The sequence below is a fragment of the Capricornis sumatraensis genome, chromosome 10 (assembly GCF_032405125.1).
Source record: "Capricornis sumatraensis isolate serow.1 chromosome 10, serow.2, whole genome shotgun sequence".
NCBI classification, from domain to species: Eukaryota; Metazoa; Chordata; class Mammalia; order Artiodactyla; family Bovidae; genus Capricornis; species Capricornis sumatraensis.
Window position 1 is genome coordinate 42,022,667 of NC_091078.1, and position 214,651 is coordinate 42,237,317.

A 214,651-nucleotide genomic window follows, 5' to 3' on the forward strand; every position below is an offset into this window, starting at 1 on the left:
TTTCACCTGGACACCAAGGTGAGTGTATGGTCTGCTGCTGGTTGACTAGGGTGCTCTACTTCTAGGGTTGAGCTGAGTGCCACCTGGGCAGCTGGCTGTCATCCAGTAAGCTCATATGGGCTTGTCTTCATGGAGAGCATTGATCCAGAGAAAAAGCAAAACATTCAAGATCTTTCCAGCCTAGGCCCAAAGCTGTCAGGGTCATACCTATTGCATATTTCTGGCCAAAGCACATGAGACTGAGAAGGTAACAGGCAGGAAGGCCAGGGGTCTCCAAAGAGAGGAAATAGCCTGCACGTGTCAGACTTTTATCTTTCTTAAGCGGCAGAAGGAAACAAACTAAGCGTATTTTTTTCCTTCTCTATACAAATTTAAAAGGAGGTTTCTCTTAAAATTCTGTGTTGCCATGACACCTGGTTTCACCTGAAGTTAACTATTCTCAAACCTAGAGATAACCAATGCCTTTTTCTTATGGAAGTGTTTATCTTAAGCTATGCTAATGTACTATGCATTTACCCCAAACTCTGTCTTCCAGTCTGTTCCGCTTGACAAACCAGTATGTTATACTCAGATATTGTTCCTCTAATCTATGTAAATGAAATTGTTTGTATGGTGCTCTGCCCTTCTTCAAGATTCAAGTTAATCATTTTATGGCCCAAGATAGAGCATTTGGTGCCAAGATTATCCCAAAATACATCTTATGGGTAAGGGGCCTGGTGCCATTCTGAGTTTTAAGACATTCTTTTCTTTCATTAACAGACTGCTAGTGACTATATTACATCCAGCTGAAGACTAGCAGGGGGGTACTCTTTCTGCCGCCCCTTCTCATGCCTATGTCAGAAGCTTTCTCTATCTCCTTTATACTTTAATAAAACTTTATTACACAAAAGCTCTGAGCGGTCAAGCCTCATCTCTGGCTTCGGATTGACTTCTCCTCCAGGGGCCAAGAATCGTGGCATTGTGATTCAACAACAACCTTTCAAGACCAGCCTCACAAAGTTTAAAGGACAGATTTCTGTCTCTCCATCTTTTGTTTCACTTTTTACAGAACCAGCTGTAAAATCACATTGCAAAGGGCATGGATATATGTAGAAAACACACAATCACTGTTTTTACAATCAGTATCATCATGCCTAAACAAACAAGTTTTATATATAGGTGCCAAGAGAAGTATTAATAAATTGTTGAAAAGCCCGTAGAGTTATTAAACAGCTGGGATACACTCCGTGTCACATCCACCTGATTCCACAGCAATCATTGCCAGTAGACCACTCTTCTGCAACAACCCCAGAGTCCTGAGAAGGTAGCTGCTGCAACTGAATGAAGATTCCTCTGATTCTTCCCATCTAGTACTATTTAATATCAAAAAATGCCCTAAGTACAATGCAGAAGAATTTGAATAATTTAAGGAAAGCTCTGAATTTAGGAAATCAAGCCCAAAGGTATTTTTCCTTTCTAATCATAGAAGACATTTTAAAATATTAATACCTAAAATGCACTCCACATATTTGAAAATTCTTTTCATCACATTTTGCTATTTCTAGACTATGTAAATCACAAATGGACTATGATCTACCTGTCAGTTAAAGAATATATTTTTCAAATTGAGAGATCTTCAGAAAACGCATTCCATCAGCTACATTTCATGAAATCAGCTGAGTAATGGTAAGGGTTTTCTCCTTTCCTTTTTGCAAACCAATTTTCCAGGACAAAAAAAAAAAAAGATATGATCCAGTGAAGATTCACAGCTGACTTGTGGCAGTAACTATGCCAAAGCTTAAGAGGAGCCTAGCAGCCACGGCTATACAAAAGGCCTAATTACAGATAAGCCCCGCAACCCCCATTCCACCTCCAACAAGGCTGCCAAAAGGCTTCCCCAGTCCCCACAACCAGAGATATTACAGTACTACCAGACAGGATGGGGGTGGATGCAAAAATCTCTGTGCTCTCCCACCTCCCTAGACCCATCCATCCATGCCGGGGTCACGATATAGAACCCTGCTTTGGGGAAGCTGTCTCCTAAGGTGTCTGGTTACATGGGCCAGGGCCCTCAGTCTTACGTGCCCCCTAACAAACCAAGGGCACCCCATCCAGAATCATGACTGCCCATCATGCCCTGCAATAGCGGGAGCCAACAGAAGAGTCCCTTAAGGTCATCTGCCTCACCCCTATGCCCTACCAAGGCACCGGGTCCCTAAGTCACCCAACAAGCAAAGGATCTGGCCCCAAGTCAGCAGCAGGCCCTTTACTCAAGCACTGGAATGTTCACTAAGGAGAGCAGGCCAGCAACTTAAGGAGCGACTCCAGGAAGCCACAGCCAGTGCAAGATGGCCAACCATAGCACGTGTTAGAGGCCGGGGCCAGAGGAGGTGTTGGAGGAGTGTCTAATTTCCTCACTTCTGTCTTGCCACAACAAAAACTTGAAGTGACGGACCAGTGTTACAGCTCCATGCTACACCTCAGTTTTATTTAGAAAACAAAGGAAAATACATCCTTGAGGCGTGAGGGCATGCTGACCCAAAAGACGCTAAGAGGAGAGAGAGAGAGACCCCTGGCCCTCTGACTCCTCTTTTTATATGTTTTTCTCCTCCCCCTGGGCCTGCCCTGTGTGAGCTGGGCTAGCCTCGAATGCTGTTTCTTCTACCTGAGGTTCTCACTCTGGTCCTCAGCCCTTCCTTTGTTCTATTTTCATGGGCTTTTCCCTTCCCTGTCTTTTAGCCACCACCATTCTATACTCCTTTTTCATATTCTAACTACCTAACATTCCCCCCCTCAAGAGATGGGAGGCCAAATTCTTTGGGAATAGGGGCGTCAAGGTCTTTCTGGCTACTTCCTGCTGAACTGGGATGGTGAGGGGCATTGGGCCTCCCCCTCTTGCCAGTCTCAGGCCTCCGAGTCCTTATAGCGGTACCTATCTAAGGGTGAGTGATATTTCTGTGGTCATCTATAGTTTTGTATATCCTTGTTGAACTGACAGTGCATGTTGTAGCTTGTTGACCTGGGCAGAGACAAAACGGGTTAGACAATTGATAATACATGGAGCAATCATAAGCAGAATCAATGTGGTGATAACAAGGACTAGCAGGGGCATTAGCCAACTCCAAATTCCCATCACCAGGAAGATCCCCCAAAGCGAGATTGTAGGCACCCAGAGAACTCTCCAGCTCATTCTTTGAGATCTTGTAGGGTCTGAATGTTTTTCTTGAGGACTGTGAGACTTTCTTTAACTTAGCTGGAGGTGTTTACCCAGAAACAACACTTACCATTCAGATGGCTCAAGTCCCTCCTTGTTCAGGGCTAAGAAGATCTATCTCCTGTCTGTTCTGGAGTACAACCCCTGCCAAGCTGTGTTGGCTGTTTAGAGCTGTCCTGAGAAATCTTATCCCCAGAAACTTAATTTGGGGGGTATTTGTTATAATGGCACTCATTTGTAGTTCTGAATAGGTATCTGAGATCTCCCAGGGGCTCACAGGTATATTGAGTGTCCTCTTCTGTTTTCTTCCATGGCTTGACTCAGTTCAATTCAGTCACTCAGTCGTGTCCGACACTTTGCGACCCCATGAATCGCAGCATGCCAGGCCTCCTTGTCCATCACCAATTCACAGAGTTCACTCAAACTCATGTCCATCAAGTCGGTGATACCATCCAGATGCCAACTCAACCTCTGTCATCCCCTTTTCCTCCTGCCCCCAATCCCTCTCAGCATCAGGATCTTTTCCAATGAGTCAACTCTTTGCTTGAGGTGGCCAAAGTATTGGAGTTTCAGCTTTAGCATCAGTCCTCCCAATGAACACCCAGGACTGATTTCCTTTAGGATGGACTGGTTGGATCTCCTTGCAGTCCAAGGAACTCTCAAGAGTCTTCTCCAACACCACAGTTCAAAAGCATCAAAAGTGCTCAGGTTTCTTCACAGTCCAACTCTCACATCCATACATGACCACTGGAAAAACCATAGCCTTGACTAGTTGGATCTTTGTTGGCAAAGTAATATCTCTGCTTTTCAGTATGCTATGTAGGTTGGTCATAACTTTCCTTCCAAGGAGTAAGCATCTTTTAATATCATGGCTGCAATCACCATCTACAGTGATTTTGTAGCCCAGAAAAATAAAGTCTGACATGCTTCCACTGTTTCCCAATCTATTTCCCATGAAGTGATAGGACCAGATGCCATGATCTTCGTTTTCTGAATGTTGAGCTTTAAGCCAACATTTTCATTCTCCACTTTCACTTTCATCAAGAGGCTTTTTAGTTCCTCTTCACTTTCTGCCATAAGGGTGGTGTCATCTGCATATCTGAGGTTATTGAGATTTTTCCCAGCAATCTTGATTCCAGCTTGTGCTTCTTCCAGCCCAGCGTTTCTCATGATGTACTCTGCATAAAAGTTAAATAAGTAGGGTGACAATATACAGCCTTGATGTACTCCTTTTCTTATTTGGAACCAGTCTGTTGTTCCATGTCCAGTTCTAACTGTAGCTTCCTGACCTGCATACAGGTTTCTCAAGAGGCAGGTCAGGTGGTCTGGTATTCCCATCTCTTTCAGAATTTTCCACAGTTTATTGTGATCCACACAGTCAAAGGCTTTGGCATAGTCAATAAAGCAGAAATAGATGTTTTTCTGGAACTCTCTTCCTTTTTTGATGATCCAGCAGATGTTGGCAATTTGATCTCTGGTTCCTCTGCCTTTTCTAAAACCAGCTTGAACATCAGGAAGTTCACAGTTCACATATTGCTGAAGCCTGGCCTGGAGAATTTTGAGCATTACTTTACTAGCGTGTGAGATGAGTGCCATTGTGCGGTAGTTTGAGCATTCTTTGGCATTGCCTTTCTTTGGGATTGGAATGAAAACTGACCTTTTCCAGTCCTGTGGCCACTGCTGAGTTTTCCAAATTTGCTAGCATATTGAGTGCAGCACTTTCACAGCATCATCTTTCAGGATTTGAAATAGCTCAACTGGAATTCCATCACCTCAACTAGCTTTGTTCATAGTGATGCTTTCTAAGGCCCACTTGACTTCACATTCCAGGATGTCTGGCTCTAGGTGAGTGATCACACTGTTGTGATTATCTGTGTCGTGAAGATCTTTTTTGTACAGTTCTTCTGTGTATTCTTACCACTTCTTAATATCTTCTGCTTCTGTTAGGTCCATACCATTTTTGTCCTTATTGAGCCCATCTTTGCATGAAATGTTCCCTTGGTATCCTTAATTTTCTTGAAGAGATCTCTAGTCTTTCCCATTCTCTTGTTTTCCTCTATTTCTTTGCACTGATCCCTGAGGAAGGCTTTCTTATCTCTCCTTGCTATTCTTTGGAACTCTGCAATCAGATGTTTATATCTTTCCTTTTCTCCTTTGCTTTTCACTTCTCTTCTTTGCACAGCTATTTTTAAGGCCTCCCCAGATAGCCATTTTGCTTTTTTGCATTTCTTTTCCACAGGATGGTCTTGATCCCTGTCTCCTGTACAGTGTCATGAACCTCTGTCCATAGTTCATCAGGCACTCTTGTCTATCAGATCTAGTCCCTTAAATCTATTTCTCACCTCCACTGTATAATCATAAGGGATTTGATTTAGGTCATACCTGATTGGTTTAGTGGTTTTCCCACGTCCAAGGTAAGAGAAACCCAAGTAAGATGGTAGGTGTTGTGAGAGGGCATCAGAGGGCAGACACACTGAAACCATAATCACAAAAAACTAGTCATGGTTGATATAATTCAGTCCATGCAGAACACTTCCGTCACAAGGATCCCTCAAGTTGCCTTTTACAGTCGTATCTCCTTTCTGCCCACCCCACCTCTCATTTAATACCAGGCAATTACTGATCTGTTCTACATGTCTATAATCTTTGCATTTCAAGAATATTACATAAAGTTCCCAGAGAAGGCAATGGCACCCCACTCCAAAACTCCTGCCTGGAAAATCCGGTGGACAGAGGAGCCTGGTAGGCTGCGGTCCATGGGGTCTCAAAGAGTTGGACACAACTGAGCAACTTCCCTTTCACTTTTCACTTTCATGCATTGGAGAAGGAAATGGCAACCCACTCCAGTGTTCTTGCCTGGAGAATCCCAGGCGCGGGGGAGCCTGGTGGGCTGCCGTCTATGGGGTCGCACAGAGTCGGACACAACTGAAGTGACTTAGCAGCAGCAGCACATACAGTTCCGGCAGGGAGCACGGTGAGAAGCGGATGGCTGCCTTCAACCCAGGGGCCCTCCAGGTCTCTGACCTCCGGTGGGCAGGTGAACTGGGGGCCCCGGATGGCACCTCCTGTGGGCGGGCGAACCGGGGGCCCCTGGGCTGGACCGGGGCCCCTGGTTGGTAGGTGAACTGGGGGTGCACTCAGTCAGACAGCTTGGGCTGTGTCTTGCGGGGCCTCAGAGCTCTCACCACCATCACCCGCTGGAAGCCACAGCAAACCTCACCCTCACCCTCACCTCTGCAGCCTAACGGCGGCGGCCGCTCAGAGCCCAGATCTCACTGACCAACGACCAGTTTCTTGGCCCAAGGCTGCAGGGCTTAGGCCAAGCCTCCGCCAGGCCCTCGCGGGTGGGCATGGATGCCTTGGACCCGCGCGGATCCGGTACCTGAGGTGACCGCTCCTGTGTGGAGACTGACGAAGACCTTAATGGCACTGAAGGTGAGTGGAGCCGCGGTGGGCAAAGGATAGAAATTAGCGGTTCGGCAGTTGGTGGTGGTTCTACCAAGACCTTGTCATCGAAAGATATTAACAGAAATCGTGGAATAACTTACCACATGCAGCCAATTGGGTAGATGTCCAGTTATAGAAAGCCCATATCTATAATATGAAAAAGCTGCTCTCAACTTTTCACTCAACCTTGCAAAAGGAAACGCACTATATCTAGGCCTTCTAGATATGAAGAGGTAGCTGAAGTATGAGAAAGTCAAATTAGAAAATCATATATCTTGTAAATGCCCATTTGGTTTTTTTTAAAACCATAGGAAAGACATATCTTCTGGAAATAATTTTTCTAAATGGAGTTGTTTGACCATTGTAAAATAGTAAAAAAGTTATAGATTAAAAGTCACACAGACTTGATGCAACAAAGATTGTCCTAGATACATCAACCAAGGTAGAAATCCTAAAGGAAAAGACTGACAGATTTAATTACATTAAAATAGAAACACACATAGCATTTTCTATCTCACCTATAGATAAAGTGATAAGTATGTGAATATCCAGGCTTCCCAGGTGGCACTAGTGGTAAAGAATCTTCCTGCCAATTCAGGAGACATAAGAGAGGCGGGTTCTATCCCTGGCTCAGGAACATCCCCTAGAGAAGGAAGTGGCTACTCACTCCAATAGTCTTGCCTGGGCAATCCCATGGACAGAGCCTGGCAGGCTACAGTCCATGCGGTTGCAAAGAGTCAGACATGACTTAGTGACTAAACAACACCAACAAATGTGAATATCCACACGAAAAGGCAGTAGTAAAACCACAAGCATATGGGCTGGAAGAAAACCCACCAAAGTGCCTCTAAGGATGGAGGGAACAGGACAAGGAGTGAGGCTGTTAGGGAAACACACAAAAGGAATACCAATGGAACATTTTATTCTCCTCCCACCCCTCCCATAAAAAAATCTGACGCAAACATGACAAAAACATTCAATTTGATGAAGTCAGGTGGTGATGAAGTCAGAATGGATGTTAGTTTTCTCTGAATTGCTATGGATTTTGAAATTTCTTTTTAAACATTTGCGGATAAAAGGCAATAATTAGAGAAGAATGTAAGCCTTACCACATTTAACACAGGTAAGTGTGTCCGTGCCTAGGAAGGGAATCAGAGGTTAATTAAGATGTTAGCAGCCACTACCTCTAGGTGGAAGGATACTGAGCTATTTTACTTCTTTTGTATTTGTGTCTCTGCATTTTGTAAAGTTCTTTTGTAAAGCTAACACTTTAATATTTTAATCAAAAACAAGCAAGCAAACAAACAAAACCACATCCTGTTGACATACAGAGAAGCTCGAGTCAGACAGGACTTCATAGGTGAGTTCTACCTTAGAGGCCAGGAGAGTTTATGCAGGAAACCCTGACATCTAATAAACTGAAGCAAGGGATTCCACTAGATATTACACAAATTTCCTTAAGCCTTTAGGCCAAGTTACCTCATCCAACCAAAAAAAAAAAAAAATTAAATTAAGAGTGGGATCTATAGAAAGGACCTTCAAATGTAAAATGAAGAAATAATGACTCCTAGCTAGGAGGAGGTTTTCCAATAATTTTTACCCATATCTCACCCATCAGTGGGTTTCTGGCTTCTTACCAAGTCATCTATTTATAGCACAGTAAGCAGCTCTACTGGGAGAAGGAAATGGCACCCACGCCAGCACTCTTGCCTGGAAAATCCCATGGATGGGGGAGCCTGGTAGGCTGCAGTCCATGGGGTCGCTAAGAGTCAGACTCAACTAAGCAACTTCACTTTCACTTTTCACTTTCATGCATTGGAGAAGGAAATGGCAACCCGCTCCAGTATTCTTGCCTGGATAATCCCAGGGATGGGGGAGCCTGGTGGGCTGCCGTCTATGGAGTCGCACAGAGTCAGACACGACTGAAGCGACTTAGCAGCAGCAGCAAGCAACTCTACTAGAGGCAATACTTCAGCAAGAGTCAAGTGAAAAGAAAATATAGATATCTGGCAACTGACCAAGTCTGTCATCGGGAATAAGGGCTAATTAAACCCATATTATTTACTGTTCTAATTAGACCACTGTTCAGTTTCATTTTCTATGCCAAATATCACCAAACAGAACCGTGTCCTGTCTATAACATAAAATAAAGTTTTAATTCATAAAAAATACAGTAAGCAGTTTAATATATTCATCTGGGCTTTTAGGTTGGTGAGTTCAAATCATTTTAGGTAAATGGTTAAAATATACACAGCTGAAATTGACTTTTCATTTTGTCACGATATACTGATATGTTGAAAGTGAAAAACATCATCATATATTTTTTTAAATGAAAGTTGAGAGTTCATTGCAATATTGTTTGAATTCCCACTCTTCCATCTATTCCACCTAGTTTATAGTTAGAGTCAGGTTCCTTTCCACAACTTCTCCACCTTTACTTACCGAAGAGAAGTATTTTGATTCTAAAATAACTAAAATAGGCAACTTGTATAGGCAGATTTTTTATTTCTCTGATTGAATCAGTAAGATTTTTTTTCCCCCTAAGAAAACAGAGAGAAAATGACATCTCAAGAGGGGTCCTCAAGTTTTTCTCCTCTCCATGGCCATGAAGATGGTTAGATTTTGCTTTGAAATGGCACTGATGTTTCCTACCAGCCAATCTTCCTGTCATATCATCAATCTTCTTTTTCCAAAGAGTAGCAATGATATTCCCAGTTTCCACCTGCTTTTCATCTCCTCCATGTGATGCCAACAGTATGATGATAATAACACAAACATTTAGAAAAACAGAACCTCTCTTGAACCTGAACAAACTGTCACAGAGTCTTTTCTGAACATTTATATTTGTGTGTTTTCTTCCTCATAATGACAGAGAACCTGCTTCCCTGCAACTTTTAGCCTTCTAGAGCAGTGGATGGTGAGTCTCCATCCTCTGCTACAGAAGAACTCTTCTTGAGGTTTCTCAAACTAGCTGGTACCTTCAAGAATGCAGACAAGGTCAAATGCTGAAAAGTGTTATGCAGGCTAAAGTGTTGAGAGTCAGCTATGCCTACCACTGAGGAAGTCACTGGTATATTTGTGAACAGTTTCATTGTCATGATGAAACAAACAGAAATGAGAGCAAGCAGTCGGGGTGCCAGGAGGCAACTAAAGGAGAAGGGAGTGTAGTGCAGCCTGGACAGTGGGGTTTTCTGTTTGTTTTTGTAATCAAAGTGACTGACTTAAGCTTTGCTTGCCAAGGCACGCATTTCGAAGATGGCTGTCTTCAATAAACACACTGCCAGCTACACAACTAGATAAAAAAGCTGGGCTCTACCTCCCCCTGCTCCATCCCTGAATGAGGCACCTTATTGCAAGCAAGTAATTTATTGCGTTAATTATTTTTTAAAAAATGGAGGTTTATTTGGTGAAACTGTTGAAAAGTCCTGGACTTGGGGATGAATTCAAAGGTCAAAGAGAAAGAAACAAATCTAATATGGAGTTAGATTTTATTGTTGTTGTACAGTAGCTCAGTCCTGTCTGACTCTTTGCGACCCCGTGGACTGCAGCACGCCAGGCTTCCCTGTCCATCACCAACTCCCAGAGCTTACTCAAACTCATGTCCATCGAATCAGTGATGCCATCCAACCATCTCATCCTCTGTCGTCCCCTTCTCCTCCTGCCCTCAATCTTTCCTAGCATCAGGGTCTTTTCTAATGAGTCAGCTTTTTCACATCATGTGACCATTATTGGTGCTTCAGCTTCAGCATCAGACCTTCCAGTGAACACTCAGGATTGATTTCTGTGACGGTTTCGCACTGAATAATCTCACACACAGGATAATGAGAGACAGTGCAGGTAGAGTCGCAGAAGAGCAGCTCCCTGAGAAAACGCTGTGTGTGTGTGTGTTACTCAGTCGTGCTGGACTCTTTGTGACCCTACGGACTGTAGCCCACCAGGCTCCTCTCTCCATGGGATTCTCCACTGGAGTGGGTAGCCCTTCCCTTCTCCAGGGGATCTTCCCAACCCAGGGATCAAACCCAGGTGTCCCGCATTGCAGGTGGATTCTTTACCCGCAGAACCACAAATGCTGAGTGCATATTTATTGGTAACTTATAATCTTTAACTAAGAGCAGTAAAGCAAGACAGAGATCAAAACTCTGGGATTAAGGGTCCTCCTGGAAGTCTGGAGGTAATCACATGAAAGTTGTAAAGAAAGGTCTTTGAGGATAAGAGAGTTTGTTCTGCATGCAGAACAGTATCTAGCTAATGCTGACATGTCAGCCAGAACTTCTAACTTAAGGGCAGAGGGAAGAGCAAGCAAGGAAGAGAGAATGAGTAAGATTAAATTCCAGGAGACATTCCTGAGAAAGCAGCAAAACTGGGTTCCCCCAGATTTCCTTTAAGATTGACTGGTTTGATCTCCTTGCAGTCCAAGTGTCTCTGAAGAGTCTTCTTCAACACCACAGTTCAAAAGCATCAATTCTTTGGCACTCAGCCTTCTTTATGGTCAAATTCTCACATCCATACATGACTATGGGAAAAAACATAGCTTTGACTACACTGACCTTTGTTGGCAAAGCAATGTCTCTGCTTTTTAATATGCTGTCTAGGTTTGTCATAGCTTGTTTTCCAAGGAGTTAGATTCATTCTTCCCTATTACATGAACATGGACAAGTTTCTTACCCTAAGTTACTTTCTTGATGTGTGTGTGTACTAAGTCACTTTAGTCGTGTCCAGCTCTGTGTGTCTCTCTGGACTGTAGCCCACAGGGCCCCTCTGTCCATGAGATTCTTCAAGCAAGAAAACTGGAGTGGGTTGCTATTTCCTTCTCCAGGGGATCTTCCTGACCTGGATCAAACCTGGGTCTCTTATGTCTCCTGCATTGGCAGGCAGGTTCTCTACCACTAGCACCGCCTGGGAAGCCCACTTTCCTGATAACTACTTCTTCTTTTTTTTGGCTGTACGTCATGGCATGTGGGATCTAGTTCCCTGACCAGGGATCAAACCTGCACCCCTTACACTGAAAGTGTAGAGTCTTAACCACTGGACCACTAGGGAAGTTCCCTCTAGATAGTTACTTTAAAATGGTGGTGGCATGCGGAGAATGTATAGATAAAAATCAAGAAAATATGATAAAATGTTAGCAATTGGTGGAAATCTAGGTTATAAGCGTACAGTACTTACATGCTTTGTATTGTTCTATCAATATTTCTGTAGGTTTGACTTTTTTCAAAAGAGAAAAATAACACTGGAATAGTAATGGTAAAGAATGGTAAATAGTGGTGAAATAAAGCTAGGGGTCCAGGATCCGCCCGCCAATGCAGGAGACTTCAGAGACACAGGTTCAATCCCTGGGTCGGGAAGATCCCCTGGAGGAGGGCATGGCAACCCACTCCAGTATTCTTGCCTGGAGAGTCCCACGGACAGAGGGGCCTTGTGGGCTACAGTCCATAGGGTCGCAAAGAGTCACAGGCAACTGAAGTGACTTAGCACACACATGAGGGAGGGGCATGGTTGATCGTTGCAAAGGTCTTGGTGTAGGAGTCCTTTGTTCCCACAGCTGTTCAGGTAGATCAGGTCACAGTATTCCTATAGACCTCCAACAGGACAAATGTTATTTTCTGCTCTGCAACTTTTTATCTCTACACAAAAGGAAAAGTGTTATACCCTTAAAGGTCAGAGCCTTCGGGCTCTGGGAATGGGCTCTCCTGTGTATTTCAGGCTATGGCAACATTCTTAATGCACGCAATAGAACACAAAGACTCAACTAAAAGAAACAGATTTAATATGGAGTGAGATTTATTCTTCCCTATTACATGGACATGGACAAGCTTCTTACTGTCTCTAAGTTTCTTGCTTGATAGTTAAAAGTAAAAAAGAAGAAGAAGCTATGCCTGGCACCTTCCCTAATTATTTTGTGAACACTAGTCGTGGTAACAGATATAAAGTGCTTTGCAAACAGCAGAGCCCTTCCTGGGCACAAAGGGTCACCCGTGTGATTATTTGGGCATCACCAAGTGGTCCTAGATCACCTGGCCAAGCCTCTGGCCTTCGGCTGTCTCAACTCCAGCCAGTCTCTGCTGCCACAGCCGCCTTAACATGCATATGTAATGGGCGGCTTCCTGGCTTCTCCTCTGCCCAGAGCATCACTGCAGACACACAGACCTGCTCCTGAGAACTGGAGGGCAGAGCAACTCACTCAGCAGACTCCTGCCTGCCTGCTTCTCAGCGCCCTGTCTACCCCCTCCTGATCCCTGGCGGCCAGCCAGCTCCCATGAAACCACCAAAGGCATCCCAGCATTCTAGAAGCATCCAGAGAAACACCAACCAGCACAACTTCTTTCAGGAGTCCCTGCTGCTCTGGTGAGCCATCCTGCCCATCCACCGAGCACTGAAGGCAGGTGTGTGAGAGGGAAAGCCTGGGTCCCCCTTGCTTGCATCTCACCAGAGGACCAAGTCCCTATCCTGCTGGGTTCTCGTTCAGAATAAGCTCAGAAACTCCTTTTTCCAGGTACTTATCCATCAAGAGAGGCAACCTCAGCCATGTGCAAAGAGGGTAGTATCTCTGTCTGCTTCTGATCGGCATCCAAAATCTTACACCCCAACCTGCCTTTATTGCTGGCCAAACCCACAGATGTTCTCTATCTGTTTTTTCTTCTTATGCCGTTTTTTCTGTTTTTTCTTCTCTTTACTCCATCAGCAATATCAAGAGAGAACAGATGATACATCTGTCGTAAATATGAAGTTTCTGTTGGAATATAGACTGGTTAGAAATGGGAGAGTGTTACTCGAATTTGTTAAACATTTACAAAGGTATACTAAAACCTCCATAAATTTAGAGAAAATTCTCTGTGGAGTAAGACAGTCTGAATTACAAAAAACAAAGGAATTATTTCCGCTTACCTTGAAGTGCTTCCTTGAATAAAATAGCCATAGCACAATACTCTATCTGCTCCTGAAAAGTTGTATTAGGGTGTGTGTGTCCTTTTGAATTAAACACCGGAAGCTCAGTTCAGGTGCTCTGTGCTGACCTAGATGGGTGGATGGGAGGTGGGAGGGAGGAAGGTCCAAGGGGGAGGGGATATATGTATACTTAGGACTAATTCACTTCCTTGTACAGCAGAAACTATTACTGAGTCCAGGCTAACTCAGTTTACCACAGGACAGGCTAATGAATCGGAGAGAGGAAGCATTGAGGCAAGAACAGATTTTAGTTGGGGAGCCAGCTGATGGAGAAGATGCCAGGCTAGTGCCTCAAAATAACTTTCTTGTCAGGGCCTGGTTGCCAGGTTCTTTCATACATCAGAGATGGGGGGGGTGGGGGAAGGTGAGGAAACCAAGTAAAAAGACTATTCAATCCTTGCAAATGTCCCCTGGAATGGGAAGCCTCAGGCAGGAGGATGTGCTTCACTTGCTTGCAGTCCTTCACAGGTGGGAGGGCAGCTCAGGTTATCTCCCTGAGGCAGGCCATTATGTAGGTTTAGTAACAAAAAAGGGGTAAAGTCACAGAAACAGATCCAACATAAATTCAAAATTAACCCTTCCTGGTTACAAAACTAACACAACATTGTAAAGCAATTATATTCCAATAGATATATAACATTACAGGAAAAAATTTGCATTAGAATTAGTGTATTCATTTTCACTGGGAATAAATATTGCTACATGTTGGAAAGTTTTCTCCTTAGTAGTAGTTCAGTCGCTCAGTCGTGTCCGACTCTGCGACCCCATGAATCGCAGCACACCAGGCCTCCCTGTCCATCCCCAACTCCCAGAGTTCACTCAAACTCATGTCCATCGAGTCCGTGTTGCCATCCAGCCATCTCATCCTCTGTCGTCCCCTTCTTCTGCCCCCAATCCCTCTCAGCATCAGGATCTTTTCCAATGAGTCAACTCTTTGCATGAGGTGGCCAAAGTACTGGAGTTTCAGCTTTAGCATCATTCCTTCCAAAGAAATCCCAGGGCTGATCTCCTTCAGAATGGACTGGTTGGATCTCCTTGTAGTCCAAGGGACTCTCAAGAGTCTTCTCCAACACCACAGTTTAAAAGCTTCAATTCTTTGGTGCTCAGGTTTCTTCACAGTCCAACTCTCACATCCATACATGACTACTGGAAAAACCATAGCCTTGACTAGATGGACCTTTGTTGGCAAAGTAATATCTCTGCTTTTCAATATGCTATCTGCTGCTGCTGCTGCTAAGTCACTTCAGTCATGTCCGACTCTATGCGACCCCATAGACAGCAGCCCATTAGGCTCCACCATGCCTGGGATTCTCCAGGCAAGAACATGGGTGGGTTGCCATTTCCGTCTCCAATGCATGAAAGGGAAAAGTGAAAGTGAAGTCGCTCAGTTGCGACCCCATGGACTGCAGCTCACCATGCTCCTCTGTTCATGGGATTTTCCAGGCAAGAGTACTGGAGTGGGGTGCCATTGCCTTCTCCAAATATGCTATCTAGGTAGGTCATAACTTTCCTTCCAAGGAGTAAGCGTCTTTTAATTTCATGGCTGCAATCACCATCTGCAGTGATTTGGGAGCCCAAAAAAATAAAATCTGACACTGTTTCAAAGGACTCATTCCAAATAGGAAAAGGAGTATGTCAAGGCTGTATATTGTCACCCTGCATATTTAACTTATATGCAGAGTACATCATGAGAAATGTTGGGCTGGAAGAAGCACAAGCTGGAATCAAGATTGCCGGGAGAAATACCAATAACCTCAGATATGCAGATGACACCACCCTTATGGCAGAAAGTGAAGAGGAACTAAAAAGCCTCTTGATGAAAGTGAAAGAGGAGAGTGGAAAAGTTGGCTTAAAGCTCAACATTCAGAAAACTAAGATATGGCATCTGGTCCCATCACTTCATGGGAAATAGATGGGGAAACAGTGGAAACAGTGTCAGACTTTGTTTTCTCCTTCAGTTCAGTTCAATAACTAATACCCTGAAATATTTGCCCATGTAAATTTGCTTAGCTAATTTCTTGTTCATAGAAATGCATAGAAATGGCTGCCTATTTCCCATCGTTTTCTCAGGTTTCAAATGAATCCAAGCAAGATTGAGGGGGATGGGGAGAGTCACTAGATGAGAGAGTTTGTTTTTTATTTATTTTACATCCAGAGTTAGGGGGCAGAAGGAGTCCTTTCTTCAGAATTAAGCTGATTATTTTAGTTAGCCTGTAAAAGAAATTGTTGTTTTGCCACCAAAGATGCTGCTCTTCAGGCATCCTACATAAGTACTTTCTTGGTTGCTTTTATTATGGCTGCTGGTAGCATATTTTAACCTTTGAAGACTTTGTCTTTCACTGACCCATCAAAGTAATACCCAGTGAATGTGTTCCAGTGTCTGCTAACACTGCTGGATTCTCTCTCTGAGGCCCAGGATCCCTCCTCCCCTTCCACACACACCACCTTCATACAGATGACCCCTAGGCAGCAGGAGGATGAACTTACCCAGGGCAAGATCTTGGCCTGAAGCAATTCTACTAATCCGATTTCCTCCTTAATGCCCTGATCCATTTGCAACTTGGAGGACAGCTTTACTGTGGATGAAACAGGGGACAGCCATAATCCAGAACAAATCTTCCAGAATGTATGGTGAGCACAGAGAAAAAGAGAGAGCCAGGCATTCAGGGAGAGAAAGATTTTTTATAGGAAGAAAAAAAGTGACTGGCTTTAGAGAGAAACCAGTGCTCTCCGTTTATAGCCAACTCTTCTTATACCCTATCAATGGGATATTGTGCCCCAAAGGGAGGGGGTCTTAGTTTATCTTTAGCCCGAAGCGGGGGTCTTGTGTCACATAGTTGGAGGGAATCTCACAGTCTAGTGGTCACATAGTCTTGAGAAACTGGCACCAGCAGGGAAAAACGGGACATTGCCTTAAGGAAAAACAGGATGCCACCAGGGCAGTGTGGCCACTGTGACTTCATCTCTTGTTTGTCAGGTCACCAGAATGGGCCATTTTTAAATAATACGCTATGAGCCCCTTGTGGACCCTAACACAGAACATACATGTTCCAGAAAGATCTCATGGCAAACATTCGCTGCCGACCCTGGACCATAGGGCAGAAGTTGAGGGCATTGAGGTAATGGTCTCGACAGAGCCAACTGGTTATTGCAAGTGCATATGTGAGTGCCAAGTGCTCCAGTCCTGTCAGACTCTTTTTGACCCCATGGTCTATAACCCACCAGGCTCCTCTGTCCGTGGAATTCTCCAGGCAAGAATACTGGAGTGGGTTGCCATGCTCTCCTCCACCGAATCTTCCCAACCCAGGGATCGAACGCCCATCTCTCATGCTTCCTGCACTGGCAGGTGTGTTCTTTGCAACTGGTGCCACCTGGGAAGCCCCATATGAGTGGTATCATATGGCATTTGTCTTTCTGTCTCACTGACTTCACTTAGTGTGATCGTCTCTAGGTCCATCCATGTTGCTGCAAGTGGCATTAAAGTAAAGTAAAAAAGTCACTCAATCGTGTCCGACTCTTTGCAACCCCATGAACTATACAGTCCGTGGAATGCTCCAGGCCAGAATACTGGAGTGGGCAGCCTTGCCCTTCTCCAAGGGATCTTCCCAACCCAGGGATCGAACCCAGATTTCCCACGTTGCAGGCGGATTCTTTACCAGCTGAGCCATAAGGGAAGCAAGTGGCATTAGCTCATTCTTTTTATGGCAGAGTAGTATTCTGCTGTACGTATGCACCACATCTTCTCCACCCATTCCTCTGTCCAGGGACATTTAGGTTGCATCCATGTTCTGGCTTTTGTAACTAGTGCTGCATTTAACATGGGCTGCGTGTATCTTTTCGAAAGAGTTTTCTGTGACTTCTGAATGACACTAAGGCAAACAAAACAACCTAACTGGTCACCTTTGGAGAATGATTATTTTGAACTTTGGTAAATAACAGAAAAGACTGAACCAATTCAGCCTCCATTTCCCACCACCAGTCTGCTGAAGCATGGAGGACAGGGGACAGTGTTCTCCTCCGCTGTAGGGACAGTCCTCAAAATCTCAGTCAAGGGAAATTCTCTCCGACAAATAATCAATTCAGTGTCTTCAGGGAGTAAATTGCAAGGGTAAATAGAGAAGTAGAAGCCCATGAATTGAACGTGATGTACTCAATGTTGATGGCTGGGTGCTCAGTGGAAAGCGGTTAAGGAGAGGTGAGGCTGTGATGACCACACGATCCAGATGGTCAGGGCACACATGCTGGGGTCTTGGTCTCTGAAAAGCACTGGGGAAGCCTCAGGGGAGGTCGGCTCAGTCTATCTTCTTACCTGACTGGGATTGCCAGGGTGTTTAATATTCATGTATCAGGGCTTCCCAGGTGGTGCTAGCGGTAAAGAACCTGCTGCCAGTGCAGGAGACATGAGACATGAGTTCAGTCGCTGGGTTGAGAAGATCCGCTGGAGAAGGGCATGGCAACCCACTCCATCCCATGAACAGAGGAGCCTGGTGGTTTGTGGTTCATGCGGTCACAAAAGAGTCAGACACGACTGAAGTGACATGGCATATTTGGCTAAATTATTTGCCTTATGCTGTTGTTTTGCTTGAGGGTTATTTTGACGATTAAAAAAGAATTAAAAGAAGTTCAGGAAGTCTTGAAGGTGAGCAGCCAGCCTGGTCCTAGGGGTGTAAACTTCTCCCCTTCCTGCGACAGTAGTCACTGTCTCATATTTTCTTAGAACTTTTATTGTAAATTTACCCATAAATAAACTTGTGTATTTGGTTCTGTGCTTTCTAAAGGGTATATTGGAGGTTGTTTTGGGTGTGTGTGATTTTTTATTCTGTTTTCTTTCCTGTAAGGATCTGTGTTAGGTCAGGTCCTCTGAAAAGCAGACCCAAGGCAGGATTAAATATGTGTGGACCTTGTTGAGGGAGCAGCCTGCAAGGAAACTGGGGAGGGAGAGTGTCAGGTGGGAGGAGGCGTCCGGTGCAGCCCAAGGAAGGCAGAGACTGAGATGGTTGGATGGCATCACCGACTCAATGAACACGAGTCTCAGCAAACTCTGGGAGATAGAGAAGGACAGGGAAGCCTGGCATGCTGCAGTCCATAGAGCTGGACTTGACAGAGCAAGTGAACAATAACAATAAGGAAGGCAGAGCTGTCTGGAGGTGCCCATGCAGGGCCTGTGGGCATATAGCAATGTGGATGGACCTAGAGATTATCATACTAAGTGAAGTAAGTCAGACAGAATTTGACAAATAGCATATGATATCACTTATATGTGAAATCTTTAATGTGAAATAAATGAACCTATCTACAGTACAGAAATGGGCTCAACAGACACAGAGAACCCAGTTGTGGTTGCCGAGGAGGGTGGAGGGGAAGGACTGCGAGTTTGGGGTTAGTAGATATAAACTATGATATCTAGGATGGATAAACAACAAGGTCCTGCAGAACAGCCCGGGGAACTATATTCAATATCCTGTGATAAACTGTAATGGAAAAGACTATGGAAAAATATATGTAGACCCTAAGTCACTTTACTGTGAAGCAGAAAGTAATACAATATTGTAAATCAAGTATATTTCAATTATATATATAAGCAGAGACCTTCAACATGTTTGCCTACAGCTCCCACCATAGGGGCAGTGAACATTCTCCCGGCCCCACACCTCCACGCCTTTTCTGAGGACCTGGACGTTGGATTGAAGAAAAAAAAAGTTTTAAAGGGTCCTGGGTAAAGCCCTAGAGCGTGAAGAAAGGCCCAGAGCATGTCCTTAGGGAAATACCAAGACACTATTTATTACACAAAAATAAGACACAGTTCATGTATTTAATAGGGGAAGAGTCAGATAATGTTTATTGGGACAGGAAACATTATGTAGCCATTAAATAATACTTAATAGTGGGTTTCTACTGCATTCCCTTTCTTCATGTTTCACTTAAAATGCTTCCCAGGACTTCCCTGGCAGCCCAGTGGTTAAGACTCTGTGCTGTCAATGCATGGGGCACGAGTTCAGTCCCTGGTCAGGGAAATAAGATCCCATATGCCACGTGGTGTGGCCAAAAGATTTTTTAAAAGTTTCTCCACTCCTTGTATATGGCAGGGGAAAAACACATTCATGGGAGTGAGGCCAGCATGGGTTGCTCTCCTGTTCAACCCACTTCAAGCCCAGCAGTAAGGACAATCATTTCCAATTTCCCAGGATGGGAAGGCCATCCATTCATTAAATGTCGTGCTCAGGGCCTGACAGTGAATGGAAGACTGAATTGAAACAAGGACCTCCTGTCTTCATCTTTAATAGGAGACACTGTCTCTTACACCACAAGTGTGCTATAGGTTAATTCTGCAGACCAACAATGTGACTTCTGTCCTGGGTGACCAGCCTGGGTCCTTCCATTTGTATCCACGACGAGAGAATGGTTTGCACCATCAAGCGCTGGAAAAGCCAACATGCCACTATGTGTAATGGGGAAAACTTTTCTTTTAATTCTGGCTGCACTAGGTCTCTGTTGCCGCACGTGGGCTTTCTCTAGATGTGGGACACGGACTTAGTTGCCCCTCAGCATGTGAGAGCTTATTAATAGTTCCCTGGCCAGGAATCAAACCCTAGTCTCCTGCATTGGAAGGTCGGTTCTTTTTTTATATATAATTTCATTCAGCTAGCTATTAATTTATAGCTGTCTTCAGTGATGCTCGGATGTCTCTCTAGTTGTGGTGAGCAGGGGCTACTCTCCAGTGCAGTGTGAGGGCTTCTTACTGCAAGTGCCTCTCTTGCTTTGGAGCACAGGCTCTAGGCCGTGTGAGCTTCAGTAGCTGCAGTTCCCGGGCTTAGTTGCTCCACAGCCTGTGCGATCTTCCCAGATCAGGGACCAAACCTGTGTCTCCTGCACTGTGCAGGTGGATTCTTTACCACTGAGCTGCTAGGGAAGTCCTTAATGGGGAAAACTTGGAAAAAAAAAAAAAAGGTTCATTCACAGAGGCCAGCCAACCCCTATTGGAGCCTGAGCCCACCCCCCAAAACAAATCACTAATAATCAACCTTGTCTTTAACATTTTACTCTCTTGTTCATCGTGGATTTTTTTTTTGCATTAATTTTTATTTTTCTAAATCTTGCATTGAAATTGTATCTATTTTGATTCCTGAGTTTTTTGGCACCCTGTTAAATTCTTGCGCCTGAGGCAAGGGTCATGCCTACCTCACCCTGGGCCAGCCCTGCCTTTAAAAAGTGAAGACATTTTCCTTAATACATGATATTTGTTTTTTCTCTCTGACTTACTTCACTCTGTGTGTGCGCCCAGTTGCTTCAGTTGTGTCCGATTCTATGGCCCTGTGGACTGCAGTATGCCAGGCTGCTCTGTCCACGGGATTTTGCAGGCAAGGATACTGGAGTAGGTTGCTATGCCTTCCTCCAGGGATCTTCCTGACCTAGGGATCGAACCCGCATCTTTTATGTCTCCTGCATTGAGAGGTGGGTTCTTTACCACTAGCACCACCTGGGAAGCCTGTATGACAGTCCCATGCTCTGAGGCGACCGAAATGGGAAGGAAATCCAAAAGAGAGGGGATATATGTATACATGCAGCTGATTCACTTTGCTGTACAGCAGATAGTAACAATACTGTAAAGCAACTACACTCCAATAAAAAAATAATTTTAAAAAAGTAAAGGCATTTTCATTATAATTGGGAATAAGTCAGGGATGCCCCAGTACCTCTGTCGTGTAAATGGAAGGGGCAGTGCAGTCAGACAGAATGCTGGAGAAGAGAATCAAATGTTCAACTAAAAGTACTGAAATTTCAAAATGGGCTTTTCGGGCTTCCCTGGTGGCCCAGTAAAGAATCATGCCTGCTAATGCAGGAGACGTATGTTCGATCCCTGATCCAGGAAGACCCCACATGCTGTGGGGCAACTAAGCCTTTGTTTTTCAGCTATTGAGCCTGTGCTCTAGAGTCCAGAAGCCAAAACTAATGAGCCCACGTGCCTCAATTACTAAAGCCCATGCTCCCCAACAAGGGACACCACTGCAATGAGAAACCCACGCACCACAACTCTAATCCTCCTGATTAGAGAACAGCTCAAGCAGTAAGATGCAGCACAGCCAAAAATAAACAAACAAAAAGGCTTTTACAAGATCAGTAGAATTTTTTTTTTTTATGTACCAACAACAGGTATATAAGATAGAGAAAATCTATTCCCCATGGCTACAAAAACTAAAACGTCTTAGAATGAGCTTCCTGTGTCGATAGCTATGAAGAAACCCACAGTGCTGTTGACATTTAAGGCTCGAATAAACGGGGAGATGTATCTTGAGTGAAAAGACCTGATGTTGTGTGTATAAAATTCCATCACTGTTGGACAGTATGAAGTAAGGCACAAGATGATTTTTCAGCCGACTTACTGCAGTGGCTTGGCCACCTGGATTTCTTTGTTGAGGCAAGAGAAGGAGCCTCTATTTTTAAACTGTGGATAGAAGTGGGCTGTCCTTGGCCACATCTGTTTGTTCCAGGGGACAATGTGCATGCCACTTGGAGGGCAAGAAATGTGTTCACTTCCCCAGCCTGTGAGCTGCACCCCCACCACAGCTCCCAGGAATGCAAGCTCCCCATGAGAGGGACTGGACATCTCCCCTTGAAGTGGGCATGTCCAGCCACCATCTGTAACCTTGATTTGTTGTTTTTTTACAAAAATGCATTTATTTAATATAAATATATATTTTCATAAATAAGTATAATATTTTATAACCTGTGTATTTTACTTAACATATTGTATCTTCCATGAAATAGTTGTAATAATATCATTTTTAATGACTGCAATACTCATCACTATTTTCTCATAATGTACAAATTGCATATTATTGGACATTTAAGTAATACGTGATTTGTACATTAACAAATGAATTTTCTTTATTTCAAACAATGTAATGGTGAAATGGACATCCTTTTTAGGCTGTACCTTTGTACACATGGGCTTCCCTGGTGGCTGAGCTGGTAAAGCATCTGCCTGCAATGTGGGAGACTTGGGTTTGATCCCTGGGTTGGGAAGATCCCCTGGAGAAGGGAACAGCTACCCACTCCAGTATTTGGCCTGGAGAATTCCATGGACTGTATAGTCCATGGGGTCGCAAAGAGTTGGATATGGCTGAGCGACTTTCACTTTGTACATATACACCATTGTTTATCTAGTGTACATTCCTAGATTTGGAATTGCCAGGCCAGTCTTTTGAAGGGTTTTTTGATTCCCAGTTGCAAATTAGTTTCCAGAAGGTTATGCTTTCTAAAAATTAAAATTTTTGCCACTTTTATTTTTCTCCTCTGTCATCTTTTTGTTGGACTATGATTGCTTTCTGGTGTTGTGTTAGTTTCTGCTGCACAGCAAAGGGAACATGGGAAGTCTGCTGTGAAATGAGGCTTGGTGCTCTGGGTGCATCCTCTGTGGTCACCCGTGTTCTAGGAAACACTGGACACCTTGCCTCTCCCTGGGAGCAGGTCTCTGAAATGGGCCCATCAGTTTCAGGTTTGGGAATGGGGTGACACAGAAGGATGCTCAGACCCTGCAGGGTCCATCTCAGTGACAGTTTTCCTGCTGTGGGACCATTTCTGGTGTGTGAGCTGCTCTGGATAAGCACGGTGGATCTGCTGGAGTCTGGTGATGCTATGGAGACACAGCCACACGTGAGCTTTTCAGGTTCCCTAGAGGACAGGAAGGAGATTTCCACTGACCTCCCTTCCCCCACTGTCTCTCCAAGGGGCTGAAAAAGAAATCCTGTGAGTCAACGTGCCTGTTGAGAATTGTCCAGGGACTCTATGTTTTGTGGGATAAAATGTAGGGTTCTGGAGGGTGGGGTTTGGGACCTCCCTGGTTTGGGCCCATGGGATCTTTGCAGTGCCCTGCGGTATCATGACCTGTACCCCTGAAATGGCAGCCACATCCCTTGCACCCTCCTGGGTGCCCCCTTCTCCTGGTGGCTGTCCTCCCTCTGGTGTTCCCCCCAACTCCGTCCTGAGGCCCCACCCCATCAAGCCTGTGAGGCTGGGGGTCATGTCCAGTGTCTCTGTGTGGCATTCAGCCTGGATGGTTCCTGGCAAATCCGGTCAGTGGTTTTGTTTGGAGTGAGGAGGAAGCAGAAGCTTGTGTGTGCTGGGAGTTGGAGGCAAGCAATGGGAATGGGAAATGGGCTTCAGGGGCAGCAGATGAGATTTGGAAGGGGTAGGGCACCTCCTCTTTGGTTTCATAATATCTTTGGGATGAAAGCTTCTCTTTTTCTTTTTGAGAACAAATAACCTGATTTTACGACCTGTTGTCTCCGTCACCTGGGCTCCTCAACCCAGGAACCATCTTCACAAAGTCATGAGTGTGATGGTCAGCAGGTATATGAAAAGATGCTCAGCATCATTTCTTAGGCTTGCTGCTGCTGCTAAGTAGCTTCAGTCGTGTCCGACTCTGCAACCCCATAGATGGCAGCCCATGAGGCTCCCCCGTCCCTGGGGTTCTCCAGACAAGAACACTGGAGTGGGTTGCCATTTCCTTCCCCAATGCATAAAAGTGAAAGTGATGATGCTCAGTTGTGCCTGACTCATTTCTTATGAGGGATATGCATATCAGAACTACAGTGGGGTACCATCTCACAGTAGCCAGAGAGGCCACTGTTAGACAGTCCACAAATAATAAATGCTAGAGAGGGTGTGGTGAAAAGGGAATCCTCCTACACTGATGCTGGGAATGTCAATGGGTGCTGCCACTATGGAGAACAGTATGGAGGTTCCTTAAAATACTACAAATAGAGCTACTGTATGATCCAGCAACCCCATCCCTATCCAGAAAAAGATATATGCACCCCAGTGTTCAGTGCAGCATTATTTACAATAGCCAAAACACGAAAACAACTTCAACGTCTATCCTCAGATGAATGAATAAAGATGATGTGATACATATATCCTATGGAATATTACTCTGCCATTAAAAACGAGAGAATGCCATTTGCAGCAATGGATGGACCTAGAGATGATCATATTAGTGAAGCAAATAAACGAGAAACAAATATCATACAGTATCATCATATCTAAAAAAGATATAAATGAACTTATTTACAAAACAGAAACAGATTCATAGACATAGAAAATAAACCATGGTTACCAAAGAGAAAGGCTGGGGAGAGGAATAAATAGGTAATTTGGTATTAACAGATACACACTACTGCTACTGCTAAGTCGCTTCAGTCCTGTCCGTCTCTGTGAGACCCCATAGACGGCAGCGCACCAGGCTCCCCTGTCCCTGGGATTCTCAAGGCAACACTGGAGTGGGTTGTCATTTCCTTCTCCAGTGCATGAGAGTGAAAAGTGACAGTGAAGTCGCTCAGTCGTGTCCAACTCTTAGTGACCCCATGGACTGTAGCCCACCAGGCTCCTCCATCCATGGGATTTTCCAGGCAAGAGTACTGGAGGGGGGTGTCATTGCCTTCTCCGCAGATACACACTACTATATATAAATTAGACAGTCAACAAAGACCTGCAGTACAGCACACGGAACTATATTCAAAAAGAATATGTATGTGTATATATATATATATATATATATATATATAAAATGCACACACATAGATATATATAACTGAAGCACTTTGCTGTACACCAGAAACTAACAGCATTGTAAGTTAACTATATGCTAATCAAATCAAAGGGAGAATTCATGCATGAGCAGGGAGTTGGGGGGAAGTAGCAGGTGTCCTGGGAAGTCTCCAGGGTCCCTTTCCTCCTCCAGCCCTGGTGCCCTCCTGTCTCTTAGGCAGAGCATGTGCTGGTCCTGGCACCACAGTCAGCTGAGGAGGGGCACCCTGTCATTCGAGTGGACGTGGGTCACTTCTGGGTGCCCCTCGGGTTGGCTGTTTGGGGTGGGCTCTGACTCTCCTGTCCCCCTTCCTGACTGCAGTGGCTGCCTCCCGGTGACGACGGCAGCGTGAGCCCCGGCATGGCCCACCTGAAGCGTCAGGGTGCTGCGAGCAGCCTACTGAGCTGCAGGGAAAGAGAGGGCCTGGGTCCCAAGCGTGAGGACTGGGAGCTGGCCCTGGAGCAGCACGTGCCCGGCGGCCTGGAGCTGGCAGCCCTGTGGCCCGAGAGCCTGCGTCCTCTGAGCAGGGCAGCCCCGACCAGAACCCCGACGCGGACTCCAGCTCTGACTACGTGAACAACACCTCGGAGGAGAAGGACTACGACTCGGGGCTGCCTGAAGAGGAGGAGGGCATCACCTACTACATTCGCTACTGCCCCGAGGATGACAGTTCCCTGCAGGGCACGGACTGCGAGGGGCAAGGCTACCTGGCCCATGACGCGCACCACCTGGAGATGGACGAGTGCCAGGAGGCAGTGCAAGAGTGGACAGAACCGGGGCCTGGCGACTCCCCCAAGGCCTGCCCACACGCTGAGGCTGGCTGCCGCCCCAGAAGACACGAGTGCAGGCCCAAACACAAGGGCAGGCCCAAGTCTCTGAACCTCCCTCCTGAGGCCAAGCAGCCTGCCGACGCCCTGGGCTTCAAGACCAAGAGGAGCTTCAAGATCAAGACCAGGACCTCAGAGTAGAGGCCCAAGTGGCCCCAAGAGGAAGTAGGATTCTGGCTGGCCCTGGAGAAGCAGATTGAGGGGCTGAGAGCAAAGGCTTCTGTGCAGCCCCCAAGTCAGAACGCGAGTCAGTTCTCCATGCGTTCAGTTATGCGTGGAAGTCCCAGCCACTCCTGTTCACCCATCAGATGCCGTAGTAAATGTTGAGGAAATCTTGTTGAGGCTGATTGGCAGCCAGGGCTCCCAGCAGACACCCAGCCCCCCAGCAGAGCTTGGGTTCTTCACCTGCTTGCTCTGGATCTGCTCGTGTGGGGGTGGTCCCTGAGACTGTCGCCCCTCTCCAAGGGGTTTCTGTCAGTCACAGGGAGCTGGACCTGCTGGCAAATGCAGACAGCTGCAGCCAGTGGTTGGGACAGCCCAGCGGTGAGGGGCAGTGAGCCGAGTGCATTTCACAAGGGTGGTGGAATCTGGGGACACTTCTCTGAAAGACCCGGGGCCTTGGTATGATTGGCAGTTCACTGTAAATAACCATTTTGCAAATGATTAGTTGAAAGTCTGGCAGTCTTGGAGAAGAAATGCATGCTAATGAGGCCAGTAGATTTAAGCATAACTGTAGCAAAGTAAGCAAAGTAAGTGTGCATTCTAATAAACACTTTTGAAAAGTTCCCTTTCAGAAAGAAAAACTTACATGTATATAGAAAGAAGATGCATGTGAAGGAACTTCTATTTGACTAACTCTATGGAAAGTGAGAATGAACTGCTTTCATATTTATTTTTTAATTGAAGTGTAGTTTCTTTACAATGTTGTGTTAGTTTCTGCACTTCCCTCTTCCTATGTTGCTGTAAAGCCATCTCTAGATCTTATGTAATTTAATCCATAAATTGTTCAGTTGTATGTGTGTTTATTGCATTTTTTACATATTTATACAAAATCATAATGGCTCCTAAGACAAAATTAATGGTAATCCTTTAATATCATGAAATATCTAGTAGATATTCAAATTTGTTATTCTGTAGTTTTTATAGGGTCTTTCTTTGATTGAAAATCCCAATAATAGGCACCTATTGCCTTTGCTTGTTATATCTCCTTTGAGCCTTTTTGTTGTCATTTAGTTGTGTGTGGGGAGGGGGTGGTGTAAGCAGGGTCTTTTTTTTTCGTGCTATTATTTATCTGGAAAACTCAAAATATCTCACAAATTATACTCATGGATTCCATATGACCTCAAGAAAATTAATCAATCTGTGCATCAGACTCTACATCTATAAAATGAGAATAATTAGACATCAATCCAAATAGTAATTATATCCCCATAAGATTAATGACATTCTTTAAATATTTTTAAAAATAAAGTTTTAAAGGCATTTTACTGTTATGCAGAGCATACACGTAAGCATATTGAAGATGGGCTTGAGAACAGGTACACATATGAACAACATGAAGTGATATACAAAGATTTGGTTGGGCCAACTCAAGCTATCTGGTAGTCATGTACAGATGTGAGAACTGGACCATAAGGAAGGCTAAGCACCGAAGGTTGATCACTATGCTTTCAAAGTGTAGTGCTGGAGAAGACTCTTGAGAGTTCCTTGGACAGCAAGGAGATCAAACCTATCAGTCCTAAAAGAAATCAACCTTGAATATTCATTGGAAGGACTGAGACTGAAGCTGAAGCTCCCATACTTTGTCCACCTGATGCAAACAGCTGACTCATTGGAAAAGACCCTGATGCTAGGAAAGATTGAAAGCAGGAGGAGAAGGGGGAGACAGAGGATGAGATGGTTGGATGGCATCACTGACTCAATGGACATGAGTTTGAGCAAACTCCAGTAGATGGTGATGGACAGGGAGGCCTGGCATGCTGCAGTCCATGGTGTTGGAAAGAGTCTGACACAAATGAGCACCTGAACAACAAGCTCACATTATATTTTGTCATCAGCATTTGGGAAAATGTTTACTTTAAATACAGTTTTTTTTTTCTTATTTTAATTGGAGTGTAATTGCTTTACAATGCTGTGTTAATCTCTGCTGTACAATGCGAACCAGCTGTATGCGTATGTATATCCCCTCCCTCTTGAGCCTCACTCTCACCCTCCACACCCATCCCACCCCTCTAGATCATCACAGAGCACCGAGCTGAGCTCTTTTTACACAGCAGCTTTGCACTAGCTATTTACTTTACACATGGTAGTGTATATATGTCAATGCTACTCTCTCAATTTGTCCCCCCCTCCCCTCCCCCAACTGTGTCCACAAGCCCATTCTCTACGTCTGTGCCTCTGTTCCTGCCTTGCAAAGCTCTTAAAATATTCTTTGTATCATTGATGTTTCTAGGTTTCTCTATTATGTGTATTATGTGTATTGGTTTATCTTTATCCTGCTTCATTCTCAAGTGCACTTTTAATTTGAGAACTCATCTCTCTCTTCAATTATGTAGAATTATCAGATATCTCTTCAAATACTTCTACTCGTACTCCAGCTGGTCTCTTTTTCTTTAGCTCAGGTTTGTTAGAATTTATGAAGCTGTCCTCCATATCTCTTAGTTTCACTTCAGTTCAGTTCAGTTCAGTTCAGTCACTCAGTCATGTCCGACTCTTTGCGACCCCATGAATCACAGCACGCCAGGCCTCCCTGTCCATCACCAACTCCCAGAGTTCATTCAAACTCACGTCCATCGTATCGGTGATGTCATCCAGCCATCTCATCCTTGGTCGTTCCCTTCTCCTCCTGCCTCCAATCGTGAACTCCCTGATGTTCAAGCTGGTTTTAGAAAAGGCAGAGGAACCAGAGATCAAATTGCCAACATACGCTGGATCACGGAAAAAGCAAGAGAGTTCCAGAAAAACATCTATTTCTGCTTTATTGACTATGCCAAAGCCTTTAACTGTGTGGATCACAATAAACTGTGGAAAATTCTGAAAGAGATGGGAATACCAGACCGCCTGACCTGCCTCTTGAGAAATCTGTATGCAGGTCAGGAAGCTACAGTTAGAACTGGACATGGAACAACAGCCTGGTTCCAAATAGGAAAAGGAGTACGTCAAGGCTGTATACTGTCACCCTGCTTATTTAACTTATATGCAGAGTACATCATGAGAAACGCTGGGCTGGAAGAAGCACAAGCTGGAATCAAGATTGCCGGGAAAAATCTCAATAACCTCAGATATGCAGATGACACCACCCTTATGGCAGAAAGTGAAGAGGAGCTAAAAAGCCTCTTGATGAAAGTGAAAGAGGAGAGTGAAGAAGTTGGCTTAAAGCTCAACATTCAGAAAACGAAGATCATGGCATCTGGTCCCATCACTTCATGGGAAATAGATTGGGAAACAGTAGAAACAGTGTCAGACTTTATTTTTGGGGGCTCCAAAATCACTGCAGATTGTGACTGCAGCCATGAAATTAAAAGACGCTTACTCCTTGGAAGAAAAGTTATGACCAATCTAGATAGTTTCACTTAGAATATTTATATCTGCCTCCGCCTGTCCCTGCTATATTGCATGTGGCCTCAGATGCCAGTGGAGTGGTGTCCACAAACTTGCACCAAACTCTTTTGTTCAACAGGCAACACCAGGGACACATAATTCATCACCAAACCATTGAGAAGAGCTCACTTCCCTTCTTAGAGTCCAAATGTTTATTACTACAGGAAGGATTAGATCACCTTTTGTATTTCTATGAAATTATTATTTAGGATACTATGTAGTAGGTTAAAAGTTGTTGACCTCTATGTACTGACATGGAAAAATTGCTAAGACATCTTGAATAAAAAAGAAAATACAAGTAATGCATACAGTTGACATCATATGCACCTATACACACACACAATGTATGTGCAAGTATATATATATATATATATACACATATGTGGAGGAGGGCATGGCAACCCACTCTAGTACTCTTGCCTGGATAATCCCATGCACTGAGGAGCCTGGCAGACCACACCCCATAGGGTCGCGAAGAGTCGGACACGAGTGAAGTGACTTAGCATGCATATGTATATATATATGCATATATAAACTTTAATTGATATGCCTATTAGTCAGACTGCAAAGTTTAGAGCCAGCCATCACCAGAGAATTGATGTTTTCAAATTGTGGTGCTGGAGAAGACTCTTGAGAGTCCATTGGACTGAAAGGAGATAAAACCAATCTTAAAGGAAATCAACCCTGAATATTCATTGGAAGGACTGATGCTAAAGCTAAAGTTCCAATACTTTGGCCATCTGATGTCAAGAGCTGACTCGCTGAAAAAGACCCTGATGCTGGGAAAGACTGAAGGCAGGAGGAGAAGGGACAACAAAGGATGAGATGGTTGGATGGCATCATTGACTCAATGGACATGAGTTTGAGTAAACCCTAGGAGACCGTGAAAGACAGGAAAGTCTGGCATGTTGCAGTCCATGGGGTCACAAAGAGTTGGACACGACTGAGTGCCTAAGCACAGAACAGCATAAACCCACACTCATGCTCAGTTCAGCTCAGTTCAGTCGCGTCCGACTCTTTGCGACCCCATGCTCAGTAACTCCCTGAAAATACTCACAGTTCCCTAGTCAGGGAACTAAGATCCCATTACCACACTGCATGGCCAAAATAAAAGTAATAACTAGACAGTTCGGCAGATGGGAGATTTGGTGATCAGGGAGGCACTCGTATTTGTTGAGTACCTTCTATAAACGGTGCTAAGAGCTGCTTATCTGTTATCTCATTTTGATCTCTTGTCCATTTATATAGCAAGCCTCATCTCCCTCTTATAAATAAGGAATCCAAGGCTCTTAGGAAAAACAATTTGTGAGGAATCATCAACAGTGTTGTCACAAGAACATACTATGAAGTGGAGAAGACATCATTCAGGCCCTAAGGAGAAATGTTTACTAATGGAGAAAATTCTTAAGCATGTGGTTCCTCATTTAGGAAAATTTAGCAACCTCCTTCTTGGTCTCTAGAAGTATTAAGCTTATTTTTGTGATGGTTAAAGAATGGTTCTGCCCAAAGGCAGAGGAGTTAGACACATGAGTGTGCAAAGTTTCTTCTAAGTCTTGTGAAACTATAAATTGGTGTTTTTATTTCAGATGTGTTCTTGTTTATTTCCTTTTCTTAGGGTGGATAATATAAATCCAGCTGTGATGGATTCGAAAGAAAAGATACGTATTCTAAGTGAAGAGGCCAAAATAGGAGCACATAGAAAACCAATGCTCTTTCTCCATCTTAGTGACTGTGGTGGAGTCTTTGTGGAATTGGAGCAAGCCTGATGAATAATTCACAAGAAACTGATTCCCCTGAAAAAATCTTTTCACAGTGTGCTTTGACACTGAGTCCTTCACTGCTTCTGTCACTGAGAAGTCAGAACTAAATCATGGAAAGGGATTTTTAAAAATTATATATGTATACATACATATATATACACACAAAATATTTGCTGATTACTTTGGATTTTTTCCTGATTTGGAGAAAACTTTAATTACTGAATACTTATGGAATATTATTAAAATCATATTCATAGAAACAAATTATTCCTGTTCTGAAACAGGGTGATCGAGTACAGTGTGTCTGCTCTGTGGAAGGGGGTGCAGGATGGAGGCATAGAGGACACTTGGCAGCTGCATGGCCGCACATCTGGGACAAGGGCTTCCTAAGGACGCTATGGAGAGTTTGTTTAAAGCAAACTATTTAAGGACAAGGAGTCTTTACCTCAGAACTTTTGTTCTTCTGCAGCAGCACATGGTCACAATTCCCCTATTTGGGGGCCTAGTGATGGATTATGAACAGGAAGTTTTGTGGCAAACTTGGTGCCTAATCTACTGGGTGCATAGATAGGTAATTTTTTTAAAGTGGTAGCCATAGAAAATTGGAAATGTCAAAGGAACATTTCATCCAAAGGTGGGCACAATAAAGGACAGACAGAACTAGTAATGACCTAATAGAAGCAGAAGAGATCAAGAAGAGATGGAAAGAATACACTCAAGAACTATACAAAAAAGATCTTAATGATCTGGATAACCACAATGGTGTAGGCTCTCACTGAGAGTCAGGCATCCTGGAGTGTGAAGTCAAGTGGGCATTAGGAAACAGTGCTGCCAATAAATCTAGTGGAGGGAATGGAATTCCAGAAGAGTTATTTAAAATCCTAAAAGATGATGCTATTAAAGTGCTGCACTCAATACGTCAGAAAATTTGGAAAACCTAGCAGAGGCCACAGGACTGGCAAAGGTCAATCCTCATCCCAATCCCCAAGAAGGGCATTACTAAGGAATTTTTAAACCAATGGACAATTGCACTCATCTCCCATGCTAGTAAGGTTATGCTCAAAACCCTCCAAGCTAGGCTTCAGCAGTACATGAACCAAGAACTTCCAGATATTCAAGCAATAGAAAAGGGTTTAGAAAAGGCAGGGGAACCAGAAATGAAATTGCCAACATTTGCTGGATCATAGAGAAAGTAAGGGAATTCCAGAAAAACATCTACTGCTGTTTCATTGACTATGCTAGAGCCATTGACTGTGTGGATCATAACAAACTGTGGAAAATTCTTAAAGAGATGAGAATACCAGACTGCTTTACCTGTCTCTTGAGAAACCTGTATGCAGGTCAAGAAGCAGCAGTGAGAACACTGTACGGAACAACTGATTGGTTCAGGATTGAGAATGGGTTACCGCACAGCTGTCTGCTATCACCCTGTTTATTTAAACTATATGCTGAGCACCTTGTGGAAAATACCAGGCTGGATGAGTTACAAGCTGGAATCAAGATTGCTGGGAGAAATATAAACCTGAGATATGCAGATGATGCCACTCTAATGACACAGAGCGAAGAGGAATGAAACAGCCTCTTGATGCGGGTGAAGGAGAAAAGTGGAAAAGCCAGCTTAAAACTCAACATTTAAAAAATAAAAATTAAAAAAACCTAAGAAAACAAAGATTTTAGCCATTAAACGAAAAGATGCTTGCTCCTTGAAAGAAAAGCACTGACAAACGTAGATGGCATATTTGAAGCAGAAACATTGCTTTGCCAACAGGGGCTCACGTACTCGAAGCTATGGTTTTCCCTGTAGTCATACATGGATGTGACAGTTGGACCACAAGGAAGGCTGAACACTGAGGAATTGATGCTTTCAAACTGTGGTCCTGGACAAGACTCTTCAGTGACATGTGGCCTGTAAAGAAAACGAACCACTAAATCCTAAGGAAATCAACACTGGATATTCAATGAAATGATCTGAGATGAAGCCCCAGATCCCTGCCCTACCCCAGGACACCCCCACACAAATCATATCAGGCAAAAGCTCCAACTACCACAGATGCACACAACAAACACACACACACACACACACACACATGGACATCCTAGCCAACAACACAGGCCAAAAGCCGAAAACCAAAATTGAGTGAGACTGAGAAAGACTGGGAGAGAGACAGCAAGAGGACCACACAGGCTTCCAAAGCCCCGGCCGCCACACCCTCCCCCCTCCACTGTGGGTATCCACCCGGCCCCCCAGTCGACCCGACCCCACCGTCGCCCACCGACACACTCACACGCACACTCTCTCCCACACTCAGCTTCTGGCCTGGGGGCGGGGGCTGGGTCTCGCCTCAGGGAGCCAAGCCGAAGGGGACCTTTGAGACCTCGGCTGCGAGGAAGTCTTGGGGTCCCCACGGGTGATTGCCAGCCCCAGGGCACCGCGTCCAGCCCGGGCTCGCCCGGCCCAAGGCTGACGCCCCCTCCCTTGCGCACGGGCCGCTCTCTGCGGTGTGTGACGGTCTGTGCCAGAGTGTCCGTCTCGGATGGGATGCCATCCCCTGTCCCCTGTCCGTGTCCCGCTTTCCGTCTCTCTGTCGGTCGCTCTGTGTCTCCCTCTCTCTGGCTCTCCCTCCCTGGGTGTGCCTGCGCGCTCGTGTCTGTCTGTCTGTCTGCATCTGCCTCTGCCTCTGCCTCTGCCCTCTCGCCGTCTTGGGAGCCTGTCTCTGAACCTTCATCTCTTTCCGTCTCTGTCTCTCCTGACCCCCGGGCCTCCCGTCCCTTCCTCTGGCCCCGGCCTCTCACGGGTGGGTGCTCTGGCTGTGGCCCTGGCTGACGAGCTTGCGCCGGCCGGCTGTCTCACTTAGCGTGGGTGCCTGCGAGTGTGTCTGTGTGCCTGTCCGTGTGGCTGCATGTCGCTCGTCTGCACCCTCAGCAAGGTCCTGTGCTTGGAGGGCGGCGTGGGGGCAAGGGGGGGGGGTCTCGGTGGGGCGAAGGGGCGGGGCTGACGAGCTCTGGGCGCCGGCGCTGGTGGCTCCAGGTGGGTTTGGGCACCGCGCAGGTGCCGGGCAGGATGGGCGCTCAGGGCCACGGCTGGGCTGCGCCTAGGCCCGCAGGAGGCTCAGAGGACCGCGGGCCCCAGCGGGCCCCAGCGGGCCCCGAGGCCAGACAGATCCGGGGCCACGTGGCCCTGGGCAGCGAACGCCTTGGGGAGGTGGGCGAGGGGGTGGGGGAGGGGCGGCGGCCCCCGAGCCGGGTGGTGCCTGGAGGGTCCCAGGGTGGGAGAGCGCCAAGACCTCCGCGCCCCTCACTCCACCCTCCCCCCTACAGCCCCCGGCAGGCACACCCGGCCGGCTGCTCCGGGTCCCGGAAGCCCTGTGGTCCCCCGGGCCGGGCCGGCCGAGTGTTGGCCGGGGGTGACGGGGGGCGGGGGGCGGGGCGGCGTGGGCCGGCCACCGGGCCGCCGGGAGTCCGGTCGCGGGTGGTGCAGCTCAAGTGCAGCGCGCGCTCCGTGGAGAGCTGGAGAGCTGCGGCCGCCGGCTGGCCCGACCGGCAGGTCAGAGCGAAAGGCAGGCGCAGCGCAGGGCTCTTAGGGCGCCTGGCGGCAGCCGCCTCCGTCTACGGCCATACCACCCTGAACGCGCCCGATCTCGTCTGATCTCGGAAGCTAAGCAGGGTCGGGCCCGGTTAGTACTTGGATGGGAGACCGCCTGGGAATACCGGGTGCTGTAGGCTTTTTGTTGTCTCTTTTTTTCCCTGCCTCCCCTCTCCTTTAGCCCCGGGCCCCAGCCGCACCGCAAGCCCCGCCTGCCGCTGGCCCCTGGCACCCCACCGCGCTCAGAGCCGCCGCCTGCCTTCCAGCCCCTCTCAGGTTGGGTGGCCGGGGCCCCGACTCCCGCTGCAGACCTGGGTTGCCTCCGCGCGGCCCGCGAGCCCCTGGGCTTTCGGCGTCCAGGAAACCAGAGGAACGGCGGGGGCGGGGGCGCGGGGGTCTCTGTCTGGGGCTCCCTTGGCAGGCCTCAGGCAATTCTGGGCGGGGCCGGGGCCCCAGCCCCACCCCCAGACGCATCCTGCCAGGCAACCTCGAGGTCTCCCGCAGGCGCGGGCGCACAACACACACACACACACACACACACACACACACACACACACACCCTCACGCCCGCCCCCCCGCCCCCCAAACACAGACACACCCCCCGCAGCCCAGACAGGTCAAGAGCCGGAAACCACAAGTAAGGGAGACGGAGAAAGAGGGAGAGAGAGAGACAGCAAGAGGACCACACAGGCTTCCAAAGGCCCGGCCGCCACACCCTCCCCCCTCCACTGTGGGTATCCACCCGGCCCCCCAGTCGACCCGACCCCACCGTCGCCCACCGACACACTCACACGCACACTCTCTCCCACACTCAGCTTCTGGCCTGGGGGCGGGGGCTGGGTCTCGCCTCAGGGAGCCAAGCCGAAGGGGACCTTTGAGACCTCGGCTGCGAGGAAGTCTTGGGGTCCCCACGGGTGATTGCCAGCCCCAGGGCACCGCGTCCAGCCCGGGCTCGCCCGGCCCAAGGCTGACGCCCCCTCCCTTGCGCACGGGCCGCTCTCTGCGGTGTGTGACGGTCTGTGCCAGAGTGTCCGTCTCGGATGGGATGCCATCCCCTGTCCCCTGTCCGTGTCCCGCTTTCCGTCTCTCTGTCGGTCGCTCTGTGTCTCCCTCTCTCTGGCTCTCCCTCCCTGGGTGTGCCTGCGCGCTCGTGTCTGTCTGTCTGTCTGCATCTGCCTCTGCCTCTGCCTCTGCCCTCTCGCCGTCTTGGGAGCCTGTCTCTGAACCTTCATCTCTTTCCGTCTCTGTCTCTCCTGACCCCCGGGCCTCCCGTCCCTTCCTCTGGCCCCGGCCTCTCACGGGTGGGTGCTCTGGCTGTGGCCCTGGCTGACGAGCTTGCGCCGGCCGGCTGTCTCACTTGGCGTGGGTGCCTGCGAGTGTGTCTGTGTGCCTGTCCGTGTGGCTGCATGTCGCTCGTCTGCACCCTCAGCAAGGTCCTGTGCTTGGAGGGCGGCGTGGGGGCAAGGAGGGGGGGGGTCTCGGTGGGGCGAAGGGGCGGGGCTGACGAGCTCTGGGCGCCGGCGCTGGTGGCTCCAGGTGGGTTTGGGCACCGCGCAGGTGCCGGGCAGGATGGGCGCTCAGGGCCACGGCTGGGCTGCGCCTAGGCCCGCAGGAGGCTCAGAGGACCGCGGGCCCCAGCGGGCCCCAGCGGGCCCCGAGGCCAGACAGATCCGGGGCCACGTGGCCCTGGGCAGCGAACGCCTTGGGGAGGTGGGCGAGGGGGTGGGGGAGGGGCGGCGGCCCCCGAGCCGGGTGGTGCCTGGAGGGTCCCAGGGTGGGAGAGCGCCAAGACCTCCGCGCCCCTCACTCCACCCTCCCCCCTACAGCCCCCGGCAGGCACACCCGGCCGGCTGCTCCGGGTCCCGGAAGCCCTGTGGTCCCCCGGGCCGGGCCGGCCGAGTGTTGGCCGGGGGTGACGGGGGGCGGGGGGCGGGGCGGCGTGGGCCGGCCACCGGGCCGCCGGGAGTCCGGTCGCGGGTGGTGCAGCTCAAGTGCAGCGCGCGCTCCGTGGAGAGCTGGAGAGCTGCGGCCGCCGGCTGGCCCGACCGGCAGGTCAGAGCGAAAGGCAGGCGCAGCGCAGGGCTCTTAGGGCGCCTGGCGGCAGCCGCCTCCGTCTACGGCCATACCACCCTGAACGCGCCCGATCTCGTCTGATCTCGGAAGCTAAGCAGGGTCGGGCCCGGTTAGTACTTGGATGGGAGACCGCCTGGGAATACCGGGTGCTGTAGGCTTTTTGTTGTCTCTTTTTTTCCCTGCCTCCCCTCTCCTTTAGCCCCGGGCCCCAGCCGCACCGCAAGCCCCGCCTGCCGCTGGCCCCTGGCACCCCACCGCGCTCAGAGCCGCCGCCTGCCTTCCAGCCCCTCTCAGGTTGGGTGGCCGGGGCCCCGACTCCCGCTGCAGACCTGGGTTGCCTCCGCGCGGCCCGCGAGCCCCTGGGCTTTCGGCGTCCAGGAAACCAGAGGAACGGCGGGGGCGGGGGCGCGGGGGTCTCTGTCTGGGGCTCCCTTGGCAGGCCTCAGGCAATTCTGGGCGGGGCCGGGGCCCCAGCCCCACCCCCAGACGCATCCTGCCAGGCAACCTCGAGGTCTCCCGCAGGCGCGGGCGCACAACACACACACACACACACACACACACACACACACACACCCTCACGCCCGCCCCCCCGCCCCCCAAACACAGACACACCCCCCGCAGCCCAGACAGGTCAAGAGCCGGAAACCACAAGTAAGGGAGACGGAGAAAGAGGGAGAGAGAGAGACAGCAAGAGGACCACACAGGCTTCCAAAGGCCCGGCCGCCACACCCTCCCCCCTCCACTGTGGGTATCCACCCGGCCCCCCAGTCGACCCGACCCCACCGTCGCCCACCGACACACTCACACGCACACTCTCTCCCACACTCAGCTTCTGGCCTGGGGGCGGGGGCTGGGTCTCGCCTCAGGGAGCCAAGCCGAAGGGGACCTTTGAGACCTCGGCTGCGAGGAAGTCTTGGGGTCCCCACGGGTGATTGCCAGCCCCAGGGCACCGCGTCCAGCCCGGGCTCGCCCGGCCCAAGGCTGACGCCCCCTCCCTTGCGCACGGGCCGCTCTCTGCGGTGTGTGACGGTCTGTGCCAGAGTGTCCGTCTCGGATGGGATGCCATCCCCTGTCCCCTGTCCGTGTCCCGCTTTCCGTCTCTCTGTCGGTCGCTCTGTGTCTCCCTCTCTCTGGCTCTCCCTCCCTGGGTGTGCCTGCGCGCTCGTGTCTGTCTGTCTGTCTGCATCTGCCTCTGCCTCTGCCTCTGCCCTCTCGCCGTCTTGGGAGCCTGTCTCTGAACCTTCATCTCTTTCCGTCTCTGTCTCTCCTGACCCCCGGGCCTCCCGTCCCTTCCTCTGGCCCCGGCCTCTCACGGGTGGGTGCTCTGGCTGTGGCCCTGGCTGACGAGCTTGCGCCGGCCGGCTGTCTCACTTGGCGTGGGTGCCTGCGAGTGTGTCTGTGTGCCTGTCCGTGTGGCTGCATGTCGCTCGTCTGCACCCTCAGCAAGGTCCTGTGCTTGGAGGGCGGCGTGGGGGCAAGGAGGGGGGGGGTCTCGGTGGGGCGAAGGGGCGGGGCTGACGAGCTCTGGGCGCCGGCGCTGGTGGCTCCAGGTGGGTTTGGGCACCGCGCAGGTGCCGGGCAGGATGGGCGCTCAGGGCCACGGCTGGGCTGCGCCTAGGCCCGCAGGAGGCTCAGAGGACCGCGGGCCCCAGCGGGCCCCAGCGGGCCCCGAGGCCAGACAGATCCGGGGCCACGTGGCCCTGGGCAGCGAACGCCTTGGGGAGGTGGGCGAGGGGGTGGGGGAGGGGCGGCGGCCCCCGAGCCGGGTGGTGCCTGGAGGGTCCCAGGGTGGGAGAGCGCCAAGACCTCCGCGCCCCTCACTCCACCCTCCCCCCTACAGCCCCCGGCAGGCACACCCGGCCGGCTGCTCCGGGTCCCGGAAGCCCTGTGGTCCCCCGGGCCGGGCCGGCCGAGTGTTGGCCGGGGGTGACGGGGGGCGGGGGGCGGGGCGGCGTGGGCCGGCCACCGGGCCGCCGGGAGTCCGGTCGCGGGTGGTGCAGCTCAAGTGCAGCGCGCGCTCCGTGGAGAGCTGGAGAGCTGCGGCCGCCGGCTGGCCCGACCGGCAGGTCAGAGCGAAAGGCAGGCGCAGCGCAGGGCTCTTAGGGCGCCTGGCGGCAGCCGCCTCCGTCTACGGCCATACCACCCTGAACGCGCCCGATCTCGTCTGATCTCGGAAGCTAAGCAGGGTCGGGCCCGGTTAGTACTTGGATGGGAGACCGCCTGGGAATACCGGGTGCTGTAGGCTTTTTGTTGTCTCTTTTTTTCCCTGCCTCCCCTCTCCTTTAGCCCCGGGCCCCAGCCGCACCGCAAGCCCCGCCTGCCGCTGGCCCCTGGCACCCCACCGCGCTCAGAGCCGCCGCCTGCCTTCCAGCCCCTCTCAGGTTGGGTGGCCGGGGCCCCGACTCCCGCTGCAGACCTGGGTTGCCTCCGCGCGGCCCGCGAGCCCCTGGGCTTTCGGCGTCCAGGAAACCAGAGGAACGGCGGGGGCGGGGGCGCGGGGGTCTCTGTCTGGGGCTCCCTTGGCAGGCCTCAGGCAATTCTGGGCGGGGCCGGGGCCCCAGCCCCACCCCCAGACGCATCCTGCCAGGCAACCTCGAGGTCTCCCGCAGGCGCGGGCGCACAACACACACACACACACACACACACACACACACACACACCTCACGCCCGCCCCCCCGCCCCCCAAACACAGACACACCCCCCGCAGCCCAGACAGGTCAAGAGCCGGAAACCACAAGTAAGGGAGACGGAGAAAGAGGGAGAGAGAGAGACAGCAAGAGGACCACACAGGCTTCCAAAGGCCCGGCCGCCACACCCTCCCCCCTCCACTGTGGGTATCCACCCGGCCCCCCAGTCGACCCGACCCCACCGTCGCCCACCGACACACTCACACGCACACTCTCTCCCACACTCAGCTTCTGGCCTGGGGGCGGGGGCTGGGTCTCGCCTCAGGGAGCCAAGCCGAAGGGGACCTTTGAGACCTCGGCTGCGAGGAAGTCTTGGGGTCCCCACGGGTGATTGCCAGCCCCAGGGCACCGCGTCCAGCCCGGGCTCGCCCGGCCCAAGGCTGACGCCCCCTCCCTTGCGCACGGGCCGCTCTCTGCGGTGTGTGACGGTCTGTGCCAGAGTGTCCGTCTCGGATGGGATGCCATCCCCTGTCCCCTGTCCGTGTCCCGCTTTCCGTCTCTCTGTCGGTCGCTCTGTGTCTCCCTCTCTCTGGCTCTCCCTCCCTGGGTGTGCCTGCGCGCTCGTGTCTGTCTGTCTGTCTGCATCTGCCTCTGCCTCTGCCTCTGCCCTCTCGCCGTCTTGGGAGCCTGTCTCTGAACCTTCATCTCTTTCCGTCTCTGTCTCTCCTGACCCCCGGGCCTCCCGTCCCTTCCTCTGGCCCCGGCCTCTCACGGGTGGGTGCTCTGGCTGTGGCCCTGGCTGACGAGCTTGCGCCGGCCGGCTGTCTCACTTGGCGTGGGTGCCTGCGAGTGTGTCTGTGTGCCTGTCCGTGTGGCTGCATGTCGCTCGTCTGCACCCTCAGCAAGGTCCTGTGCTTGGAGGGCGGCGTGGGGGCAAGGAGGGGGGGGGTCTCGGTGGGGCGAAGGGGCGGGGCTGACGAGCTCTGGGCGCCGGCGCTGGTGGCTCCAGGTGGGTTTGGGCACCGCGCAGGTGCCGGGCAGGATGGGCGCTCAGGGCCACGGCTGGGCTGCGCCTAGGCCCGCAGGAGGCTCAGAGGACCGCGGGCCCCAGCGGGCCCCAGCGGGCCCCGAGGCCAGACAGATCCGGGGCCACGTGGCCCTGGGCAGCGAACGCCTTGGGGAGGTGGGCGAGGGGGTGGGGGAGGGGCGGCGGCCCCCGAGCCGGGTGGTGCCTGGAGGGTCCCAGGGTGGGAGAGCGCCAAGACCTCCGCGCCCCTCACTCCACCCTCCCCCCTACAGCCCCCGGCAGGCACACCCGGCCGGCTGCTCCGGGTCCCGGAAGCCCTGTGGTCCCCCGGGCCGGGCCGGCCGAGTGTTGGCCGGGGGTGACGGGGGGCGGGGGGCGGGGCGGCGTGGGCCGGCCACCGGGCCGCCGGGAGTCCGGTCGCGGGTGGTGCAGCTCAAGTGCAGCGCGCGCTCCGTGGAGAGCTGGAGAGCTGCGGCCGCCGGCTGGCCCGACCGGCAGGTCAGAGCGAAAGGCAGGCGCAGCGCAGGGCTCTTAGGGCGCCTGGCGGCAGCCGCCTCCGTCTACGGCCATACCACCCTGAACGCGCCCGATCTCGTCTGATCTCGGAAGCTAAGCAGGGTCGGGCCCGGTTAGTACTTGGATGGGAGACCGCCTGGGAATACCGGGTGCTGTAGGCTTTTTGTTGTCTCTTTTTTTCCCTGCCTCCCCTCTCCTTTAGCCCCGGGCCCCAGCCGCACCGCAAGCCCCGCCTGCCGCTGGCCCCTGGCACCCCACCGCGCTCAGAGCCGCCGCCTGCCTTCCAGCCCCTCTCAGGTTGGGTGGCCGGGGCCCCGACTCCCGCTGCAGACCTGGGTTGCCTCCGCGCGGCCCGCGAGCCCCTGGGCTTTCGGCGTCCAGGAAACCAGAGGAACGGCGGGGGCGGGGGCGCGGGGGTCTCTGTCTGGGGCTCCCTTGGCAGGCCTCAGGCAATTCTGGGCGGGGCCGGGGCCCCAGCCCCACCCCCAGACGCATCCTGCCAGGCAACCTCGAGGTCTCCCGCAGGCGCGGGCGCACAACACACACACACACACACACACACACACACACACCCTCACGCCCGCCCCCCCGCCCCCCAAACACAGACACACCCCCCGCAGCCCAGACAGGTCAAGAGCCGGAAACCACAAGTAAGGGAGACGGAGAAAGAGGGAGAGAGAGAGACAGCAAGAGGACCACACAGGCTTCCAAAGGCCCGGCCGCCACACCCTCCCCCCTCCACTGTGGGTATCCACCCGGCCCCCCAGTCGACCCGACCCCACCGTCGCCCACCGACACACTCACACGCACACTCTCTCCCACACTCAGCTTCTGGCCTGGGGGCGGGGGCTGGGTCTCGCCTCAGGGAGCCAAGCCGAAGGGGACCTTTGAGACCTCGGCTGCGAGGAAGTCTTGGGGTCCCCACGGGTGATTGCCAGCCCCAGGGCACCGCGTCCAGCCCGGGCTCGCCCGGCCCAAGGCTGACGCCCCCTCCCTTGCGCACGGGCCGCTCTCTGCGGTGTGTGACGGTCTGTGCCAGAGTGTCCGTCTCGGATGGGATGCCATCCCCTGTCCCCTGTCCGTGTCCCGCTTTCCGTCTCTCTGTCGGTCGCTCTGTGTCTCCCTCTCTCTGGCTCTCCCTCCCTGGGTGTGCCTGCGCGCTCGTGTCTGTCTGTCTGTCTGCATCTGCCTCTGCCTCTGCCTCTGCCCTCTCGCCGTCTTGGGAGCCTGTCTCTGAACCTTCATCTCTTTCCGTCTCTGTCTCTCCTGACCCCCGGGCCTCCCGTCCCTTCCTCTGGCCCCGGCCTCTCACGGGTGGGTGCTCTGGCTGTGGCCCTGGCTGACGAGCTTGCGCCGGCCGGCTGTCTCACTTGGCGTGGGTGCCTGCGAGTGTGTCTGTGTGCCTGTCCGTGTGGCTGCATGTCGCTCGTCTGCACCCTCAGCAAGGTCCTGTGCTTGGAGGGCGGCGTGGGGGCAAGGGGGGGGGGGGGTCTCGGTGGGGCGAAGGGGCGGGGCTGACGAGCTCTGGGCGCCGGCGCTGGTGGCTCCAGGTGGGTTTGGGCACCGCGCAGGTGCCGGGCAGGATGGGCGCTCAGGGCCACGGCTGGGCTGCGCCTAGGCCCGCAGGAGGCTCAGAGGACCGCGGGCCCCAGCGGGCCCCAGCGGGCCCCGAGGCCAGACAGATCCGGGGCCACGTGGCCCTGGGCAGCGAACGCCTTGGGGAGGTGGGCGAGGGGGTGGGGGAGGGGCGGCGGCCCCCGAGCCGGGTGGTGCCTGGAGGGTCCCAGGGTGGGAGAGCGCCAAGACCTCCGCGCCCCTCACTCCACCCTCCCCCCTACAGCCCCCGGCAGGCACACCCGGCCGGCTGCTCCGGGTCCCGGAAGCCCTGTGGTCCCCCGGGCCGGGCCGGCCGAGTGTTGGCCGGGGGTGACGGGGGGCGGGGGGCGGGGCGGCGTGGGCCGGCCACCGGGCCGCCGGGAGTCCGGTCGCGGGTGGTGCAGCTCAAGTGCAGCGCGCGCTCCGTGGAGAGCTGGAGAGCTGCGGCCGCCGGCTGGCCCGACCGGCAGGTCAGAGCGAAAGGCAGGCGCAGCGCAGGGCTCTTAGGGCGCCTGGCGGCAGCCGCCTCCGTCTACGGCCATACCACCCTGAACGCGCCCGATCTCGTCTGATCTCGGAAGCTAAGCAGGGTCGGGCCCGGTTAGTACTTGGATGGGAGACCGCCTGGGAATACCGGGTGCTGTAGGCTTTTTGTTGTCTCTTTTTTTCCCTGCCTCCCCTCTCCTTTAGCCCCGGGCCCCAGCCGCACCGCAAGCCCCGCCTGCCGCTGGCCCCTGGCACCCCACCGCGCTCAGAGCCGCCGCCTGCCTTCCAGCCCCTCTCAGGTTGGGTGGCCGGGGCCCCGACTCCCGCTGCAGACCTGGGTTGCCTCCGCGCGGCCCGCGAGCCCCTGGGCTTTCGGCGTCCAGGAAACCAGAGGAACGGCGGGGGCGGGGGCGCGGGGGTCTCTGTCTGGGGCTCCCTTGGCAGGCCTCAGGCAATTCTGGGCGGGGCCGGGGCCCCAGCCCCACCCCCAGACGCATCCTGCCAGGCAACCTCGAGGTCTCCCGCAGGCGCGGGCGCACAACACACACACACACACACACACACACACACACACCCTCACGCCCGCCCCCCCGCCCCCCAAACACAGACACACCCCCCGCAGCCCAGACAGGTCAAGAGCCGGAAACCACAAGTAAGGGAGACGGAGAAAGAGGGAGAGAGAGAGACAGCAAGAGGACCACACAGGCTTCCAAAGGCCCGGCCGCCACACCCTCCCCCCTCCACTGTGGGTATCCACCCGGCCCCCCAGTCGACCCGACCCCACCGTCGCCCACCGACACACTCACACGCACACTCTCTCCCACACTCAGCTTCTGGCCTGGGGGCGGGGGCTGGGTCTCGCCTCAGGGAGCCAAGCCGAAGGGGACCTTTGAGACCTCGGCTGCGAGGAAGTCTTGGGGTCCCCACGGGTGATTGCCAGCCCCAGGGCACCGCGTCCAGCCCGGGCTCGCCCGGCCCAAGGCTGACGCCCCCTCCCTTGCGCACGGGCCGCTCTCTGCGGTGTGTGACGGTCTGTGCCAGAGTGTCCGTCTCGGATGGGATGCCATCCCCTGTCCCCTGTCCGTGTCCCGCTTTCCGTCTCTCTGTCGGTCGCTCTGTGTCTCCCTCTCTCTGGCTCTCCCTCCCTGGGTGTGCCTGCGCGCTCGTGTCTGTCTGTCTGTCTGCATCTGCCTCTGCCTCTGCCTCTGCCCTCTCGCCGTCTTGGGAGCCTGTCTCTGAACCTTCATCTCTTTCCGTCTCTGTCTCTCCTGACCCCCGGGCCTCCCGTCCCTTCCTCTGGCCCCGGCCTCTCACGGGTGGGTGCTCTGGCTGTGGCCCTGGCTGACGAGCTTGCGCCGGCCGGCTGTCTCACTTGGCGTGGGTGCCTGCGAGTGTGTCTGTGTGCCTGTCCGTGTGGCTGCATGTCGCTCGTCTGCACCCTCAGCAAGGTCCTGTGCTTGGAGGGCGGCGTGGGGGCAAGGAGGGGGGGGGTCTCGGTGGGGCGAAGGGGCGGGGCTGACGAGCTCTGGGCGCCGGCGCTGGTGGCTCCAGGTGGGTTTGGGCACCGCGCAGGTGCCGGGCAGGATGGGCGCTCAGGGCCACGGCTGGGCTGCGCCTAGGCCCGCAGGAGGCTCAGAGGACCGCGGGCCCCAGCGGGCCCCAGCGGGCCCCGAGGCCAGACAGATCCGGGGCCACGTGGCCCTGGGCAGCGAACGCCTTGGGGAGGTGGGCGAGGGGGTGGGGGAGGGGCGGCGGCCCCCGAGCCGGGTGGTGCCTGGAGGGTCCCAGGGTGGGAGAGCGCCAAGACCTCCGCGCCCCTCACTCCACCCTCCCCCCTACAGCCCCCGGCAGGCACACCCGGCCGGCTGCTCCGGGTCCCGGAAGCCCTGTGGTCCCCCGGGCCGGGCCGGCCGAGTGTTGGCCGGGGGTGACGGGGGGCGGGGGGCGGGGCGGCGTGGGCCGGCCACCGGGCCGCCGGGAGTCCGGTCGCGGGTGGTGCAGCTCAAGTGCAGCGCGCGCTCCGTGGAGAGCTGGAGAGCTGCGGCCGCCGGCTGGCCCGACCGGCAGGTCAGAGCGAAAGGCAGGCGCAGCGCAGGGCTCTTAGGGCGCCTGGCGGCAGCCGCCTCCGTCTACGGCCATACCACCCTGAACGCGCCCGATCTCGTCTGATCTCGGAAGCTAAGCAGGGTCGGGCCCGGTTAGTACTTGGATGGGAGACCGCCTGGGAATACCGGGTGCTGTAGGCTTTTTGTTGTCTCTTTTTTTCCCTGCCTCCCCTCTCCTTTAGCCCCGGGCCCCAGCCGCACCGCAAGCCCCGCCTGCCGCTGGCCCCTGGCACCCCACCGCGCTCAGAGCCGCCGCCTGCCTTCCAGCCCCTCTCAGGTTGGGTGGCCGGGGCCCCGACTCCCGCTGCAGACCTGGGTTGCCTCCGCGCGGCCCGCGAGCCCCTGGGCTTTCGGCGTCCAGGAAACCAGAGGAACGGCGGGGGCGGGGGCGCGGGGGTCTCTGTCTGGGGCTCCCTTGGCAGGCCTCAGGCAATTCTGGGCGGGGCCGGGGCCCCAGCCCCACCCCCAGACGCATCCTGCCAGGCAACCTCGAGGTCTCCCGCAGGCGCGGGCGCACAACACACACACACACACACACACACACACACACACACCCTCACGCCCGCCCCCCCGCCCCCCAAACACAGACACACCCCCCGCAGCCCAGACAGGTCAAGAGCCGGAAACCACAAGTAAGGGAGACGGAGAAAGAGGGAGAGAGAGAGACAGCAAGAGGACCACACAGGCTTCCAAAGGCCCGGCCGCCACACCCTCCCCCCTCCACTGTGGGTATCCACCCGGCCCTCCAGTCGACCCGACCCCACCGTCGCCCACCGACACACTCACACGCACACTCTCTCCCACACTCAGCTTCTGGCCTGGGGGCGGGGGCTGGGTCTCGCCTCAGGGAGCCAAGCCGAAGGGGACCTTTGAGACCTCGGCTGCGAGGAAGTCTTGGGGTCCCCACGGGTGATTGCCAGCCCCAGGGCACCGCGTCCAGCCCGGGCTCGCCCGGCCCAAGGCTGACGCCCCCTCCCTTGCGCACGGGCCGCTCTCTGCGGTGTGTGACGGTCTGTGCCAGAGTGTCCGTCTCGGATGGGATGCCATCCCCTGTCCCCTGTCCGTGTCCCGCTTTCCGTCTCTCTGTCGGTCGCTCTGTGTCTCCCTCTCTCTGGCTCTCCCTCCCTGGGTGTGCCTGCGCGCTCGTGTCTGTCTGTCTGTCTGCATCTGCCTCTGCCTCTGCCTCTGCCCTCTCGCCGTCTTGGGAGCCTGTCTCTGAACCTTCATCTCTTTCCGTCTCTGTCTCTCCTGACCCCCGGGCCTCCCGTCCCTTCCTCTGGCCCCGGCCTCTCACGGGTGGGTGCTCTGGCTGTGGCCCTGGCTGACGAGCTTGCGCCGGCCGGCTGTCTCACTTGGCGTGGGTGCCTGCGAGTGTGTCTGTGTGCCTGTCCGTGTGGCTGCATGTCGCTCGTCTGCACCCTCAGCAAGGTCCTGTGCTTGGAGGGCGGCGTGGGGGCAAGGAGGGGGGGGGTCTCGGTGGGGCGAAGGGGCGGGGCTGACGAGCTCTGGGCGCCGGCGCTGGTGGCTCCAGGTGGGTTTGGGCACCGCGCAGGTGCCGGGCAGGATGGGCGCTCAGGGCCACGGCTGGGCTGCGCCTAGGCCCGCAGGAGGCTCAGAGGACCGCGGGCCCCAGCGGGCCCCAGCGGGCCCCGAGGCCAGACAGATCCGGGGCCACGTGGCCCTGGGCAGCGAACGCCTTGGGGAGGTGGGCGAGGGGGTGGGGGAGGGGCGGCGGCCCCCGAGCCGGGTGGTGCCTGGAGGGTCCCAGGGTGGGAGAGCGCCAAGACCTCCGCGCCCCTCACTCCACCCTCCCCCCTACAGCCCCCGGCAGGCACACCCGGCCGGCTGCTCCGGGTCCCGGAAGCCCTGTGGTCCCCCGGGCCGGGCCGGCCGAGTGTTGGCCGGGGGTGACGGGGGGCGGGGGGCGGGGCGGCGTGGGCCGGCCACCGGGCCGCCGGGAGTCCGGTCGCGGGTGGTGCAGCTCAAGTGCAGCGCGCGCTCCGTGGAGAGCTGGAGAGCTGCGGCCGCCGGCTGGCCCGACCGGCAGGTCAGAGCGAAAGGCAGGCGCAGCGCAGGGCTCTTAGGGCGCCTGGCGGCAGCCGCCTCCGTCTACGGCCATACCACCCTGAACGCGCCCGATCTCGTCTGATCTCGGAAGCTAAGCAGGGTCGGGCCCGGTTAGTACTTGGATGGGAGACCGCCTGGGAATACCGGGTGCTGTAGGCTTTTTGTTGTCTCTTTTTTTCCCTGCCTCCCCTCTCCTTTAGCCCCGGGCCCCAGCCGCACCGCAAGCCCCGCCTGCCGCTGGCCCCTGGCACCCCACCGCGCTCAGAGCCGCCGCCTGCCTTCCAGCCCCTCTCAGGTTGGGTGGCCGGGGCCCCGACTCCCGCTGCAGACCTGGGTTGCCTCCGCGCGGCCCGCGAGCCCCTGGGCTTTCGGCGTCCAGGAAACCAGAGGAACGGCGGGGGCGGGGGCGCGGGGGTCTCTGTCTGGGGCTCCCTTGGCAGGCCTCAGGCAATTCTGGGCGGGGCCGGGGCCCCAGCCCCACCCCCAGACGCATCCTGCCAGGCAACCTCGAGGTCTCCCGCAGGCGCGGGCGCACAACACACACACACACACACACACACACACACACACACCCTCACGCCCGCCCCCCCGCCCCCCAAACACAGACACACCCCCCGCAGCCCAGACAGGTCAAGAGCCGGAAACCACAAGTAAGGGAGACGGAGAAAGAGGGAGAGAGAGAGACAGCAAGAGGACCACACAGGCTTCCAAAGGCCCGGCCGCCACACCCTCCCCCCTCCACTGTGGGTATCCACCCGGCCCCCCAGTCGACCCGACCCCACCGTCGCCCACCGACACACTCACACGCACACTCTCTCCCACACTCAGCTTCTGGCCTGGGGGCGGGGGCTGGGTCTCGCCTCAGGGAGCCAAGCCGAAGGGGACCTTTGAGACCTCGGCTGCGAGGAAGTCTTGGGGTCCCCACGGGTGATTGCCAGCCCCAGGGCACCGCGTCCAGCCCGGGCTCGCCCGGCCCAAGGCTGACGCCCCCTCCCTTGCGCACGGGCCGCTCTCTGCGGTGTGTGACGGTCTGTGCCAGAGTGTCCGTCTCGGATGGGATGCCATCCCCTGTCCCCTGTCCGTGTCCCGCTTTCCGTCTCTCTGTCGGTCGCTCTGTGTCTCCCTCTCTCTGGCTCTCCCTCCCTGGGTGTGCCTGCGCGCTCGTGTCTGTCTGTCTGTCTGCATCTGCCTCTGCCTCTGCCTCTGCCCTCTCGCCGTCTTGGGAGCCTGTCTCTGAACCTTCATCTCTTTCCGTCTCTGTCTCTCCTGACCCCCGGGCCTCCCGTCCCTTCCTCTGGCCCCGGCCTCTCACGGGTGGGTGCTCTGGCTGTGGCCCTGGCTGACGAGCTTGCGCCGGCCGGCTGTCTCACTTGGCGTGGGTGCCTGCGAGTGTGTCTGTGTGCCTGTCCGTGTGGCTGCATGTCGCTCGTCTGCACCCTCAGCAAGGTCCTGTGCTTGGAGGGCGGCGTGGGGGCAAGGAGGGGGGGGGTCTCGGTGGGGCGAAGGGGCGGGGCTGACGAGCTCTGGGCGCCGGCGCTGGTGGCTCCAGGTGGGTTTGGGCACCGCGCAGGTGCCGGGCAGGATGGGCGCTCAGGGCCACGGCTGGGCTGCGCCTAGGCCCGCAGGAGGCTCAGAGGACCGCGGGCCCCAGCGGGCCCCAGCGGGCCCCGAGGCCAGACAGATCCGGGGCCACGTGGCCCTGGGCAGCGAACGCCTTGGGGAGGTGGGCGAGGGGGTGGGGGAGGGGCGGCGGCCCCCGAGCCGGGTGGTGCCTGGAGGGTCCCAGGGTGGGAGAGCGCCAAGACCTCCGCGCCCCTCACTCCACCCTCCCCCCTACAGCCCCCGGCAGGCACACCCGGCCGGCTGCTCCGGGTCCCGGAAGCCCTGTGGTCCCCCGGGCCGGGCCGGCCGAGTGTTGGCCGGGGGTGACGGGGGGCGGGGGGCGGGGCGGCGTGGGCCGGCCACCGGGCCGCCGGGAGTCCGGTCGCGGGTGGTGCAGCTCAAGTGCAGCGCGCGCTCCGTGGAGAGCTGGAGAGCTGCGGCCGCCGGCTGGCCCGACCGGCAGGTCAGAGCGAAAGGCAGGCGCAGCGCAGGGCTCTTAGGGCGCCTGGCGGCAGCCGCCTCCGTCTACGGCCATACCACCCTGAACGCGCCCGATCTCGTCTGATCTCGGAAGCTAAGCAGGGTCGGGCCCGGTTAGTACTTGGATGGGAGACCGCCTGGGAATACCGGGTGCTGTAGGCTTTTTGTTGTCTCTTTTTTTCCCTGCCTCCCCTCTCCTTTAGCCCCGGGCCCCAGCCGCACCGCAAGCCCCGCCTGCCGCTGGCCCCTGGCACCCCACCGCGCTCAGAGCCGCCGCCTGCCTTCCAGCCCCTCTCAGGTTGGGTGGCCGGGGCCCCGACTCCCGCTGCAGACCTGGGTTGCCTCCGCGCGGCCCGCGAGCCCCTGGGCTTTCGGCGTCCAGGAAACCAGAGGAACGGCGGGGGCGGGGGCGCGGGGGTCTCTGTCTGGGGCTCCCTTGGCAGGCCTCAGGCAATTCTGGGCGGGGCCGGGGCCCCAGCCCCACCCCCAGACGCATCCTGCCAGGCAACCTCGAGGTCTCCCGCAGGCGCGGGCGCACAACACACACACACACACACACACACACACACACACCCTCACGCCCGCCCCCCCGCCCCCCAAACACAGACACACCCCCCGCAGCCCAGACAGGTCAAGAGCCGGAAACCACAAGTAAGGGAGACGGAGAAAGAGGGAGAGAGAGAGACAGCAAGAGGACCACACAGGCTTCCAAAGGCCCGGCCGCCACACCCTCCCCCCTCCACTGTGGGTATCCACCCGGCCCCCCAGTCGACCCGACCCCACCGTCGCCCACCGACACACTCACACGCACACTCTCTCCCACACTCAGCTTCTGGCCTGGGGGCGGGGGCTGGGTCTCGCCTCAGGGAGCCAAGCCGAAGGGGACCTTTGAGACCTCGGCTGCGAGGAAGTCTTGGGGTCCCCACGGGTGATTGCCAGCCCCAGGGCACCGCGTCCAGCCCGGGCTCGCCCGGCCCAAGGCTGACGCCCCCTCCCTTGCGCACGGGCCGCTCTCTGCGGTGTGTGACGGTCTGTGCCAGAGTGTCCGTCTCGGATGGGATGCCATCCCCTGTCCCCTGTCCGTGTCCCGCTTTCCGTCTCTCTGTCGGTCGCTCTGTGTCTCCCTCTCTCTGGCTCTCCCTCCCTGGGTGTGCCTGCGCGCTCGTGTCTGTCTGTCTGTCTGCATCTGCCTCTGCCTCTGCCTCTGCCCTCTCGCCGTCTTGGGAGCCTGTCTCTGAACCTTCATCTCTTTCCGTCTCTGTCTCTCCTGACCCCCGGGCCTCCCGTCCCTTCCTCTGGCCCCGGCCTCTCACGGGTGGGTGCTCTGGCTGTGGCCCTGGCTGACGAGCTTGCGCCGGCCGGCTGTCTCACTTGGCGTGGGTGCCTGCGAGTGTGTCTGTGTGCCTGTCCGTGTGGCTGCATGTCGCTCGTCTGCACCCTCAGCAAGGTCCTGTGCTTGGAGGGCGGCGTGGGGGCAAGGAGGGGGGGGGTCTCGGTGGGGCGAAGGGGCGGGGCTGACGAGCTCTGGGCGCCGGCGCTGGTGGCTCCAGGTGGGTTTGGGCACCGCGCAGGTGCCGGGCAGGATGGGCGCTCAGGGCCACGGCTGGGCTGCGCCTAGGCCCGCAGGAGGCTCAGAGGACCGCGGGCCCCAGCGGGCCCCAGCGGGCCCCGAGGCCAGACAGATCCGGGGCCACGTGGCCCTGGGCAGCGAACGCCTTGGGGAGGTGGGCGAGGGGGTGGGGGAGGGGCGGCGGCCCCCGAGCCGGGTGGTGCCTGGAGGGTCCCAGGGTGGGAGAGCGCCAAGACCTCCGCGCCCCTCACTCCACCCTCCCCCCTACAGCCCCCGGCAGGCACACCCGGCCGGCTGCTCCGGGTCCCGGAAGCCCTGTGGTCCCCCGGGCCGGGCCGGCCGAGTGTTGGCCGGGGGTGACGGGGGGCGGGGGGCGGGGCGGCGTGGGCCGGCCACCGGGCCGCCGGGAGTCCGGTCGCGGGTGGTGCAGCTCAAGTGCAGCGCGCGCTCCGTGGAGAGCTGGAGAGCTGCGGCCGCCGGCTGGCCCGACCGGCAGGTCAGAGCGAAAGGCAGGCGCAGCGCAGGGCTCTTAGGGCGCCTGGCGGCAGCCGCCTCCGTCTACGGCCATACCACCCTGAACGCGCCCGATCTCGTCTGATCTCGGAAGCTAAGCAGGGTCGGGCCCGGTTAGTACTTGGATGGGAGACCGCCTGGGAATACCGGGTGCTGTAGGCTTTTTGTTGTCTCTTTTTTTCCCTGCCTCCCCTCTCCTTTAGCCCCGGGCCCCAGCCGCACCGCAAGCCCCGCCTGCCGCTGGCCCCTGGCACCCCACCGCGCTCAGAGCCGCCGCCTGCCTTCCAGCCCCTCTCAGGTTGGGTGGCCGGGGCCCCGACTCCCGCTGCAGACCTGGGTTGCCTCCGCGCGGCCCGCGAGCCCCTGGGCTTTCGGCGTCCAGGAAACCAGAGGAACGGCGGGGGCGGGGGCGCGGGGGTCTCTGTCTGGGGCTCCCTTGGCAGGCCTCAGGCAATTCTGGGCGGGGCCGGGGCCCCAGCCCCACCCCCAGACGCATCCTGCCAGGCAACCTCGAGGTCTCCCGCAGGCGCGGGCGCACAACACACACACACACACACACACACACACACACACACACCCTCACGCCCGCCCCCCCGCCCCCCAAACACAGACACACCCCCCGCAGCCCAGACAGGTCAAGAGCCGGAAACCACAAGTAAGGGAGACGGAGAAAGAGGGAGAGAGAGAGACAGCAAGAGGACCACACAGGCTTCCAAAGGCCCGGCCGCCACACCCTCCCCCCTCCACTGTGGGTATCCACCCGGCCCCCCAGTCGACCCGACCCCACCGTCGCCCACCGACACACTCACACGCACACTCTCTCCCACACTCAGCTTCTGGCCTGGGGGCGGGGGCTGGGTCTCGCCTCAGGGAGCCAAGCCGAAGGGGACCTTTGAGACCTCGGCTGCGAGGAAGTCTTGGGGTCCCCACGGGTGATTGCCAGCCCCAGGGCACCGCGTCCAGCCCGGGCTCGCCCGGCCCAAGGCTGACGCCCCCTCCCTTGCGCACGGGCCGCTCTCTGCGGTGTGTGACGGTCTGTGCCAGAGTGTCCGTCTCGGATGGGATGCCATCCCCTGTCCCCTGTCCGTGTCCCGCTTTCCGTCTCTCTGTCGGTCGCTCTGTGTCTCCCTCTCTCTGGCTCTCCCTCCCTGGGTGTGCCTGCGCGCTCGTGTCTGTCTGTCTGTCTGCATCTGCCTCTGCCTCTGCCTCTGCCCTCTCGCCGTCTTGGGAGCCTGTCTCTGAACCTTCATCTCTTTCCGTCTCTGTCTCTCCTGACCCCCGGGCCTCCCGTCCCTTCCTCTGGCCCCGGCCTCTCACGGGTGGGTGCTCTGGCTGTGGCCCTGGCTGACGAGCTTGCGCCGGCCGGCTGTCTCACTTGGCGTGGGTGCCTGCGAGTGTGTCTGTGTGCCTGTCCGTGTGGCTGCATGTCGCTCGTCTGCACCCTCAGCAAGGTCCTGTGCTTGGAGGGCGGCGTGGGGGCAAGGAGGGGGGGGGTCTCGGTGGGGCGAAGGGGCGGGGCTGACGAGCTCTGGGCGCCGGCGCTGGTGGCTCCAGGTGGGTTTGGGCACCGCGCAGGTGCCGGGCAGGATGGGCGCTCAGGGCCACGGCTGGGCTGCGCCTAGGCCCGCAGGAGGCTCAGAGGACCGCGGGCCCCAGCGGGCCCCAGCGGGCCCCGAGGCCAGACAGATCCGGGGCCACGTGGCCCTGGGCAGCGAACGCCTTGGGGAGGTGGGCGAGGGGGTGGGGGAGGGGCGGCGGCCCCCGAGCCGGGTGGTGCCTGGAGGGTCCCAGGGTGGGAGAGCGCCAAGACCTCCGCGCCCCTCACTCCACCCTCCCCCCTACAGCCCCCGGCAGGCACACCCGGCCGGCTGCTCCGGGTCCCGGAAGCCCTGTGGTCCCCCGGGCCGGGCCGGCCGAGTGTTGGCCGGGGGTGACGGGGGGCGGGGGGCGGGGCGGCGTGGGCCGGCCACCGGGCCGCCGGGAGTCCGGTCGCGGGTGGTGCAGCTCAAGTGCAGCGCGCGCTCCGTGGAGAGCTGGAGAGCTGCGGCCGCCGGCTGGCCCGACCGGCAGGTCAGAGCGAAAGGCAGGCGCAGCGCAGGGCTCTTAGGGCGCCTGGCGGCAGCCGCCTCCGTCTACGGCCATACCACCCTGAACGCGCCCGATCTCGTCTGATCTCGGAAGCTAAGCAGGGTCGGGCCCGGTTAGTACTTGGATGGGAGACCGCCTGGGAATACCGGGTGCTGTAGGCTTTTTGTTGTCTCTTTTTTTCCCTGCCTCCCCTCTCCTTTAGCCCCGGGCCCCAGCCGCACCGCAAGCCCCGCCTGCCGCTGGCCCCTGGCACCCCACCGCGCTCAGAGCCGCCGCCTGCCTTCCAGCCCCTCTCAGGTTGGGTGGCCGGGGCCCCGACTCCCGCTGCAGACCTGGGTTGCCTCCGCGCGGCCCGCGAGCCCCTGGGCTTTCGGCGTCCAGGAAACCAGAGGAACGGCGGGGGCGGGGGCGCGGGGGTCTCTGTCTGGGGCTCCCTTGGCAGGCCTCAGGCAATTCTGGGCGGGGCCGGGGCCCCAGCCCCACCCCCAGACGCATCCTGCCAGGCAACCTCGAGGTCTCCCGCAGGCGCGGGCGCACAACACACACACACACACACACACACACACACACACACCCTCACGCCCGCCCCCCCGCCCCCCAAACACAGACACACCCCCCGCAGCCCAGACAGGTCAAGAGCCGGAAACCACAAGTAAGGGAGACGGAGAAAGAGGGAGAGAGAGAGACAGCAAGAGGACCACACAGGCTTCCAAAGGCCCGGCCGCCACACCCTCCCCCCTCCACTGTGGGTATCCACCCGGCCCCCCAGTCGACCCGACCCCACCGTCGCCCACCGACACACTCACACGCACACTCTCTCCCACACTCAGCTTCTGGCCTGGGGGCGGGGGCTGGGTCTCGCCTCAGGGAGCCAAGCCGAAGGGGACCTTTGAGACCTCGGCTGCGAGGAAGTCTTGGGGTCCCCACGGGTGATTGCCAGCCCCAGGGCACCGCGTCCAGCCCGGGCTCGCCCGGCCCAAGGCTGACGCCCCCTCCCTTGCGCACGGGCCGCTCTCTGCGGTGTGTGACGGTCTGTGCCAGAGTGTCCGTCTCGGATGGGATGCCATCCCCTGTCCCCTGTCCGTGTCCCGCTTTCCGTCTCTCTGTCGGTCGCTCTGTGTCTCCCTCTCTCTGGCTCTCCCTCCCTGGGTGTGCCTGCGCGCTCGTGTCTGTCTGTCTGTCTGCATCTGCCTCTGCCTCTGCCTCTGCCCTCTCGCCGTCTTGGGAGCCTGTCTCTGAACCTTCATCTCTTTCCGTCTCTGTCTCTCCTGACCCCCGGGCCTCCCGTCCCTTCCTCTGGCCCCGGCCTCTCACGGGTGGGTGCTCTGGCTGTGGCCCTGGCTGACGAGCTTGCGCCGGCCGGCTGTCTCACTTGGCGTGGGTGCCTGCGAGTGTGTCTGTGTGCCTGTCCGTGTGGCTGCATGTCGCTCGTCTGCACCCTCAGCAAGGTCCTGTGCTTGGAGGGCGGCGTGGGGGCAAGGAGGGGGGGGGTCTCGGTGGGGCGAAGGGGCGGGGCTGACGAGCTCTGGGCGCCGGCGCTGGTGGCTCCAGGTGGGTTTGGGCACCGCGCAGGTGCCGGGCAGGATGGGCGCTCAGGGCCACGGCTGGGCTGCGCCTAGGCCCGCAGGAGGCTCAGAGGACCGCGGGCCCCAGCGGGCCCCAGCGGGCCCCGAGGCCAGACAGATCCGGGGCCACGTGGCCCTGGGCAGCGAACGCCTTGGGGAGGTGGGCGAGGGGGTGGGGGAGGGGCGGCGGCCCCCGAGCCGGGTGGTGCCTGGAGGGTCCCAGGGTGGGAGAGCGCCAAGACCTCCGCGCCCCTCACTCCACCCTCCCCCCTACAGCCCCCGGCAGGCACACCCGGCCGGCTGCTCCGGGTCCCGGAAGCCCTGTGGTCCCCCGGGCCGGGCCGGCCGAGTGTTGGCCGGGGGTGACGGGGGGCGGGGGGCGGGGCGGCGTGGGCCGGCCACCGGGCCGCCGGGAGTCCGGTCGCGGGTGGTGCAGCTCAAGTGCAGCGCGCGCTCCGTGGAGAGCTGGAGAGCTGCGGCCGCCGGCTGGCCCGACCGGCAGGTCAGAGCGAAAGGCAGGCGCAGCGCAGGGCTCTTAGGGCGCCTGGCGGCAGCCGCCTCCGTCTACGGCCATACCACCCTGAACGCGCCCGATCTCGTCTGATCTCGGAAGCTAAGCAGGGTCGGGCCCGGTTAGTACTTGGATGGGAGACCGCCTGGGAATACCGGGTGCTGTAGGCTTTTTGTTGTCTCTTTTTTTCCCTGCCTCCCCTCTCCTTTAGCCCCGGGCCCCAGCCGCACCGCAAGCCCCGCCTGCCGCTGGCCCCTGGCACCCCACCGCGCTCAGAGCCGCCGCCTGCCTTCCAGCCCCTCTCAGGTTGGGTGGCCGGGGCCCCGACTCCCGCTGCAGACCTGGGTTGCCTCCGCGCGGCCCGCGAGCCCCTGGGCTTTCGGCGTCCAGGAAACCAGAGGAACGGCGGGGGCGGGGGCGCGGGGGTCTCTGTCTGGGGCTCCCTTGGCAGGCCTCAGGCAATTCTGGGCGGGGCCGGGGCCCCAGCCCCACCCCCAGACGCATCCTGCCAGGCAACCTCGAGGTCTCCCGCAGGCGCGGGCGCACAACACACACACACACACACACACACACACACACACCCTCACGCCCGCCCCCCCGCCCCCCAAACACAGACACACCCCCCGCAGCCCAGACAGGTCAAGAGCCGGAAACCACAAGTAAGGGAGACGGAGAAAGAGGGAGAGAGAGAGACAGCAAGAGGACCACACAGGCTTCCAAAGGCCCGGCCGCCACACCCTCCCCCCTCCACTGTGGGTATCCACCCGGCCCCCCAGTCGACCCGACCCCACCGTCGCCCACCGACACACTCACACGCACACTCTCTCCCACACTCAGCTTCTGGCCTGGGGGCGGGGGCTGGGTCTCGCCTCAGGGAGCCAAGCCGAAGGGGACCTTTGAGACCTCGGCTGCGAGGAAGTCTTGGGGTCCCCACGGGTGATTGCCAGCCCCAGGGCACCGCGTCCAGCCCGGGCTCGCCCGGCCCAAGGCTGACGCCCCCTCCCTTGCGCACGGGCCGCTCTCTGCGGTGTGTGACGGTCTGTGCCAGAGTGTCCGTCTCGGATGGGATGCCATCCCCTGTCCCCTGTCCGTGTCCCGCTTTCCGTCTCTCTGTCGGTCGCTCTGTGTCTCCCTCTCTCTGGCTCTCCCTCCCTGGGTGTGCCTGCGCGCTCGTGTCTGTCTGTCTGTCTGCATCTGCCTCTGCCTCTGCCTCTGCCCTCTCGCCGTCTTGGGAGCCTGTCTCTGAACCTTCATCTCTTTCCGTCTCTGTCTCTCCTGACCCCCGGGCCTCCCGTCCCTTCCTCTGGCCCCGGCCTCTCACGGGTGGGTGCTCTGGCTGTGGCCCTGGCTGACGAGCTTGCGCCGGCCGGCTGTCTCACTTGGCGTGGGTGCCTGCGAGTGTGTCTGTGTGCCTGTCCGTGTGGCTGCATGTCGCTCGTCTGCACCCTCAGCAAGGTCCTGTGCTTGGAGGGCGGCGTGGGGGCAAGGAGGGGGGGGGTCTCGGTGGGGCGAAGGGGCGGGGCTGACGAGCTCTGGGCGCCGGCGCTGGTGGCTCCAGGTGGGTTTGGGCACCGCGCAGGTGCCGGGCAGGATGGGCGCTCAGGGCCACGGCTGGGCTGCGCCTAGGCCCGCAGGAGGCTCAGAGGACCGCGGGCCCCAGCGGGCCCCAGCGGGCCCCGAGGCCAGACAGATCCGGGGCCACGTGGCCCTGGGCAGCGAACGCCTTGGGGAGGTGGGCGAGGGGGTGGGGGAGGGGCGGCGGCCCCCGAGCCGGGTGGTGCCTGGAGGGTCCCAGGGTGGGAGAGCGCCAAGACCTCCGCGCCCCTCACTCCACCCTCCCCCCTACAGCCCCCGGCAGGCACACCCGGCCGGCTGCTCCGGGTCCCGGAAGCCCTGTGGTCCCCCGGGCCGGGCCGGCCGAGTGTTGGCCGGGGGTGACGGGGGGCGGGGGGCGGGGCGGCGTGGGCCGGCCACCGGGCCGCCGGGAGTCCGGTCGCGGGTGGTGCAGCTCAAGTGCAGCGCGCGCTCCGTGGAGAGCTGGAGAGCTGCGGCCGCCGGCTGGCCCGACCGGCAGGTCAGAGCGAAAGGCAGGCGCAGCGCAGGGCTCTTAGGGCGCCTGGCGGCAGCCGCCTCCGTCTACGGCCATACCACCCTGAACGCGCCCGATCTCGTCTGATCTCGGAAGCTAAGCAGGGTCGGGCCCGGTTAGTACTTGGATGGGAGACCGCCTGGGAATACCGGGTGCTGTAGGCTTTTTGTTGTCTCTTTTTTTCCCTGCCTCCCCTCTCCTTTAGCCCCGGGCCCCAGCCGCACCGCAAGCCCCGCCTGCCGCTGGCCCCTGGCACCCCACCGCGCTCAGAGCCGCCGCCTGCCTTCCAGCCCCTCTCAGGTTGGGTGGCCGGGGCCCCGACTCCCGCTGCAGACCTGGGTTGCCTCCGCGCGGCCCGCGAGCCCCTGGGCTTTCGGCGTCCAGGAAACCAGAGGAACGGCGGGGGCGGGGGCGCGGGGGTCTCTGTCTGGGGCTCCCTTGGCAGGCCTCAGGCAATTCTGGGCGGGGCCGGGGCCCCAGCCCCACCCCCAGACGCATCCTGCCAGGCAACCTCGAGGTCTCCCGCAGGCGCGGGCGCACAACACACACACACACACACACACACACACACACACACACCCTCACGCCCGCCCCCCCGCCCCCCAAACACAGACACACCCCCCGCAGCCCAGACAGGTCAAGAGCCGGAAACCACAAGTAAGGGAGACGGAGAAAGAGGGAGAGAGAGAGACAGCAAGAGGACCACACAGGCTTCCAAAGGCCCGGCCGCCACACCCTCCCCCCTCCACTGTGGGTATCCACCCGGCCCCCCAGTCGACCCGACCCCACCGTCGCCCACCGACACACTCACACGCACACTCTCTCCCACACTCAGCTTCTGGCCTGGGGGCGGGGGCTGGGTCTCGCCTCAGGGAGCCAAGCCGAAGGGGACCTTTGAGACCTCGGCTGCGAGGAAGTCTTGGGGTCCCCACGGGTGATTGCCAGCCCCAGGGCACCGCGTCCAGCCCGGGCTCGCCCGGCCCAAGGCTGACGCCCCCTCCCTTGCGCACGGGCCGCTCTCTGCGGTGTGTGACGGTCTGTGCCAGAGTGTCCGTCTCGGATGGGATGCCATCCCCTGTCCCCTGTCCGTGTCCCGCTTTCCGTCTCTCTGTCGGTCGCTCTGTGTCTCCCTCTCTCTGGCTCTCCCTCCCTGGGTGTGCCTGCGCGCTCGTGTCTGTCTGTCTGTCTGCATCTGCCTCTGCCTCTGCCTCTGCCCTCTCGCCGTCTTGGGAGCCTGTCTCTGAACCTTCATCTCTTTCCGTCTCTGTCTCTCCTGACCCCCGGGCCTCCCGTCCCTTCCTCTGGCCCCGGCCTCTCACGGGTGGGTGCTCTGGCTGTGGCCCTGGCTGACGAGCTTGCGCCGGCCGGCTGTCTCACTTGGCGTGGGTGCCTGCGAGTGTGTCTGTGTGCCTGTCCGTGTGGCTGCATGTCGCTCGTCTGCACCCTCAGCAAGGTCCTGTGCTTGGAGGGCGGCGTGGGGGCAAGGAGGGGGGGGGTCTCGGTGGGGCGAAGGGGCGGGGCTGACGAGCTCTGGGCGCCGGCGCTGGTGGCTCCAGGTGGGTTTGGGCACCGCGCAGGTGCCGGGCAGGATGGGCGCTCAGGGCCACGGCTGGGCTGCGCCTAGGCCCGCAGGAGGCTCAGAGGACCGCGGGCCCCAGCGGGCCCCAGCGGGCCCCGAGGCCAGACAGATCCGGGGCCACGTGGCCCTGGGCAGCGAACGCCTTGGGGAGGTGGGCGAGGGGGTGGGGGAGGGGCGGCGGCCCCCGAGCCGGGTGGTGCCTGGAGGGTCCCAGGGTGGGAGAGCGCCAAGACCTCCGCGCCCCTCACTCCACCCTCCCCCCTACAGCCCCCGGCAGGCACACCCGGCCGGCTGCTCCGGGTCCCGGAAGCCCTGTGGTCCCCCGGGCCGGGCCGGCCGAGTGTTGGCCGGGGGTGACGGGGGGCGGGGGGCGGGGCGGCGTGGGCCGGCCACCGGGCCGCCGGGAGTCCGGTCGCGGGTGGTGCAGCTCAAGTGCAGCGCGCGCTCCGTGGAGAGCTGGAGAGCTGCGGCCGCCGGCTGGCCCGACCGGCAGGTCAGAGCGAAAGGCAGGCGCAGCGCAGGGCTCTTAGGGCGCCTGGCGGCAGCCGCCTCCGTCTACGGCCATACCACCCTGAACGCGCCCGATCTCGTCTGATCTCGGAAGCTAAGCAGGGTCGGGCCCGGTTAGTACTTGGATGGGAGACCGCCTGGGAATACCGGGTGCTGTAGGCTTTTTGTTGTCTCTTTTTTTCCCTGCCTCCCCTCTCCTTTAGCCCCGGGCCCCAGCCGCACCGCAAGCCCCGCCTGCCGCTGGCCCCTGGCACCCCACCGCGCTCAGAGCCGCCGCCTGCCTTCCAGCCCCTCTCAGGTTGGGTGGCCGGGGCCCCGACTCCCGCTGCAGACCTGGGTTGCCTCCGCGCGGCCCGCGAGCCCCTGGGCTTTCGGCGTCCAGGAAACCAGAGGAACGGCGGGGGCGGGGGCGCGGGGGTCTCTGTCTGGGGCTCCCTTGGCAGGCCTCAGGCAATTCTGGGCGGGGCCGGGGCCCCAGCCCCACCCCCAGACGCATCCTGCCAGGCAACCTCGAGGTCTCCCGCAGGCGCGGGCGCACAACACACACACACACACACACACACACACACACACACCCTCACGCCCGCCCCCCCGCCTCCCAAACACAGACACACCCCCCGCAGCCCAGACAGGTCAAGAGCCGGAAACCACAAGTAAGGGAGACGGAGAAAGAGGGAGAGAGAGAGACAGCAAGAGGACCACACAGGCTTCCAAAGGCCCGGCCGCCACACCCTCCCCCCTCCACTGTGGGTATCCACCCGGCCCCCCAGTCGACCCGACCCCACCGTCGCCCACCGACACACTCACACGCACACTCTCTCCCACACTCAGCTTCTGGCCTGGGGGCGGGGGCTGGGTCTCGCCTCAGGGAGCCAAGCCGAAGGGGACCTTTGAGACCTCGGCTGCGAGGAAGTCTTGGGGTCCCCACGGGTGATTGCCAGCCCCAGGGCACCGCGTCCAGCCCGGGCTCGCCCGGCCCAAGGCTGACGCCCCCTCCCTTGCGCACGGGCCGCTCTCTGCGGTGTGTGACGGTCTGTGCCAGAGTGTCCGTCTCGGATGGGATGCCATCCCCTGTCCCCTGTCCGTGTCCCGCTTTCCGTCTCTCTGTCGGTCGCTCTGTGTCTCCCTCTCTCTGGCTCTCCCTCCCTGGGTGTGCCTGCGCGCTCGTGTCTGTCTGTCTGTCTGCATCTGCCTCTGCCTCTGCCTCTGCCCTCTCGCCGTCTTGGGAGCCTGTCTCTGAACCTTCATCTCTTTCCGTCTCTGTCTCTCCTGACCCCCGGGCCTCCCGTCCCTTCCTCTGGCCCCGGCCTCTCACGGGTGGGTGCTCTGGCTGTGGCCCTGGCTGACGAGCTTGCGCCGGCCGGCTGTCTCACTTGGCGTGGGTGCCTGCGAGTGTGTCTGTGTGCCTGTCCGTGTGGCTGCATGTCGCTCGTCTGCACCCTCAGCAAGGTCCTGTGCTTGGAGGGCGGCGTGGGGGCAAGGAGGGGGGGGGTCTCGGTGGGGCGAAGGGGCGGGGCTGACGAGCTCTGGGCGCCGGCGCTGGTGGCTCCAGGTGGGTTTGGGCACCGCGCAGGTGCCGGGCAGGATGGGCGCTCAGGGCCACGGCTGGGCTGCGCCTAGGCCCGCAGGAGGCTCAGAGGACCGCGGGCCCCAGCGGGCCCCAGCGGGCCCCGAGGCCAGACAGATCCGGGGCCACGTGGCCCTGGGCAGCGAACGCCTTGGGGAGGTGGGCGAGGGGGTGGGGGAGGGGCGGCGGCCCCCGAGCCGGGTGGTGCCTGGAGGGTCCCAGGGTGGGAGAGCGCCAAGACCTCCGCGCCCCTCACTCCACCCTCCCCCCTACAGCCCCCGGCAGGCACACCCGGCCGGCTGCTCCGGGTCCCGGAAGCCCTGTGGTCCCCCGGGCCGGGCCGGCCGAGTGTTGGCCGGGGGTGACGGGGGGCGGGGGGCGGGGCGGCGTGGGCCGGCCACCGGGCCGCCGGGAGTCCGGTCGCGGGTGGTGCAGCTCAAGTGCAGCGCGCGCTCCGTGGAGAGCTGGAGAGCTGCGGCCGCCGGCTGGCCCGACCGGCAGGTCAGAGCGAAAGGCAGGCGCAGCGCAGGGCTCTTAGGGCGCCTGGCGGCAGCCGCCTCCGTCTACGGCCATACCACCCTGAACGCGCCCGATCTCGTCTGATCTCGGAAGCTAAGCAGGGTCGGGCCCGGTTAGTACTTGGATGGGAGACCGCCTGGGAATACCGGGTGCTGTAGGCTTTTTGTTGTCTCTTTTTTTCCCTGCCTCCCCTCTCCTTTAGCCCCGGGCCCCAGCCGCACCGCAAGCCCCGCCTGCCGCTGGCCCCTGGCACCCCACCGCGCTCAGAGCCGCCGCCTGCCTTCCAGCCCCTCTCAGGTTGGGTGGCCGGGGCCCCGACTCCCGCTGCAGACCTGGGTTGCCTCCGCGCGGCCCGCGAGCCCCTGGGCTTTCGGCGTCCAGGAAACCAGAGGAACGGCGGGGGCGGGGGCGCGGGGGTCTCTGTCTGGGGCTCCCTTGGCAGGCCTCAGGCAATTCTGGGCGGGGCCGGGGCCCCAGCCCCACCCCCAGACGCATCCTGCCAGGCAACCTCGAGGTCTCCCGCAGGCGCGGGCGCACAACACACACACACACACACACACACACACACACACACCCTCACGCCCGCCCCCCCGCCCCCCAAACACAGACACACCCCCCGCAGCCCAGACAGGTCAAGAGCCGGAAACCACAAGTAAGGGAGACGGAGAAAGAGGGAGAGAGAGAGACAGCAAGAGGACCACACAGGCTTCCAAAGGCCCGGCCGCCACACCCTCCCCCCTCCACTGTGGGTATCCACCCGGCCCCCCAGTCGACCCGACCCCACCGTCGCCCACCGACACACTCACACGCACACTCTCTCCCACACTCAGCTTCTGGCCTGGGGGCGGGGGCTGGGTCTCGCCTCAGGGAGCCAAGCCGAAGGGGACCTTTGAGACCTCGGCTGCGAGGAAGTCTTGGGGTCCCCACGGGTGATTGCCAGCCCCAGGGCACCGCGTCCAGCCCGGGCTCGCCCGGCCCAAGGCTGACGCCCCCTCCCTTGCGCACGGGCCGCTCTCTGCGGTGTGTGACGGTCTGTGCCAGAGTGTCCGTCTCGGATGGGATGCCATCCCCTGTCCCCTGTCCGTGTCCCGCTTTCCGTCTCTCTGTCGGTCGCTCTGTGTCTCCCTCTCTCTGGCTCTCCCTCCCTGGGTGTGCCTGCGCGCTCGTGTCTGTCTGTCTGTCTGCATCTGCCTCTGCCTCTGCCTCTGCCCTCTCGCCGTCTTGGGAGCCTGTCTCTGAACCTTCATCTCTTTCCGTCTCTGTCTCTCCTGACCCCCGGGCCTCCCGTCCCTTCCTCTGGCCCCGGCCTCTCACGGGTGGGTGCTCTGGCTGTGGCCCTGGCTGACGAGCTTGCGCCGGCCGGCTGTCTCACTTGGCGTGGGTGCCTGCGAGTGTGTCTGTGTGCCTGTCCGTGTGGCTGCATGTCGCTCGTCTGCACCCTCAGCAAGGTCCTGTGCTTGGAGGGCGGCGTGGGGGCAAGGGGGGGGGGTCTCGGTGGGGCGAAGGGGCGGGGCTGACGAGCTCTGGGCGCCGGCGCTGGTGGCTCCAGGTGGGTTTGGGCACCGCGCAGGTGCCGGGCAGGATGGGCGCTCAGGGCCACGGCTGGGCTGCGCCTAGGCCCGCAGGAGGCTCAGAGGACCGCGGGCCCCAGCGGGCCCCAGCGGGCCCCGAGGCCAGACAGATCCGGGGCCACGTGGCCCTGGGCAGCGAACGCCTTGGGGAGGTGGGCGAGGGGGTGGGGGAGGGGCGGCGGCCCCCGAGCCGGGTGGTGCCTGGAGGGTCCCAGGGTGGGAGAGCGCCAAGACCTCCGCGCCCCTCACTCCACCCTCCCCCCTACAGCCCCCGGCAGGCACACCCGGCCGGCTGCTCCGGGTCCCGGAAGCCCTGTGGTCCCCCGGGCCGGGCCGGCCGAGTGTTGGCCGGGGGTGACGGGGGGCGGGGGGCGGGGCGGCGTGGGCCGGCCACCGGGCCGCCGGGAGTCCGGTCGCGGGTGGTGCAGCTCAAGTGCAGCGCGCGCTCCGTGGAGAGCTGGAGAGCTGCGGCCGCCGGCTGGCCCGACCGGCAGGTCAGAGCGAAAGGCAGGCGCAGCGCAGGGCTCTTAGGGCGCCTGGCGGCAGCCGCCTCCGTCTACGGCCATACCACCCTGAACGCGCCCGATCTCGTCTGATCTCGGAAGCTAAGCAGGGTCGGGCCCGGTTAGTACTTGGATGGGAGACCGCCTGGGAATACCGGGTGCTGTAGGCTTTTTGTTGTCTCTTTTTTTCCCTGCCTCCCCTCTCCTTTAGCCCCGGGCCCCAGCCGCACCGCAAGCCCCGCCTGCCGCTGGCCCCTGGCACCCCACCGCGCTCAGAGCCGCCGCCTGCCTTCCAGCCCCTCTCAGGTTGGGTGGCCGGGGCCCCGACTCCCGCTGCAGACCTGGGTTGCCTCCGCGCGGCCCGCGAGCCCCTGGGCTTTCGGCGTCCAGGAAACCAGAGGAACGGCGGGGGCGGGGGCGCGGGGGTCTCTGTCTGGGGCTCCCTTGGCAGGCCTCAGGCAATTCTGGGCGGGGCCGGGGCCCCAGCCCCACCCCCAGACGCATCCTGCCAGGCAACCTCGAGGTCTCCCGCAGGCGCGGGCGCACAACACACACACACACACACACACACACACACACACACCCTCACGCCCGCCCCCCCGCCCCCCAAACACAGACACACCCCCCGCAGCCCAGACAGGTCAAGAGCCGGAAACCACAAGTAAGGGAGACGGAGAAAGAGGGAGAGAGAGAGACAGCAAGAGGACCACACAGGCTTCCAAAGGCCCGGCCGCCACACCCTCCCCCCTCCACTGTGGGTATCCACCCGGCCCCCCAGTCGACCCGACCCCACCGTCGCCCACCGACACACTCACACGCACACTCTCTCCCACACTCAGCTTCTGGCCTGGGGGCGGGGGCTGGGTCTCGCCTCAGGGAGCCAAGCCGAAGGGGACCTTTGAGACCTCGGCTGCGAGGAAGTCTTGGGGTCCCCACGGGTGATTGCCAGCCCCAGGGCACCGCGTCCAGCCCGGGCTCGCCCGGCCCAAGGCTGACGCCCCCTCCCTTGCGCACGGGCCGCTCTCTGCGGTGTGTGACGGTCTGTGCCAGAGTGTCCGTCTCGGATGGGATGCCATCCCCTGTCCCCTGTCCGTGTCCCGCTTTCCGTCTCTCTGTCGGTCGCTCTGTGTCTCCCTCTCTCTGGCTCTCCCTCCCTGGGTGTGCCTGCGCGCTCGTGTCTGTCTGTCTGTCTGCATCTGCCTCTGCCTCTGCCTCTGCCCTCTCGCCGTCTTGGGAGCCTGTCTCTGAACCTTCATCTCTTTCCGTCTCTGTCTCTCCTGACCCCCGGGCCTCCCGTCCCTTCCTCTGGCCCTGGCCTCTCACGGGTGGGTGCTCTGGCTGTGGCCCTGGCTGACGAGCTTGCGCCGGCCGGCTGTCTCACTTGGCGTGGGTGCCTGCGAGTGTGTCTGTGTGCCTGTCCGTGTGGCTGCATGTCGCTCGTCTGCACCCTCAGCAAGGTCCTGTGCTTGGAGGGCGGCGTGGGGGCAAGGAGGGGGGGGGTCTCGGTGGGGCGAAGGGGCGGGGCTGACGAGCTCTGGGCGCCGGCGCTGGTGGCTCCAGGTGGGTTTGGGCACCGCGCAGGTGCCGGGCAGGATGGGCGCTCAGGGCCACGGCTGGGCTGCGCCTAGGCCCGCAGGAGGCTCAGAGGACCGCGGGCCCCAGCGGGCCCCAGCGGGCCCCGAGGCCAGACAGATCCGGGGCCACGTGGCCCTGGGCAGCGAACGCCTTGGGGAGGTGGGCGAGGGGGTGGGGGAGGGGCGGCGGCCCCCGAGCCGGGTGGTGCCTGGAGGGTCCCAGGGTGGGAGAGCGCCAAGACCTCCGCGCCCCTCACTCCACCCTCCCCCCTACAGCCCCCGGCAGGCACACCCGGCCGGCTGCTCCGGGTCCCGGAAGCCCTGTGGTCCCCCGGGCCGGGCCGGCCGAGTGTTGGCCGGGGGTGACGGGGGGCGGGGGGCGGGGCGGCGTGGGCCGGCCACCGGGCCGCCGGGAGTCCGGTCGCGGGTGGTGCAGCTCAAGTGCAGCGCGCGCTCCGTGGAGAGCTGGAGAGCTGCGGCCGCCGGCTGGCCCGACCGGCAGGTCAGAGCGAAAGGCAGGCGCAGCGCAGGGCTCTTAGGGCGCCTGGCGGCAGCCGCCTCCGTCTACGGCCATACCACCCTGAACGCGCCCGATCTCGTCTGATCTCGGAAGCTAAGCAGGGTCGGGCCCGGTTAGTACTTGGATGGGAGACCGCCTGGGAATACCGGGTGCTGTAGGCTTTTTGTTGTCTCTTTTTTTCCCTGCCTCCCCTCTCCTTTAGCCCCGGGCCCCAGCCGCACCGCAAGCCCCGCCTGCCGCTGGCCCCTGGCACCCCACCGCGCTCAGAGCCGCCGCCTGCCTTCCAGCCCCTCTCAGGTTGGGTGGCCGGGGCCCCGACTCCCGCTGCAGACCTGGGTTGCCTCCGCGCGGCCCGCGAGCCCCTGGGCTTTCGGCGTCCAGGAAACCAGAGGAACGGCGGGGGCGGGGGCGCGGGGGTCTCTGTCTGGGGCTCCCTTGGCAGGCCTCAGGCAATTCTGGGCGGGGCCGGGGCCCCAGCCCCACCCCCAGACGCATCCTGCCAGGCAACCTCGAGGTCTCCCGCAGGCGCGGGCGCACAACACACACACACACACACACACACACACACACACCCTCACGCCCGCCCCCCCGCCCCCCAAACACAGACACACCCCCCGCAGCCCAGACAGGTCAAGAGCCGGAAACCACAAGTAAGGGAGACGGAGAAAGAGGGAGAGAGAGAGACAGCAAGAGGACCACACAGGCTTCCAAAGGCCCGGCCGCCACACCCTCCCCCCTCCACTGTGGGTATCCACCCGGCCCCCCAGTCGACCCGACCCCACCGTCGCCCACCGACACACTCACACGCACACTCTCTCCCACACTCAGCTTCTGGCCTGGGGGCGGGGGCTGGGTCTCGCCTCAGGGAGCCAAGCCGAAGGGGACCTTTGAGACCTCGGCTGCGAGGAAGTCTTGGGGTCCCCACGGGTGATTGCCAGCCCCAGGGCACCGCGTCCAGCCCGGGCTCGCCCGGCCCAAGGCTGACGCCCCCTCCCTTGCGCACGGGCCGCTCTCTGCGGTGTGTGACGGTCTGTGCCAGAGTGTCCGTCTCGGATGGGATGCCATCCCCTGTCCCCTGTCCGTGTCCCGCTTTCCGTCTCTCTGTCGGTCGCTCTGTGTCTCCCTCTCTCTGGCTCTCCCTCCCTGGGTGTGCCTGCGCGCTCGTGTCTGTCTGTCTGTCTGCATCTGCCTCTGCCTCTGCCTCTGCCCTCTCGCCGTCTTGGGAGCCTGTCTCTGAACCTTCATCTCTTTCCGTCTCTGTCTCTCCTGACCCCCGGGCCTCCCGTCCCTTCCTCTGGCCCCGGCCTCTCACGGGTGGGTGCTCTGGCTGTGGCCCTGGCTGACGAGCTTGCGCCGGCCGGCTGTCTCACTTGGCGTGGGTGCCTGCGAGTGTGTCTGTGTGCCTGTCCGTGTGGCTGCATGTCGCTCGTCTGCACCCTCAGCAAGGTCCTGTGCTTGGAGGGCGGCGTGGGGGCAAGGGGGGGGGGGGGTCTCGGTGGGGCGAAGGGGCGGGGCTGACGAGCTCTGGGCGCCGGCGCTGGTGGCTCCAGGTGGGTTTGGGCACCGCGCAGGTGCCGGGCAGGATGGGCGCTCAGGGCCACGGCTGGGCTGCGCCTAGGCCCGCAGGAGGCTCAGAGGACCGCGGGCCCCAGCGGGCCCCAGCGGGCCCCGAGGCCAGACAGATCCGGGGCCACGTGGCCCTGGGCAGCGAACGCCTTGGGGAGGTGGGCGAGGGGGTGGGGGAGGGGCGGCGGCCCCCGAGCCGGGTGGTGCCTGGAGGGTCCCAGGGTGGGAGAGCGCCAAGACCTCCGCGCCCCTCACTCCACCCTCCCCCCTACAGCCCCCGGCAGGCACACCCGGCCGGCTGCTCCGGGTCCCGGAAGCCCTGTGGTCCCCCGGGCCGGGCCGGCCGAGTGTTGGCCGGGGGTGACGGGGGGCGGGGGGCGGGGCGGCGTGGGCCGGCCACCGGGCCGCCGGGAGTCCGGTCGCGGGTGGTGCAGCTCAAGTGCAGCGCGCGCTCCGTGGAGAGCTGGAGAGCTGCGGCCGCCGGCTGGCCCGACCGGCAGGTCAGAGCGAAAGGCAGGCGCAGCGCAGGGCTCTTAGGGCGCCTGGCGGCAGCCGCCTCCGTCTACGGCCATACCACCCTGAACGCGCCCGATCTCGTCTGATCTCGGAAGCTAAGCAGGGTCGGGCCCGGTTAGTACTTGGATGGGAGACCGCCTGGGAATACCGGGTGCTGTAGGCTTTTTGTTGTCTCTTTTTTTCCCTGCCTCCCCTCTCCTTTAGCCCCGGGCCCCAGCCGCACCGCAAGCCCCGCCTGCCGCTGGCCCCTGGCACCCCACCGCGCTCAGAGCCGCCGCCTGCCTTCCAGCCCCTCTCAGGTTGGGTGGCCGGGGCCCCGACTGCCGCTGCAGACCTGGGTTGCCTCCGCGCGGCCCGCGAGCCCCTGGGCTTTCGGCGTCCAGGAAACCAGAGGAACGGCGGGGGCGGGGGCGCGGGGGTCTCTGTCTGGGGCTCCCTTGGCAGGCCTCAGGCAATTCTGGGCGGGGCCGGGGCCCCAGCCCCACCCCCAGACGCATCCTGCCAGGCAACCTCGAGGTCTCCCGCAGGCGCGGGCGCACAACACACACACACACACACACACACACACACACACACCCTCACGCCCGCCCCCCCGCCCCCCAAACACAGACACACCCCCCGCAGCCCAGACAGGTCAAGAGCCGGAAACCACAAGTAAGGGAGACGGAGAAAGAGGGAGAGAGAGAGACAGCAAGAGGACCACACAGGCTTCCAAAGGCCCGGCCGCCACACCCTCCCCCCTCCACTGTGGGTATCCACCCGGCCCCCCAGTCGACCCGACCCCACCGTCGCCCACCGACACACTCACACGCACACTCTCTCCCACACTCAGCTTCTGGCCTGGGGGCGGGGGCTGGGTCTCGCCTCAGGGAGCCAAGCCGAAGGGGACCTTTGAGACCTCGGCTGCGAGGAAGTCTTGGGGTCCCCACGGGTGATTGCCAGCCCCAGGGCACCGCGTCCAGCCCGGGCTCGCCCGGCCCAAGGCTGACGCCCCCTCCCTTGCGCACGGGCCGCTCTCTGCGGTGTGTGACGGTCTGTGCCAGAGTGTCCGTCTCGGATGGGATGCCATCCCCTGTCCCCTGTCCGTGTCCCGCTTTCCGTCTCTCTGTCGGTCGCTCTGTGTCTCCCTCTCTCTGGCTCTCCCTCCCTGGGTGTGCCTGCGCGCTCGTGTCTGTCTGTCTGTCTGCATCTGCCTCTGCCTCTGCCTCTGCCCTCTCGCCGTCTTGGGAGCCTGTCTCTGAACCTTCATCTCTTTCCGTCTCTGTCTCTCCTGACCCCCGGGCCTCCCGTCCCTTCCTCTGGCCCCGGCCTCTCACGGGTGGGTGCTCTGGCTGTGGCCCTGGCTGACGAGCTTGCGCCGGCCGGCTGTCTCACTTAGCGTGGGTGCCTGCGAGTGTGTCTGTGTGCCTGTCCGTGTGGCTGCATGTCGCTCGTCTGCACCCTCAGCAAGGTCCTGTGCTTGGAGGGCGGCGTGGGGGCAAGGGGGGGGGGTCTCGGTGGGGCGAAGGGGCGGGGCTGACGAGCTCTGGGCGCCGGCGCTGGTGGCTCCAGGTGGGTTTGGGCACCGCGCAGGTGCCGGGCAGGATGGGCGCTCAGGGCCACGGCTGGGCTGCGCCTAGGCCCGCAGGAGGCTCAGAGGACCGCGGGCCCCAGCGGGCCCCAGCGGGCCCCGAGGCCAGACAGATCCGGCGCCACGTGGCCCTGGGCAGCGAACGCCTTGGGGAGGTGGGCGAGGGGGTGGGGGAGGGGCGGCGGCCCCCGAGCCGGGTGGTGCCTGGAGGGTCCCAGGGTGGGAGAGCGCCAAGACCTCCGCGCCCCTCACTCCACCCTCCCCCCTACAGCCCCCGGCAGGCACACCCGGCCGGCTGCTCCGGGTCCCGGAAGCCCTGTGGTCCCCCGGGCCGGGCCGGCCGAGTGTTGGCCGGGGGTGACGGGGGGCGGGGGGCGGGGCGGCGTGGGCCGGCCACCGGGCCGCCGGGAGTCCGGTCGCGGGTGGTGCAGCTCAAGTGCAGCGCGCGCTCCGTGGAGAGCTGGAGAGCTGCGGCCGCCGGCTGGCCCGACCGGCAGGTCAGAGCGAAAGGCAGGCGCAGCGCAGGGCTCTTAGGGCGCCTGGCGGCAGCCGCCTCCGTCTACGGCCATACCACCCTGAACGCGCCCGATCTCGTCTGATCTCGGAAGCTAAGCAGGGTCGGGCCCGGTTAGTACTTGGATGGGAGACCGCCTGGGAATACCGGGTGCTGTAGGCTTTTTGTTGTCTCTTTTTTTCCCTGCCTCCCCTCTCCTTTAGCCCCGGGCCCCAGCCGCACCGCAAGCCCCGCCTGCCGCTGGCCCCTGGCACCCCACCGCGCTCAGAGCCGCCGCCTGCCTTCCAGCCCCTCTCAGGTTGGGTGGCCGGGGCCCCGACTCCCGCTGCAGACCTGGGTTGCCTCCGCGCGGCCCGCGAGCCCCTGGGCTTTCGGCGTCCAGGAAACCAGAGGAACGGCGGGGGCGGGGGCGCGGGGGTCTCTGTCTGGGGCTCCCTTGGCAGGCCTCAGGCAATTCTGGGCGGGGCCGGGGCCCCAGCCCCACCCCCAGACGCATCCTGCCAGGCAACCTCGAGGTCTCCCGCAGGCGCGGGCGCACAACACACACACACACACACACACACACACACACACACCCTCACGCCCGCCCCCCCGCCCCCCAAACACAGACACACCCCCCGCAGCCCAGACAGGTCAAGAGCCGGAAACCACAAGTAAGGGAGACGGAGAAAGAGGGAGAGAGAGAGACAGCAAGAGGACCACACAGGCTTCCAAAGGCCCGGCCGCCACACCCTCCCCCCTCCACTGTGGGTATCCACCCGGCCCCCCAGTCGACCCGACCCCACCGTCGCCCACCGACACACTCACACGCACACTCTCTCCCACACTCAGCTTCTGGCCTGGGGGCGGGGGCTGGGTCTCGCCTCAGGGAGCCAAGCCGAAGGGGACCTTTGAGACCTCGGCTGCGAGGAAGTCTTGGGGTCCCCACGGGTGATTGCCAGCCCCAGGGCACCGCGTCCAGCCCGGGCTCGCCCGGCCCAAGGCTGACGCCCCCTCCCTTGCGCACGGGCCGCTCTCTGCGGTGTGTGACGGTCTGTGCCAGAGTGTCCGTCTCGGATGGGATGCCATCCCCTGTCCCCTGTCCGTGTCCCGCTTTCCGTCTCTCTGTCGGTCGCTCTGTGTCTCCCTCTCTCTGGCTCTCCCTCCCTGGGTGTGCCTGCGCGCTCGTGTCTGTCTGTCTGTCTGCATCTGCCTCTGCCTCTGCCTCTGCCCTCTCGCCGTCTTGGGAGCCTGTCTCTGAACCTTCATCTCTTTCCGTCTCTGTCTCTCCTGACCCCCGGGCCTCCCGTCCCTTCCTCTGGCCCCGGCCTCTCACGGGTGGGTGCTCTGGCTGTGGCCCTGGCTGACGAGCTTGCGCCGGCCGGCTGTCTCACTTGGCGTGGGTGCCTGCGAGTGTGTCTGTGTGCCTGTCCGTGTGGCTGCATGTCGCTCGTCTGCACCCTCAGCAAGGTCCTGTGCTTGGAGGGCGGCGTGGGGGCAAGGGGGGGGGGTCTCGGTGGGGCGAAGGGGCGGGGCTGACGAGCTCTGGGCGCCGGCGCTGGTGGCTCCAGGTGGGTTTGGGCACCGCGCAGGTGCCGGGCAGGATGGGCGCTCAGGGCCACGGCTGGGCTGCGCCTAGGCCCGCAGGAGGCTCAGAGGACCGCGGGCCCCAGCGGGCCCCAGCGGGCCCCGAGGCCAGACAGATCCGGGGCCACGTGGCCCTGGGCAGCGAACGCCTTGGGGAGGTGGGCGAGGGGGTGGGGGAGGGGCGGCGGCCCCCGAGCCGGGTGGTGCCTGGAGGGTCCCAGGGTGGGAGAGCGCCAAGACCTCCGCGCCCCTCACTCCACCCTCCCCCCTACAGCCCCCGGCAGGCACACCCGGCCGGCTGCTCCGGGTCCCGGAAGCCCTGTGGTCCCCCGGGCCGGGCCGGCCGAGTGTTGGCCGGGGGTGACGGGGGGCGGGGGGCGGGGCGGCGTGGGCCGGCCACCGGGCCGCCGGGAGTCCGGTCGCGGGTGGTGCAGCTCAAGTGCAGCGCGCGCTCCGTGGAGAGCTGGAGAGCTGCGGCCGCCGGCTGGCCCGACCGGCAGGTCAGAGCGAAAGGCAGGCGCAGCGCAGGGCTCTTAGGGCGCCTGGCGGCAGCCGCCTCCGTCTACGGCCATACCACCCTGAACGCGCCCGATCTCGTCTGATCTCGGAAGCTAAGCAGGGTCGGGCCCGGTTAGTACTTGGATGGGAGACCGCCTGGGAATACCGGGTGCTGTAGGCTTTTTGTTGTCTCTTTTTTTCCCTGCCTCCCCTCTCCTTTAGCCCCGGGCCCCAGCCGCACCGCAAGCCCCGCCTGCCGCTGGCCCCTGGCACCCCACCGCGCTCAGAGCCGCCGCCTGCCTTCCAGCCCCTCTCAGGTTGGGTGGCCGGGGCCCCGACTCCCGCTGCAGACCTGGGTTGCCTCCGCGCGGCCCGCGAGCCCCTGGGCTTTCGGCGTCCAGGAAACCAGAGGAACGGCGGGGGCGGGGGCGCGGGGGTCTCTGTCTGGGGCTCCCTTGGCAGGCCTCAGGCAATTCTGGGCGGGGCCGGGGCCCCAGCCCCACCCCCAGACGCATCCTGCCAGGCAACCTCGAGGTCTCCCGCAGGCGCGGGCGCACAACACACACACACACACACACACACACACACACACACCCTCACGCCCGCCCCCCCGCCCCCCAAACACAGACACACCCCCCGCAGCCCAGACAGGTCAAGAGCCGGAAACCACAAGTAAGGGAGACGGAGAAAGAGGGAGAGAGAGAGACAGCAAGAGGACCACACAGGCTTCCAAAGGCCCGGCCGCCACACCCTCCCCCCTCCACTGTGGGTATCCACCCGGCCCCCCAGTCGACCCGACCCCACCGTCGCCCACCGACACACTCACACGCACACTCTCTCCCACACTCAGCTTCTGGCCTGGGGGCGGGGGCTGGGTCTCGCCTCAGGGAGCCAAGCCGAAGGGGACCTTTGAGACCTCGGCTGCGAGGAAGTCTTGGGGTCCCCACGGGTGATTGCCAGCCCCAGGGCACCGCGTCCAGCCCGGGCTCGCCCGGCCCAAGGCTGACGCCCCCTCCCTTGCGCACGGGCCGCTCTCTGCGGTGTGTGACGGTCTGTGCCAGAGTGTCCGTCTCGGATGGGATGCCATCCCCTGTCCCCTGTCCGTGTCCCGCTTTCCGTCTCTCTGTCGGTCGCTCTGTGTCTCCCTCTCTCTGGCTCTCCCTCCCTGGGTGTGCCTGCGCGCTCGTGTCTGTCTGTCTGTCTGCATCTGCCTCTGCCTCTGCCTCTGCCCTCTCGCCGTCTTGGGAGCCTGTCTCTGAACCTTCATCTCTTTCCGTCTCTGTCTCTCCTGACCCCCGGGCCTCCCGTCCCTTCCTCTGGCCCCGGCCTCTCACGGGTGGGTGCTCTGGCTGTGGCCCTGGCTGACGAGCTTGCGCCGGCCGGCTGTCTCACTTGGCGTGGGTGCCTGCGAGTGTGTCTGTGTGCCTGTCCGTGTGGCTGCATGTCGCTCGTCTGCACCCTCAGCAAGGTCCTGTGCTTGGAGGGCGGCGTGGGGGCAAGGAGGGGGGGGGTCTCGGTGGGGCGAAGGGGCGGGGCTGACGAGCTCTGGGCGCCGGCGCTGGTGGCTCCAGGTGGGTTTGGGCACCGCGCAGGTGCCGGGCAGGATGGGCGCTCAGGGCCACGGCTGGGCTGCGCCTAGGCCCGCAGGAGGCTCAGAGGACCGCGGGCCCCAGCGGGCCCCAGCGGGCCCCGAGGCCAGACAGATCCGGGGCCACGTGGCCCTGGGCAGCGAACGCCTTGGGGAGGTGGGCGAGGGGGTGGGGGAGGGGCGGCGGCCCCCGAGCCGGGTGGTGCCTGGAGGGTCCCAGGGTGGGAGAGCGCCAAGACCTCCGCGCCCCTCACTCCACCCTCCCCCCTACAGCCCCCGGCAGGCACACCCGGCCGGCTGCTCCGGGTCCCGGAAGCCCTGTGGTCCCCCGGGCCGGGCCGGCCGAGTGTTGGCCGGGGGTGACGGGGGGCGGGGGGCGGGGCGGCGTGGGCCGGCCACCGGGCCGCCGGGAGTCCGGTCGCGGGTGGTGCAGCTCAAGTGCAGCGCGCGCTCCGTGGAGAGCTGGAGAGCTGCGGCCGCCGGCTGGCCCGACCGGCAGGTCAGAGCGAAAGGCAGGCGCAGCGCAGGGCTCTTAGGGCGCCTGGCGGCAGCCGCCTCCGTCTACGGCCATACCACCCTGAACGCGCCCGATCTCGTCTGATCTCGGAAGCTAAGCAGGGTCGGGCCCGGTTAGTACTTGGATGGGAGACCGCCTGGGAATACCGGGTGCTGTAGGCTTTTTGTTGTCTCTTTTTTTCCCTGCCTCCCCTCTCCTTTAGCCCCGGGCCCCAGCCGCACCGCAAGCCCCGCCTGCCGCTGGCCCCTGGCACCCCACCGCGCTCAGAGCCGCCGCCTGCCTTCCAGCCCCTCTCAGGTTGGGTGGCCGGGGCCCCGACTCCCGCTGCAGACCTGGGTTGCCTCCGCGCGGCCCGCGAGCCCCTGGGCTTTCGGCGTCCAGGAAACCAGAGGAACGGCGGGGGCGGGGGCGCGGGGGTCTCTGTCTGGGGCTCCCTTGGCAGGCCTCAGGCAATTCTGGGCGGGGCCGGGGCCCCAGCCCCACCCCCAGACGCATCCTGCCAGGCAACCTCGAGGTCTCCCGCAGGCGCGGGCGCACAACACACACACACACACACACACACACACCCTCACGCCCGCCCCCCCGCCCCCCAAACACAGACACACCCCCCGCAGCCCAGACAGGTCAAGAGCCGGAAACCACAAGTAAGGGAGACGGAGAAAGAGGGAGAGAGAGAGACAGCAAGAGGACCACACAGGCTTCCAAAGGCCCGGCCGCCACACCCTCCCCCCTCCACTGTGGGTATCCACCCGGCCCCCCAGTCGACCCGACCCCACCGTCGCCCACCGACACACTCACACGCACACTCTCTCCCACACTCAGCTTCTGGCCTGGGGGCGGGGGCTGGGTCTCGCCTCAGGGAGCCAAGCCGAAGGGGACCTTTGAGACCTCGGCTGCGAGGAAGTCTTGGGGTCCCCACGGGTGATTGCCAGCCCCAGGGCACCGCGTCCAGCCCGGGCTCGCCCGGCCCAAGGCTGACGCCCCCTCCCTTGCGCACGGGCCGCTCTCTGCGGTGTGTGACGGTCTGTGCCAGAGTGTCCGTCTCGGATGGGATGCCATCCCCTGTCCCCTGTCCGTGTCCCGCTTTCCGTCTCTCTGTCGGTCGCTCTGTGTCTCCCTCTCTCTGGCTCTCCCTCCCTGGGTGTGCCTGCGCGCTCGTGTCTGTCTGTCTGTCTGCATCTGCCTCTGCCTCTGCCTCTGCCCTCTCGCCGTCTTGGGAGCCTGTCTCTGAACCTTCATCTCTTTCCGTCTCTGTCTCTCCTGACCCCCGGGCCTCCCGTCCCTTCCTCTGGCCCCGGCCTCTCACGGGTGGGTGCTCTGGCTGTGGCCCTGGCTGACGAGCTTGCGCCGGCCGGCTGTCTCACTTGGCGTGGGTGCCTGCGAGTGTGTCTGTGTGCCTGTCCGTGTGGCTGCATGTCGCTCGTCTGCACCCTCAGCAAGGTCCTGTGCTTGGAGGGCGGCGTGGGGGCAAGGAGGGGGGGGGTCTCGGTGGGGCGAAGGGGCGGGGCTGACGAGCTCTGGGCGCCGGCGCTGGTGGCTCCAGGTGGGTTTGGGCACCGCGCAGGTGCCGGGCAGGATGGGCGCTCAGGGCCACGGCTGGGCTGCGCCTAGGCCCGCAGGAGGCTCAGAGGACCGCGGGCCCCAGCGGGCCCCAGCGGGCCCCGAGGCCAGACAGATCCGGGGCCACGTGGCCCTGGGCAGCGAACGCCTTGGGGAGGTGGGCGAGGGGGTGGGGGAGGGGCGGCGGCCCCCGAGCCGGGTGGTGCCTGGAGGGTCCCAGGGTGGGAGAGCGCCAAGACCTCCGCGCCCCTCACTCCACCCTCCCCCCTACAGCCCCCGGCAGGCACACCCGGCCGGCTGCTCCGGGTCCCGGAAGCCCTGTGGTCCCCCGGGCCGGGCCGGCCGAGTGTTGGCCGGGGGTGACGGGGGGCGGGGGGCGGGGCGGCGTGGGCCGGCCACCGGGCCGCCGGGAGTCCGGTCGCGGGTGGTGCAGCTCAAGTGCAGCGCGCGCTCCGTGGAGAGCTGGAGAGCTGCGGCCGCCGGCTGGCCCGACCGGCAGGTCAGAGCGAAAGGCAGGCGCAGCGCAGGGCTCTTAGGGCGCCTGGCGGCAGCCGCCTCCGTCTACGGCCATACCACCCTGAACGCGCCCGATCTCGTCTGATCTCGGAAGCTAAGCAGGGTCGGGCCCGGTTAGTACTTGGATGGGAGACCGCCTGGGAATACCGGGTGCTGTAGGCTTTTTGTTGTCTCTTTTTTTCCCTACCTCCCCTCTCCTTTAGCCCCGGGCCCCAGGCGCACCGCAAGCCCCGCCTGCTGCTGGCCCCTGGCACCCCACCGCGCTCAGAGCCGCCGCCTGCCTTCCAGCCCCTCTCAGGTTGGGTGGCCGGGGCCCCGACTCCCGCTGCAGACCTGGGTTGCCTCCGCGCGGCCCGCGAGCCCCTGGGCTTTCGGCGTCCAGGAAACCAGAGGAACGGCGGGGGCGGGGGCGCGGGGGTCTCTGTCTGGGGCTCCCTTGGCAGGCCTCAGGCAATTCTGGGCGGGGCCGGGGCCCCAGCCCCACCCCCAGACGCATCCTGCCAGGCAACCTCGAGGTCTCCCGCAGGCGCGGGCGCACAACACACACACACACACACACACACACACACACACCCTCACGCCCGCCCCCCCGCCCCCCAAACACAGACACACCCCCCGCAGCCCAGACAGGTCAAGAGCCGGAAACCACAAGTAAGGGAGACGGAGAAAGAGGGAGAGAGAGAGACAGCAAGAGGACCACACAGGCTTCCAAAGGCCCGGCCGCCACACCCTCCCCCCTCCACTGTGGGTATCCACCCGGCCCCCCAGTCGACCCGACCCCACCGTCGCCCACCGACACACTCACACGCACACTCTCTCCCACACTCAGCTTCTGGCCTGGGGGCGGGGGCTGGGTCTCGCCTCAGGGAGCCAAGCCGAAGGGGACCTTTGAGACCTCGGCTGCGAGGAAGTCTTGGGGTCCCCACGGGTGATTGCCAGCCCCAGGGCACCGCGTCCAGCCCGGGCTCGCCCGGCCCAAGGCTGACGCCCCCTCCCTTGCGCACGGGCCGCTCTCTGCGGTGTGTGACGGTCTGTGCCAGAGTGTCCGTCTCGGATGGGATGCCATCCCCTGTCCCCTGTCCGTGTCCCGCTTTCCGTCTCTCTGTCGGTCGCTCTGTGTCTCCCTCTCTCTGGCTCTCCCTCCCTGGGTGTGCCTGCGCGCTCGTGTCTGTCTGTCTGTCTGCATCTGCCTCTGCCTCTGCCTCTGCCCTCTCGCCGTCTTGGGAGCCTGTCTCTGAACCTTCATCTCTTTCCGTCTCTGTCTCTCCTGACCCCCGGGCCTCCCGTCCCTTCCTCTGGCCCCGGCCTCTCACGGGTGGGTGCTCTGGCTGTGGCCCTGGCTGACGAGCTTGCGCCGGCCGGCTGTCTCACTTGGCGTGGGTGCCTGCGAGTGTGTCTGTGTGCCTGTCCGTGTGGCTGCATGTCGCTCGTCTGCACCCTCAGCAAGGTCCTGTGCTTGGAGGGCGGCGTGGGGGCAAGGAGGGGGGGGGTCTCGGTGGGGCGAAGGGGCGGGGCTGACGAGCTCTGGGCGCCGGCGCTGGTGGCTCCAGGTGGGTTTGGGCACCGCGCAGGTGCCGGGCAGGATGGGCGCTCAGGGCCACGGCTGGGCTGCGCCTAGGCCCGCAGGAGGCTCAGAGGACCGCGGGCCCCAGCGGGCCCCAGCGGGCCCCGAGGCCAGACAGATCCGGGGCCACGTGGCCCTGGGCAGCGAACGCCTTGGGGAGGTGGGCGAGGGGGTGGGGGAGGGGCGGCGGCCCCCGAGCCGGGTGGTGCCTGGAGGGTCCCAGGGTGGGAGAGCGCCAAGACCTCCGCGCCCCTCACTCCACCCTCCCCCCTACAGCCCCCGGCAGGCACACCCGGCCGGCTGCTCCGGGTCCCGGAAGCCCTGTGGTCCCCCGGGCCGGGCCGGCCGAGTGTTGGCCGGGGGTGACGGGGGGCGGGGGGCGGGGCGGCGTGGGCCGGCCACCGGGCCGCCGGGAGTCCGGTCGCGGGTGGTGCAGCTCAAGTGCAGCGCGCGCTCCGTGGAGAGCTGGAGAGCTGCGGCCGCCGGCTGGCCCGACCGGCAGGTCAGAGCGAAAGGCAGGCGCAGCGCAGGGCTCTTAGGGCGCCTGGCGGCAGCCGCCTCCGTCTACGGCCATACCACCCTGAACGCGCCCGATCTCGTCTGATCTCGGAAGCTAAGCAGGGTCGGGCCCGGTTAGTACTTGGATGGGAGACCGCCTGGGAATACCGGGTGCTGTAGGCTTTTTGTTGTCTCTTTTTTTCCCTGCCTCCCCTCTCCTTTAGCCCCGGGCCCCAGCCGCACCGCAAGCCCCGCCTGCCGCTGGCCCCTGGCACCCCACCGCGCTCAGAGCCGCCGCCTGCCTTCCAGCCCCTCTCAGGTTGGGTGGCCGGGGCCCCGACTCCCGCTGCAGACCTGGGTTGCCTCCGCGCGGCCCGCGAGCCCCTGGGCTTTCGGCGTCCAGGAAACCAGAGGAACGGCGGGGGCGGGGGCGCGGGGGTCTCTGTCTGGGGCTCCCTTGGCAGGCCTCAGGCAATTCTGGGCGGGGCCGGGGCCCCAGCCCCACCCCCAGACGCATCCTGCCAGGCAACCTCGAGGTCTCCCGCAGGCGCGGGCGCACAACACACACACACACACACACACACACACACACACACCCTCACGCCCGCCCCCCCGCCCCCCAAACACAGACACACCCCCCGCAGCCCAGACAGGTCAAGAGCGGGAAACCACAAGTAAGGGAGACGGAGAAAGAGGGAGAGAGAGAGACAGCAAGAGGACCACACAGGCTTCCAAAGGCCCGGCCGCCACACCCTCCCCCCTCCACTGTGGGTATCCACCCGGCCCCCCAGTCGACCCGACCCCACCGTCGCCCACCGACACACTCACACGCACACTCTCTCCCACACTCAGCTTCTGGCCTGGGGGCGGGGGCTGGGTCTCGCCTCAGGGAGCCAAGCCGAAGGGGACCTTTGAGACCTCGGCTGCGAGGAAGTCTTGGGGTCCCCACGGGTGATTGCCAGCCCCAGGGCACCGCGTCCAGCCCGGGCTCGCCCGGCCCAAGGCTGACGCCCCCTCCCTTGCGCACGGGCCGCTCTCTGCGGTGTGTGACGGTCTGTGCCAGAGTGTCCGTCTCGGATGGGATGCCATCCCCTGTCCCCTGTCCGTGTCCCGCTTTCCGTCTCTCTGTCGGTCGCTCTGTGTCTCCCTCTCTCTGGCTCTCCCTCCCTGGGTGTGCCTGCGCGCTCGTGTCTGTCTGTCTGTCTGCATCTGCCTCTGCCTCTGCCTCTGCCCTCTCGCCGTCTTGGGAGCCTGTCTCTGAACCTTCATCTCTTTCCGTCTCTGTCTCTCCTGACCCCCGGGCCTCCCGTCCCTTCCTCTGGCCCCGGCCTCTCACGGGTGGGTGCTCTGGCTGTGGCCCTGGCTGACGAGCTTGCGCCGGCCGGCTGTCTCACTTGGCGTGGGTGCCTGCGAGTGTGTCTGTGTGCCTGTCCGTGTGGCTGCATGTCGTTCGTCTGCACCCTCAGCAAGGTCCTGTGCTTGGAGGGCGGCGTGGGGGCAAGGAGGGGGGGAGTCTCGGTGGGGCGAAGGGGCGGGGCTGACGAGCTCTGGGCGCCGGCGCTGGTGGCTCCAGGTGGGTTTGGGCACCGCGCAGGTGCCGGGCAGGATGGGCGCTCAGGGCCACGGCTGGGCTGCGCCTAGGCCCGCAGGAGGCTCAGAGGACCGCGGGCCCCAGCGGGCCCCAGCGGGCCCCGAGGCCAGACAGATCCGGGGCCACGTGGCCCTGGGCAGCGAACGCCTTGGGGAGGTGGGCGAGGGGGTGGGGGAGGGGCGGCGGCCCCCGAGCCGGGTGGTGCCTGGAGGGTCCCAGGGTGGGAGAGCGCCAAGACCTCCGCGCCCCTCACTCCACCCTCCCCCCTACAGCCCCCGGCAGGCACACCCGGCCGGCTGCTCCGGGTCCCGGAAGCCCTGTGGTCCCCCGGGCCGGGCCGGCCGAGTGTTGGCCGGGGGTGACGGGGGGCGGGGGGCGGGGCGGCGTGGGCCGGCCACCGGGCCGCCGGGAGTCCGGTCGCGGGTGGTGCAGCTCAAGTGCAGCGCGCGCTCCGTGGAGAGCTGGAGAGCTGCGGCCGCCGGCTGGCCCGACCGGCAGGTCAGAGCGAAAGGCAGGCGCAGCGCAGGGCTCTTAGGGCGCCTGGCGGCAGCCGCCTCCGTCTACGGCCATACCACCCTGAACGCGCCCGATCTCGTCTGATCTCGGAAGCTAAGCAGGGTCGGGCCCGGTTAGTACTTGGATGGGAGACCGCCTGGGAATACCGGGTGCTGTAGGCTTTTTGTTGTCTCTTTTTTTCCCTGCCTCCCCTCTCCTTTAGCCCCGGGCCCCAGCCGCACCGCAAGCCCCGCCTGCTGCTGGCCCCTGGCACCCCACCGCGCTCAGAGCCGCCGCCTGCCTTCCAGCCCCTCTCAGGTTGGGTGGCCGGGGCCCCGACTCCCGCTGCAGACCTGGGTTGCCTCCGCGCGGCCCGCGAGCCCCTGGGCTTTCGGCGTCCAGGAAACCAGAGGAACGGCGGGGGCGGGGGCGCGGGGGTCTCTGTCTGGGGCTCCCTTGGCAGGCCTCAGGCAATTCTGGGCGGGGCCGGGGCCCCAGCCCCACCCCCAGACGCATCCTGCCAGGCAACCTCGAGGTCTCCCGCAGGCGCGGGCGCACAACACACACACACACACACACACACACACACACACCCTCACGCCCGCCCCCCCGCCCCCCAAACACAGACACACCCCCCGCAGCCCAGACAGGTCAAGAGCCGGAAACCACAAGTAAGGGAGACGGAGAAAGAGGGAGAGAGAGAGACAGCAAGAGGACCACACAGGCTTCCAAAGGCCCGGCCGCCACACCCTCCCCCCTCCACTGTGGGTATCCACCCGGCCCCCCAGTCGACCCGACCCCACCGTCGCCCACCGACACACTCACACGCACACTCTCTCCCACACTCAGCTTCTGGCCTGGGGGCGGGGGCTGGGTCTCGCCTCAGGGAGCCAAGCCGAAGGGGACCTTTGAGACCTCGGCTGCGAGGAAGTCTTGGGGTCCCCACGGGTGATTGCCAGCCCCAGGGCACCGCGTCCAGCCCGGGCTCGCCCGGCCCAAGGCTGACGCCCCCTCCCTTGCGCACGGGCCGCTCTCTGCGGTGTGTGACGGTCTGTGCCAGAGTGTCCGTCTCGGATGGGATGCCATCCCCTGTCCCCTGTCCGTGTCCCGCTTTCCGTCTCTCTGTCGGTCGCTCTGTGTCTCCCTCTCTCTGGCTCTCCCTCCCTGGGTGTGCCTGCGCGCTCGTGTCTGTCTGTCTGTCTGCATCTGCCTCTGCCTCTGCCTCTGCCCTCTCGCCGTCTTGGGAGCCTGTCTCTGAACCTTCATCTCTTTCCGTCTCTGTCTCTCCTGACCCCCGGGCCTCCCGTCCCTTCCTCTGGCCCCGGCCTCTCACGGGTGGGTGCTCTGGCTGTGGCCCTGGCTGACGAGCTTGCGCCGGCCGGCTGTCTCACTTGGCGTGGGTGCCTGCGAGTGTGTCTGTGTGCCTGTCCGTGTGGCTGCATGTCGCTCGTCTGCACCCTCAGCAAGGTCCTGTGCTTGGAGGGCGGCGTGGGGGCAAGGGGGGGGGGGTCTCGGTGGGGCGAAGGGGCGGGGCTGACGAGCTCTGGGCGCCGGCGCTGGTGGCTCCAGGTGGGTTTGGGCACCGCGCAGGTGCCGGGCAGGATGGGCGCTCAGGGCCACGGCTGGGCTGCGCCTAGGCCCGCAGGAGGCTCAGAGGACCGCGGGCCCCAGCGGGCCCCAGCGGGCCCCGAGGCCAGACAGATCCGGGGCCACGTGGCCCTGGGCAGCGAACGCCTTGGGGAGGTGGGCGAGGGGGTGGGGGAGGGGCGGCGGCCCCCGAGCCGGGTGGTGCCTGGAGGGTCCCAGGGTGGGAGAGCGCCAAGACCTCCGCGCCCCTCACTCCACCCTCCCCCCTACAGCCCCCGGCAGGCACACCCGGCCGGCTGCTCCGGGTCCCGGAAGCCCTGTGGTCCCCCGGGCCGGGCCGGCCGAGTGTTGGCCGGGGGTGACGGGGGGCGGGGGGCGGGGCGGCGTGGGCCGGCCACCGGGCCGCCGGGAGTCCGGTCGCGGGTGGTGCAGCTCAAGTGCAGCGCGCGCTCCGTGGAGAGCTGGAGAGCTGCGGCCGCCGGCTGGCCCGACCGGCAGGTCAGAGCGAAAGGCAGGCGCAGCGCAGGGCTCTTAGGGCGCCTGGCGGCAGCCGCCTCCGTCTACGGCCATACCACCCTGAACGCGCCCGATCTCGTCTGATCTCGGAAGCTAAGCAGGGTCGGGCCCGGTTAGTACTTGGATGGGAGACCGCCTGGGAATACCGGGTGCTGTAGGCTTTTTGTTGTCTCTTTATTTCCCTGCCTCCCCTCTCCTTTAGCCCCGGGCCCCAGCCGCACCGCAAGCCCCGCCTGCCGCTGGCCCCTGGCACCCCACCGCGCTCAGAGCCGCCGCCTGCCTTCCAGCCCCTCTCAGGTTGGGTGGCCGGGGCCCCGACTCCCGCTGCAGACCTGGGTTGCCTCCGCGCGGCCCGCGAGCCCCTGGGCTTTCGGCGTCCAGGAAACCAGAGGAACGGCGGGGGCGGGGGCGCGGGGGTCTCTGTCTGGGGCTCCCTTGGCAGGCCTCAGGCAATTCTGGGCGGGGCCGGGGCCCCAGCCCCACCCCCAGACGCATCCTGCCAGGCAACCTCGAGGTCTCCCGCAGGCGCGGGCGCACAACACACACACACACACACACACACACACACACACCCTCACGCCCGCCCCCCCGCCCCCCAAACACAGACACACCCCCCGCAGCCCAGACAGGTCAAGAGCCGGAAACCACAAGTAAGGGAGACGGAGAAAGAGGGAGAGAGAGAGACAGCAAGAGGACCACACAGGCTTCCAAAGGCCCGGCCGCCACACCCTCCCCCCTCCACTGTGGGTATCCACCCGGCCCCCCAGTCGACCCGACCCCACCGTCGCCCACCGACACACTCACACGCACACTCTCTCCCACACTCAGCTTCTGGCCTGGGGGCGGGGGCTGGGTCTCGCCTCAGGGAGCCAAGCCGAAGGGGACCTTTGAGACCTCGGCTGCGAGGAAGTCTTGGGGTCCCCACGGGTGATTGCCAGCCCCAGGGCACCGCGTCCAGCCCGGGCTCGCCCGGCCCAAGGCTGACGCCCCCTCCCTTGCGCACGGGCCGCTCTCTGCGGTGTGTGACGGTCTGTGCCAGAGTGTCCGTCTCGGATGGGATGCCATCCCCTGTCCCCTGTCCGTGTCCCGCTTTCCGTCTCTCTGTCGGTCGCTCTGTGTCTCCCTCTCTCTGGCTCTCCCTCCCTGGGTGTGCCTGCGCGCTCGTGTCTGTCTGTCTGTCTGCATCTGCCTCTGCCTCTGCCTCTGCCCTCTCGCCGTCTTGGGAGCCTGTCTCTGAACCTTCATCTCTTTCCGTCTCTGTCTCTCCTGACCCCCGGGCCTCCCGTCCCTTCCTCTGGCCCCGGCCTCTCACGGGTGGGTGCTCTGGCTGTGGCCCTGGCTGACGAGCTTGCGCCGGCCGGCTGTCTCACTTAGCGTGGGTGCCTGCGAGTGTGTCTGTGTGCCTGTCCGTGTGGCTGCATGTCGCTCGTCTGCACCCTCAGCAAGGTCCTGTGCTTGGAGGGCGGCGTGGGGGCAAGGGGAGGGGGTCTCGGTGGGGCGAAGGGGCGGGGCTGACGAGCTCTGGGCGCCGGCGCTGGTGGCTCCAGGTGGGTTTGGGCACCGCGCAGGTGCCGGGCAGGATGGGCGCTCAGGGCCACGGCTGGGCTGCGCCTAGGCCCGCAGGAGGCTCAGAGGACCGCGGGCCCCAGCGGGCCCCAGCGGGCCCCGAGGCCAGACAGATCCGGCGCCACGTGGCCCTGGGCAGCGAACGCCTTGGGGAGGTGGGCGAGGGGGTGGGGGAGGGGCGGCGGCCCCCGAGCCGGGTGGTGCCTGGAGGGTCCCAGGGTGGGAGAGCGCCAAGACCTCCGCGCCCCTCACTCCACCCTCCCCCCTACAGCCCCCGGCAGGCACACCCGGCCGGCTGCTCCGGGTCCCGGAAGCCCTGTGGTCCCCCGGGCCGGGCCGGCCGAGTGTTGGCCGGGGGTGACGGGGGGCGGGGGGCGGGGCGGCGTGGGCCGGCCACCGGGCCGCCGGGAGTCCGGTCGCGGGTGGTGCAGCTCAAGTGCAGCGCGCGCTCCGTGGAGAGCTGGAGAGCTGCGGCCGCCGGCTGGCCCGACCGGCAGGTCAGAGCGAAAGGCAGGCGCAGCGCAGGGCTCTTAGGGCGCCTGGCGGCAGCCGCCTCCGTCTACGGCCATACCACCCTGAACGCGCCCGATCTCGTCTGATCTCGGAAGCTAAGCAGGGTCGGGCCCGGTTAGTACTTGGATGGGAGACCGCCTGGGAATACCGGGTGCTGTAGGCTTTTTGTTGTCTCTTTTTTTCCCTGCCTCCCCTCTCCTTTAGCCCCGGGCCCCAGCCGCACCGCAAGCCCCGCCTGCCGCTGGCCCCTGGCACCCCACCGCGCTCAGAGCCGCCGCCTGCCTTCCAGCCCCTCTCAGGTTGGGTGGCCGGGGCCCCGACTCCCGCTGCAGACCTGGGTTGCCTCCGCGCGGCCCGCGAGCCCCTGGGCTTTCGGCGTCCAGGAAACCAGAGGAACGGCGGGGGCGGGGGCGCGGGGGTCTCTGTCTGGGGCTCCCTTGGCAGGCCTCAGGCAATTCTGGGCGGGGCCGGGGCCACAGCCCCACCCCCAGACGCATCCTGCCAGGCAACCTCGAGGTCTCCCGCAGGCGCGGGCGCACAACACACACACACACACACACACACACACACACACACACCCTCACGCCCGCCCCCCCGCCCCCCAAACACAGACACACCCCCCGCAGCCCAGACAGGTCAAGAGCCGGAAACCACAAGTAAGGGAGACGGAGAAAGAGGGAGAGAGAGAGACAGCAAGAGGACCACACAGGCTTCCAAAGGCCCGGCCGCCACACCCTCCCCCCTCCACTGTGGGTATCCACCCGGCTCCCCAGTCGACCCGACCCCACCGTCGCCCACCGACACACTCACACGCACACTCTCTCCCACACTCAGCTTCTGGCCTGGGGGCGGGGGCTGGGTCTCGCCTCAGGGAGCCAAGCCGAAGGGGACCTTTGAGACCTCGGCTGCGAGGAAGTCTTGGGGTCCCCACGGGTGATTGCCAGCCCCAGGGCACCGCGTCCAGCCCGGGCTCGCCCGGCCCAAGGCTGACGCCCCCTCCCTTGCGCACGGGCCGCTCTCTGCGGTGTGTGACGGTCTGTGCCAGAGTGTCCGTCTCGGATGGGATGCCATCCCCTGTCCCCTGTCCGTGTCCCGCTTTCCGTCTCTCTGTCGGTCGCTCTGTGTCTCCCTCTCTCTGGCTCTCCCTCCCTGGGTGTGCCTGCGCGCTCGTGTCTGTCTGTCTGTCTGCATCTGCCTCTGCCTCTGCCTCTGCCCTCTCGCCGTCTTGGGAGCCTGTCTCTGAACCTTCATCTCTTTCCGTCTCTGTCTCTCCTGACCCCCGGGCCTCCCGTCCCTTCCTCTGGCCCCGGCCTCTCACGGGTGGGTGCTCTGGCTGTGGCCCTGGCTGACGAGCTTGCGCCGGCCGGCTGTCTCACTTGGCGTGGGTGCCTGCGAGTGTGTCTGTGTGCCTGTCCGTGTGGCTGCATGTCGCTCGTCTGCACCCTCAGCAAGGTCCTGTGCTTGGAGGGCGGCGTGGGGGCAAGGGGGGGGGGCCTCGGTGGGGCGAAGGGGCGGGGCTGACGAGCTCTGGGCGCCGGCGCTGGTGGCTCCAGGTGGGTTTGGGCACCGCGCAGGTGCCGGGCAGGATGGGCGCTCAGGGCCACGGCTGGGCTGCGCCTAGGCCCGCAGGAGGCTCAGAGGACCGCGGGCCCCAGCGGGCCCCAGCGGGCCCCGAGGCCAGACAGATCCGGGGCCACGTGGCCCTGGGCAGCGAACGCCTTGGGGAGGTGGGCGAGGGGGTGGGGGAGGGGCGGCGGCCCCCGAGCCGGGTGGTGCCTGGAGGGTCCCAGGGTGGGAGAGCGCCAAGACCTCCGCGCCCCTCACTCCACCCTCCCCCCTACAGCCCCCGGCAGGCACACCCGGCCGGCTGCTCCGGGTCCCGGAAGCCCTGTGGTCCCCCGGGCCGGGCCGGCCGAGTGTTGGCCGGGGGTGACGGGGGGCGGGGGGCGGGGCGGCGTGGGCCGGCCACCGGGCCGCCGGGAGTCCGGTCGCGGGTGGTGCAGCTCAAGTGCAGCGCGCGCTCCGTGGAGAGCTGGAGAGCTGCGGCCGCCGGCTGGCCCGACCGGCAGGTCAGAGCGAAAGGCAGGCGCAGCGCAGGGCTCTTAGGGCGCCTGGCGGCAGCCGCCTCCGTCTACGGCCATACCACCCTGAACGCGCCCGATCTCGTCTGATCTCGGAAGCTAAGCAGGGTCGGGCCCGGTTAGTACTTGGATGGGAGACCGCCTGGGAATACCGGGTGCTGTAGGCTTTTTGTTGTCTCTTTTTTTCCCTGCCTCCCCTCTCCTTTAGCCCCGGGCCCCAGCCGCACCGCAAGCCCCGCCTGCCGCTGGCCCCTGGCACCCCACCGCGCTCAGAGCCGCCGCCTGCCTTCCAGCCCCTCTCAGGTTGGGTGGCCGGGGCCCCGACTCCCGCTGCAGACCTGGGTTGCCTCCGCGCGGCCCGCGAGCCCCTGGGCTTTCGGCGTCCAGGAAACCAGAGGAACGGCGGGGGCGGGGGCGCGGGGGTCTCTGTCTGGGGCTCCCTTGGCAGGCCTCAGGCAATTCTGGGCGGGGCCGGGGCCACAGCCCCACCCCCAGACGCATCCTGCCAGGCAACCTCGAGGTCTCCCGCAGGCGCGGGCGCACAACACACACACACACACACACACACACACACACACACACCCTCACGCCCGCCCCCCCGCCCCCCAAACACAGACACACCCCCCGCAGCCCAGACAGGTCAAGAGCCGGAAACCACAAGTAAGGGAGACGGAGAAAGAGGGAGAGAGAGAGACAGCAAGAGGACCACACAGGCTTCCAAAGGCCCGGCCGCCACACCCTCCCCCCTCCACTGTGGGTATCCACCCGGCCCCCCAGTCGACCCGACCCCACCGTCGCCCACCGACACACTCACACGCACACTCTCTCCCACACTCAGCTTCTGGCCTGGGGGCGGGGGCTGGGTCTCGCCTCAGGGAGCCAAGCCGAAGGGGACCTTTGAGACCTCGGCTGCGAGGAAGTCTTGGGGTCCCCACGGGTGATTGCCAGCCCCAGGGCACCGCGTCCAGCCCGGGCTCGCCCGGCCCAAGGCTGACGCCCCCTCCCTTGCGCACGGGCCGCTCTCTGCGGTGTGTGACGGTCTGTGCCAGAGTGTCCGTCTCGGATGGGATGCCATCCCCTGTCCCCTGTCCGTGTCCCGCTTTCCGTCTCTCTGTCGGTCGCTCTGTGTCTCCCTCTCTCTGGCTCTCCCTCCCTGGGTGTGCCTGCGCGCTCGTGTCTGTCTGTCTGTCTGCATCTGCCTCTGCCTCTGCCTCTGCCCTCTCGCCGTCTTGGGAGCCTGTCTCTGAACCTTCATCTCTTTCCGTCTCTGTCTCTCCTGACCCCCGGGCCTCCCGTCCCTTCCTCTGGCCCCAGCCTCTCACGGGTGGGTGCTCTGGCTGTGGCCCTGGCTGACGAGCTTGCGCCGGCCGGCTGTCTCACTTAGCGTGGGTGCCTGCGAGTGTGTCTGTGTGCCTGTCCGTGTGGCTGCATGTCGCTCGTCTGCACCCTCAGCAAGGTCCTGTGCTTGGAGGGCGGCGTGGGGGCAAGGGGGGGGGGGGTCTCGGTGGGGCGAAGGGGCGGGGCTGACGAGCTCTGGGCGCCGGCGCTGGTGGCTCCAGGTGGGTTTGGGCACCGCGCAGGTGCCGGGCAGGATGGGCGCTCAGGGCCACGGCTGGGCTGCGCCTAGGCCCGCAGGAGGCTCAGAGGACCGCGGGCCCCAGCGGGCCCCAGCGGGCCCCGAGGCCAGACAGATCCGGGGCCACGTGGCCCTGGGCAGCGAACGCCTTGGGGAGGTGGGCGAGGGGGTGGGGGAGGGGCGGCGGCCCCCGAGCCGGGTGGTGCCTGGAGGGTCCCAGGGTGGGAGAGCGCCAAGACCTCCGCGCCCCTCACTCCACCCTCCCCCCTACAGCCCCCGGCAGGCACACCCGGCCGGCTGCTCCGGGTCCCGGAAGCCCTGTGGTCCCCCGGGCCGGGCCGGCCGAGTGTTGGCCGGGGGTGACGGGGGGCGGGGGGCGGGGCGGCGTGGGCCGGCCACCGGGCCGCCGGGAGTCCGGTCGCGGGTGGTGCAGCTCAAGTGCAGCGCGCGCTCCGTGGAGAGCTGGAGAGCTGCGGCCGCCGGCTGGCCCGACCGGCAGGTCAGAGCGAAAGGCAGGCGCAGCGCAGGGCTCTTAGGGCGCCTGGCGGCAGCCGCCTCCGTCTACGGCCATACCACCCTGAACGCGCCCGATCTCGTCTGATCTCGGAAGCTAAGCAGGGTCGGGCCCGGTTAGTACTTGGATGGGAGACCGCCTGGGAATACCGGGTGCTGTAGGCTTTTTGTTGTCTCTTTTTTTCCCTGCCTCCCCTCTCCTTTAGCCCCGGGCCCCAGCCGCACCGCAAGCCCCGCCTGCCGCTGGCCCCTGGCACCCCACCGCGCTCAGAGCCGCCGCCTGCCTTCCAGCCCCTCTCAGGTTGGGTGGCCGGGGCCCCGACTCCCGCTGCAGACCTGGGTTGCCTCCGCGCGGCCCGCGAGCCCCTGGGCTTTCGGCGTCCAGGAAACCAGAGGAACGGCGGGGGCGGGGGCGCGGGGGTCTCTGTCTGGGGCTCCCTTGGCAGGCCTCAGGCAATTCTGGGCGGGGCCGGGGCCCCAGCCCCACCCCCAGACGCATCCTGCCAGGCAACCTCGAGGTCTCCCGCAGGCGCGGGCGCACAACACACACACACACACACACACACACACACACACCCTCACGCCCGCCCCCCCGCCCCCCAAACACAGACACACCCCCCGCAGCCCAGACAGGTCAAGAGCCGGAAACCACAAGTAAGGGAGACGGAGAAAGAGGGAGAGAGAGAGACAGCAAGAGGACCACACAGGCTTCCAAAGGCCCGGCCGCCACACCCTCCCCCCTCCACTGTGGGTATCCACCCGGCCCCCCAGTCGACCCGACCCCACCGTCGCCCACCGACACACTCACACGCACACTCTCTCCCACACTCAGCTTCTGGCCTGGGGGCGGGGGCTGGGTCTCGCCTCAGGGAGCCAAGCCGAAGGGGACCTTTGAGACCTCGGCTGCGAGGAAGTCTTGGGGTCCCCACGGGTGATTGCCAGCCCCAGGGCACCGCGTCCAGCCCGGGCTCGCCCGGCCCAAGGCTGACGCCCCCTCCCTTGCGCACGGGCCGCTCTCTGCGGTGTGTGACGGTCTGTGCCAGAGTGTCCGTCTCGGATGGGATGCCATCCCCTGTCCCCTGTCCGTGTCCCGCTTTCCGTCTCTCTGTCGGTCGCTCTGTGTCTCCCTCTCTCTGGCTCTCCCTCCCTGGGTGTGCCTGCGCGCTCGTGTCTGTCTGTCTGTCTGCATCTGCCTCTGCCTCTGCCTCTGCCCTCTCGCCGTCTTGGGAGCCTGTCTCTGAACCTTCATCTCTTTCCGTCTCTGTCTCTCCTGACCCCCGGGCCTCCCGTCCCTTCCTCTGGCCCCGGCCTCTCACGGGTGGGTGCTCTGGCTGTGGCCCTGGCTGACGAGCTTGCGCCGGCCGGCTGTCTCACTTGGCGTGGGTGCCTGCGAGTGTGTCTGTGTGCCTGTCCGTGTGGCTGCATGTCGCTCGTCTGCACCCTCAGCAAGGTCCTGTGCTTGGAGGGCGGCGTGGGGGCAAGGGGGGGGGGCCTCGGTGGGGCGAAGGGGCGGGGCTGACGAGCTCTGGGCGCCGGCGCTGGTGGCTCCAGGTGGGTTTGGGCACCGCGCAGGTGCCGGGCAGGATGGGCGCTCAGGGCCACGGCTGGGCTGCGCCTAGGCCCGCAGGAGGCTCAGAGGACCGCGGGCCCCAGCGGGCCCCAGCGGGCCCCGAGGCCAGACAGATCCGGGGCCACGTGGCCCTGGGCAGCGAACGCCTTGGGGAGGTGGGCGAGGGGGTGGGGGAGGGGCGGCGGCCCCCGAGCCGGGTGGTGCCTGGAGGGTCCCAGGGTGGGAGAGCGCCAAGACCTCCGCGCCCCTCACTCCACCCTCCCCCCTACAGCCCCCGGCAGGCACACCCGGCCGGCTGCTCCGGGTCCCGGAAGCCCTGTGGTCCCCCGGGCCGGGCCGGCCGAGTGTTGGCCGGGGGTGACGGGGGGGCGGGGGGCGGGGCGGCGTGGGCCGGCCACCGGGCCGCCGGGAGTCCGGTCGCGGGTGGTGCAGCTCAAGTGCAGCGCGCGCTCCGTGGAGAGCTGGAGAGCTGCGGCCGCCGGCTGGCCCGACCGGCAGGTCAGAGCGAAAGGCAGGCGCAGCGCAGGGCTCTTAGGGCGCCTGGCGGCAGCCGCCTCCGTCTACGGCCATACCACCCTGAACGCGCCCGATCTCGTCTGATCTCGGAAGCTAAGCAGGGTCGGGCCCGGTTAGTACTTGGATGGGAGACCGCCTGGGAATACCGGGTGCTGTAGGCTTTTTGTTGTCTCTTTTTTTCCCTGCCTCCCCTCTCCTTTAGCCCCGGGCCCCAGCCGCACCGCAAGCCCCGCCTGCCGCTGGCCCCTGGCACCCCACCGCGCTCAGAGCCGCCGCCTGCCTTCCAGCCCCTCTCAGGTTGGGTGGCCGGGGCCCCGACTCCCGCTGCAGACCTGGGTTGCCTCCGCGCGGCCCGCGAGCCCCTGGGCTTTCGGCGTCCAGGAAACCAGAGGAACGGCGGGGGCGGGGGCGCGGGGGTCTCTGTCTGGGGCTCCCTTGGCAGGCCTCAGGCAATTCTGGGCGGGGCCGGGGCCACAGCCCCACCCCCAGACGCATCCTGCCAGGCAACCTCGAGGTCTCCCGCAGGCGCGGGCGCACAACACACACACACACACACACACACACACACACACACACCCTCACGCCCGCCCCCCCGCCCCCCAAACACAGACACACCCCCCGCAGCCCAGACAGGTCAAGAGCCGGAAACCACAAGTAAGGGAGACGGAGAAAGAGGGAGAGAGAGAGACAGCAAGAGGACCACACAGGCTTCCAAAGGCCCGGCCGCCACACCCTCCCCCCTCCACTGTGGGTATCCACCCGGCCCCCCAGTCGACCCGACCCCACCGTCGCCCACCGACACACTCACACGCACACTCTCTCCCACACTCAGCTTCTGGCCTGGGGGCGGGGGCTGGGTCTCGCCTCAGGGAGCCAAGCCGAAGGGGACCTTTGAGACCTCGGCTGCGAGGAAGTCTTGGGGTCCCCACGGGTGATTGCCAGCCCCAGGGCACCGCGTCCAGCCCGGGCTCGCCCGGCCCAAGGCTGACGCCCCCTCCCTTGCGCACGGGCCGCTCTCTGCGGTGTGTGACGGTCTGTGCCAGAGTGTCCGTCTCGGATGGGATGCCATCCCCTGTCCCCTGTCCGTGTCCCGCTTTCCGTCTCTCTGTCGGTCGCTCTGTGTCTCCCTCTCTCTGGCTCTCCCTCCCTGGGTGTGCCTGCGCGCTCGTGTCTGTCTGTCTGTCTGCATCTGCCTCTGCCTCTGCCTCTGCCCTCTCGCCGTCTTGGGAGCCTGTCTCTGAACCTTCATCTCTTTCCGTCTCTGTCTCTCCTGACCCCCGGGCCTCCCGTCCCTTCCTCTGGCCCCAGCCTCTCACGGGTGGGTGCTCTGGCTGTGGCCCTGGCTGACGAGCTTGCGCCGGCCGGCTGTCTCACTTAGCGTGGGTGCCTGCGAGTGTGTCTGTGTGCCTGTCCGTGTGGCTGCATGTCGCTCGTCTGCACCCTCAGCAAGGTCCTGTGCTTGGAGGGCGGCGTGGGGGCAAGGGGGGGGGGGGTCTCGGTGGGGCGAAGGGGCGGGGCTGACGAGCTCTGGGCGCCGGCGCTGGTGGCTCCAGGTGGGTTTGGGCACCGCGCAGGTGCCGGGCAGGATGGGCGCTCAGGGCCACGGCTGGGCTGCGCCTAGGCCCGCAGGAGGCTCAGAGGACCGCGGGCCCCAGCGGGCCCCAGCGGGCCCCGAGGCCAGACAGATCCGGGGCCACGTGGCCCTGGGCAGCGAACGCCTTGGGGAGGTGGGCGAGGGGGTGGGGGAGGGGCGGCGGCCCCCGAGCCGGGTGGTGCCTGGAGGGTCCCAGGGTGGGAGAGCGCCAAGACCTCCGCGCCCCTCACTCCACCCTCCCCCCTACAGCCCCCGGCAGGCACACCCGGCCGGCTGCTCCGGGTCCCGGAAGCCCTGTGGTCCCCCGGGCCGGGCCGGCCGAGTGTTGGCCGGGGGTGACGGGGGGCGGGGGGCGGGGCGGCGTGGGCCGGCCACCGGGCCGCCGGGAGTCCGGTCGCGGGTGGTGCAGCTCAAGTGCAGCGCGCGCTCCGTGGAGAGCTGGAGAGCTGCGGCCGCCGGCTGGCCCGACCGGCAGGTCAGAGCGAAAGGCAGGCGCAGCGCAGGGCTCTTAGGGCGCCTGGCGGCAGCCGCCTCCGTCTACGGCCATACCACCCTGAACGCGCCCGATCTCGTCTGATCTCGGAAGCTAAGCAGGGTCGGGCCCGGTTAGTACTTGGATGGGAGACCGCCTGGGAATACCGGGTGCTGTAGGCTTTTTGTTGTCTCTTTTTTTCCCTGCCTCCCCTCTCCTTTAGCCCCGGGCCCCAGCCGCACCGCAAGCCCCGCCTGCCGCTGGCCCCTGGCACCCCACCGCGCTCAGAGCCGCCGCCTGCCTTCCAGCCCCTCTCAGGTTGGGTGGCCGGGGCCCCGACTCCCGCTGCAGACCTGGGTTGCCTCCGCGCGGCCCGCGAGCCCCTGGGCTTTCGGCGTCCAGGAAACCAGAGGAACGGCGGGGGCGGGGGCGCGGGGGTCTCTGTCTGGGGCTCCCTTGGCAGGCCTCAGGCAATTCTGGGCGGGGCCGGGGCCCCAGCCCCACCCCCAGACGCATCCTGCCAGGCAACCTCGAGGTCTCCCGCAGGCGCGGGCGCACAACACACACACACACACACACACACACACACACACCCTCACGCCCGCCCCCCCGCCCCCCAAACACAGACACACCCCCCGCAGCCCAGACAGGTCAAGAGCCGGAAACCACAAGTAAGGGAGACGGAGAAAGAGGGAGAGAGAGAGACAGCAAGAGGACCACACAGGCTTCCAAAGGCCCGGCCGCCACACCCTCCCCCCTCCACTGTGGGTATCCACCCGGCCCCCCAGTCGACCCGACCCCACCGTCGCCCACCGACACACTCACACGCACACTCTCTCCCACACTCAGCTTCTGGCCTGGGGGCGGGGGCTGGGTCTCGCCTCAGGGAGCCAAGCCGAAGGGGACCTTTGAGACCTCGGCTGCGAGGAAGTCTTGGGGTCCCCACGGGTGATTGCCAGCCCCAGGGCACCGCGTCCAGCCCGGGCTCGCCCGGCCCAAGGCTGACGCCCCCTCCCTTGCGCACGGGCCGCTCTCTGCGGTGTGTGACGGTCTGTGCCAGAGTGTCCGTCTCGGATGGGATGCCATCCCCTGTCCCCTGTCCGTGTCCCGCTTTCCGTCTCTCTGTCGGTCGCTCTGTGTCTCCCTCTCTCTGGTTCTCCCTCCCTGGGTGTGCCTGCGCGCTCGTGTCTGTCTGTCTGTCTGCATCTGCCTCTGCCTCTGCCTCTGCCCTCTCGCCGTCTTGGGAGCCTGTCTCTGAACCTTCATCTCTTTCCGTCTCTGTCTCTCCTGACCCCCGGGCCTCCCGTCCCTTCCTCTGGCCCCGGCCTCTCACGGGTGGGTGCTCTGGCTGTGGCCCTGGCTGACGAGCTTGCGCCGGCCGGCTGTCTCACTTAGCGTGGGTGCCTGCGAGTGTGTCTGTGTGCCTGTCCGTGTGGCTGCATGTCGCTCGTCTGCACCCTCAGCAAGGTCCTGTGCTTGGAGGGCGGCGTGGGGGCAAGGGGGGGGGGGTCTCGGTGGGGCGAAGGGGCGGGGCTGACGAGCTCTGGGCGCCGGCGCTGGTGGCTCCAGGTGGGTTTGGGCACCGCGCAGGTGCCGGGCAGGATGGGCGCTCAGGGCCACGGCTGGGCTGCGCCTAGGCCCGCAGGAGGCTCAGAGGACCGCGGGCCCCAGCGGGCCCCAGCGGGCCCCGAGGCCAGACAGATCCGGGGCCACGTGGCCCTGGGCAGCGAACGCCTTGGGGAGGTGGGCGAGGGGGTGGGGGAGGGGCGGCGGCCCCCGAGCCGGGTGGTGCCTGGAGGGTCCCAGGGTGGGAGAGCGCCAAGACCTCCGCGCCCCTCACTCCACCCTCCCCCCTACAGCCCCCGGCAGGCACACCCGGCCGGCTGCTCCGGGTCCCGGAAGCCCTGTGGTCCCCCGGGCCGGGCCGGCCGAGTGTTGGCCGGGGGTGACGGGGGGCGGGGGGCGGGGCGGCGTGGGCCGGCCACCGGGCCGCCGGGAGTCCGGTCGCGGGTGGTGCAGCTCAAGTGCAGCGCGCGCTCCGTGGAGAGCTGGAGAGCTGCGGCCGCCGGCTGGCCCGACCGGCAGGTCAGAGCGAAAGGCAGGCGCAGCGCAGGGCTCTTAGGGCGCCTGGCGGCAGCCGCCTCCGTCTACGGCCATACCACCCTGAACGCGCCCGATCTCGTCTGATCTCGGAAGCTAAGCAGGGTCGGGCCCGGTTAGTACTTGGATGGGAGACCGCCTGGGAATACCGGGTGCTGTAGGCTTTTTGTTGTCTCTTTTTTTCCCTGCCTCCCCTCTCCTTTAGCCCCGGGCCCCAGCCGCACCGCAAGCCCCGCCTGCCGCTGGCCCCTGGCACCCCACCGCGCTCAGAGCCGCCGCCTGCCTTCCAGCCCCTCTCAGGTTGGGTGGCCGGGGCCCCGACTCCCGCTGCAGACCTGGGTTGCCTCCGCGCGGCCCGCGAGCCCCTGGGCTTTCGGCGTCCAGGAAACCAGAGGAACGGCGGGGGCGGGGGCGCGGGGGTCTCTGTCTGGGGCTCCCTTGGCAGGCCTCAGGCAATTCTGGGCGGGGCCGGGGCCCCAGCCCCACCCCCAGACGCATCCTGCCAGGCAACCTCGAGGTCTCCCGCAGGCGCGGGCGCACAACACACACACACACACACACACACACACACACACCCTCACGCCCGCCCCCCCGCCCCCCAAACACAGACACACCCCCCGCAGCCCAGACAGGTCAAGAGCGGGAAACCACAAGTAAGGGAGACGGAGAAAGAGGGAGAGAGAGAGACAGCAAGAGGACCACACAGGCTTCCAAAGGCCCGGCCGCCACACCCTCCCCCCTCCACTGTGGGTATCCACCCGGCCCCCCAGTCGACCCGACCCCACCGTCGCCCACCGACACACTCACACGCACACTCTCTCCCACACTCAGCTTCTGGCCTGGGGGCGGGGGCTGGGTCTCGCCTCAGGGAGCCAAGCCGAAGGGGACCTTTGAGACCTCGGCTGCGAGGAAGTCTTGGGGTCCCCACGGGTGATTGCCAGCCCCAGGGCACCGCGTCCAGCCCGGGCTCGCCCGGCCCAAGGCTGACGCCCCCTCCCTTGCGCACGGGCCGCTCTCTGCGGTGTGTGACGGTCTGTGCCAGAGTGTCCGTCTCGGATGGGATGCCATCCCCTGTCCCCTGTCCGTGTCCCGCTTTCCGTCTCTCTGTCGGTCGCTCTGTGTCTCCCTCTCTCTGGCTCTCCCTCCCTGGGTGTGCCTGCGCGCTCGTGTCTGTCTGTCTGTCTGCATCTGCCTCTGCCTCTGCCTCTGCCCTCTCGCCGTCTTGGGAGCCTGTCTCTGAACCTTCATCTCTTTCCGTCTCTGTCTCTCCTGACCCCCGGGCCTCCCGTCCCTTCCTCTGGCCCCGGCCTCTCACGGGTGGGTGCTCTGGCTGTGGCCCTGGCTGACGAGCTTGCGCCGGCCGGCTGTCTCACTTGGCGTGGGTGCCTGCGAGTGTGTCTGTGTGCCTGTCCGTGTGGCTGCATGTCGTTCGTCTGCACCCTCAGCAAGGTCCTGTGCTTGGAGGGCGGCGTGGGGGCAAGGAGGGGGGGGGTCTCGGTGGGGCGAAGGGGCGGGGCTGACGAGCTCTGGGCGCCGGCGCTGGTGGCTCCAGGTGGGTTTGGGCACCGCGCAGGTGCCGGGCAGGATGGGCGCTCAGGGCCACGGCTGGGCTGCGCCTAGGCCCGCAGGAGGCTCAGAGGACCGCGGGCCCCAGCGGGCCCCAGCGGGCCCCGAGGCCAGACAGATCCGGGGCCACGTGGCCCTGGGCAGCGAACGCCTTGGGGAGGTGGGCGAGGGGGTGGGGGAGGGGCGGCGGCCCCCGAGCCGGGTGGTGCCTGGAGGGTCCCAGGGTGGGAGAGCGCCAAGACCTCCGCGCCCCTCACTCCACCCTCCCCCCTACAGCCCCCGGCAGGCACACCCGGCCGGCTGCTCCGGGTCCCGGAAGCCCTGTGGTCCCCCGGGCCGGGCCGGCCGAGTGTTGGCCGGGGGTGACGGGGGGCGGGGGGCGGGGCGGCGTGGGCCGGCCACCGGGCCGCCGGGAGTCCGGTCGCGGGTGGTGCAGCTCAAGTGCAGCGCGCGCTCCGTGGAGAGCTGGAGAGCTGCGGCCGCCGGCTGGCCCGACCGGCAGGTCAGAGCGAAAGGCAGGCGCAGCGCAGGGCTCTTAGGGCGCCTGGCGGCAGCCGCCTCCGTCTACGGCCATACCACCCTGAACGCGCCCGATCTCGTCTGATCTCGGAAGCTAAGCAGGGTCGGGCCCGGTTAGTACTTGGATGGGAGACCGCCTGGGAATACCGGGTGCTGTAGGCTTTTTGTTGTCTCTTTTTTTCCCTACCTCCCCTCTCCTTTAGCCCCGGGCCCCAGGCGCACCGCAAGCCCCGCCTGCTGCTGGCCCCTGGCACCCCACCGCGCTCAGAGCCGCCGCCTGCCTTCCAGCCCCTCTCAGGTTGGGTGGCCGGGGCCCCGACTCCCGCTGCAGACCTGGGTTGCCTCCGCGCGGCCCGCGAGCCCCTGGGCTTTCGGCGTCCAGGAAACCAGAGGAACGGCGGGGGCGGGGGCGCGGGGGTCTCTGTCTGGGGCTCCCTTGGCAGGCCTCAGGCAATTCTGGGCGGGGCCGGGGCCCCAGCCCCACCCCCAGACGCATCCTGCCAGGCAACCTCGAGGTCTCCCGCAGGCGCGGGCGCACAACACACACACACACACACACACACACACACACACCCTCACGCCCGCCCCCCCGCCCCCCAAACACAGACACACCCCCCGCAGCCCAGACAGGTCAAGAGCCGGAAACCACAAGTAAGGGAGACGGAGAAAGAGGGAGAGAGAGAGACAGCAAGAGGACCACACAGGCTTCCAAAGGCCCGGCCGCCACACCCTCCCCCCTCCACTGTGGGTATCCACCCGGCCCCCCAGTCGACCCGACCCCACCGTCGCCCACCGACACACTCACACGCACACTCTCTCCCACACTCAGCTTCTGGCCTGGGGGCGGGGGCTGGGTCTCGCCTCAGGGAGCCAAGCCGAAGGGGACCTTTGAGACCTCGGCTGCGAGGAAGTCTTGGGGTCCCCACGGGTGATTGCCAGCCCCAGGGCACCGCGTCCAGCCCGGGCTCGCCCGGCCCAAGGCTGACGCCCCCTCCCTTGCGCACGGGCCGCTCTCTGCGGTGTGTGACGGTCTGTGCCAGAGTGTCCGTCTCGGATGGGATGCCATCCCCTGTCCCCTGTCCGTGTCCCGCTTTCCGTCTCTCTGTCGGTCGCTCTGTGTCTCCCTCTCTCTGGCTCTCCCTCCCTGGGTGTGCCTGCGCGCTCGTGTCTGTCTGTCTGTCTGCATCTGCCTCTGCCTCTGCCTCTGCCCTCTCGCCGTCTTGGGAGCCTGTCTCTGAACCTTCATCTCTTTCCGTCTCTGTCTCTCCTGACCCCCGGGCCTCCCGTCCCTTCCTCTGGCCCCGGCCTCTCACGGGTGGGTGCTCTGGCTGTGGCCCTGGCTGACGAGCTTGCGCCGGCCGGCTGTCTCACTTGGCGTGGGTGCCTGCGAGTGTGTCTGTGTGCCTGTCCGTGTGGCTGCATGTCGTTCGTCTGCACCCTCAGCAAGGTCCTGTGCTTGGAGGGCGGCGTGGGGGCAAGGAGGGGGGGGGTCTCGGTGGGGCGAAGGGGCGGGGCTGACGAGCTCTGGGCGCCGGCGCTGGTGGCTCCAGGTGGGTTTGGGCACCGCGCAGGTGCCGGGCAGGATGGGCGCTCAGGGCCACGGCTGGGCTGCGCCTAGGCCCGCAGGAGGCTCAGAGGACCGCGGGCCCCAGCGGGCCCCAGCGGGCCCCGAGGCCAGACAGATCCGGGGCCACGTGGCCCTGGGCAGCGAACGCCTTGGGGAGGTGGGCGAGGGGGTGGGGGAGGGGCGGCGGCCCCCGAGCCGGGTGGTGCCTGGAGGGTCCCAGGGTGGGAGAGCGCCAAGACCTCCGCGCCCCTCACTCCACCCTCCCCCCTACAGCCCCCGGCAGGCACACCCGGCCGGCTGCTCCGGGTCCCGGAAGCCCTGTGGTCCCCCGGGCCGGGCCGGCCGAGTGTTGGCCGGGGGTGACGGGGGGCGGGGGGCGGGGCGGCGTGGGCCGGCCACCGGGCCGCCGGGAGTCCGGTCGCGGGTGGTGCAGCTCAAGTGCAGCGCGCGCTCCGTGGAGAGCTGGAGAGCTGCGGCCGCCGGCTGGCCCGACCGGCAGGTCAGAGCGAAAGGCAGGCGCAGCGCAGGGCTCTTAGGGCGCCTGGCGGCAGCCGCCTCCGTCTACGGCCATACCACCCTGAACGCGCCCGATCTCGTCTGATCTCGGAAGCTAAGCAGGGTCGGGCCCGGTTAGTACTTGGATGGGAGACCGCCTGGGAATACCGGGTGCTGTAGGCTTTTTGTTGTCTCTTTTTTTCCCTACCTCCCCTCTCCTTTAGCCCCGGGCCCCAGGCGCACCGCAAGCCCCGCCTGCTGCTGGCCCCTGGCACCCCACCGCGCTCAGAGCCGCCGCCTGCCTTCCAGCCCCTCTCAGGTTGGGTGGCCGGGGCCCCGACTCCCGCTGCAGACCTGGGTTGCCTCCGCGCGGCCCGCGAGCCCCTGGGCTTTCGGCGTCCAGGAAACCAGAGGAACGGCGGGGGCGGGGGCGCGGGGGTCTCTGTCTGGGGCTCCCTTGGCAGGCCTCAGGCAATTCTGGGCGGGGCCGGGGCCCCAGCCCCACCCCCAGACGCATCCTGCCAGGCAACCTCGAGGTCTCCCGCAGGCGCGGGCGCACAACACACACACACACACACACACACACACACACACCCTCACGCCCGCCCCCCCGCCCCCCAAACACAGACACACCCCCCGCAGCCCAGACAGGTCAAGAGCCGGAAACCACAAGTAAGGGAGACGGAGAAAGAGGGAGAGAGAGAGACAGCAAGAGGACCACACAGGCTTCCAAAGGCCCGGCCGCCACACCCTCCCCCCTCCACTGTGGGTATCCACCCGGCCCCCCAGTCGACCCGACCCCACCGTCGCCCACCGACACACTCACACGCACACTCTCTCCCACACTCAGCTTCTGGCCTGGGGGCGGGGGCTGGGTCTCGCCTCAGGGAGCCAAGCCGAAGGGGACCTTTGAGACCTCGGCTGCGAGGAAGTCTTGGGGTCCCCACGGGTGATTGCCAGCCCCAGGGCACCGCGTCCAGCCCGGGCTCGCCCGGCCCAAGGCTGACGCCCCCTCCCTTGCGCACGGGCCGCTCTCTGCGGTGTGTGACGGTCTGTGCCAGAGTGTCCGTCTCGGATGGGATGCCATCCCCTGTCCCCTGTCCGTGTCCCGCTTTCCGTCTCTCTGTCGGTCGCTCTGTGTCTCCCTCTCTCTGGCTCTCCCTCCCTGGGTGTGCCTGCGCGCTCGTGTCTGTCTGTCTGTCTGCATCTGCCTCTGCCTCTGCCTCTGCCCTCTCGCCGTCTTGGGAGCCTGTCTCTGAACCTTCATCTCTTTCCGTCTCTGTCTCTCCTGACCCCCGGGCCTCCCGTCCCTTCCTCTGGCCCCAGCCTCTCACGGGTGGGTGCTCTGGCTGTGGCCCTGGCTGACGAGCTTGCGCCGGCCGGCTGTCTCACTTAGCGTGGGTGCCTGCGAGTGTGTCTGTGTGCCTGTCCGTGTGGCTGCATGTCGCTCGTCTGCACCCTCAGCAAGGTCCTGTGCTTGGAGGGCGGCGTGGGGGCAAGGGGGGGGGGGGTCTCGGTGGGGCGAAGGGGCGGGGCTGACGAGCTCTGGGCGCCGGCGCTGGTGGCTCCAGGTGGGTTTGGGCACCGCGCAGGTGCCGGGCAGGATGGGCGCTCAGGGCCACGGCTGGGCTGCGCCTAGGCCCGCAGGAGGCTCAGAGGACCGCGGGCCCCAGCGGGCCCCAGCGGGCCCCGAGGCCAGACAGATCCGGGGCCACGTGGCCCTGGGCAGCGAACGCCTTGGGGAGGTGGGCGAGGGGGTGGGGGAGGGGCGGCGGCCCCCGAGCCGGGTGGTGCCTGGAGGGTCCCAGGGTGGGAGAGCGCCAAGACCTCCGCGCCCCTCACTCCACCCTCCCCCCTACAGCCCCCGGCAGGCACACCCGGCCGGCTGCTCCGGGTCCCGGAAGCCCTGTGGTCCCCCGGGCCGGGCCGGCCGAGTGTTGGCCGGGGGTGACGGGGGGCGGGGGGCGGGGCGGCGTGGGCCGGCCACCGGGCCGCCGGGAGTCCGGTCGCGGGTGGTGCAGCTCAAGTGCAGCGCGCGCTCCGTGGAGAGCTGGAGAGCTGCGGCCGCCGGCTGGCCCGACCGGCAGGTCAGAGCGAAAGGCAGGCGCAGCGCAGGGCTCTTAGGGCGCCTGGCGGCAGCCGCCTCCGTCTACGGCCATACCACCCTGAACGCGCCCGATCTCGTCTGATCTCGGAAGCTAAGCAGGGTCGGGCCCGGTTAGTACTTGGATGGGAGACCGCCTGGGAATACCGGGTGCTGTAGGCTTTTTGTTGTCTCTTTTTTTCCCTGCCTCCCCTCTCCTTTAGCCCCGGGCCCCAGCCGCACCGCAAGCCCCGCCTGCCGCTGGCCCCTGGCACCCCACCGCGCTCAGAGCCGCCGCCTGCCTTCCAGCCCCTCTCAGGTTGGGTGGCCGGGGCCCCGACTCCCGCTGCAGACCTGGGTTGCCTCCGCGCGGCCCGCGAGCCCCTGGGCTTTCGGCGTCCAGGAAACCAGAGGAACGGCGGGGGCGGGGGCGCGGGGGTCTCTGTCTGGGGCTCCCTTGGCAGGCCTCAGGCAATTCTGGGCGGGGCCGGGGCCCCAGCCCCACCCCCAGACGCATCCTGCCAGGCAACCTCGAGGTCTCCCGCAGGCGCGGGCGCACAACACACACACACACACACACACACACACACACACCCTCACGCCCGCCCCCCCGCCCCCCAAACACAGACACACCCCCCGCAGCCCAGACAGGTCAAGAGCCGGAAACCACAAGTAAGGGAGACGGAGAAAGAGGGAGAGAGAGAGACAGCAAGAGGACCACACAGGCTTCCAAAGGCCCGGCCGCCACACCCTCCCCCCTCCACTGTGGGTATCCACCCGGCCCCCCAGTCGACCCGACCCCACCGTCGCCCACCGACACACTCACACGCACACTCTCTCCCACACTCAGCTTCTGGCCTGGGGGCGGGGGCTGGGTCTCGCCTCAGGGAGCCAAGCCGAAGGGGACCTTTGAGACCTCGGCTGCGAGGAAGTCTTGGGGTCCCCACGGGTGATTGCCAGCCCCAGGGCACCGCGTCCAGCCCGGGCTCGCCCGGCCCAAGGCTGACGCCCCCTCCCTTGCGCACGGGCCGCTCTCTGCGGTGTGTGACGGTCTGTGCCAGAGTGTCCGTCTCGGATGGGATGCCATCCCCTGTCCCCTGTCCGTGTCCCGCTTTCCGTCTCTCTGTCGGTCGCTCTGTGTCTCCCTCTCTCTGGTTCTCCCTCCCTGGGTGTGCCTGCGCGCTCGTGTCTGTCTGTCTGTCTGCATCTGCCTCTGCCTCTGCCTCTGCCCTCTCGCCGTCTTGGGAGCCTGTCTCTGAACCTTCATCTCTTTCCGTCTCTGTCTCTCCTGACCCCCGGGCCTCCCGTCCCTTCCTCTGGCCCCGGCCTCTCACGGGTGGGTGCTCTGGCTGTGGCCCTGGCTGACGAGCTTGCGCCGGCCGGCTGTCTCACTTAGCGTGGGTGCCTGCGAGTGTGTCTGTGTGCCTGTCCGTGTGGCTGCATGTCGCTCGTCTGCACCCTCAGCAAGGTCCTGTGCTTGGAGGGCGGCGTGGGGGCAAGGGGGGGGGGGTCTCGGTGGGGCGAAGGGGCGGGGCTGACGAGCTCTGGGCGCCGGCGCTGGTGGCTCCAGGTGGGTTTGGGCACCGCGCAGGTGCCGGGCAGGATGGGCGCTCAGGGCCACGGCTGGGCTGCGCCTAGGCCCGCAGGAGGCTCAGAGGACCGCGGGCCCCAGCGGGCCCCAGCGGGCCCCGAGGCCAGACAGATCCGGGGCCACGTGGCCCTGGGCAGCGAACGCCTTGGGGAGGTGGGCGAGGGGGTGGGGGAGGGGCGGCGGCCCCCGAGCCGGGTGGTGCCTGGAGGGTCCCAGGGTGGGAGAGCGCCAAGACCTCCGCGCCCCTCACTCCACCCTCCCCCCTACAGCCCCCGGCAGGCACACCCGGCCGGCTGCTCCGGGTCCCGGAAGCCCTGTGGTCCCCCGGGCCGGGCCGGCCGAGTGTTGGCCGGGGGTGACGGGGGGCGGGGGGCGGGGCGGCGTGGGCCGGCCACCGGGCCGCCGGGAGTCCGGTCGCGGGTGGTGCAGCTCAAGTGCAGCGCGCGCTCCGTGGAGAGCTGGAGAGCTGCGGCCGCCGGCTGGCCCGACCGGCAGGTCAGAGCGAAAGGCAGGCGCAGCGCAGGGCTCTTAGGGCGCCTGGCGGCAGCCGCCTCCGTCTACGGCCATACCACCCTGAACGCGCCCGATCTCGTCTGATCTCGGAAGCTAAGCAGGGTCGGGCCCGGTTAGTACTTGGATGGGAGACCGCCTGGGAATACCGGGTGCTGTAGGCTTTTTGTTGTCTCTTTTTTTCCCTGCCTCCCCTCTCCTTTAGCCCCGGGCCCCAGCCGCACCGCAAGCCCCGCCTGCCGCTGGCCCCTGGCACCCCACCGCGCTCAGAGCCGCCGCCTGCCTTCCAGCCCCTCTCAGGTTGGGTGGCCGGGGCCCCGACTCCCGCTGCAGACCTGGGTTGCCTCCGCGCGGCCCGCGAGCCCCTGGGCTTTCGGCGTCCAGGAAACCAGAGGAACGGCGGGGGCGGGGGCGCGGGGGTCTCTGTCTGGGGCTCCCTTGGCAGGCCTCAGGCAATTCTGGGCGGGGCCGGGGCCCCAGCCCCACCCCCAGACGCATCCTGCCAGGCAACCTCGAGGTCTCCCGCAGGCGCGGGCGCACAACACACACACACACACACACACACACACACACACCCTCACGCCCGCCCCCCCGCCCCCCAAACACAGACACACCCCCCGCAGCCCAGACAGGTCAAGAGCGGGAAACCACAAGTAAGGGAGACGGAGAAAGAGGGAGAGAGAGAGACAGCAAGAGGACCACACAGGCTTCCAAAGGCCCGGCCGCCACACCCTCCCCCCTCCACTGTGGGTATCCACCCGGCCCCCCAGTCGACCCGACCCCACCGTCGCCCACCGACACACTCACACGCACACTCTCTCCCACACTCAGCTTCTGGCCTGGGGGCGGGGGCTGGGTCTCGCCTCAGGGAGCCAAGCCGAAGGGGACCTTTGAGACCTCGGCTGCGAGGAAGTCTTGGGGTCCCCACGGGTGATTGCCAGCCCCAGGGCACCGCGTCCAGCCCGGGCTCGCCCGGCCCAAGGCTGACGCCCCCTCCCTTGCGCACGGGCCGCTCTCTGCGGTGTGTGACGGTCTGTGCCAGAGTGTCCGTCTCGGATGGGATGCCATCCCCTGTCCCCTGTCCGTGTCCCGCTTTCCGTCTCTCTGTCGGTCGCTCTGTGTCTCCCTCTCTCTGGCTCTCCCTCCCTGGGTGTGCCTGCGCGCTCGTGTCTGTCTGTCTGTCTGCATCTGCCTCTGCCTCTGCCTCTGCCCTCTCGCCGTCTTGGGAGCCTGTCTCTGAACCTTCATCTCTTTCCGTCTCTGTCTCTCCTGACCCCCGGGCCTCCCGTCCCTTCCTCTGGCCCCGGCCTCTCACGGGTGGGTGCTCTGGCTGTGGCCCTGGCTGACGAGCTTGCGCCGGCCGGCTGTCTCACTTGGCGTGGGTGCCTGCGAGTGTGTCTGTGTGCCTGTCCGTGTGGCTGCATGTCGTTCGTCTGCACCCTCAGCAAGGTCCTGTGCTTGGAGGGCGGCGTGGGGGCAAGGAGGGGGGGGGTCTCGGTGGGGCGAAGGGGCGGGGCTGACGAGCTCTGGGCGCCGGCGCTGGTGGCTCCAGGTGGGTTTGGGCACCGCGCAGGTGCCGGGCAGGATGGGCGCTCAGGGCCACGGCTGGGCTGCGCCTAGGCCCGCAGGAGGCTCAGAGGACCGCGGGCCCCAGCGGGCCCCAGCGGGCCCCGAGGCCAGACAGATCCGGGGCCACGTGGCCCTGGGCAGCGAACGCCTTGGGGAGGTGGGCGAGGGGGTGGGGGAGGGGCGGCGGCCCCCGAGCCGGGTGGTGCCTGGAGGGTCCCAGGGTGGGAGAGCGCCAAGACCTCCGCGCCCCTCACTCCACCCTCCCCCCTACAGCCCCCGGCAGGCACACCCGGCCGGCTGCTCCGGGTCCCGGAAGCCCTGTGGTCCCCCGGGCCGGGCCGGCCGAGTGTTGGCCGGGGGTGACGGGGGGCGGGGGGCGGGGCGGCGTGGGCCGGCCACCGGGCCGCCGGGAGTCCGGTCGCGGGTGGTGCAGCTCAAGTGCAGCGCGCGCTCCGTGGAGAGCTGGAGAGCTGCGGCCGCCGGCTGGCCCGACCGGCAGGTCAGAGCGAAAGGCAGGCGCAGCGCAGGGCTCTTAGGGCGCCTGGCGGCAGCCGCCTCCGTCTACGGCCATACCACCCTGAACGCGCCCGATCTCGTCTGATCTCGGAAGCTAAGCAGGGTCGGGCCCGGTTAGTACTTGGATGGGAGACCGCCTGGGAATACCGGGTGCTGTAGGCTTTTTGTTGTCTCTTTTTTTCCCTACCTCCCCTCTCCTTTAGCCTCGGGCCCCAGGCGCACCGCAAGCCCCGCCTGCCGCTGGCCCCTGGCACCCCACCGCGCTCAGAGCCGCCGCCTGCCTTCCAGCCCCTCTCAGGTTGGGTGGCCGGGGCCCCGACTCCCGCTGCAGACCTGGGTTGCCTCCGCGCGGCCCGCGAGCCCCTGGGCTTTCGGCGTCCAGGAAACCAGAGGAACGGCGGGGGCGGGGGCGCGGGGGTCTCTGTCTGGGGCTCCCTTGGCAGGCCTCAGGCAATTCTGGGCGGGGCCGGGGCCCCAGCCCCACCCCCAGACGCATCCTGCCAGGCAACCTCGAGGTCTCCCGCAGGCGCGGGCGCACAACACACACACACACACACACACACACACACACACACCCTCACGCCCGCCCCCCCGCCCCCCAAACACAGACACACCCCCCGCAGCCCAGACAGGTCAAGAGCCGGAAACCACAAGTAAGGGAGACGGAGAAAGAGGGAGAGAGAGAGACAGCAAGAGGACCACACAGGCTTCCAAAGGCCCGGCCGCCACACCCTCCCCCCTCCACTGTGGGTATCCACCCGGCCCCCCAGTCGACCCGACCCCACCGTCGCCCACCGACACACTCACACGCACACTCTCTCCCACACTCAGCTTCTGGCCTGGGGGCGGGGGCTGGGTCTCGCCTCAGGGAGCCAAGCCGAAGGGGACCTTTGAGACCTCGGCTGCGAGGAAGTCTTGGGGTCCCCACGGGTGATTGCCAGCCCCAGGGCACCGCGTCCAGCCCGGGCTCGCCCGGCCCAAGGCTGACGCCCCCTCCCTTGCGCACGGGCCGCTCTCTGCGGTGTGTGACGGTCTGTGCCAGAGTGTCCGTCTCGGATGGGATGCCATCCCCTGTCCCCTGTCCGTGTCCCGCTTTCCGTCTCTCTGTCGGTCGCTCTGTGTCTCCCTCTCTCTGGCTCTCCCTCCCTGGGTGTGCCTGCGCGCTCGTGTCTGTCTGTCTGTCTGCATCTGCCTCTGCCTCTGCCTCTGCCCTCTCGCCGTCTTGGGAGCCTGTCTCTGAACCTTCATCTCTTTCCGTCTCTGTCTCTCCTGACCCCCGGGCCTCCCGTCCCTTCCTCTGGCCCCGGCCTCTCACGGGTGGGTGCTCTGGCTGTGGCCCTGGCTGACGAGCTTGCGCCGGCCGGCTGTCTCACTTAGCGTGGGTGCCTGCGAGTGTGTCTGTGTGCCTGTCCGTGTGGCTGCATGTCGCTCGTCTGCACCCTCAGCAAGGTCCTGTGCTTGGAGGGCGGCGTGGGGGCAAGGGGGGGGGGTCTCGGTGGGGCGAAGGGGCGGGGCTGACGAGCTCTGGGCGCCGGCGCTGGTGGCTCCAGGTGGGTTTGGGCACCGCGCAGGTGCCGGGCAGGATGGGCGCTCAGGGCCACGGCTGGGCTGCGCCTAGGCCCGCAGGAGGCTCAGAGGACCGCGGGCCCCAGCGGGCCCCAGCGGGCCCCGAGGCCAGACAGATCCGGGGCCACGTGGCCCTGGGCAGCGAACGCCTTGGGGAGGTGGGCGAGGGGGTGGGGGAGGGGCGGCGGCCCCCGAGCCGGGTGGTGCCTGGAGGGTCCCAGGGTGGGAGAGCGCCAAGACCTCCGCGCCCCTCACTCCACCCTCCCCCCTACAGCCCCCGGCAGGCACACCCGGCCGGCTGCTCCGGGTCCCGGAAGCCCTGTGGTCCCCCGGGCCGGGCCGGCCGAGTGTTGGCCGGGGGTGACGGGGGGCGGGGGGCGGGGCGGCGTGGGCCGGCCACCGGGCCGCCGGGAGTCCGGTCGCGGGTGGTGCAGCTCAAGTGCAGCGCGCGCTCCGTGGAGAGCTGGAGAGCTGCGGCCGCCGGCTGGCCCGACCGGCAGGTCAGAGCGAAAGGCAGGCGCAGCGCAGGGCTCTTAGGGCGCCTGGCGGCAGCCGCCTCCGTCTACGGCCATACCACCCTGAACGCGCCCGATCTCGTCTGATCTCGGAAGCTAAGCAGGGTCGGGCCCGGTTAGTACTTGGATGGGAGACCGCCTGGGAATACCGGGTGCTGTAGGCTTTTTGTTGTCTCTTTTTTTCCCTGCCTCCCCTCTCCTTTAGCCCCGGGCCCCAGCCGCACCGCAAGCCCCGCCTGCCGCTGGCCCCTGGCACCCCACCGCGCTCAGAGCCGCCGCCTGCCTTCCAGCCCCTCTCAGGTTGGGTGGCCGGGGCCCCGACTCCCGCTGCAGACCTGGGTTGCCTCCGCGCGGCCCGCGAGCCCCTGGGCTTTCGGCGTCCAGGAAACCAGAGGAACGGCGGGGGCGGGGGCGCGGGGGTCTCTGTCTGGGGCTCCCTTGGCAGGCCTCAGGCAATTCTGGGCGGGGCCGGGGCCCCAGCCCCACCCCCAGACGCATCCTGCCAGGCAACCTCGAGGTCTCCCGCAGGCGCGGGCGCACAACACACACACACACACACACACACACACACACACCCTCACGCCCGCCCCCCCGCCCCCCAAACACAGACACACCCCCCGCAGCCCAGACAGGTCAAGAGCGGGAAACCACAAGTAAGGGAGACGGAGAAAGAGGGAGAGAGAGAGACAGCAAGAGGACCACACAGGCTTCCAAAGGCCCGGCCGCCACACCCTCCCCCCTCCACTGTGGGTATCCACCCGGCCCCCCAGTCGACCCGACCCCACCGTCGCCCACCGACACACTCACACGCACACTCTCTCCCACACTCAGCTTCTGGCCTGGGGGCGGGGGCTGGGTCTCGCCTCAGGGAGCCAAGCCGAAGGGGACCTTTGAGACCTCGGCTGCGAGGAAGTCTTGGGGTCCCCACGGGTGATTGCCAGCCCCAGGGCACCGCGTCCAGCCCGGGCTCGCCCGGCCCAAGGCTGACGCCCCCTCCCTTGCGCACGGGCCGCTCTCTGCGGTGTGTGACGGTCTGTGCCAGAGTGTCCGTCTCGGATGGGATGCCATCCCCTGTCCCCTGTCCGTGTCCCGCTTTCCGTCTCTCTGTCGGTCGCTCTGTGTCTCCCTCTCTCTGGCTCTCCCTCCCTGGGTGTGCCTGCGCGCTCGTGTCTGTCTGTCTGTCTGCATCTGCCTCTGCCTCTGCCTCTGCCCTCTCGCCGTCTTGGGAGCCTGTCTCTGAACCTTCATCTCTTTCCGTCTCTGTCTCTCCTGACCCCCGGGCCTCCCGTCCCTTCCTCTGGCCCCGGCCTCTCACGGGTGGGTGCTCTGGCTGTGGCCCTGGCTGACGAGCTTGCGCCGGCCGGCTGTCTCACTTGGCGTGGGTGCCTGCGAGTGTGTCTGTGTGCCTGTCCGTGTGGCTGCATGTCGCTCGTCTGCACCCTCAGCAAGGTCCTGTGCTTGGAGGGCGGCGTGGGGCCAAGGGGGGGGGGCCTCGGTGGGGCGAAGGGGCGGGGCTGACGAGCTCTGGGCGCCGGCGCTGGTGGCTCCAGGTGGGTTTGGGCACCGCGCAGGTGCCGGGCAGGATGGGCGCTCAGGGCCACGGCTGGGCTGCGCCTAGGCCCGCAGGAGGCTCAGAGGACCGCGGGCCCCAGCGGGCCCCAGCGGGCCCCGAGGCCAGACAGATCCGGGGCCACGTGGCCCTGGGCAGCGAACGCCTTGGGGAGGTGGGCGAGGGGGTGGGGGAGGGGCGGCGGCCCCCGAGCCGGGTGGTGCCTGGAGGGTCCCAGGGTGGGAGAGCGCCAAGACCTCCGCGCCCCTCACTCCACCCTCCCCCCTACAGCCCCCGGCAGGCACACCCGGCCGGCTGCTCCGGGTCCCGGAAGCCCTGTGGTCCCCCGGGCCGGGCCGGCCGAGTGTTGGCCGGGGGTGACGGGGGGGCGGGGGGCGGGGCGGCGTGGGCCGGCCACCGGGCCGCCGGGAGTCCGGTCGCGGGTGGTGCAGCTCAAGTGCAGCGCGCGCTCCGTGGAGAGCTGGAGAGCTGCGGCCGCCGGCTGGCCCGACCGGCAGGTCAGAGCGAAAGGCAGGCGCAGCGCAGGGCTCTTAGGGCGCCTGGCGGCAGCCGCCTCCGTCTACGGCCATACCACCCTGAACGCGCCCGATCTCGTCTGATCTCGGAAGCTAAGCAGGGTCGGGCCCGGTTAGTACTTGGATGGGAGACCGCCTGGGAATACCGGGTGCTGTAGGCTTTTTGTTGTCTCTTTTTTTCCCTGCCTCCCCTCTCCTTTAGCCCCGGGCCCCAGCCGCACCGCAAGCCCCGCCTGCCGCTGGCCCCTGGCACCCCACCGCGCTCAGAGCCGCCGCCTGCCTTCCAGCCCCTCTCAGGTTGGGTGGCCGGGGCCCCGACTCCCGCTGCAGACCTGGGTTGCCTCCGCGCGGCCCGCGAGCCCCTGGGCTTTCGGCGTCCAGGAAACCAGAGGAACGGCGGGGGCGGGGGCGCGGGGGTCTCTGTCTGGGGCTCCCTTGGCAGGCCTCAGGCAATTCTGGGCGGGGCCGGGGCCACAGCCCCACCCCCAGACGCATCCTGCCAGGCAACCTCGAGGTCTCCCGCAGGCGCGGGCGCACAACACACACACACACACACACACACACACACACACACACCCTCACGCCCGCCCCCCCGCCCCCCAAACACAGACACACCCCCCGCAGCCCAGACAGGTCAAGAGCCGGAAACCACAAGTAAGGGAGACGGAGAAAGAGGGAGAGAGAGAGACAGCAAGAGGACCACACAGGCTTCCAAAGGCCCGGCCGCCACACCCTCCCCCCTCCACTGTGGGTATCCACCCGGCCCCCCAGTCGACCCGACCCCACCGTCGCCCACCGACACACTCACACGCACACTCTCTCCCACACTCAGCTTCTGGCCTGGGGGCGGGGGCTGGGTCTCGCCTCAGGGAGCCAAGCCGAAGGGGACCTTTGAGACCTCGGCTGCGAGGAAGTCTTGGGGTCCCCACGGGTGATTGCCAGCCCCAGGGCACCGCGTCCAGCCCGGGCTCGCCCGGCCCAAGGCTGACGCCCCCTCCCTTGCGCACGGGCCGCTCTCTGCGGTGTGTGACGGTCTGTGCCAGAGTGTCCGTCTCGGATGGGATGCCATCCCCTGTCCCCTGTCCGTGTCCTGCTTTCCGTCTCTCTGTCGGTCGCTCTGTGTCTCCCTCTCTCTGGCTCTCCCTCCCTGGGTGTGCCTGCGCGCTCGTGTCTGTCTGTCTGTCTGCATCTGCCTCTGCCTCTGCCTCTGCCCTCTCGCCGTCTTGGGAGCCTGTCTCTGAACCTTCATCTCTTTCCGTCTCTGTCTCTCCTGACCCCCGGGCCTCCCGTCCCTTCCTCTGGCCCCAGCCTCTCACGGGTGGGTGCTCTGGCTGTGGCCCTGGCTGACGAGCTTGCGCCGGCCGGCTGTCTCACTTAGCGTGGGTGCCTGCGAGTGTGTCTGTGTGCCTGTCCGTGTGGCTGCATGTCGCTCGTCTGCACCCTCAGCAAGGTCCTGTGCTTGGAGGGCGGCGTGGGGGCAAGGGGGGGGGGGGTCTCGGTGGGGCGAAGGGGCGGGGCTGACGAGCTCTGGGCGCCGGCGCTGGTGGCTCCAGGTGGGTTTGGGCACCGCGCAGGTGCCGGGCAGGATGGGCGCTCAGGGCCACGGCTGGGCTGCGCCTAGGCCCGCAGGAGGCTCAGAGGACCGCGGGCCCCAGCGGGCCCCAGCGGGCCCCGAGGCCAGACAGATCCGGGGCCACGTGGCCCTGGGCAGCGAACGCCTTGGGGAGGTGGGCGAGGGGGTGGGGGAGGGGCGGCGGCCCCCGAGCCGGGTGGTGCCTGGAGGGTCCCAGGGTGGGAGAGCGCCAAGACCTCCGCGCCCCTCACTCCACCCTCCCCCCTACAGCCCCCGGCAGGCACACCCGGCCGGCTGCTCCGGGTCCCGGAAGCCCTGTGGTCCCCCGGGCCGGGCCGGCCGAGTGTTGGCCGGGGGTGACGGGGGGCGGGGGGCGGGGCGGCGTGGGCCGGCCACCGGGCCGCCGGGAGTCCGGTCGCGGGTGGTGCAGCTCAAGTGCAGCGCGCGCTCCGTGGAGAGCTGGAGAGCTGCGGCCGCCGGCTGGCCCGACCGGCAGGTCAGAGCGAAAGGCAGGCGCAGCGCAGGGCTCTTAGGGCGCCTGGCGGCAGCCGCCTCCGTCTACGGCCATACCACCCTGAACGCGCCCGATCTCGTCTGATCTCGGAAGCTAAGCAGGGTCGGGCCCGGTTAGTACTTGGATGGGAGACCGCCTGGGAATACCGGGTGCTGTAGGCTTTTTGTTGTCTCTTTTTTTCCCTGCCTCCCCTCTCCTTTAGCCCCGGGCCCCAGCCGCACCGCAAGCCCCGCCTGCCGCTGGCCCCTGGCACCCCACCGCGCTCAGAGCCGCCGCCTGCCTTCCAGCCCCTCTCAGGTTGGGTGGCCGGGGCCCCGACTCCCGCTGCAGACCTGGGTTGCCTCCGCGCGGCCCGCGAGCCCCTGGGCTTTCGGCGTCCAGGAAACCAGAGGAACGGCGGGGGCGGGGGCGCGGGGGTCTCTGTCTGGGGCTCCCTTGGCAGGCCTCAGGCAATTCTGGGCGGGGCCGGGGCCACAGCCCCACCCCCAGACGCATCCTGCCAGGCAACCTCGAGGTCTCCCGCAGGCGCGGGCGCACAACACACACACACACACACACACACACACACACACACACACCCTCACGCCCGCCCCCCCGCCCCCCAAACACAGACACACCCCCCGCAGCCCAGACAGGTCAAGAGCCGGAAACCACAAGTAAGGGAGACGGAGAAAGAGGGAGAGAGAGAGACAGCAAGAGGACCACACAGGCTTCCAAAGGCCCGGCCGCCACACCCTCCCCCCTCCACTGTGGGTATCCACCCGGCCCCCCAGTCGACCCGACCCCACCGTCGCCCACCGACACACTCACACGCACACTCTCTCCCACACTCAGCTTCTGGCCTGGGGGCGGGGGCTGGGTCTCGCCTCAGGGAGCCAAGCCGAAGGGGACCTTTGAGACCTCGGCTGCGAGGAAGTCTTGGGGTCCCCACGGGTGATTGCCAGCCCCAGGGCACCGCGTCCAGCCCGGGCTCGCCCGGCCCAAGGCTGACGCCCCCTCCCTTGCGCACGGGCCGCTCTCTGCGGTGTGTGACGGTCTGTGCCAGAGTGTCCGTCTCGGATGGGATGCCATCCCCTGTCCCCTGTCCGTGTCCCGCTTTCCGTCTCTCTGTCGGTCGCTCTGTGTCTCCCTCTCTCTGGCTCTCCCTCCCTGGGTGTGCCTGCGCGCTCGTGTCTGTCTGTCTGTCTGCATCTGCCTCTGCCTCTGCCTCTGCCCTCTCGCCGTCTTGGGAGCCTGTCTCTGAACCTTCATCTCTTTCCGTCTCTGTCTCTCCTGACCCCCGGGCCTCCCGTCCCTTCCTCTGGCCCCAGCCTCTCACGGGTGGGTGCTCTGGCTGTGGCCCTGGCTGACGAGCTTGCGCCGGCCGGCTGTCTCACTTAGCGTGGGTGCCTGCGAGTGTGTCTGTGTGCCTGTCCGTGTGGCTGCATGTCGCTCGTCTGCACCCTCAGCAAGGTCCTGTGCTTGGAGGGCGGCGTGGGGGCAAGGGGGGGGGGGGTCTCGGTGGGGCGAAGGGGCGGGGCTGACGAGCTCTGGGCGCCGGCGCTGGTGGCTCCAGGTGGGTTTGGGCACCGCGCAGGTGCCGGGCAGGATGGGCGCTCAGGGCCACGGCTGGGCTGCGCCTAGGCCCGCAGGAGGCTCAGAGGACCGCGGGCCCCAGCGGGCCCCAGCGGGCCCCGAGGCCAGACAGATCCGGGGCCACGTGGCCCTGGGCAGCGAACGCCTTGGGGAGGTGGGCGAGGGGGTGGGGGAGGGGCGGCGGCCCCCGAGCCGGGTGGTGCCTGGAGGGTCCCAGGGTGGGAGAGCGCCAAGACCTCCGCGCCCCTCACTCCACCCTCCCCCCTACAGCCCCCGGCAGGCACACCCGGCCGGCTGCTCCGGGTCCCGGAAGCCCTGTGGTCCCCCGGGCCGGGCCGGCCGAGTGTTGGCCGGGGGTGACGGGGGGCGGGGGGCGGGGCGGCGTGGGCCGGCCACCGGGCCGCCGGGAGTCCGGTCGCGGGTGGTGCAGCTCAAGTGCAGCGCGCGCTCCGTGGAGAGCTGGAGAGCTGCGGCCGCCGGCTGGCCCGACCGGCAGGTCAGAGCGAAAGGCAGGCGCAGCGCAGGGCTCTTAGGGCGCCTGGCGGCAGCCGCCTCCGTCTACGGCCATACCACCCTGAACGCGCCCGATCTCGTCTGATCTCGGAAGCTAAGCAGGGTCGGGCCCGGTTAGTACTTGGATGGGAGACCGCCTGGGAATACCGGGTGCTGTAGGCTTTTTGTTGTCTCTTTTTTTCCCTGCCTCCCCTCTCCTTTAGCCCCGGGCCCCAGCCGCACCGCAAGCCCCGCCTGCCGCTGGCCCCTGGCACCCCACCGCGCTCAGAGCCGCCGCCTGCCTTCCAGCCCCTCTCAGGTTGGGTGGCCGGGGCCCCGACTCCCGCTGCAGACCTGGGTTGCCTCCGCGCGGCCCGCGAGCCCCTGGGCTTTCGGCGTCCAGGAAACCAGAGGAACGGCGGGGGCGGGGGCGCGGGGGTCTCTGTCTGGGGCTCCCTTGGCAGGCCTCAGGCAATTCTGGGCGGGGCCGGGGCCCCAGCCCCACCCCCAGACGCATCCTGCCAGGCAACCTCGAGGTCTCCCGCAGGCGCGGGCGCACAACACACACACACACACACACACACACACACACACCCTCACGCCCGCCCCCCCGCCCCCCAAACACAGACACACCCCCCGCAGCCCAGACAGGTCAAGAGCCGGAAACCACAAGTAAGGGAGACGGAGAAAGAGGGAGAGAGAGAGACAGCAAGAGGACCACACAGGCTTCCAAAGGCCCGGCCGCCACACCCTCCCCCCTCCACTGTGGGTATCCACCCGGCCCCCCAGTCGACCCGACCCCACCGTCGCCCACCGACACACTCACACGCACACTCTCTCCCACACTCAGCTTCTGGCCTGGGGGCGGGGGCTGGGTCTCGCCTCAGGGAGCCAAGCCGAAGGGGACCTTTGAGACCTCGGCTGCGAGGAAGTCTTGGGGTCCCCACGGGTGATTGCCAGCCCCAGGGCACCGCGTCCAGCCCGGGCTCGCCCGGCCCAAGGCTGACGCCCCCTCCCTTGCGCACGGGCCGCTCTCTGCGGTGTGTGACGGTCTGTGCCAGAGTGTCCGTCTCGGATGGGATGCCATCCCCTGTCCCCTGTCCGTGTCCCGCTTTCCGTCTCTCTGTCGGTCGCTCTGTGTCTCCCTCTCTCTGGCTCTCCCTCCCTGGGTGTGCCTGCGCGCTCGTGTCTGTCTGTCTGTCTGCATCTGCCTCTGCCTCTGCCTCTGCCCTCTCGCCGTCTTGGGAGCCTGTCTCTGAACCTTCATCTCTTTCCGTCTCTGTCTCTCCTGACCCCCGGGCCTCCCGTCCCTTCCTCTGGCCCCGGCCTCTCACGGGTGGGTGCTCTGGCTGTGGCCCTGGCTGACGAGCTTGCGCCGGCCGGCTGTCTCACTTGGCGTGGGTGCCTGCGAGTGTGTCTGTGTGCCTGTCCGTGTGGCTGCATGTCGTTCGTCTGCACCCTCAGCAAGGTCCTGTGCTTGGAGGGCGGCGTGGGGGCAAGGAGGGGGGGGGTCTCGGTGGGGCGAAGGGGCGGGGCTGACGAGCTCTGGGCGCCGGCGCTGGTGGCTCCAGGTGGGTTTGGGCACCGCGCAGGTGCCGGGCAGGATGGGCGCTCAGGGCCACGGCTGGGCTGCGCCTAGGCCCGCAGGAGGCTCAGAGGACCGCGGGCCCCAGCGGGCCCCAGCGGGCCCCGAGGCCAGACAGATCCGGGGCCACGTGGCCCTGGGCAGCGAACGCCTTGGGGAGGTGGGCGAGGGGGTGGGGGAGGGGCGGCGGCCCCCGAGCCGGGTGGTGCCTGGAGGGTCCCAGGGTGGGAGAGCGCCAAGACCTCCGCGCCCCTCACTCCACCCTCCCCCCTACAGCCCCCGGCAGGCACACCCGGCCGGCTGCTCCGGGTCCCGGAAGCCCTGTGGTCCCCCGGGCCGGGCCGGCCGAGTGTTGGCCGGGGGTGACGGGGGGCGGGGGGCGGGGCGGCGTGGGCCGGCCACCGGGCCGCCGGGAGTCCGGTCGCGGGTGGTGCAGCTCAAGTGCAGCGCGCGCTCCGTGGAGAGCTGGAGAGCTGCGGCCGCCGGCTGGCCCGACCGGCAGGTCAGAGCGAAAGGCAGGCGCAGCGCAGGGCTCTTAGGGCGCCTGGCGGCAGCCGCCTCCGTCTACGGCCATACCACCCTGAACGCGCCCGATCTCGTCTGATCTCGGAAGCTAAGCAGGGTCGGGCCCGGTTAGTACTTGGATGGGAGACCGCCTGGGAATACCGGGTGCTGTAGGCTTTTTGTTGTCTCTTTTTTTCCCTGCCTCCCCTCTCCTTTAGCCCCGGGCCCCAGCCGCACCGCAAGCCCCGCCTGCCGCTGGCCCCTGGCACCCCACCGCGCTCAGAGCCGCCGCCTGCCTTCCAGCCCCTCTCAGGTTGGGTGGCCGGGGCCCCGACTCCCGCTGCAGACCTGGGTTGCCTCCGCGCGGCCCGCGAGCCCCTGGGCTTTCGGCGTCCAGGAAACCAGAGGAACGGCGGGGGCGGGGGCGCGGGGGTCTCTGTCTGGGGCTCCCTTGGCAGGCCTCAGGCAATTCTGGGCGGGGCCGGGGCCACAGCCCCACCCCCAGACGCATCCTGCCAGGCAACCTCGAGGTCTCCCGCAGGCGCGGGCGCACAACACACACACACACACACACACACACACACACACCCTCACGCCCGCCCCCCCGCCCCCCAAACACAGACACACCCCCCGCAGCCCAGACAGGTCAAGAGCCGGAAACCACAAGTAAGGGAGACGGAGAAAGAGGGAGAGAGAGAGACAGCAAGAGGACCACACAGGCTTCCAAAGGCCCGGCCGCCACACCCTCCCCCCTCCACTGTGGGTATCCACCCGGCCCCCCAGTCGACCCGACCCCACCGTCGCCCACCGACACACTCACACGCACACTCTCTCCCACACTCAGCTTCTGGCCTGGGGGCGGGGGCTGGGTCTCGCCTCAGGGAGCCAAGCCGAAGGGGACCTTTGAGACCTCGGCTGCGAGGAAGTCTTGGGGTCCCCACGGGTGATTGCCAGCCCCAGGGCACCGCGTCCAGCCCGGGCTCGCCCGGCCCAAGGCTGACGCCCCCTCCCTTGCGCACGGGCCGCTCTCTGCGGTGTGTGACGGTCTGTGCCAGAGTGTCCGTCTCGGATGGGATGCCATCCCCTGTCCCCTGTCCGTGTCCCGCTTTCCGTCTCTCTGTCGGTCGCTCTGTGTCTCCCTCTCTCTGGCTCTCCCTCCCTGGGTGTGCCTGCGCGCTCGTGTCTGTCTGTCTGTCTGCATCTGCCTCTGCCTCTGCCTCTGCCCTCTCGCCGTCTTGGGAGCCTGTCTCTGAACCTTCATCTCTTTCCGTCTCTGTCTCTCCTGACCCCCGGGCCTCCCGTCCCTTCCTCTGGCCCCGGCCTCTCACGGGTGGGTGCTCTGGCTGTGGCCCTGGCTGACGAGCTTGCGCCGGCCGGCTGTCTCACTTGGCGTGGGTGCCTGCGAGTGTGTCTGTGTGCCTGTCCGTGTGGCTGCATGTCGCTCGTCTGCACCCTCAGCAAGGTCCTGTGCTTGGAGGGCGGCGTGGGGGCAAGGGGGGGGGGCCTCGGTGGGGCGAAGGGGCGGGGCTGACGAGCTCTGGGCGCCGGCGCTGGTGGCTCCAGGTGGGTTTGGGCACCGCGCAGGTGCCGGGCAGGATGGGCGCTCAGGGCCACGGCTGGGCTGCGCCTAGGCCCGCAGGAGGCTCAGAGGACCGCGGGCCCCAGCGGGCCCCAGCGGGCCCCGAGGCCAGACAGATCCGGGGCCACGTGGCCCTGGGCAGCGAACGCCTTGGGGAGGTGGGCGAGGGGGTGGGGGAGGGGCGGCGGCCCCCGAGCCGGGTGGTGCCTGGAGGGTCCCAGGGTGGGAGAGCGCCAAGACCTCCGCGCCCCTCACTCCACCCTCCCCCCTACAGCCCCCGGCAGGCACACCCGGCCGGCTGCTCCGGGTCCCGGAAGCCCTGTGGTCCCCCGGGCCGGGCCGGCCGAGTGTTGGCCGGGGGTGACGGGGGGCGGGGGGCGGGGCGGCGTGGGCCGGCCACCGGGCCGCCGGGAGTCCGGTCGCGGGTGGTGCAGCTCAAGTGCAGCGCGCGCTCCGTGGAGAGCTGGAGAGCTGCGGCCGCCGGCTGGCCCGACCGGCAGGTCAGAGCGAAAGGCAGGCGCAGCGCAGGGCTCTTAGGGCGCCTGGCGGCAGCCGCCTCCGTCTACGGCCATACCACCCTGAACGCGCCCGATCTCGTCTGATCTCGGAAGCTAAGCAGGGTCGGGCCCGGTTAGTACTTGGATGGGAGACCGCCTGGGAATACCGGGTGCTGTAGGCTTTTTGTTGTCTCTTTTTTTCCCTGCCTCCCCTCTCCTTTAGCCCCGGGCCCCAGCCGCACCGCAAGCCCCGCCTGCCGCTGGCCCCTGGCACCCCACCGCGCTCAGAGCCGCCGCCTGCCTTCCAGCCCCTCTCAGGTTGGGTGGCCGGGGCCCCGACTCCCGCTGCAGACCTGGGTTGCCTCCGCGCGGCCCGCGAGCCCCTGGGCTTTCGGCGTCCAGGAAACCAGAGGAACGGCGGGGGCGGGGGCGCGGGGGTCTCTGTCTGGGGCTCCCTTGGCAGGCCTCAGGCAATTCTGGGCGGGGCCGGGGCCCCAGCCCCACCCCCAGACGCATCCTGCCAGGCAACCTCGAGGTCTCCCGCAGGCGCGGGCGCACAACACACACACACACACACACACACACACACACACCCTCACGCCCGCCCCCCCGCCCCCCAAACACAGACACACCCCCCGCAGCCCAGACAGGTCAAGAGCCGGAAACCACAAGTAAGGGAGACGGAGAAAGAGGGAGAGAGAGAGACAGCAAGAGGACCACACAGGCTTCCAAAGGCCCGGCCGCCACACCCTCCCCCCTCCACTGTGGGTATCCACCCGGCCCCCCAGTCGACCCGACCCCACCGTCGCCCACCGACACACTCACACGCACACTCTCTCCCACACTCAGCTTCTGGCCTGGGGGCGGGGGCTGGGTCTCGCCTCAGGGAGCCAAGCCGAAGGGGACCTTTGAGACCTCGGCTGCGAGGAAGTCTTGGGGTCCCCACGGGTGATTGCCAGCCCCAGGGCACCGCGTCCAGCCCGGGCTCGCCCGGCCCAAGGCTGACGCCCCCTCCCTTGCGCACGGGCCGCTCTCTGCGGTGTGTGACGGTCTGTGCCAGAGTGTCCGTCTCGGATGGGATGCCATCCCCTGTCCCCTGTCCGTGTCCCGCTTTCCGTCTCTCTGTCGGTCGCTCTGTGTCTCCCTCTCTCTGGCTCTCCCTCCCTGGGTGTGCCTGCGCGCTCGTGTCTGTCTGTCTGTCTGCATCTGCCTCTGCCTCTGCCTCTGCCCTCTCGCCGTCTTGGGAGCCTGTCTCTGAACCTTCATCTCTTTCCGTCTCTGTCTCTCCTGACCCCCGGGCCTCCCGTCCCTTCCTCTGGCCCCGGCCTCTCACGGGTGGGTGCTCTGGCTGTGGCCCTGGCTGACGAGCTTGCGCCGGCCGGCTGTCTCACTTAGCGTGGGTGCCTGCGAGTGTGTCTGTGTGCCTGTCCGTGTGGCTGCATGTCGCTCGTCTGCACCCTCAGCAAGGTCCTGTGCTTGGAGGGCGGCGTGGGGGCAAGGGGGGGGGGGGTCTCGGTGGGGCGAAGGGGCGGGGCTGACGAGCTCTGGGCGCCGGCGCTGGTGGCTCCAGGTGGGTTTGGGCACCGCGCAGGTGCCGGGCAGGATGGGCGCTCAGGGCCACGGCTGGGCTGCGCCTAGGCCCGCAGGAGGCTCAGAGGACCGCGGGCCCCAGCGGGCCCCAGCGGGCCCCGAGGCCAGACAGATCCGGGGCCACGTGGCCCTGGGCAGCGAACGCCTTGGGGAGGTGGGCGAGGGGGTGGGGGAGGGGCGGCGGCCCCCGAGCCGGGTGGTGCCTGGAGGGTCCCAGGGTGGGAGAGCGCCAAGACCTCCGCGCCCCTCACTCCACCCTCCCCCCTACAGCCCCCGGCAGGCACACCCGGCCGGCTGCTCCGGGTCCCGGAAGCCCTGTGGTCCCCCGGGCCGGGCCGGCCGAGTGTTGGCCGGGGGTGACGGGGGGCGGGGGGCGGGGCGGCGTGGGCCGGCCACCGGGCCGCCGGGAGTCCGGTCGCGGGTGGTGCAGCTCAAGTGCAGCGCGCGCTCCGTGGAGAGCTGGAGAGCTGCGGCCGCCGGCTGGCCCGACCGGCAGGTCAGAGCGAAAGGCAGGCGCAGCGCAGGGCTCTTAGGGCGCCTGGCGGCAGCCGCCTCCGTCTACGGCCATACCACCCTGAACGCGCCCGATCTCGTCTGATCTCGGAAGCTAAGCAGGGTCGGGCCCGGTTAGTACTTGGAATGGAGACCGCCTGGGAATACCGGGTGCTGTAGGCTTTTTGTTGTCTCTTTTTTTCCCTGCCTCCCCTCTCCTTTAGCCCCGGGCCCCAGCCGCACCGCAAGCCCCGCCTGCCGCTGGCCCCTGGCACCCCACCGCGCTCAGAGCCGCCGCCTGCCTTCCAGCCCCTCTCAGGTTGGGTGGCCGGGGCCCCGACTCCCGCTGCAGACCTGGGTTGCCTCCGCGCGGCCCGCGAGCCCCTGGGCTTTCGGCGTCCAGGAAACCAGAGGAACGGCGGGGGCGGGGGCGCGGGGGTCTCTGTCTGGGGCTCCCTTGGCAGGCCTCAGGCAATTCTGGGCGGGGCCGGGGCCCCAGCCCCACCCCCAGACGCATCCTGCCAGGCAACCTCGAGGTCTCCCGCAGGCGCGGGCGCACAACACACACACACACACACACACACACACACACACACACACCCTCACGCCCGCCCCCCCGCCCCCCAAACACAGACACACCCCCCGCAGCCCAGACAGGTCAAGAGCCGGAAACCACAAGTAAGGGAGACGGAGAAAGAGGGAGAGAGAGAGACAGCAAGAGGACCACACAGGCTTCCAAAGGCCCGGCCGCCACACCCTCCCCCCTCCACTGTGGGTATCCACCCGGCCCCCCAGTCGACCCGACCCCACCGTCGCCCACCGACACACTCACACGCACACTCTCTCCCACACTCAGCTTCTGGCCTGGGGGCGGGGGCTGGGTCTCGCCTCAGGGAGCCAAGCCGAAGGGGACCTTTGAGACCTCGGCTGCGAGGAAGTCTTGGGGTCCCCACGGGTGATTGCCAGCCCCAGGGCACCGCGTCCAGCCCGGGCTCGCCCGGCCCAAGGCTGACGCCCCCTCCCTTGCGCACGGGCCGCTCTCTGCGGTGTGTGACGGTCTGTGCCAGAGTGTCCGTCTCGGATGGGATGCCATCCCCTGTCCCCTGTCCGTGTCCCGCTTTCCGTCTCTCTGTCGGTCGCTCTGTGTCTCCCTCTCTCTGGCTCTCCCTCCCTGGGTGTGCCTGCGCGCTCGTGTCTGTCTGTCTGTCTGCATCTGCCTCTGCCTCTGCCTCTGCCCTCTCGCCGTCTTGGGAGCCTGTCTCTGAACCTTCATCTCTTTCCGTCTCTGTCTCTCCTGACCCCCGGGCCTCCCGTCCCTTCCTCTGGCCCCGGCCTCTCACGGGTGGGTGCTCTGGCTGTGGCCCTGGCTGACGAGCTTGCGCCGGCCGGCTGTCTCACTTAGCGTGGGTGCCTGCGAGTGTGTCTGTGTGCCTGTCCGTGTGGCTGCATGTCGCTCGTCTGCACCCTCAGCAAGGTCCTGTGCTTGGAGGGCGGCGTGGGGGCAAGGGGGGGGGGGTCTCGGTGGGGCGAAGGGGCGGGGCTGACGAGCTCTGGGCGCCGGCGCTGGTGGCTCCAGGTGGGTTTGGGCACCGCGCAGGTGCCGGGCAGGATGGGCGCTCAGGGCCACGGCTGGGCTGCGCCTAGGCCCGCAGGAGGCTCAGAGGACCGCGGGCCCCAGCGGGCCCCAGCGGGCCCCGAGGCCAGACAGATCCGGGGCCACGTGGCCCTGGGCAGCGAACGCCTTGGGGAGGTGGGCGAGGGGGTGGGGGAGGGGCGGCGGCCCCCGAGCCGGGTGGTGCCTGGAGGGTCCCAGGGTGGGAGAGCGCCAAGACCTCCGCGCCCCTCACTCCACCCTCCCCCCTACAGCCCCCGGCAGGCACACCCGGCCGGCTGCTCCGGGTCCCGGAAGCCCTGTGGTCCCCCGGGCCGGGCCGGCCGAGTGTTGGCCGGGGGTGACGGGGGGCGGGGGGCGGGGCGGCGTGGGCCGGCCACCGGGCCGCCGGGAGTCCGGTCGCGGGTGGTGCAGCTCAAGTGCAGCGCGCGCTCCGTGGAGAGCTGGAGAGCTGCGGCCGCCGGCTGGCCCGACCGGCAGGTCAGAGCGAAAGGCAGGCGCAGCGCAGGGCTCTTAGGGCGCCTGGCGGCAGCCGCCTCCGTCTACGGCCATACCACCCTGAACGCGCCCGATCTCGTCTGATCTCGGAAGCTAAGCAGGGTCGGGCCCGGTTAGTACTTGGATGGGAGACCGCCTGGGAATACCGGGTGCTGTAGGCTTTTTGTTGTCTCTTTTTTTCCCTGCCTCCCCTCTCCTTTAGCCCCGGGCCCCAGCCGCACCGCAAGCCCCGCCTGCCGCTGGCCCCTGGCACCCCACCGCGCTCAGAGCCGCCGCCTGCCTTCCAGCCCCTCTCAGGTTGGGTGGCCGGGGCCCCGACTCCCGCTGCAGACCTGGGTTGCCTCCGCGCGGCCCGCGAGCCCCTGGGCTTTCGGCGTCCAGGAAACCAGAGGAACGGCGGGGGCGGGGGCGCGGGGGTCTCTGTCTGGGGCTCACTTGGCAGGCCTCAGGCAATTCTGGGCGGGGCCGGGGCCACAGCCCCACCCCCAGACGCATCCTGCCAGGCAACCTCGAGGTCTCCCGCAGGCGCGGGCGCACAACACACACACACACACACACACACACACACACACACCCTCACGCCCGCCCCCCCGCCCCCCAAACACAGACACACCCCCCGCAGCCCAGACAGGTCAAGAGCGGGAAACCACAAGTAAGGGAGACGGAGAAAGAGGGAGAGAGAGAGACAGCAAGAGGACCACACAGGCTTCCAAAGGCCCGGCCGCCACACCCTCCCCCCTCCACTGTGGGTATCCACCCGGCCCCCCAGTCGACCCGACCCCACCGTCGCCCACCGACACACTCACACGCACACTCTCTCCCACACTCAGCTTCTGGCCTGGGGGCGGGGGCTGGGTCTCGCCTCAGGGAGCCAAGCCGAAGGGGACCTTTGAGACCTCGGCTGCGAGGAAGTCTTGGGGTCCCCACGGGTGATTGCCAGCCCCAGGGCACCGCGTCCAGCCCGGGCTCGCCCGGCCCAAGGCTGACGCCCCCTCCCTTGCGCACGGGCCGCTCTCTGCGGTGTGTGACGGTCTGTGCCAGAGTGTCCGTCTCGGATGGGATGCCATCCCCTGTCCCCTGTCCGTGTCCCGCTTTCCGTCTCTCTGTCGGTCGCTCTGTGTCTCCCTCTCTCTGGCTCTCCCTCCCTGGGTGTGCCTGCGCGCTCGTGTCTGTCTGTCTGTCTGCATCTGCCTCTGCCTCTGCCTCTGCCCTCTCGCCGTCTTGGGAGCCTGTCTCTGAACCTTCATCTCTTTCCGTCTCTGTCTCTCCTGACCCCCGGGCCTCCCGTCCCTTCCTCTGGCCCCGGCCTCTCACGGGTGGGTGCTCTGGCTGTGGCCCTGGCTGACGAGCTTGCGCCGGCCGGCTGTCTCACTTGGCGTGGGTGCCTGCGAGTGTGTCTGTGTGCCTGTCCGTGTGGCTGCATGTCGTTCGTCTGCACCCTCAGCAAGGTCCTGTGCTTGGAGGGCGGCGTGGGGGCAAGGAGGGGGGGGGTCTCGGTGGGGCGAAGGGGCGGGGCTGACGAGCTCTGGGCGCCGGCGCTGGTGGCTCCAGGTGGGTTTGGGCACCGCGCAGGTGCCGGGCAGGATGGGCGCTCAGGGCCACGGCTGGGCTGCGCCTAGGCCCGCAGGAGGCTCAGAGGACCGCGGGCCCCAGCGGGCCCCAGCGGGCCCCGAGGCCAGACAGATCCGGGGCCACGTGGCCCTGGGCAGCGAACGCCTTGGGGAGGTGGGCGAGGGGGTGGGGGAGGGGCGGCGGCCCCCGAGCCGGGTGGTGCCTGGAGGGTCCCAGGGTGGGAGAGCGCCAAGACCTCCGCGCCCCTCACTCCACCCTCCCCGCTACAGCCCCCGGCAGGCACACCCGGCCGGCTGCTCCGGGTCCCGGAAGCCCTGTGGTCCCCCGGGCCGGGCCGGCCGAGTGTTGGCCGGGGGTGACGGGGGGCGGGGGGCGGGGCGGCGTGGGCCGGCCACTGGGCCGCCGGGAGTCCGGTCGCGGGTGGTGCAGCTCAAGTGCAGCGCGCGCTCCGTGGAGAGCTGGAGAGCTGCGGCCGCCGGCTGGCCCGACCGGCAGGTCAGAGCGAAAGGCAGGCGCAGCGCAGGGCTCTTAGGGCGCCTGGCGGCAGCCGCCTCCGTCTACGGCCATACCACCCTGAACGCGCCCGATCTCGTCTGATCTCGGAAGCTAAGCAGGGTCGGGCCCGGTTAGTACTTGGATGGGAGACCGCCTGGGAATACCGGGTGCTGTAGGCTTTTTGTTGTCTCTTTTTTTCCCTGCCTCCCCTCTCCTTTAGCCCCGGGCCCCAGCCGCACCGCAAGCCCCGCCTGCCGCTGGCCCCTGGCACCCCACCGCGCTCAGAGCCGCCGCCTGCCTTCCAGCCCCTCTCAGGTTGGGTGGCCGGGGCCCCGACTCCCGCTGCAGACCTGGGTTGCCTCCGCGCGGCCCGCGAGCCCCTGGGCTTTCGGCGTCCAGGAAACCAGAGGAACGGCGGGGGCGGGGGCGCGGGGGTCTCTGTCTGGGGCTCCCTTGGCAGGCCTCAGGCAATTCTGGGCGGGGCCGGGGCCACAGCCCCACCCCCAGACGCATCCTGCCAGGCAACCTCGAGGTCTCCCGCAGGCGCGGGCGCACAACACACACACACACACACACACACACACACACACACCCTCACGCCCGCCCCCCCGCCCCCCAAACACAGACACACCCCCCGCAGCCCAGACAGGTCAAGAGCGGGAAACCACAAGTAAGGGAGACGGAGAAAGAGGGAGAGAGAGAGACAGCAAGAGGACCACACAGGCTTCCAAAGGCCCGGCCGCCACACCCTCCCCCCTCCACTGTGGGTATCCACCCGGCCCCCCAGTCGACCCGACCCCACCGTCGCCCACCGACACACTCACACGCACACTCTCTCCCACACTCAGCTTCTGGCCTGGGGGCGGGGGCTGGGTCTCGCCTCAGGGAGCCAAGCCGAAGGGGACCTTTGAGACCTCGGCTGCGAGGAAGTCTTGGGGTCCCCACGGGTGATTGCCAGCCCCAGGGCACCGCGTCCAGCCCGGGCTCGCCCGGCCCAAGGCTGACGCCCCCTCCCTTGCGCACGGGCCGCTCTCTGCGGTGTGTGACGGTCTGTGCCAGAGTGTCCGTCTCGGATGGGATGCCATCCCCTGTCCCCTGTCCGTGTCCCGCTTTCCGTCTCTCTGTCGGTCGCTCTGTGTCTCCCTCTCTCTGGCTCTCCCTCCCTGGGTGTGCCTGCGCGCTCGTGTCTGTCTGTCTGTCTGCATCTGCCTCTGCCTCTGCCTCTGCCCTCTCGCCGTCTTGGGAGCCTGTCTCTGAACCTTCATCTCTTTCCGTCTCTGTCTCTCCTGACCCCCGGGCCTCCCGTCCCTTCCTCTGGCCCCGGCCTCTCACGGGTGGGTGCTCTGGCTGTGGCCCTGGCTGACGAGCTTGCGCCGGCCGGCTGTCTCACTTGGCGTGGGTGCCTGCGAGTGTGTCTGTGTGCCTGTCCGTGTGGCTGCATGTCGTTCGTCTGCACCCTCAGCAAGGTCCTGTGCTTGGAGGGCGGCGTGGGGGCAAGGAGGGGGGGGGTCTCGGTGGGGCGAAGGGGCGGGGCTGACGAGCTCTGGGCGCCGGCGCTGGTGGCTCCAGGTGGGTTTGGGCACCGCGCAGGTGCCGGGCAGGATGGGCGCTCAGGGCCACGGCTGGGCTGCGCCTAGGCCCGCAGGAGGCTCAGAGGACCGCGGGCCCCAGCGGGCCCCAGCGGGCCCCGAGGCCAGACAGATCCGGGGCCACGTGGCCCTGGGCAGCGAACGCCTTGGGGAGGTGGGCGAGGGGGTGGGGGAGGGGCGGCGGCCCCCGAGCCGGGTGGTGCCTGGAGGGTCCCAGGGTGGGAGAGCGCCAAGACCTCCGCGCCCCTCACTCCACCCTCCCCCCTACAGCCCCCGGCAGGCACACCCGGCCGGCTGCTCCGGGTCCCGGAAGCCCTGTGGTCCCCCGGGCCGGGCCGGCCGAGTGTTGGCCGGGGGTGACGGGGGGCGGGGGGCGGGGCGGCGTGGGCCGGCCACCGGGCCGCCGGGAGTCCGGTCGCGGGTGGTGCAGCTCAAGTGCAGCGCGCGCTCCGTGGAGAGCTGGAGAGCTGCGGCCGCCGGCTGGCCCGATCGGCAGGTCAGAGCGAAAGGCAGGCGCAGCGCAGGGCTCTTAGGGCGCCTGGCGGCAGCCGCCTCCGTCTACGGCCATACCACCCTGAACGCGCCCGATCTCGTCTGATCTCGGAAGCTAAGCAGGGTCGGGCCCGGTTAGTACTTGGATGGGAGACCGCCTGGGAATACCGGGTGCTGTAGGCTTTTTGTTGTCTCTTTTTTTCCCTACCTCCCCTCTCCTTTAGCCCCGGGCCCCAGGCGCACCGCAAGCCCCGCCTGCTGCTGGCCCCTGGCACCCCACCGCGCTCAGAGCCGCCGCCTGCCTTCCAGCCCCTCTCAGGTTGGGTGGCCGGGGCCCCGACTCCCGCTGCAGACCTGGGTTGCCTCCGCGCGGCCCGCGAGCCCCTGGGCTTTCGGCGTCCAGGAAACCAGAGGAACGGCGGGGGCGGGGGCGCGGGGGTCTCTGTCTGGGGCTCCCTTGGCAGGCCTCAGGCAATTCTGGGCGGGGCCGGGGCCCCAGCCCCACCCCCAGACGCATCCTGCCAGGCAACCTCGAGGTCTCCCGCAGGCGCGGGCGCACAACACACACACACACACACACACACACACACACCCTCACGCCCGCCCCCCCGCCCCCCAAACACAGACACACCCCCCGCAGCCCAGACAGGTCAAGAGCGGGAAACCACAAGTAAGGGAGACGGAGAAAGAGGGAGAGAGAGAGACAGCAAGAGGACCACACAGGCTTCCAAAGGCCCGGCCGCCACACCCTCCCCCCTCCACTGTGGGTATCCACCCGGCCCCCCAGTCGACCCGACCCCACCGTCGCCCACCGACACACTCACACGCACACTCTCTCCCACACTCAGCTTCTGGCCTGGGGGCGGGGGCTGGGTCTCGCCTCAGGGAGCCAAGCCGAAGGGGACCTTTGAGACCTCGGCTGCGAGGAAGTCTTGGGGTCCCCACGGGTGATTGCCAGCCCCAGGGCACCGCGTCCAGCCCGGGCTCGCCCGGCCCAAGGCTGACGCCCCCTCCCTTGCGCACGGGCCGCTCTCTGCGGTGTGTGACGGTCTGTGCCAGAGTGTCCGTCTCGGATGGGATGCCATCCCCTGTCCCCTGTCCGTGTCCCGCTTTCCGTCTCTCTGTCGGTCGCTCTGTGTCTCCCTCTCTCTGGCTCTCCCTCCCTGGGTGTGCCTGCGCGCTCGTGTCTGTCTGTCTGTCTGCATCTGCCTCTGCCTCTGCCTCTGCCCTCTCGCCGTCTTGGGAGCCTGTCTCTGAACCTTCATCTCTTTCCGTCTCTGTCTCTCCTGACCCCCGGGCCTCCCGTCCCTTCCTCTGGCCCCGGCCTCTCACGGGTGGGTGCTCTGGCTGTGGCCCTGGCTGACGAGCTTGCGCCGGCCGGCTGTCTCACTTAGCGTGGGTGCCTGCGAGTGTGTCTGTGTGCCTGTCCGTGTGGCTGCATGTCGCTCGTCTGCACCCTCAGCAAGGTCCTGTGCTTGGAGGGCGGCGTGGGGGCAAGGGGGGGGGGGCCTCGGTGGGGCGAAGGGGCGGGGCTGACGAGCTCTGGGCGCCGGCGCTGGTGGCTCCAGGTGGGTTTGGTCACCGCGCAGGTGCCGGGCAGGATGGGCGCTCAGGGCCACGGCTGGGCTGCGCCTAGGCCCGCAGGAGGCTCAGAGGACCGCGGGCCCCAGCGGGCCCCAGCGGGCCCCGAGGCCAGACAGATCCGGGGCCACGTGGCCCTGGGCAGCGAACGCCTTGGGGAGGTGGGCGAGGGGGTGGGGGAGGGGCGGCGGCCCCCGAGCCGGGTGGTGCCTGGAGGGTCCCAGGGTGGGAGAGCGCCAAGACCTCCGCGCCCCTCACTCCACCCTCCCCCCTACAGCCCCCGGCAGGCACACCCGGCCGGCTGCTCCGGGTCCCGGAAGCCCTGTGGTCCCCCGGGCCGGGCCGGCCGAGTGTTGGCCGGGGGTGACGGGGGGCGGGGGGCGGGGCGGCGTGGGCCGGCCACCGGGCCGCCGGGAGTCCGGTCGCGGGTGGTGCAGCTCAAGTGCAGCGCGCGCTCCGTGGAGAGCTGGAGAGCTGCGGCCGCCGGCTGGCCCGACCGGCAGGTCAGAGCGAAAGGCAGGCGCAGCGCAGGGCTCTTAGGGCGCCTGGCGGCAGCCGCCTCCGTCTACGGCCATACCACCCTGAACGCGCCCGATCTCGTCTGATCTCGGAAGCTAAGCAGGGTCGGGCCCGGTTAGTACTTGGATGGGAGACCGCCTGGGAATACCGGGTGCTGTAGGCTTTTTGTTGTCTCTTTTTTTCCCTACCTCCCCTCTCCTTTAGCCCCGGGCCCCAGGCGCACCGCAAGCCCCGCCTGCTGCTGGCCCCTGGCACCCCACCGCGCTCAGAGCCGCCGCCTGCCTTCCAGCCCCTCTCAGGTTGGGTGGCCGGGGCCCCGACTCCCGCTGCAGACCTGGGTTGCCTCCGCGCGGCCCGCGAGCCCCTGGGCTTTCGGCGTCCAGGAAACCAGAGGAACGGCGGGGGCGGGGGCGCGGGGGTCTCTGTCTGGGGCTCCCTTGGCAGGCCTCAGGCAATTCTGGGCGGGGCCGGGGCCCCAGCCCCACCCCCAGACGCATCCTGCCAGGCAACCTCGAGGTCTCCCGCAGGCGCGGGCGCACAACACACACACACACACACACACACACACACACACCCTCACGCCCGCCCCCCCGCCCCCCAAACACAGACACACCCCCCGCAGCCCAGACAGGTCAAGAGCGGGAAACCACAAGTAAGGGAGACGGAGAAAGAGGGAGAGAGAGAGACAGCAAGAGGACCACACAGGCTTCCAAAGGCCCGGCCGCCACACCCTCCCCCCTCCACTGTGGGTATCCACCCGGCCCCCCAGTCGACCCGACCCCACCGTCGCCCACCGACACACTCACACGCACACTCTCTCCCACACTCAGCTTCTGGCCTGGGGGCGGGGGCTGGGTCTCGCCTCAGGGAGCCAAGCCGAAGGGGACCTTTGAGACCTCGGCTGCGAGGAAGTCTTGGGGTCCCCACGGGTGATTGCCAGCCCCAGGGCACCGCGTCCAGCCCGGGCTCGCCCGGCCCAAGGCTGACGCCCCCTCCCTTGCGCACGGGCCGCTCTCTGCGGTGTGTGACGGTCTGTGCCAGAGTGTCCATCTCGGATGGGATGCCATCCCCTGTCCCCTGTCCGTGTCCCGCTTTCCGTCTCTCTGTCGGTCGCTCTGTGTCTCCCTCTCTCTGGCTCTCCCTCCCTGGGTGTGCCTGCGCGCTCGTGTCTGTCTGTCTGTCTGCATCTGCCTCTGCCTCTGCCTCTGCCCTCTCGCCGTCTTGGGAGCCTGTCTCTGAACCTTCATCTCTTTCCGTCTCTGTCTCTCCTGACCCCCGGGCCTCCCGTCCCTTCCTCTGGCCCCGGCCTCTCACGGGTGGGTGCTCTGGCTGTGGCCCTGGCTGACGAGCTTGCGCCGGCCGGCTGTCTCACTTAGCGTGGGTGCCTGCGAGTGTGTCTGTGTGCCTGTCCGTGTGGCTGCATGTCGCTCGTCTGCACCCTCAGCAAGGTCCTGTGCTTGGAGGGCGGCGTGGGGGCAAGGGGGGGGGGCCTCGGTGGGGCGAAGGGGCGGGGCTGACGAGCTCTGGGCGCCGGCGCTGGTGGCTCCAGGTGGGTTTGGGCACCGCGCAGGTGCCGGGCAGGATGGGCGCTCAGGGCCACGGCTGGGCTGCGCCTAGGCCCGCAGGAGGCTCAGAGGACCGCGGGCCCCAGCGGGCCCCAGCGGGCCCCGAGGCCAGACAGATCCGGGGCCACGTGGCCCTGGGCAGCGAACGCCTTGGGGAGGTGGGCGAGGGGGTGGGGGAGGGGCGGCGGCCCCCGAGCCGGGTGGTGCCTGGAGGGTCCCAGGGTGGGAGAGCGCCAAGACCTCCGCGCCCCTCACTCCACCCTCCCCCCTACAGCCCCCGGCAGGCACACCCGGCCGGCTGCTCCGGGTCCCGGAAGCCCTGTGGTCCCCCGGGCCGGGCCGGCCGAGTGTTGGCCGGGGGTGACGGGGGGCGGGGGGCGGGGCGGCGTGGGCCGGCCACCGGGCCGCCGGGAGTCCGGTCGCGGGTGGTGCAGCTCAAGTGCAGCGCGCGCTCCGTGGAGAGCTGGAGAGCTGCGGCCGCCGGCTGGCCCGACCGGCAGGTCAGAGCGAAAGGCAGGCGCAGCGCAGGGCTCTTAGGGCGCCTGGCGGCAGCCGCCTCCGTCTACGGCCATACCACCCTGAACGCGCCCGATCTCGTCTGATCTCGGAAGCTAAGCAGGGTCGGGCCCGGTTAGTACTTGGATGGGAGACCGCCTGGGAATACCGGGTGCTGTAGGCTTTTTGTTGTCTCTTTTTTTCCCTGCCTCCCCTCTCCTTTAGCCCCGGGCCCCAGCCGCACCGCAAGCCCCGCCTGCCGCTGGCCCCTGGCACCCCACCGCGCTCAGAGCCGCCGCCTGCCTTCCAGCCCCTCTCAGGTTGGGTGGCCGGGGCCCCGACTCCCGCTGCAGACCTGGGTTGCCTCCGCGCGGCCCGCGAGCCCCTGGGCTTTCGGCGTCCAGGAAACCAGAGGAACGGCGGGGGCGGGGGCGCGGGGGTCTCTGTCTGGGGCTCCCTTGGCAGGCCTCAGGCAATTCTGGGCGGGGCCGGGGCCACAGCCCCACCCCCAGACGCATCCTGCCAGGCAACCTCGAGGTCTCCCGCAGGCGCGGGCGCACAACACACACACACACACACACACACACACACACACACACACCCTCACGCCCGCCCCCCCGCCCCCCAAACACAGACACACCCCCCGCAGCCCAGACAGGTCAAGAGCCGGAAACCACAAGTAAGGGAGACGGAGAAAGAGGGAGAGAGAGAGACAGCAAGAGGACCACACAGGCTTCCAAAGGCCCGGCCGCCACACCCTCCCCCCTCCACTGTGGGTATCCACCCGGCCCCCCAGTCGACCCGACCCCACCGTCGCCCACCGACACACTCACACGCACACTCTCTCCCACACTCAGCTTCTGGCCTGGGGGCGGGGGCTGGGTCTCGCCTCAGGGAGCCAAGCCGAAGGGGACCTTTGAGACCTCGGCTGCGAGGAAGTCTTGGGGTCCCCACGGGTGATTGCCAGCCCCAGGGCACCGCGTCCAGCCCGGGCTCGCCCGGCCCAAGGCTGACGCCCCCTCCCTTGCGCACGGGCCGCTCTCTGCGGTGTGTGACGGTCTGTGCCAGAGTGTCCGTCTCGGATGGGATGCCATCCCCTGTCCCCTGTCCGTGTCCCGCTTTCCGTCTCTCTGTCGGTCGCTCTGTGTCTCCCTCTCTCTGGCTCTCCCTCCCTGGGTGTGCCTGCGCGCTCGTGTCTGTCTGTCTGTCTGCATCTGCCTCTGCCTCTGCCTCTGCCCTCTCGCCGTCTTGGGAGCCTGTCTCTGAACCTTCATCTCTTTCCGTCTCTGTCTCTCCTGACCCCCGGGCCTCCCGTCCCTTCCTCTGGCCCCAGCCTCTCACGGGTGGGTGCTCTGGCTGTGGCCCTGGCTGACGAGCTTGCGCCGGCCGGCTGTCTCACTTAGCGTGGGTGCCTGCGAGTGTGTCTGTGTGCCTGTCCGTGTGGCTGCATGTCGCTCGTCTGCACCCTCAGCAAGGTCCTGTGCTTGGAGGGCGGCGTGGGGGCAAGGGGGGGGGGGGTCTCGGTGGGGCGAAGGGGCGGGGCTGACGAGCTCTGGGCGCCGGCGCTGGTGGCTCCAGGTGGGTTTGGGCACCGCGCAGGTGCCGGGCAGGATGGGCGCTCAGGGCCACGGCTGGGCTGCGCCTAGGCCCGCAGGAGGCTCAGAGGACCGCGGGCCCCAGCGGGCCCCAGCGGGCCCCGAGGCCAGACAGATCCGGGGCCACGTGGCCCTGGGCAGCGAACGCCTTGGGGAGGTGGGCGAGGGGGTGGGGGAGGGGCGGCGGCCCCCGAGCCGGGTGGTGCCTGGAGGGTCCCAGGGTGGGAGAGCGCCAAGACCTCCGCGCCCCTCACTCCACCCTCCCCCCTACAGCCCCCGGCAGGCACACCCGGCCGGCTGCTCCGGGTCCCGGAAGCCCTGTGGTCCCCCGGGCCGGGCCGGCCGAGTGTTGGCCGGGGGTGACGGGGGGCGGGGGGCGGGGCGGCGTGGGCCGGCCACCGGGCCGCCGGGAGTCCGGTCGCGGGTGGTGCAGCTCAAGTGCAGCGCGCGCTCCGTGGAGAGCTGGAGAGCTGCGGCCGCCGGCTGGCCCGACCGGCAGGTCAGAGCGAAAGGCAGGCGCAGCGCAGGGCTCTTAGGGCGCCTGGCGGCAGCCGCCTCCGTCTACGGCCATACCACCCTGAACGCGCCCGATCTCGTCTGATCTCGGAAGCTAAGCAGGGTCGGGCCCGGTTAGTACTTGGATGGGAGACCGCCTGGGAATACCGGGTGCTGTAGGCTTTTTGTTGTCTCTTTTTTTCCCTGCCTCCCCTCTCCTTTAGCCCCGGGCCCCAGCCGCACCGCAAGCCCCGCCTGCCGCTGGCCCCTGGCACCCCACCGCGCTCAGAGCCGCCGCCTGCCTTCCAGCCCCTCTCAGGTTGGGTGGCCGGGGCCCCGACTCCCGCTGCAGACCTGGGTTGCCTCCGCGCGGCCCGCGAGCCCCTGGGCTTTCGGCGTCCAGGAAACCAGAGGAACGGCGGGGGCGGGGGCGCGGGGGTCTCTGTCTGGGGCTCCCTTGGCAGGCCTCAGGCAATTCTGGGCGGGGCCGGGGCCCCAGCCCCACCCCCAGACGCATCCTGCCAGGCAACCTCGAGGTCTCCCGCAGGCGCGGGCGCACAACACACACACACACACACACACACACACACACACACACACACACCCTCACGCCCGCCCCCCCGCCCCCCAAACACAGACACACCCCCCGCAGCCCAGACAGGTCAAGAGCCGGAAACCACAAGTAAGGGAGACGGAGAAAGAGGGAGAGAGAGAGACAGCAAGAGGACCACACAGGCTTCCAAAGGCCCGGCCGCCACACCCTCCCCCCTCCACTGTGGGTATCCACCCGGCCCCCCAGTCGACCCGACCCCACCGTCGCCCACCGACACACTCACACGCACACTCTCTCCCACACTCAGCTTCTGGCCTGGGGGCGGGGGCTGGGTCTCGCCTCAGGGAGCCAAGCCGAAGGGGACCTTTGAGACCTCGGCTGCGAGGAAGTCTTGGGGTCCCCACGGGTGATTGCCAGCCCCAGGGCACCGCGTCCAGCCCGGGCTCGCCCGGCCCAAGGCTGACGCCCCCTCCCTTGCGCACGGGCCGCTCTCTGCGGTGTGTGACGGTCTGTGCCAGAGTGTCCGTCTCGGATGGGATGCCATCCCCTGTCCCCTGTCCGTGTCCCGCTTTCCGTCTCTCTGTCGGTCGCTCTGTGTCTCCCTCTCTCTGGCTCTCCCTCCCTGGGTGTGCCTGCGCGCTCGTGTCTGTCTGTCTGTCTGCATCTGCCTCTGCCTCTGCCTCTGCCCTCTCGCCGTCTTGGGAGCCTGTCTCTGAACCTTCATCTCTTTCCGTCTCTGTCTCTCCTGACCCCCGGGCCTCCCGTCCCTTCCTCTGGCCCCAGCCTCTCACGGGTGGGTGCTCTGGCTGTGGCCCTGGCTGACGAGCTTGCGCCGGCCGGCTGTCTCACTTAGCGTGGGTGCCTGCGAGTGTGTCTGTGTGCCTGTCCGTGTGGCTGCATGTCGCTCGTCTGCACCCTCAGCAAGGTCCTGTGCTTGGAGGGCGGCGTGGGGGCAAGGGGGGGGGGGTCTCGCTGGGGCGAAGGGGCGGGGCTGACGAGCTCTGGGCGCCGGCGCTGGTGGCTCCAGGTGGGTTTGGGCACCGCGCAGGTGCCGGGCAGGATGGGCGCTCAGGGCCACGGCTGGGCTGCGCCTAGGCCCGCAGGAGGCTCAGAGGACCGCGGGCCCCAGCGGGCCCCAGCGGGCCCCGAGGCCAGACAGATCCGGGGCCACGTGGCCCTGGGCAGCGAACGCCTTGGGGAGGTGGGCGAGGGGGTGGGGGAGGGGCGGCGGCCCCCGAGCCGGGTGGTGCCTGGAGGGTCCCAGGGTGGGAGAGCGCCAAGACCTCCGCGCCCCTCACTCCACCCTCCCCCCTACAGCCCCCGGCAGGCACACCCGGCCGGCTGCTCCGGGTCCCGGAAGCCCTGTGGTCCCCCGGGCCGGGCCGGCCGAGTGTTGGCCGGGGGTGACGGGGGGCGGGGGGCGGGGCGGCGTGGGCCGGCCACCGGGCCGCCGGGAGTCCGGTCGCGGGTGGTGCAGCTCAAGTGCAGCGCGCGCTCCGTGGAGAGCTGGAGAGCTGCGGCCGCCGGCTGGCCCGACCGGCAGGTCAGAGCGAAAGGCAGGCGCAGCGCAGGGCTCTTAGGGCGCCTGGCGGCAGCCGCCTCCGTCTACGGCCATACCACCCTGAACGCGCCCGATCTCGTCTGATCTCGGAAGCTAAGCAGGGTCGGGCCCGGTTAGTACTTGGATGGGAGACCGCCTGGGAATACCGGGTGCTGTAGGCTTTTTGTTGTCTCTTTTTTTCCCTGCCTCCCCTCTCCTTTAGCCCCGGGCCCCAGCCGCACCGCAAGCCCCGCCTGCCGCTGGCCCCTGGCACCCCACCGCGCTCAGAGCCGCCGCCTGCCTTCCAGCCCCTCTCAGGTTGGGTGGCCGGGGCCCCGACTCCCGCTGCAGACCTGGGTTGCCTCCGCGCGGCCCGCGAGCCCCTGGGCTTTCGGCGTCCAGGAAACCAGAGGAACGGCGGGGGCGGGGGCGCGGGGGTCTCTGTCTGGGGCTCCCTTGGCAGGCCTCAGGCAATTCTGGGCGGGGCCGGGGCCCCAGCCCCACCCCCAGACGCATCCTGCCAGGCAACCTCGAGGTCTCCCGCAGGCGCGGGCGCACAACACACACACACACACACACACACCCTCACGCCCGCCCCCCCGCCCCCCAAACACAGACACACCCCCCGCAGCCCAGACAGGTCAAGAGCCGGAAACCACAAGTAAGGGAGACGGAGAAAGAGGGAGAGAGAGAGACAGCAAGAGGACCACACAGGCTTCCAAAGGCCCGGCCGCCACACCCTCCCCCCTCCACTGTGGGTATCCACCCGGCCCCCCAGTCGACCCGACCCCACCGTCGCCCACCGACACACTCACACGCACACTCTCTCCCACACTCAGCTTCTGGCCTGGGGGCGGGGGCTGGGTCTCGCCTCAGGGAGCCAAGCCGAAGGGGACCTTTGAGACCTCGGCTGCGAGGAAGTCTTGGGGTCCCCACGGGTGATTGCCAGCCCCAGGGCACCGCGTCCAGCCCGGGCTCGCCCGGCCCAAGGCTGACGCCCCCTCCCTTGCGCACGGGCCGCTCTCTGCGGTGTGTGACGGTCTGTGCCAGAGTGTCCGTCTCGGATGGGATGCCATCCCCTGTCCCCTGTCCGTGTCCCGCTTTCCGTCTCTCTGTCGGTCGCTCTGTGTCTCCCTCTCTCTGGCTCTCCCTCCCTGGGTGTGCCTGCGCGCTCGTGTCTGTCTGTCTGTCTGCATCTGCCTCTGCCTCTGCCTCTGCCCTCTCGCCGTCTTGGGAGCCTGTCTCTGAACCTTCATCTCTTTCCGTCTCTGTCTCTCCTGACCCCCGGGCCTCCCGTCCCTTCCTCTGGCCCCGGCCTCTCACGGGTGGGTGCTCTGGCTGTGGCCCTGGCTGACGAGCTTGCGCCGGCCGGCTGTCTCACTTGGCGTGGGTGCCTGCGAGTGTGTCTGTGTGCCTGTCCGTGTGGCTGCATGTCGCTCGTCTGCACCCTCAGCAAGGTCCTGTGCTTGGAGGGCGGCGTGGGGGCAAGGGGGGGGGGGTCTCGCTGGGGCGAAGGGGCGGGGCTGACGAGCTCTGGGCGCCGGCGCTGGTGGCTCCAGGTGGGTTTGGGCACCGCGCAGGTGCCGGGCAGGATGGGCGCTCAGGGCCACGGCTGGGCTGCGCCTAGGCCCGCAGGAGGCTCAGAGGACCGCGGGCCCCAGCGGGCCCCAGCGGGCCCCGAGGCCAGACAGATCCGGGGCCACGTGGCCCTGGGCAGCGAACGCCTTGGGGAGGTGGGCGAGGGGGTGGGGGAGGGGCGGCGGCCCCCGAGCCGGGTGGTGCCTGGAGGGTCCCAGGGTGGGAGAGCGCCAAGACCTCCGCGCCCCTCACTCCACCCTCCCCCCTACAGCCCCCGGCAGGCACACCCGGCCGGCTGCTCCGGGTCCCGGAAGCCCTGTGGTCCCCCGGGCCGGGCCGGCCGAGTGTTGGCCGGGGGTGACGGGGGGCGGGGGGCGGGGCGGCGTGGGCCGGCCACCGGGCCGCCGGGAGTCCGGTCGCGGGTGGTGCAGCTCAAGTGCAGCGCGCGCTCCGTGGAGAGCTGGAGAGCTGCGGCCGCCGGCTGGCCCGACCGGCAGGTCAGAGCGAAAGGCAGGCGCAGCGCAGGGCTCTTAGGGCGCCTGGCGGCAGCCGCCTCCGTCTACGGCCATACCACCCTGAACGCGCCCGATCTCGTCTGATCTCGGAAGCTAAGCAGGGTCGGGCCCGGTTAGTACTTGGATGGGAGACCGCCTGGGAATACCGGGTGCTGTAGGCTTTTTGTTGTCTCTTTTTTTCCCTGCCTCCCCTCTCCTTTAGCCCCGGGCCCCAGCCGCACCGCAAGCCCCGCCTGCCGCTGGCCCCTGGCACCCCACCGCGCTCAGAGCCGCCGCCTGCCTTCCAGCCCCTCTCAGGTTGGGTGGCCGGGGCCCCGACTCCCGCTGCAGACCTGGGTTGCCTCCGCGCGGCCCGCGAGCCCCTGGGCTTTCGGCGTCCAGGAAACCAGAGGAACGGCGGGGGCGGGGGCGCGGGGGTCTCTGTCTGGGGCTCCCTTGGCAGGCCTCAGGCAATTCTGGGCGGGGCCGGGGCCCCAGCCCCACCCCCAGACGCATCCTGCCAGGCAACCTCGAGGTCTCCCGCAGGCGCGGGCGCACAACACACACACACACACACACACACACACACACACCCTCACGCCCGCCCCCCCGCCCCCCAAACACAGACACACCCCCCGCAGCCCAGACAGGTCAAGAGCGGGAAACCACAAGTAAGGGAGACGGAGAAAGAGGGAGAGAGAGAGACAGCAAGAGGACCACACAGGCTTCCAAAGGCCCGGCCGCCACACCCTCCCCCCTCCACTGTGGGTATCCACCCGGCCCCCCAGTCGACCCGACCCCACCGTCGCCCACCGACACACTCACACGCACACTCTCTCCCACACTCAGCTTCTGGCCTGGGGGCGGGGGCTGGGTCTCGCCTCAGGGAGCCAAGCCGAAGGGGACCTTTGAGACCTCGGCTGCGAGGAAGTCTTGGGGTCCCCACGGGTGATTGCCAGCCCCAGGGCACCGCGTCCAGCCCGGGCTCGCCCGGCCCAAGGCTGACGCCCCCTCCCTTGCGCACGGGCCGCTCTCTGCGGTGTGTGACGGTCTGTGCCAGAGTGTCCGTCTCGGATGGGATGCCATCCCCTGTCCCCTGTCCGTGTCCCGCTTTCCGTCTCTCTGTCGGTCGCTCTGTGTCTCCCTCTCTCTGGCTCTCCCTCCCTGGGTGTGCCTGCGCGCTCGTGTCTGTCTGTCTGTCTGCATCTGCCTCTGCCTCTGCCTCTGCCCTCTCGCCGTCTTGGGAGCCTGTCTCTGAACCTTCATCTCTTTCCGTCTCTGTCTCTCCTGACCCCCGGGCCTCCCGTCCCTTCCTCTGGCCCCGGCCTCTCACGGGTGGGTGCTCTGGCTGTGGCCCTGGCTGACGAGCTTGCGCCGGCCGGCTGTCTCACTTGGCGTGGGTGCCTGCGAGTGTGTCTGTGTGCCTGTCCGTGTGGCTGCATGTCGCTCGTCTGCACCCTCAGCAAGGTCCTGTGCTTGGAGGGCGGCGTGGGGGCAAGGGGGGGGGGTCTCGGTGGGGCGAAGGGGCGGGGCTGACGAGCTCTGGGCGCCGGCGCTGGTGGCTCCAGGTGGGTTTGGGCACCGCGCAGGTGCCGGGCAGGATGGGCGCTCAGGGCCACGGCTGGGCTGCGCCTAGGCCCGCAGGAGGCTCAGAGGACCGCGGGCCCCAGCGGGCCCCAGCGGGCCCCGAGGCCAGACAGATCCGGGGCCACGTGGCCCTGGGCAGCGAACGCCTTGGGGAGGTGGGCGAGGGGGTGGGGGAGGGGCGGCGGCCCCCGAGCCGGGTGGTGCCTGGAGGGTCCCAGGGTGGGAGAGCGCCAAGACCTCCGCGCCCCTCACTCCACCCTCCCCCCTACAGCCCCCGGCAGGCACACCCGGCCGGCTGCTCCGGGTCCCGGAAGCCCTGTGGTCCCCCGGGCCGGGCCGGCCGAGTGTTGGCCGGGGGTGACGGGGGGCGGGGGGCGGGGCGGCGTGGGCCGGCCACCGGGCCGCCGGGAGTCCGGTCGCGGGTGGTGCAGCTCAAGTGCAGCGCGCGCTCCGTGGAGAGCTGGAGAGCTGCGGCCGCCGGCTGGCCCGACCGGCAGGTCAGAGCGAAAGGCAGGCGCAGCGCAGGGCTCTTAGGGCGCCTGGCGGCAGCCGCCTCCGTCTACGGCCATACCACCCTGAACGCGCCCGATCTCGTCTGATCTCGGAAGCTAAGCAGGGTCGGGCCCGGTTAGTACTTGGATGGGAGACCGCCTGGGAATACCGGGTGCTGTAGGCTTTTTGTTGTCTCTTTTTTTCCCTGCCTCCCCTCTCCTTTAGCCCCGGGCCCCAGCCGCACCGCAAGCCCCGCCTGCCGCTGGCCCCTGGCACCCCACCGCGCTCAGAGCCGCCGCCTGCCTTCCAGCCCCTCTCAGGTTGGGTGGCCGGGGCCCCGACTCCCGCTGCAGACCTGGGTTGCCTCCGCGCGGCCCGCGAGCCCCTGGGCTTTCGGCGTCCAGGAAACCAGAGGAACGGCGGGGGCGGGGGCGCGGGGGTCTCTGTCTGGGGCTCCCTTGGCAGGCCTCAGGCAATTCTGGGCGGGGCCGGGGCCCCAGCCCCACCCCCAGACGCATCCTGCCAGGCAACCTCGAGGTCTCCCGCAGGCGCGGGCGCACAACACACACACACACACACACACACCCTCACGCCCGCCCCCCCGCCCCCCAAACACAGACACACCCCCCGCAGCCCAGACAGGTCAAGAGCCGGAAACCACAAGTAAGGGAGACGGAGAAAGAGGGAGAGAGAGAGACAGCAAGAGGACCACACAGGCTTCCAAAGGCCCGGCCGCCACACCCTCCCCCCTCCACTGTGGGTATCCACCCGGCCCCCCAGTCGACCCGACCCCACCGTCGCCCACCGACACACTCACACGCACACTCTCTCCCACACTCAGCTTCTGGCCTGGGGGCGGGGGCTGGGTCTCGCCTCAGGGAGCCAAGCCGAAGGGGACCTTTGAGACCTCGGCTGCGAGGAACTCTTGGGGTCCCCACGGGTGATTGCCAGCCCCAGGGCACCGCGTCCAGCCCGGGCTCGCCCGGCCCAAGGCTGACGCCCCCTCCCTTGCGCACGGGCCGCTCTCTGCGGTGTGTGACGGTCTGTGCCAGAGTGTCCTTCTCGGATGGGATGCCATCCCCTGTCCCCTGTCCGTGTCCCGCTTTCCGTCTCTCTGTCGGTCGCTCTGTGTCTCCCTCTCTCTGGCTCTCCCTCCCTGGGTGTGCCTGCGCGCTCGTGTCTGTCTGTCTGTCTGCATCTGCCTCTGCCTCTGCCTCTGCCCTCTCGCCGTCTTGGGAGCCTGTCTCTGAACCTTCATCTCTTTCCGTCTCTGTCTCTCCTGACCCCCGGGCCTCCCGTCCCTTCCTCTGGCCCCGGCCTCTCACGGGTGGGTGCTCTGGCTGTGGCCCTGGCTGACGAGCTTGCGCCGGCCGGCTGTCTCACTTGGCGTGGGTGCCTGCGAGTGTGTCTGTGTGCCTGTCCGTGTGGCTGCATGTCGCTCGTCTGCACCCTCAGCAAGGTCCTGTGCTTGGAGGGCGGCGTGGGGGCAAGGGGGGGGGGTCTCGGTGGGGCGAAGGGGCGGGGCTGACGAGCTCTGGGCGCCGGCGCTGGTGGCTCCAGGTGGGTTTGGGCACCGCGCAGGTGCCGGGCAGGATGGGCGCTCAGGGCCACGGCTGGGCTGCGCCTAGGCCCGCAGGAGGCTCAGAGGACCGCGGGCCCCAGCGGGCCCCAGCGGGCCCCGAGGCCAGACAGATCCGGGGCCACGTGGCCCTGGGCAGCGAACGCCTTGGGGAGGTGGGCGAGGGGGTGGGGGAGGGGCGGCGGCCCCCGAGCCGGGTGGTGCCTGGAGGGTCCCAGGGTGGGAGAGCGCCAAGACCTCCGCGCCCCTCACTCCACCCTCCCCCCTACAGCCCCCGGCAGGCACACCCGGCCGGCTGCTCCGGGTCCCGGAAGCCCTGTGGTCCCCCGGGCCGGGCCGGCCGAGTGTTGGCCGGGGGTGACGGGGGGCGGGGGGCGGGGCGGCGTGGGCCGGCCACCGGGCCGCCGGGAGTCCGGTCGCGGGTGGTGCAGCTCAAGTGCAGCGCGCGCTCCGTGGAGAGCTGGAGAGCTGCGGCCGCCGGCTGGCCCGACCGGCAGGTCAGAGCGAAAGGCAGGCGCAGCGCAGGGCTCTTAGGGCGCCTGGCGGCAGCCGCCTCCGTCTACGGCCATACCACCCTGAACGCGCCCGATCTCGTCTGATCTCGGAAGCTAAGCAGGGTCGGGCCCGGTTAGTACTTGGATGGGAGACCGCCTGGGAATACCGGGTGCTGTAGGCTTTTTGTTGTCTCTTTTTTTCCCTGCCTCCCCTCTCCTTTAGCCCCGGGCCCCAGCCGCACCGCAAGCCCCGCCTGCCGCTGGCCCCTGGCACCCCACCGCGCTCAGAGCCGCCGCCTGCCTTCCAGCCCCTCTCAGGTTGGGTGGCCGGGGCCCCGACTCCCGCTGCAGACCTGGGTTGCCTCCGCGCGGCCCGCGAGCCCCTGGGCTTTCGGCGTCCAGGAAACCAGAGGAACGGCGGGGGCGGGGGCGCGGGGGTCTCTGTCTGGGGCTCCCTTGGCAGGCCTCAGGCAATTCTGGGCGGGGCCGGGGCCCCAGCCCCACCCCCAGACGCATCCTGCCAGGCAACCTCGAGGTCTCCCGCAGGCGCGGGCGCACAACACACACACACACACACACACACCCTCACGCCCGCCCCCCCGCCCCCCAAACACAGACACACACCCCGCAGCCCAGACAGGTCAAGAGCCGGAAACCACAAGTAAGGGAGACGGAGAAAGAGGGAGAGAGAGAGACAGCAAGAGGACCACACAGGCTTCCAAAGGCCCGGCCGCCACACCCTCCCCCCTCCACTGTGGGTATCCACCCGGCCCCCCAGTCGACCCGACCCCACCGTCGCCCACCGACACACTCACACGCACACTCTCTCCCACACTCAGCTTCTGGCCTGGGGGCGGGGGCTGGGTCTCGCCTCAGGGAGCCAAGCCGAAGGGGACCTTTGAGACCTCGGCTGCGAGGAAGTCTTGGGGTCCCCACGGGTGATTGCCAGCCCCAGGGCACCGCGTCCAGCCCGGGCTCGCCCGGCCCAAGGCTGACGCCCCCTCCCTTGCGCACGGGCCGCTCTCTGCGGTGTGTGACGGTCTGTGCCAGAGTGTCCGTCTCGGATGGGATGCCATCCCCTGTCCCCTGTCCGTGTCCCGCTTTCCGTCTCTCTGTCGGTCGCTCTGTGTCTCCCTCTCTCTGGCTCTCCCTCCCTGGGTGTGCCTGCGCGCTCGTGTCTGTCTGTCTGTCTGCATCTGCCTCTGCCTCTGCCTCTGCCCTCTCGCCGTCTTGGGAGCCTGTCTCTGAACCTTCATCTCTTTCCGTCTCTGTCTCTCCTGACCCCCGGGCCTCCCGTCCCTTCCTCTGGCCCCGGCCTCTCACGGGTGGGTGCTCTGGCTGTGGCCCTGGCTGACGAGCTTGCGCCGGCCGGCTGTCTCACTTGGCGTGGGTGCCTGCGAGTGTGTCTGTGTGCCTGTCCGTGTGGCTGCATGTCGCTCGTCTGCACCCTCAGCAAGGTTCTGTGCTTGGAGGGCGGCGTGGGGGCAAGGGGGGGGGTCTCGGTGGGGCGAAGGGGCGGGGCTGACGAGCTCTGGGCGCCGGCGCTGGTGGCTCCAGGTGGGTTTGGGCACCGCGCAGGTGCCGGGCAGGATGGGCGCTCAGGGCCACGGCTGGGCTGCGCCTAGGCCCGCAGGAGGCTCAGAGGACCGCGGGCCCCAGCGGGCCCCAGCGGGCCCCGAGGCCAGACAGATCCGGGGCCACGTGGCCCTGGGCAGCGAACGCCTTGGGGAGGTGGGCGAGGGGGTGGGGGGGTGGGGGAGGGGCGGCGGCCCCCGAGCCGGGTGGTGCCTGGAGGGTCCCAGGGTGGGAGAGCGCCAAGACCTCCGCGCCCCTCACTCCACCCTCCCCCCTACAGCCCCCGGCAGGCACACCCGGCCGGCTGCTCCGGGTCCCGGAAGCCCTGTGGTCCCCCGGGCCGGGCCGGCCGAGTGTTGGCCGGGGGTGACGGGGGGCGGGGGGCGGGGCGGCGTGGGCCGGCCACCGGGCCGCCGGGAGTCCGGTCGCGGGTGGTGCAGCTCAAGTGCAGCGCGCGCTCCGTGGAGAGCTGGAGAGCTGCGGCCGCCGGCTGGCCCGACCGGCAGGTCAGAGCGAAAGGCAGGCGCAGCGCAGGGCTCTTAGGGCGCCTGGCGGCAGCCACCTCCGTCTACGGCCATACCACCCTGAACGCGCCCGATCTCGTCTGATCTCGGAAGCTAAGCAGGGTCGGGCCCGGTTAGTACTTGGATGGGAGACCGCCTGGGAATACCGGGTGCTGTAGGCTTTTTGTTGTCTCTTTTTTTCCCTGCCTCCCCTCTCCTTTAGCCCCGGGCCCCAGCCGCACCGCAAGCCCCGCCTGCCGCTGGCCCCTGGCACCCCACCGCGCTCAGAGCCGCCGCCTGCTTTCCAGCCCCTCTCAGGTTGGGTGGCCGGGGCCCCGACTCCCGCTGCAGACCTGGGTTGCCTCCGCGCGGCCCGCGAGCCCCTGGGCTTTCGGCGTCCAGGAAACCAGAGGAACGGCGGGGGCGGGGGCGCGGGGGTCTCTGTCTGGGGCTCCCTTGGCAGGCCTCAGGCAATTCTGGGCGGGGCCGGGGCCCCAGCCCCACCCCCAGACGCATCCTGCCAGGCAACCTCGAGGTCTCCCGCAGGCGCGGGCGCACAACACACACACACACACACACACACACACACACACACCCTCACGCCCGCCCCCCCGCCCCCCAAACACAGACACACCCCCCGCAGCCCAGACAGGTCAAGAGCCGGAAACCACAAGTAAGGGAGACGGAGAAAGAGGGAGAGAGAGAGACAGCAAGAGGACCACACAGGCTTCCAAAGGCCCAGCCGCCACACCCTCCCCCCTCCACTGTGGGTATCCACCCGGCCCCCCAGTCGACCCGACCCCACCGTCGCCCACCAACACACTCACACGCACACTCTCTCCCACACTCAGCTTCTGGCCTGGGGGCGGGGGCTGGGTCTCGCCTCAGGGAGCCAAGCCGAAGGGGACCTTTGAGACCTCGGCTGGGAGGAAGTCTTGGGGTCCCCACGGGTGATTGCCAGCCCCAGGGCACCGCGTCCAGCCCGGGCTCGCCCGGCCCAAGGTTGACGCCCCCTCCCTTGCGCACGGGCCGCTCTCTGCGGTGTGTGACGGTCTGTGCCAGAGTGTCCGTCTCGGATGGGATGCCATCCCCTGTCCCCTGTCCGTGTCCCGCTTTCCGTCTCTCTGTCGGTCGCTCTGTGTCTCCCTCTCTCTGGCTCTCCCTCCCTGGGTGTGCCTGCGCGCTCGTGTCTGTCTGTCTGTCTGCATCTGCCTCTGCCTCTGCCTCTGCCCTCTCGCCGTCTTGGGAGCCTGTCTCTGAACCTTCATCTCTTTCCGTCTCTGTCTCTCCTGACCCCCGGGCCTCCCGTCCCTTCCTCTGGCCCCGGCCTCTCACGGGTGGGTGCTCTGGCTGTGGCCCTGGCTGACGAGCTTGCGCCGGCCGGCTGTCTCACTTAGCGTGGGTGCCTGCGAGTGTGTCTGTGTGCCTGTCCGTGTGGCTGCATGTCGCTCGTCTGCACCCTCAGCAAGGTCCTGTGCTTGGAGGGCGGCGTGGGGGCAAGGGGGGGGGGTCTCGGTGGGGCGAAGGGGCGGGGCTGACGAGCTCTGGGCGCCGGCGCTGGTGGCTCCAGGTGGGTTTGGGCACCGCGCAGGTGCCGGGCAGGATGGGCGCTCAGGGCCACGGCTGGGCTGCGCCTAGGCCCGCAGGAGGCTCAGAGGACCGCGGGCCCCAGCGGGCCCCAGCGGGCCCCGAGGCCAGACAGATCCGGGGCCACGTGGCCCTGGGCAGCGAACGCCTTGGGGAGGTGGGCGAGGGGGTGGGGGAGGGGCGGCGGCCCCCGAGCCGGGTGGTGCCTGGAGGGTCCCAGGGTGGGAGAGCGCCAAGACCTCCGCGCCCCTCACTCCACCCTCCCCCCTACAGCCCCCGGCAGGCACACCCGGCCGGCTGCTCCGGGTCCCGGAAGCCCTGTGGTCCCCCGGGCCGGGCCGGCCGAGTGTTGGCCGGGGGTGACGGGGGGCGGGGGGCGGGGCGGCGTGGGCCGGCCACCGGGCCGCCGGGAGTCCGGTCGCGGGTGGTGCAGCTCAAGTGCAGCGCGCGCTCCGTGGAGAGCTGGAGAGCTGCGGCCGCCGGCTGGCCCGACCGGCAGGTCAGAGCGAAAGGCAGGCGCAGCGCAGGGCTCTTAGGGCGCCTGGCGGCAGCCGCCTCCGTCTACGGCCATACCACCCTGAACGCGCCCGATCTCGTCTGATCTCGGAAGCTAAGCAGGGTCGGGCCCGGTTAGTACTTGGATGGGAGACCGCCTGGGAATACCGGGTGCTGTAGGCTTTTTGTTGTCTCTTTTTTTCCCTGCCTCCCCTCTCCTTTAGCCCCGGGCCCCAGCCGCACCGCAAGCCCCGCCTGCCGCTGGCCCCTGGCACCCCACCGCGCTCAGAGCCGCCGCCTGCCTTCCAGCCCCTCTCAGGTTGGGTGGCCGGGGCCCCGACTCCCGCTGCAGACCTGGGTTGCCTCCGCGCGGCCCGCGAGCCCCTGGGCTTTCGGCGTCCAGGAAACCAGAGGAACGGCGGGGGCGGGGGCGCGGGGGTCTCTGTCTGGGGCTCCCTTGGCAGGCCTCAGGCAATTCTGGGCGGGGCCGGGGCCCCAGCCCCACCCCCAGACGCATCCTGCCAGGCAACCTCGAGGTCTCCCGCAGGCGCGGGCGCACAACACACACACACACACACACACACACACACACACCCTCACGCCCGCCCCCCCGCCCCCCAAACACAGACACACCCCCCGCAGCCCAGACAGGTCAAGAGCGGGAAACCACAAGTAAGGGAGACGGAGAAAGAGGGAGAGAGAGAGACAGCAAGAGGACCACACAGGCTTCCAAAGGCCCGGCCGCCACACCCTCCCCCCTCCACTGTGGGTATCCACCCGGCCCCCCAGTCGACCCGACCCCACCGTCGCCCACCGACACACTCACACGCACACTCTCTCCCACACTCAGCTTCTGGCCTGGGGGCGGGGGCTGGGTCTCGCCTCAGGGAGCCAAGCCGAAGGGGACCTTTGAGACCTCGGATGCGAGGAAGTCTTGGGGTCCCCACGGGTGATTGCCAGCCCCAGGGCACCGCGTCCAGCCCGGGCTCGCCCGGCCCAAGGCTGACGCCCCCTCCCTTGTGCACGGGCCGCTCTCTGCGGTGTGTGACGGTCTGTGCCAGAGTGTCCGTCTCGGATGGGATGCCATCCCCTGTCCCCTGTCCGTGTCCCGCTTTCCGTCTCTCTGTCGGTCGCTCTGTGTCTCCCTCTCTCTGGCTCTCCCTCCCTGGGTGTGCCTGCGCGCTCGTGTCTGTCTGTCTGTCTGCATCTGCCTCTGCCTCTGCCTCTGCCCTCTCGCCGTCTTGGGAGCCTGTCTCTGAACCTTCATCTCTTTCCGTCTCTGTCTCTCCTGACCCCCGGGCCTCCCGTCCCTTCCTCTGGCCCCGGCCTCTCACGGGTGGGTGCTCTGGCTGTGGCCCTGGCTGACGAGCTTGCGCCGGCCGGCTGTCTCACTTAGCGTGGGTGCCTGCGAGTGTGTCTGTGTGCCTGTCCGTGTGGCTGCATGTCGCTCGTCTGCACCCTCAGCAAGGTCCTGTGCTTGGAGGGCGGCGTGGGGGCAAGGGGGGGGGGGCCTCGGTGGGGCGAAGGGGCGGGGCTGACGAGCTCTGGGCGCCGGCGCTGGTGGCTCCAGGTGGGTTTGGGCACCGCGCAGGTGCCGGGCAGGATGGGCGCTCAGGGCCACGGCTGGGCTGCGCCTAGGCCCGCAGGAGGCTCAGAGGACCGCGGGCCCCAGCGGGCCCCAGCGGGCCCCGAGGCCAGACAGATCCGGGGCCACGTGGCCCTGGGCAGCGAACGCCTTGGGGAGGTGGGCGAGGGGGTGGGGGAGGGGCGGCGGCCCCCGAGCCGGGTGGTGCCTGGAGGGTCCCAGGGTGGGAGAGCGCCAAGACCTCCGCGCCCCTCACTCCACCCTCCCCCCTACAGCCCCCGGCAGGCACACCCGGCCGGCTGCTCCGGGTCCCGGAAGCCCTGTGGTCCCCCGGGCCGGGCCGGCCGAGTGTTGGCCGGGGGTGACGGGGGGCGGGGGGCGGGGCGGCGTGGGCCGGCCACCGGGCCGCCGGGAGTCCGGTCGCGGGTGGTGCAGCTCAAGTGCAGCGCGCGCTCCGTGGAGAGCTGGAGAGCTGCGGCCGCAGGCTGGCCCGACCGGCAGGTCAGAGCGAAAGGCAGGCGCAGCGCAGGGCTCTTAGGGCGCCTGGCGGCAGCCGCCTCCGTCTACGGCCATACCACCCTGAACGCGCCCGATCTCGTCTGATCTCGGAAGCTAAGCAGGGTCGGGCCCGGTTAGTACTTGGATGGGAGACCGCCTGGGAATACCGGGTGCTGTAGGCTTTTTGTTGTCTCTTTTTTTCCCTGCCTCCCCTCTCCTTTAGCCCCGGGCCCCAGCCGCACCGCAAGCCCCGCCTGCCGCTGGCCCCTGGCACCCCACCGCGCTCAGAGCCGCCGCCTGCCTTCCAGCCCCTCTCAGGTTGGGTGGCCGGGGCCCCGACTCCCGCTGCAGACCTGGGTTGCCTCCGCGCGGCCCGCGAGCCCCTGGGCTTTCGGCGTCCAGGAAACCAGAGGAACGGCGGGGGCGGGGGCGCGGGGGTCTCTGTCTGGGGCTCCCTTGGCAGGCCTCAGGCAATTCTGGGCGGGGCCGGGGCCACAGCCCCACCCCCAGACGCATCCTGCCAGGCAACCTCGAGGTCTCCCGCAGGCGCGGGCGCACAACACACACACACACACACACACACACACACACACACACCCTCACGCCCGCCCCCCCGCCCCCCAAACACAGACACACCCCCCGCAGCCCAGACAGGTCAAGAGCCGGAAACCACAAGTAAGGGAGACGGAGAAAGAGGGAGAGAGAGAGACAGCAAGAGGACCACACAGGCTTCCAAAGGCCCGGCCGCCACACCCTCCCCCCTCCACTGTGGGTATCCACCCGGCCCCCCAGTCGACCCGACCCCACCGTCGCCCACCGACACACTCACACGCACACTCTCTCCCACACTCAGCTTCTGGCCTGGGGGCGGGGGCTGGGTCTCGCCTCAGGGAGCCAAGCCGAAGGGGACCTTTGAGACCTCGGCTGCGAGGAAGTCTTGGGGTCCCCACGGGTGATTGCCAGCCCCAGGGCACCGCGTCCAGCCCGGGCTCGCCCGGCCCAAGGCTGACGCCCCCTCCCTTGCGCACGGGCCGCTCTCTGCGGTGTGTGACGGTCTGTGCCAGAGTGTCCGTCTCGGATGGGATGCCATCCCCTGTCCCCTGTCCGTGTCCCGCTTTCCGTCTCTCTGTCGGTCGCTCTGTGTCTCCCTCTCTCTGGCTCTCCCTCCCTGGGTGTGCCTGCGCGCTCGTGTCTGTCTGTCTGTCTGCATCTGCCTCTGCCTCTGCCTCTGCCCTCTCGCCGTCTTGGGAGCCTGTCTCTGAACCTTCATCTCTTTCCGTCTCTGTCTCTCCTGACCCCCGGGCCTCCCGTCCCTTCCTCTGGCCCCAGCCTCTCACGGGTGGGTGCTCTGGCTGTGGCCCTGGCTGACGAGCTTGCGCCGGCCGGCTGTCTCACTTAGCGTGGGTGCCTGCGAGTGTGTCTGTGTGCCTGTCCGTGTGGCTGCATGTCGCTCGTCTGCACCCTCAGCAAGGTCCTGTGCTTGGAGGGCGGCGTGGGGGCAAGGGGGGGGGGGTCTCGGTGGGGCGAAGGGGCGGGGCTGACGAGCTCTGGGCGCCGGCGCTGGTGGCTCCAGGTGGGTTTGGGCACCGCGCAGGTGCCGGGCAGGATGGGCGCTCAGGGCCACGGCTGGGCTGCGCCTAGGCCCGCAGGAGGCTCAGAGGACCGCGGGCCCCAGCGGGCCCCAGCGGGCCCCGAGGCCAGACAGATCCGGGGCCACGTGGCCCTGGGCAGCGAACGCCTTGGGGAGGTGGGCGAGGGGGTGGGGGAGGGGCGGCGGCCCCCGAGCCGGGTGGTGCCTGGAGGGTCCCAGGGTGGGAGAGCGCCAAGACCTCCGCGCCCCTCACTCCACCCTCCCCCCTACAGCCCCCGGCAGGCACACCCGGCCGGCTGCTCCGGGTCCCGGAAGCCCTGTGGTCCCCCGGGCCGGGCCGGCCGAGTGTTGGCCGGGGGTGACGGGGGGCGGGGGGCGGGGCGGCGTGGGCCGGCCACCGGGCCGCCGGGAGTCCGGTCGCGGGTGGTGCAGCTCAAGTGCAGCGCGCGCTCCGTGGAGAGCTGGAGAGCTGCGGCCGCCGGCTGGCCCGACCGGCAGGTCAGAGCGAAAGGCAGGCGCAGCGCAGGGCTCTTAGGGCGCCTGGCGGCAGCCGCCTCCGTCTACGGCCATACCACCCTGAACGCGCCCGATCTCGTCTGATCTCGGAAGCTAAGCAGGGTCGGGCCCGGTTAGTACTTGGATGGGAGACCGCCTGGGAATACCGGGTGCTGTAGGCTTTTTGTTGTCTCTTTTTTTCCCTGCCTCCCCTCTCCTTTAGCCCCGGGCCCCAGCCGCACCGCAAGCCCCGCCTGCCGCTGGCCCCTGGCACCCCACCGCGCTCAGAGCCGCCGCCTGCCTTCCAGCCCCTCTCAGGTTGGGTGGCCGGGGCCCCGACTCCCGCTGCAGACCTGGGTTGCCTCCGCGCGGCCCGCGAGCCCCTGGGCTTTCGGCGTCCAGGAAACCAGAGGAACGGCGGGGGCGGGGGCGCGGGGGTCTCTGTCTGGGGCTCCCTTGGCAGGCCTCAGGCAATTCTGGGCGGGGCCGGGGCCCCAGCCCCACCCCCAGACGCATCCTGCCAGGCAACCTCGAGGTCTCCCGCAGGCGCGGGCGCACAACACACACACACACACACACACACCCTCACGCCCGCCCCCCCGCCCCCCAAACACAGACACACCCCCCGCAGCCCAGACAGGTCAAGAGCCGGAAACCACAAGTAAGGGAGACGGAGAAAGAGGGAGAGAGAGAGACAGCAAGAGGACCACACAGGCTTCCAAAGGCCCGGCCGCCACACCCTCCCCCCTCCACTGTGGGTATCCACCCGGCCCCCCAGTCGACCCGACCCCACCGTCGCCCACCGACACACTCACACGCACACTCTCTCCCACACTCAGCTTCTGGCCTGGGGGCGGGGGCTGGGTCTCGCCTCAGGGAGCCAAGCCGAAGGGGACCTTTGAGACCTCGGCTGCGAGGAAGTCTTGGGGTCCCCACGGGTTATTGCCAGCCCCAGGGCACCGCGTCCAGCCCGGGCTCGCCCGGCCCAAGGCTGACGCCCCCTCCCTTGCGCACGGGCCGCTCTCTGCGGTGTGTGACGGTCTGTGCCAGAGTGTCCGTCTCGGATGGGATGCCATCCCCTGTCCCCTGTCCGTGTCCCGCTTTCCGTCTCTCTGTCGGTCGCTCTGTGTCTCCCTCTCTCTGGCTCTCCCTCCCTGGGTGTGCCTGCGCGCTCGTGTCTGTCTGTCTGTCTGCATCTGCCTCTGCCTCTGCCTCTGCCCTCTCGCCGTCTTGGGAGCCTGTCTCTGAACCTTCATCTCTTTCCGTCTCTGTCTCTCCTGACCCCCGGGCCTCCCGTCCCTTCCTCTGGCCCCGGCCTCTCACGGGTGGGTGCTCTGGCTGTGGCCCTGGCTGACGAGCTTGCGCCGGCCGGCTGTCTCACTTAGCGTGGGTGCCTGCGAGTGTGTCTGTGTGCCTGTCCGTGTGGCTGCATGTCGCTCGTCTGCACCCTCAGCAAGGTCCTGTGCTTGGAGGGCGGCGTGGGGGCAAGGGGGGGGGGGTCTCGGTGGGGCGAAGGGGCGGGGCTGACGAGCTCTGGGCGCCGGCGCTGGTGGCTCCAGGTGGGTTTGGGCACCGCGCAGGTGCCGGGCAGGATGGGCGCTCAGGGCCACGGCTGGGCTGCGCCTAGGCCCGCAGGAGGCTCAGAGGACCGCGGGCCCCAGCGGGCCCCAGCGGGCCCCGAGGCCAGACAGATCCGGGGCCACGTGGCCCTGGGCAGCGAACGCCTTGGGGAGGTGGGCGAGGGGGTGGGGGAGGGGCGGCGGCCCCCGAGCCGGGTGGTGCCTGGAGGGTCCCAGGGTGGGAGAGCGCCAAGACCTCCGCGCCCCTCACTCCACCCTCCCCCCTACAGCCCCCGGCAGGCACACCCGGCCGGCTGCTCCGGGTCCCGGAAGCCCTGTGGTCCCCCGGGCCGGGCCGGCCGAGTGTTGGCCGGGGGTGACGGGGGGCGGGGGGCGGGGCGGCGTGGGCCGGCCACCGGGCCGCCGGGAGTCCGGTCGCGGGTGGTGCAGCTCAAGTGCAGCGCGCGCTCCGTGGAGAGCTGGAGAGCTGCGGCCGCCGGCTGGCCCGACCGGCAGGTCAGAGCGAAAGGCAGGCGCAGCGCAGGGCTCTTAGGGCGCCTGGCGGCAGCCGCCTCCGTCTACGGCCATACCACCCTGAACGCGCCCGATCTCGTCTGATCTCGGAAGCTAAGCAGGGTCGGGCCCGGTTAGTACTTGGATGGGAGACCGCCTGGGAATACCGGGTGCTGTAGGCTTTTTGTTGTCTCTTTTTTTCCCTGCCTCCCCTCTCCTTTAGCCCCGGGCCCCAGCCGCACCGCAAGCCCCGCCTGCCGCTGGCCCCTGGCACCCCACCGCGCTCAGAGCCGCCGCCTGCCTTCCAGCCCCTCTCAGGTTGGGTGGCCGGGGCCCCGACTCCCGCTGCAGACCTGGGTTGCCTCCGCGCGGCCCGCGAGCCCCTGGGCTTTCGGCGTCCAGGAAACCAGAGGAACGGCGGGGGCGGGGGCGCGGGGGTCTCTGTCTGGGGCTCCCTTGGCAGGCCTCAGGCAATTCTGGGCGGGGCCGGGGCCCCAGCCCCACCCCCAGACGCATCCTGCCAGGCAACCTCGAGGTCTCCCGCAGGCGCGGGCGCACAACACACACACACACACACACACACACACACACACACCCTCACGCCCGCCCCCCCGCCCCCCAAACACAGACACACCCCCCGCAGCCCAGACAGGTCAAGAGCCGGAAACCACAAGTAAGGGAGACGGAGAAAGAGGGAGAGAGAGAGACAGCAAGAGGACCACACAGGCTTCCAAAGGCCCGGCCGCCACACCCTCCCCCCTCCACTGTGGGTATCCACCCGGCCCCCCAGTCGACCCGACCCCACCGTCGCCCACCGACACACTCACACGCACACTCTCTCCCACACTCAGCTTCTGGCCTGGGGGCGGGGGCTGGGTCTCGCCTCAGGGAGCCAAGCCGAAGGGGACCTTTGAGACCTCGGCTGCGAGGAAGTCTTGGGGTCCCCACGGGTGATTGCCAGCCCCAGGGCACCGCGTCCAGCCCGGGCTCGCCCGGCCCAAGGCTGACGCCCCCTCCCTTGCGCACGGGCCGCTCTCTGCGGTGTGTGACGGTCTGTGCCAGAGTGTCCGTCTCGGATGGGATGCCATCCCCTGTCCCCTGTCCGTGTCCCGCTTTCCGTCTCTCTGTCGGTCGCTCTGTGTCTCCCTCTCTCTGGCTCTCCCTCCCTGGGTGTGCCTGCGCGCTCGTGTCTGTCTGTCTGTCTGCATCTGCCTCTGCCTCTGCCTCTGCCCTCTCGCCGTCTTGGGAGCCTGTCTCTGAACCTTCATCTCTTTCCGTCTCTGTCTCTCCTGACCCCCGGGCCTCCCGTCCCTTCCTCTGGCCCCGGCCTCTCACGGGTGGGTGCTCTGGCTGTGGCCCTGGCTGACGAGCTTGCGCCGGCCGGCTGTCTCACTTGGCGTGGGTGCCTGCGAGTGTGTCTGTGTGCCTGTCCGTGTGGCTGCATGTCGCTCGTCTGCACCCTCAGCAAGGTTCTGTGCTTGGAGGGCGGCGTGGGGGCAAGGGGGGGGGTCTCGGTGGGGCGAAGGGGCGGGGCTGACGAGCTCTGGGCGCCGGCGCTGGTGGCTCCAGGTGGGTTTGGGCACCGCGCAGGTGCCGGGCAGGATGGGCGCTCAGGGCCACGGCTGGGCTGCGCCTAGGCCCGCAGGAGGCTCAGAGGACCGCGGGCCCCAGCGGGCCCCAGCGGGCCCCGAGGCCAGACAGATCCGGGGCCACGTGGCCCTGGGCAGCGAACGCCTTGGGGAGGTGGGCGAGGGGGTGGGGGGGGTGGGGGAGGGGCGGCGGCCCCCGAGCCGGGTGGTGCCTGGAGGGTCCCAGGGTGGGAGAGCGCCAAGACCTCCGCGCCCCTCACTCCACCCTCCCCCCTACAGCCCCCGGCAGGCACACCCGGCCGGCTGCTCCGGGTCCCGGAAGCCCTGTGGTCCCCCGGGCCGGGCCGGCCGAGTGTTGGCCGGGGGTGACGGGGGGCGGGGGGCGGGGCGGCGTGGGCTGGCCACCGGGCCGCCGGGAGTCCGGTCGCGGGTGGTGCAGCTCAAGTGCAGCGCGCGCTCCGTGGAGAGCTGGAGAGCTGCGGCCGCCGGCTGGCCCGACCGGCAGGTCAGAGCGAAAGGCAGGCGCAGCGCAGGGCTCTTAGGGCGCCTGGCGGCAGCCGCCTCCGTCTACGGCCATACCACCCTGAACGCGCCCGATCTCGTCTGATCTCGGAAGCTAAGCAGGGTCGGGCCCGGTTAGTACTTGGATGGGAGACCGCCTGGGAATACCGGGTGCTGTAGGCTTTTTGTTGTCTCTTTTTTTCCCTGCCTCCCCTCTCCTTTAGCCCCGGGCCCCAGCCGCACCGCAAGCCCCGCCTGCCGCTGGCCCCTGGCACCCCACCGCGCTCAGAGCCGCCGCCTGCCTTCCAGCCCCTCTCAGGTTGGGTGGCCGGGGCCCCGACTCCCGCTGCAGACCTGGGTTGCCTCCGCGCGGCCCGCGAGCCCCTGGGCTTTCGGCGTCCAGGAAACCAGAGGAACGGCGGGGGCGGGGGCGCGGGGGTCTCTGTCTGGGGCTCCCTTGGCAGGCCTCAGGCAATTCTGGGCGGGGCCGGGGCCACAGCCCCACCCCCAGACGCATCCTGCCAGGCAACCTCGAGGTCTCCCGCAGGCGCGGGCGCACAACACACACACACACACACACACACACACACACACACACCCTCACGCCCGCCCCCCCGCCCCCCAAACACAGACACACCCCCCGCAGCCCAGACAGGTCAAGAGCCGGAAACCACAAGTAAGGGAGACGGAGAAAGAGGGAGAGAGAGAGACAGCAAGAGGACCACACAGGCTTCCAAAGGCCCGGCCGCCACACCCTCCCCCCTCCACTGTGGGTATCCACCCGGCCCCCCAGTCGACCCGACCCCACCGTCGCCCACCGACACACTCACACGCACACTCTCTCCCACACTCAGCTTCTGGCCTGGGGGCGGGGGCTGGGTCTCGCCTCAGGGAGCCAAGCCGAAGGGGACCTTTGAGACCTCGGCTGCGAGGAAGTCTTGGGGTCCCCACGGGTGATTGCCAGCCCCAGGGCACCGCGTCCAGCCCGGGCTCGCCCGGCCCAAGGCTGACGCCCCCTCCCTTGCGCACGGGCCGCTCTCTGCGGTGTGTGACGGTCTGTGCCAGAGTGTCCGTCTCGGATGGGATGCCATCCCCTGTCCCCTGTCCGTGTCCCGCTTTCCGTCTCTCTGTCGGTCGCTCTGTGTCTCCCTCTCTCTGGCTCTCCCTCCCTGGGTGTGCCTGCGCGCTCGTGTCTGTCTGTCTGTCTGCATCTGCCTCTGCCTCTGCCTCTGCCCTCTCGCCGTCTTGGGAGCCTGTCTCTGAACCTTCATCTCTTTCCGTCTCTGTCTCTCCTGACCCCCGGGCCTCCCGTCCCTTCCTCTGGCCCCGGCCTCTCACGGGTGGGTGCTCTGGCTGTGGCCCTGGCTGACGAGCTTGCGCCGGCCGGCTGTCTCACTTAGCGTGGGTGCCTGCGAGTGTGTCTGTGTGCCTGTCCGTGTGGCTGCATGTCGCTCGTCTGCACCCTCAGCAAGGTCCTGTGCTTGGAGGGCGGCGTGGGGGCAAGGGGGGGGGGGTCTCGGTGGGGCGAAGGGGCGGGGCTGACGAGCTCTGGGCGCCGGCGCTGGTGGCTCCAGGTGGGTTTGGGCACCGCGCAGGTGCCGGGCAGGATGGGCGCTCAGGGCCACGGCTGGGCTGCGCCTAGGCCCGCAGGAGGCTCAGAGGACCGCGGGCCCCAGCGGGCCCCAGCGGGCCCCGAGGCCAGACAGATCCGGGGCCACGTGGCCCTGGGCAGCGAACGCCTTGGGGAGGTGGGCGAGGGGGTGGGGGAGGGGCGGCGGCCCCCGAGCCGGGTGGTGCCTGGAGGGTCCCAGGGTGGGAGAGCGCCAAGACCTCCGCGCCCCTCACTCCACCCTCCCCCCTACAGCCCCCGGCAGGCACACCCGGCCGGCTGCTCCGGGTCCCGGAAGCCCTGTGGTCCCCCGGGCCGGGCCGGCCGAGTGTTGGCCGGGGGTGACGGGGGGCGGGGGGCGGGGCGGCGTGGGCCGGCCACCGGGCCGCCGGGAGTCCGGTCGCGGGTGGTGCAGCTCAAGTGCAGCGCGCGCTCCGTGGAGAGCTGGAGAGCTGCGGCCGCCGGCTGGCCCGACCGGCAGGTCAGAGCGAAAGGCAGGCGCAGCGCAGGGCTCTTAGGGCGCCTGGCGGCAGCCGCCTCCGTCTACGGCCATACCACCCTGAACGCGCCCGATCTCGTCTGATCTCGGAAGCTAAGCAGGGTCGGGCCCGGTTAGTACTTGGATGGGAGACCGCCTGGGAATACCGGGTGCTGTAGGCTTTTTGTTGTCTCTTTTTTTCCCTGCCTCCCCTCTCCTTTAGCCCCGGGCCCCAGCCGCACCGCAAGCCCCGCCTGCCGCTGGCCCCTGGCACCCCACCGCGCTCAGAGCCGCCGCCTGCCTTCCAGCCCCTCTCAGGTTGGGTGGCCGGGGCCCCGACTCCCGCTGCAGACCTGGGTTGCCTCCGCGCGGCCCGCGAGCCCCTGGGCTTTCGGCGTCCAGGAAACCAGAGGAACGGCGGGGGCGGGGGCGCGGGGGTCTCTGTCTGGGGCTCCCTTGGCAGGCCTCAGGCAATTCTGGGCGGGGCCGGGGCCCCAGCCCCACCCCCAGACGCATCCTGCCAGGCAACCTCGAGGTCTCCCGCAGGCGCGGGCGCACAACACACACACACACACACACACACACACACACACCTCACGCCCGCCCCCCCGCCCCCCAAACACAGACACACCCCCCGCAGCCCAGACAGGTCAAGAGCCGGAAACCACAAGTAAGGGAGACGGAGAAAGAGGGAGAGAGAGAGACAGCAAGAGGACCACACAGGCTTCCAAAGGCCCGGCCGCCACACCCTCCCCCCTCCACTGTGGGTATCCACCCGGCCCCCCAGTCGACCCGACCCCACCGTCGCCCACCGACACACTCACACGCACACTCTCTCCCACACTCAGCTTCTGGCCTGGGGGCGGGGGCTGGGTCTCGCCTCAGGGAGCCAAGCCGAAGGGGACCTTTGAGACCTCGGCTGCGAGGAAGTCTTGGGGTCCCCACGGGTGATTGCCAGCCCCAGGGCACCGCGTCCAGCCCGGGCTCGCCCGGCCCAAGGCTGACGCCCCCTCCCTTGTGCACGGGCCGCTCTCTGCGGTGTGTGACGGTCTGTGCCAGAGTGTCCGTCTCGGATGGGATGCCATCCCCTGTCCCCTGTCCGTGTCCCGCTTTCCGTCTCTCTGTCGGTCGCTCTGTGTCTCCCTCTCTCTGGCTCTCCCTCCCTGGGTGTGCCTGCGCGCTCGTGTCTGTCTGTCTGTCTGCATCTGCCTCTGCCTCTGCCTCTGCCCTCTCGCCGTCTTGGGAGCCTTCATCTCTTCGTCTCTTCGTCTCTGAACCTTCATCTCTTTCCGTCTCTGTCTCTCCTGACCCCCGGGCCTCCCGTCCCTTCCTCTGGCCCCGGCCTCTCACGGGTGGGTGCTCTGGCTGTGGCCCTGGCTGACGAGCTTGCGCCGGCCGGCTGTCTCACTTAGCGTGGGTGCCTGCGAGTGTGTCTGTGTGCCTGTCCGTGTGGCTGCATGTCGCTCGTCTGCACCCTCAGCAAGGTCCTGTGCTTGGAGGGCGGCGTGGGGGCAAGGGGGGGGGGCCTCGGTGGGGCGAAGGGGCGGGGCTGACGAGCTCTGGGCGCCGGCGCTGGTGGCTCCAGGTGGGTTTGGGCACCGCGCAGGTGCCGGGCAGGATGGGCGCTCAGGGCCACGGCTGGGCTGCGCCTAGGCCCGCAGGAGGCTCAGAGGACCGCGGGCCCCAGCGGGCCCCAGCGGGCCCCGAGGCCAGACAGATCCGGGGCCACGTGGCCCTGGGCAGCGAACGCCTTGGGGAGGTGGGCGAGGGGGTGGGGGAGGGGCGGCGGCCCCCGAGCCGGGTGGTGCCTGGAGGGTCCCAGGGTGGGAGAGCGCCAAGACCTCCGCGCCCCTCACTCCACCCTCCCCCCTACAGCCCCCGGCAGGCACACCCGGCCGGCTGCTCCGGGTCCCGGAAGCCCTGTGGTCCCCCGGGCCGGGCCGGCCGAGTGTTGGCCGGGGGTGACGGGGGGCGGGGGGCGGGGCGGCGTGGGCCGGCCACCGGGCCGCCGGGAGTCCGGTCGCGGGTGGTGCAGCTCAAGTGCAGCGCGCGCTCCGTGGAGAGCTGGAGAGCTGCGGCCGCCGGCTGGCCCGACCGGCAGGTCAGAGCGAAAGGCAGGCGCAGCGCAGGGCTCTTAGGGCGCCTGGCGGCAGCCGCCTCCGTCTACGGCCATACCACCCTGAACGCGCCCGATCTCGTCTGATCTCGGAAGCTAAGCAGGGTCGGGCCCGGTTAGTACTTGGATGGGAGACCGCCTGGGAATACCGGGTGCTGTAGGCTTTTTGTTGTCTCTTTTTTTCCCTGCCTCCCCTCTCCTTTAGCCCCGGGCCCCAGCCGCACCGCAAGCCCCGCCTGCCGCTGGCCCCTGGCACCCCACCGCGCTCAGAGCCGCCGCCTGCCTTCCAGCCCCTCTCAGGTTGGGTGGCCGGGGCCCCGACTCCCGCTGCAGACCTGGGTTGCCTCCGCGCGGCCCGCGAGCCCCTGGGCTTTCGGCGTCCAGGAAACCAGAGGAACGGCGGGGGCGGGGGCGCGGGGGTCTCTGTCTGGGGCTCCCTTGGCAGGCCTCAGGCAATTCTGGGCGGGGCCGGGGCCCCAGCCCCACCCCCAGACGCATCCTGCCAGGCAACCTCGAGGTCTCCCGCAGGCGCGGGCGCACAACACACACACACACACACACACACACACACACACCCTCACGCCCGCCCCCCCGCCCCCCAAACACAGACACACCCCCCGCAGCCCAGACAGGTCAAGAGCCGGAAACCACAAGTAAGGGAGACGGAGAAAGAGGGAGAGAGAGAGACAGCAAGAGGACCACACAGGCTTCCAAAGGCCCGGCCGCCACACCCTCCCCCCTCCACTGTGGGTATCCACCCAGCCCCCCAGTCGACCCGACCCCACCGTCGCCCACCGACACACTCACACGCACACTCTCTCCCACACTCAGCTTCTGGCCTGGGGGCGGGGGCTGGGTCTCGCCTCAGGGAGCCAAGCCGAAGGGGACCTTTGAGACCTCGGCTGCGAGGAAGTCTTGGGGTCCCCACGGGTGATTGCCAGCCCCAGGGCACCGCGTCCAGCCCGGGCTCGCCCGGCCCAAGGCTGACGCCCCCTCCCTTGCGCACGGGCCGCTCTCTGCGGTGTGTGACGGTCTGTGCCAGAGTGTCCGTCTCGGATGGGATGCCATCCCCTGTCCCCTGTCCGTGTCCCGCTTTCCGTCTCTCTGTCGGTCGCTCTGTGTCTCCCTCTCTCTGGCTCTCCCTCCCTGGGTGTGCCTGCGCGCTCGTGTCTGTCTGTCTGTCTGCATCTGCCTCTGCCTCTGCCTCTGCCCTCTCGCCGTCTTGGGAGCCTGTCTCTGAACCTTCATCTCTTTCCGTCTCTGTCTCTCCTGACCCCCGGGCCTCCCGTCCCTTCCTCTGGCCCCGGCCTCTCACGGGTGGGTGCTCTGGCTGTGGCCCTGGCTGACGAGCTTGCGCCGGCCGGCTGTCTCACTTGGCGTGGGTGCCTGCGAGTGTGTCTGTGTGCCTGTCCGTGTGGCTGCATGTCGCTCGTCTGCACCCTCAGCAAGGTCCTGTGCTTGGAGGGCGGCGTGGGGGCAAGGAGGGGGGGGGCCTCGGTGGGGCGAAGGGGCGGGGCTGACGAGCTCTGGGCGCCGGCGCTGGTGGCTCCAGGTGGGTTTGGGCACCGCGCAGGTGCCGGGCAGGATGGGCGCTCAGGGCCACGGCTGGGCTGCGCCTAGGCCCGCAGGAGGCTCAGAGGACCGCGGGCCCCAGCGGGCCCCAGCGGGCCCCGAGGCCAGACAGATCCGGGGCCACGTGGCCCTGGGCAGCGAACGCCTTGGGGAGGTGGGCGAGGGGGTGGGGGAGGGGCGGCGGCCCCCGAGCCGGGTGGTGCCTGGAGGGTCCCAGGGTGGGAGAGCGCCAAGACCTCCGCGCCCCTCACTCCACCCTCCCCCCTACAGCCCCCGGCAGGCACACCCGGCCGGCTGCTCCGGGTCCCGGAAGCCCTGTGGTCCCCCGGGCCGGGCCGGCCGAGTGTTGGCCGGGGGTGACGGGGGGCGGGGGGCGGGGCGGCGTGGGCCGGCCACCGGGCCGCCGGGAGTCCGGTCGCGGGTGGTGCAGCTCAAGTGCAGCGCGCGCTCCGTGGAGAGCTGGAGAGCTGCGGCCGCCGGCTGGCCCGACCGGCAGGTCAGAGCGAAAGGCAGGCGCAGCGCAGGGCTCTTAGGGCGCCTGGCGGCAGCCGCCTCCGTCTACGGCCATACCACCCTGAACGCGCCCGATCTCGTCTGATCTCGGAAGCTAAGCAGGGTCGGGCCCGGTTAGTACTTGGATGGGAGACCGCCTGGGAATACCGGGTGCTGTAGGCTTTTTGTTGTCTCTTTTTTTCCCTGCCTCCCCTCTCCTTTAGCCCCGGGCCCCAGCCGCACCGCAAGCCCCGCCTGCCGCTGGCCCCTGGCACCCCACCGCGCTCAGAGCCGCCGCCTGCCTTCCAGCCCCTCTCAGGTTGGGTGGCCGGGGCCCCGACTCCCGCTGCAGACCTGGGTTGCCTCCGCGCGGCCCGCGAGCCCCTGGGCTTTCGGCGTCCAGGAAACCAGAGGAACGGCGGGGGCGGGGGCGCGGGGGTCTCTGTCTGGGGCTCCCTTGGCAGGCCTCAGGCAATTCTGGGCGGGGCCGGGGCCACAGCCCCACCCCCAGACGCATCCTGCCAGGCAACCTCGAGGTCTCCCGCAGGCGCGGGCGCACAACACACACACACACACACACACACACACACACACACACCCTCACGCCCGCCCCCCCGCCCCCCAAACACAGACACACCCCCCGCAGCCCAGACAGGTCAAGAGCCGGAAACCACAAGTAAGGGAGACGGAGAAAGAGGGAGAGAGAGAGACAGCAAGAGGACCACACAGGCTTCCAAAGGCCCGGCCGCCACACCCTCCCCCCTCCACTGTGGGTATCCACCCGGCTCCCCAGTCGACCCGACCCCACCGTCGCCCACCGACACACTCACACGCACACTCTCTCCCACACTCAGCTTCTGGCCTGGGGGCGGGGGCTGGGTCTCGCCTCAGGGAGCCAAGCCGAAGGGGACCTTTGAGACCTCGGCTGCGAGGAAGTCTTGGGGTCCCCACGGGTGATTGCCAGCCCCAGGGCACCGCGTCCAGCCCGGGCTCGCCCGGCCCAAGGCTGACGCCCCCTCCCTTGCGCACGGGCCGCTCTCTGCGGTGTGTGACGGTCTGTGCCAGAGTGTCCGTCTCGGATGGGATGCCATCCCCTGTCCCCTGTCCGTGTCCCGCTTTCCGTCTCTCTGTCGGTCGCTCTGTGTCTCCCTCTCTCTGGCTCTCCCTCCCTGGGTGTGCCTGCGCGCTCGTGTCTGTCTGTCTGTCTGCATCTGCCTCTGCCTCTGCCTCTGCCCTCTCGCCGTCTTGGGAGCCTGTCTCTGAACCTTCATCTCTTTCCGTCTCTGTCTCTCCTGACCCCCGGGCCTCCCGTCCCTTCCTCTGGCCCCGGCCTCTCACGGGTGGGTGCTCTGGCTGTGGCCCTGGCTGACGAGCTTGCGCCGGCCGGCTGTCTCACTTGGCGTGGGTGCCTGCGAGTGTGTCTGTGTGCCTGTCCGTGTGGCTGCATGTCGCTCGTCTGCACCCTCAGCAAGGTCCTGTGCTTGGAGGGCGGCGTGGGGGCAAGGGGGGGGGGCCTCGGTGGGGCGAAGGGGCGGGGCTGACGAGCTCTGGGCGCCGGCGCTGGTGGCTCCAGGTGGGTTTGGGCACCGCGCAGGTGCCGGGCAGGATGGGCGCTCAGGGCCACGGCTGGGCTGCGCCTAGGCCCGCAGGAGGCTCAGAGGACCGCGGGCCCCAGCGGGCCCCAGCGGGCCCCGAGGCCAGACAGATCCGGGGCCACGTGGCCCTGGGCAGCGAACGCCTTGGGGAGGTGGGCGAGGGGGTGGGGGAGGGGCGGCGGCCCCCGAGCCGGGTGGTGCCTGGAGGGTCCCAGGGTGGGAGAGCGCCAAGACCTCCGCGCCCCTCACTCCACCCTCCCCCCTACAGCCCCCGGCAGGCACACCCGGCCGGCTGCTCCGGGTCCCGGAAGCCCTGTGGTCCCCCGGGCCGGGCCGGCCGAGTGTTGGCCGGGGGTGACGGGGGGGCGGGGGGCGGGGCGGCGTGGGCCGGCCACCGGGCCGCCGGGAGTCCGGTCGCGGGTGGTGCAGCTCAAGTGCAGCGCGCGCTCCGTGGAGAGCTGGAGAGCTGCGGCCGCCGGCTGGCCCGACCGGCAGGTCAGAGCGAAAGGCAGGCGCAGCGCAGGGCTCTTAGGGCGCCTGGCGGCAGCCGCCTCCGTCTACGGCCATACCACCCTGAACGCGCCCGATCTCGTCTGATCTCGGAAGCTAAGCAGGGTCGGGCCCGGTTAGTACTTGGATGGGAGACCGCCTGGGAATACCGGGTGCTGTAGGCTTTTTGTTGTCTCTTTTTTTCCCTGCCTCCCCTCTCCTTTAGCCCCGGGCCCCAGCCGCACCGCAAGCCCCGCCTGCCGCTGGCCCCTGGCACCCCACCGCGCTCAGAGCCGCCGCCTGCCTTCCAGCCCCTCTCAGGTTGGGTGGCCGGGGCCCCGACTCCCGCTGCAGACCTGGGTTGCCTCCGCGCGGCCCGCGAGCCCCTGGGCTTTCGGCGTCCAGGAAACCAGAGGAACGGCGGGGGCGGGGGCGCGGGGGTCTCTGTCTGGGGCTCCCTTGGCAGGCCTCAGGCAATTCTGGGCGGGGCCGGGGCCCCAGCCCCACCCCCAGACGCATCCTGCCAGGCAACCTCGAGGTCTCCCGCAGGCGCGGGCGCACAACACACACACACACACACACACACACACACACACACACCCTCACGCCCGCCCCCCCGCCCCCCAAACACAGACACACCCCCCGCAGCCCAGACAGGTCAAGAGCCGGAAACCACAAGTAAGGGAGACGGAGAAAGAGGGAGAGAGAGAGACAGCAAGAGGACCACACAGGCTTCCAAAGGCCCGGCCGCCACACCCTCCCCCCTCCACTGTGGGTATCCACCCGGCCCCCCAGTCGACCCGACCCCACCGTCGCCCACCGACACACTCACACGCACACTCTCTCCCACACTCAGCTTCTGGCCTGGGGGCGGGGGCTGGGTCTCGCCTCAGGGAGCCAAGCCGAAGGGGACCTTTGAGACCTCGGCTGCGAGGAAGTCTTGGGGTCCCCACGGGTGATTGCCAGCCCCAGGGCACCGCGTCCAGCCCGGGCTCGCCCGGCCCAAGGCTGACGCCCCCTCCCTTGCGCACGGGCCGCTCTCTGCGGTGTGTGACGGTCTGTGCCAGAGTGTCCGTCTCGGATGGGATGCCATCCCCTGTCCCCTGTCCGTGTCCCGCTTTCCGTCTCTCTGTCGGTCGCTCTGTGTCTCCCTCTCTCTGGCTCTCCCTCCCTGGGTGTGCCTGCGCGCTCGTGTCTGTCTGTCTGTCTGCATCTGCCTCTGCCTCTGCCTCTGCCCTCTCGCCGTCTTGGGAGCCTGTCTCTGAACCTTCATCTCTTTCCGTCTCTGTCTCTCCTGACCCCCGGGCCTCCCGTCCCTTCCTCTGGCCCCAGCCTCTCACGGGTGGGTGCTCTGGCTGTGGCCCTGGCTGACGAGCTTGCGCCGGCCGGCTGTCTCACTTAGCGTGGGTGCCTGCGAGTGTGTCTGTGTGCCTGTCCGTGTGGCTGCATGTCGCTCGTCTGCACCCTCAGCAAGGTCCTGTGCTTGGAGGGCGGCGTGGGGGCAAGGGGGGGGGGTCTCGGTGGGGCGAAGGGGCGGGGCTGACGAGCTCTGGGCGCCGGCGCTGGTGGCTCCAGGTGGGTTTGGGCACCGCGCAGGTGCCGGGCAGGATGGGCGCTCAGGGCCACGGCTGGGCTGCGCCTAGGCCCGCAGGAGGCTCAGAGGACCGCGGGCCCCAGCGGGCCCCAGCGGGCCCCGAGGCCAGACAGATCCGGGGCCACGTGGCCCTGGGCAGCGAACGCCTTGGGGAGGTGGGCGAGGGGGTGGGGGAGGGGCGGCGGCCCCCGAGCCGGGTGGTGCCTGGAGGGTCCCAGGGTGGGAGAGCGCCAAGACCTCCGCGCCCCTCACTCCACCCTCCCCCCTACAGCCCCCGGCAGGCACACCCGGCCGGCTGCTCCGGGTCCCGGAAGCCCTGTGGTCCCCCGGGCCGGGCCGGCCGAGTGTTGGCCGGGGGTGACGGGGGGCGGGGGGCGGGGCGGCGTGGGCCGGCCACCGGGCCGCCGGGAGTCCGGTCGCGGGTGGTGCAGCTCAAGTGCAGCGCGCGCTCCGTGGAGAGCTGGAGAGCTGCGGCCGCCGGCTGGCCCGACCGGCAGGTCAGAGCGAAAGGCAGGCGCAGCGCAGGGCTCTTAGGGCGCCTGGCGGCAGCCGCCTCCGTCTACGGCCATACCACCCTGAACGCGCCCGATCTCGTCTGATCTCGGAAGCTAAGCAGGGTCGGGCCCGGTTAGTACTTGGATGGGAGACCACCTGGGAATACCGGGTGCTGTAGGCTTTTTGTTGTCTCTTTTTTTCCCTGCCTCCCCTCTCCTTTAGCCCCGGGCCCCAGCCGCACCGCAAGCCCCGCCTGCCGCTGGCCCCTGGCACCCCACCGCGCTCAGAGCCGCCGCCTGCCTTCCAGCCCCTCTCAGGTTGGGTGGCCGGGGCCCCGACTCCCGCTGCAGACCTGGGTTGCCTCCGCGCGGCCCGCGAGCCCCTGGGCTTTCGGCGTCCAGGAAACCAGAGGAACGGCGGGGGCGGGGGCGCGGGGGTCTCTGTCTGGGGCTCCCTTGGCAGGCCTCAGGCAATTCTGGGCGGGGCCGGGGCCCCAGCCCCACCCCCAGACGCATCCTGCCAGGCAACCTCGAGGTCTCCCGCAGGCGCGGGCGCACAACACACACACACACACACACACACACACACACACCCTCACGCCCGCCCCCCCGCCCCCCAAACACAGACACACCCCCCGCAGCCCAGACAGGTCAAGAGCCGGAAACCACAAGTAAGGGAGACGGAGAAAGAGGGAGAGAGAGAGACAGCAAGAGGACCACACAGGCTTCCAAAGGCCCGGCCGCCACACCCTCCCCCCTCCACTGTGGGTATCCACCCGGCCCCCCAGTCGACCCGACCCCACCGTCGCCCACCGACACACTCACACGCACACTCTCTCCCACACTCAGCTTCTGGCCTGGGGGCGGGGGCTGGGTCTCGCCTCAGGGAGCCAAGCCGAAGGGGACCTTTGAGACCTCGGCTGCGAGGAAGTCTTGGGGTCCCCACGGGTGATTGCCAGCCCCAGGGCACCGCGTCCAGCCCGGGCTCGCCCGGCCCAAGGCTGACGCCCCCTCCCTTGCGCACGGGCCGCTCTCTGCGGTGTGTGACGGTCTGTGCCAGAGTGTCCGTCTCGGATGGGATGCCATCCCCTGTCCCCTGTCCGTGTCCCGCTTTCCGTCTCTCTGTCGGTCGCTCTGTGTCTCCCTCTCTCTGGCTCTCCCTCCCTGGGTGTGCCTGCGCGCTCGTGTCTGTCTGTCTGTCTGCATCTGCCTCTGCCTCTGCCTCTGCCCTCTCGCCGTCTTGGGAGCCTGTCTCTGAACCTTCATCTCTTTCCGTCTCTGTCTCTCCTGACCCCCGGGCCTCCCGTCCCTTCCTCTGGCCCCGGCCTCTCACGGGTGGGTGCTCTGGCTGTGGCCCTGGCTGACGAGCTTGCGCCGGCCGGCTGTCTCACTTGGCGTGGGTGCCTGCGAGTGTGTCTGTGTGCCTGTCCGTGTGGCTGCATGTCGTTCGTCTGCACCCTCAGCAAGGTCCTGTGCTTGGAGGGCGGCGTGGGGGCAAGGAGGGGGGGGGTCTCGGTGGGGCGAAGGGGCGGGGCTGACGAGCTCTGGGCGCCGGCGCTGGTGGCTCCAGGTGGGTTTGGGCACCGCGCAGGTGCCGGGCAGGATGGGCGCTCAGGGCCACGGCTGGGCTGCGCCTAGGCCCGCAGGAGGCTCAGAGGACCGCGGGCCCCAGCGGGCCCCAGCGGGCCCCGAGGCCAGACAGATCCGGGGCCACGTGGCCCTGGGCAGCGAACGCCTTGGGGAGGTGGGCGAGGGGGTGGGGGAGGGGCGGCGGCCCCCGAGCCGGGTGGTGCCTGGAGGGTCCCAGGGTGGGAGAGCGCCAAGACCTCCGCGCCCCTCACTCCACCCTCCCCCCTACAGCCCCCGGCAGGCACACCCGGCCGGCTGCTCCGGGTCCCGGAAGCCCTGTGGTCCCCCGGGCCGGGCCGGCCGAGTGTTGGCCGGGGGTGACGGGGGGCGGGGGGCGGGGCGGCGTGGGCCGGCCACCGGGCCGCCGGGAGTCCGGTCGCGGGTGGTGCAGCTCAAGTGCAGCGCGCGCTCCGTGGAGAGCTGGAGAGCTGCGGCCGCCGGCTGGCCCGACCGGCAGGTCAGAGCGAAAGGCAGGCGCAGCGCAGGGCTCTTAGGGCGCCTGGCGGCAGCCGCCTCCGTCTACGGCCATACCACCCTGAACGCGCCCGATCTCGTCTGATCTCGGAAGCTAAGCAGGGTCGGGCCCGGTTAGTACTTGGATGGGAGACCGCCTGGGAATACCGGGTGCTGTAGGCTTTTTGTTGTCTCTTTTTTTCCCTACCTCCCCTCTCCTTTAGCCCCGGGCCCCAGGCGCACCGCAAGCCCCGCCTGCTGCTGGCCCCTGGCACCCCACCGCGCTCAGAGCCGCCGCCTGCCTTCCAGCCCCTCTCAGGTTGGGTGGCCGGGGCCCCGACTCCCGCTGCAGACCTGGGTTGCCTCCGCGCGGCCCGCGAGCCCCTGGGCTTTCGGCGTCCAGGAAACCAGAGGAACGGCGGGGGCGGGGGCGCGGGGGTCTCTGTCTGGGGCTCCCTTGGCAGGCCTCAGGCAATTCTGGGCGGGGCCGGGGCCCCAGCCCCACCCCCAGACGCATCCTGCCAGGCAACCTCGAGGTCTCCCGCAGGCGCGGGCGCACAACACACACACACACACACACACACACACACACACACCCTCACGCCCGCCCCCCCGCCCCCCAAACACAGACACACCCCCCGCAGCCCAGACAGGTCAAGAGCCGGAAACCACAAGTAAGGGAGACGGAGAAAGAGGGAGAGAGAGAGACAGCAAGAGGACCACACAGGCTTCCAAAGGCCCGGCCGCCACACCCTCCCCCCTCCACTGTGGGTATCCACCCGGCCCCCCAGTCGACCCGACCCCACCGTCGCCCACCGACACACTCACACGCACACTCTCTCCCACACTCAGCTTCTGGCCTGGGGGCGGGGGCTGGGTCTCGCCTCAGGGAGCCAAGCCGAAGGGGACCTTTGAGACCTCGGCTGCGAGGAAGTCTTGGGGTCCCCACGGGTGATTGCCAGCCCCAGGGCACCGCGTCCAGCCCGGGCTCGCCCGGCCCAAGGCTGACGCCCCCTCCCTTGCGCACGGGCCGCTCTCTGCGGTGTGTGACGGTCTGTGCCAGAGTGTCCGTCTCGGATGGGATGCCATCCCCTGTCCCCTGTCCGTGTCCCGCTTTCCGTCTCTCTGTCGGTCGCTCTGTGTCTCCCTCTCTCTGGTTCTCCCTCCCTGGGTGTGCCTGCGCGCTCGTGTCTGTCTGTCTGTCTGCATCTGCCTCTGCCTCTGCCTCTGCCCTCTCGCCGTCTTGGGAGCCTGTCTCTGAACCTTCATCTCTTTCCGTCTCTGTCTCTCCTGACCCCCGGGCCTCCCGTCCCTTCCTCTGGCCCCGGCCTCTCACGGGTGGGTGCTCTGGCTGTGGCCCTGGCTGACGAGCTTGCGCCGGCCGGCTGTCTCACTTAGCGTGGGTGCCTGCGAGTGTGTCTGTGTGCCTGTCCGTGTGGCTGCATGTCGCTCGTCTGCACCCTCAGCAAGGTCCTGTGCTTGGAGGGCGGCGTGGGGGCAAGGGGGGGGGGGGTCTCGGTGGGGCGAAGGGGCGGGGCTGACGAGCTCTGGGCGCCGGCGCTGGTGGCTCCAGGTGGGTTTGGGCACCGCGCAGGTGCCGGGCAGGATGGGCGCTCAGGGCCACGGCTGGGCTGCGCCTAGGCCCGCAGGAGGCTCAGAGGACCGCGGGCCCCAGCGGGCCCCAGCGGGCCCCGAGGCCAGACAGATCCGGGGCCACGTGGCCCTGGGCAGCGAACGCCTTGGGGAGGTGGGCGAGGGGGTGGGGGAGGGGCGGCGGCCCCCGAGCCGGGTGGTGCCTGGAGGGTCCCAGGGTGGGAGAGCGCCAAGACCTCCGCGCCCCTCACTCCACCCTCCCCCCTACAGCCCCCGGCAGGCACACCCGGCCGGCTGCTCCGGGTCCCGGAAGCCCTGTGGTCCCCCGGGCCGGGCCGGCCGAGTGTTGGCCGGGGGTGACGGGGGGCGGGGGGCGGGGCGGCGTGGGCCGGCCACCGGGCCGCCGGGAGTCCGGTCGCGGGTGGTGCAGCTCAAGTGCAGCGCGCGCTCCGTGGAGAGCTGGAGAGCTGCGGCCGCCGGCTGGCCCGACCGGCAGGTCAGAGCGAAAGGCAGGCGCAGCGCAGGGCTCTTAGGGCGCCTGGCGGCAGCCGCCTCCGTCTACGGCCATACCACCCTGAACGCGCCCGATCTCGTCTGATCTCGGAAGCTAAGCAGGGTCGGGCCCGGTTAGTACTTGGATGGGAGACCGCCTGGGAATACCGGGTGCTGTAGGCTTTTTGTTGTCTCTTTTTTTCCCTGCCTCCCCTCTCCTTTAGCCCCGGGCCCCAGCCGCACCGCAAGCCCCGCCTGCCGCTGGCCCCTGGCACCCCACCGCGCTCAGAGCCGCCGCCTGCCTTCCAGCCCCTCTCAGGTTGGGTGGCCGGGGCCCCGACTCCCGCTGCAGACCTGGGTTGCCTCCGCGCGGCCCGCGAGCCCCTGGGCTTTCGGCGTCCAGGAAACCAGAGGAACGGCGGGGGCGGGGGCGCGGGGGTCTCTGTCTGGGGCTCCCTTGGCAGGCCTCAGGCAATTCTGGGCGGGGCCGGGGCCCCAGCCCCACCCCCAGACGCATCCTGCCAGGCAACCTCGAGGTCTCCCGCAGGCGCGGGCGCACAACACACACACACACACACACACACACACACACACCCTCACGCCCGCCCCCCCGCCCCCCAAACACAGACACACCCCCCGCAGCCCAGACAGGTCAAGAGCGGGAAACCACAAGTAAGGGAGACGGAGAAAGAGGGAGAGAGAGAGACAGCAAGAGGACCACACAGGCTTCCAAAGGCCCGGCCGCCACACCCTCCCCCCTCCACTGTGGGTATCCACCCGGCCCCCCAGTCGACCCGACCCCACCGTCGCCCACCGACACACTCACACGCACACTCTCTCCCACACTCAGCTTCTGGCCTGGGGGCGGGGGCTGGGTCTCGCCTCAGGGAGCCAAGCCGAAGGGGACCTTTGAGACCTCGGCTGCGAGGAAGTCTTGGGGTCCCCACGGGTGATTGCCAGCCCCAGGGCACCGCGTCCAGCCCGGGCTCGCCCGGCCCAAGGCTGACGCCCCCTCCCTTGCGCACGGGCCGCTCTCTGCGGTGTGTGACGGTCTGTGCCAGAGTGTCCGTCTCGGATGGGATGCCATCCCCTGTCCCCTGTCCGTGTCCCGCTTTCCGTCTCTCTGTCGGTCGCTCTGTGTCTCCCTCTCTCTGGCTCTCCCTCCCTGGGTGTGCCTGCGCGCTCGTGTCTGTCTGTCTGTCTGCATCTGCCTCTGCCTCTGCCTCTGCCCTCTCGCCGTCTTGGGAGCCTGTCTCTGAACCTTCATCTCTTTCCGTCTCTGTCTCTCCTGACCCCCGGGCCTCCCGTCCCTTCCTCTGGCCCCGGCCTCTCACGGGTGGGTGCTCTGGCTGTGGCCCTGGCTGACGAGCTTGCGCCGGCCGGCTGTCTCACTTGGCGTGGGTGCCTGCGAGTGTGTCTGTGTGCCTGTCCGTGTGGCTGCATGTCGTTCGTCTGCACCCTCAGCAAGGTCCTGTGCTTGGAGGGCGGCGTGGGGGCAAGGAGGGGGGGGGTCTCGGTGGGGCGAAGGGGCGGGGCTGACGAGCTCTGGGCGCCGGCGCTGGTGGCTCCAGGTGGGTTTGGGCACCGCGCAGGTGCCGGGCAGGATGGGCGCTCAGGGCCACGGCTGGGCTGCGCCTAGGCCCGCAGGAGGCTCAGAGGACCGCGGGCCCCAGCGGGCCCCAGCGGGCCCCGAGGCCAGACAGATCCGGGGCCACGTGGCCCTGGGCAGCGAACGCCTTGGGGAGGTGGGCGAGGGGGTGGGGGAGGGGCGGCGGCCCCCGAGCCGGGTGGTGCCTGGAGGGTCCCAGGGTGGGAGAGCGCCAAGACCTCCGCGCCCCTCACTCCACCCTCCCCCCTACAGCCCCCGGCAGGCACACCCGGCCGGCTGCTCCGGGTCCCGGAAGCCCTGTGGTCCCCCGGGCCGGGCCGGCCGAGTGTTGGCCGGGGGTGACGGGGGGCGGGGGGCGGGGCGGCGTGGGCCGGCCACCGGGCCGCCGGGAGTCCGGTCGCGGGTGGTGCAGCTCAAGTGCAGCGCGCGCTCCGTGGAGAGCTGGAGAGCTGCGGCCGCCGGCTGGCCCGACCGGCAGGTCAGAGCGAAAGGCAGGCGCAGCGCAGGGCTCTTAGGGCGCCTGGCGGCAGCCGCCTCCGTCTACGGCCATACCACCCTGAACGCGCCCGATCTCGTCTGATCTCGGAAGCTAAGCAGGGTCGGGCCCGGTTAGTACTTGGATGGGAGACCGCCTGGGAATACCGGGTGCTGTAGGCTTTTTGTTGTCTCTTTTTTTCCCTACCTCCCCTCTCCTTTAGCCCCGGGCCCCAGGCGCACCGCAAGCCCCGCCTGCCGCTGGCCCCTGGCACCCCACCGCGCTCAGAGCCGCCGCCTGCCTTCCAGCCCCTCTCAGGTTGGGTGGCCGGGGCCCCGACTCCCGCTGCAGACCTGGGTTGCCTCCGCGCGGCCCGCGAGCCCCTGGGCTTTCGGCGTCCAGGAAACCAGAGGAACGGCGGGGGCGGGGGCGCGGGGGTCTCTGTCTGGGGCTCCCTTGGCAGGCCTCAGGCAATTCTGGGCGGGGCCGGGGCCCCAGCCCCACCCCCAGACGCATCCTGCCAGGCAACCTCGAGGTCTCCCGCAGGCGCGGGCGCACAACACACACACACACACACACACACACACACACACCCTCACGCCCGCCCCCCTGCCCCCCAAACACAGACACACCCCCCGCAGCCCAGACAGGTCAAGAGCCGGAAACCACAAGTAAGGGAGACGGAGAAAGAGGGAGAGAGAGAGACAGCAAGAGGACCACACAGGCTTCCAAAGGCCCGGCCGCCACACCCTCCCCCCTCCACTGTGGGTATCCACCCGGCCCCCCAGTCGACCCGACCCCACCGTCGCCCACCGACACACTCACACGCACACTCTCTCCCACACTCAGCTTCTGGCCTGGGGGCGGGGGCTGGGTCTCGCCTCAGGGAGCCAAGCCGAAGGGGACCTTTGAGACCTCGGCTGCGAGGAAGTCTTGGGGTCCCCACGGGTGATTGCCAGCCCCAGGGCACCGCGTCCAGCCCGGGCTCGCCCGGCCCAAGGCTGACGCCCCCTCCCTTGCGCACGGGCCGCTCTCTGCGGTGTGTGACGGTCTGTGCCAGAGTGTCCGTCTCGGATGGGATGCCATCCCCTGTCCCCTGTCCGTGTCCCGCTTTCCGTCTCTCTGTCGGTCGCTCTGTGTCTCCCTCTCTCTGGCTCTCCCTCCCTGGGTGTGCCTGCGCGCTCGTGTCTGTCTGTCTGTCTGCATCTGCCTCTGCCTCTGCCTCTGCCCTCTCGCCGTCTTGGGAGCCTGTCTCTGAACCTTCATCTCTTTCCGTCTCTGTCTCTCCTGACCCCCGGGCCTCCCGTCCCTTCCTCTGGCCCCAGCCTCTCACGGGTGGGTGCTCTGGCTGTGGCCCTGGCTGACGAGCTTGCGCCGGCCGGCTGTCTCACTTAGCGTGGGTGCCTGCGAGTGTGTCTGTGTGCCTGTCCGTGTGGCTGCATGTCGCTCGTCTGCACCCTCAGCAAGGTCCTGTGCTTGGAGGGCGGCGTGGGGGCAAGGGGGGGGGGGGTCTCGGTGGGGCGAAGGGGCGGGGCTGACGAGCTCTGGGCGCCGGCGCTGGTGGCTCCAGGTGGGTTTGGGCACCGCGCAGGTGCCGGGCAGGATGGGCGCTCAGGGCCACGGCTGGGCTGCGCCTAGGCCCGCAGGAGGCTCAGAGGACCGCGGGCCCCAGCGGGCCCCAGCGGGCCCCGAGGCCAGACAGATCCGGGGCCACGTGGCCCTGGGCAGCGAACGCCTTGGGGAGGTGGGCGAGGGGGTGGGGGAGGGGCGGCGGCCCCCGAGCCGGGTGGTGCCTGGAGGGTCCCAGGGTGGGAGAGCGCCAAGACCTCCGCGCCCCTCACTCCACCCTCCCCCCTACAGCCCCCGGCAGGCACACCCGGCCGGCTGCTCCGGGTCCCGGAAGCCCTGTGGTCCCCCGGGCCGGGCCGGCCGAGTGTTGGCCGGGGGTGACGGGGGGCGGGGGGCGGGGCGGCGTGGGCCGGCCACCGGGCCGCCGGGAGTCCGGTCGCGGGTGGTGCAGCTCAAGTGCAGCGCGCGCTCCGTGGAGAGCTGGAGAGCTGCGGCCGCCGGCTGGCCCGACCGGCAGGTCAGAGCGAAAGGCAGGCGCAGCGCAGGGCTCTTAGGGCGCCTGGCGGCAGCCGCCTCCGTCTACGGCCATACCACCCTGAACGCGCCCGATCTCGTCTGATCTCGGAAGCTAAGCAGGGTCGGGCCCGGTTAGTACTTGGATGGGAGACCGCCTGGGAATACCGGGTGCTGTAGGCTTTTTGTTGTCTCTTTTTTTCCCTGCCTCCCCTCTCCTTTAGCCCCGGGCCCCAGCCGCACCGCAAGCCCCGCCTGCCGCTGGCCCCTGGCACCCCACCGCGCTCAGAGCCGCCGCCTGCCTTCCAGCCCCTCTCAGGTTGGGTGGCCGGGGCCCCGACTCCCGCTGCAGACCTGGGTTGCCTCCGCGCGGCCCGCGAGCCCCTGGGCTTTCGGCGTCCAGGAAACCAGAGGAACGGCGGGGGCGGGGGCGCGGGGGTCTCTGTCTGGGGCTCCCTTGGCAGGCCTCAGGCAATTCTGGGCGGGGCCGGGGCCCCAGCCCCACCCCCAGACGCATCCTGCCAGGCAACCTCGAGGTCTCCCGCAGGCGCGGGCGCACAACACACACACACACACACACACACACACACACACACACCCTCACGCCCGCCCCCCCGCCCCCCAAACACAGACACACCCCCCGCAGCCCAGACAGGTCAAGAGCCGGAAACCACAAGTAAGGGAGACGGAGAAAGAGGGAGAGAGAGAGACAGCAAGAGGACCACACAGGCTTCCAAAGGCCCGGCCGCCACACCCTCCCCCCTCCACTGTGGGTATCCACCCGGCCCCCCAGTCGACCCGACCCCACCGTCGCCCACCGACACACTCACACGCACACTCTCTCCCACACTCAGCTTCTGGCCTGGGGGCGGGGGCTGGGTCTCGCCTCAGGGAGCCAAGCCGAAGGGGACCTTTGAGACCTCGGCTGCGAGGAAGTCTTGGGGTCCCCACGGGTGATTGCCAGCCCCAGGGCACCGCGTCCAGCCCGGGCTCGCCCGGCCCAAGGCTGACGCCCCCTCCCTTGCGCACGGGCCGCTCTCTGCGGTGTGTGACGGTCTGTGCCAGAGTGTCCGTCTCGGATGGGATGCCATCCCCTGTCCCCTGTCCGTGTCCCGCTTTCCGTCTCTCTGTCGGTCGCTCTGTGTCTCCCTCTCTCTGGCTCTCCCTCCCTGGGTGTGCCTGCGCGCTCGTGTCTGTCTGTCTGTCTGCATCTGCCTCTGCCTCTGCCTCTGCCCTCTCGCCGTCTTGGGAGCCTGTCTCTGAACCTTCATCTCTTTCCGTCTCTGTCTCTCCTGACCCCCGGGCCTCCCGTCCCTTCCTCTGGCCCCAGCCTCTCACGGGTGGGTGCTCTGGCTGTGGCCCTGGCTGACGAGCTTGCGCCGGCCGGCTGTCTCACTTAGCGTGGGTGCCTGCGAGTGTGTCTGTGTGCCTGTCCGTGTGGCTGCATGTCGCTCGTCTGCACCCTCAGCAAGGTCCTGTGCTTGGAGGGCGGCGTGGGGGCAAGGGGGGGGGGGGTCTCGGTGGGGCGAAGGGGCGGGGCTGACGAGCTCTGGGCGCCGGCGCTGGTGGCTCCAGGTGGGTTTGGGCACCGCGCAGGTGCCGGGCAGGATGGGCGCTCAGGGCCACGGCTGGGCTGCGCCTAGGCCCGCAGGAGGCTCAGAGGACCGCGGGCCCCAGCGGGCCCCAGCGGGCCCCGAGGCCAGACAGATCCGGGGCCACGTGGCCCTGGGCAGCGAACGCCTTGGGGAGGTGGGCGAGGGGGTGGGGGAGGGGCGGCGGCCCCCGAGCCGGGTGGTGCCTGGAGGGTCCCAGGGTGGGAGAGCGCCAAGACCTCCGCGCCCCTCACTCCACCCTCCCCCCTACAGCCCCCGGCAGGCACACCCGGCCGGCTGCTCCGGGTCCCGGAAGCCCTGTGGTCCCCCGGGCCGGGCCGGCCGAGTGTTGGCCGGGGGTGACGGGGGGCGGGGGGCGGGGCGGCGTGGGCCGGCCACCGGGCCGCCGGGAGTCCGGTCGCGGGTGGTGCAGCTCAAGTGCAGCGCGCGCTCCGTGGAGAGCTGGAGAGCTGCGGCCGCCGGCTGGCCCGACCGGCAGGTCAGAGCGAAAGGCAGGCGCAGCGCAGGGCTCTTAGGGCGCCTGGCGGCAGCCGCCTCCGTCTACGGCCATACCACCCTGAACGCGCCCGATCTCGTCTGATCTCGGAAGCTAAGCAGGGTCGGGCCCGGTTAGTACTTGGATGGGAGACCGCCTGGGAATACCGGGTGCTGTAGGCTTTTTGTTGTCTCTTTTTTTCCCTGCCTCCCCTCTCCTTTAGCCCCGGGCCCCAGCCGCACCGCAAGCCCCGCCTGCCGCTGGCCCCTGGCACCCCACCGCGCTCAGAGCCGCCGCCTGCCTTCCAGCCCCTCTCAGGTTGGGTGGCCGGGGCCCCGACTCCCGCTGCAGACCTGGGTTGCCTCCGCGCGGCCCGCGAGCCCCTGGGCTTTCGGCGTCCAGGAAACCAGAGGAACGGCGGGGGCGGGGGCGCGGGGGTCTCTGTCTGGGGCTCCCTTGGCAGGCCTCAGGCAATTCTGGGCGGGGCCGGGGCCCCAGCCCCACCCCCAGACGCATCCTGCCAGGCAACCTCGAGGTCTCCCGCAGGCGCGGGCGCACAACACACACACACACACACACACACACACACACACCCTCACGCCCGCCCCCCCGCCCCCCAAACACAGACACACCCCCCGCAGCCCAGACAGGTCAAGAGCCGGAAACCACAAGTAAGGGAGACGGAGAAAGAGGGAGAGAGAGAGACAGCAAGAGGACCACACAGGCTTCCAAAGGCCCGGCCGCCACACCCTCCCCCCTCCACTGTGGGTATCCACCCGGCCCCCCAGTCGACCCGACCCCACCGTCGCCCACCGACACACTCACACGCACACTCTCTCCCACACTCAGCTTCTGGCCTGGGGGCGGGGGCTGGGTCTCGCCTCAGGGAGCCAAGCCGAAGGGGACCTTTGAGACCTCGGCTGCGAGGAAGTCTTGGGGTCCCCACGGGTGATTGCCAGCCCCAGGGCACCGCGTCCAGCCCGGGCTCGCCCGGCCCAAGGCTGACGCCCCCTCCCTTGCGCACGGGCCGCTCTCTGCGGTGTGTGACGGTCTGTGCCAGAGTGTCCGTCTCGGATGGGATGCCATCCCCTGTCCCCTGTCCGTGTCCCGCTTTCCGTCTCTCTGTCGGTCGCTCTGTGTCTCCCTCTCTCTGGTTCTCCCTCCCTGGGTGTGCCTGCGCGCTCGTGTCTGTCTGTCTGTCTGCATCTGCCTCTGCCTCTGCCTCTGCCCTCTCGCCGTCTTGGGAGCCTGTCTCTGAACCTTCATCTCTTTCCGTCTCTGTCTCTCCTGACCCCCGGGCCTCCCGTCCCTTCCTCTGGCCCCGGCCTCTCACGGGTGGGTGCTCTGGCTGTGGCCCTGGCTGACGAGCTTGCGCCGGCCGGCTGTCTCACTTAGCGTGGGTGCCTGCGAGTGTGTCTGTGTGCCTGTCCGTGTGGCTGCATGTCGCTCGTCTGCACCCTCAGCAAGGTCCTGTGCTTGGAGGGCGGCGTGGGGGCAAGGGGGGGGGGGTCTCGGTGGGGCGAAGGGGCGGGGCTGACGAGCTCTGGGCGCCGGCGCTGGTGGCTCCAGGTGGGTTTGGGCACCGCGCAGGTGCCGGGCAGGATGGGCGCTCAGGGCCACGGCTGGGCTGCGCCTAGGCCCGCAGGAGGCTCAGAGGACCGCGGGCCCCAGCGGGCCCCAGCGGGCCCCGAGGCCAGACAGATCCGGGGCCACGTGGCCCTGGGCAGCGAACGCCTTGGGGAGGTGGGCGAGGGGGTGGGGGAGGGGCGGCGGCCCCCGAGCCGGGTGGTGCCTGGAGGGTCCCAGGGTGGGAGAGCGCCAAGACCTCCGCGCCCCTCACTCCACCCTCCCCCCTACAGCCCCCGGCAGGCACACCCGGCCGGCTGCTCCGGGTCCCGGAAGCCCTGTGGTCCCCCGGGCCGGGCCGGCCGAGTGTTGGCCGGGGGTGACGGGGGGCGGGGGGCGGGGCGGCGTGGGCCGGCCACCGGGCCGCCGGGAGTCCGGTCGCGGGTGGTGCAGCTCAAGTGCAGCGCGCGCTCCGTGGAGAGCTGGAGAGCTGCGGCCGCCGGCTGGCCCGACCGGCAGGTCAGAGCGAAAGGCAGGCGCAGCGCAGGGCTCTTAGGGCGCCTGGCGGCAGCCGCCTCCGTCTACGGCCATACCACCCTGAACGCGCCCGATCTCGTCTGATCTCGGAAGCTAAGCAGGGTCGGGCCCGGTTAGTACTTGGATGGGAGACCGCCTGGGAATACCGGGTGCTGTAGGCTTTTTGTTGTCTCTTTTTTTCCCTGCCTCCCCTCTCCTTTAGCCCCGGGCCCCAGCCGCACCGCAAGCCCCGCCTGCCGCTGGCCCCTGGCACCCCACCGCGCTCAGAGCCGCCGCCTGCCTTCCAGCCCCTCTCAGGTTGGGTGGCCGGGGCCCCGACTCCCGCTGCAGACCTGGGTTGCCTCCGCGCGGCCCGCGAGCCCCTGGGCTTTCGGCGTCCAGGAAACCAGAGGAACGGCGGGGGCGGGGGCGCGGGGGTCTCTGTCTGGGGCTCCCTTGGCAGGCCTCAGGCAATTCTGGGCGGGGCCGGGGCCCCAGCCCCACCCCCAGACGCATCCTGCCAGGCAACCTCGAGGTCTCCCGCAGGCGCGGGCGCACAACACACACACACACACACACACACCCTCACGCCCGCCCCCCCGCCCCCCAAACACAGACACACCCCCCGCAGCCCAGACAGGTCAAGAGCCGGAAACCACAAGTAAGGGAGACGGAGAAAGAGGGAGAGAGAGAGACAGCAAGAGGACCACACAGGCTTCCAAAGGCCCGGCCGCCACACCCTCCCCCCTCCACTGTGGGTATCCACCCGGCCCCCCAGTCGACCCGACCCCACCGTCGCCCACCGACACACTCACACGCACACTCTCTCCCACACTCAGCTTCTGGCCTGGGGGCGGGGGCTGGGTCTCGCCTCAGGGAGCCAAGCCGAAGGGGACCTTTGAGACCTCGGCTGCGAGGAAGTCTTGGGGTCCCCACGGGTGATTGCCAGCCCCAGGGCACCGCGTCCAGCCCGGGCTCGCCCGGCCCAAGGCTGACGCCCCCTCCCTTGCGCACGGGCCGCTCTCTGCGGTGTGTGACGGTCTGTGCCAGAGTGTCCGTCTCGGATGGGATGCCATCCCCTGTCCCCTGTCCGTGTCCCGCTTTCCGTCTCTCTGTCGGTCGCTCTGTGTCTCCCTCTCTCTGGCTCTCCCTCCCTGGGTGTGCCTGCGCGCTCGTGTCTGTCTGTCTGTCTGCATCTGCCTCTGCCTCTGCCTCTGCCCTCTCGCCGTCTTGGGAGCCTGTCTCTGAACCTTCATCTCTTTCCGTCTCTGTCTCTCCTGACCCCCGGGCCTCCCGTCCCTTCCTCTGGCCCCGGCCTCTCACGGGTGGGTGCTCTGGCTGTGGCCCTGGCTGACGAGCTTGCGCCGGCCGGCTGTCTCACTTGGCGTGGGTGCCTGCGAGTGTGTCTGTGTGCCTGTCCGTGTGGCTGCATGTCGCTCGTCTGCACCCTCAGCAAGGTTCTGTGCTTGGAGGGCGGCGTGGGGGCAAGGGGGGGGGGGGTCTCGGTGGGGCGAAGGGGCGGGGCTGACGAGCTCTGGGCGCCGGCGCTGGTGGCTCCAGGTGGGTTTGGGCACCGCGCAGGTGCCGGGCAGGATGGGCGCTCAGGGCCACGGCTGGGCTGCGCCTAGGCCCGCAGGAGGCTCAGAGGACCGCGGGCCCCAGCGGGCCCCAGCGGGCCCCGAGGCCAGACAGATCCGGGGCCACGTGGCCCTGGGCAGCGAACGCCTTGGGGAGGTGGGCGAGGGGGTGGGGGAGGGGCGGCGGCCCCCGAGCCGGGTGGTGCCTGGAGGGTCCCAGGGTGGGAGAGCGCCAAGACCTCCGCGCCCCTCACTCCACCCTCCCCCCTACAGCCCCCGGCAGGCACACCCGGCCGGCTGCTCCGGGTCCCGGAAGCCCTGTGGTCCCCCGGGCCGGGCCGGCCGAGTGTTGGCCGGGGGTGACGGGGGGCGGGGGGCGGGGCGGCGTGGGCCGGCCACCGGGCCGCCGGGAGTCCGGTCGCGGGTGGTGCAGCTCAAGTGCAGCGCGCGCTCCGTGGAGAGCTGGAGAGCTGCGGCCGCCGGCTGGCCCGACCGGCAGGTCAGAGCGAAAGGCAGGCGCAGCGCAGGGCTCTTAGGGCGCCTGGCGGCAGCCGCCTCCGTCTACGGCCATACCACCCTGAACGCGCCCGATCTCGTCTGATCTCGGAAGCTAAGCAGGGTCGGGCCCGGTTAGTACTTGGATGGGAGACCGCCTGGGAATACCGGGTGCTGTAAGCTTTTTGTTGTCTCTTTTTTTCCCTGCCTCCCCTCTCCTTTAGCCCCGGGCCCCAGCCGCACCGCAAGCCCCGCCTGCCGCTGGCCCCTGGCACCCCACCGCGCTCAGAGCCGCCGCCTGCCTTCCAGCCCCTCTCAGGTTGGGTGGCCGGGGCCCCGACTCCCGCTGCAGACCTGGGTTGCCTCCGCGCGGCCCGCGAGCCCCTGGGCTTTCGGCGTCCAGGAAACCAGAGGAACGGCGGGGGCGGGGGCGCGGGGGTCTCTGTCTGGGGCTCCCTTGGCAGGCCTCAGGCAATTCTGGGCGGGGCCGGGGCCCCAGCCCCACCCCCAGACGCATCCTGCCAGGCAACCTCGAGGTCTCCCGCAGGCGCGGGCGCACAACACACACACACACACACACACACCCTCACGCCCGCCCCCCCGCCCCCCAAACACAGACACACCCCCCGCAGCCCAGACAGGTCAAGAGCGGGAAACCACAAGTAAGGGAGACGGAGAAAGAGGGAGAGAGAGAGACAGCAAGAGGACCACACAGGCTTCCAAAGGCCCGGCCGCCACACCCTCCCCCCTCCACTGTGGGTATCCACCCGGCCCCCCAGTCGACCCGACCCCACCGTCGCCCACCGACACACTCACACGCACACTCTCTCCCACACTCAGCTTCTGGCCTGGGGGCGGGGGCTGGGTCTCGCCTCAGGGAGCCAAGCCGAAGGGGACCTTTGAGACCTCGGCTGCGAGGAAGTCTTGGGGTCCCCACGGGTGATTGCCAGCCCCAGGGCACCGCGTCCAGCCCGGGCTCGCCCGGCCCAAGGCTGACGCCCCCTCCCTTGCGCACGGGCCGCTCTCTGCGGTGTGTGACGGTCTGTGCCAGAGTGTCCGTCTCGGATGGGATGCCATCCCCTGTCCCCTGTCCGTGTCCCGCTTTCCGTCTCTCTGTCGGTCGCTCTGTGTCTCCCTCTCTCTGGCTCTCCCTCCCTGGGTGTGCCTGCGCGCTCGTGTCTGTCTGTCTGTCTGCATCTGCCTCTGCCTCTGCCTCTGCCCTCTCGCCGTCTTGGGAGCCTGTCTCTGAACCTTCATCTCTTTCCGTCTCTGTCTCTCCTGACCCCCGGGCCTCCCGTCCCTTCCTCTGGCCCCGGCCTCTCACGGGTGGGTGCTCTGGCTGTGGCCCTGGCTGACGAGCTTGCGCCGGCCGGCTGTCTCACTTAGCGTGGGTGCCTGCGAGTGTGTCTGTGTGCCTGTCCGTGTGGCTGCATGTCGCTCGTCTGCACCCTCAGCAAGGTCCTGTGCTTGGAGGGCGGCGTGGGGGCAAGGGGGGGGGGGTCTCGGTGGGGCGAAGGGGCGGGGCTGACGAGCTCTGGGCGCCGGCGCTGGTGGCTCCAGGTGGGTTTGGGCACCGCGCAGGTGCCGGGCAGGATGGGCGCTCAGGGCCACGGCTGGGCTGCGCCTAGGCCCGCAGGAGGCTCAGAGGACCGCGGGCCCCAGCGGGCCCCAGCGGGCCCCGAGGCCAGACAGATCCGGCGCCACGTGGCCCTGGGCAGCGAACGCCTTGGGGAGGTGGGCGAGGGGGTGGGGGAGGGGCGGCGGCCCCCGAGCCGGGTGGTGCCTGGAGGGTCCCAGGGTGGGAGAGCGCCAAGACCTCCGCGCCCCTCACTCCACCCTCCCCCCTACAGCCCCCGGCAGGCACACCCGGCCGGCTGCTCCGGGTCCCGGAAGCCCTGTGGTCCCCCGGGCCGGGCCGGCCGAGTGTTGGCCGGGGGTGACGGGGGGCGGGGGGCGGGGCGGCGTGGGCCGGCCACCGGGCCGCCGGGAGTCCGGTCGCGGGTGGTGCAGCTCAAGTGCAGCGCGCGCTCCGTGGAGAGCTGGAGAGCTGCGGCCGCCGGCTGGCCCGACCGGCAGGTCAGAGCGAAAGGCAGGCGCAGCGCAGGGCTCTTAGGGCGCCTGGCGGCAGCCGCCTCCGTCTACGGCCATACCACCCTGAACGCGCCCGATCTCGTCTGATCTCGGAAGCTAAGCAGGGTCGGGCCCGGTTAGTACTTGGATGGGAGACCGCCTGGGAATACCGGGTGCTGTAGGCTTTTTGTTGTCTCTTTTTTTCCCTGCCTCCCCTCTCCTTTAGCCCCGGGCCCCAGCCGCACCGCAAGCCCCGCCTGCCGCTGGCCCCTGGCACCCCACCGCGCTCAGAGCCGCCGCCTGCCTTCCAGCCCCTCTCAGGTTGGGTGGCCGGGGCCCCGACTCCCGCTGCAGACCTGGGTTGCCTCCGCGCGGCCCGCGAGCCCCTGGGCTTTCGGCGTCCAGGAAACCAGAGGAACGGCGGGGGCGGGGGCGCGGGGGTCTCTGTCTGGGGCTCCCTTGGCAGGCCTCAGGCAATTCTGGGCGGGGCCGGGGCCCCAGCCCCACCCCCAGACGCATCCTGCCAGGCAACCTCGAGGTCTCCCGCAGGCGCGGGCGCACAACACACACACACACACACACACACACACACACACACCCTCACGCCCGCCCCCCCGCCCCCCAAACACAGACACACCCCCCGCAGCCCAGACAGGTCAAGAGCCGGAAACCACAAGTAAGGGAGACGGAGAAAGAGGGAGAGAGAGAGACAGCAAGAGGACCACACAGGCTTCCAAAGGCCCGGCCGCCACACCCTCCCCCCTCCACTGTGGGTATCCACCCGGCCCCCCAGTCGACCCGACCCCACCGTCGCCCACCGACACACTCACACGCACACTCTCTCCCACACTCAGCTTCTGGCCTGGGGGCGGGGGCTGGGTCTCGCCTCAGGGAGCCAAGCCGAAGGGGACCTTTGAGACCTCGGCTGCGAGGAAGTCTTGGGGTCCCCACGGGTGATTGCCAGCCCCAGGGCACCGCGTCCAGCCCGGGCTCGCCCGGCCCAAGGCTGACGCCCCCTCCCTTGCGCACGGGCCGCTCTCTGCGGTGTGTGACGGTCTGTGCCAGAGTGTCCGTCTCGGATGGGATGCCATCCCCTGTCCCCTGTCCGTGTCCCGCTTTCCGTCTCTCTGTCGGTCGCTCTGTGTCTCCCTCTCTCTGGCTCTCCCTCCCTGGGTGTGCCTGCGCGCTCGTGTCTGTCTGTCTGTCTGCATCTGCCTCTGCCTCTGCCTCTGCCCTCTCGCCGTCTTGGGAGCCTGTCTCTGAACCTTCATCTCTTTCCGTCTCTGTCTCTCCTGACCCCCGGGCCTCCCGTCCCTTCCTCTGGCCCCGGCCTCTCACGGGTGGGTGCTCTGGCTGTGGCCCTGGCTGACGAGCTTGCGCCGGCCGGCTGTCTCACTTGGCGTGGGTGCCTGCGAGTGTGTCTGTGTGCCTGTCCGTGTGGCTGCATGTCGCTCGTCTGCACCCTCAGCAAGGTTCTGTGCTTGGAGGGCGGCGTGGGGGCAAGGGGGGGGGTCTCGGTGGGGCGAAGGGGCGGGGCTGACGAGCTCTGGGCGCCGGCGCTGGTGGCTCCAGGTGGGTTTGGGCACCGCGCAGGTGCCGGGCAGGATGGGCGCTCAGGGCCACGGCTGGGCTGCGCCTAGGCCCGCAGGAGGCTCAGAGGACCGCGGGCCCCAGCGGGCCCCAGCGGGCCCCGAGGCCAGACAGATCCGGGGCCACGTGGCCCTGGGCAGCGAACGCCTTGGGGAGGTGGGCGAGGGGGTGGGGGGGTGGGGGAGGGGCGGCGGCCCCCGAGCCGGGTGGTGCCTGGAGGGTCCCAGGGTGGGAGAGCGCCAAGACCTCCGCGCCCCTCACTCCACCCTCCCCCCTACAGCCCCCGGCAGGCACACCCGGCCGGCTGCTCCGGGTCCCGGAAGCCCTGTGGTCCCCCGGGCCGGGCCGGCCGAGTGTTGGCCGGGGGTGACGGGGGGCGGGGGGCGGGGCGGCGTGGGCCGGCCACCGGGCCGCCGGGAGTCCGGTCGCGGGTGGTGCAGCTCAAGTGCAGCGCGCGCTCCGTGGAGAGCTGGAGAGCTGCGGCCGCCGGCTGGCCCGACCGGCAGGTCAGAGCGAAAGGCAGGCGCAGCGCAGGGCTCTTAGGGCGCCTGGCGGCAGCCGCCTCCGTCTACGGCCATACCACCCTGAACGCGCCCGATCTCGTCTGATCTCGGAAGCTAAGCAGGGTCGGGCCCGGTTAGTACTTGGATGGGAGACCGCCTGGGAATACCGGGTGCTGTAGGCTTTTTGTTGTCTCTTTTTTTCCCTGCCTCCCCTCTCCTTTAGCCCCGGGCCCCAGCCGCACCGCAAGCCCCGCCTGCCGCTGGCCCCTGGCACCCCACCGCGCTCAGAGCCGCCGCCTGCCTTCCAGCCCCTCTCAGGTTGGGTGGCCGGGGCCCCGACTCCCGCTGCAGACCTGGGTTGCCTCCGCGCGGCCCGCGAGCCCCTGGGCTTTCGGCGTCCAGGAAACCAGAGGAACGGCGGGGGCGGGGGCGCGGGGGTCTCTGTCTGGGGCTCCCTTGGCAGGCCTCAGGCAATTCTGGGCGGGGCCGGGGCCCCAGCCCCACCCCCAGACGCATCCTGCCAGGCAACCTCGAGGTCTCCCGCAGGCGCGGGCGCACAACACACACACACACACACACACACCCTCACGCCCGCCCCCCCGCCCCCCAAACACAGACACACCCCCCGCAGCCCAGACAGGTCAAGAGCCGGAAACCACAAGTAAGGGAGACGGAGAAAGAGGGAGAGAGAGAGACAGCAAGAGGACCACACAGGCTTCCAAAGGCCCGGCCGCCACACCCTCCCCCCTCCACTGTGGGTATCCACCCGGCCCCCCAGTCGACCCGACCCCACCGTCGCCCACCGACACACTCACACGCACACTCTCTCCCACACTCAGCTTCTGGCCTGGGGGCGGGGGCTGGGTCTCGCCTCAGGGAGCCAAGCCGAAGGGGACCTTTGAGACCTCGGCTGCGAGGAAGTCTTGGGGTCCCCACGGGTGATTGCCAGCCCCAGGGCACCGCGTCCAGCCCGGGCTCGCCCGGCCCAAGGCTGACGCCCCCTCCCTTGCGCACGGGCCGCTCTCTGCGGTGTGTGACGGTCTGTGCCAGAGTGTCCGTCTCGGATGGGATGCCATCCCCTGTCCCCTGTCCGTGTCCCGCTTTCCGTCTCTCTGTCGGTCGCTCTGTGTCTCCCTCTCTCTGGCTCTCCCTCCCTGGGTGTGCCTGCGCGCTCGTGTCTGTCTGTCTGTCTGCATCTGCCTCTGCCTCTGCCTCTGCCCTCTCGCCGTCTTGGGAGCCTGTCTCTGAACCTTCATCTCTTTCCGTCTCTGTCTCTCCTGACCCCCGGGCCTCCCGTCCCTTCCTCTGGCCCCGGCCTCTCACGGGTGGGTGCTCTGGCTGTGGCCCTGGCTGACGAGCTTGCGCCGGCCGGCTGTCTCACTTAGCGTGGGTGCCTGCGAGTGTGTCTGTGTGCCTGTCCGTGTGGCTGCATGTCGCTCGTCTGCACCCTCAGCAAGGTCCTGTGCTTGGAGGGCGGCGTGGGGGCAAGGGGGGGGGGGTCTCGGTGGGGCGAAGGGGCGGGGCTGACGAGCTCTGGGCGCCGGCGCTGGTGGCTCCAGGTGGGTTTGGGCACCGCGCAGGTGCCGGGCAGGATGGGCGCTCAGGGCCACGGCTGGGCTGCGCCTAGGCCCGCAGGAGGCTCAGAGGACCGCGGGCCCCAGCGGGCCCCAGCGGGCCCCGAGGCCAGACAGATCCGGCGCCACGTGGCCCTGGGCAGCGAACGCCTTGGGGAGGTGGGCGAGGGGGTGGGGGAGGGGCGGCGGCCCCCGAGCCGGGTGGTGCCTGGAGGGTCCCAGGGTGGGAGAGCGCCAAGACCTCCGCGCCCCTCACTCCACCCTCCCCCCTACAGCCCCCGGCAGGCACACCCGGCCGGCTGCTCCGGGTCCCGGAAGCCCTGTGGTCCCCCGGGCCGGGCCGGCCGAGTGTTGGCCGGGGGTGACGGGGGGCGGGGGGCGGGGCGGCGTGGGCCGGCCACCGGGCCGCCGGGAGTCCGGTCGCGGGTGGTGCAGCTCAAGTGCAGCGCGCGCTCCGTGGAGAGCTGGAGAGCTGCGGCCGCCGGCTGGCCCGACCGGCAGGTCAGAGCGAAAGGCAGGCGCAGCGCAGGGCTCTTAGGGCGCCTGGCGGCAGCCGCCTCCGTCTACGGCCATACCACCCTGAACGCGCCCGATCTCGTCTGATCTCGGAAGCTAAGCAGGGTCGGGCCCGGTTAGTACTTGGATGGGAGACCGCCTGGGAATACCGGGTGCTGTAGGCTTTTTGTTGTCTCTTTTTTTCCCTGCCTCCCCTCTCCTTTAGCCCCGGGCCCCAGCCGCACCGCAAGCCCCGCCTGCCGCTGGCCCCTGGCACCCCACCGCGCTCAGAGCCGCCGCCTGCCTTCCAGCCCCTCTCAGGTTGGGTGGCCGGGGCCCCGACTCCCGCTGCAGACCTGGGTTGCCTCCGCGCGGCCCGCGAGCCCCTGGGCTTTCGGCGTCCAGGAAACCAGAGGAACGGCGGGGGCGGGGGCGCGGGGGTCTCTGTCTGGGGCTCCCTTGGCAGGCCTCAGGCAATTCTGGGCGGGGCCGGGGCCCCAGCCCCACCCCCAGACGCATCCTGCCAGGCAACCTCGAGGTCTCCCGCAGGCGCGGGCGCACAACACACACACACACACACACACACACACACACACACCCTCACGCCCGCCCCCCCGCCCCCCAAACACAGACACACCCCCCGCAGCCCAGACAGGTCAAGAGCCGGAAACCACAAGTAAGGGAGACGGAGAAAGAGGGAGAGAGAGAGACAGCAAGAGGACCACACAGGCTTCCAAAGGCCCGGCCGCCACACCCTCCCCCCTCCACTGTGGGTATCCACCCGGCCCCCCAGTCGACCCGACCCCACCGTCGCCCACCGACACACTCACACGCACACTCTCTCCCACACTCAGCTTCTGGCCTGGGGGCGGGGGCTGGGTCTCGCCTCAGGGAGCCAAGCCGAAGGGGACCTTTGAGACCTCGGCTGCGAGGAAGTCTTGGGGTCCCCACGGGTGATTGCCAGCCCCAGGGCACCGCGTCCAGCCCGGGCTCGCCCGGCCCAAGGCTGACGCCCCCTCCCTTGCGCACGGGCCGCTCTCTGCGGTGTGTGACGGTCTGTGCCAGAGTGTCCGTCTCGGATGGGATGCCATCCCCTGTCCCCTGTCCGTGTCCCGCTTTCCGTCTCTCTGTCGGTCGCTCTGTGTCTCCCTCTCTCTGGCTCTCCCTCCCTGGGTGTGCCTGCGCGCTCGTGTCTGTCTGTCTGTCTGCATCTGCCTCTGCCTCTGCCTCTGCCCTCTCGCCGTCTTGGGAGCCTGTCTCTGAACCTTCATCTCTTTCCGTCTCTGTCTCTCCTGACCCCCGGGCCTCCCGTCCCTTCCTCTGGCCCCGGCCTCTCACGGGTGGGTGCTCTGGCTGTGGCCCTGGCTGACGAGCTTGCGCCGGCCGGCTGTCTCACTTGGCGTGGGTGCCTGCGAGTGTGTCTGTGTGCCTGTCCGTGTGGCTGCATGTCGCTCGTCTGCACCCTCAGCAAGGTTCTGTGCTTGGAGGGCGGCGTGGGGGCAAGGGGGGGGGTCTCGGTGGGGCGAAGGGGCGGGGCTGACGAGCTCTGGGCGCCGGCGCTGGTGGCTCCAGGTGGGTTTGGGCACCGCGCAGGTGCCGGGCAGGATGGGCGCTCAGGGCCACGGCTGGGCTGCGCCTAGGCCCGCAGGAGGCTCAGAGGACCGCGGGCCCCAGCGGGCCCCAGCGGGCCCCGAGGCCAGACAGATCCGGGGCCACGTGGCCCTGGGCAGCGAACGCCTTGGGGAGGTGGGCGAGGGGGTGGGGGGGTGGGGGAGGGGCGGCGGCCCCCGAGCCGGGTGGTGCCTGGAGGGTCCCAGGGTGGGAGAGCGCCAAGACCTCCGCGCCCCTCACTCCACCCTCCCCCCTACAGCCCCCGGCAGGCACACCCGGCCGGCTGCTCCGGGTCCCGGAAGCCCTGTGGTCCCCCGGGCCGGGCCGGCCGAGTGTTGGCCGGGGGTGACGGGGGGCGGGGGGCGGGGCGGCGTGGGCCGGCCACCGGGCCGCCGGGAGTCCGGTCGCGGGTGGTGCAGCTCAAGTGCAGCGCGCGCTCCGTGGAGAGCTGGAGAGCTGCGGCCGCCGGCTGGCCCGACCGGCAGGTCAGAGCGAAAGGCAGGCGCAGCGCAGGGCTCTTAGGGCGCCTGGCGGCAGCCGCCTCCGTCTACGGCCATACCACCCTGAACGCGCCCGATCTCGTCTGATCTCGGAAGCTAAGCAGGGTCGGGCCCGGTTAGTACTTGGATGGGAGACCGCCTGGGAATACCGGGTGCTGTAGGCTTTTTGTTGTCTCTTTTTTTCCCTGCCTCCCCTCTCCTTTAGCCCCGGGCCCCAGCCGCACCGCAAGCCCCGCCTGCCGCTGGCCCCTGGCACCCCACCGCGCTCAGAGCCGCCGCCTGCCTTCCAGCCCCTCTCAGGTTGGGTGGCCGGGGCCCCGACTCCCGCTGCAGACCTGGGTTGCCTCCGCGCGGCCCGCGAGCCCCTGGGCTTTCGGCGTCCAGGAAACCAGAGGAACGGCGGGGGCGGGGGCGCGGGGGTCTCTGTCTGGGGCTCCCTTGGCAGGCCTCAGGCAATTCTGGGCGGGGCCGGGGCCCCAGCCCCACCCCCAGACGCATCCTGCCAGGCAACCTCGAGGTCTCCCGCAGGCGCGGGCGCACAACACACACACACACACACACACACCCTCACGCCCGCCCCCCCGCCCCCCAAACACAGACACACCCCCCGCAGCCCAGACAGGTCAAGAGCCGGAAACCACAAGTAAGGGAGACGGAGAAAGAGGGAGAGAGAGAGACAGCAAGAGGACCACACAGGCTTCCAAAGGCCCGGCCGCCACACCCTCCCCCCTCCACTGTGGGTATCCACCCGGCCCCCCAGTCGACCCGACCCCACCGTCGCCCACCGACACACTCACACGCACACTCTCTCCCACACTCAGCTTCTGGCCTGGGGGCGGGGGCTGGGTCTCGCCTCAGGGAGCCAAGCCGAAGGGGACCTTTGAGACCTCGGCTGCGAGGAAGTCTTGGGGTCCCCACGGGTGATTGCCAGCCCCAGGGCACCGCGTCCAGCCCGGGCTCGCCCGGCCCAAGGCTGACGCCCCCTCCCTTGCGCACGGGCCGCTCTCTGCGGTGTGTGACGGTCTGTGCCAGAGTGTCCGTCTCGGATGGGATGCCATCCCCTGTCCCCTGTCCGTGTCCCGCTTTCCGTCTCTCTGTCGGTCGCTCTGTGTCTCCCTCTCTCTGGCTCTCCCTCCCTGGGTGTGCCTGCGCGCTCGTGTCTGTCTGTCTGTCTGCATCTGCCTCTGCCTCTGCCTCTGCCCTCTCGCCGTCTTGGGAGCCTGTCTCTGAACCTTCATCTCTTTCCGTCTCTGTCTCTCCTGACCCCCGGGCCTCCCGTCCCTTCCTCTGGCCCCGGCCTCTCACGGGTGGGTGCTCTGGCTGTGGCCCTGGCTGACGAGCTTGCGCCGGCCGGCTGTCTCACTTAGCGTGGGTGCCTGCGAGTGTGTCTGTGTGCCTGTCCGTGTGGCTGCATGTCGCTCGTCTGCACCCTCAGCAAGGTCCTGTGCTTGGAGGGCGGCGTGGGGGCAAGGGGGGGGGGGTCTCGGTGGGGCGAAGGGGCGGGGCTGACGAGCTCTGGGCGCCGGCGCTGGTGGCTCCAGGTGGGTTTGGGCACCGCGCAGGTGCCGGGCAGGATGGGCGCTCAGGGCCACGGCTGGGCTGCGCCTAGGCCCGCAGGAGGCTCAGAGGACCGCGGGCCCCAGCGGGCCCCAGCGGGCCCCGAGGCCAGACAGATCCGGCGCCACGTGGCCCTGGGCAGCGAACGCCTTGGGGAGGTGGGCGAGGGGGTGGGGGAGGGGCGGCGGCCCCCGAGCCGGGTGGTGCCTGGAGGGTCCCAGGGTGGGAGAGCGCCAAGACCTCCGCGCCCCTCACTCCACCCTCCCCCCTACAGCCCCCGGCAGGCACACCCGGCCGGCTGCTCCGGGTCCCGGAAGCCCTGTGGTCCCCCGGGCCGGGCCGGCCGAGTGTTGGCCGGGGGTGACGGGGGGCGGGGGGCGGGGCGGCGTGGGCCGGCCACCGGGCCGCCGGGAGTCCGGTCGCGGGTGGTGCAGCTCAAGTGCAGCGCGCGCTCCGTGGAGAGCTGGAGAGCTGCGGCCGCCGGCTGGCCCGACCGGCAGGTCAGAGCGAAAGGCAGGCGCAGCGCAGGGCTCTTAGGGCGCCTGGCGGCAGCCGCCTCCGTCTACGGCCATACCACCCTGAACGCGCCCGATCTCGTCTGATCTCGGAAGCTAAGCAGGGTCGGGCCCGGTTAGTACTTGGATGGGAGACCGCCTGGGAATACCGGGTGCTGTAGGCTTTTTGTTGTCTCTTTTTTTCCCTGCCTCCCCTCTCCTTTAGCCCCGGGCCCCAGCCGCACCGCAAGCCCCGCCTGCCGCTGGCCCCTGGCACCCCACCGCGCTCAGAGCCGCCGCCTGCTTTCCAGCCCCTCTCAGGTTGGGTGGCCGGGGCTCCGACTCCCGCTGCAGACCTGGGTTGCCTCCGCGCGGCCCGCGAGCCCCTGGGCTTTCGGCGTCCAGGAAACCAGAGGAACGGCGGGGGCGGGGGCGCGGGGGTCTCTGTCTGGGGCTCCCTTGGCAGGCCTCAGGCAATTCTGGGCGGGGCCGGGGCCCCAGCCCCACCCCCAGACGCATCCTGCCAGGCAACCTCGAGGTCTCCCGCAGGCGCGGGCGCACAACACACACACACACACACACACACACACACACACACCCTCACGCCCGCCCCCCCGCCCCCCAAACACAGACACACCCCCCGCAGCCCAGACAGGTCAAGAGCCGGAAACCACAAGTAAGGGAGACGGAGAAAGAGGGAGAGAGAGAGACAGCAAGAGGACCACACAGGCTTCCAAAGGCCCAGCCGCCACACCCTCCCCCCTCCACTGTGGGTATCCACCCGGCCCCCCAGTCGACCCGACCCCACCGTCGCCCACCGACACACTCACACGCACACTCTCTCCCACACTCAGCTTCTGGCCTGGGGGCGGGGGCTGGGTCTCGCCTCAGGGAGCCAAGCCGAAGGGGACCTTTGAGACCTCGGCTGCGAGGAAGTCTTGGGGTCCCCACGGGTGATTGCCAGCCCCAGGGCACCGCGTCCAGCCCGGGCTCGCCCGGCCCAAGGCTGACGCCCCCTCCCTTGCGCACGGGCCGCTCTCTGCGGTGTGTGACGGTCTGTGCCAGAGTGTCCGTCTCGGATGGGATGCCATCCCCTGTCCCCTGTCCGTGTCCCGCTTTCCGTCTCTCTGTCGGTCGCTCTGTGTCTCCCTCTCTCTGGCTCTCCCTCCCTGGGTGTGCCTGCGCGCTCGTGTCTGTCTGTCTGTCTGCATCTGCCTCTGCCTCTGCCTCTGCCCTCTCGCCGTCTTGGGAGCCTGTCTCTGAACCTTCATCTCTTTCCGTCTCTGTCTCTCCTGACCCCCGGGCCTCCCGTCCCTTCCTCTGGCCCCGGCCTCTCACGGGTGGGTGCTCTGGCTGTGGCCCTGGCTGACGAGCTTGCGCCGGCCGGCTGTCTCACTTAGCGTGGGTGCCTGCGAGTGTGTCTGTGTGCCTGTCCGTGTGGCTGCATGTCGCTTGTCTGCACCCTCAGCAAGGTCCTGTGCTTGGAGGGCGGCGTGGGGGCAAGGGGGGGGGGTCTCGGTGGGGCGAAGGGGCGGGGCTGACGAGCTCTGGGCGCCGGCGCTGGTGGCTCCAGGTGGGTTTGGGCACCGCGCAGGTGCCGGGCAGGATGGGCGCTCAGGGCCACGGCTGGGCTGCGCCTAGGCCCGCAGGAGGCTCAGAGGACCGCGGGCCCCAGCGGGCCCCAGCGGGCCCCAGCGGGCCCCGAGGCCAGACAGATCCGGGGCCACGTGGCCCTGGGCAGCGAACGCCTTGGGGAGGTGGGCGAGGGGGTGGGGGAGGGGCGGCGGCCCCCGAGCCGGGTGGTGCCTGGAGGGTCCCAGGGTGGGAGAGCGCCAAGACCTCCGCGCCCCTCACTCCACCCTCCCCCCTACAGCCCCCGGCAGGCACACCCGGCCGGCTGCTCCGGGTCCCGGAAGCCCTGTGGTCCCCCGGGCCGGGCCGGCCGAGTGTTGGCCGGGGGTGACGGGGGGCGGGGGGCGGGGCGGCGTGGGCCGGCCACCGGGCCGCCGGGAGTCCGGTCGCGGGTGGTGCAGCTCAAGTGCAGCGCGCGCTCCGTGGAGAGCTGGAGAGCTGCGGCCGCCGGCTGGCCCGACCGGCAGGTCAGAGCGAAAGGCAGGCGCAGCGCAGGGCTCTTAGGGCGCCTGGCGGCAGCCGCCTCCGTCTACGGCCATACCACCCTGAACGCGCCCGATCTCGTCTGATCTCGGAAGCTAAGCAGGGTCGGGCCCGGTTAGTACTTGGATGGGAGACCGCCTGGGAATACCGGGTGCTGTAGGCTTTTTGTTGTCTCTTTTTTTCCCTGCCTCCCCTCTCCTTTAGCCCCGGGCCCCAGCCGCACCGCAAGCCCCGCCTGCCGCTGGCCCCTGGCACCCCACCGCGCTCAGAGCCGCCGCCTGCCTTCCAGCCCCTCTCAGGTTGGGTGGCCGGGGCCCCGACTCCCGCTGCAGACCTGGGTTGCCTCCGCGCGGCCCGCGAGCCCCTGGGCTTTCGGCGTCCAGGAAACCAGAGGAACGGCGGGGGCGGGGGCGCGGGGGTCTCTGTCTGGGGCTCCCTTGGCAGGCCTCAGGCAATTCTGGGCGGGGCCGGGGCCCCAGCCCCACCCCCAGACGCATCCTGCCAGGCAACCTCGAGGTCTCCCGCAGGCGCGGGCGCACAACACACACACACACACACACACACACACACACACCCTCACGCCCGCCCCCCCGCCCCCCAAACACAGACACACCCCCCGCAGCCCAGACAGGTCAAGAGCGGGAAACCACAAGTAAGGGAGACGGAGAAAGAGGGAGAGAGAGAGACAGCAAGAGGACCACACAGGCTTCCAAAGGCCCGGCCGCCACACCCTCCCCCCTCCACTGTGGGTATCCACCCGGCCCCCCAGTCGACCCGACCCCACCGTCGCCCACCGACACACTCACACGCACACTCTCTCCCACACTCAGCTTCTGGCCTGGGGGCGGGGGCTGGGTCTCGCCTCAGGGAGCCAAGCCGAAGGGGACCTTTGAGACCTCGGCTGCGAGGAAGTCTTGGGGTCCCCACGGGTGATTGCCAGCCCCAGGGCACCGCGTCCAGCCCGGGCTCGCCCGGCCCAAGGCTGACGCCCCCTCCCTTGTGCACGGGCCGCTCTCTGCGGTGTGTGACGGTCTGTGCCAGAGTGTCCGTCTCGGATGGGATGCCATCCCCTGTCCCCTGTCCGTGTCCCGCTTTCCGTCTCTCTGTCGGTCGCTCTGTGTCTCCCTCTCTCTGGCTCTCCCTCCCTGGGTGTGCCTGCGCGCTCGTGTCTGTCTGTCTGTCTGCATCTGCCTCTGCCTCTGCCTCTGCCCTCTCGCCGTCTTGGGAGCCTGTCTCTGAACCTTCATCTCTTTCCGTCTCTGTCTCTCCTGACCCCCGGGCCTCCCGTCCCTTCCTCTGGCCCCGGCCTCTCACGGGTGGGTGCTCTGGCTGTGGCCCTGGCTGACGAGCTTGCGCCGGCCGGCTGTCTCACTTAGCGTGGGTGCCTGCGAGTGTGTCTGTGTGCCTGTCCGTGTGGCTGCATGTCGCTCGTCTGCACCCTCAGCAAGGTCCTGTGCTTGGAGGGCGGCGTGGGGGCAAGGGGGGGGGGCCTCGGTGGGGCGAAGGGGCGGGGCTGACGAGCTCTGGGCGCCGGCGCTGGTGGCTCCAGGTGGGTTTGGGCACCGCGCAGGTGCCGGGCAGGATGGGCGCTCAGGGCCACGGCTGGGCTGCGCCTAGGCCCGCAGGAGGCTCAGAGGACCGCGGGCCCCAGCGGGCCCCAGCGGGCCCCGAGGCCAGACAGATCCGGGGCCACGTGGCCCTGGGCAGCGAACGCCTTGGGGAGGTGGGCGAGGGGGTGGGGGAGGGGCGGCGGCCCCCGAGCCGGGTGGTGCCTGGAGGGTCCCAGGGTGGGAGAGCGCCAAGACCTCCGCGCCCCTCACTCCACCCTCCCCCCTACAGCCCCCGGCAGGCACACCCGGCCGGCTGCTCCGGGTCCCGGAAGCCCTGTGGTCCCCCGGGCCGGGCCGGCCGAGTGTTGGCCGGGGGTGACGGGGGGCGGGGGGCGGGGCGGCGTGGGCCGGCCACCGGGCCGCCGGGAGTCCGGTCGCGGGTGGTGCAGCTCAAGTGCAGCGCGCGCTCCGTGGAGAGCTGGAGAGCTGCGGCCGCCGGCTGGCCCGACCGGCAGGTCAGAGCGAAAGGCAGGCGCAGCGCAGGGCTCTTAGGGCGCCTGGCGGCAGCCGCCTCCGTCTACGGCCATACCACCCTGAACGCGCCCGATCTCGTCTGATCTCGGAAGCTAAGCAGGGTCGGGCCCGGTTAGTACTTGGATGGGAGACCGCCTGGGAATACCGGGTGCTGTAGGCTTTTTGTTGTCTCTTTTTTTCCCTGCCTCCCCTCTCCTTTAGCCCCGGGCCCCAGCCGCACCGCAAGCCCCGCCTGCCGCTGGCCCCTGGCACCCCACCGCGCTCAGAGCCGCCGCCTGCCTTCCAGCCCCTCTCAGGTTGGGTGGCCGGGGCCCCGACTCCCGCTGCAGACCTGGGTTGCCTCCGCGCGGCCCGCGAGCCCCTGGGCTTTCGGCGTCCAGGAAACCAGAGGAACGGCGGGGGCGGGGGCGCGGGGGTCTCTGTCTGGGGCTCCCTTGGCAGGCCTCAGGCAATTCTGGGCGGGGCCGGGGCCCCAGCCCCACCCCCAGACGCATCCTGCCAGGCAACCTCGAGGTCTCCCGCAGGCGCGGGCGCACAACACACACACACACACACACACACACACACACACCCTCACGCCCGCCCCCCCGCCCCCCAAACACAGACACACCCCCCGCAGCCCAGACAGGTCAAGAGCGGGAAACCACAAGTAAGGGAGACGGAGAAAGAGGGAGAGAGAGAGACAGCAAGAGGACCACACAGGCTTCCAAAGGCCCGGCCGCCACACCCTCCCCCCTCCACTGTGGGTATCCACCCGGCCCCCCAGTCGACCCGACCCCACCGTCGCCCACCGACACACTCACACGCACACTCTCTCCCACACTCAGCTTCTGGCCTGGGGGCGGGGGCTGGGTCTCGCCTCAGGGAGCCAAGCCGAAGGGGACCTTTGAGACCTCGGCTGCGAGGAAGTCTTGGGGTCCCCACGGGTGATTGCCAGCCCCAGGGCACCGCGTCCAGCCCGGGCTCGCCCGGCCCAAGGCTGACGCCCCCTCCCTTGTGCACGGGCCGCTCTCTGCGGTGTGTGACGGTCTGTGCCAGAGTGTCCGTCTCGGATGGGATGCCATCCCCTGTCCCCTGTCCGTGTCCCGCTTTCCGTCTCTCTGTCGGTCGCTCTGTGTCTCCCTCTCTCTGGCTCTCCCTCCCTGGGTGTGCCTGCGCGCTCGTGTCTGTCTGTCTGTCTGCATCTGCCTCTGCCTCTGCCTCTGCCCTCTCGCCGTCTTGGGAGCCTGTCTCTGAACCTTCATCTCTTTCCGTCTCTGTCTCTCCTGACCCCCGGGCCTCCCGTCCCTTCCTCTGGCCCCGGCCTCTCACGGGTGGGTGCTCTGGCTGTGGCCCTGGCTGACGAGCTTGCGCCGGCCGGCTGTCTCACTTAGCGTGGGTGCCTGCGAGTGTGTCTGTGTGCCTGTCCGTGTGGCTGCATGTCGCTCGTCTGCACCCTCAGCAAGGTCCTGTGCTTGGAGGGCGGCGTGGGGGCAAGGGGGGGGGGCCTCGGTGGGGCGAAGGGGCGGGGCTGACGAGCTCTGGGCGCCGGCGCTGGTGGCTCCAGGTGGGTTTGGGCACCGCGCAGGTGCCGGGCAGGATGGGCGCTCAGGGCCACGGCTGGGCTGCGCCTAGGCCCGCAGGAGGCTCAGAGGACCGCGGGCCCCAGCGGGCCCCAGCGGGCCCCGAGGCCAGACAGATCCGGGGCCACGTGGCCCTGGGCAGCGAACGCCTTGGGGAGGTGGGCGAGGGGGTGGGGGAGGGGCGGCGGCCCCCGAGCCGGGTGGTGCCTGGAGGGTCCCAGGGTGGGAGAGCGCCAAGACCTCCGCGCCCCTCACTCCACCCTCCCCCCTACAGCCCCCGGCAGGCACACCCGGCCGGCTGCTCCGGGTCCCGGAAGCCCTGTGGTCCCCCGGGCCGGGCCGGCCGAGTGTTGGCCGGGGGTGACGGGGGGCGGGGGGCGGGGCGGCGTGGGCCGGCCACCGGGCCGCCGGGAGTCCGGTCGCGGGTGGTGCAGCTCAAGTGCAGCGCGCGCTCCGTGGAGAGCTGGAGAGCTGCGGCCGCCGGCTGGCCCGACCGGCAGGTCAGAGCGAAAGGCAGGCGCAGCGCAGGGCTCTTAGGGCGCCTGGCGGCAGCCGCCTCCGTCTACGGCCATACCACCCTGAACGCGCCCGATCTCGTCTGATCTCGGAAGCTAAGCAGGGTCGGGCCCGGTTAGTACTTGGATGGGAGACCGCCTGGGAATACCGGGTGCTGTAGGCTTTTTGTTGTCTCTTTTTTTCCCTGCCTCCCCTCTCCTTTAGCCCCGGGCCCCAGCCGCACCGCAAGCCCCGCCTGCCGCTGGCCCCTGGCACCCCACCGCGCTCAGAGCCGCCGCCTGCCTTCCAGCCCCTCTCAGGTTGGGTGGCCGGGGCCCCGACTCCCGCTGCAGACCTGGGTTGCCTCCGCGCGGCCCGCGAGCCCCTGGGCTTTCGGCGTCCAGGAAACCAGAGGAACGGCGGGGGCGGGGGCGCGGGGGTCTCTGTCTGGGGCTCCCTTGGCAGGCCTCAGGCAATTCTGGGCGGGGCCGGGGCCACAGCCCCACCCCCAGACGCATCCTGCCAGGCAACCTCGAGGTCTCCCGCAGGCGCGGGCGCACAACACACACACACACACACACACACACACACACACACACCCTCACGCCCGCCCCCCCGCCCCCCAAACACAGACACACCCCCCGCAGCCCAGACAGGTCAAGAGCCGGAAACCACAAGTAAGGGAGACGGAGAAAGAGGGAGAGAGAGAGACAGCAAGAGGACCACACAGGCTTCCAAAGGCCCGGCCGCCACACCCTCCCCCCTCCACTGTGGGTATCCACCCGGCCCCCCAGTCGACCCGACCCCACCGTCGCCCACCGACACACTCACACGCACACTCTCTCCCACACTCAGCTTCTGGCCTGGGGGCGGGGGCTGGGTCTCGCCTCAGGGAGCCAAGCCGAAGGGGACCTTTGAGACCTCGGCTGCGAGGAAGTCTTGGGGTCCCCACGGGTGATTGCCAGCCCCAGGGCACCGCGTCCAGCCCGGGCTCGCCCGGCCCAAGGCTGACGCCCCCTCCCTTGCGCACGGGCCGCTCTCTGCGGTGTGTGACGGTCTGTGCCAGAGTGTCCGTCTCGGATGGGATGCCATCCCCTGTCCCCTGTCCGTGTCCCGCTTTCCGTCTCTCTGTCGGTCGCTCTGTGTCTCCCTCTCTCTGGCTCTCCCTCCCTGGGTGTGCCTGCGCGCTCGTGTCTGTCTGTCTGTCTGCATCTGCCTCTGCCTCTGCCTCTGCCCTCTCGCCGTCTTGGGAGCCTGTCTCTGAACCTTCATCTCTTTCCGTCTCTGTCTCTCCTGACCCCCGGGCCTCCCGTCCCTTCCTCTGGCCCCAGCCTCTCACGGGTGGGTGCTCTGGCTGTGGCCCTGGCTGACGAGCTTGCGCCGGCCGGCTGTCTCACTTAGCGTGGGTGCCTGCGAGTGTGTCTGTGTGCCTGTCCGTGTGGCTGCATGTCGCTCGTCTGCACCCTCAGCAAGGTCCTGTGCTTGGAGGGCGGCGTGGGGGCAAGGGGGGGGGGGTCTCGGTGGGGCGAAGGGGCGGGGCTGACGAGCTCTGGGCGCCGGCGCTGGTGGCTCCAGGTGGGTTTGGGCACCGCGCAGGTGCCGGGCAGGATGGGCGCTCAGGGCCACGGCTGGGCTGCGCCTAGGCCCGCAGGAGGCTCAGAGGACCGCGGGCCCCAGCGGGCCCCAGCGGGCCCCGAGGCCAGACAGATCCGGGGCCACGTGGCCCTGGGCAGCGAACGCCTTGGGGAGGTGGGCGAGGGGGTGGGGGAGGGGCGGCGGCCCCCGAGCCGGGTGGTGCCTGGAGGGTCCCAGGGTGGGAGAGCGCCAAGACCTCCGCGCCCCTCACTCCACCCTCCCCCCTACAGCCCCCGGCAGGCACACCCGGCCGGCTGCTCCGGGTCCCGGAAGCCCTGTGGTCCCCCGGGCCGGGCCGGCCGAGTGTTGGCCGGGGGTGACGGGGGGCGGGGGGCGGGGCGGCGTGGGCCGGCCACCGGGCCGCCGGGAGTCCGGTCGCGGGTGGTGCAGCTCAAGTGCAGCGCGCGCTCCGTGGAGAGCTGGAGAGCTGCGGCCGCCGGCTGGCCCGACCGGCAGGTCAGAGCGAAAGGCAGGCGCAGCGCAGGGCTCTTAGGGCGCCTGGCGGCAGCCGCCTCCGTCTACGGCCATACCACCCTGAACGCGCCCGATCTCGTCTGATCTCGGAAGCTAAGCAGGGTCGGGCCCGGTTAGTACTTGGATGGGAGACCGCCTGGGAATACCGGGTGCTGTAGGCTTTTTGTTGTCTCTTTTTTTCCCTGCCTCCCCTCTCCTTTAGCCCCGGGCCCCAGCCGCACCGCAAGCCCCGCCTGCCGCTGGCCCCTGGCACCCCACCGCGCTCAGAGCCGCCGCCTGCCTTCCAGCCCCTCTCAGGTTGGGTGGCCGGGGCCCCGACTCCCGCTGCAGACCTGGGTTGCCTCCGCGCGGCCCGCGAGCCCCTGGGCTTTCGGCGTCCAGGAAACCAGAGGAACGGCGGGGGCGGGGGCGCGGGGGTCTCTGTCTGGGGCTCCCTTGGCAGGCCTCAGGCAATTCTGGGCGGGGCCGGGGCCCCAGCCCCACCCCCAGACGCATCCTGCCAGGCAACCTCGAGGTCTCCCGCAGGCGCGGGCGCACAACACACACACACACACACACACACACACACACACCCTCACGCCCGCCCCCCCGCCCCCCAAACACAGACACACCCCCCGCAGCCCAGACAGGTCAAGAGCGGGAAACCACAAGTAAGGGAGACGGAGAAAGAGGGAGAGAGAGAGACAGCAAGAGGACCACACAGGCTTCCAAAGGCCCGGCCGCCACACCCTCCCCCCTCCACTGTGGGTATCCACCCGGCCCCCCAGTCGACCCGACCCCACCGTCGCCCACCGACACACTCACACGCACACTCTCTCCCACACTCAGCTTCTGGCCTGGGGGCGGGGGCTGGGTCTCGCCTCAGGGAGCCAAGCCGAAGGGGACCTTTGAGACCTCGGCTGCGAGGAAGTCTTGGGGTCCCCACGGGTGATTGCCAGCCCCAGGGCACCGCGTCCAGCCCGGGCTCGCCCGGCCCAAGGCTGACGCCCCCTCCCTTGTGCACGGGCCGCTCTCTGCGGTGTGTGACGGTCTGTGCCAGAGTGTCCGTCTCGGATGGGATGCCATCCCCTGTCCCCTGTCCGTGTCCCGCTTTCCGTCTCTCTGTCGGTCGCTCTGTGTCTCCCTCTCTCTGGCTCTCCCTCCCTGGGTGTGCCTGCGCGCTCCTGTCTGTCTGTCTGTCTGCATCTGCCTCTGCCTCTGCCTCTGCCCTCTCGCCGTCTTGGGAGCCTTCATCTCTTCGTCTCTTCGTCTCTGAACCTTCATCTCTTTCCGTCTCTGTCTCTCCTGACCCCCGGGCCTCCCGTCCCTTCCTCTGGCCCCGGCCTCTCACGGGTGGGTGCTCTGGCTGTGGCCCTGGCTGACGAGCTTGCGCCGGCCGGCTGTCTCACTTAGCGTGGGTGCCTGCGAGTGTGTCTGTGTGCCTGTCCGTGTGGCTGCATGTCGCTCGTCTGCACCCTCAGCAAGGTCCTGTGCTTGGAGGGCGGCGTGGGGGCAAGGGGGGGGGGCCTCGGTGGGGCGAAGGGGCGGGGCTGACGAGCTCTGGGCGCCGGCGCTGGTGGCTCCAGGTGGGTTTGGGCACCGCGCAGGTGCCGGGCAGGATGGGCGCTCAGGGCCACGGCTGGGCTGCGCCTAGGCCCGCAGGAGGCTCAGAGGACCGCGGGCCCCAGCGGGCCCCAGCGGGCCCCGAGGCCAGACAGATCCGGGGCCACGTGGCCCTGGGCAGCGAACGCCTTGGGGAGGTGGGCGAGGGGGTGGGGGAGGGGCGGCGGCCCCCGAGCCGGGTGGTGCCTGGAGGGTCCCAGGGTGGGAGAGCGCCAAGACCTCCGCGCCCCTCACTCCACCCTCCCCCCTACAGCCCCCGGCAGGCACACCCGGCCGGCTGCTCCGGGTCCCGGAAGCCCTGTGGTCCCCCGGGCCGGGCCGGCCGAGTGTTGGCCGGGGGTGACGGGGGGCGGGGGGCGGGGCGGCGTGGGCCGGCCACCGGGCCGCCGGGAGTCCGGTCGCGGGTGGTGCAGCTCAAGTGCAGCGCGCGCTCCGTGGAGAGCTGGAGAGCTGCGGCCGCCGGCTGGCCCGACCGGCAGGTCAGAGCGAAAGGCAGGCGCAGCGCAGGGCTCTTAGGGCGCCTGGCGGCAGCCGCCTCCGTCTACGGCCATACCACCCTGAACGCGCCCGATCTCGTCTGATCTCGGAAGCTAAGCAGGGTCGGGCCCGGTTAGTACTTGGATGGGAGACCGCCTGGGAATACCGGGTGCTGTAGGCTTTTTGTTGTCTCTTTTTTTCCCTGCCTCCCCTCTCCTTTAGCCCCGGGCCCCAGCCGCACCGCAAGCCCCGCCTGCCGCTGGCCCCTGGCACCCCACCGCGCTCAGAGCCGCCGCCTGCCTTCCAGCCCCTCTCAGGTTGGGTGGCCGGGGCCCCGACTCCCGCTGCAGACCTGGGTTGCCTCCGCGCGGCCCGCGAGCCCCTGGGCTTTCGGCGTCCAGGAAACCAGAGGAACGGCGGGGGCGGGGGCGCGGGGGTCTCTGTCTGGGGCTCCCTTGGCAGGCCTCAGGCAATTCTGGGCGGGGCCGGGGCCACAGCCCCACCCCCAGACGCATCCTGCCAGGCAACCTCGAGGTCTCCCGCAGGCGCGGGCGCACAACACACACACACACACACACACACACACACACACCCTCACGCCCGCCCCCCCGCCCCCCAAACACAGACACACCCCCCGCAGCCCAGACAGGTCAAGAGCCGGAAACCACAAGTAAGGGAGACGGAGAAAGAGGGAGAGAGAGAGACAGCAAGAGGACCACACAGGCTTCCAAAGGCCCGGCCGCCACACCCTCCCCCCTCCACTGTGGGTATCCACCCAGCCCCCCAGTCGACCCGACCCCACCGTCGCCCACCGACACCCTCACACGCACACTCTCTCCCACACTCAGCTTCTGGCCTGGGGGCGGGGGCTGGGTCTCGCCTCAGGGAGCCAAGCCGAAGGGGACCTTTGAGACCTCGGCTGCGAGGAAGTCTTGGGGTCCCCACGGGTGATTGCCAGCCCCAGGGCACCGCGTCCAGCCCGGGCTCGCCCGGCCCAAGGCTGACGCCCCCTCCCTTGCGCACGGGCCGCTCTCTGCGGTGTGTGACGGTCTGTGCCAGAGTGTCCGTCTCGGATGGGATGCCATCCCCTGTCCCCTGTCCGTGTCCCGCTTTCCGTCTCTCTGTCGGTCGCTCTGTGTCTCCCTCTCTCTGGCTCTCCCTCCCTGGGTGTGCCTGCGCGCTCGTGTCTGTCTGTCTGTCTGCATCTGCCTCTGCCTCTGCCTCTGCCCTCTCGCCGTCTTGGGAGCCTGTCTCTGAACCTTCATCTCTTTCCGTCTCTGTCTCTCCTGACCCCCGGGCCTCCCGTCCCTTCCTCTGGCCCCGGCCTCTCACGGGTGGGTGCTCTGGCTGTGGCCCTGGCTGACGAGCTTGCGCCGGCCGGCTGTCTCACTTGGCGTGGGTGCCTGCGAGTGTGTCTGTGTGCCTGTCCGTGTGGCTGCATGTCGCTCGTCTGCACCCTCAGCAAGGTCCTGTGCTTGGAGGGCGGCGTGGGGGCAAGGGGGGGGGGCCTCGGTGGGGCGAAGGGGCGGGGCTGACGAGCTCTGGGCGCCGGCGCTGGTGGCTCCAGGTGGGTTTGGGCACCGCGCAGGTGCCGGGCAGGATGGGCGCTCAGGGCCACGGCTGGGCTGCGCCTAGGCCCGCAGGAGGCTCAGAGGACCGCGGGCCCCAGCGGGCCCCAGCGGGCCCCGAGGCCAGACAGATCCGGGGCCACGTGGCCCTGGGCAGCGAACGCCTTGGGGAGGTGGGCGAGGGGGTGGGGGGGTGGGGGAGGGGCGGCGGCCCCCGAGCCGGGTGGTGCCTGGAGGGTCCCAGGGTGGGAGAGCGCCAAGACCTCCGCGCCCCTCACTCCACCCTCCCCCCTACAGCCCCCGGCAGGCACACCCGGCCGGCTGCTCCGGGTCCCGGAAGCCCTGTGGTCCCCCGGGCCGGGCCGGCCGAGTGTTGGCCGGGGGTGACGGGGGGCGGGGGGCGGGGCGGCGTGGGCCGGCCACCGGGCCGCCGGGAGTCCGGTCGCGGGTGGTGCAGCTCAAGTGCAGCGCGCGCTCCGTGGAGAGCTGGAGAGCTGCGGCCGCCGGCTGGCCCGACCGGCAGGTCAGAGCGAAAGGCAGGCGCAGCGCAGGGCTCTTAGGGCGCCTGGCGGCAGCCGCCTCCGTCTACGGCCATACCACCCTGAACGCGCCCGATCTCGTCTGATCTCGGAAGCTAAGCAGGGTCGGGCCCGGTTAGTACTTGGATGGGAGACCGCCTGGGAATACCGGGTGCTGTAGGCTTTTTGTTGTCTCTTTTTTTCCCTGCCTCCCCTCTCCTTTAGCCCCGGGCCCCAGCCGCACCGCAAGCCCCGCCTGCCGCTGGCCCCTGGCACCCCACCGCGCTCAGAGCCGCCGCCTGCCTTCCAGCCCCTCTCAGGTTGGGTGGCCGGGGCCCCGACTCCCGCTGCAGACCTGGGTTGCCTCCGCGCGGCCCGCGAGCCCCTGGGCTTTCGGCGTCCAGGAAACCAGAGGAACGGCGGGGGCGGGGGCGCGGGGGTCTCTGTCTGGGGCTCCCTTGGCAGGCCTCAGGCAATTCTGGGCGGGGCCGGGGCCACAGCCCCACCCCCAGACGCATCCTGCCAGGCAACCTCGAGGTCTCCCGCAGGCGCGGGCGCACAACACACACACACACACACACACACACACACACACACACCCTCACGCCCGCCCCCCCGCCCCCCAAACACAGACACACCCCCCGCAGCCCAGACAGGTCAAGAGCCGGAAACCACAAGTAAGGGAGACGGAGAAAGAGGGAGAGAGAGAGACAGCAAGAGGACCACACAGGCTTCCAAAGGCCCGGCCGCCACACCCTCCCCCCTCCACTGTGGGTATCCACCCGGCCCCCCAGTCGACCCGACCCCACCGTCGCCCACCGACACACTCACACGCACACTCTCTCCCACACTCAGCTTCTGGCCTGGGGGCGGGGGCTGGGTCTCGCCTCAGGGAGCCAAGCCGAAGGGGACCTTTGAGACCTCGGCTGCGAGGAAGTCTTGGGGTCCCCACGGGTGATTGCCAGCCCCAGGGCACCGCGTCCAGCCCGGGCTCGCCCGGCCCAAGGCTGACGCCCCCTCCCTTGCGCACGGGCCGCTCTCTGCGGTGTGTGACGGTCTGTGCCAGAGTGTCCGTCTCGGATGGGATGCCATCCCCTGTCCCCTGTCCGTGTCCCGCTTTCCGTCTCTCTGTCGGTCGCTCTGTGTCTCACTCTCTCTGGCTCTCCCTCCCTGGGTGTGCCTGCGCGCTCGTGTCTGTCTGTCTGTCTGCATCTGCCTCTGCCTCTGCCTCTGCCCTCTCGCCGTCTTGGGAGCCTGTCTCTGAACCTTCATCTCTTTCCGTCTCTGTCTCTCCTGACCCCCGGGCCTCCCGTCCCTTCCTCTGGCCCCGGCCTCTCACGGGTGGGTGCTCTGGCTGTGGCCCTGGCTGACGAGCTTGCGCCGGCCGGCTGTCTCACTTGGCGTGGGTGCCTGCGAGTGTGTCTGTGTGCCTGTCCGTGTGGCTGCATGTCGCTCGTCTGCACCCTCAGCAAGGTCCTGTGCTTGGAGGGCGGCGTGGGGGCAAGGGGGGGGGGCCTCGGTGGGGCGAAGGGGCGGGGCTGACGAGCTCTGGGCGCCGGCGCTGGTGGCTCCAGGTGGGTTTGGGCACCGCGCAGGTGCCGGGCAGGATGGGCGCTCAGGGCCACGGCTGGGCTGCGCCTAGGCCCGCAGGAGGCTCAGAGGACCGCGGGCCCCAGCGGGCCCCAGCGGGCCCCGAGGCCAGACAGATCCGGGGCCACGTGGCCCTGGGCAGCGAACGCCTTGGGGAGGTGGGCGAGGGGGTGGGGGAGGGGCGGCGGCCCCCGAGCCGGGTGGTGCCTGGAGGGTCCCAGGGTGGGAGAGCGCCAAGACCTCCGCGCCCCTCACTCCACCCTCCCCCCTACAGCCCCCGGCAGGCACACCCGGCCGGCTGCTCCGGGTCCCGGAAGCCCTGTGGTCCCCCGGGCCGGGCCGGCCGAGTGTTGGCCGGGGGTGACGGGGGGCGGGGGGCGGGGCGGCGTGGGCCGGCCACCGGGCCGCCGGGAGTCCGGTCGCGGGTGGTGCAGCTCAAGTGCAGCGCGCGCTCCGTGGAGAGCTGGAGAGCTGCGGCCGCCGGCTGGCCCGACCGGCAGGTCAGAGCGAAAGGCAGGCGCAGCGCAGGGCTCTTAGGGCGCCTGGCGGCAGCCGCCTCCGTCTACGGCCATACCACCCTGAACGCGCCCGATCTCGTCTGATCTCGGAAGCTAAGCAGGGTCGGGCCCGGTTAGTACTTGGATGGGAGACCGCCTGGGAATACCGGGTGCTGTAGGCTTTTTGTTGTCTCTTTTTTTCCCTGCCTCCCCTCTCCTTTAGCCCCGGGCCCCAGCCGCACCGCAAGCCCCGCCTGCCGCTGGCCCCTGGCACCCCACCGCGCTCAGAGCCGCCGCCTGCCTTCCAGCCCCTCTCAGGTTGGGTGGCCGGGGCCCCGACTCCCGCTGCAGACCTGGGTTGCCTCCGCGCGGCCCGCGAGCCCCTGGGCTTTCGGCGTCCAGGAAACCAGAGGAACGGCGGGGGCGGGGGCGCGGGGGTCTCTGTCTGGGGCTCCCTTGGCAGGCCTCAGGCAATTCTGGGCGGGGCCGGGGCCACAGCCCCACCCCCAGACGCATCCTGCCAGGCAACCTCGAGGTCTCCCGCAGGCGCGGGCGCACAACACACACACACACACACACACACACACACACACACACACCCTCACGCCCGCCCCCCCGCCCCCCAAACACAGACACACCCCCCGCAGCCCAGACAGGTCAAGAGCCGGAAACCACAAGTAAGGGAGACGGAGAAAGAGGGAGAGAGAGAGACAGCAAGAGGACCACACAGGCTTCCAAAGGCCCGGCCGCCACACCCTCCCCCCTCCACTGTGGGTATCCACCCGGCCCCCCAGTCGACCCGACCCCACCGTCGCCCACCGACACACTCACACGCACACTCTCTCCCACACTCAGCTTCTGGCCTGGGGGCGGGGGCTGGGTCTCGCCTCAGGGAGCCAAGCCGAAGGGGACCTTTGAGACCTCGGCTGCGAGGAAGTCTTGGGGTCCCCACGGGTGATTGCCAGCCCCAGGGCACCGCGTCCAGCCCGGGCTCGCCCGGCCCAAGGCTGACGCCCCCTCCCTTGTGCACGGGCCGCTCTCTGCGGTGTGTGACGGTCTGTGCCAGAGTGTCCGTCTCGGATGGGATGCCATCCCCTGTCCCCTGTCCGTGTCCCGCTTTCCGTCTCTCTGTCGGTCGCTCTGTGTCTCCCTCTCTCTGGCTCTCCCTCCCTGGGTGTGCCTGCGCGCTCGTGTCTGTCTGTCTGTCTGCATCTGCCTCTGCCTCTGCCTCTGCCCTCTCGCCGTCTTGGGAGCCTGTCTCTGAACCTTCATCTCTTTCCGTCTCTGTCTCTCCTGACCCCCGGGCCTCCCGTCCCTTCCTCTGGCCCCGGCCTCTCACGGGTGGGTGCTCTGGCTGTGGCCCTGGCTGACGAGCTTGCGCCGGCCGGCTGTCTCACTTAGCGTGGGTGCCTGCGAGTGTGTCTGTGTGCCTGTCCGTGTGGCTGCATGTCGCTCGTCTGCACCCTCAGCAAGGTCCTGTGCTTGGAGGGCGGCGTGGGGGCAAGGGGGGGGGGCCTCGGTGGGGCGAAGGGGCGGGGCTGACGAGCTCTGGGCGCCGGCGCTGGTGGCTCCAGGTGGGTTTGGGCACCGCGCAGGTGCCGGGCAGGATGGGCGCTCAGGGCCACGGCTGGGCTGCGCCTAGGCCCGCAGGAGGCTCAGAGGACCGCGGGCCCCAGCGGGCCCCAGCGGGCCCCGAGGCCAGACAGATCCGGGGCCACGTGGCCCTGGGCAGCGAACGCCTTGGGGAGGTGGGCGAGGGGGTGGGGGAGGGGCGGCGGCCCCCGAGCCGGGTGGTGCCTGGAGGGTCCCAGGGTGGGAGAGCGCCAAGACCTCCGCGCCCCTCACTCCACCCTCCCCCCTACAGCCCCCGGCAGGCACACCCGGCCGGCTGCTCCGGGTCCCGGAAGCCCTGTGGTCCCCCGGGCCGGGCCGGCCGAGTGTTGGCCGGGGGTGACGGGGGGCGGGGGGCGGGGCGGCGTGGGCCGGCCACCGGGCCGCCGGGAGTCCGGTCGCGGGTGGTGCAGCTCAAGTGCAGCGCGCGCTCCGTGGAGAGCTGGAGAGCTGCGGCCGCCGGCTGGCCCGACCGGCAGGTCAGAGCGAAAGGCAGGCGCAGCGCAGGGCTCTTAGGGCGCCTGGCGGCAGCCGCCTCCGTCTACGGCCATACCACCCTGAACGCGCCCGATCTCGTCTGATCTCGGAAGCTAAGCAGGGTCGGGCCCGGTTAGTACTTGGATGGGAGACCGCCTGGGAATACCGGGTGCTGTAGGCTTTTTGTTGTCTCTTTTTTTCCCTGCCTCCCCTCTCCTTTAGCCCCGGGCCCCAGCCGCACCGCAAGCCCCGCCTGCCGCTGGCCCCTGGCACCCCACCGCGCTCAGAGCCGCCGCCTGCCTTCCAGCCCCTCTCAGGTTGGGTGGCCGGGGCCCCGACTCCCGCTGCAGACCTGGGTTGCCTCCGCGCGGCCCGCGAGCCCCTGGGCTTTCGGCGTCCAGGAAACCAGAGGAACGGCGGGGGCGGGGGCGCGGGGGTCTCTGTCTGGGGCTCCCTTGGCAGGCCTCAGGCAATTCTGGGCGGGGCCGGGGCCCCAGCCCCACCCCCAGACGCATCCTGCCAGGCAACCTCGAGGTCTCCCGCAGGCGCGGGCGCACAACACACACACACACACACACACACACACACACACACACACCCTCACGCCCGCCCCCCCGCCCCCCAAACACAGACACACCCCCCGCAGCCCAGACAGGTCAAGAGCGGGAAACCACAAGTAAGGGAGACGGAGAAAGAGGGAGAGAGAGAGACAGCAAGAGGACCACACAGGCTTCCAAAGGCCCGGCCGCCACACCCTCCCCCCTCCACTGTGGGTATCCACCCGGCCCCCCAGTCGACCCGACCCCACCGTCGCCCACCGACACACTCACACGCACACTCTCTCCCACACTCAGCTTCTGGCCTGGGGGCGGGGGCTGGGTCTCGCCTCAGGGAGCCAAGCCGAAGGGGACCTTTGAGACCTCGGCTGCGAGGAAGTCTTGGGGTCCCCACGGGTGATTGCCAGCCCCAGGGCACCGCGTCCAGCCCGGGCTCGCCCGGCCCAAGGCTGACGCCCCCTCCCTTGCGCACGGGCCGCTCTCTGCGGTGTGTGACGGTCTGTGCCAGAGTGTCCGTCTCGGATGGGATGCCATCCCCTGTCCCCTGTCCGTGTCCCGCTTTCCGTCTCTCTGTCGGTCGCTCTGTGTCTCCCTCTCTCTGGCTCTCCCTCCCTGGGTGTGCCTGCGCGCTCGTGTCTGTCTGTCTGTCTGCATCTGCCTCTGCCTCTGCCTCTGCCCTCTCGCCGTCTTGGGAGCCTGTCTCTGAACCTTCATCTCTTTCCGTCTCTGTCTCTCCTGACCCCCGGGCCTCCCGTCCCTTCCTCTGGCCCCGGCCTCTCACGGGTGGGTGCTCTGGCTGTGGCCCTGGCTGACGAGCTTGCGCCGGCCGGCTGTCTCACTTGGCGTGGGTGCCTGCGAGTGTGTCTGTGTGCCTGTCCGTGTGGCTGCATGTCGCTCGTCTGCACCCTCAGCAAGGTCCTGTGCTTGGAGGGCGGCGTGGGGGCAAGGGGGGGGGGGTCTCGGTGGGGCGAAGGGGCGGGGCTGACGAGCTCTGGGCGCCGGCGCTGGTGGCTCCAGGTGGGTTTGGGCACCGCGCAGGTGCCGGGCAGGATGGGCGCTCAGGGCCACGGCTGGGCTGCGCCTAGGCCCGCAGGAGGCTCAGAGGACCGCGGGCCCCAGCGGGCCCCAGCGGGCCCCGAGGCCAGACAGATCCGGGGCCACGTGGCCCTGGGCAGCGAACGCCTTGGGGAGGTGGGCGAGGGGGTGGGGGAGGGGCGGCGGCCCCCGAGCCGGGTGGTGCCTGGAGGGTCCCAGGGTGGGAGAGCGCCAAGACCTCCGCGCCCCTCACTCCACCCTCCCCCCTACAGCCCCCGGCAGGCACACCCGGCCGGCTGCTCCGGGTCCCGGAAGCCCTGTGGTCCCCCGGGCCGGGCCGGCCGAGTGTTGGCCGGGGGTGACGGGGGGCGGGGGGCGGGGCGGCGTGGGCCGGCCACCGGGCCGCCGGGAGTCCGGTCGCGGGTGGTGCAGCTCAAGTGCAGCGCGCGCTCCGTGGAGAGCTGGAGAGCTGCGGCCGCCGGCTGGCCCGACCGGCAGGTCAGAGCGAAAGGCAGGCGCAGCGCAGGGCTCTTAGGGCGCCTGGCGGCAGCCGCCTCCGTCTACGGCCATACCACCCTGAACGCGCCCGATCTCGTCTGATCTCGGAAGCTAAGCAGGGTCGGGCCCGGTTAGTACTTGGATGGGAGACCGCCTGGGAATACCGGGTGCTGTAGGCTTTTTGTTGTCTCTTTTTTTCCCTGCCTCCCCTCTCCTTTAGCCCCGGGCCCCAGCCGCACCGCAAGCCCCGCCTGCCGCTGGCCCCTGGCACCCCACCGCGCTCAGAGCCGCCGCCTGCCTTCCAGCCCCTCTCAGGTTGGGTGGCCGGGGCCCCGACTCCCGCTGCAGACCTGGGTTGCCTCCGCGCGGCCCGCGAGCCCCTGGGCTTTCGGCGTCCAGGAAACCAGAGGAACGGCGGGGGCGGGGGCGCGGGGGTCTCTGTCTGGGGCTCCCTTGGCAGGCCTCAGGCAATTCTGGGCGGGGCCGGGGCCCCAGCCCCACCCCCAGACGCATCCTGCCAGGCAACCTCGAGGTCTCCCGCAGGCGCGGGCGCACAACACACACACACACACACACACACACACACACACACACCCTCACGCCCGCCCCCCCGCCCCCCAAACACAGACACACCCCCCGCAGCCCAGACAGGTCAAGAGCCGGAAACCACAAGTAAGGGAGACGGAGAAAGAGGGAGAGAGAGAGACAGCAAGAGGACCACACAGGCTTCCAAAGGCCCGGCCGCCACACCCTCCCCCCTCCACTGTGGGTATCCACCCGGCCCCCCAGTCGACCCGACCCCACCGTCGCCCACCGACACACTCACACGCACACTCTCTCCCACACTCAGCTTCTGGCCTGGGGGCGGGGGCTGGGTCTCGCCTCAGGGAGCCAAGCCGAAGGGGACCTTTGAGACCTCGGCTGCGAGGAAGTCTTGGGGTCCCCACGGGTGATTGCCAGCCCCAGGGCACCGCGTCCAGCCCGGGCTCGCCCGGCCCAAGGCTGACGCCCCCTCCCTTGCGCACGGGCCGCTCTCTGCGGTGTGTGACGGTCTGTGCCAGAGTGTCCGTCTCGGATGGGATGCCATCCCCTGTCCCCTGTCCGTGTCCCGCTTTCCGTCTCTCTGTCGGTCGCTCTGTGTCTCCCTCTCTCTGGCTCTCCCTCCCTGGGTGTGCCTGCGCGCTCGTGTCTGTCTGTCTGTCTGCATCTGCCTCTGCCTCTGCCTCTGCCCTCTCGCCGTCTTGGGAGCCTGTCTCTGAACCTTCATCTCTTTCCGTCTCTGTCTCTCCTGACCCCCGGGCCTCCCGTCCCTTCCTCTGGCCCCGGCCTCTCACGGGTGGGTGCTCTGGCTGTGGCCCTGGCTGACGAGCTTGCGCCGGCCGGCTGTCTCACTTGGCGTGGGTGCCTGCGAGTGTGTCTGTGTGCCTGTCCGTGTGGCTGCATGTCGCTCGTCTGCACCCTCAGCAAGGTCCTGTGCTTGGAGGGCGGCGTGGGGGCAAGGGGGGGGGGCCTCGGTGGGGCGAAGGGGCGGGGCTGACGAGCTCTGGGCGCCGGCGCTGGTGGCTCCAGGTGGGTTTGGGCACCGCGCAGGTGCCGGGCAGGATGGGCGCTCAGGGCCACGGCTGGGCTGCGCCTAGGCCCGCAGGAGGCTCAGAGGACCGCGGGCCCCAGCGGGCCCCAGCGGGCCCCGAGGCCAGACAGATCCGGGGCCACGTGGCCCTGGGCAGCGAACGCCTTGGGGAGGTGGGCGAGGGGGTGGGGGAGGGGCGGCGGCCCCCGAGCCGGGTGGTGCCTGGAGGGTCCCAGGGTGGGAGAGCGCCAAGACCTCCGCGCCCCTCACTCCACCCTCCCCCCTACAGCCCCCGGCAGGCACACCCGGCCGGCTGCTCCGGGTCCCGGAAGCCCTGTGGTCCCCCGGGCCGGGCCGGCCGAGTGTTGGCCGGGGGTGACGGGGGGCGGGGGGCGGGGCGGCGTGGGCCGGCCACCGGGCCGCCGGGAGTCCGGTCGCGGGTGGTGCAGCTCAAGTGCAGCGCGCGCTCCGTGGAGAGCTGGAGAGCTGCGGCCGCCGGCTGGCCCGACCGGCAGGTCAGAGCGAAAGGCAGGCGCAGCGCAGGGCTCTTAGGGCGCCTGGCGGCAGCCGCCTCCGTCTACGGCCATACCACCCTGAACGCGCCCGATCTCGTCTGATCTCGGAAGCTAAGCAGGGTCGGGCCCGGTTAGTACTTGGATGGGAGACCGCCTGGGAATACCGGGTGCTGTAGGCTTTTTGTTGTCTCTTTTTTTCCCTGCCTCCCCTCTCCTTTAGCCCCGGGCCCCAGCCGCACCGCAAGCCCCGCCTGCCGCTGGCCCCTGGCACCCCACCGCGCTCAGAGCCGCCGCCTGCCTTCCAGCCCCTCTCAGGTTGGGTGGCCGGGGCCCCGACTCCCGCTGCAGACCTGGGTTGCCTCCGCGCGGCCCGCGAGCCCCTGGGCTTTCGGCGTCCAGGAAACCAGAGGAACGGCGGGGGCGGGGGCGCGGGGGTCTCTGTCTGGGGCTCCCTTGGCAGGCCTCAGGCAATTCTGGGCGGGGCCGGGGCCCCAGCCCCACCCCCAGACGCATCCTGCCAGGCAACCTCGAGGTCTCCCGCAGGCGCGGGCGCACAACACACACACACACACACACACACCCTCACGCCCGCCCCCCCGCCCCCCAAACACAGACACACCCCCCGCAGCCCAGACAGGTCAAGAGCGGGAAACCACAAGTAAGGGAGACGGAGAAAGAGGGAGAGAGAGAGACAGCAAGAGGACCACACAGGCTTCCAAAGGCCCGGCCGCCACACCCTCCCCCCTCCACTGTGGGTATCCACCCGGCCCCCCAGTCGACCCGACCCCACCGTCGCCCACCGACACACTCACACGCACACTCTCTCCCACACTCAGCTTCTGGCCTGGGGGCGGGGGCTGGGTCTCGCCTCAGGGAGCCAAGCCGAAGGGGACCTTTGAGACCTCGGCTGCGAGGAAGTCTTGGGGTCCCCACGGGTGATTGCCAGCCCCAGGGCACCGCGTCCAGCCCGGGCTCGCCCGGCCCAAGGCTGACGCCCCCTCCCTTGCGCACGGGCCGCTCTCTGCGGTGTGTGACGGTCTGTGCCAGAGTGTCCGTCTCGGATGGGATGCCATCCCCTGTCCCCTGTCCGTGTCCCGCTTTCCGTCTCTCTGTCGGTCGCTCTGTGTCTCCCTCTCTCTGGCTCTCCCTCCCTGGGTGTGCCTGCGCGCTCGTGTCTGTCTGTCTGTCTGCATCTGCCTCTGCCTCTGCCTCTGCCCTCTCGCCGTCTTGGGAGCCTGTCTCTGAACCTTCATCTCTTTCCGTCTCTGTCTCTCCTGACCCCCGGGCCTCCCGTCCCTTCCTCTGGCCCCGGCCTCTCACGGGTGGGTGCTCTGGCTGTGGCCCTGGCTGACGAGCTTGCGCCGGCCGGCTGTCTCACTTGGCGTGGGTGCCTGCGAGTGTGTCTGTGTGCCTGTCCGTGTGGCTGCATGTCGCTCGTCTGCACCCTCAGCAAGGTCCTGTGCTTGGAGGGCGGCGTGGGGGCAAGGGGGGGGGGTCTCGGTGGGGCGAAGGGGCGGGGCTGACGAGCTCTGGGCGCCGGCGCTGGTGGCTCCAGGTGGGTTTGGGCACCGCGCAGGTGCCGGGCAGGATGGGCGCTCAGGGCCACGGCTGGGCTGCGCCTAGGCCCGCAGGAGGCTCAGAGGACCGCGGGCCCCAGCGGGCCCCAGCGGGCCCCGAGGCCAGACAGATCCGGGGCCACGTGGCCCTGGGCAGCGAACGCCTTGGGGAGGTGGGCGAGGGGGTGGGGGAGGGGCGGCGGCCCCCGAGCCGGGTGGTGCCTGGAGGGTCCCAGGGTGGGAGAGCGCCAAGACCTCCGCGCCCCTCACTCCACCCTCCCCCCTACAGCCCCCGGCAGGCACACCCGGCCGGCTGCTCCGGGTCCCGGAAGCCCTGTGGTCCCCCGGGCCGGGCCGGCCGAGTGTTGGCCGGGGGTGACGGGGGGCGGGGGGCGGGGCGGCGTGGGCCGGCCACCGGGCCGCCGGGAGTCCGGTCGCGGGTGGTGCAGCTCAAGTGCAGCGCGCGCTCCGTGGAGAGCTGGAGAGCTGCGGCCGCCGGCTGGCCCGACCGGCAGGTCAGAGCGAAAGGCAGGCGCAGCGCAGGGCTCTTAGGGCGCCTGGCGGCAGCCGCCTCCGTCTACGGCCATACCACCCTGAACGCGCCCGATCTCGTCTGATCTCGGAAGCTAAGCAGGGTCGGGCCCGGTTAGTACTTGGATGGGAGACCGCCTGGGAATACCGGGTGCTGTAGGCTTTTTGTTGTCTCTTTTTTTCCCTGCCTCCCCTCTCCTTTAGCCCCGGGCCCCAGCCGCACCGCAAGCCCCGCCTGCCGCTGGCCCCTGGCACCCCACCGCGCTCAGAGCCGCCGCCTGCCTTCCAGCCCCTCTCAGGTTGGGTGGCCGGGGCCCCGACTCCCGCTGCAGACCTGGGTTGCCTCCGCGCGGCCCGCGAGCCCCTGGGCTTTCGGCGTCCAGGAAACCAGAGGAACGGCGGGGGCGGGGGCGCGGGGGTCTCTGTCTGGGGCTCCCTTGGCAGGCCTCAGGCAATTCTGGGCGGGGCCGGGGCCCCAGCCCCACCCCCAGACGCATCCTGCCAGGCAACCTCGAGGTCTCCCGCAGGCGCGGGCGCACAACACACACACACACACACACACACACACACACACACACACACCCTCACGCCCGCCCCCCCGCCCCCCAAACACAGACACACCCCCCGCAGCCCAGACAGGTCAAGAGCCGGAAACCACAAGTAAGGGAGACGGAGAAAGAGGGAGAGAGAGAGACAGCAAGAGGACCACACAGGCTTCCAAAGGCCCGGCCGCCACACCCTCCCCCCTCCACTGTGGGTATCCACCCGGCCCCCCAGTCGACCCGACCCCACCGTCGCCCACCGACACACTCACACGCACACTCTCTCCCACACTCAGCTTCTGGCCTGGGGGCGGGGGCTGGGTCTCGCCTCAGGGAGCCAAGCCGAAGGGGACCTTTGAGACCTCGGCTGCGAGGAAGTCTTGGGGTCCCCACGGGTGATTGCCAGCCCCAGGGCACCGCGTCCAGCCCGGGCTCGCCCGGCCCAAGGCTGACGCCCCCTCCCTTGCGCACGGGCCGCTCTCTGCGGTGTGTGACGGTCTGTGCCAGAGTGTCCGTCTCGGATGGGATGCCATCCCCTGTCCCCTGTCCGTGTCCCGCTTTCCGTCTCTCTGTCGGTCGCTCTGTGTCTCCCTCTCTCTGGCTCTCCCTCCCTGGGTGTGCCTGCGCGCTCGTGTCTGTCTGTCTGTCTGCATCTGCCTCTGCCTCTGCCTCTGCCCTCTCGCCGTCTTGGGAGCCTGTCTCTGAACCTTCATCTCTTTCCGTCTCTGTCTCTCCTGACCCCCGGGCCTCCCGTCCCTTCCTCTGGCCCCGGCCTCTCACGGGTGGGTGCTCTGGCTGTGGCCCTGGCTGACGAGCTTGCGCCGGCCGGCTGTCTCACTTGGCGTGGGTGCCTGCGAGTGTGTCTGTGTGCCTGTCCGTGTGGCTGCATGTCGCTCGTCTGCACCCTCAGCAAGGTCCTGTGCTTGGAGGGCGGCGTGGGGGCAAGGGGGGGGGGCCTCGGTGGGGCGAAGGGGCGGGGCTGACGAGCTCTGGGCGCCGGCGCTGGTGGCTCCAGGTGGGTTTGGGCACCGCGCAGGTGCCGGGCAGGATGGGCGCTCAGGGCCACGGCTGGGCTGCGCCTAGGCCCGCAGGAGGCTCAGAGGACCGCGGGCCCCAGCGGGCCCCAGCGGGCCCCGAGGCCAGACAGATCCGGGGCCACGTGGCCCTGGGCAGCGAACGCCTTGGGGAGGTGGGCGAGGGGGTGGGGGAGGGGCGGCGGCCCCCGAGCCGGGTGGTGCCTGGAGGGTCCCAGGGTGGGAGAGCGCCAAGACCTCCGCGCCCCTCACTCCACCCTCCCCCCTACAGCCCCCGGCAGGCACACCCGGCCGGCTGCTCCGGGTCCCGGAAGCCCTGTGGTCCCCCGGGCCGGGCCGGCCGAGTGTTGGCCGGGGGTGACGGGGGGCGGGGGGCGGGGCGGCGTGGGCCGGCCACCGGGCCGCCGGGAGTCCGGTCGCGGGTGGTGCAGCTCAAGTGCAGCGCGCGCTCCGTGGAGAGCTGGAGAGCTGCGGCCGCCGGCTGGCCCGACCGGCAGGTCAGAGCGAAAGGCAGGCGCAGCGCAGGGCTCTTAGGGCGCCTGGCGGCAGCCGCCTCCGTCTACGGCCATACCACCCTGAACGCGCCCGATCTCGTCTGATCTCGGAAGCTAAGCAGGGTCGGGCCCGGTTAGTACTTGGATGGGAGACCGCCTGGGAATACCGGGTGCTGTAGGCTTTTTGTTGTCTCTTTTTTTCCCTGCCTCCCCTCTCCTTTAGCCCCGGGCCCCAGCCGCACCGCAAGCCCCGCCTGCCGCTGGCCCCTGGCACCCCACCGCGCTCAGAGCCGCCGCCTGCCTTCCAGCCCCTCTCAGGTTGGGTGGCCGGGGCCCCGACTCCCGCTGCAGACCTGGGTTGCCTCCGCGCGGCCCGCGAGCCCCTGGGCTTTCGGCGTCCAGGAAACCAGAGGAACGGCGGGGGCGGGGGCGCGGGGGTCTCTGTCTGGGGCTCCCTTGGCAGGCCTCAGGCAATTCTGGGCGGGGCCGGGGCCCCAGCCCCACCCCCAGACGCATCCTGCCAGGCAACCTCGAGGTCTCCCGC

General features: G+C 67.0%; 87 non-coding genes across 87 annotated transcripts; all 87 read left to right on the plus strand.

Moving 5' to 3' along the window:
* The first annotated feature begins 34,963 nt into the window (after positions 1 to 34,963).
* LOC138088005 (5S ribosomal RNA) lies at positions 34,964 to 35,082 on the plus strand. The gene has a single exon (XR_011145604.1). It is a non-coding gene; the product is annotated as a 5S ribosomal RNA (ribosomal RNA).
* Positions 35,083 to 37,054: 1,972 nt separating this feature from the next.
* Positions 37,055 to 37,173, plus strand: LOC138088104 (5S ribosomal RNA). Its single transcript, XR_011145689.1, has one exon. It is a non-coding gene; the product is annotated as a 5S ribosomal RNA (ribosomal RNA).
* A 1,968-nt stretch (positions 37,174 to 39,141) lies between these two features.
* Positions 39,142 to 39,260, plus strand: LOC138088116 (5S ribosomal RNA). Its single transcript, XR_011145700.1, has one exon. It is a non-coding gene; the product is annotated as a 5S ribosomal RNA (ribosomal RNA).
* A 1,967-nt stretch (positions 39,261 to 41,227) lies between these two features.
* LOC138088127 (5S ribosomal RNA) lies at positions 41,228 to 41,346 on the plus strand. The gene has a single exon (XR_011145711.1). It is a non-coding gene; the product is annotated as a 5S ribosomal RNA (ribosomal RNA).
* A 1,965-nt stretch (positions 41,347 to 43,311) lies between these two features.
* Positions 43,312 to 43,430, plus strand: LOC138087896 (5S ribosomal RNA). The gene has a single exon (XR_011145498.1). It is a non-coding gene; the product is annotated as a 5S ribosomal RNA (ribosomal RNA).
* Positions 43,431 to 45,394: 1,964 nt separating this feature from the next.
* On the plus strand, positions 45,395 to 45,513 carry LOC138087907 (5S ribosomal RNA). The gene has a single exon (XR_011145509.1). It is a non-coding gene; the product is annotated as a 5S ribosomal RNA (ribosomal RNA).
* A 1,966-nt stretch (positions 45,514 to 47,479) lies between these two features.
* LOC138087918 (5S ribosomal RNA) lies at positions 47,480 to 47,598 on the plus strand. Its single transcript, XR_011145520.1, has one exon. It is a non-coding gene; the product is annotated as a 5S ribosomal RNA (ribosomal RNA).
* A 1,966-nt stretch (positions 47,599 to 49,564) lies between these two features.
* LOC138087930 (5S ribosomal RNA) lies at positions 49,565 to 49,683 on the plus strand. Its single transcript, XR_011145531.1, has one exon. It is a non-coding gene; the product is annotated as a 5S ribosomal RNA (ribosomal RNA).
* A 1,964-nt stretch (positions 49,684 to 51,647) lies between these two features.
* LOC138087942 (5S ribosomal RNA) lies at positions 51,648 to 51,766 on the plus strand. The gene has a single exon (XR_011145542.1). It is a non-coding gene; the product is annotated as a 5S ribosomal RNA (ribosomal RNA).
* A 1,968-nt stretch (positions 51,767 to 53,734) lies between these two features.
* Positions 53,735 to 53,853, plus strand: LOC138087954 (5S ribosomal RNA). The gene has a single exon (XR_011145553.1). It is a non-coding gene; the product is annotated as a 5S ribosomal RNA (ribosomal RNA).
* A 1,966-nt stretch (positions 53,854 to 55,819) lies between these two features.
* On the plus strand, positions 55,820 to 55,938 carry LOC138087965 (5S ribosomal RNA). The gene has a single exon (XR_011145564.1). It is a non-coding gene; the product is annotated as a 5S ribosomal RNA (ribosomal RNA).
* Positions 55,939 to 57,902: 1,964 nt separating this feature from the next.
* On the plus strand, positions 57,903 to 58,021 carry LOC138087977 (5S ribosomal RNA). Its single transcript, XR_011145576.1, has one exon. It is a non-coding gene; the product is annotated as a 5S ribosomal RNA (ribosomal RNA).
* Positions 58,022 to 59,989: 1,968 nt separating this feature from the next.
* LOC138087988 (5S ribosomal RNA) lies at positions 59,990 to 60,108 on the plus strand. Its single transcript, XR_011145587.1, has one exon. It is a non-coding gene; the product is annotated as a 5S ribosomal RNA (ribosomal RNA).
* Positions 60,109 to 62,074: 1,966 nt separating this feature from the next.
* LOC138087999 (5S ribosomal RNA) lies at positions 62,075 to 62,193 on the plus strand. The gene has a single exon (XR_011145598.1). It is a non-coding gene; the product is annotated as a 5S ribosomal RNA (ribosomal RNA).
* A 1,964-nt stretch (positions 62,194 to 64,157) lies between these two features.
* On the plus strand, positions 64,158 to 64,276 carry LOC138088012 (5S ribosomal RNA). Its single transcript, XR_011145610.1, has one exon. It is a non-coding gene; the product is annotated as a 5S ribosomal RNA (ribosomal RNA).
* Positions 64,277 to 66,242: 1,966 nt separating this feature from the next.
* LOC138088023 (5S ribosomal RNA) lies at positions 66,243 to 66,361 on the plus strand. Its single transcript, XR_011145620.1, has one exon. It is a non-coding gene; the product is annotated as a 5S ribosomal RNA (ribosomal RNA).
* A 1,965-nt stretch (positions 66,362 to 68,326) lies between these two features.
* Positions 68,327 to 68,445, plus strand: LOC138088026 (5S ribosomal RNA). The gene has a single exon (XR_011145622.1). It is a non-coding gene; the product is annotated as a 5S ribosomal RNA (ribosomal RNA).
* Positions 68,446 to 70,409: 1,964 nt separating this feature from the next.
* Positions 70,410 to 70,528, plus strand: LOC138088036 (5S ribosomal RNA). The gene has a single exon (XR_011145630.1). It is a non-coding gene; the product is annotated as a 5S ribosomal RNA (ribosomal RNA).
* Positions 70,529 to 72,492: 1,964 nt separating this feature from the next.
* Positions 72,493 to 72,611, plus strand: LOC138088048 (5S ribosomal RNA). The gene has a single exon (XR_011145641.1). It is a non-coding gene; the product is annotated as a 5S ribosomal RNA (ribosomal RNA).
* A 1,966-nt stretch (positions 72,612 to 74,577) lies between these two features.
* On the plus strand, positions 74,578 to 74,696 carry LOC138088060 (5S ribosomal RNA). Its single transcript, XR_011145651.1, has one exon. It is a non-coding gene; the product is annotated as a 5S ribosomal RNA (ribosomal RNA).
* Positions 74,697 to 76,654: 1,958 nt separating this feature from the next.
* LOC138088071 (5S ribosomal RNA) lies at positions 76,655 to 76,773 on the plus strand. The gene has a single exon (XR_011145660.1). It is a non-coding gene; the product is annotated as a 5S ribosomal RNA (ribosomal RNA).
* Positions 76,774 to 78,737: 1,964 nt separating this feature from the next.
* Positions 78,738 to 78,856, plus strand: LOC138088083 (5S ribosomal RNA). The gene has a single exon (XR_011145669.1). It is a non-coding gene; the product is annotated as a 5S ribosomal RNA (ribosomal RNA).
* Positions 78,857 to 80,822: 1,966 nt separating this feature from the next.
* On the plus strand, positions 80,823 to 80,941 carry LOC138088094 (5S ribosomal RNA). Its single transcript, XR_011145680.1, has one exon. It is a non-coding gene; the product is annotated as a 5S ribosomal RNA (ribosomal RNA).
* A 1,963-nt stretch (positions 80,942 to 82,904) lies between these two features.
* Positions 82,905 to 83,023, plus strand: LOC138088103 (5S ribosomal RNA). Its single transcript, XR_011145688.1, has one exon. It is a non-coding gene; the product is annotated as a 5S ribosomal RNA (ribosomal RNA).
* A 1,962-nt stretch (positions 83,024 to 84,985) lies between these two features.
* On the plus strand, positions 84,986 to 85,104 carry LOC138088105 (5S ribosomal RNA). The gene has a single exon (XR_011145690.1). It is a non-coding gene; the product is annotated as a 5S ribosomal RNA (ribosomal RNA).
* Positions 85,105 to 87,070: 1,966 nt separating this feature from the next.
* On the plus strand, positions 87,071 to 87,189 carry LOC138088106 (5S ribosomal RNA). The gene has a single exon (XR_011145691.1). It is a non-coding gene; the product is annotated as a 5S ribosomal RNA (ribosomal RNA).
* Positions 87,190 to 89,157: 1,968 nt separating this feature from the next.
* Positions 89,158 to 89,276, plus strand: LOC138088107 (5S ribosomal RNA). The gene has a single exon (XR_011145692.1). It is a non-coding gene; the product is annotated as a 5S ribosomal RNA (ribosomal RNA).
* Positions 89,277 to 91,239: 1,963 nt separating this feature from the next.
* Positions 91,240 to 91,358, plus strand: LOC138088109 (5S ribosomal RNA). The gene has a single exon (XR_011145693.1). It is a non-coding gene; the product is annotated as a 5S ribosomal RNA (ribosomal RNA).
* A 1,968-nt stretch (positions 91,359 to 93,326) lies between these two features.
* On the plus strand, positions 93,327 to 93,445 carry LOC138088110 (5S ribosomal RNA). The gene has a single exon (XR_011145694.1). It is a non-coding gene; the product is annotated as a 5S ribosomal RNA (ribosomal RNA).
* Positions 93,446 to 95,408: 1,963 nt separating this feature from the next.
* On the plus strand, positions 95,409 to 95,527 carry LOC138088111 (5S ribosomal RNA). Its single transcript, XR_011145695.1, has one exon. It is a non-coding gene; the product is annotated as a 5S ribosomal RNA (ribosomal RNA).
* Positions 95,528 to 97,491: 1,964 nt separating this feature from the next.
* On the plus strand, positions 97,492 to 97,610 carry LOC138088112 (5S ribosomal RNA). Its single transcript, XR_011145696.1, has one exon. It is a non-coding gene; the product is annotated as a 5S ribosomal RNA (ribosomal RNA).
* Positions 97,611 to 99,574: 1,964 nt separating this feature from the next.
* Positions 99,575 to 99,693, plus strand: LOC138088113 (5S ribosomal RNA). The gene has a single exon (XR_011145697.1). It is a non-coding gene; the product is annotated as a 5S ribosomal RNA (ribosomal RNA).
* A 1,964-nt stretch (positions 99,694 to 101,657) lies between these two features.
* On the plus strand, positions 101,658 to 101,776 carry LOC138088114 (5S ribosomal RNA). Its single transcript, XR_011145698.1, has one exon. It is a non-coding gene; the product is annotated as a 5S ribosomal RNA (ribosomal RNA).
* A 1,963-nt stretch (positions 101,777 to 103,739) lies between these two features.
* On the plus strand, positions 103,740 to 103,858 carry LOC138088115 (5S ribosomal RNA). The gene has a single exon (XR_011145699.1). It is a non-coding gene; the product is annotated as a 5S ribosomal RNA (ribosomal RNA).
* Positions 103,859 to 105,822: 1,964 nt separating this feature from the next.
* Positions 105,823 to 105,941, plus strand: LOC138088117 (5S ribosomal RNA). The gene has a single exon (XR_011145701.1). It is a non-coding gene; the product is annotated as a 5S ribosomal RNA (ribosomal RNA).
* A 1,964-nt stretch (positions 105,942 to 107,905) lies between these two features.
* On the plus strand, positions 107,906 to 108,024 carry LOC138088118 (5S ribosomal RNA). The gene has a single exon (XR_011145702.1). It is a non-coding gene; the product is annotated as a 5S ribosomal RNA (ribosomal RNA).
* Positions 108,025 to 109,987: 1,963 nt separating this feature from the next.
* Positions 109,988 to 110,106, plus strand: LOC138088119 (5S ribosomal RNA). The gene has a single exon (XR_011145703.1). It is a non-coding gene; the product is annotated as a 5S ribosomal RNA (ribosomal RNA).
* Positions 110,107 to 112,074: 1,968 nt separating this feature from the next.
* LOC138088120 (5S ribosomal RNA) lies at positions 112,075 to 112,193 on the plus strand. The gene has a single exon (XR_011145704.1). It is a non-coding gene; the product is annotated as a 5S ribosomal RNA (ribosomal RNA).
* Positions 112,194 to 114,163: 1,970 nt separating this feature from the next.
* LOC138088121 (5S ribosomal RNA) lies at positions 114,164 to 114,282 on the plus strand. The gene has a single exon (XR_011145705.1). It is a non-coding gene; the product is annotated as a 5S ribosomal RNA (ribosomal RNA).
* A 1,964-nt stretch (positions 114,283 to 116,246) lies between these two features.
* LOC138088122 (5S ribosomal RNA) lies at positions 116,247 to 116,365 on the plus strand. Its single transcript, XR_011145706.1, has one exon. It is a non-coding gene; the product is annotated as a 5S ribosomal RNA (ribosomal RNA).
* Positions 116,366 to 118,327: 1,962 nt separating this feature from the next.
* Positions 118,328 to 118,446, plus strand: LOC138088123 (5S ribosomal RNA). Its single transcript, XR_011145707.1, has one exon. It is a non-coding gene; the product is annotated as a 5S ribosomal RNA (ribosomal RNA).
* Positions 118,447 to 120,410: 1,964 nt separating this feature from the next.
* LOC138088020 (5S ribosomal RNA) lies at positions 120,411 to 120,529 on the plus strand. The gene has a single exon (XR_011145618.1). It is a non-coding gene; the product is annotated as a 5S ribosomal RNA (ribosomal RNA).
* A 1,969-nt stretch (positions 120,530 to 122,498) lies between these two features.
* On the plus strand, positions 122,499 to 122,617 carry LOC138088124 (5S ribosomal RNA). Its single transcript, XR_011145708.1, has one exon. It is a non-coding gene; the product is annotated as a 5S ribosomal RNA (ribosomal RNA).
* Positions 122,618 to 124,583: 1,966 nt separating this feature from the next.
* On the plus strand, positions 124,584 to 124,702 carry LOC138088125 (5S ribosomal RNA). Its single transcript, XR_011145709.1, has one exon. It is a non-coding gene; the product is annotated as a 5S ribosomal RNA (ribosomal RNA).
* A 1,966-nt stretch (positions 124,703 to 126,668) lies between these two features.
* LOC138088126 (5S ribosomal RNA) lies at positions 126,669 to 126,787 on the plus strand. Its single transcript, XR_011145710.1, has one exon. It is a non-coding gene; the product is annotated as a 5S ribosomal RNA (ribosomal RNA).
* A 1,961-nt stretch (positions 126,788 to 128,748) lies between these two features.
* On the plus strand, positions 128,749 to 128,867 carry LOC138088128 (5S ribosomal RNA). The gene has a single exon (XR_011145712.1). It is a non-coding gene; the product is annotated as a 5S ribosomal RNA (ribosomal RNA).
* A 1,962-nt stretch (positions 128,868 to 130,829) lies between these two features.
* On the plus strand, positions 130,830 to 130,948 carry LOC138088130 (5S ribosomal RNA). Its single transcript, XR_011145713.1, has one exon. It is a non-coding gene; the product is annotated as a 5S ribosomal RNA (ribosomal RNA).
* Positions 130,949 to 132,918: 1,970 nt separating this feature from the next.
* LOC138088131 (5S ribosomal RNA) lies at positions 132,919 to 133,037 on the plus strand. Its single transcript, XR_011145714.1, has one exon. It is a non-coding gene; the product is annotated as a 5S ribosomal RNA (ribosomal RNA).
* Positions 133,038 to 135,010: 1,973 nt separating this feature from the next.
* LOC138088132 (5S ribosomal RNA) lies at positions 135,011 to 135,129 on the plus strand. The gene has a single exon (XR_011145715.1). It is a non-coding gene; the product is annotated as a 5S ribosomal RNA (ribosomal RNA).
* Positions 135,130 to 137,082: 1,953 nt separating this feature from the next.
* LOC138088133 (5S ribosomal RNA) lies at positions 137,083 to 137,201 on the plus strand. The gene has a single exon (XR_011145716.1). It is a non-coding gene; the product is annotated as a 5S ribosomal RNA (ribosomal RNA).
* A 1,962-nt stretch (positions 137,202 to 139,163) lies between these two features.
* LOC138087890 (5S ribosomal RNA) lies at positions 139,164 to 139,282 on the plus strand. Its single transcript, XR_011145493.1, has one exon. It is a non-coding gene; the product is annotated as a 5S ribosomal RNA (ribosomal RNA).
* Positions 139,283 to 141,234: 1,952 nt separating this feature from the next.
* On the plus strand, positions 141,235 to 141,353 carry LOC138087891 (5S ribosomal RNA). The gene has a single exon (XR_011145494.1). It is a non-coding gene; the product is annotated as a 5S ribosomal RNA (ribosomal RNA).
* A 1,959-nt stretch (positions 141,354 to 143,312) lies between these two features.
* On the plus strand, positions 143,313 to 143,431 carry LOC138087892 (5S ribosomal RNA). Its single transcript, XR_011145495.1, has one exon. It is a non-coding gene; the product is annotated as a 5S ribosomal RNA (ribosomal RNA).
* A 1,964-nt stretch (positions 143,432 to 145,395) lies between these two features.
* LOC138087894 (5S ribosomal RNA) lies at positions 145,396 to 145,514 on the plus strand. The gene has a single exon (XR_011145496.1). It is a non-coding gene; the product is annotated as a 5S ribosomal RNA (ribosomal RNA).
* Positions 145,515 to 147,477: 1,963 nt separating this feature from the next.
* On the plus strand, positions 147,478 to 147,596 carry LOC138087895 (5S ribosomal RNA). Its single transcript, XR_011145497.1, has one exon. It is a non-coding gene; the product is annotated as a 5S ribosomal RNA (ribosomal RNA).
* Positions 147,597 to 149,563: 1,967 nt separating this feature from the next.
* On the plus strand, positions 149,564 to 149,682 carry LOC138087897 (5S ribosomal RNA). The gene has a single exon (XR_011145499.1). It is a non-coding gene; the product is annotated as a 5S ribosomal RNA (ribosomal RNA).
* A 1,953-nt stretch (positions 149,683 to 151,635) lies between these two features.
* On the plus strand, positions 151,636 to 151,754 carry LOC138087898 (5S ribosomal RNA). The gene has a single exon (XR_011145500.1). It is a non-coding gene; the product is annotated as a 5S ribosomal RNA (ribosomal RNA).
* A 1,972-nt stretch (positions 151,755 to 153,726) lies between these two features.
* On the plus strand, positions 153,727 to 153,845 carry LOC138087899 (5S ribosomal RNA). Its single transcript, XR_011145501.1, has one exon. It is a non-coding gene; the product is annotated as a 5S ribosomal RNA (ribosomal RNA).
* A 1,967-nt stretch (positions 153,846 to 155,812) lies between these two features.
* On the plus strand, positions 155,813 to 155,931 carry LOC138087900 (5S ribosomal RNA). Its single transcript, XR_011145502.1, has one exon. It is a non-coding gene; the product is annotated as a 5S ribosomal RNA (ribosomal RNA).
* A 1,979-nt stretch (positions 155,932 to 157,910) lies between these two features.
* LOC138087901 (5S ribosomal RNA) lies at positions 157,911 to 158,029 on the plus strand. Its single transcript, XR_011145503.1, has one exon. It is a non-coding gene; the product is annotated as a 5S ribosomal RNA (ribosomal RNA).
* A 1,964-nt stretch (positions 158,030 to 159,993) lies between these two features.
* LOC138087902 (5S ribosomal RNA) lies at positions 159,994 to 160,112 on the plus strand. Its single transcript, XR_011145504.1, has one exon. It is a non-coding gene; the product is annotated as a 5S ribosomal RNA (ribosomal RNA).
* Positions 160,113 to 162,079: 1,967 nt separating this feature from the next.
* LOC138087903 (5S ribosomal RNA) lies at positions 162,080 to 162,198 on the plus strand. The gene has a single exon (XR_011145505.1). It is a non-coding gene; the product is annotated as a 5S ribosomal RNA (ribosomal RNA).
* Positions 162,199 to 164,164: 1,966 nt separating this feature from the next.
* Positions 164,165 to 164,283, plus strand: LOC138087889 (5S ribosomal RNA). The gene has a single exon (XR_011145492.1). It is a non-coding gene; the product is annotated as a 5S ribosomal RNA (ribosomal RNA).
* A 1,964-nt stretch (positions 164,284 to 166,247) lies between these two features.
* LOC138087904 (5S ribosomal RNA) lies at positions 166,248 to 166,366 on the plus strand. The gene has a single exon (XR_011145506.1). It is a non-coding gene; the product is annotated as a 5S ribosomal RNA (ribosomal RNA).
* A 1,966-nt stretch (positions 166,367 to 168,332) lies between these two features.
* On the plus strand, positions 168,333 to 168,451 carry LOC138087905 (5S ribosomal RNA). Its single transcript, XR_011145507.1, has one exon. It is a non-coding gene; the product is annotated as a 5S ribosomal RNA (ribosomal RNA).
* A 1,964-nt stretch (positions 168,452 to 170,415) lies between these two features.
* LOC138087906 (5S ribosomal RNA) lies at positions 170,416 to 170,534 on the plus strand. The gene has a single exon (XR_011145508.1). It is a non-coding gene; the product is annotated as a 5S ribosomal RNA (ribosomal RNA).
* A 1,964-nt stretch (positions 170,535 to 172,498) lies between these two features.
* On the plus strand, positions 172,499 to 172,617 carry LOC138087908 (5S ribosomal RNA). Its single transcript, XR_011145510.1, has one exon. It is a non-coding gene; the product is annotated as a 5S ribosomal RNA (ribosomal RNA).
* Positions 172,618 to 174,585: 1,968 nt separating this feature from the next.
* Positions 174,586 to 174,704, plus strand: LOC138087909 (5S ribosomal RNA). Its single transcript, XR_011145511.1, has one exon. It is a non-coding gene; the product is annotated as a 5S ribosomal RNA (ribosomal RNA).
* A 1,963-nt stretch (positions 174,705 to 176,667) lies between these two features.
* Positions 176,668 to 176,786, plus strand: LOC138087910 (5S ribosomal RNA). The gene has a single exon (XR_011145512.1). It is a non-coding gene; the product is annotated as a 5S ribosomal RNA (ribosomal RNA).
* A 1,954-nt stretch (positions 176,787 to 178,740) lies between these two features.
* Positions 178,741 to 178,859, plus strand: LOC138088018 (5S ribosomal RNA). The gene has a single exon (XR_011145616.1). It is a non-coding gene; the product is annotated as a 5S ribosomal RNA (ribosomal RNA).
* A 1,953-nt stretch (positions 178,860 to 180,812) lies between these two features.
* Positions 180,813 to 180,931, plus strand: LOC138087911 (5S ribosomal RNA). The gene has a single exon (XR_011145513.1). It is a non-coding gene; the product is annotated as a 5S ribosomal RNA (ribosomal RNA).
* A 1,971-nt stretch (positions 180,932 to 182,902) lies between these two features.
* On the plus strand, positions 182,903 to 183,021 carry LOC138087912 (5S ribosomal RNA). Its single transcript, XR_011145514.1, has one exon. It is a non-coding gene; the product is annotated as a 5S ribosomal RNA (ribosomal RNA).
* A 1,953-nt stretch (positions 183,022 to 184,974) lies between these two features.
* Positions 184,975 to 185,093, plus strand: LOC138087913 (5S ribosomal RNA). The gene has a single exon (XR_011145515.1). It is a non-coding gene; the product is annotated as a 5S ribosomal RNA (ribosomal RNA).
* Positions 185,094 to 187,064: 1,971 nt separating this feature from the next.
* On the plus strand, positions 187,065 to 187,183 carry LOC138087914 (5S ribosomal RNA). The gene has a single exon (XR_011145516.1). It is a non-coding gene; the product is annotated as a 5S ribosomal RNA (ribosomal RNA).
* Positions 187,184 to 189,136: 1,953 nt separating this feature from the next.
* Positions 189,137 to 189,255, plus strand: LOC138087915 (5S ribosomal RNA). Its single transcript, XR_011145517.1, has one exon. It is a non-coding gene; the product is annotated as a 5S ribosomal RNA (ribosomal RNA).
* Positions 189,256 to 191,229: 1,974 nt separating this feature from the next.
* LOC138087916 (5S ribosomal RNA) lies at positions 191,230 to 191,348 on the plus strand. Its single transcript, XR_011145518.1, has one exon. It is a non-coding gene; the product is annotated as a 5S ribosomal RNA (ribosomal RNA).
* Positions 191,349 to 193,310: 1,962 nt separating this feature from the next.
* LOC138087917 (5S ribosomal RNA) lies at positions 193,311 to 193,429 on the plus strand. The gene has a single exon (XR_011145519.1). It is a non-coding gene; the product is annotated as a 5S ribosomal RNA (ribosomal RNA).
* A 1,962-nt stretch (positions 193,430 to 195,391) lies between these two features.
* LOC138087920 (5S ribosomal RNA) lies at positions 195,392 to 195,510 on the plus strand. Its single transcript, XR_011145521.1, has one exon. It is a non-coding gene; the product is annotated as a 5S ribosomal RNA (ribosomal RNA).
* A 1,967-nt stretch (positions 195,511 to 197,477) lies between these two features.
* LOC138087921 (5S ribosomal RNA) lies at positions 197,478 to 197,596 on the plus strand. Its single transcript, XR_011145522.1, has one exon. It is a non-coding gene; the product is annotated as a 5S ribosomal RNA (ribosomal RNA).
* A 1,980-nt stretch (positions 197,597 to 199,576) lies between these two features.
* On the plus strand, positions 199,577 to 199,695 carry LOC138087922 (5S ribosomal RNA). The gene has a single exon (XR_011145523.1). It is a non-coding gene; the product is annotated as a 5S ribosomal RNA (ribosomal RNA).
* Positions 199,696 to 201,665: 1,970 nt separating this feature from the next.
* Positions 201,666 to 201,784, plus strand: LOC138087923 (5S ribosomal RNA). Its single transcript, XR_011145524.1, has one exon. It is a non-coding gene; the product is annotated as a 5S ribosomal RNA (ribosomal RNA).
* A 1,966-nt stretch (positions 201,785 to 203,750) lies between these two features.
* LOC138087924 (5S ribosomal RNA) lies at positions 203,751 to 203,869 on the plus strand. The gene has a single exon (XR_011145525.1). It is a non-coding gene; the product is annotated as a 5S ribosomal RNA (ribosomal RNA).
* Positions 203,870 to 205,837: 1,968 nt separating this feature from the next.
* Positions 205,838 to 205,956, plus strand: LOC138087925 (5S ribosomal RNA). The gene has a single exon (XR_011145526.1). It is a non-coding gene; the product is annotated as a 5S ribosomal RNA (ribosomal RNA).
* Positions 205,957 to 207,925: 1,969 nt separating this feature from the next.
* On the plus strand, positions 207,926 to 208,044 carry LOC138087926 (5S ribosomal RNA). The gene has a single exon (XR_011145527.1). It is a non-coding gene; the product is annotated as a 5S ribosomal RNA (ribosomal RNA).
* A 1,966-nt stretch (positions 208,045 to 210,010) lies between these two features.
* Positions 210,011 to 210,129, plus strand: LOC138087927 (5S ribosomal RNA). Its single transcript, XR_011145528.1, has one exon. It is a non-coding gene; the product is annotated as a 5S ribosomal RNA (ribosomal RNA).
* Positions 210,130 to 212,081: 1,952 nt separating this feature from the next.
* LOC138087928 (5S ribosomal RNA) lies at positions 212,082 to 212,200 on the plus strand. Its single transcript, XR_011145529.1, has one exon. It is a non-coding gene; the product is annotated as a 5S ribosomal RNA (ribosomal RNA).
* A 1,970-nt stretch (positions 212,201 to 214,170) lies between these two features.
* On the plus strand, positions 214,171 to 214,289 carry LOC138087929 (5S ribosomal RNA). Its single transcript, XR_011145530.1, has one exon. It is a non-coding gene; the product is annotated as a 5S ribosomal RNA (ribosomal RNA).
* The last annotated feature ends 362 nt before the right edge of the window (positions 214,290 to 214,651 follow it).